This window comes from Mesoplodon mirus (genome assembly GCF_964341445.2).
Source record: "Mesoplodon mirus genome assembly, chromosome: 16".
Taxonomy (NCBI): Eukaryota; Metazoa; Chordata; class Mammalia; order Artiodactyla; family Ziphiidae; genus Mesoplodon; species Mesoplodon mirus.
In genome coordinates, this window is record NC_138992.1 from 32,960,134 (window position 1) to 33,206,016 (window position 245,883).

The following is a 245,883-nucleotide window of genomic DNA, read 5'->3' on the forward strand; positions in this document are numbered from 1 at the left end:
CTTGCACCTTGGACCCCTAACTTCACTACTCAACAAATATTTCTTGAGTATCCACAATATTTCAAGCACTGAGCCAGGCCTAGAGTTTATGATAGTGAACAAGCTAGCAAAGATTCTGACCTCATAGAACTCCAGCTTCCAGTGGAGAGAGGCTTCTAAACAGGTAATTGCATCATAACTGGCTCTTCTTTCCACTTCCCCAAATTTAGGTCTTCCCCAAAGTTCTAGGTTAAAGTCAGCTTCTCAAAATCCAATGTTTGTGGCCATTAATAACCCCATCACTGCCCACATCATCATTATGTAAGACCTGAGCATCAACTTTGACAATTTCCTCCATCCCAAACCCCAAGATCTACCCCATCCTGCCCATTTCTGCTTCTGAAATGTGTGCACCCACTCCCTCTTCTTTCCAGCCCTTTTGTTTCCACCCAAGCTATTGCCTTCTTAGTTAGGATTTATTTGCAGACATAGAAGCCATTCAAGCTAGTTTGAGCAGAACTCAGGTTTAGTTGGCTAACAACTTGTTGAAAAACCTAAAGAAGACATTAGAAACAGAGCTTCCAGGAACAACACCCAACTCCTGGAATCCTCCTATCTGTCAAGAATTAGAAAGTGAGGGCTTCCCTGGTGGCGCAGCGGTTGAGAGTCCACCTGCCGATGCAGGGGACACGGGTTCATGCCCCGGTCCGGGAAGATCCCACATGCCGCGGAGCGGCTGGGCCCATGAGCCGTGGCCGCTGAGCCTGCGCGTCCGGAGCCTGTGCTCCGCAACGGGAGAGGCCACAACAGTGAGAGGCCCGTGTACCGCCAAAAAAAAAAAAAGAATTAGAAAGTGAGTTCCTTCACTACAGAAGTCCTCCAATCAAGAAGCAAGTGACCGTGGCACCATGTTGACTCTGTGTCATCAATGTCAGCAAAATGGATCCTTATCTAGAAGTCTAGCTACAAAGAAGTGTGTGAGTTGTATTTTCCAGCTTCCCAGCCTTAGTGGTACTGGTTAGAACGGATGTGAGCATGCGAGTCCTCAGTGTCTCCCTCCCCTCTCAGCTCCTCTCCCAGTGTCCCTGCACTTCCCCACAATTCCATTCTCTTTATTGCTTCCGGCTCTGATTACATCACTCTGTAGCTCAAGCCTCCAGTGACTCATCCTGTCTACTGTGATCAAGTCCCAACTTGTTTTCCTGGTTTATGTCCTACTCCACTCCTCCAGTTTCCTCTACTCCAGCTGTTCCCCATTCCCCAAACACTTTCTTCTCTTTCCCACCTCATGTGTTTGTGCATCCTCTATCCTTCCCACCATCCTTTCCCATTAAAGTTTGAAACATCCTCTAGCCCCGTTCCAATGACACTTCCTTTCTACCTTCTCCTTTCTTCCCCTTAACCAAAGTGACCTCTCACTCCAGCTCCACAGAGAGCTCCTCCTACCACTTACTTTGGAGACAAAGAGTTGTGGACTGGAATCCTAGCTGTGCCTGGGCATGAGAGGGCACCTGGAACTCAGAGCCTCAGTTTCCTGCCCTGTAAAAAGGCAATAATAATAGTACCTTCTTCATAGGCCTGCTGGAAGGACTGGTTGAGATAAGAAACTAAGCTGCTAGTACATGCTCTACGGATGACAGTTACTGCTACTGCGTTGTCTTGTTTATCTTTGTGCCCCTCACCCAGGTGCTTGCTAAATACTGGTGCAATGAATGGACAATCCAAACCAAGCAGCAATATTGACCTTAGGTAACCTAAGGTCAAACTAATGTGATACTGGGTCCCTCTCGTCAGTGTCAGGCCCCTGGGTCATGTCAGTTCAGGGCACAGGTATGAGCAGATGAAGAGTTTCCACTTGTCTTATCAAGTCAGGAGAAATAAAAGCTAAGCCTCGAAACAAACAAAGGAGGGGCACAACCGCATGGTATAGGCCATGGCATGTTAGCAGAGCCTCATGGATAGAAACTGTTTAAGAAAGATTTCCCCCAGAAGCCTTTATTTGGATGGCTGTCATCTCCATGTCTGGAGAAACCTGAACACAGAAAGGTGGAATGGGGCAGGAGGTCTCAGACCAGGTACATTCCCATCTGAGCCCAGTGGAAAATCATCCTGCAATCTCAGAGGCTGCTGGAGGAGTGAAATTGCTATACTGTACTTTGGAGACCGATTGGGCACTGTTTTATTAAATCAAAGATGCACATACCCTATGGTTCAGCAGTTCTGCTTCTAGGTCTCCACCCTAGAAAGACATTCTCACAAGGAGACTCGTTCAAGGAGATGCATTGCTGCATTGTTTATGAGACCAAGAAATTAAAAACAACCTGAGTATCCATCAATGATGAATAAATAAAGTGTGGTGCATTTAAATGTTAAAGTACAAAATAGCAAATGCAAAGGCATGAACTAGATTTTCATATGTCAATATGGATAGATGTCAAAGTATAGTCTTAAGGGAAGAAAATAAGTTGCAGACTGATGCATTCAGGATGATACCATTTAAAATATAAAAGGAATGCTATGTATTGTTCAGGGCTATATTGATGTACAAATTTTGAAGACTGGGCTGAAGGGATACATGCTAAATTCATCAATGCAGTTACTTTCAGAAAGAGGAATTTGACTGGGATGTTGGTTGGGGTATAAGAATACTATTCCATATTACAAAGATTCTTTTTTTCTCAGAAAAGAAAAATATGGCTTATGAGTCTGATTCTGGATATATGTATATGTTGTATTGTTCTGGATGGGGAGACATTGGTGCATAACTTTGACCATCGTCCTTCAGGAATATTCAGTTGCAGGCAACAGACATTAATCATTGCCATGGCATCTAAATTTTAACAACTTGCTGAGGTTCTTAAACACCTTCAAACTCTTTGACCTTTTGATGAATGCTGTGTGCTCTCGACTCTGGTGGTGAAAGTGCACAATTGGCATGTAATTTCAGGGGTGTTACAGCCCTCGGGTTAAGAGTCTGCACAACTGCAGGATATCCAGAGGTTGACTTTTTTTTTTAACCTCCACAACATCTAAATTTAAAATGCATGGCAGAGAGACCAGGGAGACTTGTTAAAATATATAAATACAATGTTCTCTTTGCAGAAAGGTTTGTGTATGTGTGAGTGTGTGTAAAAGCTGCTGAAACCCTAAAAAAATAAGCACAGCTTCTCAAGAGCTCTCAGTTTGCCTCCTGAAATGTAATGTCAATAAGTCAGATCATTCTGGGAAACTTGAGACTTAGTAAGCCCAGCTCCTGCTAGTGGAAATGCCCGCATCCCAGCCCTCAGAATCAGCTTCCCTCAGCCTGGAGCAGGGAGTTTAGAGAAACCGGTTTAGTGTTACAGGTCCGTGAAGTCAGTTTTCCCCCCTCTCAGGGACCATGCAGTGTCCGGCCTGCTGCACATCCAGCCTTTGTTGCCTCTTGCGGGAAGGCCTCAGGGTTTCACCCAACATCCCTGAAGGGACAGAACCTTCCCATTCAGGGCCCACACAGCCTCTTCTTGCCTCTTGACCTCAGGCTTGGGACTAAAATGGCTTTTTAAACTAAACATTTCTTTTTCTTTTTTTTTGGTGTGGACCATTTTTAAAGTCTGTATTGAATTTGTTACAATATTGCTTCTGTTTTTTATGCTTTGGTTTTTTGACCACAAGGCATGTGGGATCTTAGCTCCTTGACCAGGGATCGAACCCACACCCCCTGCATTGGAAGGCGAAGTCTTAATCACTGGACTGCCAGGGAAGTCCCCTAAACTAAACATTTCTTAAAACAATCATGTTGGTATTTAGAGTTTTTTCATTTTACTTCTAGCAAAGGAAAATAAAATAGAGGGAATGTAATTGAAAAATAATTCTGAAAAATTTTCGCTCCACTGCACCTTTTCCAGTGGACACAAAGGTCTGTTAAGTGGGGTGACAAGCTGCCAGCACCCCGGAGCGCAGAGCTTTCCGTCAGCAGCATTCACATTAGCAACGCTGTGGCCAAAACCCTAGAGGATGCATGAGACATTTAGAGGAAACATAATCTCTTCAAAAGACCCAAAGTCAGATGGAGCCTTAAATATTTTATAGGAAAATATTTGCCAGAAAATGTGACTTGGCGATAAATTACAAGATGGTACTCATTAAGGTTACTTGCTGACAGAGACAGCTGAAATAATGATCCAGGATCCAAATTATTTTGGAGCCATGAAAAAAATCTATCAAAAATATATATATTCTTGTTCTTTAATTTTGCCAAGACGAAGTGTTTTGGGATTGCAGAAATAAAGCCCTGTTAGCTCAACTCTGAAATTCAAAGAAGTGAAGTGACATGGGAGTGACACGCAGCGCCCTCACCCTGCTTATAAGCAGAGAAGAAGAATAGCCTCCCTACCCCTACGGTAATGCAGTTCTCCTTAAAAACTCCACCTCTGCAGATGGGGGCAGATCTTTAAGAATTCCTTGCCTGTAGACAAGCCACAGTTCTGGTTCTCGGGGCTGGGAACCTCCTTCAGGAGGTTCTTGTTCAGAAACTCATCTGGGAAATGTACACGGCACTCTGGTGCCAACGCTCTGGGGAAAGCATTGATTCCCAACAAACACTCACCCGGAAGTTTTAGGGTCCAAATGGTGGTTGTAACTGTGTGTCTCTACTGCAGAGAGAATATCTGAGTGCCCCTACTGCCCTTGGTGCATTCGTTCTGCTTACAGGCTCCACTCTGCTACCTTGGTTGCCATGGCAGACGGCAGTGGCTCCGACTGAGAGCAGTGGTTCTCCAACTTTAGCTTTAGAATCACCTGCAGGGCTTATTACATTATGGACTGTTAGGCCCCATCCCCAGAGTTTCTGATTTAGTGGGTCTGGGGTGGGATCTCAGAATTTGCATTTCTAATGAGTTCCCAGGTTATGCTGATGCTTCTGGTCCTAGGACGGTACTTTGAGAGCCCTGGTCTGTACTTTTTTTTTTTTTTTTTAATTTATTTATTTTTGGCTGCGTTGGGTCTTTGTTGCTGCACGCAGGCTTTCTCTAGTTGCGGTGAGCAGGGGTTACTCTTCGTTGTGGTGCGCAAGCTTCTCATTGTGGTGGCTTCTCTTGTTGCAGAGCACAGGCTCTAGGTGTGCAGGCTTCAGTAGTTGTGGCACATGGGCTCAGTAGTTGTGGCTCACTAGCTGTAGAGCGCAGGCTCAGTAGTTGGGGCGCACGGGCTTAGTTGCTCCGCGACACGTGGGATCTTCCCGGACCAGGGCTCAAACCCGTGTCCCCTGCATTGGCAGGCAGATTCCACTGGTCTATACTTTAATATAAGGTGCCCCTCATTCCTCAGCTTGGGTCAGCCCTCAACACAACTCTACACAAACATCTTGGATGGGAGGGTGTGGTGCAGATATAGTTAGCCAGACACAGGTTCCAAATTTATGTATAAAACAGCCCTTTTCATTTTACATTCAGCAGAACATTCCAATCCATTCTAGAGGCCACTAAGGGGCAGGGATTCTGGAGCTGCCCCTTCCCACCAGCTTGCCCTTCTTGGGGTTCTCTCACTAAAGAGGGGCTTCACAGTGACCCTCAGGCATCCAGGTGGCAGTTCCCTCCCTGTGGAAGAAGAGCCTTTTCCCCTAGACATCCTGCCCCCCGCCCTTTTCCCACACAGCCCTTCCTTTGGTCCCTTTCTTCTGCTGGGCTGTGCATTGTTCATTTCCACCTTGCTATTTAATGGCTTCAGGACCTGGGGAGTGGGAGATGGAAAAGGGGAGAAGCCTTCTGTCTTGTCTGCCCTCAGGATGTGTTGTGTATAAGGTAATCAGAACTTTCATACTGCTTGATTAACAATGCCATGGCTGTGTCCTGTGATATTATGCTAGAAGAGTCTCCCACTGTCCCAGGATACAGGACATGGTGGGGGGAGGGGCAGTCTTGCTGTTGCACAGTAATGGGTCAGTGTGCTGCTCATCTTCCTGGTAATGCTGCATTATGCCCCAAAGGGTAGGTTTAATGTTGGGAATCTCTGCTGTTAGTAGCTGAGATGATTTCAGACAGGGATTTTTGTTACCCTCAGACTGCACCAGGAAGGCAGCAATTACCCTTACCTATGCCTGGAGGTGGCACACACATGGGACATATTAACACTGACTAATAAATTCCCTAGCAGTAGTTTCCCAACCTGGCTGTCATCAGAATCACCTGGGAGACTTTTTAAAAAATGTACAGTATTCTAAAAAAATATGTACAACACAGAAAGCAAGAATGTACTTGTTTTCTTAATATATAAAGAGCTCTTACAAACCAATAAGAAAAATATTGATAACCCAATAGAAAAGAAAGGACAAAAGGTATGAATAGGCCGTTTATACACATACAAAAGTTCTAAATACTTATCAACATATGAAAATACAATTGATATCACTCATAATTAAAGTCATGAACATTTAAACTTTGGATACCATTTTCACCTATCAGATTGGCGAATTTAATAGTATACTTAATTGTCAATAACGTGGAGAAAAGACATTCTCATATGTTGTTGGTGGGACTATATGTTGCAATAACCTTTTTTGAATTGCAGTTTGTCAATATCTATCAAAATGTTACAGGCATATACCTTTGACGCATTGATTTCACTGCTATGAGTTTAGCATAGTGATGTCTTAAGACGTATGAAAAAGTATGTACAGGAAGTTCATAGTAGCATTGCTTGTAATGGCGAAACTCAGAGACAACCTAAACGTTTATCAGTAAACAGTGGGTAAATAAGTTATGTCATGGCTATACACTGAAGCTCTCTGCCATTTCGAAAAGGATGATGTCAATCTGTGTTCATGTAACAATCTCCAAGATGTGTTGTTAAGTGAAAACAGCAAGGAGCAAGAGTGTTGTAGTGTACTATCGTTTTCGTAAAAATATGGGTGATATATACATATGTACATATATGCATATTCAGAAATATGTATAGATTAGTTTTGAAAGGATTTATAAGAAACTGGCAATAGGTTGCCTTTGGGAAGGAAGACTGATAGACTTTCACTTTTAATATATATATATATCCCCTTTGCATTGTTTGAATTTGTTTTTACTATGAGTATGTTCTATTTCATTAATTTTTTTTTTTTTTTTGGCCATGCTGCAAGGCTTGCAGGATCTCAGTTCCCCTACCAGGGATTAAACCTGGGCCACAGCAGTGAAAGTGCTGGATCCTAACCACTAGACCACTAGGGAGCTCCCAGTTTCATCTAATTAAAAAAAAACATATTCTTGGGCTCCCTCTCTAGGCCAACTGGATTTACGTCTCCAAGGTTGGGAGGCAGAAATTCATGTTTTAGAAAGAGAACTCTACTGGGAGAAATGCCTGGTTCTAGTCTGGGATGGGGAATACACAAGATGGGCTTGGAGCATCTTGTAGTGTCTAAAGTAAAAAAAGTGGGACATGTCAAAGGGACCCAGGAGCCAATCTGAAAAAGCTTCCAATGGCCAAAGCTGGAAAACTCGAGCAATAAAACAACATAGCGTTGGATTATAACGCAGAGTGTACATATCCATGAGCCCATATTTGTATACATAAATGATTAAATAAATAAATGGGCAGAAAGAAACCCATCTCCCTTACAGAAGAATTCCAGGGATTCCAAATAATTTATGTAGATAGTCTCCTCTCCAGGAAGGGAAGCTTAATTTCCACCTCTTCCTTGACTTTGGGTTATGCTTTGGGGGACTCTCTTCCAAAGAGTATACTGTTGGGGTAGGGGAGTAATTTACAGTGAAGAAAACTGGCAAACACTACCTCCAGGCCAACTAATCAAGATTAGCGTCAATAGTGATAAATCTTGCCGAGAGTATGTACCTTTGATAAGGTGAAATAAGAATGGTACTTCACCTCTGTAGTATTCTCCCCTAAAACCCATAACCTTAGTCTAACCATGAGAAAACCATCAAACAAACTCAAATTGAGGAACATTCTACAGGATAACCAGGCCAGCATTCTTCAAAGATATCAAGGTCATAAAAAAAAGGACACGCTAAGAAACTGACACAGACCAGAGAGGACTAAAGAGACATGATGATTAGATGTAATGTGGTATCCTGGATAGGATCCTGGAACAGGAAAAGGATATTAGTGGAAAAACTAGTGAAATCCAAATAAGTATAGAGTTAATAATTAAAAACAAAAACAGAACTCTACATGGTTCTTATGTAGCCAGCTTGACTCCAGGCTGCCATTATATACCTGAGAGTCACTTCAATCAGATGGAAGTTCTCAAACTTTAGAGTGCAGTAGAATTACCCAGGGAGTTTGTTAGCCCTGTAGGTCCCACCAATTCTGATTCAGTAGGTCCATGGTGGGCTTGGGGATATGCACTTTTTAAAAACAAAAGCCAAGATTTTTATTCATATTTTTGCATTTGAAGTACTCCCTGATGACGTCCTTGGGATTCTTTGCATAGTCCTTTACTAAAACCACCCATCTGCAACCAACCTTTCTACAGGGTTTCCCCCATCTGTCAGTATTCCAGAGGCCTACTCGTTCCGCTAGTTTCTTATTGTCAGGAACCTCAATGACGTTGAGTTTTGTCAGCACAAAGGGCCTCCACCTACGTGACATACATAGGCTCATCACAGTTGGGTGTGATGCACTCAAAGATGGGCTTGGCACTAAGACATTGGCACCTTCACAAATTCCACGTGCTAGGTCATCGTGGCAGAAGGCAGGCTTCAGTGCCTCTTGTAAAGCAGTGCTGACATCCGTTACACCTCCAGCAGCAATACTATGGTGGTGGGTTATGGAGTCAAACCTTGAATGCCCCCGAGCCCCCGCCTCTGCCCAGGGGATGGCAGGGAATGGGGTACGCAGTTGAATTATTTTTATCTTTTTATGGAAGTGTAGTTGATTTACAATGTTGTGTTACTTTCAGGGGTACAGCAAAGTGATTCAGTTTTATATATATATATTTTTTCAGCTTTTCCATTATAGGTTATTACAAGATATTGAATATAGTTCCCTGTGTTATACAGTAAATCCTTGTTGCTTTTCTATTTCATGTATAGTAGTTTGTTAATTTCATACTCCTAATTTATTCCTTTTCCCCTCCCTTTCCCCTTTGGTAACCATAAGTTGGTTTTCTGTGTCAGTGAGTCTATTTCTGTTTTGTATATAGATTCATTTGTATTATTTTTTAGATTCTACATATAAGTGATATCATATAACATTTGTCTTTCTCTGTCTGACTTATTTCACTTAGTATGATAATCTCTAGGTCCATCCATGTTGCTGCAAATGGCAATGTTTCATTCTTTTTTACTGATGAGTAATATTCCATTGTATATATATATACCACATCTTGTTAAACCAGTTATCTGTTGATGGGCACTTGGGTTGTTTCCATGTCTTGGTTATTGTAAATAGTGCTGCTCTGAACATTGGGGTGCATGAATCTTTTCAAATTAGAGTTTTCATCTTTTCCAGATAAATACCCCAGAGTGGGATTGCTGGATCATATGGTAGCTCTATTTTCAGTTTTTAAAGGAATGCTCATACTGTTCTCCATAGTGGCTGCACAAATTTACATTCCCACCAGCAGTGTAGGAGGGTTCCCTTTTCTCCATACCCTCTCCAGCATTTATTATTCATAGACTTTTTGATGATAGCCATTCTGACCAGTATGAGGTAATACCTCATTGTGGTTTTGATTTGCATTTCTCTAATAATTAGTGATGTTGAGCATCTTTTCATGTGTTTCTTGGCCATCTGTATGTCTTCTTTGTAGAAATGTCTATTTAGGTTTTCTGCCCATTTTTTGATTGGGTTGTTTGGTTTTGTTTTTTTTTTGATATTGACTTGTATGAGCTGTTTGTATATTTTGGATATTAACCCCTTGTCGGTTGCATTGTTTGCAAATATTTTCTCCTAGTCTGTAGATTGCCTTTTCATTTTGTGGATGGTTTTCTTTGCTGTGCAAAAACTTTTAAGTTTGATTAGGTCCCATTTGTTTATTTTTGCTTTTATTTCCTTTGCCTTGGGAGACTGATCTAAGAAAATATTGCTAAGAATATGTCTGAGAATGTTTTGCCTTGTTTTCTTCTAGGATTTATGGTGTTATGTCTTATATTTAGGTCTTTAAACCATTTTAAGTTTATTTTTATATATGGTATGAGGGGTATGAAGGGGTGTTCTAATTTTATTGATTTACATGTAGCTGTCCAGCTTTCCCAACACCACCTGTTGAAGAGTCTATCTTTTCTCCATTGTATATTCTTGCCTCCTTTGTTGTAGATTAATTGACCATAGATTTGTGGGTTTATTTCTGGGCTAGACATATGCATTTTAATAAGTGCTGCAAGGGCTTCTCAAATGCCACATTTTGGACACACTGCACTGGAAACCAAAAATCTGATATTCTATTCATAGTTGCTATGTCTATCAAAAAGTTGTGAGTTCAGTTGGAACAAAAATCTGAAGATAGAAAGATCATGAACTTCCATTCATTATGTAAAATCTCCAGTCTATTTGGGGCACTCAATGAGTTTCCTAATAGAATTCTTACCGCCATTTGACATGTGATAAGTGTTAAATGAACAAATAATGAAAATAAGGAATTAATAGGAAACCTCCTGACACATCATCCCTTCTGGTCATCCTGACCTATTATAACCAGAAGAGTTTATTTCCTATGGCACTTAAGTCACATTTAAGGCATATTCTTTTATTTTTTGATGCAGGCACAATGTCAACCATGAATTTGTTTGCAGAATTAGAGCCTGATGAATATCTTATACTTCTTCCAAAGGCATCCTGTGCACTCTTTCTTCAGGTTCTCCCTGCCCATAGTTTCCTCTCCTTGGGACTGTGCCTTGTTCCAAACCAATCCACAGCTCTCTCCAACCTCCCTGTCCCCCGCCAACATGTTCCTAGTTAATTCCTGCTCAAGTCTTAGCTTAAAGATCATTTCCTCATCCAGCCTCCTGCACTGGTAAGGACCCCTCCAATGTGCTTCCAGAGCACATAGTCTTTCCAGCAGTACCACCATTACTTAAAAGGAAAATAAGCCTAGAATTCCTTTCTTAGTGCTTTGTTATTTTTTTTTAGTCTGTTGCTTGTGTTTTCACAAGTAGGTGCCAATGCTGTCCAATAGAACTTTCTATGATAGTGGAAATGTTCTTTATTTGTGCTCGTGCTTTAATCCAAGAAATCTGTGCCTCTTGACACCGAATAATTCATTGCTTCATTATAACTTACCTTTTTCTGTTAGGTTGTGTGTTTTCTCATATTTCCATCCATCTGGCTAAGGGAGCAGGAAAGGTTAGAGGAAACTCTCACACGGGGTGATATTGGAGAAGGTCAGGAGCAGTGAAGGAGGGTTTCCCTGCAGAACAACAGAGACAGGTCCCGCAGGCAGATGGAACACCATGGACAAAAGTTCAGAAGCATGAAACAGCAGGGCAAAGTATAGGGGGTCTGACAGTCAAGGACAGTTAATGTGTAAGGAGGACATACAGGGAACCCAACACAAACATTTCCTATAAAATATGGAAAAAATTGATTAGAATTTGATCTTGGAAAGTGAAAAAAAATTATAAAATTAATCCATATTGTTATTTATATGTAACAAAACTTAGGTAATAATTGTAAGTCTTCCCTAATTTTTGGAATAGAAAACAAAGTTAGTGTTGATTTAGGGTTTGGGAATCTACTTTTAAAAAAATGTGTCTGGTAGCACATTTGACAAATAGGTTGAAGTCCTTCATTCTTCTCAGCTGCCCCCCTTAATCTATAATTTTCAAATATTCCTCTTTTGAAGAGCCTATTTTTTTTTTTTTTTTTTTTTTGCGGTACACGGGCCTCTCACTGTTGTGGCCTCTCCCATTGCAGAGCATAGGCTCCGGACGCACAGGCTCAGCGTCCATGGCTCACGGGCCCAGCCGCTCCGTGGCATGTGGGATCTTCCGGGACTGGGGCACGAACCTGTGTCCCCTGCATCGGCAGGCGGACTCTCAACCACTGCGCCACCAGGGAAGCCCTGAAGATCCTATTAATGTCCATTTTTTCCTCTTTAATTGTTAACTTGTCTAATTTTGCAAGACTTTATCAGTGTTTGCCTGTGATTCTAACATTTCTTCAAATCATCTCCATCAGTTTCATGAAACCCTGCATTAATTAGGGTTATTCATATTATGATGATTTTTGTGTCCCAAACTAACCAGACACATTTGGATAATGATTACCAGGTTAAGAAGAACCTCCTGTAGTTCAGTATGGCTGGAGTGTTGGGTATGGGGCAGGGAGCAGTGGGAAAACCCTGACATTTACCAGCTTCAGCAAGTAAGTCTGACTTTCTGACCTTCAGATTTCTCATTTACCTTGAGGCAGCTGTCGCAAGAGTTCAGTAAGACGGCACAAATGGAAACACCAAACACTGTGCCAGGAACATGACTGTCCCTCAGCAAATACTCATGGTCTCCCTCTGCAGTGCTTTGGATATCCCGTATTACATTTGATTGATTGATTGATTTGTGCACAGATCAGATTTCTGTCTTGTCACTCTGTCAGATAAGCACAAAACCTGATAGATGAACTTGTGTGCTGCGGAGGGGCAAGGAAACGTTTGTCAATTTTTAAAACAGGGCTTCCCTAAAAGCTAGTTTTCCACTGAATAGAGAGATAAAGCAGAACAGGAATGTGAGATATTACATATGCTGAGGATGATATCTCTGAGACTATACAGAGCTCACATTTGTAAGACATGCAAAGATTTTTTATTCTAGGGCTGAGGGATTCTGGAATCCAGCCCTTCCTACTTGTCATTCATTCTAGAGAAATAAATTAGGCAGTGAAACAGGAGAATCAGCATGCTTCAGTGCAATCTTAAAACTGAATTTATAAATAAAAATTAGAAGATGGAGCACATCCTGGGCTCTTCTGAGGAATTATTGACAAATGTGGGACTCTCCTGACAGCTAATCTGAAATGCAGTTTTTCTGTCTGTTCTTAAAATTATTTATTTATTTATTATTATTATTTTTTTGCGATACGCGGGCCTCTCGCCGTTGTGGCCTCTCCCGTTGTGGAGCACAGACTCCGGACGCGCAGGCTCAGCGGCCATGGCTCACGGGCCCAGCCGCTCCTCCCAGACCGCGGCATGAACCCGCGTCCCCTGCATCGGCAGGCGGACTCTCAACCACTGCACCACCAGGGAAGCCTTTAAAATAATTTTTGAATTCATATTTTAATGTATTTGTTTTAGAATGTTTTATTTCCCTCAAGAACAAAGGGATTCTTTGGAAAGAATTATATGCAAAAATTAGCCAAGTGGTTTGCAACCATTTACAGTGGAAATTTATATGCAGTGGTGGTGGTCTAAACTGTAATCTTTACTTTATCATACAATTCCCATTACTTTGGAGATACCTCAGAGGCTAAATCTCATGGGACAGTTAAAGAGCAAGGCTCTGATTTTCTAATGAGAAACTGAAAACAATAATGAGATTTGTTATCAGATTAGAATTTTAAACTCACAAACAAAGAAACAAATTTGAGATTTTAATCTTTGTGTTCCACATTCCAACCACATTATAATAGTATCTCAAGGGAAATTTCTCCTAATTCCTTTGAGGTAATATTTGCAGCTATTTTCCTGGTGTGGGTTAATTTCATGGAAACAAATCTCAAGGATGAATGATCATGTCTAAAGGAAAAAAATGCTGATAGGCTGTGTCTTAATCATACACATCTTTCTTGGGAAATGTTTAACCAAGAATTGAACATGTAAGCATTAAAGGAAATTTAAGGGAACTATTGATTTAAGAAAATTTGTTTTGGAAGAGCAAGACTAGATACAGGGCACAGATAAAATATAAGCTTCCCAACACAAATGTCAGAAAAGATCTACTTATCCTCTGTTGCTAGCCATTTCTAATTTCCCCCACGGAAGAGTGTTCTTTTAGGTTAATTTTCTTAATATATAAATAAACTTGAATAAATCAGTAGGAGAAAGCTCAACAACCCTACAGAGGACATGAATAGGCAGTTCATAAAGAAAGAAACATAAATGGCTTTTAAACATGAAAAACGCTTTAGGCAATTATTAAGTCAAATTAAAAATAGAAAGTTATATAAAAAATGCAGTCTTAGTCACAACTTGGCTCAGCAACAAATAATATTTACATAGAAATAATAACCTAAATGTTGAACTTAATATATCTGTAAGTAGCTTATTGAACAAGAGGAACTTGGAAGGTTCCAGCTGCAAAACTCTATTATCTCACTTTTTCAACCCCATGGCTGAACTATCAGACAGTTTCTATCATGTTTCTAAGTACGTTTAGGTTATTAATGAATAGTCTCCATTTTTTTCAGGTTATCCAAAGCTCTTATATCAGAACACCAAGCTCTTATCCCACAGCTCTCTCACAGCTTGGGCCTGACACAGGCTTAAAGTCTGCAGTGGGCAAGAAGTATGGGCAGGGTTGCCAAATAAAATACAGAACGCCCAGCTAAATGTCAGTTCCAGAAAGCAACAAATGCTTTTTGTAGAATTTCGTCCCAAATAGTGCATAGGAGGTACTTAACACTAAAGGAAAGCATTTTTATCTAAAATTCAAACTTAACTGGACTTCCTGTACTTTTATTTGCTAAATCTGGCAACCCTAAGTAGAAGGTCAATGTCACTTTATTCCTTCTTGCTCACTGTGCTGCCTCTGGCTCCTCTAGGGTCAGATGAAGACACAGAAAGGGTAGAATGAAGAGGAGGAAAAGCTCTTGGCCTGCAGAGTTGTCATCTGCCATGAGTGCCCTCTTTGTATGTATCAGTAATATGTCCAAGGTTGATTCATGAGAGACCCTTCATCACTGGGATGTTTTTTTTGTTTGTTTTTTTCAGTACGCGGGCCTCTCACTGTTGTGGCCTCTCCCGTTGCGGGGCACAGGCTCCGGATGCGCAGGCTCAGTGGCCGTGGCTCATGGGCCCAGCCGCTCCGCGGCATGTGGGATCTTCCCGGACCGGGGCACGAACCCGTGTCCTCTGCATCGGCAGGCGGACTCTCAACCACTGCGCCACCAGGGAAGCCCCACTGGGATGTTTTTGCTGCACTTTCCTTGACCTAGAAGATGCATCATTTGGCTGGCCACTGACAGCTGTCCACTCAGCACCTGGCTCCTGCCTGTCCAGTCTTTGCTGGGGTCATTTTTCATCCTTCCAGATGGTACTGTTGTGTTGGGAACTTTTGAAAGCAACCTATTGGCACCTCTCTTCCACAGAATCCAGCCTGGCCCACGGAAACCAGATCTTTGCCCCACCAATCCCTGGAAATGCTGGCCAACCTTGACTCTTTGTCCTACTACCAGGCAGGCTACTCCAGCCAGCTTCTGGCTTCAGACTTTTTTTCCAGGTGTTAGTCAGTCACCAAGTATGTGACTGTCCCTGCAAACTATCAGTCTCTCTGAGGATCCTCTTGAAGTCCCCCTCACTCAATTCAGGATGAGTGTAAGGTGTCTTCCTCCCCTCTAGCACTAGGGATGGGGTGGGAAACACAACACTCTGCTAACTCTCTCCAAAGCAATGCCCAACACAGGCCCCTTCAGCTCCCTGGCTAATTCTGGAGACTGGAGGTAGTTAGTAGCGAAGGCTGGAAGAATCACTTTGGGACCACCTGATTGGCAAGCCCTGCATGGATATCTAGAATCTCTATTTACAACGTGGGGTTGTTTTGTACCTATTGTTCTTAGCTTTGGAGTCTCAATTGGATTTCAGAGACTTAAGACATCTATTTTAACAATCTATTACACAACTAAAAATGATTATATAATTAAGTTGTGAAGACAAGAGGGAAAGTCTGTGTGTGTATGTAGAGGGCAAGGGGTGGTCATAAACCAAAATCCTCGTTGATCATAACAGGAAGGCAGACAAGTGTGTCTAAAACTAATAGACCAAGAAGTAACAGTATAAGCACACTGCTTAGAAATATGGAGATAAATACCAGAAAGAAGATCTAAGTAATTGAAAATGCTTGCCTTTGGGGAGTGGGGCTGGGGGTTTGAAAATAAGTGGAGACAAAATACTGCTATTTTTCATTATATGCCTTTTAGTACTATTTTTTTTTAATTTTTAAGAAAAATTTATTTATTTATTGTCTGCATTGGGTCTTCGTTGCTGTGCGCGGGCTTTCTCTAGTTGCAGCAAGCGGGGGCTACTCTTCGTTGCAGTGTGTGGTCTTCTCATTGTGGTGGCTTCTCTTGTTGTGGAGCACAGACTCTAGGCACATGGGCTTCAGTAGTTGTGGCACATGGGCTAAGTAGTTGTGGCTCGTGGGCTCTAGAGCACAGGCTCAGTAGTTGTGGCGCACGGGCTTAGTTGTTCCGTGGCATGTGGGATCTTCCTGGACCAGGGCTCAAACCCGTGTCCCCTGCACTGGCAGGTGGATTCTTCACCACTGTGCCACAAGGGAAGTCCCAGTACTCTTTTTTTAAACAAATGTATTACTTTGATAATAAGAAATATTGAAACAATAATTTTGCATAAACCACAAAAATTATGCTAGCTAACACTTATATAGTATTTGAGGAGTATTGGACATAGTCTAAACTCTGGGTGTATGTGTATTTGTTTGCTAGAGCTGCTGTAACAAAGTACCACAAACTAGGTAGCTTAGAACAACAGATATTTATTGTCTGCAGGCCAGAAGTCAGAAGTCAAGGTGTTGGCAGGTCCATGCTCCCACTGAAACCTGTAGAAGAGGATGCCTCCTTGCCTCTTCCAGCTTTTGGTAGTCCCAGATGCTCCTTGGCTTCTGGAAGTATAACTTCCTTCTTCACATGGTATTCTCCCTATGTGCATGTCTGTGTCTGTGTCCAAATTTCCCCTTTTCATAAAAACACTAGTCATATTAGATTAGGGTCCATCCTAATGACCTCAATTTAATTTGATTACCTCTGTAAATACCCTATTTCCAAGTAAGGTCACTGGATACTGGGGGGTAGGACTTCAACTATCTTTTGGGGGGAACACAATTCAACCCATAACACCATGTAAGGACCAGTGAGGTGGGGACCATTATTAGTACCACTTTGCAGATGAGGAAGCCAGAGCAAAGAGAGATTAGGCAATTTGGTCAAGAATACATGGCTAATTAATGGTGGTACTGGAATTTAAACCCAGGAGATCTGGCTTCCAAATCCTGTGCCTTTAGCCACTAGACCACACTCTCTCTCTTACACTAGGTGTACAAAGCAAGGTGAGAGTAAAGCATAGAGTATGCTGTCATTTGTGTGAAAAAAAATTGGAGATGACTATTACATACATGCTTAAAAATACACAGTGCACTTTTGGAAGAATGCCCAAGAAACTGACAATAGTGTCACCTCTAGGGAGGAGAATTTAGGGACAGGGAAGTGAATCTTTTCTTTAATATGTGTTCTTTTAAAACTTTGAAGTTTGCTGGGACTTATTTGTTTGTTTACCATATGTAGGAATTAATTTAAAATATTTCAATTAATGCACCCAATTTGGGAACACCCAAATACATAAAACAAATACTAATAGACATAAAGGGAGAAATTGATGGGAATACAATAATAGTAGGAGACTTTAACACCCCACTCACAGTAATGGACAGATTTTCCAGACATAAAATCAATAAGGCAACAGAGATCCTAAATGATACAATAGAGCAGTTAGACTTAATTGATATTTTTAGGATGTTACATCCAAAAAAACAGAAAACACATTCTTTTTAAGCACACATGGAACATTCTCTAGGATTGACCACATACTGGGACACAAAACGAGCCCCAACAAATTTAAGAGGATAGAAATGATTTCAAATATCTTTTCTGACCACAGTGGCGTGAAACTAGAAATCAACCACAGAAAGAGAAATGAGAAAAAAACAATTACATGGAGACTAAAAAACATGCTACTAAAAAACGAATAGGTCAATGACAAAATCAAAGAGGAAATTTAAAAACACCTTGAGAAAAATGACAATGAAAACACAAACAAACAAAAATCTATGGGATGCAGCAAAAGCGGTCTTTAAAGGGAAGTTCGTAGTGATAAAATATTTTAATTAAAAATGAAAGCAAGGGCTTCCCTGGTGGCTCAGTGGTTGAGAGTCTGCCTACCGATGCAGGGGACACGAGTTCGTGCCCCGGTCCGGGAAGATCCCACATGCTGCGGAGCAGCTGGGCCCGTGAGCCATGGCCGCTGAGCCTGCGCATCCGGAGCCTGTGCTCCGCAACGGGAGAGGCCACAACAGTGAGAGGCCCGCGTACAGAAAAAAAAAAAAAAAAAAAAAAAAAAAAGAAAGCAAGAGGAATGTCCTTTCCCTAATGCCATCCCCCTAGGTTACAGGGGCTACTTGGATAATATGCTATGGAAATGTGTAAGGAATCTTTTGGGGGGAAAATGATCTAAGCGTTGGTTCCCAGACAGCTTCTTTAAGAAAGACAATTGCTTTGAAAGACTTTTTGGTGGCTATAACTTTGGATAGAACTTTAGATAGTGGAATATTATGTAGCCATAACACCTTACATTTTCATGTAGAATTTAATGATCATGGGAAATATAGTTATAAAATATTAAGTGAACTTGTGTAGATAGATATTTGGCTCTCTTTAAAAGCAATGCTGAATAGAGAAAGCTAGAAGGAAATAGACCTAAATATTAACCATGATTATTTTGTGTGAGAGTGAAAGAATTATGGGTGATGTTTATTTTCTTTTTTGCACTTTGCCTTATTTCATTTATGTTCTAAGATAGAATTTAAAACATTTCTTAAAATGTGCTAGAAGTGTTTCCAATAAGCTAGATGCATTCTCACATGGACCGACACTGCTTCCCCTGAAGGGATTCCAATGGCAAGATGAGTGTGTGTGCCCTAGAGGTTTCTCTCCGTCACAGTCAGCCTGGGAATCCATTTTCACATGTAAGCACTTCTACCCTTAAACTACCACTTTCCTAACTTGATTCCCCAGCAAGATTTTTTTAAAGGAGAATGAGAGCTATGGGGGTGGTCTGCAAGGTATCAGCTGTCATCCTTGGAACTCTATTAGGATTGTTCTCTTTCAACTGCCTGCAGGATGTAACTTTGTCCTGCAGTCCCAGCCTCCTGCAGGCCCAGCTGACCAACAGCAGCTGTCACTTAAGGCTACTCGCGTTGTACACTGTGCAACTCAAGGGTGTCATTCACATGGATTGATGTGAGTAGTGTCTCCTAGTGAGGTGTGTGGGAACGGCCCTCATCATAAGACTTATCTGGTTTCCTGGAGAGGTTTGGACTTCTTCCCTCCCCAGCCCATCACTTATCAGCAGACTGCTATAATAACAACCCAGTGACAGCTCTCAGCTCAGCTTCCCCACTGAGGTTCTGTGTCTACACGTTGGGCTTCCCTCGTGCCAGCTGGCACATGACTCAGACATCATTAAACCGTCCTCAGCCCAGAGCCTGGCTAATTCTCTGGAGAGCTGGGGGTCAGGCCTTCAAGTCCGAGTCAGTGGCCAGCAGTACTTTTTGGCTTGCATACTAGAAGGATTTTTGTGGCGTTCTCAAGGATGACTACGTTAGACATCAGACAAAAAATAAAACCTGCTATGAAGTAAGGCGAGAGTCCTTCAGGGACTGGAAACTCTCTGATCTCAAGTGCTTTCTTCTGATTGGGCTGGGAGGCTCCCCTCAGCCCTGAGCATTCCAATAACCAGAGAGATTTACGTAGCACTTAGACGTCTCCAAAGGGCTGCTGACGTCTAGGTCACATAATGGAGTGGAAAAAGTGAATTACAGAAAAGTATTGTGTGCTTGGTCCCATTTATGTTATGACCATCATAAATCAATGTGATCCTAAATAGATAAAGAGATACTTGGAGGATGTTCACTTAAAAAGGATCAGTGGTTATCTCTAGGTAGCAGAATTTGGTGTCGTTTACTTTTTAAATTGTAATTCTCAGTCTTATAAGAACTTTTTTTTTTAAACCGTAAGCATGCATCATTTTTATAGACTAAAACCAGAAAAATCATTTTTCTAAAGAGCAGTTACACACATCTCTTTCGACATGAGTATAACCTTAGGCAAATTAGCTAGCTTCTCTGTGCCGCAGTTTCCTTCATTATAAAATGGAGATAATGATAGTTCCTACCTCATGAGACTGTGAGGATGGAGTGTGTTAATATACGAAAGTACTTAGAAAAGTGCTCAAAACATTGAAATGCTCAGTGTTATTATTTTGGTGGTAGGGCTGGTTGGTGTTCATTTTATTATTATTACTCCACATTATGCAATGACATCAGCAGGATGGGAATTACCCAGAACAAAAAGCCAAATTATTTTTACAAGGCTATGATACAGATTAGTGATAGTTGAAAAGAAAGACATCATTGTACTGACACATTTCCACCGAGAGCCGAATGGTTTGTACAACTGACAATTAGTTTGCTAGTAAAACTAAGTGTCAGGGGGTAAAAAGGCTTCAGTCAGGTAACCTTCTAGGAGACAACTTTCCAGGAAAAAATGTAGTGATTTTCAGGTTGATGAATTTCAAAGAAATGTATGAAGGTCATATGAGACAAGAACTTCTGTATGAAATGCCTTTACAACACAGGCAGCTACCTGCAGCTACTCAATCTGTTTCATCCACACAGAACCTTCAGTAAGAATCTGGGAAGGATGGTGAAGTGATGCTGTGTTTATTAACCCCTTGGGTTTTTATTTGCAGTGGGGGGGTCTCTGCCTGGCATGTGTATGTTATGAAAGGCCCAGGAAGTTATGGTTTGTAAATGTGCACAGGTCAGGGCACCAGACTCTCTACGTGGTTGAATGCCTGGAGTCTAACCCTGAAATACTTGCGGTGAAGCTCTCCCTAAGTCAGTTCCTGGCTCAGATGCCTCTGGCTTTAGCCTTCTGGTGATGGGGACACCCAGACTTGAATCCGTCATCCAGGCTCTTTCATCTGATGACAACTGATAGAGGATGTGGCAGCAAAGGTATGTCATCATTCAAGCTCATCTGAACCAGGAACCAAGGTGAAGAAACCAGTGTGTCCTAATCATCGCCAGTAATAAACCAAGCAAAGCTGCCTGCCAATTAAGGATATACCACAACAGAAATCCATTATCATTCCACTTAGAGGAATCCTGTGCTTAAAATTCCACAGTAAGTGTAAGCACTTTTTACAAGCCGTGTCATGGCTGAAAAGAGGAATTCTTGTGAGGAGCATAAATAGATAATGTTTATGAACCCAGCCACAAGAAGGGCGTTCATACATCTTTCTGGTAGATGAATTGCTTTGTCACCCAGTGTCACCCCATGACAAAAGTAAGACATCAGAACTACTGGTAGAAAATATACAAATACAGACTCTTCAAAAGGGGGGTTACAAAATTATCTTTGTATGCATATGTTAGTTCTTATAAAACAGAAACTAAATACAAACATTTTGAAGTAGCACTTAGCTTAGTGACCTGCATGTGTGTTATTTTGTTTATTTACAACATACTGAGGATAGAAGTGATTACTTAGAAAATAATTTGGAGCCTGGTCTAATATAGACCATGGCAAAAAGCCCCAAGCCTCCACCCCCATAGCAGTACAGAAATTATTTTGACCTTGAAGGGTTTTAGAGCAGTTATACCAGTGACCACCTGGGTCAATAAAAGAAAAACCTTTATTGATTTGAGCCACACAGCTTCTTGGAGTGGATTCCAAGATGAACAATTTGCAAATATTTGCTTGTCAGTATTTGTAGGCTACTGAGCTGAATCCCAAGAGTTTGGAATAAGATGGTCCTCTAAGAGCTAAACTATAATATCAAAACGTAATGGGTTGAAGTAGAAATATTCAAAATCACCTTAAAGAAAGAGAATGCTACCCAGGCAGGGCTTTGCTACCATAGAAAAAGCATAGAGGGAAATACAAACAGTGTCCAGCCAAAGGGCACTGCCTAGGGGTACAGAAATCTTAGCCAACAGGTTTTGAATCATGACTTTTTTTTTTTTTTGCCTGGAAAGGACGTTCCCCAGTAGGGATAGAAGCAGAAGATTATCACCAAGTGAGTATAAATGTTCAGATTCCTAGATCAAAACCTCCCTAATGTGAGCAGGATATATTATGCTATGTGTGCCTAATAGCATGAAACATTCTTTTTTTTTTTAAATTAACTTATTTATTTTTGGCTGCATTGGGTCTTTGTTGCTGCATGCAGGCTTTCTCTAGTTGCGGTGAGCGGGGGCTGCTCTTCGTTGCGGTGCGCGGGCTTCTCATTGGGGTGGCTTCTCTTGTTGTGGAGCAGGGGCTCCAGGTGCGCGGGCCTCGGTAGTTGTGGCTCGCAGGGTCTAGAGCGAAGGCTCAGCAGCTGTGGCGCATGGGCTCGTCTGTTCTGAGGCATGTGGGATCTTCCTGGACCAGGGCTCGAACCCGGGTGCCCTGCACTGGCAGGTGGACTCTCAACCACTGCGCCACCAGGGAAGCCCCTCCTCTTGTTCTTATTGCATGTTTATATCAATCTCTTGCTTGCTCTGGCTTCCGAGGTCAGTGTCTCTATGAAGAAATTTTGTACGGAGGATGTGGATGTCATGTATTCCCATGATGACAATTATTTTTGATATTGTGAGTGAATTTACTTGCTATTCAGTTTATGACTGGCTTCCCACACAAGCTGACTACAGGGAGAAAATGGGCTGCCCATGCCCACTTAAGTGTTCCAGTCTATAGTCTCCACCATGTTTTGATTTTGTATCTTAAGTCACAGTGGGCACCTTCATTTCCTGATTCTTAGAGAATAGCATCTTCGTAGCCTCGAAACATTGATGAAAGCACGTTTGGAACGTGCTTTTTAGTCAGTCAACACATTGGTGTTTTGGTTTTATATCTAATCTCATATACTTGGTTAATGTGAGTGTAACTGACAAACCTAGGTTTCCAAGCCGGTAAGACCAAGGACCACCCAGCAGACCATGGAAAATTGCCAAAGGTAACGGTGTCACTTGAGGCCTCCTGAGAAAGAGTCTGATTGCCTTCCCTGGAAGGGCACACCCACTTGTTTCTGGTGGGGGGAGGGAGGAGGGCAGATCATGCCCATCGTTTTTTTCCTGTGTAAATCTTGGTCCTTATATAAATGAGCTTACTGGTCTTATGGGATTACTTGAGACAAACTAGTAAAGAGTTGAGAGATATCTACTCAAAACAGTGAATTTGGCTTTGAATAATTGATCTGAAACTGTTATTTTTGGCAGTAATTAGCCATTTGGACCAAATGCCTGTTAAGGCCACTCTTGGATCATGATAAGTCCACATGTGTAGTCTGCATATAAGAGAATGTGTGTCTTTCTTTCTGCATAACAGGAAGTTATGCATCCAGCTGACCCAAAAGGAGTAAGCATATTATTATCTAAGTCTAAAGTAGGAAAGGCCAAAACAAATTTCAGTTTTATCCTATCAGAGATTATTAACTGATCTTTCAACTTAGTCTGGACACAACTGAGGTGCATAAAGTCACAGCCGAAGGAAAAGCCTATAAGAACCACCATTTATATTGTTATAGACAGATTTCTCTTCAAGGTAGCAAAGAATCTAATAGTGGCTTATAGTGGAATAGTTACACCTAAACCCATGGCTCCTCATGTTATGTACTGGCCTGAAAAACCCAGACTTACATTTTATAAAGTAAAAACTGGTCACCTTTTGCCTGGAACATCTAGCAAATTAATAGATATGTAATCAAGCAAAGAAAAGAATTTTCCATTTAAAAAATATATATTTATTTAATTTTTTTGGCTGCATCGGGTCTTAGTTGCCGCACACGAGATCTTCGTTGCAGCATGCGGGATCTTTCATTGCGGCACGCAGGCTCTTCACTGCAGTGCCCAGGCTTCTCTAGTTGCGGTTGTTTGGGCTCTTGCTGTGAGAGAGCCAGAGAGCGCGGGATCAGTAGTTTCCGCGCGCCGGCTTAGTTGCCCTGCGGCGTGTGAGATCTTAGTTCCCTGACCAGGGATCGAACCCACGTCCCCTGCATTGAAAGGCCGATTCTTAACCATTGGACCACCAGGGAAGTCCTGGGTTTTCCTTTTTTTTTTTTAATTAAACTTTTTGTTTTGAGACAGCTGTAGATTTATATGCAGTTTTAAGAAATAATATAGAGAGATCCTGTGTCCCTTTCCTCAGTTTCTCCCAACAGTAACGTGTTGTAAAAGTATAGTGAAAGATCACAACCTGGATATTGACATTGATAATAAATCAAGAAGCCTTTTCATAGCCACATCCACTTCCCTCCCACTCCCATCACTCCTTAATTCCTGGCAATCAGTAATCTATTCTTCATTTCTGTAATTTTGTTATTTCAGGAATGTTATGTAAATGGAGTCATACAGTATGTAACCTTTGGGGATTGGCTTTTTTCACTCAACATAATCCTCTGGAGAGTCATCCAAGTTGTTGCATCTATCAATTGTTGGTTCCTTTTTATTGCTGAGTAGTGTTCCATGGTATGGGTGTATGGATGTATCACACTTTGCTGAACTATTTACCAGTTCAAGAACAAATGGGTTGGGACCTCCCTGGTGGAGCAGTGGTTAAGAATCTGCCTGCCAATGCAGGGGACATAGGTTTGATCCCTGCTCTGGGAAGATCCCACATGCCGTGGAGCAACTAAGCCCGTATGCCACAACTACTGAGCCTGCGCTCTAGAGCCCTCATGCCACACAACTGAGCCCGCATGCCACAATTACTGAAGTCCTCACGCCTAGAGCCCGTGCTCTACAACAAAGAGAAGCCACCACAATGAGAAGCCCGCACACCGCAACGAAGAGTAGCCCCCGCTTCGTGCAGCACGAAGACCCAACACAGCCAAAAATAAATAAAATAAAATAAATAAATTTATTTAAAAAAAGGGAAAAGGACAAATGGGCTGTTTCCAGTTTTGGACTGTTACGAAGAAAGCTGGTAAAAATATTTGTTTGTAGGGTTTTGTATGAACATAAGTTTTCATTTCTCTTGGGTAGACGCCCAGGAGTGCAATTGCTGGGTCATATGGTAGTTGCATGTTTAGTTTTTTAATAAACTGCCAAACCGTTTTGTAGAGTGGCTGTACCATTTTGCATTCCCAACAGCAATGACCTAGTTTCTTCACATCTTTGCCAACATTTGGTATAGTCACTATTTCTCATTAGACATTTTGATAGGTATTAGTGTTATATCTTTGTGGTTTTAATTTGCATTTCTCTGATGGATAATGATGTTGAACATCTTTTCAGATAATTTTTTGCCATTTGTATATCCTCTTGAATGAAATGTCTCTTCATATCTTTAGCCCTTTTTCTAGTTGGTTTGTTTGGTTTTCTTTACTATTGTGTTTTGAGAATTCTTTATATGTTCTACATCCTGGTCCTTTGTCAGATATGTGGTTTGCAAATATTTTACCCTAATCCGTAGCTTATCTTTTCATCCTCTTATTATTTCACAGAGCAAAATGTTTAATTTTGATAAAATCCAATTATTAATTTTCCCTTGTATGGATCTTGGTTTCGGTGTCAAGACTGAATACTCTTATCTAGTTTTAGATTCTGAAGATTATCTCATATTTTCATTCTAAAAGTTTTATAGTTTTACATTTTATGTTTAAGTCTGTGATCCATTTTGAGTAATTTTCTTGTATAAGGTGTGACATTTAAGTTGAGGCCTATTTTTTGGCCTATAATGTCCAATCAGTCTAGTACCATTTGCTTAAAATCTTTCTTCCATCGAATTCCTTTTCCATCTTTGTCAAAATCAGTTGGGCATATTTGTGTGGTACTATTTGTTGGTTCTCTAGACTGTCCCATTGATCTAAATCCATTCCTCCACAGGCCACACAGTTTTGATTACTGTTGTTATACAGTAAGTCTTAAAGTTGGGTAGACTGATTTTCCCACTTGATGCTTCTTTATCAAAATTACTTTAGCTATTTTAGTTCCTCTGTCTTTCTACGTAAGTTTTATAATAATGTAATAAAATCTACAAAATCTATCTGGGATTTTTATTGGAATTGCATTAAACCTATGTGTCAATTTGCTGAGAGTTGATATCTTTAATAAATTGAGTCTTCCAATCCATGAACACAGAATGTCTCCATTTATTAGATCTTCTTTGATTTCTTTCATTAGCATTTTTAGTTTTCAGCATTCAAGTCCTGTACATGTTTTATTTGATTTATACCTAAGAATTTCTTGTGGGCTTCCCTGGTGGCGCAGTGGTTGAGAGTCCGCCTGCTGATGCAGGGGACACGGGTTCATGCCCTGGTCCGGGAGAATCCCACATGCCGTGGAGCGGCTAGGTCCGTGAGCCATGGCCGCTGAGCCTGCGCGTCCGGAGCCTGTGCTCCGCAACGGGAGAGGCCACAGCAGTGAGAGGCCCACATACCACAAAAAAAAAAAAAAAAAAAGAATTTCTTGTTTTGAGTGATTTTAAATGGTATTTTATTTTTAAATTTTGGTGTTCGCAAGTTCATTGCTGGTATATAGAAATACAATTTTTTTTTAATTTATTTTATTTTTGGCTGTGTTGGGTCTTTGTTGCTGCAGGCGGGCTTTTTCTAGTTGCGGTGAGCAGGGGCAACTCTTCGTTGCAGTGCGCGGGCTTCTCATTGTGGGGGCTTCTCTTGTTGCGCAGCACGGGCTCTAGGCACGCGGGCTCCAGTAGTTGTGGCTTGCGGGCTCAGTAGTTGTGACTCATGGGCTCTAGAGCGCAGGCTCAGTAGTTGTGGCACACGGGCTTAGTTGCTCCACGGCATGTGGGATCTTCCCGGACCAGGGCTTGAACCCATGTTCCCTGCATTGGCAGGTGGACTTGTAACTACTGTGCCACCAGGGAAGCCCACAGATGATTTTTATATGTTTATTTTGTGTCTGGCAATCTTGATGCACTCATTATTTCTAGGAGTTTTTTTGGGGTGCAGGGATAAATCCCTCAGGGTTTTCTATATAGATGATTATGTTATCTACAGATAGTTTTGTTCCTTCCTTTCAATCTGTATGCCTTTTATTTCCTTTACTTGCGTTATCACATTGGCTAGAACTTCCAGCATTGTTAAATAAAAGTGGTGAAATTAGGTACCTTTGCCTTGTTCCTTATCTTAAGGCGAAAGCATTCAGTCTTTTACCATTAAGTATGTTAGCTGTAGGTATTTTGTTGATGTTTTTTGTAAGTTTGAGAAAGTTCCCCTCTATTCCTACTTTTTGTTTTTTCTGAGAGCTTTCACCATGAAGGATATTGAATTTTGTCAGATGCTTTTTTCGCATGAGTTTATATGATCATGTGATTTTTCCTCTTTAGCCCATTGACTAGGTGGATTACACTGACTGATTTTTGAGTATTGGAACAGCCCTGCTTTCCTTGTATAACCCCATTTGATCATGGTATATAAATATTTTTATACATAGCTGGATTCTCTTTGCTAATATTTTGTTAAGGACTTTTGTATCTATATTCATGAAGAATACTAAATTGTAGTTTTCTCCCTTTTTTGTACTGTCTTTGTCTAGTTTTGTACTGTTGTATAAATGAGTCAGTTGGCCTCTGTGTGTTGGCCCCCTAGGTTGTTTATTTCTTTACAGCAGGCTGAGACCCATTAGCTCAAAAGCCTACTGGCACCAAACTCAAATTTTTACACATCCAACATCCAGTTATCTTAAAAATAGTCCCAACAAGCAAATATTTAGCCATTTAGGGCTCCCTGCTTTGCATATCCCACGAAACCTCATCTAGTGTTTGCTGGCTCTTGATAAGATATAAGACCCCAAGCTGCTGCCGTTCAGACTTCTCTGACCCAGAGGCTCCCCACCATGCTGCTGAGTGACGTCACGTAGACATGTAATCCCCGCTCTGATCACCCTCTCCTCTGGGAGTTCCCTTGCTCCCCTCTTCTTCTGGATGGCAGCCCTCTTGCCATAAGCCTCTGGTTGGTCGCGTACTGAGAGGAACTTTCCCTCACATGCAACCCTGTCCAAGCACAGCCCAATAAAGCTTGCATGTTACTTCCTTTGTGGTTATATCTTTTTTCTTGATCATCCCCCAAATCCCTCACATCCCCTACAGACATCAGGGTAATACTAGCTTCATAAACTGAATTGGGAAGTGTTCTGTATGCTGGAAGAGATCATGTAGAATTGATGCTAATTTTTCCTTCAGTGTTTGGTAGAATTCTCCAGTGAAACTCTGTCTGTGCCTGGAGATTTCTTTGGGGGATCTTTTAATTAAAAATTCAATTTCATTGATGGTTATAATGTTATTCAGATGATCTGTTTCATACTGGGTGTGGTGAGGTTGCTTTTGTTTATCAAAAAATCCAATACTTTTTCAGTGCTGTCCTCTTTTTCCTTTCCTTCTAGGAATCCGACAGTACAAATGTTAGATCCTTTGTTACAGTCTCATAGGTCCCTGAGGCTTAATCCTTTTTTTTTTCTCCAGCCTATTTTCTCCCTGTAGTTCAAATTGGGTCATTCCTGTTTTTCTGTCTTCAAGTTCGCAGATTGGTTCCTTTGTCCCCCATCCACTGAGTTTTTAATTTCTGTGTTTGTATTTTTCAGTTCTAAAGTTTCTATTTGGTTCTTCTGTATATCTTCAATTTTTTGATAAGACTTTTTCTTTGCTGAGTCTGTTTTGTTTTGTTTTGTTTTATCTCAAGTCTGTTCTTCATTGCTTACTGAAGCATTTTTATATGGCTGTTTTAACATCCTTTAACATCCAGATCATTCTGACATCTCTGTCATCTGGATGTTTGTATCTATTGATGGTCCTTTTCCATTCAATTTGTGATCTTCATGTGTTTTGGTATGACGAGTGGTTTTTTAAATTTAAACCTGGTATGTTTGGGTATTATGAGACTTTGGATCTTATTAACACCTTCTGTTTCAGCTGGCTTTCTCTGACATTGTTCTGTCAGGGACAGTGAGAGTGCTACCTCATTACAGCCAAGTAGGGGTAGAAATCCAGATTTCTCACTCAGCTCTGTTGACACCCGATGTGGGAGGTGTTCCTCATTTCTGCTGGGCAGGGGTAGGAGTTCCAGCTTTCCACCAGGCCTGCACTGGTACCTCTCTTTGCTTGGAGAGGTAGGGGTACCTCAGTACTGCCCCGCATGTGGCCCCCACTGACACCACAGGGTGGCGAGTGGTCGTGTTACAGCTGGGCAGTAATGAAAGTCCTGACTCTCCTCCAGGCCTCCCCTGACATCATTCCAGTGGGAAGGAAAGGGGTGCTGCATTACTGTGGGTAAGGGTGTAAGTCCAGGCTCCCCACATGGTCTCCACTGATCACATGAAGGGATCTGCCCCCTATTCTGCCCTCCCTCACATCACCTTGGCAGTGACTTTTAAATTTTACATTCACAGTTTACATTACAGCCTCATGAGGGTGGACATCTAGTCTCCCTGTTTAACCTTTGTTACCATTGGTGAGGGTGGGGACATAGTTCTTTCTATGATGTTTGGCCACAGTAGAGCAGTTTTCAACTAAAAGTTTTCTCTTCTTGCCAGGCTGCCTCTTTTCTGGTTCTTTGGCTGGAGAGAGCAGGCTTTTGTTGGGGCTTTTGTTTTTTTTCCTCAGCTTGTTGGCATTTCTATGCTGCTGGCTTCTTTAGCTCCAAGTCTGAGATATACAAGGCTAAGAGAAACTCAGGAAACTCACCACTGTGCTGCTCTTTGGGTCTCAATGTCCCTAACTGGTCTGCTTTCTACTCTCCATCTCTCAGTCTTCTTATGATTGTTTTGCATATAATGTTCAGGGTTTTCCCTTGTACTTAGTGGGAAGAATAGGAAAAAGTACATCTATTCCATTTTCCCAGCAGCTGAAGTCCCTCGTTCACCATTTTGAAAAATGGACAAAACCCACACTCTGGGTCAAACCAGACAGCATCATTCCCATGGAATTCATAAAGGTGACTAGGTTGATAATCATCTGAGTCAGCTGTTCTAGGTGGTCCTCCAAGTAACTTTGGAGGCTGGGAATCTCCTCTAAGCATTTATTCAGCTTGAAAATTTTGACCAACTATTTAAAATGAGGCACAAGTACCAGGTTGCAGTCAGAGAAAGATCTGAGCAGTTGACCTTGTTTTGTAAATCGGTGGGAGTCACCCACGTCTCAGGTGGGAGCTTTGCCTTCATGACCTCAGTCACCAAGTTTATGTCTTTGCTAACTGTCCCCAGAATCTACCCTCATCACTGTCTCTGACAGCCAGATTCACAACCTCCCACTGGGATTTATAATTCCTACTTTTATTAGGTGTTGAGAAATTTATAATAAGCTTCAAATCTGATGATATTTTAATCATGTCTATATCCTCAGCCTTTGTCATTGTAAGTATTTGGAGAGTGTCTGCCATCTTTACCAGAATACTCTGCCAGTAGAACTGGTTTTGGCTATCAGCAATTCCTTGGTAATTGGTGAGAGAATTTCACCTTCAAAGGCAGAATTTTAAGTAGATCTCAGCCATAGGTCACCAATGGTGTTGAAAGCCCTTGGGTCTACCCTCCCCATTCCAAATTCACATGCATCCAGACTCTGCATTAGAAAGAGAGAGAAAAGATCCCTTTCCGCTTGATCCGGAATATTCATTCTAAAGATGGAGACTTTATTAGGATTAGACTCAGCTGCGAGTGACAGAAAAATCACAGTGATAGTAGCTTAAACAAGATAGTAATTTATTTCTCTCTTACGTGAAAGTCTGGAAGGGCAGTACAGCACAGGCATGGTGGCTCTGCACTGAGCAGGGACCTGAATTCCTTTCATCTTCTTGCTTTTCCATTCTCAACATATGGCTTTCACATGATGGTTCGGAGAGAAGTAGGACATATCCTTTCCCTATAGTGGGACTTTCCTGAAATCGTGACTACCCTTTCTCACTGGTCTGATCTAAGTCACAGGGCTGCTGTTAGTTGCAAGAAAGGCTGAGTAAGGTAGTGCTTATTCTGAGTGGCCAAGTGCCCGTTTGTTCTGTTAACATTACTAAGAAAGAAAGGGAAAATGAAAAAAATCTATAATGATCTATAGATCGAAAAATCTGTAATCTGTCACGGACCCATAATTAGCATTATAGATTTTTTTCACTGTTAGTCCCAGTGACAGAAATTGTTATTTGCCCCGAATATTCATTTTCCCTTTCTTTCTCAGTAATATTAACAGAACAGATGGGTACTTGGCCACTCAGAATAAGCACTACCTTACCCACAAACCTTCAATTTGCCAGAGAGCCAGGCCAAAACTGTAGGAGGTTCCAGTCTCTCTGAAGCCAGCAGAGATTCAAGTGCCCAAGCCACCCTTCTTTTAATTTCCCCCCAAAACATGGAGAGATAAATCCATGAATATGATGAGATTCATTCTGAAGTCTGACTCAGTTGTAAGCATATAGTGTGAAAACTCACCTGCAAAACCAGTGTCACAGGTTTTATAATTTTAGAGTACCCACTTGCTGTGGCCCCCAGGGACTCAGAACTAAGTAACTATATCTGAAATTTACCAAAATCAAAAATCACCTGCTGATCTTGGGACTTCCCTGGTGGCGCAGTGGTTAAGAATCTGCCTGCCAATGCAGGGGACACGGGTTCTCCACGGGAAGATCCCACAAGCTGCAGAGCAACTAAGCCCGCGCGCCACAACTACTGAAGCCCGCGCGCCTGCAACAAGAGAAACCACCGCAATAAGAAGCCTGTGCACCACAAGGAAGAGTAGCCCCCGCTCACCGTAACTATAGAAAGCCTGCGCGCAGCAATGAAGACCCAACGCAGCCAAAAATAAATAAATATATATATATTTTTTAAGTCTAAAAAAAAATTCTCAACAAAATATTAGCAAATCAAATCCAAAAAAATATAAAAAGAATTATATACCACAACCAAGTGGGATTTATCCCCGGCATACTAGTCTGGTTCAACATTTAAAAATCAACTAATGTAATCCATCACATCAACAAATTAAAAAAGAAAAATCACATGATCATATCAATAGATGTCCCTCTCACTCCTTTTAAACATTGTACTGAAAGTCTTTCCTGTGCAAAAGGTAAGAAAAGAAAAGGAAAAGTCTACAGATTGGGAAGGAGGACATAAAACTGTCTTTCTGTTTGCAGTTTGAAAAACTGTTCACAGTTTGGAAAACTGTCTACAGACTATATGATCATCTGTGTAGAAAATCTGAAAGAATTAACAAAAATTTCTGTAAGTAACCAGATATTATAGCAAGGTTTCAGAACACAAGGTTAAATATACAAAAGTCAGTTGCTTTCCTATATGCCAACAATAAACAAGTGGAAATTGAAATTAAAAACACAATACCGGGGGCTTCCCTGGTGGCACAGTGGTTGAGAGTCCGCCTGCCGATGCAGGGGACACGGGTTCGTGCCCCGGTCCGGGAAGATCCCACATGCCGCGGAGCGGCTGGGCCTGTGAGCCATGGCCTCTGAGCCTGCGCGTCCGGAGCCTGTGCTCTGCAATGGGAGAGGCCACAACAGTGAGAGGCCCGCGTACCGCCAAAAAAATACAAAAAACACAAAAAACACACCACAATACCACTTGCATTAGCACTCTGCAAATTAAATACTTAAGTATAAATCTAACAAAATATGTACAGGATCTGTATGAGGAAAACTACAAAGCTCTGATGAATGAATTCAAAGAGAACTAAATAAATGGAGAGATATTCCATGTTTATGGATAGGAAGATTCAAAATTGTCAAGATGTCAGTTCTTCCCAACTTGATCTGTAGATTCAATGCAATCCTAGCAAGTTATTCTATGGATATCAACAAACTGATTCTAAAGTTCATATGGAGAGGCAAAAGACCCAGAATAACCAACACAGTATTGAAGAAGAACAAAGTGGAAGACTTAAGACTTTAAGACTCACTATAACGCTACAGTCATCAAGACAGTGTACTGTTGGCAGGGGGTGGGGGGAGGAGGGATTTGAATGAAGACAGTCAAAAGATACAAACTTCCAGTTATAAAATAAATAAGTACTAGGGATGTAATGTACATGATAAATGTAATTAACACTGCTGTGTGTTACGTATGAAAGTTAGGAGAGTAAATCCTGAGTTCTCATCACAAGGAAAAAATATTTTTTTCTATTTCTTTTATTTTGTATCTATATGAGATGATGGATGTTTCCCTAAATATATTGTGATAATCATTTCATAATGTATGTAAGTCAAATCATTATACTGTACACCTTAAGCTTATACCAGGCTGAATGTCAATTATATCTTTAAAAAAATGGAAGAAAAAGAAGCGTACTGTTGGTGAAATAATAGACAAATAGATCAATAGAATTATTATCCTCTTATTAAAATTATCCTTAATACTACTCACTCCTTTAAATAACAAAAGATGAAAGACACCTAAGATCATCTAAACAAAATTGGCCTACATTCCCCAACCACTGATGAAAGCTAAAACCAAACATTAAAATCCAGTTGCTAGGAGGGGAAACGGAGTATGGTTTGGAGTTGGGAAAAGTAGGTGTGTATGGGTGCAAATGTGTTCCCACTCAAAGAATCCAAGGAAATGAATCTTGATTCTTACTTAGATTTTGAAAACTGGGATGTGATTTTTAGTTATGTCTATGGTTTGAAACATTTTTTGAATCATGGACCACTCTGAGAATCTAATGAGAGTGATGGACTTCACTCCAGAAAAATGCATGTAAACACATACATAAGGCTTTGCATATAATTAACCTTATTGCCTTGAAAATGCTTTTCTTTCCCTTAGAGAATTACAAAAAAAAGGTTTTTTTTCTTTTTTTTAAGTTTTGAACTTTATTTTAATTATTTTTTTATACAGCAGGTCCTTATTAGTCATCAATTTTATACACATCAGTGTATACAGGTCAATCCCAATCGCCCAATTCATCACACCACCACCACCCCACCCCTCCACCGCTTTCCCCCCTTGGTGTCCATACATTTGTTCTCTACATCTGTGTCTCAATTTCTGCCCTGCAAACCGGTTCACCTGTACCATTTTTCTAGGTTCCACATATAGGCGCTAACATATGATACTTGTTTTTCTCTTTCTAACTTACTTCACTCTGTATGACATTCTCTAGATCCATCCACGTCTCTACAAATGACCCAATTTCATTCCTTTTTATGGCTGAGTAATATTCCATTGTATATATGTACCACATCTGCTTTATCAATTCGTCTGTTGATGGGCATTTAGGTTGCTTCCATGACCTGGCTATTGTAAATAGTGCTTCAGTGAACATTGGGGTGCATGTGTCTTTTTGAATTATGGTTTTCTCTGGATATATGCCCAGTAGTGGGATTGCTGGGTCATATGGTAATTCTATTTTTAACTCTTTAAGGAACCTCCACACTGTTCTCCATAGTGGCTGTATCAATTTACATTCCCACCAACAGTGCAAGAGGGTTCCCTTTTCTCCACACCCTCTCCAGCATTTGTTGTTTGTAGATTTTCTGATGATGCCCATTCTAACTGGTGTGAGGTGATACCTCATTGTAGTATTGATTTGCATTTCTCTAATAATTAGTGATGTTGAGCAGCTTTTCATGTGCTTCTTGGCCATCTGTATGTCTTCTTTGGAGAAATGTCTATTTAGGTCTTCTGCCCATTTTTGGATTGGGTTGTTTGTTTTTTTAATATTGAGCTGCATGAGCTCTTTATATATTTTGGAGATTAATCCTTTGTCCGTTGATTCATTTGCAAATATTTTCTCCCATTCTGAGGGTTGTCTTTTCATCTTGTTTATGGTTTCCTTTGCTATGCAAAAGCTTTGAAGTTTCATTAGGCCCCATGTGTTTATTTTTGTTTTTATTTCTGTTACTCTAGGAGGTGGATCAAAAAAGATCTTGCTGTGATTTATGTCAAAGAGTGTTCTTCCTATGTTTTCCTCTAAGAGTTTTATAGTGTCCGGTCTTACATTTAGGTCTCTAATCCATTTTGAGTTTATTTTTGTGTATGGTGTTAGGGAGTGTTCTAATTTCATTCTTTTACATGTAGCTGTTCAGTTTTCCCAGTTTTCCCACCACTTATTGAAGAGACTGTCTTTTCTCCATTGCATATCCTTGCCTCCTTTGTCATAGATTAGTCGACCGTAGGTGCATGGGTTTATCTCTGGGCTTTCTATCTTGTTCCATTGGTCTATGTTTCTCTTTTTGTGCCAGTACCATATTGTCTTGATTACTGTAGCTTTGTAGTATAGTCTGAGGTCAGGGAGCCTGATTCCTCCAGCTCCGTTTTTTTCCCTCAAGACTGCTTTGGCTATTTGGCGTCTTTTGTGTCTCCAAACAAATTTTAAGATTTTTTGTTCTAGTTCCGTTAAAAAATGCCATTGGTAATTTGATAGGGATTGCATAGAATCTGTAGATTGCTTTGTGTAGTATAATCATTTTCACAATATTGATTCTTCCAATCCAAGAACATGGTATATCTCTCCATCTGTTGGGTTCATCTTTAATTTCTTTCATCGGTGTCTTATAGTTTTCTGCATACAGGTCTTTTGTCTCCTTAGGTAGGTTTATTCCTAGGTATTTTATTCTTTTTGTTGCAATGGTAAATGGGAGTGTTTTCTTAATTTCTCTTTCAGATTTTTCATCATTAGTGTATAGGAATGCAGGAGATTTCTGTGCATTAATTTTGTATCCTGCAACTTTACCAAATTCATTGATTAGCTCTAGTAGTTTTCTGGTGGCATCTTTAGGATTCTCTGTGTATAGTATCATGTCATCTGCAGTGACAGTTTTACTTCTTCTTTTCCAATTTGTATTCCTTTTACTTCTTTTTCTTCTCTGATTGCCGTGGCTAGGATTTCCAAAACTATGTTGAATTAATAGTGGTGAGAGTAGACATCCTTGTCTTGTTCCTGATCTTAGAGGAAATGCTTTCAGTTTTTCACCATTGAGAATGATGTTTGCTGTGGGTTTGTCACATGTGGCCTTTAATATGTTAAGGTAGGTTCCCTCTATGCCCACTTTCTGGAGAGTTTTTATCATAAATAGGTATTGAATTTTGTCAAAAGCTTTTTCTGCATCTATTGGGATGATCATATGGTTTTTATTCTTCAGTTTGTTAATATGGTGTATCACATTGATTGATTTACACTTATTAAAGAATCCTTGCATCCCTAGGATAAATCCCACTTGATCATGGTGTATGATCCTTTTAATGTGTTGTTGGATTCTGTTTGCTAGTATTTTGTTGAGGATTTCTGCATCTATATTCATCAATGATATTGGTCTATAATTTTCTTTTTTTGCATTATCTTTGTCTGGTTTTGGTATCAGGGTGATGGTGGCCTCATAGAATGAGTTTGGGAGTGTTCCTTCCTCCGCAATTTTTTGGAAGAGTTAGAGAAGGATGTGTGTTAGCTCTTCTCTAAATGTTTGAGAGAATTCACCTGTGAAGCCATCTGGTCCTGGACTTCTGTTTGTTGGAAGATTTTTGATCACAGTTTCAATTTCATTACTTGTGATTGGTCTGTTCATATTTTCTGTTTCTTCCTGGTTCAGTCTTGGAAGGTTATACCTTTCTAAGAATTTGTTCATTTTTTCCAGGTTGTCCATTTTATTGGCATAGATTTGCTTGTAGTAGTCTCTTAGGATGCTTTGTATTTCTGCAGTGTCTGTTGTAACTTCTCCTTTTTCATTTCTAATTTTATTGATTTGAGTCCTTTTCCTCTTTTTCTTGATGAGTCTGGCTAATGGTTTATCAATTTTGTTTATCTTCTCAAAGAATCAGCTTTTAGTTTTATTGATTTTTGCTATTGTTTTCTTTGTTTCTATTTCATTTATTTCTGCTCTGATCTTTATGATTTCTTTCCTTCTGCTAACTTTGGGTTTTGTTTGTTCTTCTTTCTCTAGTTCCTTTAGGTGTAAGGTTAGATTGTTTATTTGAGATTTTTCTTGTTTCTTGAGGTAGGCTTGTACAGCTATAAACTTCCCTCTTAGAACTGCTTTTGCTGCTCCAATGGGTTTTGGATTGTCGTGTTTTCATTGTCATTTGTCTCTAGGTATTTTTTGATTTCCTCTTTGATTTCTTCAGTGATCTCTTGGTTATTTAGTAATGTATTGTTTAGCCTCCATGTGTTTGTGTTTTTTACGTTTTTTTCCCTGTAATTCATTTCTAATCTCATAGCATTGTGGTCAGAAAAGATGCTTGATATGATTCCAATTTTCTTAAATTTACTGTGCCTTGATTTGTGACCCAAGATGTGATCTATCCTGGAGAATGTTCCATGCACACTTGAGAAGAAAGTGTAATCTGCTGTTTCTGGATGGAATGTCCTATAAATATCAATTAAATCTATCTGGTCTATTGTGTCATTTAAAACTTCTGTTTCCTTATTTATTTTCATTTTGGATGCTCTGTCCATTGTTGTAAGTGAGGTGTTAAAGTCCCCCACTATTATTGTGTTACTGTCGATTTCCTCTTTTATAGCTGTTAGCAGTTCCCATTGTATTGAGGTGCTCCTATATTGGGTGCATATATATTTATAATTGTTATATCTTCTTCTTGGATTGATCCCTTGATCATTATGTAGTGTCCTTCCTTGTCTCTTGTAACATTCTTTATTTTAAAGTCTATTTTATCTGATATGAGTATTGCTACTCCAGGTTTCTTTTATTTCCATTGGCATGGAATATCCCCTCACTTTCAGTCTGTATTTGTCCCTAGGTCTGAAGTGGGTCTCTTGTAGACAGCATATAGATGGGTCTTGTTTTTGTATCCATTCAGCAAGCCTGTCTTTTGGTTGGAGCATTTAATCCATTCCCATTTAAGGTAATTATCAATATGTATGTTCCTATGACCATTTTCTTAATTGTTTTGGGTTTGTTTTTGTAGGTCCTTTTGTTCTCTTGTGTTTCCCACTTAGAGAAGTTCCTTTAGCATTTGTTGTAGAGCTGGTTTGGTGGTGCTGAATTCTCTTAGCTTTTACTTGTCTGTAAAGCTTTTGATTTCTCCATCGAATCTGAATGAGATCCTTGCCCGGTAGAGTAATCTTGGTTGTAGGTTCTTCCCTTTTATCACTTTAAGTGCCACTCCTTTCTGGCTTGTAGAGTTTCTGCTGAGAAATCAGCTGTTAACCTTATGGGAGTTCCCTTGTATGTTGTCATTTTTCCTTTGCTGCTTTCAATAATTTTTCTTTGTCTTTAATTTTTGCCAGTTTGATTACTATGTGTCTTGGCGTGTTTCCTCTTGGGTTTATCCTGTATGGGACTCTCTGCTCTTCCTGGACTTGGGTGGCTATTTCCTTTCCCATATTAGGGCAGTTTTTGACTATAATCTCTTCAAGTATTTTCTTGGGTCCTTTGTCTCTCTCTTCTCCTCTGGGACCCCTATAATGTGAATGTTGTTGCATTTAATGTTGTCCCAGAGGTCTCTGAGGCTGTCTTTGTTTCTTTTCATTCTTTTTTCTTTATTCTGTTCTGCAGCAGTGAATTCCACCATTCTGTCTTCGAGGTCACTTATCCATTCTTCTGCCTCAGTTATTCTGCTATTTATTCCTTCTAGTGTAGTTTTCATTTCAGTTATTGTATTGCTCATCTCTGTTTGTTCTTTAATTCTTCTAGGTCTTTGTTAAACATTTCTTGCATCTTCTCGATCTTTGCCTCCATTCTTTTTCTGAGGTCCTGAATCATCTTCACTATCATTATTCTGAATTCTTTTTCTGGAAGGTTGCCTATCTCCACTTCATTTAGTTGTTTTTCTGGGGTTTTATCTCATTCCTTCATCTGGACATAGCCCTCTGCCTTTTCATCTTGTCTATCTTTCTGTGAATGTGGTTTTTGTTCCACAGGCTGCAGGATTGTAGTTCTTCTTGCTTCTGCTGTCTGCCCTCTGGTCTCTTTTTTGTTTTTACATTGCAATTGTCTGATATGTCTCTGAAGTCTTTTTTTAATATATTAATTTTATTTTATTTATTCATTTATTAATTTTGGCTGCACCTGGTCTTAGTTGCGGCATGCAGGTTCTTCACTGTGGCAGGCGAGCTTCTTTTTAATTGTGGCATGCATGCTCCAGGGCCCATGGGCTCCAGAGCACATGGGCTCTGTAGTTTGTGGCACACAGGCTTAGTTGCCCTGCAGCATGTGGGATCTTAGTTCCCCGACCAGAGATTGAACCCACATCCCCTGCACTGGAAGGCGGATTCTTTACCACTGGACCAGTAGGGAAGTCCCAAGCTTTTCTAATTTGAGTTTTCAAGTAGACTTAATACCCTCTTCTTGAAAGAAATTACAATAAATAAAAGTTGTGCACACATAGAATAAAAAATAAGTTTATTCTGCTTGAAAGTAATTGTAATAAGATGCTGCTCCTTTGGTTTATTTTGTTTGTTTATTTTGTTCTTTGTTTTTCCAAAAAGACAGCCCCCATTTATTATTTCAAGGTTTCTGTCGGTCAGAAGTCTGGGCACAGTAAAGCTGAGAATGCTGCAGTTGTCATCTAAGGCTTGGGGTACCCTTCAAGGCCCATTCAGATTGTTGACAGAATTCCATTATAGGATTGAGGTCCCTATTTTCTGGATAACTGTCGGCCAGAGACCATTCTCAGCTCCTGGCTGCTGCCTGCAGTTCCTTGCCACATGGCCTATATAGGCAGTTCTTGGCACGGATGTTTGCTTGCTTCCAGATTAGCAGGAGCATGTGTCTCTGACATTCTAAAGGGCTCAGTCGCTTTTAAAGACTCACCTGATAAGGTCTGACCCAGCTGGATCATCTCCCTTTGGATTAACTCAAAAACAACTGATTAGAAGCCTAATCATGGGAGTGATATCCCATCACAGTCACTCCCCCGCACTCAAGAGGAGGAGACTATACAAACTGTGTACACACCCAGGGCTGGAATACTTGGCGTTCATCTTAGAATTCTGCCTACCACAGCTACTTTCCCACCACTGCCTCTAAGGAGGCTTCTTTGGTTTAATAAGAAGTTGTGTGTTTTTTAAAAAGATGAGACAAGGGCTTCGCTGGTGGCGCAGTGGTTGAGAGTCCGCCTGCCGATGCAGGGGACGCGGGTTCGTGCCCTGGTCCGCGAAGATCCCACATGCTGCAGAGCGGGTAGGCCCGTGAGCCATGGCCACTGGGCCTGCGCGTCTGGAGCCCGTGCTCCGCAACGGGAGAGGCCAGAACAGTGAGAGGCCCGCGTACCGCAAAAAAAAAAAAAAAAAAAGGATGAGACAAACAGTATCATACAATTGACTTTAACTTTTGCTTTGATGGACAGGAAGGTTGAAACCCTGATTCACTCAAGTCTATGGTAGCAAATAGAATTGTGGCCAGTTAAGGATGAGCTGGGATCTCGGACACCAGATTTTCTACCACTCTTCAAGTTGAATTCATGTTACTTCATTTCCTTTGTTCCCAAGTCATTGAAGTCATCTTTGGCAAAGCCTACTTCCCTACTGCCATCTGTCAACAAGGAAAGGATTACAGATTTACTTTCCACTTGAAGATAATTTGAGCAGAAGTAACATTCAAAAGTATTCTGAGGGCTTTCAGGTCACTACAGTTTTCTGACTGAAGCTTTTGAAAAAGCTTCTCCTTTGTCACTCTCAATGCCAGCCTGTAGAAGCATTTGCTTCAGTTATATATTATATATATAACTGAAAGTCTGAAACTTCATCCCTCCAAGTTATTCTTCTAAGTGTATAGGCTTGGCCAAAAGACCTTGTAGTTTTTGTTTGTTTTGTTTTTCAGAAGAATGATGTTGGTGACTCCAGGACCTTGAACGGAAGGATCTACATCATTCACTGTATTTACCAAAACTATCTGCCTAATGAACCAAATTGTGAGCAAACTCTTCCCAGTAGAATTGCTTGGAGAACTTGCTTTCCTTTTATCTTTCTCTTAAGTGCACACACAACTTCTGCTTCGAGTTCAATAAGCACTTCATGACCTGTCTTATTCTATATGGTTGATAATATTCTGTTATTATTTGACAAAATCTCTTGAAAAGATGGTGATTCAAGGCCCTGGTTTGGAGGAAGATGAAGATATTCAGAGCTTAGGCAAGGCTGTTCGCAGGGTCTTTGGCATTGATGCCAAGCTGCTGGCCAACATGCAGAGCTGCTTTCTTCTAAAAGGCAGTGTGACCAAATGGGCAGCTGAGCTTCCTGAGGTACCTCCTAGGACCTGAGGTGGGAGTCTTCTTTTCATCCAAGTTTGCTTGGCAAAGTCTTTTCACAGTTTTAAAGGAGTTAGTGGTATCTATATTTTCAAAAATGGGCTCAGAAAACATTTTTTTTTTCCTCTGAAGGTACTGGTCAGTAATAATGAACAAAACCCAGAAGGTCACAGAGAAATGTTTGCAGTTCATTCTTTTCCATGCCAAAGAGAAATGTTATCATTTTCAATTATTCAAAGATCTGCTTCAAAATACAAGAAAGGAATATTACACATTTTGGAGTGTGGTCGTCAACTGACATATTCCACCTCAGCTTCAAGCCCCCTGATGGACCAATTTCAGGGCATGTGGCTTTACCAAGGTCTCTCCAGTCCCATGGGGATTCTTTGGTTTGGCATGAGCAATATCTTTGGATGAGCAGTCTTGCAGGATACTTCAAAATAAGGCTCCTGATTTGAGATGAATCCATTTGATAAGATTCTGGTGTTTCCAAAACAGGATTCTTCTCATGAATCCACACTATCTGAGATATATTTTAGGATGTAGAAGTGTCAGGTGCTCCATCAGCTTCGCAGGCCTCAGGTTTACATTGGCAGAATCCTGCCTCATCCAGAGCACCAAGACTTGATATCTGATTGAATTCAGCAATAAAGTAAACCCAAAAAGCACAAATATTTGTTCGTACTGTGATTTTTTTCTTTCAACATTTCCAATTTAAGCTAGACATAACAAAAGCAAAGGCAGATATTTTTATTCAAAATGATAGATTATATTTTATTTAATTTTCATCAGTGGTAAACAATTTTAGAAATCCTAGAACGGCAACAGTGACAATGGTATGTTACCCAACCACATACTCACTTAGCATGCGATAAGACAGTTTAAGCAAGCAGAAGGAAAAATTTGGAAATTTATACCAGCAAACTGCTCCATTCACTGATTACCTGTGTAATCAAAGAGCCAATTGCAAAAGCTTTTTTCATCTTCCAGAAATTTCCGGAATTTCCTCACTACTGATAATGAACGATGATATGCAGTTCTACAGGTTTAAAAAGAATCACATAGCTTCCCATGTGTTACACTCTCCTCTGCATTTGTGTCTTTTTATATTGCCAGTATTTTCACAGATACATGAGTAGTAAAAAACAAAGAATCAACAGGATTCAGAAAATTGTGATGTTCTTTCATTTCCCTCCAGACTCATATGACTAATCTAGGGGATGAGCATGGCACAGGCACATGGGGAAATGGCCTTGGCTTTTCTTACTTACACTTCACTACAATTCTCTGTTAACTTTCCATTCGGTTAAACTTCCACGTACAGTATCGTAGGCATAATCTCGCATTCTATTCATACTGACTCTGATTTACTGCAAGTAACTTGATAACCATGGAGAGCTAGTCTTGGCCATGTCTTTATCGTGAATGAAACTCTTTAAATGTAGACTTTGATGTTTCCTGTGATCATCTTGCATAAATCAATAGCTGTTTTCTCTTTCCACCACAGTCTTCTTGTAAAATAGAATTGGAACAAGCTGAGTAAAATGATCTTTTTATCATGTCTTGCAACTATCCTGTCTTTATCATTCCAATGATTGTGAATTTGTACACTTATAGAAATCAACTCATGAGTGCTAAAAAATTGCTTTTATATACAGACAAAATAAGCTCCTAAAAGTAAGTGCAATTTTCCAAGAAAAATAAAATATTTTTACTTGAGAATGTCAGGTACATTACACTCTTTTCAACTTGTCTTGAATTAGTGAAGGTAATCTATTATCAATGGTTTTACCACAGAAATCAGTATTCACTCTTGAGTTACAATGTCTTCAAATTTTTTCAACTTTTTCATACTTTCTGAAATTTTTCAGCGCATCCTAAAATTTTTCAAAGCTATTTTCCGTCTGAAATTCTTTGTGACTGATTTTTTTAAGTGAGACCAATGGCTATAAGTAACAGAATATTGCATTCTTTGTAACAGCTTATTCCAACCATTGAACAATTTTCTTAAAGCTTTGCAGTTTACCTGAGGTGTTTTGTAATCTTAAGGTAAATTTGTGTTGATACTGCCAATCATGTAATTTCATGAACTTCAAACTATATGCAGGATCCCAAGTGGAAGCTGACTCATTCTCTGGCCAGTAGATGAACTCTGATTAATTATTGGTGGCGATAAAGCCCTCTATTGCATGTTGCTGTCTTTGGTGTCGTTCTTCAATTTACAATGGAATATTAGCACATCTTGTAAATGATTATAACAGACTTCTGTTCTGACAATGTTTTAAAATAACCACAGTTCCAAAACAAACAAAACTCACACAGGCATACACACAACTGACCACAGATGAAACAATCACACTGCTAAAGAAGAATAACAACAACAGAATGTGTGTACCAAGCCTTGCAGACTGTACAGTGTTGACAGGAACAAATAAGTCCACATGAGGACACAGGCAAAACATCAACTGCAGAATGATGCCAGGTCTCATCATCATTTGAGGTGAGATGCTCAATAGTGCCATCTGAGTCCATTCAGGCTGCTATAACAAAAATATCATAGATGGCTATAAACAACAGAAATTTATTTATCACAATTCTGAAGGCTGAAAGTCCAAGATCAAGGTACCATTCGATTCAGTGTCTGATGAGAACACACTTCTTGGTTCATTGATGGCCAATTTCTCGTGGTATCCTCACTTGACAGAGAGCTGAGAGGGGAAGCAGGCTCTTTTGTGACTTGTATAAGGGCACTAATGCCATTCATGAGGTCTTCACCCTTATGATCCCATCTAACCCGAATTACCTCCCAAAGGCCCGACCTTCTAATACTATCACATTGGGAGGTAGAGTTTCAACATGTTAATTTTGGGTGGACATAAACATTCAGTCCATAAGGTGTCCCTAGTTTTTCTTTGATTTTTTTTTTTTGTCTACATGAAAAGTTGGATATTTTTACATTTTCACAAGACAAATAGGACCGTGACTTACATTTCATAATTTAAATAGCTGGTTTGAGAGGTATAATTACTGTTCCCTCTGGAATGTTGGGTAGGCCCATGCTCACTGCACCCCCATCTCCGCCACTGCCCCATCCTTGCCCTACATTATATTTACACAGTTCTTCCAGAAACCGAATGATACCCACTTAGGGATAAGTCTGGGTTTTAGTGTATGAGTTTTTTATAGAAGCTTATGTATTTTATTACTCAATAGTTAGAAGGGGAGTTCATGGTTTTCTCCTTTGAGGAGACAGTAGATTTTAAAGTATGTTTTCAAATGCATTTGGCAATGATTTCAGAGAAGAAATGACAGGATTACAAAAGGAGCTAGAAAGAAAGAAAGCAAAACTTAGTAGCAAAATATCAAGTGTCCTTATTTGCCACAGATCCACAAATAAGTGGCAGGGATATCACAGGGGCCCAGAGAATGGTTTCACAAGCAATTATAGAGTAAAGAACTTTCAGAGATGAGCTTGAGACAACATGAACCATTTCACGTGCAAATCAAAATCTCAAAGCCAATGAAATTGATAGTGTATTACCCTTACAGAAACACTGAGGAGGAATGGCAGTGTAACCACCTTAAATGGCCACTGTTGTCTGCTAATGACACCTTTTAGTGAGGACTGGGAACACAGCAATATCCACTAGGGCTTATGGTGCCAGGTTCCAAGGAAGAGCTCCCTGACAGGTGTTATTCCTAGCTTCATAAAGTCTCAATGTCCTTTTGGGCCTGGACGCCCATTTCTTGCACAACGGTTGTACTCTGAGTCTAACCAATAGCTAATGTACATGGTAACCAAAGTGAAAAGCAGATATCTCAAATATAGACTGAGGATTCATGTTGGAAAACAAAGATGAATAACACAAACTTTATTTTTTTTTACACTTCATGCTATTTTTATTTATTTTAATTTATTTTTTATTGAAGTATAGTTGATTTACAATGTTATGTTAATTTCTGCTGTACAACAAAGTGACTCAGTTATACACATATATACATTCTTTTTTATATTCTTTTTCATTATGGTTTATCCCAGGATATTGAATATAGTTCCCTGTGCTATACAGTAGGACCTTGTTGTTTATCCATTTTATATGTAATAGTTTGCATCTACTAACCCCAAACTCTCAGTCCATCCCTTCCCCACCCCCTGCCCCCTTGGCAACCACAAGTCTGTTCTCTATGTCTGTGAGTCTGTTTATGTTTTGTAGATAGGTTCATCTGTGCCATATTTTAGATTCTACATAAAAGTGATACCATATGGTATTTGTCTTTCTCCTTCTGACTTACTTCACTTAGTATGATCATCTCTAGTTCCATCCATGTTGCTGCAAATGGCATTAGTTCGTTCTTTTTTGTGGATGAGTAATATTCCATTGTATATATGTACCACATCGTCTTTGCCCATTTATCTGTTAATGGATATTTAGGTTGCTTCCATGTCTTGGCTATTGTGAATAGAGCTGCTATGAACATAGGGGTGCATGTATCTTTCTGAATTATAGTTTTGTCTGGATATATGCCCAGGAGTGGGATTGCTGGATCATATGGCAACTCTATTTTTAGTTTTCTGAGGAACCTCCATACTGTTTTCCATAGTGCCTACACCAACTTACATTCCCACCAACAGTGTAGTAGGGCTCCCTTTTCTCTACACCCTCTTCCAGCATTTGCTATTTGTAGACTTTTTAGTGATGGCCATTCTGACCAGTGTGAAGTGGTAGCTCATTTTTGTTTTGATTTGCATTTCTCTAATAGCAATATTGAGCATTTCTTTACATACCTATTGGCCATCTGTATGTCTTCTTTGGAGAAACGTCTGTTTAAGTCTTCTGCCTTTTTTGATTGGGTTGTGTATAAAACAAACTTAATTTATTTTTTATTTTTTTTGCGGTACGCGGGCCTCTTACTGTTGTGGCCTTTCCTGTTGCGGAGCACAGGCTCTGGACGCGCAGGCTCAGCGGCCATGGCTCACGGGCCCAGCCGCTCCACGGCATGTGGGATCTTCTCGGACTGGGGCACGAACCTGTGTCCCCTGCATCGGCAGGTGGACTCTCAACCACTGTGCCACCAGGGAAGCCCTAAAACAAACTTTTTAATAGATGCGAAATAGAAAAAGAAGCAAGGTATTCTGTGAAACATAATTAAAGGCAATAAAAAACACAATTAAAATAAAATTTTAAATGGATTTTAAATGTTCATTGAGTGTTATGGTTGTTTTTGTTTTTTGCTATAGCACTTAGAAACCCTGAAAAACATTCAAATCGTTTTTAGAACTTACCCAAATAAAATTCTTTGCCTCAAAAGTACACCCTGTGAAGTCAGAATAGTGGTTATCCTTAAGGGTGGCAGTGCCCAGAAAGGACAGGAGAGGCCTTTTGGGGTATTAGTAAGGTCTTTTGCCCCTGGGACTGGTTGTGTGGGTGTGTTCCAGCCGTGTGCTGGAGTCTGTGCAAATCATCTCTGAAAGCCGAGTTCTTATTTCCAGGAATTTGTGAGCTAGTTGTTAAACACAGCCATCAATAAAAATTACATTATAGAAACTTAAGATTAAATAAATTATATAAAAAGGATACTCAAAACTTCCTAATTCTTTTACTATATTTAACTGTTATCCATGCTGTTGAGGTTATTTATGCACATTGTATCTGTGTGACAGAAATATATAACATATACATATATATATATATATATATATATATATATATTACTACATGTCTCTCCCCAACTCTGCATTCAGTGACATCATGTTGGTAGTTTGAAATGATTTCATTTGCACCGCAGAAATGGAGAAACCTTAGAAGTCAGGGCTTGAGTTTTATTGATTTTTCTAGACTTAGGAAAGTAATGGAGAAAATATTAATAATTCAGATTGAACTTAAAAAGTACATCACGTCTGTAGCCATTACATTGTAAATAGAACAGAAAAATGAGGAAATAATCTTTCAATATTTGAAAACTATTATCCAGTTCAGCGAAGTTGCTCACATCATTGACAAATAAGTTCAGACATACCTCTTCATTATTTCACTTTTGTCTTACTCATTAATATAAAGAAAAATATTAACCAACATTCATGTTGAAATTACAGTCGTTAGTTGCAAACTTAGATTGTCCACTGGTATAAGAAATAGGGAAAAATCAATTTTTTCTCATAATTTCTTCATTTCTACTCCTTTGTTTCTGTTCTCTTTTTCTGTAATTCTAATTAATTACATTAATTTAATGCAAGGCCTCATTACTCTCGTATTTTCCACCTCTCTGTTTATTTGTTATACTTTCTGGGAGATTTCTTCAACTTTATCTTCCTTCTGTTGAATTTTTAAAATTTGACAATCATTTTAAATTTCCAAGACTTCTTTCTTATTCTCTAATTCTACCATATTTACAACATCCTTTTCTTGTTTTAGAGGTGGAATTTTAATTTTTCAGATATTTCTGAATATACAAAAGGGTATTTTAAAAATCATTTATTTATTTATTTTTGGCTGCGTTGGGTCCCTGTTGCTACCCACGGGCTTTCTATAGTTGCAGCGAGTGGGGGCTACTCTTCGTTGTGGTGTGCGGGCTTCTCATTGCAATGGCCCCTCCTGCCGAGGAGCATGGGCCCCAGGCATGCGGGCTCCAGACCGCAGGCTCAGCAGCTGTGGCGCACGGGCCTAGCTGCTCAGCGGCACGTGGGATCCTCCCAGACCAGGGCTCAAACCCACGTCCCCTGCATTGGTAGGTGGACTCCCAACTGCTGCTGCCACCAGGGAAGCCCGAAAGGGTATTTTTTAAAGTTGTCCATGACTCTCTGAATCATTTGTCTCTTGTAGGATTGATTTCTCTGTTTAATTTGGTCCTTTTCTTTTTCCTTGTTAGTCTTTTCTCCACTGTCTAGTGACTCTTGGTTGCTCATTTATATTTAAAACTGAGGCAATAGTAAAGCCTGTTCCTTGGAGCTTGACTGTACGTTTGGGCTTGTTGAATGACAGGCTTTGTCTTCAGGTGAGCAGGTGGAGATCAGCCAATTTGCTTGGGGACATTAAAATGCAGGGCTCCTGCGTTGTTATCTTGTTGTCTCCTGGCATGTTGGTCAATTTCCTTAGAGAAGTCCCTCCCTATTTACTTTAACCTTGGGAGTAAACAGTAGGCAGCCTGTGACCAAGGGCAGGTAAGGTGACTCTTCCATATACAGACTCCTGTTATCTGCCACACTTCATTTCTGCCCTCTGTACTACCTGCCTTTGTTGAGTCTTTGAGTCCTGAGCCTCTCTGAGTTGCTATAGGCAAATCAGCTCCCTGCTCATTGCAGGCCACTTCTTAGGAATGTCAAGAAACAGTTTCCTACACTCTGCTTCATCAGTTACCACCCCATTTCCTGGTTTTTGTCTCGAAAAATTTTTAGAAATTCTCATCATTGTTCACTATTTTGAAACAGAAAGCTCAACTCATTTTTAACTGTTTGAGACTTCATATATAGGGCTGTTTCCTTTGGGTGGAGTAAGAAGAGTTATGGGTATGGGGGTGTTGTCATAATTTTTTAAAGACCTGAGCTAATATTTCTGTAATTATTGGTTCATGTAAGCCCTCTGTCTTGTTTTCTTAAATATATTTATCCCCATTCCTCACTCCTCTCCCTCTCCTTCCACTGGGCAACCATTTTACTGTATGGGGTGATGTATATCCTTCTATTTGTATGTATCCCAGTAAAATAATGTATCATTATTCTCTGTGAACTTATTTTTTATTTTTATTTTATTTATTTTTTTGTGTGAACTTATTTTTTAATTTATACAAATGATATTGTGCTAAATATCTCATTCTCCTACTTTTTCCAGTCAGCTCAAGCTTATTAATTATATTTTCAGAAATTCCCACATCTCTATTATTTGTTATCTGCTTGATCTGTCAGTTAAAATCTCCAACTATAATTAATGTATCTGTTTCTGTCAATTGTGATTTAATATATATTTGAGACTGTTTTATTAAGTGCTTATGTGTACATGGTTATATCATTTTGTATTTATTAGTATATATTCTCCCTTACTAACTTTAATTCTACTTTTAACTTGAATTTTAGTTTTTCAGGTATTAAGATTGCTACCTGAGCTTTCTTTTAATTTTTTATTTTTGCCTGGTATATCTTTTTCTATCCTTCTAACTTTTCTATGCCTTTCTGTTTTATTCATTTATTTATTTACATTATTTTTGGCTGCATTGGGTCTTCGTTGCTGCTTGCGGGCTTTTTCTAGTTGCGGCTCTCTTGGGTCTCTAGATTGCTGACTGCAGATCTAGAGACTTGTCAGCCTCCATAATCATGTGAGCCAAGTCCTTGCAATCAATCTATCTAGCATCTCTCTATAGTCTCTATACAGAGATAGTTTATCTATCTATCTATCTATCCTTTTTGTTCTGTTTCTCTGGTGAACTCTAATACAGTAACTTTACCATTTACATATATTTTACTTAATATTATATTAGGATTTGTTTCTTACATGGCATTTCTACTTTCATTTTTTCTCTTCTCTTTTTTCCTGCTTTCCTTTGAGTGGAAGAAATTTTCTTCTCATGAAGCAAGTATGTCCTACGGAATGCCTCTCTAGTCAATGTTTTATCAATAAAATGCTTCTTGATTTTTAATATCCAAGTGTCATAATACATAAGTACATAACGATGAAAGACTTTTGGAGGCTGATGTTTACGTAGGAAAAAAATTTGTATTTACATTCCCCCAACTAAGTACAATTTTTTTTAATATTATTTATTTATTTTTGGCTATGTTGGGTCTTCATTGCTGTGAGCAGGCTTTCTCTAGTTGTGGCGAGCAAGGGCTATTCTTCGTTGTGGTGCGTGGGCTTCTCATTGCAGTGGCTTCTCATTGCAGAGCACAGGCTCTAGGGTGTGCAGGCTTCCGTAGTTGTGGCACACAGGCTCAGTAGTTGTGGCTCGCAGGCTGTAGAGCACAGGCTCAGTAGTTGTGGCGCACAGGCTTAGTTGCTCCACAGCATATGGGATCTTCCCGGACCAGGGCTTGAACCTGTGTCCTCTGTATTGGCAGGTAGATTTTTAACCACTGTGCCACCAGGGAAGTCCCCAGTACAATAGTTTTAATAATATGATGTGAAGGAAGTGTTAAGTTACATTCCCGATAAAATTGGTAAAATGTCCAAATCATGTGTAGACATTTTGAAAAGTGCACTAAGTGCTAAGTAAGGGGACATATGTTCCAGATGTTGCAGAAACAGAGAGAAGAGAAAAGAAAAATTTCAAAGCTGTAAAGCATATGGTGGAGTGTAAGACCTAGCAGAGAGGAGAGAGGTACTTTCAGGCAGGACACACAATATGAACCAGCAGAACTCAAGAAACTGCCATGAGGACACAGGATGAAGTACAGGCTGCAAACAGTGGCAGAAAAAATGTAAAAGTCTACATTCTGAACCACTGGCCCCATTCCCAAGCTTGGCTCTCATAGCACTGGATGTTGGGCTTTTTCCTATTACCAGCTCCACCTCAAGACAGTTCTGGAAGATTACCCTCCAGAGAAAGAGATCAGCCACAAAGAAGAAATTTCAGACACTTTAATCTGAGAGGGTTGCCAAAAAGAGGCTGGGACCCCATCCAATTACTCTTCAGAAAATGCCATCAGAACAATCCCCAACCATTCGAGCTTCCAATCAGTATCTATCAAAATGATCATATGGCTTTTCTCCTTTCATTTATTACACTAGAACTCTTCTAACCAACTTATATTTAACTGACCAATTGACTCACCATCTCTCAGGAAAACTTACTGACAAATGTTTATGATATACTGCACACTCATGGCTAGTAGGCTACTCTCTGGTATAATCACATACTTCCATTCCCACAAATTGAGTTATTTCGTTGTTTTTTGTCCCCACATTGCTTTTTGCCACTTGTGCTTGTTATTTTAAATATTTAATCAAATATTTCTTGATTTGAGTGTGAAGCAGAAGAGCTGTTGGTTCTGTTTGGAATAGGCAGAATTCTAGAGATTTCCCCCAAGATTCCCATCCCCTGGCTATTCAAACACTAATCTAGGTACTGTTTTATAGGGACTTCACAGATGGAATTAAAATGATTAATCAGCTGACCTTAAAATAGGGAGATTATCCTGGATTTTCCAGATAGGTCCAAAGTAATCCTATGAACCCTTAAAAGCAGAAGAGACGAGGTATAAGGGGAGAGCAGAAAGATCAGAAGTGTGAGAACTCCCCCGCCATTGCTGGCTTTGAAGACTGAGAAAAGACGTCAAGAGCTGAGGAATGTGGGCAGCCTTTAGAAGATGAGAATGATCCTGGCCAAAGGACCACCAGGAAACAGGGACGTCAGTCCTGCAACCGCACAGAAATAAATTCTGCCAATAACCCAAATGAGTCTGGAAGTGATTCTCCCGTAAGAGCCTCCAGTCAGGAACGAAGCTCTGGCCAACACCTCGATTTCAGCCTTGTGGGACTCTAAGCAGAGCTTACTGCTGAGATAGTAAATGGGTCTTGTGTTAAGCAACTCAGGTGGTCGTAATTTGTTACAGCAGCACTAGGAAACGAATACACTATTGAAAACTAAATTTATTATCTTGAAAAATATTGGTAAGATGAGTTGCTGAAAAACGCTGTTTTTGAATGTGATGTGACCACGACAATTGTAAAAGATTGGAAAGAAGATGGTAAAAATCTGCAGAAAAATACATTCCATCTGCTTCACAAATGCCCTAGAGGCTTCACTCCACTTTAACAGCACCCAAACTAGAAATTTAGGGCAATACATGATGGGCATGGCTTACGTAGGAAAGACAACTCAGAAATCCATTGATCTATACTAAAAGAAAAGAACTTAGCTCTACATTTAAAGACTGATGTTAAATATAAAAAATATATATATTTACTTTAAAAAAAAAAGACTGATGTTAAGTATATGTAGTTTTAAGTTAGCCATATAAATTTGCCCCTGCATTTGAAGACTGGTGTTTATATGTTTTAAGTTAAAACAAAATGGATAAGGTATCTATGTCATTTTTTAAAGATTCCATGCTCTAAGCAAATTTTTTTTTTTTTTTTTTTTTTGCTGTACGCGGGCCTCTCACTGTTGTGGCCTCTCCCGTTGCGGAGCACAGGCTCCGGACGCGCAGGCTCAGCGGCCATGGCTCACGGGTCCAGCCGCTCCGCGGCACGTGGGATCTTCTGGGACTGGGGCACGAACCCATGTCCCCTGCATCGGCAGGTGGACGCTCAACCACTGTGCCACCAGGGAAGCCCCCGCAAATTTTTTATTAACAGACAAATTATCAATCCTGATTGCCTCTGTTAAGAGATTTTCTCCTGTAAACCAGTGAATCATCAACTGCTTCCCTAAAGTTCTAGGCTCCTGTTGTTACTGGTTATACTAGGTGTGTGCAGTGCTGTCTTTCACTGTAAGCTCTCTGCAGAATAATGCCTGTTGTCCTGGGGCGGGGGTTTTGGGGGGAGCTTTCCTTTCCTGTGCTTCTCCATCTTCAGCTCCCTATGTTGTACATGTGAGATAGTTTCATTGGATGCTATGAATTTTCACCAGAATTTTCAATTTCCAAGTTGGATAGGACCTGAAGTAATTTCCCCACTGCACAGTCCTTGAATTACATTCCTGCCTTCAGCATTTCAGGCTTTTACTGTTTCTGAGGCTGCAAACTGAAATGCTTTTGGGGTGAGGCAGGTAACCTAAATAAGGAAATCGTGAGAAAGGGAGTGACATGGGCTGGTGTAAGTAACAGGGAGTGGTAAGTCCAGTGATAAACCAGAGTTGTTGCCAAAAAAATTAAGTGCCTGTTAGTGATTGCTGATGCTAATTTCATGCCCACTACCAGCTGCCTTTTAGATCTCCTTTCTAATTTTCATTTTAACGGCCACTTTACAAACTGACAGAAATATATACAATTTTATGAATGACAAAAAGATGTATTAATTATAAGTAATTTCCTAAAGTAAAGTTGTATTTTGTAATATAGCAGAATGTTTTCCGCAACGTTTTGGTGAATAACTGATACGCTATTTTGTCATTTTATTGTACTCTTGTACAATGAGAAGGAACCGGAGGGTCTGAGAGGACCTACACATTTTTTAGAGAAAAAGTTGAGAAAAGAAAAGTTAAGGGGAAGTTGAAGAAGGTAGAAATAAAAACTGAGGGCTTCCCTGGTGGCGCAGTGGTTGAGAGTCCGCCTGCCGATGCAGGGGACACGGGTTCGTGCCCCGGTCTGGGAAGATCCCACATGGCGCGGAGCGGCTAGGCTCGTGAGCCATGGCTGCTGAGCCTGAGCATCCGGAGCCTGTGCTCCACAACGGGAGAGGCCACAACAGTGAGAGGCCTGCGTACCACAAAAAACAAAACAAAACAAAACAAACAAACAAAAAAAACAGAGAGAGAAGAGCAAAGTAAGAATTTTGAGGCAATAGGAAAAGGCCTTTGAAATTTGTCATCACTAACTTGGAAATAGTTTTCTAGATTGTAGGTAACAGCCTGCTCAAAAGTAAATTCCAATTATATTCAATGACTTTTTAAATACTGTTTTATACCCTGCAGAGGGTCATGAAAAATTTCCATGTGCTTTTGAGGAATTCTTCTTGAGAGATTCTTTTTTTTTTTTTTTTCTTTTTGCGGTATGCGGGCCTCTCACTGTTGCGGCCCCTCCCATTGCGGAGCACAGGCTCCGGACGCGCAGGCCCAGCGGCCATGGCTCACGGGCCCAGCCGCTCCGCGGCATATGGGATCCTCCCAGACCGGGGCACGAACCCGTATCCCCTGCATCGGCAGGCGGACTCTCAACCACTGCGCCACCAGGGAGGCCCTTGAGAGATTCTTTTCTAATCATTGATGAGAAATCAATTTTAAATCACTTCTGAATCCCTTTGAGAAAAAGTTGCGTATATTCTTTCCCACAGCTCAACTGTATTAGAACATTAGCACAGAGATTTTTGGCAGAGCAAAAATCTAGTGTATTTTGACTGTTTAGGTGTTAAAAGTTTTAGGGTGAGGTTTCATTTTGTTCTACTAAGTCTGCCAAACTCTGACTAAAACAAATAGGCCAGCAGTATAAAACTAGATACTGGTTACATGTCTTTTTGCATGAAACCTGTTGTAAGTAGATAATTGTATAAGAAAATTACAGAGTTGTAGTGTTAAGAATTCTAAAACTATGTAACTAACTAACTAACTTTCTGAATGCATCAGAACCAAAAGCCCAGAAAGACCTCTGCTTCGTGGTTCAAAGCAAACTGAGCAAAAGATATAAAAGTTAATTCCCTTATTACATTATATTTTGGAGAGTTATTGAAGTTGCTGAAGATGAAGGATATTGAAACAATTATAATTTCAGATGCTGTCTTGTGACATTATGTGGTTTGAGGCAGGACGTGGTTAGGGATTTTTTTCACTAATCAGAAACAGAGGCAGAAACATCTAGAAAGAGATGTTAGGATAATTGCAAACTAACAACTTGTATAATTCCTGGATTGATTGTTCATCTGGAGGATAAAAACATTTGATAGTGTAACCTTGGTAACTAGGTGAAAATGAAATGTTACCCATAGTAGAGGATTTTAGATTTTTGACATTTTACGACTTGCGTGGATTTAAATAAGACTTTTACCATAAGTATTGGGTTGTTGAGGAGTTGTTTTAGGCAGTTTAAGTCAGGACAGGAAATAAAAGATTAGAGTTGTGTCAATGTCAGAGGCCAGGCAGAGGACACGTAAATGAGGGTGGCCTGGTATAAGAACAAGGGGAAATGTGGAGAGGGACCACCTGGGAGTGTGTGTTCCATCTGCAAGCGGCAACTGTTGACATCTGGGGATGTGGGGTATGGGATCTTCAAACGTTTTTAAGCGATTTTGGGTATCTGGGTTTTATGTAACATCTCTTGATGTTTAATTCAGCAAATAATGTCATTGATAATCACTCCCATGGGTAGCAAAATGTCCAATAGGAAAAATGAACAAATCAAGGGATAAATGGACCACAAATGACCTAGTGTATAACTGTTGTTCAACGGTAATAAGGGGGGGAAATCAAGCATGAAACTGGTATATTTAACAGCACACACACTTATAAAAGACTGTGTGAATAAGGTCTTAGCCTTCCTTGGGCAATTTTTTTTTTTTTTTTGCGGTACACGGGCCTCTCACTGTTGTGGCCTCTCCCGTTGCGGAGCACACGCTCCGGATGCGCGGGCTCAGCGGCCATGGCCCACGGGCCCAGCCGCTCCGCAGCATGTGGGATCCTCCCGGACCGGGGCACGAACCCGTGTCCCCTGCATCGGCAGGCGGACTCCCAACCACTGCGCCACCAGGGAAACCCCCTTGGGCAATTTGAATATGGAAAGGGCTCTCTGCATTTGTGGATTTGATTTCTTGTTCCAAATACTTGGGTTTTAGGAGATGGCTCCAGCCTCTTTTTCTGAGTTAATACCCTGTTTTTTCTGCATTTCCACTCACAGTGGAAGAGAGGGGAATGGAACTTCAGAGATACTGTGACTTACGGCAGGAATCTCCTCTCACAGCGCTGCTGAATACAAAATTCCAAAAGGGGGAGGTTTTCAAGGACCTCTAGCTGAGTTGGTATTTATAGCACCTGAAATGTAGTAGGGATACATATAACCATATAATTGCATTAAGAAGTTGAATTCTTTGCACTTTCTGAATTTTAAACATATATTGTGTTAAAATCAGAAATAAATGCTATTTTTTAAAGTTTAATTGATAGAAAACAGTATAGAGCACCTACAATTCAAGCGTTAAGTATGTAAACAGCTTAGAGAAACAGCTTTTCTGGACAACCTACTCACTAAATATTCATTTATCCCACCCTTAAACCCTGAGCTACTCAGATTTCCTGAATTCCACTGACCTTGGTCTCTTTGTAGACCCACTCTGGATACATTCTCATCGAAGAACAGGTTTTCTCTTGTCTTGGGCCTGGATTTCTCCATGAGTACTGGCCAATGTGGGTGGGAAATTCCTTTCATATCTGCTTTGGTGGAATTGCCTGTCTCCTCTCTGAGACCACCATCCATTTTCTTCTCTTCTGGTTTAAGAATCATTTGTTCAATTTCTATTATTTTCCTGGTTACTCTTAAATTTTTAATTAAGCGTATGGAATTTGGCAAAGTTTAAGTCCATAAACACTGCCACATCTTTCTCCCTCTCCTAAAGCAGATAAGGACGGTAGAGCGACTTCACCCTGATCATTCTGCCCTCGGCTTACATATTGCCCAATGTTTTAGTCTCACTTTTTTATACTCCCCAAATAGTTGCTATTATTGTTCTTATTTTATATACTTATTTGGATTTTCCCCTATGTTTACTGATTTCTCTGTTCACCATTTTTAAAAAATTAATTAATTAATTAATTTATGGCTGTGTTGGGTCTTCGTTGCTGCCCGTGGCCTTTCTCTAGTTGCGGCAAGCAAGTGCTACTCTTCGTTGCAGTGCGTGGGCTTTTCATTGTCATGGCTTCTCTTGTTGCAGAGCACAGGCTCTAGGCACGCGGGTTTCAGTAGTTGTGGCACGTGGGTGCAGTAGTTGTGGCTTGCAGGCTCTAGAGCTCAGGCTCAGTAGTTGTGGCACACGGGCTTAGTTGCTTCACAGCATGTGGGATCTTCCTGGACCAGGGCTCGAACCCGTGTCCCCTGCATTGACAGGCGGATTCTTAACCACTGTACCACCAGGGAAGCCCCACCATTGCTTTTTGAGTGCTACTCTCTCTTTCTGAGTTCAGTGTCCTTCTAATCATAACTTTTTACTAGTCCCTTCAGTAAAGCTCCTTGGTGGGGGGCTCTCTCTTATGCCTGGAAATGTCTGTATTTCACTGTTTCTCTACCATGATAGGTAAACCAGTTTGGCAGTTATTTTTCTCTCTGCACTTTGAAAATATGATTCCATTAGTTTCTAGTTTCTATTGTTGCTTTTGCTACCAGCCTAAGTGTTGTTCTTTCGTAGGTAAACTGTTTTCTCTCTCTCAGACTCTTTGGTGTTTTGAAATTTCCTACAACATGTCAAGGTGTGGATTTAATTTTTATTTATTCCACTTGGGACTTAGTGTGAATCTTGAATTTTCTATTGTAATTTCATCTTCAGCAGGCTTTTACCAAGAGAGCCCCTGTGCAACCTGAATTGAAAGTATATTTTTCAGAGATGTGTTTTTGGGAAGAGAGAGAGAGTGTGTGTGTGTGTGTGTGTGTGTGTGTGTGTGTGTGTGTGTGTGTGTGTGTGTGTGTGTGTGTGTGTGTGTGTGTGTGTGTGTGTGTGTGTGTGTGTGTGTGTGTGTGTGTGTGTGTTTGCATGGGCTCCTGGGGGAGTCCTAGGTGTATCACTGACCTAGAACCACATTCTATGTTAATGTCTTAGCTTAAAGATTTGCAAATCACAGAAGTAGAATACACACACTGGAGCTCCACACTCCCTGGCGAGATAAGCCTTGGTGAGAAATGATCAGTTCTGACCTTTTTACCCCACCCAGAGCCTGGACTGAAACCTACATGCTTCCTGTCATCTCCCTGTGCTGGTGGGCGGGTATTTTCTAGTTCTTTCCTTCCCCAAGGACATAACCCTTCAAGGTTGTAGCTACAGGCAGGGCTGTCAGTTCCAACTCTCTGCCTACTCTACTGTCCCCTTGTGGCCATAAGATCCCAAGTTTACCTACATGGGGGCAGACACCCCCATCCAAGCTACTGCAGTGGCAGCCTTGGCCCTTTCCCTCTCATTTTCAGTTCCATCTTTCCTCTGGGCCTTTGGAGATTTCTCTTGCTTTTTCAGGAGCTCCGCTACACATTTAAAAGGATGTTTGTTGCATTTTATCTAGCACTTAAAGGAGTTTGTAACAGGAAGGTTTCTATGTTATCTAACTTCCTCAATAGTTCTGGAAATGGAGTTTCTCTGTTCTTCCTTCTTTTTCTCTTTCTCCATTGGATCTTTCAGACCAGACAAAGACTCCCATGTCTAGAATATGGACAGGAGTTCCGAACTTGGTTTGGCATCTTTCTTACTCAATAAACCCACTGCAGATCTCCTGGATTCAATATTGTCTGCAAGCTACACTTAATTGTAGATCACCGAAAGCCACCCCAGGGAGTAGATTCCAGAGAAAATATCCCAAGACTTCTTGTATTCTAATGTTTACAGGTTCGTTTAGAATTTATTTTTTAAAATCTTAAAAAAAAATTCATATGACCCTTATTAAGGTTAAATCTCATCCATATTTTAGAGATTCCCAGGAGGTGGGAAGGCATATTAAAATACGTGGAAGGGCCTAGTTCACAAAGCTACCCTTTGACACGCTGCTCTGATTTGCTTACATTTACCTAGGGTGAAATTCACTTAAAAAGAGAGCCTGACAATCCTGTTTGTTTGAGGGAATTTTGTTGTTGTTGTAGTTGTGATTGTTAAGGTCAAGAAACATTGCCTTAGGGTGTGTTACTTTCACTTACATTAATTGGAATGACCCGGATGAACACTAAAGACAGGGGAAAAGATTAGGAGCTTTGAATCTGTTGAGTGAGGAACAGAGGAAAGAAGGAGGGAAATGAGTTAGGATTTCAGTGAAGGGGCTGGCAGGTGGATGGGCAGGCTGAAACCTTAGGAGCAGCAGGCTTTGGGATGTACAATGGTTAGGGGCCTGCCTGCACTCGCATGGCACTCCCAGAAGAGCAATTGAATAACATTTAATGGCGGAACTATTTAGAAAAACCAACAAGACTTGGTGAAGCACTGGGGGTGAGCAAGAGCTTAAAGCTGTATCACCTGCAGCCTGGAGAGGAGAGGGGAGGAGAGGGGACAGTGACTGGAATCTGGGGAGAGCTGGAGCTACAGGAGACAGGCTTCTGCCAGGAATGCAAGCCCTGGGAGGGAGCTGGGGGCATAAACGCCTGAGCTGTCTCTCCTGCAACCCTTTGATCTCCTGCTAGTGCCAGCCATTGGCCTAACATCACTAGAGACCGAGGGCAAGGGAGTCCCATGGATGCAGTCAAGGGAGAGGGGTGCCTCCAAGGGCAAGAGCACTGTGGAGAAGGGTAGAGAGTAGATGCGGAGAGGAAGGGAGACTGTCCAGCACAGCTGGTTGGAGGACGTGTGGGTTAGCATGGGGGCAGGGGAAACACATAGAGCATCAGCACTCTTTGACTTCCTTCTTTTTCATGTTTCACAGCCTTGCTTTCACACCACTTCTGCTAATGCCTTTTCGTGTCAAAAGACTCCCTTAATGACTGTTGAAAAGGCCTCAGTTTTGGAGCTTGTCTTCAGGAGGTGTAAATTCTTTCCCTATTCCTCGCGTGCCCCTGCCAGCTCCACATCACATGGAAAGATGACAGAAATCAAGCCTGTCCCTTGGCAGGTTGTTCAGCACCTTGGTGACATCAGAGTGGCACTGAACAGTAGGAACAGTAGTGAATTGCCCTCACGTGGGTTAAAATATCAAGGCAAATCTAGAACTCCACCAACCCGGCCATTTCCCCAGTGTCCGGGAGAATCAGGGGTGCAGAAACCATAGGCTCTGACCACAGAATCCAGTCTCCCCAGGCCACCCATGTCTACTACACCCTCTCCAATTTAGTCTCTTGTGTCTCCATTTAATCGTTGACCTTTCCTTATCCAGTAGCTACAGAGAAAAGAGAGTGAAAAGGGCAGGAGGAGGAAGTGAAGAAGAGAGCGTATGCCCTTGTCCTCTTTCTCTCTTAATCATTGAAATAATGCACTACCGATTGCCCTATGAACGGGACCATGAGCGCTGGGACTGGTCAATGGGCGGCTCCAGAGCCAACCTTTCATCATATGTTGATTCAGTAACCATGTCCTGTAATAGTATTCTCAGCATTTGATGATGACATTACTCCTAATGATTGGTATCTTTGTGTGGGGCTGTGGCTTATAGACTAAGGCTAGGCTGATGTTCCTTCTTAGGCTGCTCATATAAAATCTAATTTTTAGTCAGTGGAAACAGCCACTAATTGAAGCATGCGGGGCAATTCGAGAGGCTGCCTTTTTTGCCCTGTGGTAGGTCACTTCCCTTCACCCCATTTCTGGTTGATCTATCAGCCTCTGTCATGTCACAGCTAATCGCAGCTAGGATGTTCCAATTCTGGTAACTGTGTACCAGGAGAATCAGGAGGGCAGAAATCACAGGCTCTGACCACAGGAACCAGGGCAGGGTCCTTCTTACACACAGGGGATCAAAAACATCTGTTGAAAGCATAAATAAATGTTTTTCAGGGTTGCATTTACTGCACCGAGGTGAAAGGGTATAATGATAGTACGACTGAGAATTGAACAGCAATATGGGGGTAATTAATAACAGTATCAACTTACAGGGGTTTTTGAAGATGAAATGAACTAATATTTGTGAAAATGCCTGGTAAAACCTTAAAGGCCTACACACAGGTTAATTATTATTATTATTTTGTGTGTGTGTGTGTGTGTGTGTGTGTGGTACGCGGGCCTCTCACTGTTGTGGCCTCTCCCGTTGCGGAGCTCAGGCTCCGGATGCGCAGGCTCCACAGCATGTGGGATCTTCCCGGACCGGGGCATGAACCCGTGTCCCCTGCATCGGCAGATGGACTCTCAACCACTGCGCCACCAGGGAAGACCAACACAGGTTAATTATTATCATCATATATTGATATCGTGGCTAACTAGTTTTTCTGGAAAGAGCATAAGATTTGGAGTCAGAAGATACCTCCCCCTTGAGGGTACCCAACTGTGGGACCTTGAAAATTTGCTCAGAGTTGCTCTCTGAGCCTTATCCTTCTCATCTTTAAAGGGGAGATATTAATCGTGATATTTTCCTTCCATATACAGCTCAGACGGTTAGTTGCAAAATGCTTTGAAAGTTGTAAAGCACAACCTAAATGCTGGGTTTTATTTGTTTGAGTGATTAGAACACTGTGACCCAGCGGACAGAATGTCAACAGGATACATACCATCACCCACAGGAACGCTAGGAAATTTGAGAATATACCTTTCTCAGAAAGTGTATCCATCTGGGGCCAAGGCAGTGTGGTTGTTGGAGCTGCAGACCACTCAAGGGTGGATGCCACGGCCTTTCTGCCACCGTGGAAATTCCAACCAGTGGAGCCAACAGAATTACATTTGCGGAAGACTTCTAATGGTAGTATCAGGAAACCACTCTCCCATTCAGCTCTTGCCGTGACTTCTAATGGATAGCAAAGTGGAAAACTTGCATTCCCTGAAGGGTTGAAAAGTAACACCACCAGACAGAGAATCAGAAGCTGGGTTCAAGGCCCAATTCTCGTACATTCTGGCTGTGTGATGGCGGACAAGTCATTTTTCATTGCTTAGCTGCAAACAGAGAATAATGAAACCTATTCTGCAGCACTGTTAGGAGGCTAAAATAAGTTTATGTATGTAAATGTCATTTTGTAGACTAGAAAGCACTAAACAGATGTGAGCATTAGTATTCTTCCCAGACACTGAGGGAGATGATACTGAGCAGTAAAATCTCCTCACATGTAAATAGCAGAAGCAGAAAGGAAAACAAGCAAAAGTCCTGGGTAATTCACAAACTGGAATAACCAGCCTCTGAATCACATAGACTTGGCCAGGCCAGGTCCAATATTGAGCCCTGGTGGCCACTTCAGTGGCTGGAAAAGGGGCCTAGGGGGAAGCTGAAGGAGTTATTTCCTCTACAGAAAATATACACGGGAGGGAAGCTAATGATTTCCAAGTACACACAGGACGGCTGTGGGAAATGTGGCCAGCAGCTGTGTGCCATTTCCACAGAAAACAGGACTTGCAGGTGGCCAGGATGAGGCTCTGTCGGGGTCAGTAGGATGGGAGATTTCTGTACCTGGGGCGATGGGGCAGGCCAGAGCCAGAGTGGCTGTGACCTGGTTATGTATTCAGCCAGACTGCCCCTCCCATAGTGGGGCCAGACGCTGTCGTGGGGTTTAATCGTATTGTGCAAACGTGGACTGCCCCCTAATATGGAAAGGTGTATCTTTGTGAGATGAAACTTAAAGGTCCCCATGGGACAGGGACCTTGCTTTGGTAAGTAGCTCACCCCAGACCTGAACTGCACTTTAATCCCTAAATTAGTTACCTGGGGCAGTTTACTGCAGCCGTACATAACCTTAAAGACAAACAACATTTGGAGACAGTTCTCATTCACTCATTCATCCGTCCATTCATTCATTTCTTCTCCATTGAGCTGGTCCTAATCACAGTCACCCACTGGCAGAAGAACCCAGGTGAATGTGACATAGCCCTTTCCCTAAAGAAGCCCACTAAGTGGAAGGAAGTTGAGCCTGGAAATTACCATGGTAGATGGAGATGACCGTAGATGGAGAGAGAGGTATGAAGAGTGAATGGTGAAGGTTTGAGGGAGGGAGCAATCTCCCCTGACTGTGGAGGTAATGGATAGTATCACAGAGGAAGTGGCATTTAGTAAGGGACCAAGGGCGGGCAGCTCTGGGCAGGATGTTTGCAGCAGTGGCTATAGCATGAATCTTTGTGTGGAAGTGTTTGATTTTTTAAATTATTCATGGTTTTTATTGATTGTGTCTGTAATCAACGTGTAAGTAACTTAAGAATAGTGATCATGCCTTGCACTTCTTTGGTGACTGTGCCATTTCTACACAGTGCCCTCCACAGCTATGGAATGAATGTCCCTTCTCTCCAGCCTCTCTTCCACAATTTCTCCTCAGAGACTTCGTTCTAAACAAAACCCTTCCTCTAGGCTTTTATCTGTCATTCTCATGTTCAAATCATATCCATCTTGAGACCTTCTTCCCTTTTTTTTTTTCCTGGGGAGAGACGGCTCAACCTCTCTCTAACTCCTGTTTATAAAGCTGAACCACATGAAATTGTTGTTTCTGTAGATCAAAAATGGTCGAATATTGACAGTTTTACGCAGTTCAACCTAACGTATTCTCTTCCGCTGACTCGGTGCTGACTTGGCACTCCCTTGATCTCCCTTGTCATTATTAGAGTTTCAGTGACCTGGTTTCTTGCTTTCTTGGCTTTAGTCCTGCCTCCCACCCCCACCCCGACAAATGTGAGCCCATTAGAGCAGGAACTGTACTGTCTTATCTCTGCTCTATCCCTAGCTCCTAGACTATTGCATGGTACATGGTAGATGCTCAATATTTGCTTAAGAATGAATAAGTGCTTTGCCCCAGGGATGGGCATTAGACAGATTTTCTCTAGTTGTGGAATTGGATGAGTCTCTCCAGGTGTCACTTATCTCAGCTCTAAAAGCCAAGTTGGAGGTACACTAGGTCAGTGGTCCCAAAACCTGGCTGCTCACCAGAGTTGCCTTTGGAGAGTGTTAAAAATACAGATTTCAAGGCCCACTCCAGACCAATGGAATCACCAATGGAATCATAATCTGGCAAGGGCTCCAAAATCTCTAGGTGCCTTTGCCTCCCATGAGGACTTTCAGGCAGCCACTGAAACAGCTGTCAACTTGCACTTGGGAACCTCCAGACTCCATGAAGCCACAGGGAAAGGACATCATCTGTCTTGTTCACTGCTAGGCTCCCGGTTCGTGGCACAATGCCTAGCATGTGGCAATCAGCAATGAACAGTTGTTGAATGCATGTGGGAGGCTTTCCCATTTTTGAGGGGCATCTTAAACTCCTGAGGCCCATTGGGCTAGCTGAAGAGTTTTCTAGGGTCCCCCTGGCTCCCAAACTCGTGTCACTGTTTGGATGTGTCACTGGGCAATTTAACCTCTCTGAGTCTCAGATTCTTCTGTAAAATGAGGGCGCTGGATTAATGACCACTAAGGTCCTATCAGACTTATCTTTCTTTCCATGATGACTCCACTAATTATTAACTGTATGACTTTGGGCATGTGGCTTACCTTGTGTAAAAGTATCTGCAACCCTATTCTCTCACCCCTTGCCACTGGATTGTAAGCTCCGTGAGAGCAGAGACCTTGCCTGTCCCATTGCATCTATCTGTAATACTTAGTGCTTGGCAGACAGTAGCCACTCAATAAATCATTCTTTGGATGAATGGTAGAGACATTCTAAAAAATGCAATGTGAGGGACTTCCCTGGTGGCACAGCAGTTAAGATTCCGTGCTCCCAATGCAGGGGCCCTGGGTTTGATCCCTGGTCAGGGAAATAGATCCCACATTGCATGACATAACTAAGAGTTCTCATGCCACTACTAAGGAGTCCATGAGCCACAACTAAGGAGCCCATGTGCCACAACTAAGGAGCCCGCCTGCCGCAACTAAGACCCTGTGCAACCACATAAATAAGTAAGTAAATATTAAAAAAAAAATGCAGTGTGGGAATTCCCTGGTTAGGACTCCGTGCTTTCATGGCCGAGGGCCCAGGTTCAATCCCTGGTTGGAGAACTAAGATCCCGCAAGCTGCGCAGCATGGCCAAAATAAATAAATAAAACTTTACAAAGCACTGAGAAGGTAGAAGCTAGCTTAACTGATCAAGAATTGCATAAATCAGTCTGAACTGAATACACTGCTAGTACGAGTGTGAGGTCATACAGCCGCTTTTCTGTACTTGTTTTGAGAAACACAGTTATTAAGATATAATTCACGCACCATAAAATCAATCCTTTTAAAGTATATGATTGAGTGGTTCTTAGTATATTCACAGAATTGCACAGTCATCACCACTGTCTAATTCCAGAACATTTCCTCATCCCCCCAAAACACCCCATGCCCACTAGCAATCACTTCTCATTCCCTCATCCTTCCATCCTCTGGCAACTGCTAATCCATTTTCTGTCTCTATGGATTTGCCTATTCTAGACACATCATATAAATGGAAACATACAATGTTTGGCCTTTTGTGTCTGGCTTCTTTCACCTATTTTACTGTTTTTAAGGTTCATTTATGCTGTGGCATGGATTGGTGCTTCATTCTTTTTTATGGCAAATAATATTCCATTTTATTTATCAGTTTATAGACCTTTGGGTTGTCTCCACTTTTTCCTCTATTGTGAATAATGCTACTTTGAATGCTTGTGTACCAGGTTTTTTTAGTTTTGTTTAGTTTAGTTTTGTTTTTGTTTTGGCTGCACTGTGTGGCATGCAGGACCTTAGTTCCCTGACCAGGGATCGAACCCAGGCCACCTGCAGTGCAAGCACGGAGCCTTAACCACAGGACCGCCAGGGAAGAAGTCCCTGTGGACCAGTTTTTGTGTGGATATAAGTTTTCCATTCTCTTGGGTTTATACCTAGGTGTGGTCTTATGGTAGTCTGACATTTTGGGAACTGTCAAAACTGTCAAACTGTTTTCTGAAGTGGCTGTTTCATTTTCCAGTCCCATCGACAAGGTATGAAGGTTTCAATTTCTCCACATCCTCTCCAATGTTTGTTATTGTCTGTTTTTTTCATTTTAGTTATGCCAGTGGATGAGAAGTATTATCTCATTGTGGGTTTAATTTGCATTTCCCTAATGATGTTGAGTATCTCTTCATGTGCTTATTGGCCATTTGTATATATTCTTTGGAGGAATGTCATTCAAATCCTTTGTCAAATTTTTTTTTCCCTAGGATTTTTTTAAACTTTATATGGCCCTATTGCATATAGTTTATCTGGGTATGGAGGCTTGACTTCACTGAAGACAACTCAGTGCTCTCTAATAGTCTTTTCTTATAACAGGAGCTTTAATTTTTCACCTTCACAATATTTATTTTCCTGTATTTTCCATACTGTACTCTTTGATGCAGCAGGAGTAAAACATTTTGCCTTCCCTTTGGTACTCATTAGCATGTTACAGCTTTGCAAACCAAATACTTTACTCTTTCTTATTCTTCTTTCATAAACTTTAGCTCATTCTCAGCCTCCTCTTTCTTCTTTGCTCATTTTTGAATTGAACTTTTGTCTTTTTATTGAGTTGTAAGAGTTCATTACATATTCTGGACGCTAGTCCTATATCAGATATATGATTTGCAAATATTATTTCCCATTCTGTTACCAACACTATTGCCCCGGAATCACACCCCTGCCCCTCCCTCAAAAGGAAACCAATTGCTCTTAACTAAGTTTCAGGCGGAAGCTGCAAAGAGAAAAACAAGAGCTGGTTAGAACCAACTAGACCCAAGGTGGCAGAAGATCTAACTTCCATTAGACCTAGAACTTCATTATACATTCATTTTAATACCTTAGCATGCTAAATGATACACCCACTTGCGCCATGACAGTTGACAGTTGTCGTGACAACAACCAGAAAAGCCCATACAAGGACTGAAAAGGAGAGGTGCATCAGTTCTGGGTCCAAACCACACCCCTGTTCTGGGATAAGTCATGAATATTCTTCCCACTCTTTCCAGTTCCCTCCCTTTTACCTATACATATGGTATAGGTCCTCCTATATATATGGTGTCTCTGCTGAATTGGGTTGAGAAGTTGATTTGCAAGTTAAGTTCCTTCTTTGGCCATTGAATTAGTTTTTTTATTGGCTGTGTGAGTCCTAGTGGAAAAAGAACCTCCCTAGCCAAGACAAGGGGTCTTGGCACAGGTTAGGACCCTGGAGGGGGTCCAGCTGACCAATTCGGTAACAATTCCATGGGATGGATGCCTTTCTACTTTCTTGATGGTGTCCTTTGAAGCACAGAAGTATTAAATTTTGATGAATTCCAATTTATCTATTTTTTTCAGTTGTTTATGCTTTTGTCTCTAAGAAACAATGGCCTTATCTGAAGTTACAAAAATTGACTCCTATGTTTTCTGCTAAGAATTTTAAAGCTTTAGCTTTAACATTTAGGTCTCTAAGTCATTTTTAGTTAATATTTTTATATGGTGTGAGGTCGAGCCACTTAAAAAAATATATTTTTCTATAGTGAAATACATATAGAAAAGCACACAAAATAAAAATGTATAGCTAGGGACTTCCCTGGTGGTCCACTGGTTAAGAATCCGCCTTCCAATGCAGGGGATTATGGGTTTGATCCCTGGTTGGGGAACTAAGATCCCACATGCCGTGGGGCAACTGAACCCCTGCGCCACAACTACTGAGCCCACGTGCCACAACTAGAGAGAAGCCCGTGTGCCACAATGAAGGTCCTGCATGCCACAACTAAGACCTGATGCAGCCAAATAAATAAATAAATAAATAAATATTTTAAAAAATGTATAGGGCTTCCCTGGTGGCGCAGTGATTGAGAGTTGGCCTGCCGATGCAGGGGACACGGGTTCGTGCCCCGGTCCGGGAAGATCCCACATGCTGCGGAGTGGCTGGGCCCGTGAGCCATGGCCGCTGAGCCTGTGCGTCCGGAGCCTGTGCTCCGCAGGGGGAGAGGCCACGCCAGTGAGAGGCCCGCGTACCGCAAAAAAAAAAAAAAAAAAAGTATAGCTAAGCTAAACAGATTATCATAAGAAAAACACCCTGTAACAACACCCATGTCAGAAAATAAAACTATTAGCATTCAGCAGGTCCCCTGGTTCCACTTCCCAATCAACACCTCTCCCTCCCCACGAAGTATCTGCTACCGTTTAAGGTAACCCCTTGGTTTGCTTTCCTTAGTTTTACTACCTAAACATGCATCCTTAACAATATAGTTTCACTTCACTGTTTTTTTTTTAATTAATTAATTAATTCAGTTAGTTAGTTTTGGCTGTGTTGCGTCTTCGTTGCTGCCCACAGGCTTTCTCTAGTTGTGGCGAGTGGGGGCTACTCTTTGTTGCGGTGCGCAGACTTCTCATTGTGATGACTTCTCTTGCTGCAGAACACTGGCTCTAGGCACACAGGCTTTGGTAGTTGTGGCTCACAGGCTCGGTAGTTGTGGCCCACAGGCTCAGTAGTTGTGGTTCGCAGGCTCTAGCAGGCTCAGTAGTTGTGGCACATGGGCTTAGTTGCTCTGCGGCATGTGGGATCTTCCCGGACCAGGGCTCAAACCCATGTCCCCTGCATTGGCAGGCAGATTCTTAACCACTGTGCCACCAGGGAAGTCCACTTCACTGGTTTTTGAAGCTCATATCAATGGAATTGTACCATCTCTGACTCCTTTTATTCAACATTACTTTTTTGACATTCATTTAGGTTTTGCAGGTAGCTCATTAATATTTATTGTTGTACAGCATTACTTTGCATGAACTGACCATGATATTCTATTTTTGATGGTCATTTGAATTGTTTACAATTTGGGGCTTTTATAAATAGTGCTTCTATGGACATTCTTTTCCTTGTCTCTCGGTACACTGTGCATGCACATCTATTTGGTGTATACTTTGGAGTAAAATTGTTGGGATTGTATATTTCACTTTAGGAGAAAATGACAAACTGTTTTCTAAAGTGATTATATTGGTTTACGCTCTCACCAGCTGTAAATAAGTTTTTGTTCCACACTCTCACCAACACTTTTTATCATCAGTCTGTTTGATTGTAGCCATCCTGGAGGGTATGTAGTGGTATCTCATTGTGGTTTTAATTTGCTTTTCCCCGATGATGAACGAGGTTGATAAGTTTATCGGTCATTTGTGTATTTCTTTTATGGAGTGCCTATTCTAGTCTTTTGCCCATTACAAAATTTTGGGTTTTCTTTTTCTTTAATATGTAATTTCTAGGAATTAAAAAATATATTCAGCCATAAAAAAATGAAATTTTGCCATTTGCAGCAACATGGATGAACTTGGATGGTGTTATGTTAAGTGAAATAAGTCAAACAGAGAAAGATAAATACTGTCTATATCACTTATATGTGGAATCTAAAAAATACAGCAAACTAGTGAATATAATAAAAAAGAAGCAGACTCACAGATAGAACAAACTAGTGGTTGCCAGTGGGGAGAGGGGAGGGGGGATTAAAAGGTACAAACTATCAGGTATAAAATAAGCTACAAGAATACATTGTATAACATGGGAAATATAGCCAACGTTTTATAATAACTATAAATGGGGTATAACCTTTAAAAATTGTGAATCACTATATTGTACACCTGTAACTTATATAGTATTGTACATCAACTATACTTCAATTAAACAATGCAAAAAATTAATTTTCTTTTTCTTTAATATGTAATTTCTAGGAATTTAAAAATATATTCTGAATGTGAGTCCTTTTTCAGTAATACGTGTCACAAATATCTTCTTGCATTCTGTGGCTTATTGTTTCAATCTCTTTTTTTGTTGTTGTTTGTTTTTATTTTTAACCATTTTAAAAAATTCAAGTATAGTTAATTTAAAATGTGTTTGTTTCAAGTGCATAGCAAAGCAATTCAGTTTCAAATATATATATATATATATATATATATATATATATATATATTCTTTTTCAGATTCTTTCCATTATAGGTTATTACAAGATATTGATAGGTCCTACAAGTGGGACCTTGTTATTTATTTTATTTTTTATTTTATTTTTAATTAATTAATAATTAATATTTTATTTTTGGCTGTGTCGGGTCTTCATTGCTGCACTTGGGCTTTCTCTAGTTGCGGTGAGCGGGGGCCACTCTTTGTTGAGGTGCGCAGGCTTCTCACTGAGGTGGCTTCTCTTGTTGCAGAGCATGGGCTCTAGGCACGTGGGCTTCAGTAGTTGTGGCTTGCAGGCTCTAGAGCACAGGCTCAGTAGTTGTGGCGCACAGACTTAGTTGCTCTGTGGCATGTGGGATCTTCCTGGACTGGGGATCGAACCTATGTCCTCTGCATTGACAGGTGGATTCTTGACCACTGCGCCACCAGGGAAGTCCCTATCTATTTTATATATAATAGTGTGTATATGTTAATCCCAAACTTCTAATTTACCTCCCCCCTACCCTTCGCCCTGCTATCCCCTTTGGTAACCATAGTTTTTTTCAATGCTTTAATGTTGTCGTTTTGATGAACAGAAATTTTTATTTATAATATAATCTAACATATGATCCTTTTTCTTTATGATTAGAGCTTTTATGCGCAGTATAAGAAGTTTACCCCTGTCCTAAGGTCATATAGGTATCCTTTTATATTATCTTCTTAGAGATTTTATTATTTGCCTTTTACATTTACATCTACAGTCCACCTGGATCTTTGCGTATGGTATGGGTGGGGTTAAGTTTAATTTTCAAAAATAATGATATCCAATCATCCCAGAACAACTTATTGCAAACACCTTCCTTTCTGAATTGCCCTTAGGTGCCTATGTTATCAAAGTCATGTGTTCATTAACCTTTGGTGTATGTCTGAGCTTTTTATTCTATTTCAACGATCTCTTTGTTTCTTCTTACATTTCCATATAAGTTTGAAAAACAACTTGTGAAGTTCTACTGAGATGGAAGGATTTTGATTGAGATAGCACTAAATCTATAGATCAGTTTAGGGAGACTTTACAACTTCACAGTATTAGTTGTACCAGCCCATAAACATGTTATATTCCTCCATTTATTAAGATCATCTTTGATTTCTCTCAAAAATGTTTTAAAGTTCTCTGTGTAGAGAGTTTATACATCTTGCATTGAATTTGTTCTTAGATATTCTATAGTTTTTATATTATTTTAAATTTCATTTCCAATTCTTCTTGTTTTTTTGGTATATTAAAAACAATTGATTTTTTGTTGGACATTAACCTTATTTCCAGCTATTTTGCCAAAGTTGCTTATTAATTGTAATTTGTATGTATTAAAACATGTCCTGTGAAAATGATGTTTTTATATCTTGCTTTCCAAAACATATATATATATATATATATATATATATATATATATATATATATATATATATTTGAGGGATAAACAGTTTTTACTGGACTCAGGTCAGGAGTCTATGAGTCTTGAGGACCTCTCTTTGTTGGTTTTGTTCCCCACATTCTTCTTGGCCCATTTGAGCTACTTCTTCTTCATGTAGTGAATCTTGGCCTCATCCTACCTCTTCTTTTCCAAATTCATAAGTCAGGTGCCCCAGGTAGGCAAAACTATGTGTGGGCTTAAGACACATGCATTTGAACAGAAGTGATCATATGCTTTCTGTGGTCAAACACCTTGAGGTGCTCTGGAGTGGCCTGGTCATACGTGATCTTGTGGCAGCAGGCCTTGCACAGTCCACCTGAAGACGTGCTTCGGCACCCAGAAGTGGAAAGGACCAGTGCACGGGTTGGTGTCTCTGTGCTTGTAGGTCAAGGCCTGCTACCTCCATTTAATTCTGTAGACATTTGCAAGAAATGTCGATGTCCTTATAACACATGACCACCACTTTCTGGCCGAGCAGTACTCGCCTGGCCACTCTGGCCTCCAGGTAGCCCTGGAGATGGTTTCAACCATTGACTAGCATGATCTGTCCCTCTGACAACTTCGGCAGCTGCCTCAGAAAATTAATCCCTATACTTTAAAATTACTTTTCTTGTCTCGTTGCACTAGCTGGAACCCTTGTGCAATGTTGAAAAGGAGTGGTGAGGATAGACATCCTTGTTTCCAATCTTAGGGTAAAAGCTTTCAATATTTCACCATTACAAAAGATGTTTCCTCTAGGATTTTTAGGAATATTCTTTATCAAATTAAAGAAGTCCCCTTCTATTTATAGTTTGTTAAGAAAGTTTCTTCATGAATGCTTATAGAATTTTGTTCCATTCTTTCTCTCACTCAGAATGATTGAATGATTTTTCTCTTTTATTCTGTTAATATGGTGAATTACATTTGTTGATTTTTATGTGTCAAATCATCCAACTTGTTTGTGATCTACTTCTTGCTATATCCTGTTGAATTCGTTTTGCTAATATTTAAGATTTTTTTTAACAGACTTTATTTTTTAGAGCAGTTTTAGGTTCATAGCAAAATTGAGAGGGAGGTACAGAGATTTCCCATAGACTCCCTGTCCCCACACATGCATAGCTTTGCCCATTGTCAACATCTCCCACCAGAGTGACCCAACTGTTAAAACTGGTGAACCTCCATTGACACATCATTATCACCCAGAGCTCATAGCTTACATTAGGGTTCACTGTAGGTGCTGTACATTCTATTGGTTTGGACAAATTTATCATGACATGTTTTCACCATTATAGATCATAGAGTAGTTTTACCGCCCTAAGAATCCTCTGCTCTGCCTATTCATCTTCCTGTCTCCACTAACCTCTGGCAACCACTGATCTTTTTACCATCCCCATTGTTTTGCCTTTTCCAGAATGTCATATAGTTGGCATCATAGTTTTTAGATTGGCTTCTTTCACTTAGTAATGTGCATTTAAGGTTCCTCTATGTTTTTTCATGCTTTATAGCTCATTTCCTCTTAGTGCTGAATAATATTCCATTGTGTGGATGTACCACAGTTTATTTACACATTCACCTACTGAAGGACATCTTGGTTGCTTCCAAGTTTTGGCAATTATGAATAAAGATGCTGTGAGCATCTATGTGCAGGTTTTTGTGTGGACATAAAGTTTCATCTCCTTTGGGTAAATACCTAGGAGCTCGATTGCTGAATCACTTGTTAAGAGTATGTTTAGGGCTTCCCTGGTGGCGCAGTGGTTGAGAGTCCGCCTGCCGATGCAGGGGACGCGGGTTCGTGCCCCGGTCCCGGAGGATCCCACGTGCCGCGGAGTGGCTGGGCCCGCGAGCCATGGCCGCGGAGCCTGTGTGTCCGGAGCCTGTGCTCCGCAACGGGAGAGGCCGCAGCAGTGAGAGGCCCGCGTACAGCAAAAAAAAAAAAAAAAAAAAAAAAAAAAAAAAAGAGTATGTTTAGTTTTGTAAGAAGCCATAAACTGTCTTCTAAGATAGCTGTACCATTTTGCATTCCCACCAGCAACGGATGAGAGTTCTTGTTGTTCTACCTCCTTGCCAGCATTTGGTATTGTCAAAGTTTTGGATTTTTGAGTCCTGTTTGTTTATTCAGTCAACATTCATATACCTACATATTTTTCCTTTTTATTCTTCATCCATTTATGCCTCTTTGAGCTTACACTGGGGAATCATTTTCCTTTTACTTGAATAACACCTTTTAATATGGGTTGACTGCTTAAAATTTCTCACATTTCTTTTTCTTTCTTTCTCTCCCCTTCCCCCCCACCCGCTGAGTATCGAGTATCTTTATGTTTCTTTCATTCTTTTTTTTTTTTTTTTTTTTGGCTGTGTTGAGTCTTCGTTGCTGCACACAGACTTTCTCTAGTTGCGGCAAGTGGGGGTTACTCTTCATTGCGATGCGCGGGCTTCTCATTGCGGTGGCTTCTCTTGTTGCGGCATGTGGGCTATAGGGCGCACGGGCTTCAGTAGTAGTGGCTCGCAGGCTCTAGAGCGCAGGCTCAGTAGTTGTGGCGCATGGGCTTAGTTGCTCCGTGGCATGTGGGATCTTCCCGGCCCAGGGCTTGAACCCGTGTCCCCTGCATTGGCAGGCGGATTCTTAACCACTGTGCAGCCAGGGAAGTCCTGTTTCTTTCATTCTTGACACTATTTTTTGGCCTTAGGAGTGTGCTTTGCCCACAAGTGGGAAAAGCTTGAAGTGTTAGGGAGTTAACAACCCAGGAGCAATCCTCAACTATTGAGAGATGGAATTAATGGATAAATACCTCCAGTTTCCTCCCCACTCAGTGGGCTACTTCTAAGATATGTCCTACACAGTCTCTCAGATGATCCCCAGTGGGATTGAAGTCCAGTTGTCCACACTGGTAAAACATTCATCAGCCCATCTTTTATTGGGTTTTCTCCATTCGCTGTCTCATTTCTCCATTTCCATACAGTGCTTCCTGTAATCACTTCCTAAATAAACTATTTATAGCCAAATCCTTGTCTCAAGGTATGTTTTGGGGGAAACCATACCTAAGACATGGCTTATTTCAGAGGTGCAGTCCTTTAGGGCTCCACACAAAGTAAGAGGAGCTCATTAGCACTCACCACCGCATTGGGGAACCTTGGACATTAATCCCTGTTGTCTTAGCTCTGAGTGTTTGTCAGAAGAACTGCTCAGCTTCTTGGCTTCTCACTCGGTCTTTCTGTAATTGGCATTCATCCCAGGGGGATAAGTGGCTCCAAACACAGGACTCACTTCCTTGGGTCTTATTCATCCCTTGGTTCCTAGTTTGGTAATTCATCATTATTTTGTTAACTCTCTTGTGCCTTTAAGTAGATTTAAAGAAATATTTTTGGTTAACTTTTCAGTTGTCCTCAAAGGGAGAATTAACCCAAATTGTTAGAAAAGAAGCCCACTCCAGCCTCCTTTTCTAGATTTGTATTGCACTTTAACGCTTCAAAAAGGTTCTACTTGAACCTTGCTTATTTCCATTCCCTATCTGTACTCCCTCCTCCCCCATCCATGTGATGGGCTTGCACAACTCTGTGCCTTTACTCTTGTTTTTCCCTGTTCAAAGTGTGACCCACCAAAGTGTGGGGAGATGAGAGTTCTCCCTAACATGCCAGCCTGGACGATGCCAAGATAGTTGTCAGTCAAAGACCAAGTGAGCAGTTTGAATGGGCTGCCTAGGGTGATGAGACCAGCCTTTGACCAGGACAGAAAGTCTCAGTGGGTAAATCAAGCTGGAAGCAGGGTGGAAGCACAATGACAAGATGAAGAAAGACAGATGTGGAAGAAAGAAATGAAGCAAAGTATGGGCATGGAGGTTGGAGTTTGTCCAGGGGCACATCTAAAATGACTGTGTTTAAGTTAGATGTTCTGTTTTCCCAGAACATTCTTGAAAGCTTAGCTTAAATGACTTCTTAATTCTCTTGGTTGGAACCACTTCCTCCTTTAACTTTCATAGCACTCTTACTGTATTTATCATATCACATTTTCCCATTGGCTTTGAATAGTCTGTTCCTTCTAAATTATTAAGTAGATGGCAGCTGTGGTATAGTGGAAAGAGCAATGGAATCAGAGTTAGATGACCTGGTTTTAAGTCTCAGCTTCAGCACTTACCTAAGGTGTTTGAGCCTCAGTGTCCTCGTCTATATAATGGGGATAATATTATTTACTCCATAGTGTGATTTGAGTATTAAAAGACATAAGCGTGTAAAGTGGTATGTAGTCAAATGGTACATTTGTGAAGTGGCACATAGTGAGCAACTTGACAAATAAAAGCCTCCCTTTGCTGAGACTACTAAGTATTATGAAGTGCTCTCCATGCTTGACGTACATTATCTTATTTAGGCCTCACCAAAACCCTATGTAGAGCTATTACTATGGAATAGTTCACAAATGAGAAAAAAAGATGCTATGATAGGTTAAATGATTTAATCAAGGCCACATAGTTAAGTAGCAGAAACAGGGCACAAATTCAGGTCTGTCTGGCTCTCAAACTAGCAGTATCCATTGGTCTACCCTGCTTCCCCGTGGCTCCCACGGATTTCTAATAAATAGTGGCCTTGAAATCATTTTTTAGTCTAAAGTAATCTGGGCCATTTTGGAGCTAGTGACCTACAAAAGTGTTCCATTATCTGTCTCAAGGGGTACCTACTCTATCCTGATTTATAAATAAATTTTCATATATTTTGTTCAAAAGAACTTCCTGAGCAAAAGTGTGTGTGTGTAATGCACTAACAGAAGAAAAGTGATATTGAAAATTAAGAATGTTTCACAGGACCCCTGATTTAACTGAACATACTGGAGAAGAGGCTTCATGTTTTCACTTTTTTCTCTTGAAAGAGGTACTTGATTTTTTGAAGGTGCCATGGAAGCCTTTGAGAAGAAAGCTATGAACTGGTTCCCTAGAAAAAAGCAAATAGATCTATTCAAGAATTAGCCTTTACGATCCCACTGATCATAAGCTGAGGAACGAAACACCTTTGTAGAACAGATGTATCAGCTTTCATTTAAAAGGAGTAAAAAATCATGAATCATTTAAATCAGGAAATTGGTGGAAATTTCCACTTTTTGTCTTCGTGTGGGTACGTAATAGTGGTGGTGTTGGGGAAATTGGGGAGATCAGGGTGATAAAAGAAGGTGCTGCAAAGTCAGCTCTATGATCCTACGATTGGACCTTCTGGAAAGGCCCTTACATAACTACCTTACTTCTCCAATAAAAGGCTGTGTATTTCTTCCCCTTAACTGATTCTACACTTCCACTTTAAATGTAACTGAGGATGAAGGACGAGAAACAAAAACAAAAAACCCCTAAGGGTCCGCAAAAAAAAAATTAGGGCTGCCCTAGGGGAAATCAGAGCGAGAGAACGAAGGACCCCTCTTCCTTCCCACCTCCCCGGGGACACACACTTAGCCTCCCTCCAGGACTCCCCGCCCCTGCCGGTTCGCCCCCCCAGCCCCCCCGCCTCCTCTTTCCCTAACACGTGCTCTCCGGAACACTCACTCGGGAGATATCCCACCCCCCCGGGGCGGGGGCTGGGCTCGGGAGCCGAATGGACAAATCCGTACGCGCCTTACAGCGTCGTGGCCCGACAACGTTGAGCCGCCCAATCGAAAGGGCCTTACCGCCCGTTTCCCGGAGCCCCGCCCCCTCGCAGCCGTGCCCCCGCCCGCCGGTCTCCTCCCTCCTCCTCCTCCTCCCGTTCGCCCCTCCCCCGCCGCTCGGGAGCGGAGCTTGCGAGACGGAGAAACTGGGGCAGAAGTGAAGATGGCGGCGGCGGTGCTGGTGGTGGCGGTGCTGGCGGTGGCGGCGGCTTCTCGCCAGTGACGCGCGGTGCGGGCTCATCTCCCTCCCCACCTCCCTAGTCCGGACCCCGTCCGCCACCGGGACCACACCGGCCCCGCAGCCCACAGGCCGTCCCGCTCGTCCCTCCCCAGTCGGCCCCTCTCCCGACGCCTGGCTGCCGCTGGTGGCGGCGCGCCCCGGGTCCCGGCCGCCGGCCTTGCACTCCTGCGCGCTGTCGCCGGGGGAGCGGGTGGCGTGTTGATCCGCCCTCCTGCCCGCCCCGCCGGACCGCCGCGCCGCGGACACACGCCCGGCGGGGAGGCGGCGGTGGCGGCAGCGGCCCCTGCGCATTTGCTTCTCTCCATTTGGGGACTGGAGGGCGGCGGCGGCGGCTGTGGGTTTTGGGGAGGGGAAGGGGTTGGGGGGGGAGCAGAGCGGGAGGGGGCCGTGCTCAGGAGGAGGACGAGAAGGAAGCACCATGACGTCCATCCATTTCGTGGTTCACCCGCTGCCGGGCACCGAGGACCAGCTCAATGACAGGTAATAGGGCCGGCGGGCTGGGGGAGGGGCGCCTACCCGCCCTCCCCTCCCCCACGGGGCCGCGCCGGGGCGGGCGCCGGTGTTTACGCGCCGTCCGGCGGTTGGGGGGGGAGGGTCCTCGCTGCACCCGGCTAGGCCCCTTCCGGGGCAAACTTCTGGTCTCGGGGGCCCGGGGCCGCGGGGGCGAGCGAGATGTGGACGGGAAAGCGCACTGCACCCTCCACACCCTCGTCCCTCCCCCCCTCTCCACGAAGGAGCCGCGTTGAACTCGGTGGAGATGGGGGGGGAATCCGGCTCCCGGTGGCGGGGGGAGCTGTAATTACCGCCCGGCCCAGGCTCGAGGAATCCATATTAGTCAAAGTTGAATTGAGACAGACAATGCGGATGGGGGATGGTGGAGGTAAAAAGAGAGGGAAGAGGAGAAGCCGGGCGAGGGGCCCCGGGTTAGGCTGGGCTCGCCCGGGGCCCCGGGAGCTGTGTCCGGTGTGGTGGTCGGACCTGCGGGGCCTGGAGATCCCGGGGGAGCGGGGAGGGTGGGGAGAAGCTGATTCCCGGCGGATCGCGGCTGGGGGGGAGGGAGGAAGCGCCATGATTATTGTTGTTATTATTAAATTTGTGCCCCTGCAGTGAGGTTTGCCTGTCCGGGGAGGGGATGAATTTAGGCGCGGGTGGGGAAGTGGATTAGCTTTCCTTGGCTCTGCTACTCCCGGAATGGTGCACGCAGCTCCTGCCCCGGCCCTGTGGTGCGAGCTTTTTTGTTTCCTTTTTTATTATAATGATAGTGTTTTCCTGAGTTGTAATTTGACAGCTGAAAGCCGAGCGTGGAGTCAAAGGAAAACTCTTACGTTTGCAGTTCGCAGTGCTGCTTTTCTTAACACGCTGTAAAATTTCTGGGATGGGTTTTGCTATGGGCGGAGGAGGAATTATGTTTTTTTTTTTACCTTTCATGAGAAGGCTGTTTTGGCCCTGGATTCCTCTCCTTCCCTCCTCCACCGTCCCCTGCCAGGTTAGGATATTGAATTGCAGGGCCGCATGTTCTCAGGGAAATGAGATAAAGCAGGAAAAGTTCCTTCACTGTTGCAAAAGAGACTCCGAGGAGGTTGAGGGAAGCCTCCATTAAAGCAAGTCTTAGAATCTAGAACTGAGCTCTAATGATGGGCTAAATGTTTACAGGGTCAGAAAGGGGGACATTTTAAGTCCCTTTCTATCCCAACACTTTCGCTGCTCTCTGTTCCTTAAAAATATGGAAGGCCATCTGGGCCCAAGTTTAGAAGTTAGATATAATTTTTGCTAAGTGACCGGGTGACATAAATTGCACGATGCCCTGTTTGTCATGCGCTTCCCGGCGGCAGGAAGAGGCCTAACTTGCTGCTAAGATATTGGCCTCTGTCTCGGAGTATCTAACCGCCTCAGGTGGGGCGGACAGCCTTTCAATCCGGGAAGCTGGAGGCTTGGTTTCTGGCGTTGGGTTTGGATTTGTCTAATCTTTGCTGTAACCATATAATACTTAACATGTTTGTAAAACTTCTGGAATACTTTCTGAAAGTACTAACCATTTGGAATTGTCACGTAGTTCCTTTTACGTCATTTATTTTAACGTTTGGTAATGCGATCCTTGCTCCGGTTTCGTTCATTACAGAAGACTTTCACGCAAGGTTTTCTGTGAGTTTTGGAGCCACGCTAGCGGTGCGGGTGGCTGTGCTGTCTGTCATTCGTAGAGCCGAGCTGGTGCTCGTAGTGCGGCTTGTCTTGTAGCCTAGGAAATCGCGCCAGGAGAGAAGTAGGGTACGTTTTTATATTAGTCCTAACTTTACGCACGAAGACTCCTGACTAGCTTAGTCAATTGACGGTGCATACCAAAACCTATTTTGCATTTTTGTTGGGCACTTTGAATAATTCTTGAGCATTCCTTTTGTTTCAGGTAGTCTGGAAATTGACATGTATCCTTTTTAAAGCTACCGTTTCTTTTTCCATTCCTGGTGTAAACAAGTAATCAGCTTTGTTTTTGACTTCTGTAGTGTCGGTATACAATATTAAGAATAGTTGGATCATCTTCAGTTTTCATTTCATAAGAAATAAAAGAGGTGGATCTGATGAGATCATAAAATGTGTGCATCAAGGTGGCAGATATTTGAACAATAGGAGAGGGCTGTAGGTAAAATCTTAGGGACCTCTAGTTTTATATAGTAGCAGTAAAAATGTCTGGTCTGTTGAGACTGACGAAGGCATCATTTGAGGTGGTCATGCTTTTTTAGTTTTGAAAAGTAGTTGACTCGTGGTGGAGCTGTTCTGTGTCTCCCCTTCAGAAGAAAGTTCATGTTTGCATACCTAGTTGCAAAGTAATAGGATCAACCTATTGCTGCATTGCTTGGGGGAAATTTGTTTCCAAAGGAGGTTGGTTTTCTGGAACCTTAAAACTTAGTAGAATACGCCCAGAATATTTTTGTCTTCAGGTAAAAATCTACCAAGGTTTAAAGTAAGTTTCGGTAATAGAACTGAATATGTTACAATGGGTTGATTTTCTATGTATGATAGTCACAAGTGAAATGATAAATGGTAGTTCGGGATGAAAGATCTATAAATAGGTAGACTTTAGTCTTTACCCGGAAAACAGTAAGACTGGATAGGCAGCATGGTGCTACAAATAAATTGCTCAAAGAAAACTTAGGGGTCTCAAAACACCAATATTTTCTTCTGCAAATAAGTTGTCTTTTTAAAATAACCACATCCTGTTAAAAGTCATATATTTTATTTAGTGTGATGGCTCAAACATTTAAAGTGTACTCAGCATTTAAAAAAAAAAAACCCGTTTGTATCTGATAGTCTTTTTATTTGTGTTTTCGTACTTGCTATTTCTGTGATAGTCTTTGTATATTGGGTTAAAATCTTTAATTATTGGCTCTGGGAGACCAAATAATGCAGTAGATGAATATAGGCGGGGATGGGGCAGAGGAGAGGAATTCAGAGAGCCTAGGGTGTTGGTTGTAGCTTTCCAGAGTGATTACAAGGTCCCTGGTGCAGAGCGCTGGCCCTCAGCAAACACTCATAGTATCCAATTGAAACCATTCAGTGCTCAGATACTTGTGTGACATTTTGATTTTCTTTCTAGTGAATTTCTCAAGTTAATGCTATGTTCTTGCTTAAAACATTGTCTCGAGAAATAGCAAAAACCATAACAAGAACATGGTTCTAGGCATTGAGACTAAGGGGAGAGATGGAAGTGCCAGCTCACCAAACCCTGGAAAGTGCCAAAGAAGTCATGTAGATCAGTTTTTTCACTGATGAGCTGGAAAATCAGGCCCTGAGTTTTATCCAGGGTACTGACAGATGAGGTCCTCATGATGGGTCTTCTGATGTTTAAAGTCCAGGGCTCTTTTCAGTATTCCACATGGCCTGTACTCTGGGAAGTCTCTGCTTCCTGAGGCATCCCAGCCTTTGAGCAGCCACCTACCTGTCTTAGAGTTTTGATTTCCCTTTCCCCTCAACTCTTCCCTCCTGGGCTCCAAATTGATTTAGGCCTTTTGTCAGGGGGTGGACCCTCTTAACCCTTTCCTAGTACTAGGTTAGGAGAGGCCTTTTAGGTTGATGGTGTCCCTGTGACTAGTCCCTGTCTTGAATTACTCCTCGGGATGCAGGTTGGCTACATTGCAAACCAGTTCTCATTTTTGGTCTGTATGTGGAATTTTCCTGTGAGCTTCACTTTTAGGCATTATAATGTGTTGTGTGATCATAAACAGTCTTGGTTGAGATTGTCATATCAAAAGGGTTTTTCTCCACGGAGCTCCCCCTTTAGATGCTGTAAGGCTGCACAGTAAGATAGTGTAGACAGGGGTTTGAAATTTGGAATTCCTAAATCTGGGTTTGTCTCAGCCCCCCTACTTATTAACTGTGTTGTGGTAATTGAGTCATTTAACTACTTACAACCTCACTCCCTGTCTCTCCTCCTCCGCACCCCCTCACACCTCAGTTTCTTTCTTTTTTTTTTTAAAAAAAATTATTTATTTATTTTGACTGCACCGTGTCTTAGTTGCGGCACACGGGATCTTTAGTTGTGGCATGCGAACTCTTAGTCGCGGCACGCGTGTGGGATCTACTTCCCTGACCAGGGATCAAACCCAGGCCCCCTCCATTGGGAGTGCGGAGTCTTACCCATTGGACCACCAGGGAAGTCCCTCACACCTCAGTTTCTAAATCAGGGATAGTACACACCTCAAGGTTGGTGAAGAATAGTTGAGATAGTGGGTGGGAAAACACAATATTATAATGTAAGTTCTGTGGAAAATATTATAAAGAGATGGTTAATTTTTACTGCTTTTATGTGTTGTCTGGTTTCCAAATAGAAAAGCAGGAACTCAAAGAAATTGCCCTAGAATATCCTTAGCATTGAATGCAGCATCCAGACTGTTAGTCTTAGATCAGCGATTCTCAACTAGGTGCAGTTTTTGCCCCCCACGGGATATTTGGCTGTGTTTGGAGACATTTTTTGATTGTCCCCGTTGGGGCATTGTTACTGGTCTCTAGAGGGTAGAGACCAGAGATGTTGCTAAACACCCTGCAATGCACAGGACAGCCCCACGATAAAGTATGGACCTGTCCAAAATGTCAGTTGTGCTGAGGTTGCGAAAGTCTGTCGTAGATTATCTTGAATGTACATAGATGTAAAACTAAATGGAAACTCATGAGGAAAAATACAAGCAATGTAAGTTAGTCTCAAAGCATGACTTGTTTAAATTGAAATTAATTAAAATGAAATAAAATTAACAAGTCAATTCCATGGTATCAGTGGCCACATTTCAAGTTCCCTGTACCCACATGTAGCTGGTGGCACCGGATTGGACAGTGCAGATACAGAACAGTGCCATGATCACTGCAAATTCTGTTGGGCAGTGTTGACACAGAAAGTGTTTTTTTGCACAAGGCATGGCATTTAGTGAGTGCTCCTTTTTTTTTTTTTTTTTTTTAGTTAATTAAGTAATTTATTTATGGCTGCGTTGGGTCTTCATTGCTGCGCTCGGGCTTTCTCTAGTTGTGGTGAGGTGGGGCTACTCTTCGTTGTGCGAGGGCTTCTCATTGCGGTGGCTTCTCGTTGTGGGCTCTAGGCGCTCGAGCTTCAGTAGTTGTGGCACGTGGGCTCAGTATTTGAGGCTTGCGGGCTCTAGAGCACAGGCTCAGTAGTTGTGGCACACGGGCTTAGTTGCTTTATGGCATGTGGGATCTTCCTGGACCAGGACTCGAACCCAGGTCCCCTGCATCGGCAGGCGGATTCTTTTTTTTTTTTTTTTTTTGCCGTACGCGGGCCTCTCACTGCTGTCGCCTCTCCCGTTGCGGAGCACAGGCTCCGGACGCGCAGGCTCAGCGGCCATGGTTCACGGGCCCAGCCACTCCGCGGCATGTGGGATCTTCCCGGACCGGGGCACGAACCCGTGTCCCCTGCATTGGCAGGCGGACTCTCAACCACTGCGCCACCAGGGAAGCCCGGCAGGCGGATTCTTAACCACTGCACCACCAGTGAAGTCCGATTGCTCCTTTTTTTTTTTTTTTTTTTTTTTTGCGGTACGTGGGCCTCTCACTGTTGTGGCCTCTCCCATTGCGGAGCACAGGCTCCGGACGCGCAGGCTCAGCGGCCATGGCTCACGGGCCCAGCCGCTCCGTGGCATGTGGGATCTTCCCGCACCGGGGCACGAACTGTGTCCCTTGCATCGGCAGGCGGACTCTCAACCACCGCGCCACCAGGGAAGCCCTGCTCCTTATTTTTATTAGGAACTGTTGGGTTTTAAAGACTCAAGCATATCCTCGTCCACTCAGTAGGAGCCAGAAAATAGGCCAGGGATTATGTGGAGCCGAATGAACAAAAGCTGTGGTGAGTGGAGGTTGTAATAGTTGAAAGCTGCCTAAAGTTTAATTGTGCTGCACCAAAACACACAAGTGTTAGGGTGCAATAGAGCATCACGTCACCAAACCAGTGGGAAATCTGACTATTTGATTGTTGAGATTGTTACCTAGAAACAACAATGCTAGAGTGACTTTATTGGGAAGGTACAGGCAAACTTCACTGAAATGATTAAGTTGTTTAAGGAAAGTAAGATTAAAGACAGGGTATGAAATAGCCAAATAAAAAATTGAAAATCAAAACAAACAAGGGAAGATCAGTTTTATAAATCAAGAAATCAGTGAGTGACTAAATTGTAGGTTTAGGAGTAAACAGACACTTGGGAAGGAAATTACATAGTACATAGGAGTACAACTAGGAATAATGGGATGAACTTTAGAAAGGTCAGGATTTTTCCCTTAACAATTAGGTTATTTAGGAAATAGTCTCTAAAGGAAAGTTTAATCACTGAAGACTGTCAAATTATGCTTAAGTAGATCTTGCAGGGTGTATTGAGGGGAGTAATTTTATGTTGCAGGAGGATGTACTCGTGTCTTTTTGCCCCGTTTTTATCATACATACACTCGGCCCTTGATATCCACAGGTTTCACATCTGCAGATATTGAGTGCAGGCTATTCATTGTACTGGTTATTTTATAAAGGGACTTAAGGAACCGAGGATTTTGGTATCCGCGGAGGCTCCTGGAACCCATGCCCCTCGGAGACAGAGGGACGACTCTACTTCTAGTTAAGAAAACAAACTCCAATTATAGTCCGTGTTTCTGTCATTTTGACACCTTGGCATTCTGAGCAAATGACAACAGTCTGCCCTCCTGGGTCACTATAATTATGAAATGTTGATTTGTTTTTGTAATTGATTTTTAAGTTTTACTGTGAAAATTATTTTAAAACTTTTTATTATGGAAAATTTAAAGCATATACAAAAGTAGAGAGGATGGTATAGTGAACACCTATGTACAAGAGTTATCACCCAATTTCAACAGTTATCTACTCGTGGCCAGTCTGGTTTCAGGCCTCTTCCCTATTTATTCCTTTTCCTCAGATCATTTAATTGATATACCTTCATTATGTATCTCAAAGATGAAAACTTAAAAAAAAATTACCTTAATCTCGAAGTTCAATCTGTTTAGATTTTCCTGTTGTCACATAAATGCTTATTTTTGATGACTGACAGTTTTGAAATTTTACATAATAAAACTGAGTTTTAACGTGTTAACAAAATTCGACATTCTTAAGAGTAAGAGAAAATTTGTTTGGATAATAGCCTTAGAGGGACAGCCAGCATCACACTGGAAATCTTAATGTTCCTTACAGGTTGACTAATGGTGTCATTCCTTAACTTCCAGTGTGATAGCATTTTATTAGCAAGTCGCTTGTAATAATGGTTATGTACTGATGGAAAGACAAGATTCTTGAAATTAAGTGATTTTCTGTGGAGCACATTGAGGAATAAGAATAAGTCATGAAAAGTTTGCAGCATTCTTCTAAGTTAATATATAGAGGTAAGACTACTGGTAAATTGAACTTGGCTATTAGAAATTATTCTCTAATGGGATCATATTTTACATATATTTTCTTGATAGATCACTGTAGTGCTAATAAACCCCTTCAGAATGAGAAATATGGTAAATTCTTAGATAACTGTGGTTTGTGACATTCTCATTTTTGTCAGGATATTGAATAAAGTGTTAAAAATTAATGTTATTTCACATGTAAATAAAAATACAATTTGTTTTACCCAAACAGCAAAAGTAATGTTATTTGTTCAGTTTCCAGTGGTGTCATTCACCTTAATAAAATGTTTTCAACTTTCTCTCTCCTTATGTATTTTGTAACTCAGCTTTATTGAAGTATAATTTACATACAGTAAAATTCACCCTTTTTTTTTTTTTTTTTTTTTTGCGGTACACGGGCCTCTCACCGCTGTGGCCTCTCCTGTTGCGAAGCACAGGCTCCGGACGCGCAGGCTCAGCGGCCATGGCTCACGGGCCCAGCCGCTCCGCGGCATGTGGGATCTTCCCAGACCGGGGCACGAACCCATGTCCCCTGCATCGGCAGGCAGACTCTCAACCACTGCGCCACCAGGGAAGCCCAAATTCACCCATTTTTAAGTGTACAGTTTGATGAGTTTTGACAAATGTATACAGTTGTGTAACTACCACCACAATCAAGATATAGAACATTTTCATGACCCTCAAAAATTCCCTTGTGCTCCTTTGTGCCCAAAAGTCCCTTCCCACCATCATGCCCCTGAAAACAATTATTCTTTCTCTCACTGTAATTTTGCCTTTTTTAGAATTTCATGCAAATGGAATCATGTGTTTGGTGTCTCTTCCTTAGCACGTGTAGCAGTTTTTCTTCTTTTGTATTTGTGGTAGTAGTATTTCATTGTTTGTATATAATACAGTTTTGTAATCTGTTTTCTAGCTGATGGGAATTTGGGTTGCTTTCAAGTTTCTGGCTATTTCTTAGTTTTTATTTTTTAAAAATTCCTTCCTATAAAAAACATAGAAGATCTGGAAAACAAAGATCAATTTATAAAGTCTAGCAAGGTTGCCATCACTGGTAATGTTTTGGTGACTTTCTGGTCCCTTTTTTCCTGTACATGGATTTTTTTTTTAATATAGTTGTGATTATGCTGGATATAATTTTATGTATTTTGAAATTTTTCTTGACTCTAAAATGTTACGTTATTTTTCATAGGAAAAAGCTCAAAATTTTAAAAAGTACATTTTTCTCGATAGCAAATTTTCATGTTAATTAAAGTACTGGTATATATATAAAGAGATTATGTTTTGAAATTTCAGTAGTAATAGTGGTAGTCTAGATTGCTGGTTATAAAGATTATGACAGTGTCCAGTTTAGGAAGCACTGTGAATTCTCTTGAATAAATCAATAGAATTTTATTTCCATTCTCATCAGTCCAGGCCCCGTTTTTTGTAGTACAGAAAGAAAAGTGTTGAGAACCTACCATTTCAGAGCCAAGAAACTGGCTCTGTTCCAGCATGAATCTGCTGTTCCAGAATTCAGACTATAAGGTGTTCTAGCTCTTTTCGTGAACTCAGATACCAGGTTTTCCTCAAAGACAATCTGAAACTCCAGAGATGGGCTTTGCATGAGTGGCTCCAAGACCCTGTTAGAGGCCTGGTGGAGGTCCACCTGAGTGTTTTTTCCTGGGACAGCCTGCTCTGTGACCTGAAAAGTCGAGGAGGATGGGTTTTCTAAGCTTTAAGAAAAAGCCAAATTTGAGATGTGTAAGTTAACTTGATGAAGAAAGTCAAAGAAGCAGAGACAATATAGGGTTATTTTGATGTCTGAATGATGAAAGCAGGGTTTTATATGAAAAGCTTTGAGGAGAGGGGTATGTGGGCTTGTGCAGTTCATCATCTATTTTCTTAGGTTGTGGGAGTGACTTTGTTTCCTGTCCAAAGGGAATTTGAACTAGTCCAGTTGGTGCTGTGTGTCATCATCTGCATATGGAAACTTTAAAGGAAGCACCAGACAGGTGATTTTTCTTGTGTGCAAATCCAGTTTAAAATTCTCTTAGTATGCTTCTGTTTCTGGTGATATTTAAACTTCATCTCTCACAAGTCCCTCAGTGTTTTCCGTAAGTGATTGCATTTTTCTGCTTATCAGGTGTTCTGATCATTATAGATAAAGAGTAATGAGAAGGAGGGAGTCCTTGGATGCTGTGGACAGTGCACCTTTGCTTTCTCTGGTTGTTGTTTGGGGAAGTATAGGAACTGCTTTTTCTTTGCTTCCTGCAGTTGCCAGCAGGGATGAATACAAATTGGTGCCACATGTTCCGACTGATTCCCTGTTAGGTTTCTGTCACTGCTGAGGGGATGCAGAACCAGGAACGGGTGTCTTCTCTTGGGGAAGTTGGCAACCCATGGTCTGCAGGTCAGAGGTGACGTGGGGGCTGATTTCGTTGGCAGTTGCTCATCTTTCTGCCACTTCTGAGAGCCGAAGGATACCGAAAAATAAGTACAACGCTTGCATCCAGAGACAGGCGGCAGTATGCGGTTAGCAGCCACCCCATACCATCCAGAATGTTTCTGGTTTCAAAAAACTCTGTTGAGTGGCGGGGACTTTAGGCTAGTTGGTCTTTTGCTTTCCTTCTCCAGGGCGCTTGACTCCTCAGAAGTCTCTTTGGAAATGTAAAAAGCTTCTTCAGTTGGCATGGAGATTCAGTCTTTGGTGAATTCTAGGACATTCTTGAGGGGGTTTTGTTTTTGAGCATGATATGTTTAAAACCATTTTTTTTTTTTTTTGGAAATGGAAAGTCTTTCTGGCAATAGTGTTGAAATTTTAAAAGAGTAACATAACCAAATTGTAGTAAAAACATTTATTGTGGTAGCCTTTTCGGATTAAGAGGTTCTTGGATTTAAAATAGTGCTTCTTATAGCGTCTAAACGGACCACCATCATCAGGAACAAAAAAGCGTGAGGACCCCTGTATAAAAGGCTCTCACCCACATTTCTTTGTTTTAAAATTAAGTGATGACAGCAAATAGGGCCAAGCTTGCCGTTCCTCACTGCCCCCAGCCATCCTTTTCCCCTCAGGCTATAGGTTCTGTAGCTGTCTGTTTGAGAATGGGGTATTTTCCTGCCCTTTGAGGCTAGAGTAATTTATTTTTGTTTGCTTTTCTGTTTTTACAAATGAAATTTTAAAAATTTGAATTAATTTACATAAATATTAGGTCTGTCCCAGAACTATAAGACGCTGAGAGGATAGCTTTTTAAAAACAGATGTCAGTGCTCATAGGCTCACAGTCTTAGTTGGGGGAGTGATGCTGATCCACAGACCAGTAGCAAACTATGAAAGACTGGTGAAAGAGGTAGTCGAGTTTGACCTGTGTAAATATTTGCCATGTGTTGCCTGCACGGAGTTTGAGCACAGTGTTAGATTAGTTTCCCTTGTTCAGTAAATGTTTGTGTGCTTCTCAGACATTGTGCTAGGCCTGGGGTGGCTGCACCAACCCTTCCTGGAACTTGGGTTGAGAAGTAGTTGGAACTTTTTCTAGCTCATTGGAGAAGTTTGGAGAAGAGTGAGGTGATAGACTTAGTGGGCCCAGGGAGTGGCATCCGGTAGGTGGGCCATGTTTATTTATTTTTTAAACTTTTTACTTTGAAATAATTGCAGACTCACAAGTAGTTGCAAAAATGATTCAGAGAGGTCCCGTGTACTCATAACCCAGCTTTCCCCAGTGGTAATACCTTGATTGTGCCAAGTATTTTTCACATCCTTGTCAAAGTACTAGAGATGGGAAGGTACATTTTCTCCATAAGTGCTTTTGAAAATTGGTCATTTTTCTGGTAAGATAACATAGATTAGAAGACACAAATTTAAAGAAAACTTGGTATTAGAAGATTTTGAACTGATGGGATATATAGTAGGCAGTCTGTCTTTGATATGATGGTAATGGGATATAAATTGGAGGAAAACAGTGGTTGGGGATTTGTTTTTTTCTGTGTGTCTGATACTAATTGGCCATGTGACCATGAATAAATGATATGACTCTCATTTGTAAAATGAAAGAATTGGACCAGATCGTTTAGGATTTTTCTGCTCCAATTTCTGTGATCTTAGGATTGTGGTAGGGAAGAGGGTTTTTGTATTGTAGAATGGCTCAGAGGGAGAAAGGACTGTGAGTCTACGGTTGCCCATGGTTTCTTTTACTTAAATTTTGTTGATCAGTGGAAGAAATAAACAGGCAAAGTGGGAAATAGATTTTACTCTTTTACTCAATGAGTAGTTTGCTAACTAAATTATATACATTGGGATGCAAAGATGATGGCCTCTGCCCTCACGGAGCTTTCAGTTTAATGGGGAGACACATGAAAATAAAGAATTAAGTGCTAATAGAAACTATAAGTCACAGGGAAGAAGGATCTGATGATTCAACCTGGTGCTTGCAAAGGGCTTTGAAGACAAGGTTTCAGGGTGTGGGGACTGGTTCATCCTCTTACTTCCATTCTCTTGAGTCTAATGAATTTTCATTTATAGGCATTGAAGATGCTGGTAGCAACTAGAGGTTCATCATAGATGTCTCTATTTGATATTGATAATCAGAGTTTTAATAATAGTCCAGAACTCTTGCATTGTGTAAGAACAGTTTACATATAGACTTGGCAGGGTTTTTTTTTTTGTTGTTCCTTTGCTTTTTGTTTGCAAAAGATCTGTCTAGGGGTAAAAACACAAGAGGATAATGGCCTGTCGGGGTGTGAAAACAAGTTGCTTCATCCTAATGCTTTGACTTAGTTTTGGAAGAGACGATATTGGGAATTGGCAAGGAGGAGGGGATACTTGAAGAGCTTATGTGGGTAGTCTGTGCTCCTTTCTATTCCTGCCTGGACAGGCTGGGCTTGACCCTATGGCTGCCTTGAATGCTACCAGGAGAGTAGTGTTGGAGCACAGAGACACTTAAAAATGAGACCAAGTGTTCTCTGACTCTTTCATTGTTATTGTCGTTGTTTAAAATGAAAATTTCAGGGCTTCCCTAGTGGTGCAGTGGTTGAGAGTCCGCCTGCCGATGCAGGGGACATGGGTTCGTGCCCCAGTCCGGGAAGATCCCACATGCCGTGGAGCGGCTGGGCCCGTGAGCCATGGCCGCTGGGCCTGCGCTTCCAGAGCCTGTGCTCCGCAACGGGAGAGGCCACAACAGTGAGAGGCCCGCGTACCACAAATAAATAAATAAATAAATAAAATGAAAATTTCATGTAGTGCACTGCCGATAAATATTTTAAGGTTATTTGTGGTTCTAGACATTCATGTGATAGCTCTGTTTTAATGGATATAGAATTTCATATTGGATTTAAGACCCCAAGGTGAGATGAAATACTCAAAAATGTGTTTTCTGAATTTAGATGTATCTGCTTAATCCTTTAAATTTTATAATACATTTTAACTGTCTTCAGGTTTGTTTTGTGATATTGACATTCATTATCCAGTATTATAGTTCTTACAGAGTTAAAGAGTTACTGTGTATCTGAAAGAATTTGTGTACCATAGGCAGGCCCTGATGGAGAAGGAGCTCTGAGAACTGGAAAAATACTAGATTTGGAGTCAGGAGACTTGGTCCTTCTACTAATCAGTCATGTAGTCTTGGGCAAGTCATTTCCTTGCAGTGAGTCTTAGTTTTAGTTTACTCATTTGTAAGATGAGGGGGTATATGTGACGTCTGAAAGTTCATCTCAGCTCTGAATCTGTGACTTAGGCCTATAGATGCTGTTTTATGAGTTGTATTTAATATATGTTAGTCAGCTTTGCCATTCTAAGGTTTGATTTTTATTCCTGCCTCAGACCTGCTCTTCTATTCTTTTGTACTCGTTCTAATGGGTATCTAGAAGCAGTGGACATTCTAAACTCTGAATACCTTGTTTGTTTAACTGGAGGGGAGCTCTTCAAAACCAGCCCAACTCTTCTGTGTTTTGTTTTTGTTTTTGTTCATTTTTTAACTGGTAGGGCTCATGTATTTGATTTGGCACAAATGAATTTAGTATAATTATGTTATCTTTTCATTATACTTTCCGTATAAATTTAATGGGGGAAGGTTCCGGGTAGCAAAAGCTTATTTGAAATAATAACGTGTGATAAAGCAAAAGCACATTGACAGCTTATCACCTCACCTCCTGGGCTTGGGAGTGTTTGCTCACCTTTGGTCGGTAGTGGGTTGGGACTGTTCTCTTTCGGGAGGCTGTTTCGACAGTCCTACTGTCGAGTGCTCAGTGAGAACTTATCTTCTCTTTTCTAGGATACCTATTATCATGCTGTATGGTAGACTGTAATAATTGGTATTACCTTTCGACTTGACTAGACCGCAAGTCTACTTGACTTTCCTGAGTAGAAAGTCATTTTTGAGATGTTCAAAATTTTACATCAAGGAGGATTTTAGGATTTTCATGTTTTACAGCTTAGGAAATTGAGGGCTGGAGTACCCAGATGATTAGTGAAGTGGCAAAGACTAGACTCTGCATTAATTCAGCTTTATTTTTCCTTTTCTTCTTGGAATGGGCATGGGAAGTAACTTGTTTTTCTGATACACACACACCTGTTAGTGTGTGTATATATATATATACACACACACACACACCTGTTAGTGTGTGTGTATATATATATACACACACACGCAATTAAATATTAATATGGGGGCTTCCCTGGTGGTCCAGTGGTTAAGGCTCTGCACTCCGAATGCAGGGGGCCCAGTTTCCATCCCTGGTCATCAGGAAACTAGATCCTGCATGCCTCAACTGAAAAAAAAAAAAAAAAAAAAAAGATCCCTCGTGCTGCAACTAAGACAAATAAATAAATATTTAAAAAAAAGAATTTATGGATTTCTTTTTCAAAGTTTGAATATCATGACCATTAAAAAAGATGATAAACTAATAGTAAAGTATAATAGTTCAGAAGGAGATTTGGGTACCATGAAAGTTTTAGAAAAGATTGACACTGTGTATTTGAAACTAGAAACAGTGAAGGCTTGGTATTTACGGCACTGGACATAATGCATTTTGTAGCAGTAGTAACTATTAATGGACATACTATTTCCAGACAGAAGTATTGTACTGGGCAGTTAAACAGCTTAATATCACAGAGCCCCCTCCAGAAGCATCCAGGTCAGAATCATAAGAGGAGCCAATGTAAATGTGTTTCTTTGACATCACTAGTATTACTCATACAGTCAGGTGGTTGTTTGGGTGCATTATTTAGGAAATGTGAAACATTTGCTATGTTCTGAGACTTAAAAGATTGAAATGTGGGCCAGTGATTAGTTCTTCACTATGACTCTGCTCAGACACAGGGTGTATTTCCTGCGAAATAGAATTTTCTTTGGACAGGAGGTACTTGGCTTCATCATCCATTTGATAGTCAGCTTTAGGACTGAATGTTTTCTATTTCCAGAGACACATCTGTCTTGAAATGACTAGGTTTTGCTGCAGAATCTATTTATTTTAATAATCATTTGCATACCTACTATGTGCGAGGCATTGTACTAGCTACTGGCTAGATGCTGGCATTTAAAAGAAACCTTACAGACAGTTCCAAAAGGAGAGTTCTGAAAATCTTTTGGGCAGGTCATTATTGTTGACATAAATGTGTAGCTTACCAGTATGGTTAATATGAAGATGATATCTATTTGCATGTAAAGTTTGTTAGAAATAGGCCTTATTATTTCATAGCTTTGCCTAAGGTGGTGTATTATTTATGGTCAGTTTTAAAGTGATATTAGTCATGTGTCATTTTTCTTAGTGTTTTGCAGTTTTTATTAAATGGAATATGTGATGAAATTGCAGCGTCTTTTGTGTGAATGTGAAAAAGACCCTGTATTTATTTTGTACATGCAGTACCTTTTGTTGTTTTGTCTGTTTCTAGTCAAAAGAGGTTTTGTTGTCATTATAAAATGAAGATGTGGGGTTGGACAGTTTCTGAGGGCCTTCCCAGGACTAATACTCAAAGCAAGGAAGAGAGTGGGTAGAATTTCTAGACGGTAAAGATGGTAGGAAGTGTCAGTGGAGTATCAGTTTAAGTTGGATCATATTTTGGACTTTCTGCAAGCCAAGACAAAAAGCAATGGCTGAAAAATTAACTACTTATCATGTTATATCAGAGAGAAACTTTTTCTTAATCATGCTCTGAGATACATTTTTATTGAATCTTTTTTATATTTAGGGCTACTAAAAAAGCCCAACGACAGTAAGTTTTATAGTCAACACAGAAATTTTCTTTATGTGACTGTACTGAGCACTGATAAAAGCTGAAGTCCTTGTTTTGTGGAGGCCCCTTTGTTGGAATTGAGGAGTGTAACTTTCTGGATTAGAATTATATAATGTTTAGAGGCTGGTCTGGAAAATTATGCGGTTTGCTCATTTTAAACATTTTTAGCATTGTTACTCCTTACTATATATGAAGCACTACGTTTCCCAAACATCATCTCATAGCAGCCTGGCAGCACTGTTGCAGAGGCAATTTGAGGTGAAGGCAATTGAGCGTGGCTCCCAGGCTGCACAGCTGTGGAGTGGTAGGTCTCTAAGCACGGGGTCCTTAGTTATTAAGGCCCATTTAACAGGGTCTGCTGCTGAGGCTCATGGGTTACTGTTATGTGAACTGAAGTTTTAAACATTTGTAGATAAAAACAAAATGTCTCAGTAAAGGACTGTGCTCCAGCCTTTAAAAGCAGTACATTAACTGTTACCTTGTGCCTACATGAATAAATTTTTTTTTATTGCTTTAAAATTTGATCTGTTTGCAGAGGACAGGCCCATCATCATGTGTCTTTTCTTCCCACCAAAGCCTGAGGTTTGGTGGAGGAATGGGGACCGTAAAGTGACAGATAGTCTCCATGCTCAGTTGAGTGTTGAAACTAGGACTGTTCATTTCTGAAGCCAGTATGCTGGTTCCTATTGATTAAGCCTTTGTTGCACTCTCCATCTGGACATGCTAGGGTGTGAGATGGTGGACTGGGGACACATTAGAATCATTACCATAGTGACGCTAAATTGTTTCCATCCTTTGTGTGTCGTTTGGCTGAGAAAGGTTGTGAAGTTAGTCTCTTCTTTGTATGATATTCTAGTACCTTTAGTCAATCTATGCAGTACCTGTAATGTACTAATACCCACATGTGCAAAAAGTTAAGTCATGGTTACATCCTTAAGGAGCTTACTGTGTAGTAGGAAAATAAAATAGAAATGTTAAAAAGTAGGATAGCAGGGCTTCCCTGGTGGCGCAGTGGTTGAGAGTCTGCCTGCCGATTAAGGGGACGCGGGTTCGTGCCCTGGTCCGGGAAGATCCCACATGCCGCGGAGTGGCTGGGCCTGTGAGCCATGGCCGCTGAGCCTGCGCATCCAGAGCCTGTGCTCTGCAACTGGAGAGGCCACAACAGTGAGAGGCCCGTGTACCGCAAAAAAAAAAAAAAAAAAGTAGGATAGCAGTATAGAGACGAAGCAGTAAATGATTAATTGCTAAATTGAGTAGAATTGATGAGAAGTTCTGGAGGATGTCAAAAGAGAAAGTGTCCACTGGGCCATAGTATCTTTATTACACTTTCTGTAGATATTTGATATATAACTGGGAAGGATAGAGGTAATTCTAAATGAAATTTGGAAAGGTTTAGATAACCAGGATTTTAATAGATGCCATGGGTTCACATTATTATTATTAATTTATTAATTTATTTATTTATTTTTTGTGGTACGCTGGCCTCTCACTGTTGTGGCCTCTCCTGTTGCGGAGCACAGGCTCCGGACGTGCAGGCTCAGCAGCCATGGCTCATGGGGCCCAGCTGCTCCGCGGCATGTGGGATCTTCCTGGACCGGGGCACGAACCTGTGTCCCTTGCATCGGCAGGCGGACTCTCAACCACTGCCCAATTCACATTATTTTTGCAGTACACATGAGCTAAGAAGTACAGTTTTATTCATGAACTTCAGTTATGTCTAGTTGGTCTTATGTGTTAGTAATGAGATCTGTTTCAGATGTCTATCAGTGGTTTTTTTTTTGTTTTGTTTTGTTTTTTGTGTGTTTTGTTTTGTTTTTTTTTTGTTTTGCGGTACGCGGGCCTCTCGCTGCCATGGTCTCTCCCGCTGCGGAGCACAGGCTCCGGACGCGCAGGCTCAGCGGCCATGGCTCACGGGCCCAGCTGCTCCGCGGCATGTGGGATCTTCCGGGATTAGGGCACGAACCCGTGTCCCCTGCATCAGCAGGCGGACTCTCAACCACTGCGCCACCAGGGAAGCCCAATCAGTGGTTTTTAATGGGGTATAACGGTAGATATTTGGAGTCACTCTTTGCTGTCTTCATCCAGAGTGGTACTGCCCACCCATAATAGCTCTGGTTCCCCCAAATTCCTTTTTCACCAGTTCCTACTTATCATTCAGCACCTCCTTTTCTTTCATTCAGTCAGAAATGGTAACGCCAGTAACAGGAGCCGCTAATGTTTTGTACCAGGCTTTGTACTAAGCATATTGTATGCAAGCATATTGTATGCTGTTGGTTAAATGTGTAAGTAAACTTTGCCATCACAGAAGTGAATTTATGGTCTAAATTATTTACTGGATGTGTTGAGGGACTCAATCCTTTCTTGGTATTTCAGATCAAAAACCTTGATTTAGTTTAAAGGTCAGGCTTTTAAGTTCTGATTGCTGTGGTTAGAGTTTTTCTGGCTTGTCTACGTTATAGACTATGGCCAAGCCAATAACTTGAGACACTATTAAGAGAGTTTGAAGAAGGAGGGTCAAGGCCCTTTAGACTTGCTGGTTTCAGGGAGCGTGTGCAAGTAATTCCTTCACAAGCCCAATAGAGCTTCCCTTAGTTTTTTAAAAGACATTTTTGTCCCCAGGTGTTTTTTGGTTCCTTTTCTTCGTTTGCTTTTGCTCTTTGCTCTCGTACTTGCTCTTCTCCCTCATCCCAAGCTCTGTCTTTGTGGACATTCAGGAATCTTTAGAATTAAGATGTTTAAAGTTGCACGTATACGTTTTAAACACAAATGGTATGTTTACTTTTCTATCAGTTTTGTAGATGAAATGACAGTCACTGCTGTGAGGTCTGTTGGACAAGTGACTCTACATACTTTCTGTATCCCAAAAGGCAGGAGAGTGGAAGTTTTTTTGTTTTTGTTTCTAACTTAGTTAACTGTTTTGGTGAGATTTTAAGGCATTTCGGATCTAGTTTTGATAGTTTTAAAAGTTCTTTTAAAAGCTTATCCCTTTTCTGTCTTTAGTGTGCCATTTTTTAAATTTAGTTGAAAGCAAATTTAATTTTGTCCTTATTGTTATTTGCTAGGTATAAAATTTCTGGTTGGGAATAATTTTTCTTCAAAAGTTTGAAGGCATTGCATCGTCACATAGCTTCCAGTATTTCTTTTAAGGAGTTCAGTGCCATTTTGACTCCTGATCCTTTTAACTTGACTTACCTTCCCCCCCCCACCCCCACCCCCAAAGAAAAAGCACTTTGAGAGTCTTTCCTCAGTCCATGGTGCTGAGAAATTTCATGTTGATGTGCCTTTATGTAGTAGGTTCTTTTCTCATTAATTGTATTTTGGGCCCCAGACACTTGGTAGGTGCCTATATTGTGGAAGCTCCTATCCAGGAAATTTTGTTACACATTTTTCTCTCATCCATTTTCTCATTTTTCTTTTTTTGGAACTCCTAGTAGTTGGGTGTTTGACACCTCCGTTGCCACTCTGATTTACTTATCTTTCCTCCCTTTATTGTCTATCACTTTGACTTTTTGTTTTATATTATGCTGAAGATTTTTTCTCTCCCGTTGGGCCAGTTTCTCGGGAAAGGAATCCTGGAAGTTAAGAGTGTGGCTGCAAGCATTCTGGGATGGGAGCTGGTGGACTCATTTCAGCAAACAGCTCTCACGGCTTCCAGTGTCCCCGTACCTGCCTGGCCATGTGTCCCCAGGCTGTTATTCTGGTTGAATTTCTGTAAGTAAGGGACAGTTCAGTCAGGGTCTGGGAGGGGCAGCCTCAGACCTATAGGGTCTATAGGGGACCTTAACTGCTCCTTATGCAAACTTCCTGTTTGGGGTCACCCCCAGGCTTCACAGGTACCTGGTGCCTCCAGTTTCTAAGAGTTGGTCTGTTCCTCTTTGCCCGCCCTGTAGACTTCAGGTTTCAATTTTCTTTTGTCTGCTAAGTCATTTGCCACTTGCTCTATATGCTTTCCAGCTTCCAAAACTTTTGTTGGCATCTCTCGCTGGAGCGCTCTAGCCTTCTCTCTTTCTCTTTGTCCTTGTAACTTTAAAATTCACTTGTTTTAGGGGGGTTGTAGGAGGTGGTGGAGATAACTCATGTTTAACTAGAAGTCCTACACAAGAAAATTATTTCTGTTTATTCTGGATACACTGGTTCTCCATACCTGTTGTCTTAGTCTGCTTGGGTTGCTGTAGCAAAGTGCCATAAACTGGTACATTTATTTTTCACAATTCTGGAGGCTGGAAGTCTGAGATCAGGGTGCCATAATGGTCGGTTTCTGGTGAAAGCCTCCTTCTTGACTTGTAGATGACAGCCTTGCTGTTGTATTCTCTTGTCCTGTCTCTTCTCCTTTTTTATTTTTAAAATTTAATTTAACTTAATTTTTTTCTGAAGTATGATTTACAATGTTGTGTTAGTTTTTGGTGTACAGCAAAGTGATTCATTTATATACGTTATGTTCTTTTTCAAATTCTTTTCCATTATGGTTTATTACAGGATATTGAATATAGTTGATCACAGGAAGGCAGTATATAGTTTATTTTTGCAGTTGTATTTTGACTAGCAGACTGCTCTAGCACTATCGACTGTGTAGACGATATGTAAGAAAAATAATTTAAAATCTTAGAATCTTCTTGGCTTCTCGAGGTGTTCTGGAGAACTTTAGCTTTTTTAGTTGTGTAAGAGCCATTTTTTTTGTTTACTAGATAAATATTTATAAATGGTTTCAGCGGGATGATGCCACCTTTTTTGAGATGATGAGTCTCAACACCCTTCAAGGCGCATTTCAAAATCCTGACTCCCCTGAAGCCCTGGCCTCACTAACTCTTCCAACGCAAAATGAATTCTGCCTTCTCTTAGTAATTTTTGGTTACAGCACTCATCTTGGCAGCTAGTTCAGTGTTTTATTTTTTATTTGTTTTCCTGTGTATATCCTTTGTTTTTACAAGTAGATTGTACACTACTTGAGATGTGTGCATTGTATCAGCTTTTCTTTCTTCCTCAGGCTTCCTAAGGGGTAGATGACACAGTTTTCTGTAGCTGTGGCTCATGATTAGGGGCAGCATTCCCAAGTATGTAGATACCCCCTCAGGTGGTGCCACCATTCGTCTCCCCTCCCTCCCCAGTGTATTTTATAGTGCAGCTTATTTCCTGTAATACTTAACTCTGGGCATTCAGGAAGTATTTGTTGATTGAATTGGACCCATGGCAAGTGTGATATGATGATAAGAATAGAGGCTTGGAGAGGTTTTGTCTCCCTCTCTCTCTCTGTCACCTCTTAATTGAGTAATTACAGGTAAATCAACCTCTTGTAGTTTTTTGTTTTCTCATGGAAAACAAAGAGACTGTTTTATCAAGGACTTGATATTAAATGAAAAAACTCTGTATGATTGTTTTTCTGAGATCAAATAAAAGTTAAGAAATACCAAACTAAGTACTGTGTTGGTGCCAGTTTCTAAGAAAGTTTTCACAGTCCGTGGGTTAGGGAGAAAATTTTTTTATTTAGATTTGTCTTTTCTACTTTATAAATTTGAAATGTATCTTTTAATGCAATATTGGTAGTTCTAGTTTGTTGCTTTTTCTAAATCTAGGCAAGATGAAAAGTTGGCAACCTTACGTTTATTCTTATAATTTGAAGGAAGTTTTATTTATCTGTTAAGTCTAGGAGTCAGAATGTGCTTTATGCCTTAAAACCTGTGACACCCCAGTTGGGGGACAGGTTTCTATATATTTATTTGTTAGACTAAGCTTGTTAATGTTCCTTTTCAAAGTTTCTATCTTTACTGATATTTTGTCTGCTTGAACTATCAGTTTCTGATAGAAGTGTATTAAATTTCTCATTGGAGTTAACATTTTCTCAAAGGGTCAGTTTTTACTAGATATATTTTTGAGGTTATGGTATTAGGAACATTGAAATTCTTGCATGTTAAATGTTCTTGGTGGATTATTCCTTTTAATGTTATGTGGTGTCTCTCTTATCCCTATTAATACTTCCTTTTCCTTCACTCTTAATATTTGACTTTTAATATGTGCAATGAACCATTTGAATAAGTAGATTTATTTCTACTGTCTGAATTTCATATTTTCTGAATCTTTTATTTTGCTGCCTTTTTTTCCTCTGTTAAGATTCCTAATTTTCTGCATTTCCTTCCTTTTTTCCTCCTCTTTTGATTGGAAGCCATAGATTGTATTTCTGTTCTTTTAGTGGTTACTATTAAGCTTTTCAGCCACAGTGTTCTAACAAAACCATGAGCGTAACTCCACCTTACAGGATGAACCCAGTCTTCCACTAGGGAGCACTTTGAGCATCATTTCCCTTCTGTGGAGATGTTTCTCTTTTATTTGATCTCAGCTTTGTCTTTTGGTTTTCTATTTTACGGTTGTCTTTCGTGGCTGTATATATAGAGTGGACGAGGTTTTCTGGAGTGAGCACAGTATACCAACACTACTCCAGCCATTCTTCCATCCCGCCATCCCACTGATTTGCATACCTGCACGTAATACTCAGTCAATATTTGTTAATTGGTACATATCTTATATCAGTGCATCTTGTTCCTTCTGTTTTAGTTTTACTCACTTTACTTTTTTCAGCTTTAGATGGAAAGGAAAGTGGAGGGAACAGTCCCACCCAAACCTATGGAAGACTTTTTCACTAACTACCCACATCGAACTTGATGGAGTGCTCAGTGCTAAGAGAAGAAAGGAGGTGTAGAGAAATTAGTCGGGGACAAAGCAACTTTAGAGTCCTACTGTGAATTGATAATATTTATTGATAGTAATCTCATTGTAAGCTGGTTCCATTTTGTTAGGTTTGTTAACTGTTTTGCTCTATAAACACTACAGATGCCAATTTTTTTTTTTGAGGGAACCAGGAGAGCTACGCTGTACATAGCTTTATTGTAGCTATGATGATGGTGGCTGAGTTTTGCAAGCATTGCTGTTCTGACCTAATGTTTGCTAGGACAGTCTGAGATGGCGGTGATTACAGGAGTGCCGCTCCACCATCTTCCTTTTTCAGGAAGTTGAAGTTAGTTATGAAGAGAGGATTAAACCAATAAACTTGTTAGTGCCTGATGCTGACATATTGAGCATATTGTATCTATGACTAGGAAGTGATTTTCAGGTTAACCCCCCCCCCGCCCGCCCAAAACAACCCCGAACCAGGGGAAAATGCCAGCAGCCTGGGGATGATAATTAGGGATTGGCAGATAGATGGGCTAATATCCTTTATATTCATTCCCAGGCTTAGCTCTCTAACATCATTATCCACATGCTATCTAAAAGCACCACGTTTTTTGTGTGTGTGTTTGTTTTTTGTTTAAGTGGTTAGCCAATACAGAGTGGGGATTGAGATGGGATGAGAGCCCTCTTTATCAGTAATGTCAGTCTGTAAATCAGAGACTGCCTGTTGAATCCACTTCTGTTGGGTTGAGTACGTACTGTAAGGTGAGGAATTGGAAACATTTACTGGTGGACCCCATTTATTGGTGGTGGGGGAAGCCAACCCTTCGCTATGGTTTGTTAACTGTTTTGCCAGAGGGGAGACATTTGTGTTTTTTTGTGGGCCATAGTGATAAAAACAAAAGGGATCTGGTAAGCCCTTAAATTTGACTGTGGTGGTTTGTAGGTTTGACCTTTTTTTGATGACTGTGATTTGGATCTCTGAATTAGAGACCCAGTGTTAAGAACCCCAGTAGGTGCAGATTTCAAAGAAGCCATTTATTTGCTACAGCTTTCAGATCCCCTCTGGGTACACTGATGATCACACTCCAGGTAATAAGCAAGGTTGTTGGACAATTTGATTGTAAAGCCCACGTGGTTAGTCTGGCTTTGTGGGAATAAAGATGCCCAGGAAGGTCTGCTTATACTGTAGAAGGGAAATATTGAAATCTGTTGCTGTCTCCTGAAAGTAGATGATTTTGAATCATAGTTAAAGATCTTTAATTTTTCTACTTAAAGGAATAAAAATGCTGTTGCCATGTTATTTGGATTAAAAAAATTGCTATAGATATATGTTAACAATATAATTTTAGGCAGAGTAAGATTGTTTGTTTATGCTGTTTATCTTTTTAATCCCTGTTTATCTTTTTAATCCCAGTAAGAAAATAGGGAAATCAGTTTTGTTTAGTTAAAGAAAAAAGAGAGGAAAGGTAGTTTGTCACTACTGAGCTCTACCTTTTGGAGGGGGAGGCCTTCTCTGTGCTAGGCCCCCTCCAGGGTTTGGGGCTACTACTTCTTGGAGCTTAGATTTCAGATCAATGTCCTCTGGTTCCCCAAGACCTTACTAGAAAGAATGGCCTGTTTGTGTTCCATGTTTAGTGTTTCCCAAACAGTGTTCACTTCAGTTTGAAAAACACAGGATTAAGCGTAAACATGTTTCTTTATTTTAGGACTTAGCAGAATCTAATAGAGGTATGTGGATTGTGAATTTCTAAGAGGGGGCTATCCTAAGCAACATTTCCAAAACTTGAAATAGTAGGGTTATTAATATCTCCCTAAATGGACTATTAATCTTGTGACTGTTTTAAGCAGTCCTTACATGTATTCGTGGTATTTTAGAGTAGTGATTTCCAAACTTAGTTGATCATCAGCATCACTTTGGGTTGCTTAGAAATTTTTTTTTTAAATTTTGAGTTGATAATATGTGATTTAAATTAAAAAAGTGTACATTGGCACTCAGTGAAAAGCTTCCTTCCCTGCTCTGTTTCCTAGCTGCCTACTTCCTTTCCTCATGGGTGACTAAATGTTATACCTTCCAGAGACATTTTATGAATGTGCCATAATTTATTTAGCCGGAATATAAATTACTGAGTCTTGTATTTGGAGATTTCTGATTTAGTAGGTTTGGGTGGGGTCTGGTAATACGTCTTTTAAAATATTCCTTAGACAGTGGATGATTAGCCAGGTTTAGACACTGTTATTTCAGATGGTACACATTACTTTTGCATGTGACATACTATCCAATTCTTAAAACAACTCTGTGAAGCAGATATGGTAAGCACCATTTTTGGCAGAGGTGGAAACTTGAGAGCAGGAGATGTTAAATGACCTATTCAAGGTCACGCTCCTTTTTTAATGGTGGAGCTGAGACTCAAAAAAACCCCAGGGTTCTTTTGGGTATCTAGGTAGAACCTGGTTGGCACTAACTTTGCCTTTTCATGGCTACAATGCTGATGATTGGCTAAACAACCGAAGGAAAAAAAAAGAAACCCCAAACAAATAAAAAATTAATTATGGGTATTTATATCCAATTCTTCCTATTTTGGCACAGCATTAAATGTTGGACTATTTTATTGCATTACTTGCCAATAGATGTCCAGTAATTAGACTTTCTCTAGTTTGCATTTTAAGGTGCTTAGCCAGTTAGACTCATGTTATCAGTTTCAGGCACTTATACAGGCGAGTTGCACACAGACTTTTATCTGTACTTTTGCTTCCTGATGACATCGCTTTCTCTCTTCCCTTTGCTTCCAGCTTCCTTTTGGCCCCTTCAGTACATTTCCTTAACACCATCCCAGATTAAGCCACGGAGGAGGGGGAGGAGGGAGGGATGGAGGGAGGAACAAGACTGTCCTCTAAGTGGAGGGACTGGGAGAGTATCCCCAGCTGTAAAGTACCGAGTGATTTCCTTGTCTGTCTGGTAAACTCTTTCTAGGGATGATTCTCAAAGAAAGTTAAAAAAAGTTAAAGTAAAAAATTCTTCTTAGTATTGTAGGACCATTTGATTTGAGGTAGAACCTCCGTGGGGTTATTTTCTAGGACAATATTCCTTTGGTGTGTTTTAAAAAACCTAGTCTCATAATATTGGTCTCATAGCAGAACAGCTAAAAATCTTTAGAATGACTATGAAAAGAAAAAAAAGCTGCAAATCCACCATTTTGAAGCAGTGTAGGACTTAGAGCAGGGACATGAATGCCCATTCATTTGTTCAGCCACCCCATCCATCAGCTGTCAGGTGCTGGGGATTTAGAAATTAGTAAAACCCGGTTCTTGCCTTCATAGAGTTTGTCAAGCCATGAAAGAGACAAATATTTCATCAAACAAGTAGTTACAGCATAAGTACTGTGGAAGGAAGTATACCCCAGGGGACTCAGAGAAATGCCTAGTTTAGCCTCGAGTGAAAGGTGAGTTAACGTTTCCAACAGGTTCTTTCAGCCTACCCGCCAGGGACTAGTAGCTATAGACGTGTAGAAGGCAGTGGGGTATAGTTTATTCTAGGCTGAAGGAATAGGTGTGTACAAAAAAAATAAAATATGGCGCTCCCAGGTGGTCTAGTGGTTGGGATTCGGTGCTTTTGCTGCTGTGGCCTGGGTTAAGTCCCTTGATTGGGGAACTAAGATCCAGCAAGCTGTGAGGTGTGCCCCCCCCAAAAAAAGAGTACTTTGTGAGTATAATCTAGTGAAGGACTTGGGAGAGTATAGTGATATTTGGGGTATAGAGTGCCCAGGAAGAGTGAGGAGATGAGATTGGAGGTAGTAGGGGCAAGAAGAGAAGGAACCTCTCACTCTTGTGAAATAACAACCCACGCGCAAAATACACAGAGTTAGAGTGCGTCTGCGGATTTCTGGTTCCAAGAATTCCCAGACTTAGCTGTCATTCTCTGGTTCCTCGGGTTCCTACAAGATCTCCAGATTCAAATTGGGCCCTATTTAGTTTGGCAACCGGTTCAAGCTAGAACTTGGCAGATTTGAAGCAGCAATATATAGAGCAAGCTATCCAAAGATGAAAAATATAGTTCAGTAATAATGCTAATGGCTGCCATTTATTGAGTGTTTAAGTGCTTGGCTCTTTCCAAGGTACATTACAAAATTACCTTTAATCTTTATAGCAGCCCTACCAGACAAGTGGTTTTATCTCCATTTAACAGACCAAGATACCTTCCAAGCTCTGGGAGGTTAAAGTAAGCTTGCCCAAGGTTACAGAGCCAATTAATGGAAGGGATGGAATTGAACCCAGGTTTGCTAGTCTGACGCCACAGCCCATTCTTTTCCCACTCCACCATGTTTCATCTTCGATGTTAAAAGGGCAACAAGAAGCCATCCCAGTGTGTGTCATTTAAAGAAGCTTTCCTGAATTTAATGGCATCAAGATCCTTGGTCAGGAACCTAACCTCCTAATTGTCTTGTTTTATGGAAAAATCAGATTGCATCACAGGTATTTTCAGTTTAGAGTTCTATCTCAAGGACTGAATACCTTGCCAAATGGTAGTATTTATATTACAAAGTCTGTCGGTTATCTCATGAGACCTTTGATTTGTATGTAGAGTTAAAATGGGGTTTGATGTTGCACATATTCAGAATGTGGCTATGGCCTAAGGGTGAAGAAAAACCAAGACTTTTCTTTTGAAATTTTAGCTGGATGCTACACTTTTTGGACAGGAGCACTAAAGGAAGTCTTCTCACCCTGTTAGCACACAAGTTAACCAAGTTTGAGTCATGTACGTATGTATAGTCTTGCTGTTAAGCAATTGAAATTAGATGAGACAGAAATACTTAGGAAATTATCAAGAAGAATTAATGTATAAAGGCCATATCTTTTATCTTTTCCTACCGAATTTCTTGTCCATTTGGCATGTGTATTTTCCTTTTCCTGTTTTGAATGGAGCTGAAAATAACACAGTTGGTTTTGCTTTAAAGGAAAATGACTCATTTTCTTGTGTTCAGCATTTAGTTTCTCAGATGTGTTTATCTTTCAAATGGCACAGTAGTTTGGGATTTTGGTCTCTTTTTCATTTTATTATGAAAGATGTTATTTATGGCACTATATAGGAATGTCTAACCAGAATATTTTCTGTGTTAAGGGAAGAAATTATTTGTAAGTATAATGTCTTTTTTCTATGATAGTTTCAGAGTGTTTCTTTCTATAACATGAATTTTCTCATCTTAGTTTTATAGAAATCTTCGAGCAGTTTCAACTGAAAACCATTTTAGGAGGAAGAATTAAAAGAATTTCCCATTTAAAATTTGTATCATTTTCTCAGTTTACAGTATTTATCTAGAAACTTCTATTTTTTTGGTCTTGAATGTATCTTGAAGCTGAATGTCCTGTATTATTTATTTAGGGTAAAAAGAACACATTTTATAAACTGGTATTTGTTCTCTCCATAGCACAAAGTATGTATAAGTCCTGCCTATAACTGGTTATTCAGGAAGCTGACAGATGGGTTTTTTCCTCTACAAAAGCCATCATTGTGTGACTTGGGGGTCTTTTAAAAGTAAAGTCAGATGTTTGCTACCTGGCACCATTTTTTCTTGGGTGGGCAAAAAAGTGAGAAATTGTTAAGTCAAATTTAAAGAAATAAAATGTGGTTAAGACTTATGTCTAAGCAAAGATATATTAGGGATCAACTGACAAGCTGAGATTTGCATTATAAAACTGAACAGATTACTCTTCAGCAAGGAAATATCCTTTTTTAGAGGGTGGGAGGAATAATCTTTTGTATCAGTGGTCTCAAACTCAAATGCCTACAGGTGCTGGGCAGGTAAGAGCACCTCTAGTCACCACTAGGCAATATAAGCTTGGTTGCTAGATCTCATTTTTCAAGAGAAGCTAGAAATCTGAAAATCTGTCTGAAATTTTCCAGTTTTACATGTTGGCCAAGAATCTTTAACAATCTTTTAAAAATTAAAAATGCCATTTGATTCAGTATCATGTGTACATCTGTAGCGTGGCAGTTTGTGACTTCTCCTTAAGGCTCCCCCCCACCCCTTTTAGTAATTGACTGTAGCTTTTGCATATAAATCTTAAAGAGGTTCCTTCTGATCCTTGCCTCCACTGCCTCCCCCTCCCCTATTGAAATGATAAACATTTAGTTCCTCATGGGTACTAATACTATCAGGAAGGCAGGATTACATTTTTCATACACTCTATGCTATGTTATGCTACATTGCTGTACCATTTTACATCTAAAGAGACTCATGCATGGAGGTAAATTTATTCAGAGTGCAAGACAGACGAGTGGGTTTTAGTATTAACAGTATTAAGAGTTCATTAATAGGGTTTCAGATTCTCCATTCTAACCAACCTTTTAGAAACCATCACTTGCTGAGTTTTGGTGTAGTGATTTTTTTCTTCTCTGTGCATGTTGTCTAAACAACTGTATTGCTTCTCTCATTAGCCACCCTCCCTCCATCCCCGATTCCTGAGAAATCCTGAAGTTGGGAACCCATGATCAGGGTTAAACTCACATAGAAGCAGTACAAAATGGATTTTTAAAAATGTATCTGAAAATTGAATGTCTTGAAGTTAAATTTCAGGCCTACAATGAGAGTCTTTCATAATCACACAGATGAAGGGAATCAGCCCTAATCTGCTGGTGCTTCTTGTTTGGGCCAAGGCAACCCTAATCCCTCCAGACCCTTCCCAGCCATCGTCAGACCCATGGGTCAAGGTAGCTGCTAATATTTTAAGTCACAACACAGAGTGGGTAGGTGGGCTGAAAGCCTTTATCTCGTCCACACATAAACAAATCCACAGTGCAGCGTGAGGAGGAGACTCAGTTGACTTCTTCCATTTTACACCCAAGTCGCCCTCAAGGGCCTCCCCTTTGAGCATATCTTAGGTGGCTTGCTCCAGGACTGTGTGAAAAGGGATTTGGGGTTGGGATGCCCACTGTAGTGGATTGAATAAGCTAGCTCCAGGCTTTCAGTTTGCTGGTGGGGGTGGGAATGTGCCTGGCACAAGTAAATGACCATCTCAAAATGCCCTCTGCAACTATGCCCAAAGTACATCCTTTTCTCACATTACAGTGGCTGCCAGGCAGGACCATCGTGTGATAACTTGAATTTATTGTTATTGTTGATGATGTGGATAGTTGGCATGCTAGGAGTGATTTCAGAGGGGGCAATATATATAGTGGGGTGCAGTAGTTTGTATAAAAGAACAGTGTTGTGGACGGACTCCCTGTACTCAGGAAAGAGCACGACGATATAGTGGAAAGACCATGTTCTGTGGTTGGAGGTGGGTTTGGCGCCTCTCTCTGCCATCTATCTAGTAACATAGTCTTTGCTCCAAGAGGGGAAAAAAAAAGTGCCCTTTGATTGCTTCTTCAGTTTTAAGTTTTAAACTTTAGATAGTTTGCTTTTGGAGAAATGGCCAGAAATATTCCTACAGTATTTCTTCTTCTGCAAGAAGGTAATCTGGGTACCTTTGCATTTTGGCAATACCTGCCTTCTCTGACATGGATGACAAGAGGTGATCTTGGAGACATTTTCTGCAGGAGTCTATGATTTAGTGTTGTAGGTAACCTTGGCTGGCTGTTGTTTCTGGCTGTTGTTTCTTTGTATGGATTATTAAGCCCTATACTCCAAAATGGATCTGTAAAAGTTTTATTCCATGGATGGTTATCTAGAGAGTAGAGTGAGGTCACTTTAAAGGTAGTTTGCTGATATGATTATTGGTGAGTGGTGAGTTATTAAATGTTTTCTCTGTGTTAACTAGTTTGCTTACAAGATTTATATGGGCGACTATCCTAAAAGAAATCTGTATGTTCACACTTTTCTTGCATGTTCTAAACTTCAATTTGAGGTGGAAGACCTAAGGAGTAGTTTTGTTGAGTTGAATATCAGGAATCTTTTCTGCCTCTGAAATGTATTGTAACAAGTATTATTGTACATTTTTCACTGTTGGAACTGTTATCTAAAGAAGTGGAAGAGTGGGGAAATACTTGGTAAGTTTTATCTCTTCTTTGCTTAAAGTCTGAAGCTAGCTCAGATTGAAACACAAATGACGGTAGAATGTCAAGTAGACAGTAAAGGTCCTTTGTGAGGGAGAAGCTGTAGATTTATGTAGGAAGAAAATCAGAGCTACCGGAAAAGTACATGGAGGAGGTAGCATTTGAGCTGGGCCTGAAATAATAATAATGTTCCTGGAGGAAATGTACTGGGGGCAGATTATGCCACTTTCTACCATTAAAGTGAGTACTGATACACGTGAAACGTGGGTGGGTATGCCTGATCTTACAGTTCCAGGGATAGCAAAAGGATCATCTTGTAGAAGGTGGGCTGTCAGGAATATCTTTATGTCCTGGAGAATTGGAGCCTTTTAGGAATCCAGATATACCTAAACTTTTTACTTTTAGAAATTTAGCTAGGAATCTAACAGGTTTCATTTCAGGGGTGTGTGTGTCTGAACAGATGGCAGGGGATTTAGGATTAGGGCAGGGAATTGTAAAACTGAAGAACCTGTGTTAAGTGCTACTGTCAATGGAGGGTCATCAAAAGATGACTAATCTTTGAAATTATAAGGTTAAATTTTGGGGAAATGAGACTGAAATTGTAGGGAATTTCAAGGGCAGCTTTGAAATACGTTACCCTCTAGCAAGTACTGTTATACTCGTTTCTCTATTAACATCAGTTTGCTGTTACCTTACCTTGGTGGTCAAAAAAAATTCCAGCCTCTCGATCTGTAAAATGTCTATAAATTTGAAGGAATGAAATAGGTTATTGAATCAGAATATAGAATAAATCTTTGGTGTAGGAGTACTAAGGATTGTCAGAAGCTCACTGCTTACCTATCCATTGTGTGTTATAGCCACCTCACAAAAGCTTTCCTGCCTGTCTCTGAAATGAGATCAAATGCTGAGTTAGGTTATTTTGTAATGTTATGCTGTGTTCTTAAAATTGTTTTGCTTCACAATCACATGTAAAGATTTATTCTGAAATGGAATTTGGTGAGCTGTAGGGTGGTTTACATTTTACTTTAAAAACAGGGAAAACTTTTGTTAATATAGTGAGAGGAAATATAGTTAATAACTTGAAGCATTGTAAGCTTTTGGAGGAAGATCCTTTAAATTAGATGAGTGCCTGAGGCTTTTGTAGAGACATTTAGTAACTCAGTAAATTTAAATGAGTATGATCAGTGGCCTGCGGTTCTGGGATTTACATGTCTGCTGAAGACTCTATAATGTAAAGGGGAACAAAGTACTCCTTATTTTATAGTTAGTACCTTTTTTTCCCCCCCTTTCCCTGACGATTTCTTTGTTACTGTTATCTGGGATCCATGTAAACTAATGTGTATGGGGCCAATTTAGTCATGATAACTATCTTGAGATTTGGAAAAATGATACATTTTCTGTAAATTTTGCAGATTGAATTTAAGAAATTAAATAAATTTGATATTTGGGGAAATATTCTAAGTGTCCATGTAAAATTAATTTGTGTGTGAAAGTTTCAGATGGGTGAAATGAAATTGAATATGACAGTAAGTGCTATTTCCATATAAACATTACATAAATATCTTCCATTGATATATTTGCTTTTCATACATTCATAACAATTTCAGGACTGAAAAGAACCAGAGAGGACTATTGCCTTTCTTCACGTAGATGAGACCGGAAACTTAGTGGGCTTAAATGAACCCAGTTGGTAGTAGATGAGCTGGGAGTAAACCCCAGATTTCTTGCTATCCAGTGGGTATTATTTCCAGTACAAATGGGTGTACATTTCAGATGGAGTCCACCATGATTTTTAATATTAAAAAATGTGATGTCAGTAAACATTTCCACTGTCCCTTTCCTAACCTGAAATTTGCTTTTGAGTTCTTGACTTGTTATTTTCTAGCATCTTGATATCCTCAAACCTTACTTTAGTTTTATAGATATTATTTGCTTGGAATGATATTTGGAGCCATGAAAGCATCATTTAATTCTTAATCTCAGTTATTGCCCAGCTTTGAAAAGGTTTTGACGAGTTTTGTCCCCCACCCCCCCACCCCGTATTCTTTGTGAAAATGCTAGAGACGGTGTTGGGCTAAGAAAGCAGGAATGGCGATGAACGGGTTTAGTTGTACGCTGGTGAACGGGTTGTCTTTCGAAAGTGTCGTTACTGTGGCTTCGGGGAAATAAAACCTTTCTTAGTCTTTTCTCACAGTCTGGCTCTAGTCTGTAGTCTGGTGAAGAGTTTTTCAAATTACTCATAGTCAGTGCGGGCTGAGGAGAATGAGAACTCCTGCCTCTGCTCCAGGTCTTCTCAGGGCTGTTGTTATTGCCCAGCATGGAGCCTCTCAGTTTGGAGCCTTCTAGTCTATTTTCTTCTCCCCATTTCCTAGTCAGCCTTCTCTCAGAGCTCATGAGTTCCACAGTGCATTATTCTTATGGTGTTTTATCTTGCCTTGAAACACAGATACGTGCCTTATAAATGAGCAAACTGGGATTTGGTCAAAAAGCTTGACTTTACAGGACTGAAGAAGACACATTTTTGTTAATGAAAGGCTAGAAAAATGAAAATACGTTATTGAGGGCCAAGTCACACATGATCTGATGTTATTCTTTGGGAGTGAGAATAAAATCACTAGTGAGTATTTACTTCTTGGTAGACAAATTAAGTATGGCATCATTTGAAAGTTATTTTTGCTTAGAAATACGATTTAGTGTTGGACATTTGCTTATGCATATTTTAGTGTTTGAAAGATACTACTCATTGAACGGTGGTTAGAACTTCACTGGATAAAGTAAAATTGAAGGACAGCTGGCTCCTATTAGAATCTCTTTATCAAAATAATTAGATTATTTGGCCATATGTTATATGATTGGTGGTAGCTTTTAAATCCTAAACTGGCTTTAAGGCATGATTAATTTTGAGTATGTATACCACTTTCATCTGTTAGGACGGATGATTGAAATTTGATTTCACGTATTTTTGTCACTCTCTAGAAAGCAAAACTTACGGAATTTCCTGTTGATTTACTGTTCTAATTTTTTTCCCTGTTGTTCCTAAATGCTCAGTTTATTTTTAAGAGAATAATTTCTGGAAAAGTTTTCAAAGGCATTTGTTTTGGTAATTTAATAGAATTGAACTCTTAAAATCTCTACATTTGAATACATCTTTGAATTATAAAATGGCTTCCTTAGGTTCACAAAAGTGCCCAATTTAAATGAGTATTACAATATTTTAATGTTAATTCAAGACTGTTTCTTTGAGAGAAACAGCAAAATCATAATAGATAACATGAGTTAATATCTTTCTGTTAGACAGCCCTGTGAGATTTTTTCTAAGCATATTCAATACTCTTAAAAATGTGAGGTGTTATCCTCATTTTATAGATATGGGCACTAAGGTTTTAATTTGTACAATTATGTGTCATAAGGTCCTTAAAGAACTTTTGAGACTGTTCTCACCTTAAGTCAATTTGGCTTTTGCATTGTTTCTGCCTCTTTATATTAAGTTCTTAAAAGATATGTGCTTCCCAAATATTTTCATTTCATCATGTACGTGTACATTCAAGAGTCTCTTGGCATATGTAATACGGTGTTTAAAAACTGGCTTTCCATTGAGCGTTGGTTCAAGTACCAGTTCTCCTGCTGGTTTTTTAAATAAACTCTAGAAGCTTCAGTTTCCTTATCTGTAAAATACTAAGATGATGATGACTGAAGTTGCAAATGAGGTGGTGAGGGAAGGCAACTGCAGGGTTGACTTGTGATCTTTTTTGGGACAGAAATCAAAGATAATATAAAAAACATTCTTGCTTAGTAAAATTTTTGTATGCTACTGTTAGAGATCACCAAATCAGAACTGTTTTGCTTACAAAGGCTTTGTACATGTGGTTTATTCATGTTTTGTTTTGTTTTTAAAGGTTACGGGAAGTTTCAGAGAAACTGAACAAATATAATTTAAACAGGTAAAAGATTTAAGATATTTTACATTTCCTGAAAAGAATGATTTTGTTTTAATTAGGAAAAAGTACTCATGTTTAGGCAGCAGCTATTAAGAGAATTTTAATCTAACTATCAAATTTTTATGGGTTGCGTTCATTTGAATTATAGTTGGTGTTCATACTGATTTTTAAAAACTCTGCCATACCAAAGAGCTATAATGACTGTGTAGATATAATAATTTTTTTCAATTATTCCTTTAAAATATGTAAATATTAGTTTTTAAAAACAGGCTTTACTAGCAATTTTTTTCTTTTGTTAATTGGATTTTCTAAAAAACCCTAGGATGCATTTGCCATTTAAAAAATAATTTTGTTTGCATACTTTTCTTTATTTCCCAGCCATCCCCCTTTGAATGTGTTGGAACAGGCTACCATTAAACAGTGTGTGGTGGGCCCAAATCATGCTGCCTTTCTTCTTGAGGTAAACCGTTTACTCTGTGGTAGGGAAATGAAAATGGATGTTAAAATACAGCTGTGCATCATCATGTGTCTTCCTTTTCAACCGTGGAAAACAGCAGTTTCTTGCAGTAGTTCTTCCAGAGACCACCCAGTTCCATTTCCTTATTGTATAAATCCTCTGGCCCGGAGAAGGCTTAAATGATTTACTAGAGGTTGAAACTAGTTAGTAAAAGAATGGAGAAGTTCCTGATATCTAGTCATTTCCTTACTCTGAATTCTGTTAGATGGAGATATTTTAAATTATTTTTACTGGTTTTATGATAATGTATACAAACCATACTTACCCAGCTCAGGTGAGAGTGCGTTCTAGAAGGGAGCTTATTTGTTGCCTTCTGAATTGACAGTGATAGGTACATAATTTGTTCATTGAATACATTCAAGTTTTAATACACATTTTTACTTTGGAAGTTTCTTCTATTTTCTTTGCTTCTAGGATGGTAGAGTTTGCAGGATCGGTTTTTCAGTACAGCCAGACCGATTGGAATTGGGTAAACCTGACAATAATGATGGGTAAGACATTATGTCCTTTCCATTTAATAAATATTTAGCTCTTAAAGGTATTATATTACACCTGTGTTTTGATTTTGGGAACACTCAAATTGAAAAAGAAAAAAAGCATTGTAGAAAAGGAGATGCTTAAAATAGAGTGAAATGGTTACTTTATAGTTTGATTTTAATTTTTAGGCAAGCAGTGATTTATAGCTAAAATATTTGCATTGAAAGTAGCAGAGGAGTCAATGATCACTTAACAGAAATAGGTTACCAGAAGAATGGTGTGTATGTGGTAGGGCCCAAGACAGATCTGCTCTCTGAGTGAACTGACTTTTCGGATCATGTTTTTTCCCTTTTAATATTCCCAGATCAAGTAGCTCAATTTGAAAATGACGGAGTCTTTAAAATTTTGGCCTTTATAAGTGACGTCATATAAAAAAGGTTGCTAGATAATGTATGATGACTTTCAGTTGACTGCTTCTAAGGAAAATATGATTACTTTTAAAAATCTAAGGAACAATTCATTTGCAGTTAAACCGTGAAAACAATTTCAAACAGGAACTGGATTGTTATGAGGCTAGAAATTGTTAGATTTGCTCTTTGATCTGAAGTATCCATTTCAGTAACAGTAATCAGAGAATTGTTAGGCTGATATTTTACCACAGTAAGTCCCAGAGCAGTGAGGCCTGGAATTCCAGGCTTGTTCCTAGGGATTTTGGGACTGTTCTGTGATTTTTCTACCTTTTGTTTTTTTCCCAGGTCAAAGTTGAATAGCAATTCGGGGGCAGGGAGGACATCGAGGCCTGGTAGGACAAGTGACTCCCCGTGGTTTCTCTCAGGTTCCGAGACTCTGGGCAGGCTGGCAGGCAACACCCTGGGGTAAGTTGTGGTCAGAAGATGGTGTCCGCGGGTCTGGGTTATTGCTCTGTGAGTGCTCATTTCAGTGTTATCCAGCGATGCAGTGAGGGAACTCCCGAGCTCTGAGCAGGGGCTCCTGTTGCTCATGGTGAGCCACCATGATAAAAAAAAACCCACATAGGCTAATCACAGCTAACCTAGGTTTTTGTCCTTCTAAAAATGTATAATGGCTGCATGCATTTATCGTGTCATTTATGTTATTTAAAAATTTTCAGTGATACTATCTTTGGTCTCATTTGTGACTAATTCTTGGGTAAAAAAAATCTAACATTTCTTTCTTTCTAGTGTCCAAATACGGTAGTTCTTTCTGAATTAATTTAGTGAGGCTTGAAACGATTATGTAACTGAACTTTACAGCCTTTAATGAAGTTTTTACTTTAAAAACATTATAGTGGTATACTTGACACATAACACTATATTAGTTTCAAGTGTACAACATAACGATTCAGTATTTGTATATATATGTGACCCTTGAGCAATCTAGGGGTTAGGGGCACTGACCCCCTGCACAGTCAAAAACCCACTTGTAACTTTTGACTCCCTCAAAACTTAACTACTAATAGCCTGCTGTTGACTGGAAGCCTTACCATTAACATAAACAGGTGATTAATACATATTTTGTATGTTATATGTGTTATGTACTGTATTCTTATAATAAAGTAAGCTAGAGAAAACAAAATGTTATTAAGAAAATCCTGAAGAGAAAATATATTAACAGTACTGTACTTATTGATACCGTAAGTTTACATCATCTGTTTATAAGATGAATTGTCTGTCATTACCTATGACAGTATTGTCCTATATGATGCAAAACTCTAGATGTTATATGTATTACTAACACTAGACATCAAAAAGGAAGAGATAATGTGAAAAAATCGTATTTATTTACAGGTATAGTGATTCATGAATTGATAGCAAAGCAGCAGCAGTATGATTACCTCATGGTAGCCTAACCTTTACATTATTAATTTTATATTAAATATCACTCACCTTATGCCTATGTAAGCATAGGCTAGTATCTACAAATATTTTATGCATTCATGACCTACCTTTTTCTTAAATTTTTTTGATATTTCCAGGCTACATGATTTATCTGTGAGCTTTTTCAAATCATTGCAAATCTCCAAAAATTTTTCCAATATATTTATTGAAAAAAATTCACATATAAGTGGATCCACACAGTTCAGTCTCTGTTGTTCAAGGGTCAAATGTGTTGTGAAATGATCCCCACAAGAAATTTAGTTAACATCCATCACCATATATAGTTTCAAATTTTTTTTCTTGTGATGAGGACTTTTAAGATCTACTCTCTTATCAGCTTTCAAATATGCAGTACAGTGTTACTAACTATAGTCACCATGCTGTACATTATATCTCCATGACTTATTTATTTTATAACTGGAACTTTGCACCTTATTTTTACTTTTAAAATTATTTGTAAAATTTTTACTTTTTAAACTAGATACTCAACTCTTCTTCCATTTTATCTAAAGTTGATATGCTGTCAACTAAAGGAATCATATACGGATTCCAAGCCAGATGATTTTATTCATTTTATACCTTGATTTTTGAATAGCCAAATTTTCTGAAATTACTCATTTAACGGTTAGATAAATGCCAAATCAGTCAAGTCAGCATATGTGTTCAAAGGCTGATCAGAGAAATATAACTAGAAGGAAATTAAATTGTTTGAAAATATAATTAAGGAGAAGATGTTTTTTAAACATTTTATTTTGACTCTGAATTTCTAGGTAAAGTTACATTTAAAAATTGAGATCCCAAGGTACTTATTTTCTCTTTTTTGTTTCTATGCCGAACTAAATTTAAGTTGAGGTCAGAGGGAGGTCATTTAGTTGAGTGCATCCTTTAGCTCAATTCTGTGCTAGAACTGTTCATAGGAAACATAGCTCTGGTTTTTATTAAAATGATAGGTATCTCCTTTTAATGGTTCTATGCACACACATAACATAACAACAGTGTATGATAAAGAATTCTGAAAATAATATGTAATAACAAATGGAATTTTCATTTTATTTGATAAATCTGCAAAAAGTTTGTTTATATTTATTTAAGAAAGAATAAGTTATGTATCATATGACGTGAAACTTTACCTGTTTAGAGATTAAAATTTAGTTCTTTTTTTAGTTGAGGGGTTGTCAAATTACAGCCTACAGGCTAAATCCGGCACCTCCTATTTTTACTGATACACGGCCATGCTTGATGTTTTATTGACTGTCTGTGGTTGCTTTTGTGCTAAGATGGTAGAAATGAGTTGTCATGACCAAGACTGATTAGCCTACAAAGCCTAATAAATAAATGATTTACTATTCTGCTCTTTACAGGAAAAGTTTGCTGCTTCCTTATTTAGTTTATACATTTAGGTAGTGGCATTTGTTCCTAATCCTGTATTCTTTATTTATTTTTAAATTTAACATTTCATTTTGAAATAATCTGACTTTAAAAAGTTGCGAAATGTCACCCAGTGTCCCCAAATCTTAACATTTTACATAACCATAGTCCAGTTATCAAAACCAGGAAATTAACACTGATCAGTGCTTAATCTATAGAGTTTATAAAGATTTCACCACCTGTCCCATGCGTACCATTTCTCTGCTCCAGGATTCAATCCAGGATCCCATGTTGCATTTATTGTCATGATTCTGTAGTTTCCTCCAATCTGGGACAGTTTCTCAATCTTTTATCTTTCTAGACCCTGATGAGTTTGAAAACTGACTGGTTATTTTGTGGAATATTTGAATTTGTCTATTAGTTCCTCATGATTAAACCCAGGTGATGCATTTTTTTTAAAGTCTTAATTTTTTAAGAGCAGTTTTCAGGTTCACAGCAAAAATGAGAAGGTGGTTCAGGGATTTTACATATGCTCCCTGTCCCCACACATGCACAGCCTCCCTTGTTATCAATCCCCCCCCGCCCCAGAGTGGTCCATTTGTTACAATTGATGAACCTACATTGACACATCATTACCCACAGTCCATAGTTTACATTAAAGTTCAGTCTAGGTGTTGTATGTTCTCTGGGTTTGGATAAGTTTATAATGACATGCATTTTCCATTATAGTATCATATCAAGTATTTTCACTGTCCTAAAAATCCACTGATCTTTTTACCATCTTCTTAGTTTTGTCTTTTCCAGAATGTCATATAGTTGGATTCATACAGTATGTAGCCTTTCCAGCTTGACTTCTTTCACTTAGTACAATAGTATGCATTTAAGGTTCCTCCATGTCTTTTCATGGCTTGATAACTCATTTCTTTTTAGTGCTGAATAATATTTCATTGTGTAGATGTACCACAGTTTATTTACACATTCACCTGCTGAAGGACATCTTGGTTGCTTCCAAGTTTTGGCAATTATGAATAAAGCTGTGTCCTGGTTTTTGTGTGGATGTAAGTTTTCAACTCCTTTGGGTTAAATACCAAGGAACACGATTGCTGGATCATATGGTAAGAATATATTAAGTTTTGTAAGAAACTGCTGAACTGTTTTCTAAAGTGGCTGTACCGTTTTGCATTCCCACCAGCGGCGAGTGAGAGTTGTTGTTGCCCCATATCCTTACCACCCTTTGGTATTGTCATTGTTCTGGATTTTGGTCATTCTAATAGGTGTGTGGTGGTATCTTGTTTTTTAAATTTGCATTTGCCTGATGACATATGACGTGAAGTATCTTTTTATATGCTTATTTACCAGCTGTAGATCTTTTCTGGTGAGGTGTCTTTTAAGGTCTTTGGCCCATTTTTCCATCAGGTTGTTTGTATATTTTGCATAAGCCTTCTTTATCAGATATGTCTCCCGCAGATATTTTCTCCCAGTCTGTGGCTTGTCTTTTCATTATCTTGACAGTGTCTTTTACAGAGCCAAAGTTTTTCATTTTAATGAAGTCCAGCTTATCAGTTATTTCTTTCATTGTGCCTTTGGTATCATATCTAAAAAGTCATTGCCAAACCCAAGGTCGTCCAGATTTTCTTCTGTGTTATCTTCTAGGAGTTTCATAGTTTTGCATTTTACATTTAGGTCGGTGATCAGTTTTCAGTTAATTTTTGTGAAGGTCTGTGTCTTTTTTTCCACGTGGATGTCCAGTTGTTCCAGCACCATTTTTTGAATCAGCCGTCTTTGCTTCTTTGTATTGCCTTTGCTCTTTTGTCAAAGATCAGTTGACTCTATGGGGGTCTATTTCTGGACTCTTTACTATTCCGCTGATCTATTTGTCCATTGTTTTTTTTTGCTCCAATAGCACGCTGTCTTGATTACTGTCGCTTTACAGTAAGTCTTGAAGTTGGGTAGTGTCAGTTAGTCAGAAGAACTTTGTTCTTCTTCAGTATTGTGTTGGCTATTCTAGGTCTTTTGCCTCTCCCTATAAATTTTAGAATCAGTTTGTTGATACCCACAAAAAAACTTGCTGGGATTTTGATTGGTATTGCAGGCGATGCATTTCTGGCAGGAATACCACAGAAGTGATGATGTACCCTTCTCAGTGCATCATATTAGGAGGCACATGATACTGACATGTCTCATCACTGGTGATGGTTATACCTCTGATCACTTAGTTAAGGTGGTGTTTGCCAGGCTTCTCAACTATGAAGTTACTGTTTTCCCCTTTGTAATTTGTATGTATTTTGTGGAGAGATACTTCATGACTATGTAAATATCCTATTTTCCATCATACTTTTGCTCATTAATCTTACCATCCATTGATGATTTTTTGCTTTAGTTGTTACTGTGGTGTTGGCCAAGTAGTGATTTTTTTGTTTTGTTTTTGGCCATGCTGCATGGCTTGTGGGATCTCAGTTCCCTGACCAGGGATTGAACCCAGGCCATGGCAGTGAAAGCACCAAATCCTAACTGCTGGACCACCAGGGAACTCCCCAAGTAGTGATTTTTTAAAACTTTTTTCATTATTTCTTTTGTATTCATTAACTGAAATTTGACTGTAAGGAAGAACTTTGCCTCCTTGCCCACTTATGTCTGTTTCTATTGAGTTATTTGTATCATTATGGTCTCGTATATTTGTTTTATTTTATGGTTTATAATCCATTGCTGTTTATGTCGCTCAAATTGTCCTAGATTTAAATCCTCTTCTCTTTATAAATAAAACTTGGATATAACCAATTATAATAGACTGCATGACAGAATGACTGAAAGAGAGTAGTGGAATTTTATGACTTTGCTAATAACATATGTAACAAATATAATAATAAAGTAGTACATTTGAGATTGAATAAAACCTCAGTAGACCTACTCCAAAGAAGGTTGGGGCTAATTTTAAGACTTTAAAGTGCAGAGCGAATCATTAAAATTTGAGTCCCCCTTACTCACCCTGGCTTGCACTCCTGTTTGAATCATGTATTTGTGTCTCCCTCCCCCCTCCCCCCTCCCCCCACCCCCTACAGTGGACTCTGTGTAAGCTTTCTTTAGCATTGGGTTTCTGAATTGCAATTTTGAAAAATGTCACAGTGTCCCACTGGCTAAGCCATATGTTTACCTTTATTTGGTCTTGCAGATGTCCACAAAATGTAAACACTTATTAAAGGCTGATTGTTTCTCTTGGCCTCTCTGAAATTTTTCTCAGTTTGTTGCTGGTGAAATTGTGATCCATTATTCTGTAAATTAAGAAACTTTAGAGTCAAAAATACTATCCTTCATAAAAAATTTTTTTTCTTGAGTTGTGTAGTTTTTTCCCCCCATTTGTATTGATTACAATAAGCTTTTAAAGAAGCTTGCAATTTACTATATGTAATAGAGAATCTAGAACAGATAGATCTTGAGTCCCCAGAGGGGATTTTTATCTGCATATTTACCAAATGCAGTCATATGTGAAAGAGACTGTCCCCACAGACTTTGGTCCCCAACCCCTTACCTTCGGAGTCCTGGCTTGCTCCCTTTGGGTTCAGAGGAGTGTTGTGAATTAGGGAGTGAGTGGTCTCTGTATTTGAGAGCTGCGTTTGAAAGATTCTGGGATGACTAGTACTGTTTTTCTTTTCCATCAGCATGGATAATTGAGAATTGATCATTTATTATAACTAATCATTCTTAGGAATACATAGCAGTCAAAATTTCTGGGACTTTGAATATTTTTCCCTTTAGTGTTTTCACTAAATTGGCAGGTTTACGTGCTAAGGATTTCTAGCTGCTGTCTTTCCCCCGTTCATAATTACTGAAATTTATCCTGGGAGATATTTTAAAAATCTCCTGGGTATTTTTGTTAAACTTATTTGAGACCAGGTTAAGGGCAAGAGCACCAACTTTATTTGGAGAAAAAAAAAGAGAGTTTGTGTTGGACTTCCTTGGTGGCGCAGTGGTTAAGAATCCGCCTGCCGATGCAGGGGACACGGGTTCGATCCCTGGTCTGGGAAGATCCCACATGCTGCGGAGCAACTAAGCCGGACTACTGAAGTGAGTGATTTAATGATTCAGTGCCACAACTACTGAAGCCCACGCGCCTGGAGCCCATGCTCCACAACAAGAGAAGCCACCGCAATGAGAAGCCCGCGCACCACAACGAAGAGTAGCCCCCCACTCGCCGCAACTAGAGAAAGCCCGTGTGCAGCAACGAAGACCCAATGCAGCCAAAAATAAATAAATATTTTTTAAGAAGAGTTTATGTTTAATAGGGTGTTTAAAATGGAAATATTAGTATCAAAAGTCTCTTTATTACGTTGTTTGTTATCACTGGCTATAATAGATGATAGGTATAAGCTGCTTTTCATTGGTTTGAGCTACCACATTTCCTCTGGAGTTTAATTTGAACTAATAGTACAAGATTTGAAAGGTAAAAGCCAAGCAGGCCACTGTAACTGTAAACAGCTGAAGCTGGCCCCAGTCAAAACAGGTGGTAAGCTAGTAGGTTGTAGGGCTTCGGCAAAGTAAGTGGATGCCCCGTTTTTGTTTTTTTTTTTTTTTTTTTTTTTCTTTTTGCGGTATGCGGGCCTCTCACTGCTGTGGCCTCCCCCGTTGCGGAGCACAGGCTCCGGATGCGCAGGCCCAGCGGCCATGGCTCACGGGCCCAGCCGCTCCGCGGCATATGGGATCCTCCCAGACCGGGGCACGAACCCGTATCCCCCGCATCGGCAGGCGGACTCTCAACCACTTGCGCCACCAGGGAGGCCCGGATGCCCCGTTTTTAAAGGAGGCAGCTGATCAGCTGATGTTACCGTAGGAGAAATACAGTACAGCAGGGCCATTGTTGCCAAATGCAAACTTGCATTATCCCCCTCCCCTTTTATCTTAAGAAAAGCTACAAATCTGGATTTTTATGTGAAATCTCCTGACTTAAATGTTGGAACGAATTAATATTTCCATGGATATAAATATACATGAATACACAGGCACACACATACCAATCTAGTGTGTGTATGTGTGTCTTTGTGCATGTGTATATTCTTTAAAACAAACTTTGTATTTTTGAACAGCTTTAGATTACAGAAAATTACAAAGATAGTACTGACAATTCTTGTATACTCCATGCCCAGTTTTCACTATTAACATGTAAGATTAGAATGGTACATTTTTTATAATTAATGTGTATTGATAATGTTATCATCAACTGAAGGCCGTAGGTTGTTCACATTCCCTTATTTTTTCCTTAAGGTCCTTTTTCTGTTCCAGGATCTCATCCAGGATACCGCAGTACAGTTTTTTTTTTGCGGTACGCGGGCCTCTCACCATTGTGGCCCCTCCCGTTGCGGAGCACAGGCTCCAGACGCACAGGCTCAGCGGCCATGGCTCACGGGCCCAGCCGCTCCGCAGCATGTGGGATCCTCCCGGACCGGGGCATGAACCCATGTGCCCTGCATTAGCAGGCGGACTCTCAACCACTGCGCCACCAGGGAAGCCCAGGCTCCTCTTGACTGTGACAGTTTCTCAGACTTTTCTTGTTTTTGATGCTGTACATTTTTTAAACCAGCCAATCAAGTATATGGACCAGACTTGACCCATGGGCTTTAAGGTTTCACGCTGTGGATTAATTCCATACTCAGTGTGATTTTTCTCAATTGACTGGAGTCACTTTGTGTACCTTGAGTATTATATGATGGGGTCAAATTGTACGATTAATTTGATGAGCAAAGTATGGATAGAAGAAACTGGTTTTTCCATTATTTTTGAGTTTAGTATTGAAAATTATATAACTCACTGTAATTATAGATAAAAAGGGGATTCCAGTACTGTCTTTTGTGACCACTAATAAACCTCTATTAATGTATACTTAGTCTAACACATTGCTCGTTCTCTGGATAGCAAGCTGGTTAGAGGAATGTCCAGGAGCAGTTGAGGCTGGTCGGCTGGTAGATTGTTTGGATTCTGATAGAAGAAATCCTGCACTGCGGATGTGAGTGGGAAAACGTGGTATTCTCCATGGTAACGGTGGGGTTCATGAATGGGCAAAGCCAGAGATATTTTGACCTTTGTCTTTCAACTAACCTCAGGTGAGGGTTTGTGTAGCAGAGATTGCAAATTGTCTTAAAGGAAAGAATTTGAATGTTCTGGATATGCTGGTATTCTCCACTCTTCCCTGTCGTCTTGACTTTACTTAGAAATAAGTAACCTATCTACCTCTCGTGGAGATTTGAGTTTGTGATGCCTGTAAGGTCTGCCAGGAATAGATGTGTATTTGGATAGTATATCTGATCAGGTTTCCAGTATTATTTGCCTAAGGGGAAAATCATAGCATTTTTCGGTAGAAATATTGAGTCATTACTTATATTTATTTTGGCCATAAAATGTCCAAACGGGCGTTTTGGAGTGAAATTAATAATAGGCTCAGACAGTAGGCTTACTATGGTGTTATCTCAGGCAAACTGGGACATAGTTACCCTAATTATATCTTTTTAAGACTCTTTAGTGTGGTTCCTCCTGTTTTCAAGTTGAAATAATATATTTAGCTTTTGACTGTTAAAAACTTCCAAAAGAGTGGTTCCACCTGACTTAATTTTGACAACTTACAGGAAACCATGAAGTAGAAGTGCTGATTTAATGTTTGATTTGAATATCTGTTTGTATGTTTCATTGATCCTATATTACTTTCTGTTGCATAATTGTCACAAGCATATAAGTTGAAAAGAAAACTTGTCTGTTTTCGAGAGTACTGCTTTCTTTGATAACACATGACTTTATATTTTTAAAATCATGTTTAAAAACACATAACATAAAATTTACTACCTTTACGGTTATAACTGCACATCTCAATAGTATTAAGTATATTTATATTGTTGTGAAAGAAATCTCTACTTTAACTTTTTCATCTTGTAAAACTGAAACTTTATATCCAATAAACAATTCCATTTACCCCTCTCCCCACCATCTGACAGCCACCATTCTACTTTCTGTTTCTTTGAATTTGACTACGTTAGGTACCTTTTATATTTGTAATCATACAGCATTTGTCTTCTTGTGATTGGCTTATTTCACTTAGCATAATATCTTCAAGGTTCACCTGTGTTGTATTGGGTTGGCCAAAAGGTTCGTTCAGTTTTCCCGTAAGATGGCTCTAGTGGCGCTTAGTTGTCCTTAACTTCATTTGAAACAATTTTGTTGGATTGTATTGTGACAGCTGTCATATCAGCGTGCATTTAAAAAAACTTATCAAAATTGGTGAATTTTTGTGTAGCCATTTTAATATTGAAGATGGAAGAAAAACAACATTTTCGGCATATTATGCTTTATTATTTCAAGAAAGGTAAAAACACAACTGAAACGCCAAAAAAAATTGTGCAGTTTGTGGGGAAGGTACTGTGACTGATCGAACATGTCAAAAGTGGTTTGCGAAGTTCCGTGCTGGAGATTTCTCTTTGGATGATGATGCTCCACGGTTGAGTAGACCAGTTGAAGTTGATAGCGATCAAATCGAGACATTAATTGAGAACAATCAGCGTTATACCACGCAGCTCTTACGCATAGTGCTGCTGTGAACATGGGTATGCAAATATCTCATCGAGACTCTGTTTTCAATTCTTTTGGATATATACCTAGAATTATAACTGCTGAGTCATATATAGTGGTTCTATTTTTAATTTTTTAGGAAACTTCATACTGTTTTTCATAGCACTGCACTATTTTACAGTCCTACCTACAGTGCACTAGGGTTACAGTTTCTATACATCCTTGCCAACACTTGTAATTGTCTCTTTTTTTTTTTCATGGTAGCCATTCTTTTTTTTTTTTTTTTTTTGTGGTACGCGGGCCTCACACTGTTGTGGCCTCTCCCATTGTGGAGCATAAGCTCCAGACGTGCAGGCTCAGCGGCCATGGCTCACGGGCCCAGCCGCTCCGCGGCACGTGGGATCTTCCCGGACCGGGGCACAAACCCATGTCCCCTGCATCAGCAGGCGGACTCTCAACCACTGCACCACCAGGGAAGCCCCATGGTAGCCATTCTGATGGGTGTGAGGTGATAGGTGATTGTGGTTTTGATTTGCATTTCTCTCATGATTAGTGATGTTGACCATCTTTTCATATGCTTACTTGGCCATTTGTGTATTATCTTTGGAGAAATGTTCAAATTCTTTCCCATTTTTAATCAGGTTATTTGATTTTTTTGTTGTTGAGTGTTGGAGCTCTTTATATATTCTGGATACTAACCTCTCATTAAATATATTTGCAAATATTTTCTTCCATTCTATAGGTTGCTTCCTTACTCTGTTGATTATGTCCTTTGAGGGACAAAATCCATTGGGATTTTCATAGGGATTTTGATGAATCTGTAGATTGCTTTGAGCAGTATGGACATCTTAACAATATTAAATTTTCCAACCCATGGGCACGGGTGTCTTTCCATTTATTTGTGTCTTTAAACTTTAAACTCTGAATTTTACTTTTTGTGCTGCAGACTGTTAGTAGTTATATCTGATAAGTCTTTCATGCAAAGGTGAGATGTATTCTATAACTCACTTTAAGCTGTGACTAGAAATGCTTGGTATGTGGTTCTTTTAAAAATTGTTTTAAAAGATGCAAAAGGATGGTATATATCAAAAGTGAGTTTATACTTCAGCATTTAAAAAAATTGGAACAGTGTTAGTTTAAAGTTCAGTTCTATTGTTCTGTCAAAATACTACTATAGCATATTATGTCAATTAGAAAAATAGGTTTATCATATTCTAAGATAATGAACATGAGACCCAAAGCGATCTTTCTGAATGATTGTTTAAAATGCTGTTTCTTTAAATTCTCCAATATTTAGAAGTCGCTGGAGTTCTGGAGTGGGTGGAAGTGGAGGAGGATCCTCTGGTAGGTCGTCAGCTGGAGCTCGAGATTCTCGCCGACAGACTCGAGTAATTCGGACGGGACGGGATCGAGGGTCTGGGCTTTTGGGCAGTCAACCCCAGCCAGTTATTCCAGCATCTGTGATTCCAGAGGAGCTGATTTCACAGGTATGGATCTTGTAGAACACTTAACGTAAGATAGCAGGACAGGGTGAGGTTTAACTAAATATAGTGGGCTGTAGTCATGATATATAGCATGAATTGTGAAATACTGATTTTCTGTATTGATCCTAGAAAGCTGATTTTAATAAAGAAGTTATGAAAAAGATAATTAGCACAGCACTCTTCCTTATTTTTTTATTTCAGGCCCAAGTCGTTTTGCAAGGCAAATCCAGAAGTGTCATTATTCGAGAACTTCAGCGAACAAATCTTGATGTAAACCTTGCTGTAAATAATTTACTTAGCCGGGATGATGAAGATGGAGACGATGGGGATGATACAGCCAGTGAATCTTATTTGCCTGGAGGTTGGTGGATCACCATCATGGTTTTCTCATCTCTGAAGGGAGAGATTTTTTTTTGACTGGGGAATGGAATTTTAAAGTGCAATAGATTTACTGACTGTTCTTTCCAAGGTGGTAGATATTTCTCACTGTAGTGTTTGATTTGATGGTAAAATTCTCTTTAAGGGAAAATGTTTTTGCTCAGTGGACTTGTGTTTGGTCCTATAAAGACATGGATGTATGTGCATGTCTTTATCACTGGCTGACAGATGACTCTGGAATGTTGTATTTTGATGCCCTTATTACTGAATATGGAATAACTGAACTGCATTTAGATTTTGACTTTCTGTGATGTCACAGGAATCTTCAATAGTGATCTTTTTTTCTTGTGGTAATTTAGTAGTTAGCTCAAGCAACAATCATGCAATTAATGTTCCTTAAAATCTGTGTTAATAACGTTAACTTTATTTCCTAGGTAGTTACTGTTTTTCTTCTCAAGTTATGTTAGTAGTCAGTCCCTGATTTTAATGTTTTAATTTTCAGGGATTTTTCAATGGTCTGCAGATTTTTTTCTCTCTATCTGCTTCATTTATATTTGTTTCTGTTTATAGAGGATCTTATGTCTCTTCTTGATGCTGACATTCATTCTGCCCACCCAAGTGTCATTATTGATGCAGATGCCATGTTTTCTGAAGACATTAGCTATTTTGGTTACCCTTCTTTTCGTCGTTCGTCACTCTCCAGGCTAGGCTCATCTCGAGGTAATTTTGCATTTATTTTTTTGTGATTATTGGCTGACTCTATGGAGAGATAGTGGTAGAATTCATTGTATTTGAACTTTTAATATTACAGTAGATGAAATCATTACTTGTTAGTGTTTTTGGATGCTTTGGCATTAAAATAGTTACTTTTGATTTTGAAGAGCCACAGTAGAACTTTAGAGATGATCATATCTACATAGTAGCATATATGTAAAGGGTTACAACTTACCTAACTGTATTTTTAAATTAGGAATATGGATTCTAAAGTAAAAGCAGAATTCTGCTTTACAGTGACATGCAGCATTCAGAGAACAAGTCTCTTTAGTTTATTTGATTAAAATAAAGTGATTATTTTGTTCATTTTAAACCCTGGTTAGATGGAAGAGTGAAATATGAAAAAACTTACTAGAATGAGATTGATCAATAATAAATATATAGAAATGCTTATCGTACTAAAATGATATTTTCAGAAGTTTGAAATCTTGAAAAGGTATAGTACACAGTAGAGTTTAGAAAGAAGATTTTGAAATCATACAAATACAAACCTTTCTCTGTGTATGTTGATACGGATTTAGCTTGCATTTTAACTTTTGTAAGTCAGTATTTTTACTTTCCAGAATGTAAAACTTGATTGAAATAACAGGCAAGAATCAGATATATTATTTACTTATCATTAGTAAACTGGAAAGGATGCTGTTTTATATTAAGACCTTTCTGCAAATACCTAGTACTTGAAAGCAGTTTTAAAATAACAGACTTATGATGATCTTTTAGTGTACTGAACCTATTATGTAACAGCTTAAAATTTTTAAAAAAATAAGTGCATATTTCCTTGCCTAAAATGCATCAAGTATTGCATTTCAGATATTCAATATCTAACACAAAACTCCTTCTAAATTTCTCCCTTTTGCTTTTTCTTAGGTCATTCTATGTGGGCATCTGTTTTACTTTGAACCATATGAAATTGGTGGTACTTGACCATGTTAGATCTGCATGGATGGCAGTTTTATATGGTTCAACTTAATATTGTTTTTAATCCTTACTATCCAAGTCTTGGAAAGTTTATTTTGGTTGCCTATTTAAAAAATAAGACGTGAGCAAGCTGAAAAAAACTGGTTTTAAAAAGTTTGTAGGCCAGTTTCAGGGGAAGCATTTTTTGTAAAGTAATCTTTCTATAAAGATTCTCAAAAGAAAAAAAATTCTGTCGTGGGCTTCCCTGGTGGCGCAGTGGTTGAGAGTCCACCTGCCAATGCAGGGGACACGGGTTCGTGCCCTGGTCCGGGAAGATCCCACATGCCACGGAGCGGCTGGGCCCGTGAGCCATGGCCGCTGAGCCTGCGCGTCCGGAGCCTGTGCTCCGCAACGGGAGAGGCCACAACAGTGAGAGGCCAGCGAACACCCCCCCCCAAAAAAAATTCTGTCTAGTTTCTCAAAAATTTTAAGACTTTTCCATAAAAATCCAGCCTATAAAATTACTCTAAACAAGGGCTTGGATTATCAAAAGTTTTATAGTTAATGTTAATGGGTTTTTATTTTACCCTTTTCAAGATTTGTTGTTGTTTTTTTTTTAATCTGTATGTGTAGACTCTCTAACAAATACTCTTTTTTGGTTTATGTATCTAATGTGTTAAAATTTTAATTTATGAATATTTTCTAATAAATTTAAAAGTTACGGTAAACATTTTTAATGAAAGCCAAAAATTTTAAACTCCATTAAAAAAATCCAAAATCCTATTTAAAATAAAGCAGTTCTGCTCTAAAAGCATATAGTTAGAATTCAGAAAAACCTGCCTCTACATAGTGCTTAAAAATACTAGTTTATAATTTTCCTACATTCACTTGAAAGAGTTAATGTTTTGAATGTTGCATGTCAAGCTTATTAGATATACATTTACGTTAAGTTCTTGTGAGTGGATAAACTGCTGTTAGTTGCATCCTGAAGGGTCTTTACTAGAGAGTGGCTTACTTTTATCCCACTGGTGTGACCCAATTGCATACCAGTTCTCCTTCTTCCCTTAGAGAGAGACTCTGAGCTGTTGCGTGAACGTGAATCTGTTTTACGTTTACGTGAACGGAGGTGGCTTGATGGAGCCTCATTTGATAATGAAAGGGGCTCTACCAGCAAGGAAGGAGAGCCAAACTTGGATAAGAAGAATACACCTGTTCAAAGTCCAGTGTCTCTAGGAGAAGATTTGCAGTGGTGGCCTGATAAGGTATTTGAAAAGAATCCCCACCCATCCTTTCCATTTTAACTGAATTCCTGACACTCCCCCCCACCCCCCAAAAAAGGTTTCTGTTTTATTTCAGATTTTCGTACTGTCATTTAAAATGCAGACATAGGAATTCCCTGGCCGTACAGTGGTTAGGACTCCATGCTTCCACTGCAGGGGTCATGGGTTCGATCCGTGGTCGGGGAACTAAGATCCTGCATGCTGCATGGTGCAGTCAGAAAATAAAAAATAAAAATAAAATGCAGACATAAAGTGATATTTTTGTTTTGTTTTAAAATATAAGTAGATCATCTTTATTTGACAGTACAGGAGTCGTTTTAAGGAGAAGTGTTCAGTGGTGCTATTTCTTTTTCTACTTGATGAAGTAAATCAGAGAAATAAGGATGGTAGTTCCAGATAATACATCAGCATTCTGTTTCAGGACTTCTTTTCTGGTGGTAATTACACCAGTAACGAATGGTATATTTCTTGATAGGAATTTGTTTTGTACTGTCAGGAGTACCCCATTTTCTGCAGGGCAGGTTTCTGGTCATTGTTACAGGCATGCATGTCAGGGCAAGATTAGGGATCTGTGTTTCTTTGATTAGTTAGCTTTCCCGTTTGATGGCAGTGAATTCTGACAGGCCCTTTGCTCTAAAAGCTGTGGGAGACAAAGCAGGCTGAACAGGAATGGACTGGGGGAATTATGCTCTGCATCCTGAGTGGTAGTACAATGACTAGCTTCTAGGAAGCATGCAGGATTGAAGTTGATTTGAATCTGTAAAAATCTATCACTGCTACAAGTGAAACAGAGTCAACACATCCTTTTATTTTACTTTTATTTTTATTGGGGTGTAATTGATTTACAGTGTTGTGTTAGTTTCAGGTGTACAGCAAAGTGAATCTGTTATACAAATACATACATCCACTCTTTTTTAGATTCTTTTCCCATATAGACATAGTCTATTGATGGTGTGTAGGTTTCACTGTCTTAAGTGATTGGTAATTTATCTTCAGAGGCTCCTGTAGGAAGCCATGGGTTTTTCACCTGTTTTTTGGAGTGCCTGTTTCTTATTTCCAGAGCCAGTTGGATAAGGAAATTTTCTAAAGTAGAAGTAAAAGAAGATAAGAACTTGAAGGTTATCTCTAGCAGATAAGGAGGTTCTGATGTAGATTTCTTTTCTTTCTTTGAAGTTGGGATATTAAAGGAAAAATATTATTTAGTGTTCTGAATTTGTTTATCTTTCATAGTTATTGTGAATCTTGATGTAGTTCATTTATTTTCCTCTGTATTCAGCTCATGTGGAAAGCTTGAATGCAAGAAGGAACATGAATTTCAATCAGCCTCTTTGTAAGCAAAAGGTTATTCTGTTTTCTTTGGCAGCTGACAGACTTTCCCTGAATTGCATTCTCTTACTTATTTCCATAAAACTAGAAATGTTCCAATTTCTACTTTTACTTCATATGGTAGAAGGTGATTTAAACCATTGGGCTTTTTCTTTTTCATTTCTTTTTTTTCCCCTACATTGTTCTTTGTTTCCTGTTTCTCTTGCCTTGATCATGCTAGAGCTGTGTCTATGTCATATTGGCAGGAAGTAATAGAGGACTCATTAATCTTGTTTTAATAGTGCCATTGCATACATATTAGTGTAGGCTTCTTTGTCACACATCTGAAAGTGTTTTGAACAGTATGAGTTTAGCAAACTTTTTCCCTGGCCAGTGTACCCTCTGTTAGAGTTAGCCGGTCTTTGTTGGCCTTTACCGATAGGCATGGTTTTGGGTATAGCTTGTTTTCAGAGACAGTTACTAAGTGCATCATAAAATCTTGACACTGTACAGGCCTTACTTACTTAGTGTGTTATTGCCTTGGTTTGTTTAGACATTGAATGAAGGAGAAATAGCAGTGTGTGCAACAAAGTATATCCTACCTATACCTTTTTTTCCTATTAAAGAAAAACCTAATTTAAAATGTCACTGAAGAACTACTTTTTATTAGCTTGTGATTGAAATTTAGATATCAAAAATTTCAGTTCAGGGAAAGAAAACAGCATAAACCTAATTAAGCTGTTAAGCATTATCCCACTTATCAACAAACCACTAGATGATTGTTTTGCAAGGCTGAATGCTACAGTCAGAAAGAGAATGCAGAAAGTTGTTAAAGGGAAAAAAGACCTTGCTTTTAGAACAGTGTGCAAAATGATCATACAGGGGCATAGAATACATTCCACATGAAGAAACAGGCACTATGTGGGGCCTTATTAGTCCTCCACAATTGGGGGTGGTGATCCCTGAGGAGGAGAAAAGGGTTTTGGGGCAAACTTGATAGGAGATGGAGAGGTAGGTGGAGAGAGCAGGGAGGTATAGGGTGTCAGCATGCACTGTTTGGAAGTAGTCTCTCTCTCTGTCTCTTTTGCTTTCTCTCTCTCTCTCTTTTTTGTTTTTTGTTTTTTGGTGGGGTGGGAAGAGGGTGTCCCAGCTTAATTTCAGAAATGACCTAATCCAGTATTTATAAATTGTAAGTTTGGTTAGTATCCATGGTATTTTTCATTCTTCCTTTTGTTAGAGTGCCTGAGAAATTCCATTGTTAAATTATCTGGAATAATCTTGACTTTCCCACCACCTATTTAGAGGAACAGCTACTTCTTAAAAATTTCACCATTTTCTAGGCTAATAAAGCTCCTTTAATGGTGGAATGAATGTTCTCTTTAAGCCTTTACAGTATAATCTTAAACTGAAAATATTTGAGGTAACTTTAAACTTTATTTCCATAAATTATTTTGATTTAAATGTCAAAACTAGTATAAAAGCATAATTGGGAACCCTTGTGCACTGTTGGTGGGAATGTACATTGGTTCAGCCACTATGGAAAACAGTACGGAGGGTCTTTAAAAAATTAAAAACAGGGCTTCCCTGGTGGCGCAGTGGTTGAGAGTCTGCCTGCCGATGCAGGAGACGCGGGTTCGTGCCCTGGTCCGGGAAGATCCCACATGCCGCTGAGCGGCTGGGCCCGTGAGCCATGGCCGCTGAGCCTGCGCGTCCAGAGCCTGTGCTCCGCAACGGGAGAGGCCACAACAGTGAGAAGCCCACGTACCACAAAAAAAAAAAAAATTAAAAACAGAACTACTGTATGATTTAGCAGTTCCACTTCTGGGTATTTATCTGAAGAAAATGAAAACACTAACTCGAAATACATGTACCCCCATGTCCATTGCAGCACTGTTTACAATAGCCAAGATATGGAAGCAACCTAAGCATCCATCAGTGGATGGGGACACACATGCACATGTGTGCGCGTGCCAGTATTATTCAGCCATAAACAAAAGAACGAAATCTTTCCTGTTTTCAACAATATGGATGTCCCTTGAGGGCATTAGGCTAAATGAAATTAGTCGGAGAAAGACAGGTACCATAGGCTCTCACTTAAATGTAGAATCTTAAAAAAAAAAAAAACACCAAAAAACAGAACCAAGCTCATAGATACAGAGAACAGACTGGACGTTGCTGGAGGTGGGGAGTGGGAAAAATGGGTGAAGGGGTCAAAAGGTAAAAAGAAAGAAAGAAAAAAACATAAAGATTTTTCCCCTCATTAACTTTTCAGCATCTTAAAAAAAAAAAGCATAATTAATAATTGTAGAGATGTTGAAAGCTCCATGAAGACAGAGGTGCGGGTCATCCGGTCAGTAATTGAGTAGCCTTGATTAAATGCATATTGTGTGTTAGACCTTTTGTTCAGGTGTTAGGGTGAGAGTTTTGTAGAAAGGCAGAACAATGATGTTAATACTTTGGTGTAAGTACCATAATGGAATTAGGTATAAGAGGCTTTGGGGAATCACAGGAGGCCAGAGTGATTACTAAGAGTTACTTTGATGGGAGGGTGCAATCTTTCAATTAGGTGATTATCTAAGATGGCTCCATTTGCACTTCTCAGTCATTTTTGGAATTTACTTTTCTCAGATTAGAAATTTAGTTCTGTGTTGCTGAATGTCTACATTTACATTGTAACTATATATATATATATATTTATATATTGATATATATTGATATATATTGATATTTATACCAACCTACTTCCAACAAGAATCTAAAGTGACTGATAAGAGAATAAAAAATGCAGCTACAATAGTAACAAAGACTGTTAAAAGTAAGAATGCAAAGGTAAGAGCTAAGTAGTAAATGCTGAAGGGAAAGGGCAGAGAAAACTTACACGGAAGAGTCCATACTAAGTAAATCTGCTGAAGTTGAACATAAAAACTTCTGCTTTGTGCCCTGTAACAAAACAGACCCTTTCAAATTAGAAAATGCACACATCCTTTATTTCCAGTAAGCTCCCAGAGAAGAACTTGACGAAAGTTGTGTGGTGGGTGATAAAGAAAGGAAACTGATTTAGCAAGTCAGTATTGTTAATTTAAAGTCGTATCCCTTACTGTTCTGGATCTATTTTCATATAGTTTAGGGAAAATAAGAAAATTTATTCTCCACCAGCCTTTTGAATTGTAGAGTTGTATGTTATTCTCAAGTTTCTTTGAATGGTGTTGAGAGGAAATAGTCTCATGACATTTGGCTCCTTAAATTATTTGAAGCAGCATCACTGTTGGGACAATTGATCAAACTTGTTGGTCATTCTGCTTCGCCTTCAAGGTTCTAGAAGTGGAAGTTGCGTGAGGAAGGTCTTCTTTTTTTTTTTTTTTTAATCGACATATGGAAGCTTCCAGGAAGTATCTGTTAAAAGTTGGCTAGGTGTGTCACAAATGTACTTTAATAATGAAGTAAGAGCAAAAGGAGAAGAGGTCATAAAGAGGAAGAGAAGCCAGTCATAAGGAGAAAATGGAAACCTAGATAGGTAAGGAGAAGTGAAGTGTGAATAAGGACAGTTGACCAAATTGTGCCATGTAACCTGTAGTTGTATAACATCCATTTCAGCCATAAAACACAGCACACTGCAGTTAGAATTGGTACTTAATGGGAAAACTAGTGTTTGCTGATGGTAGGAAAATTTAAAAAAAGAAAACCAAGGTTTGTGGGGAGAAATGTAGGAATAATAAGACCAATTTTTAAAAAATATAAGTCACGAACTAGATGAAGTTAATAGGAGTTCATGTTGCTATGCTGAATGACCTTTTTCTTTTTTCTTTTAAAGCTTTGGCTTTTTTAGGTAATTTTTATCATATTTCTGACATTTTCCATCTGTGTGTAGGGAGGGATTCCTCATTTGGTTGATGTTTAATGTTCAGACAGTTGCAAATTTATTGATTAGATTCAGCTTCTAAAGGATTCGTTTTGTTAAAAAATAGAGCTACAAACTACTGATCTTTACGGAAATGTGCATATCTACCTTTTCCAGCTGGGTTGAAGCAGGGCCCAACTTGCTCAGAAGCAGCCATTAGTATTTCATCAAAACGATAAAAGCCTTGTTTTCTATGACATTATGAAGTGTGTGAGCTAAAATACTGTTTCTTTGTGTGTATTTGATTGCTTTGTATTTCTCCACCTACTGATCTAAATCAGGCAAGAGACAATAGGTGATTTTTCCATCATCTTCCTTTGGTTGGTGGTTTTGCCATCCCTCCACATTTGTCCATAATGGATTTTCAGGGCCTTCAGGGTTCACTTAGCTCATTCAGGACTAATGAGCTGGGGAACATTGGCCCATCCTTGAAGGATATAGGCAAGTCAGTTCTGAGAGTGCCTCACAGACCATGCTGTGGCTGTAGGGATGAATTGTTTAGGGTTGTACTGCTCTGGCAGAGTTTTTACTCAAAAAGTTTTGAGTTGAGCTGAATTTGTTCCTTCAGTTGTCAGTGTGTTCCTACTATGTGCCAAGCACCAAGCTGGCCTGTGGGAATGTAGAGGTGAATTCGTTATGGACCTTCCCATAGGCAACTCACTGGGGAAGACAGACATTCACATACAATGAAATGTGTTCACAGTATGACCAGTGCTAGACTGAAGGTGTTAATACGGTATTTATAGGGGCTCAGAGTGGGGAACGACTAACACCACCTGAGAGATGTGGCAAAGACTTCACAGAGGAGATGACATTTAAGCAGCATTTTTAAGGTTAAGTAGGCATTAACCAAGATGCAGAGGCATTCCAAACACATCAAGTATGGGCCTAGAGTCAGGAAAGGTCAGGGTGTGTTTGCGGAACAGTGAGAAGTTCAGAATTGCTGCTCTGTGGCGGGAGAAGGAGGAGAGCAGGGTGGAGGAGACCAGAGAGCCCCAGACAACTTGCCAGCGTTAGGATGTTGTCCTGCCAGCCACGTTCTTAGAGAAATGACACGATGAGGTTGGTGGCGTTTGGTTTTGTATACGTTTTAAGGAGACGGGCACTGTTGGCACAGTGGGAGAAAGACGGGACCAGTAAAAACCTAGAGTCAGTGAAGAGACGGGTAGAATTGTTGTGGAAGGGAATCGGGAGGCTCTCAACCAAAGCAACGGCAGTGAGGACGGATGAAGGGAAGACTCTGCGAGGAAGTGGAGACAAAGCATAGCATTGGTTTGCTAGTCACCATCTGGTGAAGAGAAGAGGAAGAGTTGAAGAGATGGCCCAGGTTCCCTTGTTGCCCTCCTATTACAGGGTGGGTGGTGGATGTCATTCATGGAGATAGGGACTGCAGGGGGCATGTAGCTTTGGAGGAGACGATGAATTCATTTTGGAGATGGTAGGGTGCTTTTCAGACATCCAGGCAGTTGTTAATCTGCAGGTTAGTCTGGAGATAGAAGATTTACATGTTTAAAAGCATGGTGCCCCAGTGGATATAGTCACTTAGGCTGAGGGTGGAGCATAATTTGAATAAAGGGACAAGGACAGAATCTGGGTCAGGGAGTACATGGTGGTACAAGGGAGGTGGAGAAATGACTGTAGTCATGAAGATAGGAGGAAGGCCAGTAGAGAGTAGTGACCTGTGAACAGGGGAGAGGAGAGGTCCTGGAACTGGTGATGAACAGGGTCCAACGGTTCAAGGAGTTTGAAGAGAAGATGGATTGGTTCAGTGCACGGGGCATCGATAAGGCTGTTGCAAGAGCAGGTGTGGCTGCCAGTGCGAGCCGGTGAGGTGAGACGGACGCCAGGTGACAGTTCACTTCCCCGGGCCTGAGGCTGAAGGGCAGACTGGTTTGGACGGTTGTTGAGGTCATGAGAGAGGGTTGTATCCACCGTGTGTGGTGAGTTGTCCTTAGATAGTAGAGAGGGACGCTTCTTTCTCTGAGATGGGGACGGGGAGGGGAGAATGGTGTTTTTTCATTAAGTCTGGATGGAGATGGAAATACTCAGGAAGCTTGTGCCTTCTGGGTGAGTAGGAGATGAAGTCAGGGCAGAGTAACCAGAGTTGAATCTGACCACTTATTTGTGCCAGGTACTTTAATATATGTTACTTTATTTGGTTTTTACCGCCCCCCCCCCCATCGTGTTATTATGCCCATTTTAGAAGTGAAGAAATGGGTTCTGAGAAGTTACATAACTTATCTGAAGTTACCTACTTAATAAGTGTTGGATCCAGGTTTTGGACTCACTTGGTCTGATTCTATCACCTTTTTAACCAAGGGGCCGAGAAGGAAGTGTGAGGTAGAAATGTTAAGATAAGATTTGATGCAGCAGCCCTGGAGAAAGGACACAGTGTTTTTCAGATACCCATGGTGAAGGGAATAGTAGAATTGCTAAGTTGGAAAATTTCAAGTTTGGTCCCTTTCCCATCCCTCCATAGATGTGACTTGAAAATAGAGCTGATTGGCACTGGTAAAATAGAAGATTAAAATTAGTGTTCTTTAGTATCTATAGTTACTGCAAGTTACTGTATAGTTTAGATTATAACAGAAGATGAACAGAGAAATACTGACTAAACCTATTGATTTGTCTGCTTATAAGTGAAAGATTGAAACTGTCAATGACATGTTATAATAAATGAATCTATAGCTTCCCGCTGCATCAGAAACAAGTTAAATGAAGTCTTGTAAACTAATCATACACCAGTGCCATTTATTGGTTTGGGGACCATTTTAATTAATAATAAATGCCCAAAATGTAGAACTTTAACCAAAGACTTGTCCATTTTAAAGCAAAATGGGGATTGAAGGGACTTACAATTCGTGTTGTTTCTAATAGAAGTCCCTGAAGAACACATACCAAAGTGTTTGAGAACTTCATCCAAACCTACTTTAAAGCATTATGTGCAATTAAGTTGTTATGACATAATTACACTGCATAATTGTTGGGTCCATTTTCTTGAGCTTATAATGTACCTGGAAAATAAACCTCTTGGGGAAAAAAAAGTTCATACTGATTATTGGAGAAAGACTATATATGCAGGCAAGATCTTATTTTAAAGAGGTATCTTGAAACTCCAAGAAAGCACTTGATGTTTTATATGCTTGTAGCAAATTGATGTTTTAATTGTAGTTTTATAGAAAGTATTAATGCTTTTATGTATTTCAGAAATTTCATATGTTAAATGGAAATTGTTTTAAATGTGTAAATATTTGAGTCTATGTAAGCATGTATGTACTGTGCTAAAAGTCACTTGTGTTGGGCTTCCCTGATGGCGCAGTGGTTGAGAGTCCACCTGCCGATGCAGGGGACGTGGGTTCGTGACCCGGTCCGGGAAGATTCCACATGCCGCGGAGCGGCTGGGCCCGTGAGCCGTGGCCGCTGAGCCTGTGCTCCGCAACGGGAGAGGCCACAACAGTGAGAGGCCCGCGCACCGCAAAAAAAAAAAAAAAAAAAAAAAGTGACTTGTGTTTCGGTTCGTGTGTAATATTAATATGCAACTTTTGGTTTAAAATTTTTCCTTAAACAATTAGTGGCTTACATTTTAAAAAAGAAAAATCACCAGCATGAAACTGCAAAAAAAAAAAAAAATTAGTATTCTTTCTATACAGCTCTGAGGCGTAACCTGTTGTTGTTATAAGTCTTGGCAGGCTTCACAGACTATAGCTGAGCACCATAACCCATCTGACCAAATAAGATTGGAATTTGACAGAAACCTAAAAAGACGCCATTAGTTTAGCATACTCGAGCCAGAATATCAAAGAGAGCAGAGAAGTTTTGCAGTGGCAAAAATACAACGTAAAATCTGTTAATGGCAAGTTTTGCTGTGAGATTTCTGATCATTTTGGTCTTATGTTAAAAAAATTATCACTTTATCATTTATATTTAATTTATTGTCTGCACTTTTTATAATTTAATTGCGTTCCAACTCATTGCATGTGCATTGCTTTAAAACTGAATGAACTTTTACCTTAAAAAACAACACAGACACTTGTTTCAGCAGCTTGGAATAGCCTACAGGGAAGGAATCTTGTGTTGATACTCGACTTTCCCCACTTCAACTCCTTAGTCTGTTTTTTCTTCATTTATTCAACACATTTATTGAGCATCTACTCTGTTCACTGTTCTAAGAACAGGGGATACAGTGGTGAACAAGACAAAGCTTATATTTGAGTGAACTAGACTATAAATGAATAAATACAATATGTCAAGTTGTGAAGTGCTGTGAACTAAAGAAAGCAGAGTCAGGAGATGGAATATTAGAGTGCTGATTTTGTAGATAGTGCAGTCAGGGAAGGTCTCGTTTGAGCAGACTAGATTGGGGAGAGGGAGTGAGTCACCTGAGAAACAAGGCAAGAGAACCACAAGGACATGGTGGGATCCTGGCAGGAGCAGGAAGAAGGCCAGTATGACTGGAGGAGAGTGAGTTCGGGGGTGGGGGGTGGTGGGGCGCCCAGGCCACTTAAAGGAGGGCATTGCAGGCTGTGCTGGAGACTTTGCTAAAGCGGTTTGTGTGTTCACATAATTAACCGAAATTTGATGTAGTCATTAATGTTATGTATCCGAGTCTTTAGGTTTGGCAGTTGTTATATTTATACCACTGTGTTATTTTCACTTTACAGGATGGAACAAAATTCATCTGTATTGGGGCTCTGTATTCTGAGCTTTTGGCTGTCAGCAGTAAAGGAGAACTTTATCAGTGGAAGTGGAGTGAATCTGAGCCTTACAGAAATGCACAGGTATTTCATTATATTAAATCTTGCTTTAAATAGCTCTTCAAATCAGCATACAAAATGGTAATCACTTTCCTTATGCTTTCAAAGAATCCTTCCTTACATCATCCACGAGCAACATTCTTGGGGCTAACCAATGAAAAGATAGTTCTCCTGTCTGCAAATAGCATAAGAGCAACTGTAGCTACAGAAAATAACAAGGTATGGCACACTGTGATAAACATGTCTTAAATTCTTGATTTTTTTCCTCTCCCTGCCCCTTTTCCATCTTTTTATTTCTATCTTTCTAACTAGATCTGCAAATACAAAAGGGTCTCAAGCCTTAGTACAGTAATCCAATGTATAATCTTTTTATTGCTGGTTTATCTCTGTATTATAATTCCTTTTCCGAGATGGCTTTCTACTTTAAGGGAAGGAAAAAATATTCAAGCTAAGTGCTGACAAAAGAGGAGATATTGAAGAACTACAATAGATAGATTGAGGAAGTATGGATATTATACCTCAGATTATCAGTGTGACTTCAGAGTCACTAAATTCGTTTAAAAATTGTTGGAGCAGATATTTACTTTCAATTAATGCCTTAGAGATGGCTTTAGACCTTTATTTCAATAACTACTATTTTGATTGATTTGCGTGAAGAAAGTATTTTAGTTTCTAGTCTTATTAAGAACCTTTTCTGAATTACTTGTTTTTCTAGCCTTTAGAATTCCCGTCCACAGTGTAGGTATTCCTTGCCCTTGTTTTGACCACAATCCTTTTGAGAAGATTACTTGTTTTTATTTAATCCTCTAATGTTTTATCTTTAGGTTGCTACATGGGTAGATGAAACTTTAAGTTCTGTGGCTTCTAAATTAGAGCACACCGCACAGACTTACTCAGAACTTCAAGGAGAACGGATTGTTTCTTTACATTGCTGTGCCCTTTATACCTGCGCACAGCTAGAGAACAATTTATATTGGTGGTGAGTATCACAGAGGGGGGTGTTTCATGTAGGTGGATGCTTTTATGTACACAGCTAGGTGCTTTGAGTAGTGGAATACCAATAGAGAAGGTCAGTTGAAAGATAATGCTTTAGACTCACAGAAAACAAACATATGGTTACCAAAGGGGTAAGGGGGTAGGGGAGAGATAAACTGGGAGTCTGGGATTGGCAGATAGAAACTGCTCTATAGAAAATACATACACAACAAGGTCCTACTGTCTAGCACAGAGAACTATATTCAATATCCTGTAATAAACCATAATGGTAAAGAATATGAAAAAGAATATACATATATATAGAATATGAAAAAGAATATATATATATTTTTACTACAATCCTTTTGAAAAGATTACTTGTTTTTATTTATATTCTATATGGGTATATATATTCTTTTTCATATTCTATATATAGAATATACATACACATATAATATTCATATATATTTCATATTCCATATATATATATATATAGAGAGAGTATAATATAATAAATGAATCACTTTGGTGTACACCAGAAACTAACACAACATTGTAAGTCAACTATACTTCAATTAAAAAAAAAACGCTAATGCTTTATAGAGAGGGAAATTTTCACTTTGGAGCAAAGTAACATTGGAAAAAACCCTTAAGATAAAGAAAAGCTTATAAAAATAATACATACTTAGTGACTATAATTATGAAATTTTTAAAAGGTATAAAGTAGAAACAATCACCTGTATTCCTACAACCCGAATGTAACTACTATTAACATTTTGGGAGTATTTTATTAATCTTTTTTTTTTCCTATATATAAACGTGTACTTTGCTTTTACTTAATTAGAAACTTAGAGTGTTTTTCATACTTTTTTCATTTAACAGTTACATAAAATATAGTTTTAAAGGTTATTAAAGTATGTCATTGTATGAATATTCTGTGCCTCATTTAATTATTCCTTTAATGTTCGGAAGGGACTTCAAATGTATTTTCTGTTGTGTTTTAGGGAATTATCAGCAACTTTGCATTGGCAGAAGTAATGTATAGGGGAATCTACTAGTGAAACAGAATTATTTGGAAGAAAATATCAAATGATGAATTTCCTGTGACTTTTAATCCTAAATGTTTAATAAAAGTGGACCCAGTTATGTATTAAACCTGTGATCAAGTTATGATTATTAATAAGTTATACATGCTAATATTATACTGAGGCAAAAATATGAGAGAAGGAATATACCAGTAATACTTAAATATAATGTGTGTAATTTCAGATTTATTTAATGGGCTTCTTCGCCGCTTATTTGTCCAATTTTTGCTTTTCCTTTTCAGGGGTGTAGTCCCTTTTAGTCAAAGGAAAAAAATGTTAGAGAAAGCTAGAGCAAAAAACAAAAAGCCCAAATCTAGTGCTGGTATTTCTTCAATGCCGAACATCACTGTTGGTACCCAGGTAAGTGGTTAGAATTAAGTCTGTCCTGAGACTTCTCTGGTGGTCTTCGTTGGGTAAGTCTCCATGCTCCCAATGCAGGGGGCCCCAGATTTGATCCCTGGTTGGGGAACTAGATCCCACATGCATGCCGCCACTAAGAGTTCATACGCTGCAACTAAGAAGTCCACATACCTCAACTAAGAAGTCCGCATACTGCAGGCAAAATAAATAAATACATATTTAAAAAAAAAAAAGACTAATTAAGTCTGTCCTAAGGGACATTGTTGCTCATCAAAATCATTTCTTCCCCTGTAATTAATTCCCCCATAGGCGGTTTTATAAATGAATGTCATTTGAAGGACCTGGTTCCAATAGTATGTATGTGCCACATCACTTTTTACTCAATAATTGAGTAACATACATTCTGCCCTGATATCAGTTGGTTTTCCTGTGGGACAGGAATCTCAGATTAGCCTGGTTTTAAGAATCATTTGGTATTTAAATGTAGAGTTTAAAAATGTAGAGTCTGGAGCCCCTTGCCTGAATTATTCCTTCAGTTGGTTGGTGGTAGGACACAGGCTTCCTTATGTGTCACAAACATCCCAGATGATTCTTATGACCAAGCAGTTTGAAAGATACTGCTCTCTGGCAGTATTGTCAGCATGAGGCAGGAGTCTTCTTCAAATCCTCGTGTTTCTACTAGTTTCTGAGATGGTTTTAACCTCTTATATATATATCTTACGGAATGTGATTTTCTGGTACCCCAATGGTTCTCAAAGTGTGGTCCAAGGACTCCTGCTGGCTTCTCAGCCCTTTCGGGGGATCTGTAGAATCCTTCTTTTTCCAGTTACCTATCTGTGTAAGGCTGAGTTGTTGTCATATACTTTAGCTAAAGTAACATATTACAGCGAATTGAATGCAGGAGCATACAAGGGACTCCAGCTGTCTTCCATTAAATTAGACATTAAGATATTTGCAAAAATGTAAACAATGCCACTTTTCTTGCTGATTTTTTAAAAAATGTAGTTATTTTTATAAATTATATTAACATGGGGTTTATTAATATTAAATAAATATTTAAAATTTTCAGTTTTAATTACTATTACATTAAATACCAACTATATATGACCCACATAAACAAAAGATTTTGGGGTCCTTGGTAATATTTAATAGGGGGAGATGGTCCTGAGACCAAAAGAGTCTGAGAACTACCATTATACTTCTGATTCATCAGATTCTGGTAGAAATTTATCTTTGGGTTAAAAGTTGACATTTATATTCATTATAGCACGTGGTGCAATGAGTGTTTAAGGACTTTATAATCCCTAATGCTTAGACAAATGTTGGGTTTTGTGACGTAACATGGCACTAATTTCCTCATCTAGCACTTTTTTTTCAATTCAGCTTTTTCTCATCACTATAAGGTGGTATCATGTTTACATTACATATGTTTTAAAAAGTAATCACTACTTCAGCTGTTACTTTTCTCCAAAACTCAGCTTATGTACTTCTTATTTTTGTTTGGGACTCCCATTTTTTTTGGTCCTATTCGTGGTTGTCTTGTTCTGACTCCTTTGTTGGCCTTCCAACTAGGAAGTTTTCCGCAATTACCCATTATTTTGAATATTGTTGTTTAGTCTTCATTATTTACGTCAGTTGGTTTGGACAGATCTCTCTTTTCTAGGAGCTCCCCTTTTCTTATTCAGTTCACATACTGATTTCTAATGTTTTCAAAGTTCCTTATTTATTAGACTCATATTAGCAGGATATCCTGGCAGATGCCTTATTAGCATGTAGGATGACATTACTATAGACAGGGAGGGTAGAAAAATCCTTTAAAGATGCACTGAAGAAAAGTTTTAAGCAAAATAGCTTGGCACTAAATTGGTGAAAAACAGCAGCATATTCCAATACTTTGGTATAGAATAAGATTTTGTTTTAAAGTGTAGAAAACTGGAGGTTTAAGACAGTCATGGCCACATAATGGGGAAATGGTTCGTACGTTAACATCAGAAGGAATGGTTGATCGGTTCAGAGCTTGCAGCTGCATCTGCACTCACAGATCGTAACTGTGGGGAGCAGTACGTTTAGCAGGTACTCGCTGCATGTCTCCTTATATGCTGGATATACACCTCCTTGTCTCTAAGGTGCATTCATTTTTATAAGAAGGTATTAATGGATAACGTATCTTCTAATATATCTTGCCACATTTCTTTGACAATTATAGCCTTCTTTCTTGTTGATCGTCTTTCAGTATTTAAGCTTTCACCAGTATTTTCCAGAAGTTTATGGATGAAACCTCTCTTTAAGTCAACCTAAGCAGGACATACCCTTTTCAAGAAGTCGGCTCTTCTGAACTATTCATTCTATGCCACAGAGCTATATTTAGTGACACTCAACTATTCTTTGATAGAACTCCTGCTCTGTGTCAGTATTTCCAGTTCCTGTACTTCTCAAATGTACCACCTTCTTCTGTGGACTTACATTTAATTATAAATTGACAAAAACCGTCATCATCATATAGTCCACTGTCAAATATAACGTAATCGTTGGTCACTAGATGACCGGACAGAAAGTGAGATGGGCTGCTTTAGAATCAAGACATTTCCAGAAATGACGTTCATGCCTCATTTACGGTCACTGTTGGTGCATTTGGCAGTGTCACCTTAGAGGTTATTGGTTTTAAAAGAGTGACCTAGGGGTGCTCCATGCAGTGAGGATTTATAGGTTATTCACTGCTGAGCTCAGTTAACTACTGCTAACACTAATGTCTGTATATTCTTTTCCTAATTTAAGAGAAAACTTATATTATCTAGTGAAAATTCTGGCTTGTAGGGAACAACAGTCTTCTGAGGGAAACAAGTATCGGTAGAGATGAAGTTATGGAGCCTATATATAGCATCATGAATTAAGGAAGAAAATAATTTCAAATTATAAGAAACAGACAAAAAATGTAATTGTTTTGTTCACATTTCACTTTTTTTTTTTTTTTTTTTTTTTTGCGGTACGTGGGCCTCTCACTGTTGTGGCCTCTCCCGTTGCGGAGCACAGGCTCCAAATGTGCAGGCTCAGCGGCCATGGCTCACGGGCCCAGCCGCTCCGCGGCATATGGGATCCTCCCGGACCGGGGCACGAACCCATGTCCCCTGTATCGGCAGGCAGACTCTCAACCACTGCGCCACCAGGGAGGCCCCACATTTCACTTTTTAAATAATAACCTTTTTAGTTTCTTCTCTGCTATTTCTCTTCTGTGTCCTTGTGGCAGAACGGTCAGGATATTTGCTGCATGAAATTTTAAAGTTCATTTTTAGCAAATGTGCCAATTATTCCTGCTCCATAATTTGGGAACACGTAACGCCTGTAGTTTGTTTTAAAATTATGTCATCTTGATGGTGATTTTTCTTTTGTTTGCTAGGTATGCCTAAGAAATAATCCTCTCTATCACGCTGGAGCAGTTGCATTTTCAATTAGTGCTGGGATTCCTAAAGTTGGTGTCTTAATGGAGTCAGTGTGGAATATGAATGATAGCTGTAGGTTTCAGCTTAGATCTCCTGAGAGCTTGAAAAGCATGGACAAAGCTAGCAAAACTACTGAAGCTAAGTAAGTACTGTGCTCTAACTAATCTTGATTTAACACCAGTTTCTAGTTTGCTCTGTATGTGAAGGGGGGTAACCAAGGAGACTGAGAGGTGTACAGTGACTTAGAGAAGTGTTAACGTGAGGGGGGTCTTATTAAGATCCCCACGAATTTTGAAAGGAATTGGTAAAATTTACTGTTTGCACATTGGTTAATATTTGTATATTATAGTTATTCTTAATATTTGGTGGCCAGAATGGCAGCGTAGAGTTCTCTTTTGATGTCTTTGTTTTGTCATTAGAGTTCATCCTTGGAAGGTGTTGTATAGCAGTGATAGTATGTTCAGCCTTACTGTCTTAGGCAGACTTTTTCCTCCTCTCTCCATGTATAATCATCTTAATTTCTGCCAAATATTTTGCCTGCGTCTTGATCATTGAAAGGGTTTTACAGGTTAATGTGCTGGGGAGGGAAATTCTATAAAGGATTTGTAAACTTTTGGGTTGGGGGGAATATGTGAACAGAAATACCACTGAATTGTGTATAACCCACATTCTGGGGCTGGCTTACTGTTTGGGAGCCAGGTACACAGGTCTTAACACCTGTACTTTTAGAAGCATCTACTCATCTTTATAATTTGGTTGTTTGGTACATGATCTTAAACACTTTAGTAAAGTTTCAAAATTACTTTTTTTCTTAATGTTGTAAAAATACATGAGCATTATAGAAACGTGGAAGAGTAATATAATATCACATTCCAGAACTAGCGTTTTAAATATTTTGGTGTACTATTTTCTTTTATTCTAAATGTATACAAGCACTGAAAAGAAATGATTGGGACTGTACTATACATACAGATATTTAAAGTTCTGAATTTTTTTGCTCAAATTAATGTAATGATTGTACAAGGATTACTGTTAAAATAAGTTTAAAGATATTCTTTAATAAACCAAAGCTACTGTAATTTATGCCTAATTAAGATTTTTTGCTTTATTTTGTGCTTTGTGCTCTCTGTCTTGTTTTTATTTTTTTTAATTTATTTTTTTGTTTTAGAGTATGTTTATTCAATTAAATGGATTTATAACATTTTATATTAAAGTGCAAGACATGGTGTGGATATTTTCCAAGCACATGAATTTCAGCTGGCACTAGATTTAAGAGGAACCCGTGTAAGAGAAAAAGGTTTTTTAGAATCCTCTTCCTTATCTAGCCCGTATTAGCTGATTGAATTGAGCATTCTCAATACCAGACTCTAGGCACTTGCTTTTTAAAGGCTTACTTCATTGCAGGCAAAGGCATGAGTGAAAATACCACATTGCCATCTCCCCTAAACTCCCACGTTTTATCCCAGGGCAGGTCATACTCTTGGTCTGGGTGTTCAGCGCCATGGTGGAGATGCCTGTTGATGGCTGGTGATGCGTAACTTCTCTTGGGTCATAAGTTGATCCTTACTTGGCAGCTTTCTTCCTTTGCTTCTTCAAAGGGAGAAACCAAAGTGTTGAGTAGGATGTGACATGCCATCTTTTTTTTTTTTTAACATCTTTATTGGAGTATAATTGCTTTACAATGGTGTGTTAGTTTCTGCTTTATAACAAAGTGAATCAGCTATACATATACATATATCCCCATATCCCCTCCCTCTTGCGTCTCCCTCCCACCCTCCCTATCCCACCCCTCTAGGTGGTCACAAAGCACCAAGCTGATCTCCCTGTGCTATGTGGCTGCTTCCCACTAGCTATCTATTTTACATTTGGTAGTGTATATATGTCCATGCCACTCTCTCACTTTGTCACAGCTTACCCTTCCCCCTCCCCATATCCTCAAGTCCATTCTCTAGTAGGTCTGTGTCTTTATTCCCATCTTGCCCCTAGGTTCTTCATGATCATTTTTTTTCTCTTTTTAGATTCCATATATTGTCTTGTTTTTAAAAATAGGTGGATAGACTTTCCCTCTACTTGCGTTGATTGTTTGTGGTTTTTTTGTGTGTGTTTTTTTTTTTTTTTTTTTTTGCGGTACGCAGGCCTCTCACTGTTGTGGCCTCTCCTGTTGCGGAGCACAGGCTCTGGATGCACAGGCTCAGTAGCCATGGCTCACGGGCCTAGCCGCCCCGCGGCATGTGGGATCATCCCGGACTGGGGCACGAACCCGTGTCCCCTGCGTTGGCAGGCGGGCTCTCAACCACTGCGCCACCAGGGAAGCCCGCATTGATTATTTTTATCCTAGAAATAAAAGTAGCAAAATACATTTTCATTGTTTATGAAACTTTGTAAAGAGCATTTGAAATCTTTTTGATGTGCACAAATAGAAAACGAGATTAAAATAGGATGTGGTATTTATTAAGTTTTTCAGAACCTTCCTTGAAATTTGCCTTCTCTATTAATAAACTTAGTAAAAGAGCTAAGTGAAATTAAATGTTAAGAAGATAATCATTTTCATGTCAGTAGACTCTTCTAGTCATGGAAACATGCTGACTTTAAGCGTGCTCGTGATGAGTCAGTACCGGCTTGCTTCCACCGTCACAGGATTTGCAGAGCAGCCATGAGTATTCATGTGCGCTTGTACTGAGCACTTTGCTAAGATGCTGGTAAAAATAATGCTGTTTTTCTATGGACTATTTCTAAACTCAGGTGAAATTCCTGGTGGGGTTAATAGCAGATGAGGGGGTTAAGATGATGGCCCTGATTATAATATATACCAGCATGATCTATATATAACAAATTTCTGAGTAATACATGACTTTTCTCTCTAAAAATTGACGTCTGCCTTTTAATGAATAAAAATATTATATTTTTACCATCTGTAGAATATTATGTAGTTGCTGTAGTTATCTTCTCGAGTATAGCATTAATGAAATAAGGAAGAGGGATAGTTTATTAATACTATAATTTCTCATTTCAGTTATAGCAGGTGATTATTCTTGGACCATCTGGTGGTAAAGTTTTATAAGCCGTTGCAAGGAGAGTTCCTTCTTTGAACTCTAGGAAATTAATGATATAGTAGACTTTTTATTTATTTGCCTTTATCATCTTTTCAGTTAAATTGCAGTGTCCAAGTCAGGGTTCACTAAAGTGTGCAACTTGTTTGCTCAAGAGGCTTATGATAAAGCTATATTGATAAATTGAGTGTAGCTTTTGTTGTTATTCCTAGATAAGGCTTATCTGAACCATTGTTCCAAGTTGTTGATAGCTTCACATAGTATATTTCTTTCCTATTTTAAAACATCAATACAAATTTGAAGTATGCAATGTGTATCTTTTTCAGTTTGCATCCTAAAGAATAATACCATTTTGTGTAAGTTTTTACTATTTCATTCCCTAATGAGAATAAACTTGAGTCTTAAAAATAAGCCATTTGACAAGTTCCTAATATGTCATTTTCCTAATTATAAGGAGAATCTTATTTCTAATTGCAGGCCTGAAAGTAAGCAGGAACCTGTGAAAACAGAAATGGGTCCTCCACCATCTCCAGCATCCACGTGTAGTGATGCATCCTCAATTGCCAGCAGTGCATCAATGCCATATAGTAAGTTTTATGTGTAGTACACATTGGTCAGAGTAAGATCCCAGGCAGAGAGCTGTGTTCAGTTTGTTTCTGATTTGAGGCAACTCAGACCATTTTTAATATCTTTTAGTATAAATTGTGTTCCTACTAGTTTGATTTTTTTCAGTGTGCAACTTTATTTAAATAGAAAAACAGTATTTACAGTGTTCAGTATTCTTGTTGTTTTTGCGAGTTATAATTTTCTGCAATATGTAAAGTGCATTGCAGTAATAGAAGGAAATAATTACCACTCTAGAATATCTGCCTACCTTTGTTGGGACTATTATTATAGATGGGTTATGGCTCGGTCACAACTTTCGCTCAGAATTTGTAGAATTTAAAAACCTAGATTTACTACCGCACCTTGGATTTAAAGAGTCTTTTTAAAAAAAGCTTCCAAAGTACATTTATTTTCTAGTTTTCATTGCTTTGTACTTGAGGAAATTGAAAGTTAGTTTTTAATAGTCATGTGCTAGTTTTAAGAACAGCCCAGCAGATCCTCCTTTTTAAACATTGGTCCGATAGCCGTAATTTTGAGGGTCCAGAATACGTTTAAAATTTTTAAATACTTCTTTGCAGTTGTTTATAGTAGTGTTAATATCGTTAGGCATTAACAAACATAGATATTTTTCACTGTGAATTCATTTAAAGTGGAAGTTAGTTATGAAAGCTCAATTCATAAAGCAGTAGTTCATGAAATTTATTTAGATATCTCAGTTATGTATCCCTTTACAAATGATCTTTGTTCATATATTTAGATGAAATCTATAAAGTCTCTTTCACATTTTCTTTTTGGTACTTACCATTTTGTTGTTGTCTAAGAACGACGACGGTCCACCCCTGCCCCCAAAGAGGAGGAAAAGGTGAACGAAGAGCAGTGGTCTCTTCGGGAAGTTGTTTTTGTGGAAGATGTTAAGAATGTTCCTGTTGGCAAGGTTTGTTCAGAATATCCAAGAATTAGTTACTAACTGAACTATAATGGTATTGGTTATTGAAGACCTTATGGTTGGTGAGTGCTCATCAACCCTTTCCTCAAGGCTGCTTTATTTGTCACCCCTAATGATCTCTTTAGTCCCATCCTTCAATCTGATGCATGTATCTCCTTTGTCTCTGACAGATGAACTGAAGATTATTATACCTCTCCTTGAGCATTTATGGTGATATTCTGCTTTTTTAAAAAAGTGTTATTTTGGAATAATTTTAGATTTACAGAAAAGTTGCAAAGAGATAACATTACTTTTTGATACAGTCCATTCTTTGGGACTTATACAGTTTTAATGGAGATGATCTTCCATAACATTTTAAAATCTTGCTACTGTCTTTAAGCTTCTACTTTCTCTTTCCTTCTTCCTGGAGAGGGTCTTGCCTCCTAAGAAACCAAGTGAGTAGAGTTCATCAGCTGGAATGCCATTAATTTCACCTTTGTCCTTTCACATTCTTAAAAACAAAATGGGACTATAGCTGTAGAATACCTGCAAAGTAACTTTTCCTGATTGCTCTTTAGTTTCTGAAATGGGATGGTCTTTCATTTGGACTTAAAGGGCAGAGTAGATACATCATGTCCTGCAGTTTACAAAGGCCTTTTGATTTCAAATAGAACTGTAGTTTTCGGGCAGCTATGTTTTTCTACGACGATCCCATTGGCTTAAAATCAAAAGCAGTAAGTAGCAGAGGTAGGACTCAAGTATTCTGGCTTCAAGTCCTGTGCTTGGCTTTGTGTGCATTGCTCACTCTACCTATGTTGTCCATGGATAATATGTCATGGAAGTAGATATCAGCAGTATATTTGGTGAGTGTGTTCAGGTTAATTTTATAACTTGACGATCATTGAAGAAACATACTCCTAAGGAATTAAATGCCTTCAGTGTTAAATTGGTTCAGTGACTCTAACTTGCATATTGATTTCATATGAGTTAGTGTTAACATTTATCGTATTTACCTGTATTCTAGGTGCTGAAAGTGGATGGAGCCTATGTTGCTGTAAAATTTCCAGGAACGTCCAGTAATACAAACTGTCAGAACAACTCTGGTTCAGATGCTGACCCTTCTTCTCTCCTTCAGGATTGTAGGTTACTTAGAATTGATGAACTGCAGGTAAGTGTAGAGAACTCACTCAGCAGGTGAATGCCGGGACCCTGAGTATGTTACAGATTGGAGAGCAAAATTCCTTTTGTCATGCAGGTTGTCAAAACTGGGGGAACACCAAAAGTTCCCGACTGTTTCCAAAGGACTCCTAAAAAGCTTTGTATACCTGAAAAAACAGAAATATTAGCAGTGAATGTGGATTCCAAAGGTAAAGATTTTGTAACTTTTCTAACTGGCATACTCCATGTTCTATTAATACTTGTGCAGTAAGTGGGGATTAGATAAAGTGGTTTGGGGCATTTGGCAGTTTTTGTCCCCTGTGTGTAACATTATGGAATGAAATGTATCTACATTTGAAATGTGGCTAGAGATGTAAAATTTGGTAGGTACTTACTAGAGTTCACTAAAGATGTGTAACTTTTTTTTTTTTTTTTACATTTATGTGTTTCTGAAGGTGTGCATGCTGTTTTGAAGACTGGAAATTGGGTACGGTACTGTATCTTTGATCTTGCTACAGGAAAAGCAGAACAGGAAAATAATTTCCCTACAAGCAGCATTGCTTTCCTTGGTCAGAATGAGAGGAATGTAGCCATCTTTACTGCTGGACAGGTATAGAGGCTTATTTTTGCTTTTGAAAATTTAAATGACAACATTGGCATTTTTGTGATGCTTAGGGTTTGGCTCTAGTTTGCTGGTTATTAAACATTGAAGAATTGAGAATATTCAACATATTTTAATACTAAGTTTCTTATTTGGTCACTACTACAAACATATAAAATCTAATTTGAAAATAAATATAACTATTGTAAAAATCAGACATAACATTTTTGATTGGGAGCCATACTTTTTTATTTTCACCTCTCTTACAGGAGTCTCCTATTATTCTTCGAGATGGAAATGGCACTATCTACCCCATGGCCAAAGACTGCATGGGAGGAATAAGGGATCCTGATTGGCTTGATCTTCCACCTATTAGTAGTCTTGGAATGGGTGTACATTCTTTAATAAATCTTCCTGCCAATTCAACAATCAAAAAGAAAGCTGCTATTATCATCATGGCTGTAGAGGTAATCTGACTTTTGAAACTACTTGGCATTTCAATTCAGAAGGCACTGCTGGAGTCTAGGGAAACAACCTTGAATAGATCATTCATTGCCGCTTCCCTAATGGGAACTAATAGTCTATTAGGACGAGAGATGCATATACCATTGATTACAGTGTGATTTAAGCGTTTGAGTAAGGCATGCATAATGTTGTAGAAGTACAGAAGGGAGGGCTGTAAATCAAACTGTGACGGTAGAGGCTTCTCTGAGGAGGTGATGCCTGGATATAGTTTTAAAGAATCAGATAGGGGTCTCCTAGATGCAGGATGAAGGTAGGACGTGTTATCCCAGGCACAAAGAGCAGCCTTTGTGAATCTCAGAATGTACATGTTGGGAGAACATGTACACTCTTTTGATATAACTAGAAGGTAGGGCTTATACGGATCAATGAGTGGCAAGTGATAAGGTGGGAGAAAGGCACTGGGGTGCCTTGTGTGTTAACCTAAGGGGCCTGAGCATTCCCCTGAAAGCTAGGAAGAGAAGGATTTTAAGCTGTTTTGTGTGTGTGTGTTTTTAAAGAAAGATGAGCAGTGGATGGAGAACAGAAGTTTAGAGACCAGATAAAAAAGCTACTGTAATTATCCATGTTAGAAACAAAGTAAGCTTGAACTCTTGGAAATAAGGCTGAGGGGATGGAGTTAAGAGATCTTAAGGAAGTAGAAGCTCTAAAGCTTGGTGACAGGATGTCAGCAGTAAATGAAAAGAAGTGGTTGTAAAGCTTCTGATTTAGCTGTGGTTGATAGGGAGACGAAAAATAGGAGAAACTGGAACTTCCCTGGTGGTCCAGTGGTTGCAGCGCCCTGCTTCCACTGCAGGGGGCATGGGTTCAATCCCTGGTCGGGGAACTAGAATCCCGCATGCCATGCAGTGCAGCCAAAAAAACCCAGAAAAATCGGAAAAACAAATGGGATAAGGGGACAGGATGAGTTTAGTTTTGAACATATTGTGGTTGAGGTGTTTGTATTTGTTAGATGTGGAGGCAACACCACTGGAAGTTACTGGAGCAATTTGAGCAGAGATTGACCTGATTTGCTTTACATTTTCGAAAGATCACTGCTGACACGCTGAGAATACAAGGGGGATGGGTTGGAAGTAGGGAGGCCAGTTAGGAGGCTATTAAAAGAATTCAGGTGGAAGGTGATGTTGGCTTGACCCAGGAGGTGGGATAATAAGTGATTAGACTCTAGATATACTAGATACGTTTTAAAGTAGAGCCAACAGGATTTGCTTATGGCTAGATATAGGGTGTCAAATAGAGAAAGCAGAGGGCAAAAGGTTTTGAAGAATGAAGTTGCTGTTTATCGAGATGAAGACTGTAGGATTGAAGCAGGTTCTGGAGGGTGAGATCAGGAGTTTAAGATTCTTATCAGATACCCAAGAGGAGATGGTGAATAGAGAGTTAAGGTGTGTAAGTTGGAAGACCAGGAGAGAGGGGACCAAGCTGGAGAAGTGTACTTAGGAGTTGTCAGTATATCTGTGATATTTAAAGGACTTATACTGAATGAGATTACTAAAGTCTTGGAGGAGAAAAAAGATCTAAGGCCTGAGCCATGAAAATAGTCTCAGCATTTAAATACCAGGAGATAAAAAGGAACCTGCATGGGAGACTGAGAAGGAATTGGAGGAAAACAAATGAGTGTTGTCTTGGAAGCTAAGCAAAGACCATGTATGTGTCAAGCAGAATGTGTTGTTCAAGTGTATCGAATGATGCCGTAGGACAGTAAGGCATATACTTTTGGGTTTGGCTCCATCTAGGTCATTGTTGACAGTGGGGATGCAGGCCTGATTTAGAGTGAGCTAAGGAGAAAATGGGAGTTGAGGAACTTAGACAACTCTTTTGAGGAGTTTTTCTATAAAAGATAGAAATGGAGCTTAGAATGGGAGCTTATTTACCCTCCATTAGGTTGGAGGTGATAAGCAAACTTATTAGAACTGCATCTAAAATAATCAGAATCTAGGTGCTCCTGAGAGATACCCATGAGCTTTTGTTTAGAGACACAGTGCTCATATTCTTAGTTTAGCTTTAATTGTCAACCTACTAGACTGACTAGTGGTTCCAAACTGGTAGGGGTATGGGGTTGAAGGAGGTGGCAGTGGCCTGAATGTGGCCCCTAGAAATAGCCTTCACATCATTTAAAAATTCTTGATTGGTTGCCAACATTCAAAAATCACAGGATTTATATTTAAAACTCAGATTTTCAGGTGCTCTTAAAGAATTAGAAGATCTGGTGATATTGGGCCATTATAAAAACATTAAGTCCTCTTAGAGGCTATACATGGTGTCTCCAGTTCATTGCAGTTCCCACTATTTAAAATTTGTTGCTCTAAGTCCAAATGTTAGTCACCATTTATTTATTATACGGTTTGTGTTACCTTTCTTACAGCCAGCCTCCTCCACTCACTTACACTTTTGCATATGCTTCTGTAGGCATTTGATGCTCTGACCCCTGCACTTTGTCAGCATCTCAAGGGTAAAGATAAAATGTGCCATCATCCCAAGGGTAGCGATAAAGTGTGCCATCATTTATCTTTCTAAATAGCCTTCATTTACTAGGGCTTGGTGCACAGTAGACGTGCAAGAAATTTTTGCTGAACTCTCTGCTTTGTGTTATAAGAATAAGTGACAACATACAGTGATGCAGAATAAACATAGTAAGCGTGGTATTGATACTGTCAGTGTGAGAGCCCATGTACTGCCCAGCAGGTTGGAGATGAGAGCTCCCTGTAGAGTAGCTGCTTCAGCCAGATGACTGGCTGATTGCTTGAAAACATTCTATATATCACAGCAGTGTGCAGCAAAATATCTTAATTTTAGTTATTTTTAAATGTACTGCACTTTTTATTCTTTGGAGAGACTTTGACAAATTCTCTCAACATATTGATTAGTGCATATTTGCCACTAGACTTTGGCAAATTTAGTCTTATGTGGCCCACCTCATATTCTTGAACTGGAGCTTGCAATTTATGGGGTCACGTCAGGATCATAGTTAGTTCCACAGTCAGAAGGGCTTATCTCACGTGTGTCAAGTACTGAAAACAGTTTTGTAGCTGTATTTTCTTGTGTCCTTCTTCCCCCATTGTTACTTCCTCTCATCCCCATAAGGTTGGGGGAAGGGATGGGTTATCTAGGCAGTTTGTGGAGAGCTGGCAAGTTCAAAAGCATCTCCCACCTGCTTTCTTCCAGTTCCCAATTTTAGTTAAAATGAACAGATATGCTTGTTTTCCATAACTAATGCTTTACATTCAGTCGATTAAATATCCCATAACTATAGTCTACATTCTGAAAAAAGTACATTTGAACCCTTTGGTCTATTTATGCTGTGTCTTAGTTTGTTTAGGCTGCTAAAGACAGAATGGCTTATAAACAACCGAAATTTACTTCTCATAGTTAAGGAAGGTGAGAAGTTCAAGATCAAGGTGTGGGCAGATTTGGTGTCTGATGAGGGCCCTTTCACTAGTTCACAGATGGCCATGTGTCCTCACACAGTGGGAAGGGAGAACTCTGGTCTCCTCAGCCCCCTTTAAGGGCAGTGATCACATTCATGAAGGCTCCACCCTCACGACCTAATGACTGTCCAGAGGCCCTACCTCCAAATAGCATCCACATTTGGGATTAGGCTTCAACATGAATGGGTGGGGGGGTGGGAAATATTCCATCCACAGCATGCTGTTTCTCAGGTAGATGATATAAATACTTGATCATTACTACCATGTCTTTGACAATGAAGTACATTAGTTGTCACCTTTGGGGATTGTGTCTGTCGTTATTTCTGGGGGGAGTTGAAGGTTTTGGTTTTCATGTACCATAGTGTGATGTAAATGTAACCTTAAAGAGCACAAGAAGGTGAGACTAAGCTTGGAATAAAATGTATACCCTATGCTTAATTGGTTAACAATATTAATAGGGTTCTAATTTGATAGTTATATATGATGTAAATAAGGGTGCTGTATCAGCTATGATCTATAGGTCCAGTCCAGCCACTCCCATTTATGCATTGTATATCTGGCTGCCTTCCTGCCACAGTTAGAGTTGAGTTAGTTGCAGAAGCTGAAGATATTTATTGGTCCTTTACAGAAGGTTTACCCACTCTTCCATTCCTGTCAGTTGTATTCTGTGCTTAAGGGTACCTTCAAGTTCAGCTTCTTTTGCCAGGCCACCTTAAATTGTCTCTGTGTATCTGCAGAGCTGATTATATTACCGTGTTGGCCATGTGAACTTTTTGACGTGTAATGTGCTATACAAATTCATTGAAGTTTTTTTCCTAATTTGTCTGAGCACAGAAACAAACCTTAATGCAGCACATCCTACGCTGTGACTATGAGGCCTGTCGACAATATCTTATGAATCTTGAGCAAGCGGTTGTTTTAGAGCAGAATCTACAGATGCTACAGACATTCATCAGCCACAGATGTGATGGAAATCGAAATATTTTGCATGCTTGTGTATCAGTTTGCTTTCCAACCAGCAATAAGGAAACTAAAGAAGAAGAAGGTGAGATTAAGAACTGTAACATGATCTTTGAGAGGAATTTTGGGCAATTTTGAAAATATAAAAATTATTAAAAGAAAGAAAATCACTGTAAAGAATTTGTATGTACTTTTACTTTGCTTTGTAAGATCTAGGAGTCTCAGAAGGTAAAAATGCCTGTTAGGATGAACATGTAACATGAATAAACAAAATTTTTATCAATGTGTTTCTGTTGCCTTAAATTCTAATTTCTCTGTTAAGTACAAACTATATATATGATACTTAAGAGCTTTACTGATTTTATAATTGCAGGTGACTTTTATTACCATGGGAATTATTTAGCAAGTTAAGTCAAATTATATTGAGGCAACTTTTATCCCAATTTTCAGAATGTAGAGGGAAAAATAACCTAGTGAGTTGTTAGATGTTTTTGGAAAAGTAAATAAGCTTTTTGCCATAAAGTTTTTAATTGGCTAAGTGAAGGGGGAAACTGAAAACCTAAAGTGTAACTGTGTAATTCATAATGGTTTTCCTTATTTTGAATTCTGCAGATGATATTCTGGTAGCTACGTTTTTGAACAGTGGTTTGCAAGTTTCTGACCTTTATCTCATTATCACTGACTGACTAAAGGATTATAAGTAGTGTATAAATTAAGACTGAGGTACCGATATGTAGGCCTTTTCTTCCTTGGTAGTGAAAGCTAAATTTCAGCCTACTTGTGAATAACCTTATTTTTTATCTTTGGGGGTTGAAAAGTAAGGCAGAATAAGGAAATAAGTCACATTAAAGGTCATAGTTCAGTCTAGCTTAAGTGTTGCTCTAAGGAGGGAAAATTAAGCTGTTATCACTAGTATGTGAATTAGAATACTAAAACACTTAGCAGTTAGCATTTAATGGCCTGTACATACTTCATCTCTTAGTTATTTTTGAAGTTTAAATTGATCCTAATTTTTTTCTCTTATGTTTCAGAAGCAGAGCGCTCTGAAAGAAATACTTTTGCAGAAAGGCTTTCTGCTGTTGAGGCCATCGCAAATGCAATATCAGTTGTTTCAAGTAATGGCCCAGGTAGTCGGGCTGGATCATCAAGTAGCCGAAGGTAATGTGATTTTTACCAGGAAAGTTTAATTGGTGGAAACATAATCCAAGTACAGAAAGAAATGTATTTCTTTCCTATCATATGCATGAATTGGTGGGTCCTCTTGTTTTGTTTTTGTTCCTCCCAATATCAGCCTGGGAAAAATACCTGACAATACCTAGTTAGAGTTTAGGTGTAAAACAGTAGGACCTAGGATCCTTCAAAAATTTGAGGTAACTTAGACAAGTAGTTCAAACTTGATTCTTTGAATGTGTTTTAAACTCATCATTCATGTTTCCTAGGAAGTTATTTTCTTTAGTTGGAGAACAAGTAATATAATAATTGGAAGAACCTCAATCTTTTATTTTCAGATTGTTTACTTAGCTCAGTTTCTCAGACGTCCTAAAGATCTGGGAAGAAACGAAAGGCTGATGTATATTATAAATGTTTGGTATTTTAAATTTTCAGGCTTTCTGAGTTGTGGGATGGACACTTTATAACACATTAAAAATTACTAGATGTTTGAATAGATGAAGACTATAAAGAATTCAGGATACAGCTGTTTGTAGGTTTTTCCCCCCCCGAAGGAAAACACATTTATATTAGACATGAGAGCCAAAATTCTTGGATACTTCACAAATCATTAATGGAAGCACTGCTCACTGTGCTAATGTGATAGGTTGTAAAGTCTACTTAAAACGAAGACACTCTTTTGCTTATTTTCTGTTCTATATTCAACTTTCCCTTTAAAAACGATTCTTCTAAAATTGGTTCCAACTTGATAGCTTCCCAGGTTCAAAACCATCCTGAAGTGAGGTTTATCAAAAACTATTTATGGGTAACCAAATTGTAATTTAAAATAGTACAGAAACGTTATGTAGACTATGCAAAATGGAAATTATCATTTGTTTAGGACTACACTAGGCAAAATGTTTGGTCTAAAATGGAAAGCAACTTAAATTCTTCATGAAGAATTTAGTGTCTGAATTATTTCAGGTATTTCATTTCCTCAGGGAAAATACAGGTGCAAATCAAGTTGGACTCTGATATGGTTGGTCCAATGCCAGTGCTGCCATCTTTTTTTCATGTAAGGATTATTTTGAAGGCAAAGACTAAAAGGAGCTTCAAGAGTGGGTGATGTGTTGCTCACAGAAATAATTTGCAGAGTAAGCTCCTTTGAGGCATTTGCCGAAGATTTCACTGCAGTGCTCTTAACCAGTTCAAACTCAGGGCTGCCGGTTGAACAGATGAAAGCACAGGAGTCTTATTATCCACGCCGGGCAGTAGGAAGTCCACAGACTCTGCTTCATTGAAGTGAAACCCTCCTCTAGCCTACAATGGATTTTCTAGGCGATACCCCTTGATGAGTATGCAGGCTGGGATTCATGAGCTGTAAGCTCAAAACTGATGCAATTTCAATATTGAATGGAGTACTGTTAAATGCCTTCAGATGATGATTTGACTCAGAAGTTTTGTTATGTGACTCAATAGTGCCTGAGTACAAAGGGCAGATTTAGTGGAAAGCTTGATTGATGCATCTGATTGCAGGTGTATGTACTCTAGAGATTATTAATCTGGAAGACACATGACCTTCGCTTTTTTGTCACAGTGGTATGTTTGAACATGACTGGATTCTAAGGCTTCTGTAGCATGGATATAACGTGCTTACAAAGAGGAAATTACATCAACCTTGAATTCTTCCATATTGTCAGAAAATACGATGACTCCAGGCAAGCCTATACGAAGAAATGTCAAAACTCTGAATCTTAGCAGCCAAGGTGGTATCTCCTCAGTATTGTCCTCAGCCACTGAGGATACAGGTGAATCTTCATGAATTGTGTACAACATCTTGAAGAATAATTTTCTTTTTTTTGTTTTTTTTGTTTTTTGTTTTTAAAGAATCTGTATGAGGAGCTGGGCATTGTACTTAAAAATGTTCCCAAGACCTAATGAAGAAAAAAGGTAGAGGACAATTTTTTTAAATGACAAGGAATGACCCCCTCATATAATACTGAATTGACTACATCACAACAACAAAGTTGGGAGTTTGCAAGTTCAAGATGAGACTTTGGTCTCAATTTATCTTCACTTATTCTTAATCTGCTCTAGGCTAGAGGTTGGAGAATAGCCCATATATGTTTTGTTTGGCCTGTGCAATGTTAAAAAAATTTTTTTTTCTTTAAAATTTGAATGCCTTTAGATGAGTATGTATGCCTCTAGTTTGCCACGACCCCCTACTTCTTACACCTGACTGCCCTTTCCTCAGTTTATTTTACTTTCCAGGCCCAGTAGGCATTGTGTTTGCGACCCTGGTGTAAGCATTCTTCTTGATAAGCCCAAAACATGCATTTATTTTCAGGTTATTTGCAGTGCCTCCCAACCACCGCTGATTTTTTTCTCTCTGTGTGTTTTGAGTAAGACACATTAGGATACCAAGTGTCTATGTTGAGCTTATTTAAAATTGTGTAGGAGCATCACAGTGTGAAGTCACCCAGGTGTGTGCTGTTACTGGTACGGAGCCTGCCATGCTCTTTGGGTGATATCTTGGACAGGGAAGTGACCTTGACTGAAAGAATCATAATCACTGTTCCCTGCTCCCTCCATATTATAAAAACTTTTGAACTCACATTTCTAAATTGGGAGAGAGAAGACACCGATACCATAAAAGAATTAACTGTAGGTATTTTTTAATAGTGCATACTATAATAACTAGTAATTTTTTGAGACATTAAAATTTACTTTGCAGAATCTTCCAAAAAATGTTTCTCTTCCCCAAGGTACATCGTCATACACAAGCCTTATAAAATAGACGGGTTCCTGAAAGTAGCTTCTAAAAGAAATTTTTGTAAATGCGTTTAAAAAAATTTTACTCATAAAACTGAAAATGTATTGCTATGGAAATACACACTTACCCTCGGATTAAATAATAATTAGAGATTCAAACATTAATACAGATCTTTCTGAATTATTTATTTGCAGACATACAATGCTCACCTGGTAAGGTGTTAGGTTTTTCACATCAGAAATGTTATGTCTTTGGGATTAAATCTGCCTGGGAGAAAGCAGTCCCTTATGTGTTGCCTGGCCCTTAAAATTGAATTCTTACTCTTTATTCATTTAGAAGCTCTAAAATTGTGGCCAAGTGAAAGGATTTGCCTTATGTGCTCTCTCTTAATTGCTGCTAGTTTTTAATGTGTTAATTTTGTAGCTTTTGTAAGCTTTTATTCAGAGGTATAGATTTTTGTACAGGTAGTTTACTAGTTCCCCTAATGAGGTCTGTGTTTGTGATTATTTCTTTATCTTTTTAGCAATGTGCACACCTGTATAGCAGGAGAAAAAAAAATCACGCCCACATATTAATCTAACAACACATTTTACAAGCTCCAGTTTCATTCATTAATTTCCTTGGGATGAAGTTGTACTGTTAAAAAAACTTTTTTGTATAAAAAATAAACCTAAATTGGTCTTTGAAAACTACTTACTGTGTGGATATTAGTTCCATTGCTTTTGAGATCACAGAAAAGGGGTTTAGTGGGCTAACAGTATTGGTTTTGTGCTAATCAGTATGTTTTGCTAATGTCTACTATTGAACTTAATTCTTACTGATGATAAACAGGGGACAGAATTTTTTTTGTTTTAATGTTCAGCTGTTCATTTATCTTAACTGTATGAAAGATCATTTCCTAATCTTAACTTCACTGCAACTTTTGTTCCCGGTGCTTAAGTTTCTGTGGGAGCTTAATATAGTGGTTTTAGTGCTGAACCTGGGTACTAGGATCCCCCAGTTGCATTTCCATCCCTTGCTGACTTATTCTGTGATTCCAGAATTGGCATTTGTACTTCACTTTCCTGCCTGGAGTATTTGCTTGTAGAACAAACTTTCATCTCAGATGAGAAGTTCTGTGCACCTTATCCTTACACTTAGATGTGGTAGTGAGCTCTGATTTTGTCCATGTTCTTCTAGTTTGAGATTACGGGAAATGATGAGACGTTCATTGAGAGCGGCTGGTTTGGGTAGACATGAAGCTGGAGCTTCATCCAGTGACCACCAAGATCCAGTTTCACCCCCCATAGCTCCCCCTAGTTGGGTTCCTGACCCTCCTGCAATGGATCCTGGTAAGATCTGTTATTTTATTAAGTGTTTAACAAAAAGACAGGAAAGAAAAGAAATAAACATTTCAGTGGGATATTTAGAAATCTGAAATTGTTAAAATTAGCATAATGAGTATTATAACTAGCTTACATAGATTTGGTTTAAGATGTTTGTAACTTAAAAATTAAAATTCTAGAAAGTCTTGTTAGATATTCCTCTTCTACTGAAATACATATTTCTGCACTGGTAAGAAGCTAGCTAATAATATATCAAGATAAGTCAATAATTTGCCTAGTGGATTCCTTCTCTTATAGTTTGGAAGAGAAGCATCCACTTAAGCCTCTGTCCGATTTGACCTTTGGCTTGTTAAGGCCAGTTAAAAGAACATGTTAGGGATATGTTGCCTATAATGATGTACATCCTGCTGTTCTGTTTACTGAAAGATGGTGACATTGATTTTATCCTGGCCCCTGCTGTGGGATCTCTTACCACAGCAGCGACTGGCACCGGTCAAGGACCAAGCACCTCCACCATTCCAGGTGAGAATCTCTACTATTTTATCTACCTAGGCATTTGGAAGATAAAACTAAACACTTTGTATATAGGTTTCTACAGATCTACACTTTATCTCAAGGAGACTTCTTGGCTTGAAAAATATCTAATTCTGTGACTTCTGTATATCAGTGAAGTTGTGGTGTGTATGTGCGTATATTATTACATCAGTTGAGATTTATAAAATGTGTTAATGTGTTCAAATTCTCTGTAATCAAGTTATTAATGTGTTACCAATACTCGAATATTTTTCTGGTGGTTTATTTGATAGATACTTGGTATATTATTCTAGAATAGTCTTTCACTCTGTTTTGTACACTTTTGTTACCAAATGGGTCTGCTTAATTACAGGTCCTTCCACAGAGCCATCTGTAGTAGAATCCAAGGATCGAAAGGCCAATGCTCATTTTATATTAAAATTGTTATGTGACAGTGTTGTTCTACAGCCCTATCTACGAGAACTCCTCTCTGCCAAGTAAGAAGTTTAATATACTTTTGATATGAAGATTTAGCTTTACTCCTTTTACTGTTAAGTTGATCTTGCAACATATGGAACAACAATTACCTTTATTGAATTTAAAATTTATCGGAATCTAGCATTGTATTTTCTGTGTTACTAAGTAAGCTCTCTTTAGTGAAAGAGGCCTTCTGAATATAATACAGGGTACACTAAATGAATAGAGTTTGATTTTATGTTAGCTTGATGAGGGTGTGTATATATATGTTAAAAAGATCACAGTATAGTTGCTCTCAAATGTTGAGTCCATAAATTAGTTACATCACTGTCACCTGGAGAACTTTAAAAATTATACACATTCTTCCCCAAGCTCTACACTAGAAGTAAAACTCAGCAGGTCTGAAATGGGGCCTGGAATCTGTGTTGTGAAAATCCAAGGATAATTCTTACGGTTTCTTTGGAAATCTTGGCTTACGGAATCATCATGAGATCATACAGAGCTTTTGATAAGTATTCTGTTGTAAGTGCTCGTTAACCGTCAATAGGTTACATCTCTACCTGCAGCTTGATTGTTTATCTTCCTTTACAAACTCATAATGATGAGTGTTTTTATAATAGTTATTAATCTGTGACAAGCTCAACTTGCATTAACTCTTATTCTAGGTATAACTGTCTGGAGTAGATAATATTATCTCCACTTTACATTTGCAGCAGTGGGCTTAGAGGTTAATTAACTTGCCCAGGCTCACAAAACTATTGAGTGGCATAGCTGGAATTCCAGCCCTGGTATGTGTCTTTATTACAGAACTGGGACTCCCAGCCTTGACCCTTATGTCACCTTCCCTATTTAGTACAAGAAGTTGTTATGAGTTTTTTATTTTTGAGGGCGAGGGAGTTTTCATGTTTAACTCTTAGTGCCCTTTGGATGAAAATGACCAAATTTATGAAATTATGATATAATGAAGGCTGCCCCACACTAGTAAAATAAGTCATTGGATTATAAACAGAGTTATTACGACAGAAGCATCTTAATAATTTATTAGTGGTTTGAGGCATAGATAAAAATGGTTTATATACAGATACATACAGTATATCTTTCTGTTTTTATTTTCTCAATTGTCATTTTTTTTGCGTTTATGGTGTTTTTAAGCATATTATCTTTGTATAATTTCCTCGTGGTTGTGTCTAAAAAGTTATTTTATGTTCTTATTCCCTTTCTCTTTGTTGTTAATACATTTTATATTTCTACAATTCATTTCTATTTCACTAGTGCTTTATTTTAGTACCCTCACAGTGGTTGACTTTTTCCTCCTTTATCTAAAAAACATATAAAATATCTGGAAAACACCCAATATGCCACTGTATTAATAAGCTGATGTTACTAGGAGAGGCAGTGTTCTTTTGCCTGACTTTTAGGTGATAAGTATAGAGATGATCAAACTGGCCCTTTTTGCTTTTTTATACTACAGATACAGGAGAATTTCCTAGAGTTGCTAACACAATTTCCTAAGTGATGTATCTGGAAATTATTTACTGTGGAGATGACTCAGTAAGAAAAGGGTTTTTTCTTCTTTTTTTATTGAAGTATAATTGACTTACTATGTTAGTTTCAGGTGTACAACATACTGATTTGATATTTTTTTACATTACAAAATGACCACCACGATAAGTGTAGTTACCATCTGTCACCATACAAAGTTATTACAATATTATTGATTATATTCCTTATGCTGTCCTCATGACTTATTTATTTTATAACTGGAAGTTTGTATCTCTTAATCTCCCTCACCTATTTCACTCATTCTAACCTCCTGCCCTCTGGCAACCACTAGTTTGTTCTCTGCATCTATGAGTCTGTTTCCGCAAGAGGCTTCCCTTTTCTCCACATCCTCGCCAACACTTGTTATTTGTTGTCTTTTTTGATAATAGCCGTTCTGACAGATGTGAGGTAGTATCTTACTGTGGTTTTGATTTGCATTTCCCTGATGACTAGTGATGTTGAACTATTCACGTGTCTGTTGGCCATCTGTCTGTCCTATGTCTTCTTTGGAAAAATGTCTGTTCAGGTCTCCTGCCCAGTTTTTAATCAGATTGACATTGTTTGATGTTGAGTTGTATGAGTTCTTTGTCTATTTTGGATATTAATCCCTTATTGGATATATCATGGGCAAATACCTTCTCCCGTTCAGTAGGTGGGCTTTTCATTTTGTTGGTGGTTTCCTCAACTTTTTAGTTTGATGTAGTCCTGTTTGTTTGATTTTGCTTTTGTTTTCCTTGCCTGGAGGGGCAGATCCAAACACAATACAATGCAGACCAGTGTCAGAGCGCACGCCGCCCGTGTTCTCTTGTAGGAGGTTTATGGGGTCAGGTTGTACACTTAAGTCCCTAGAAGACCAGTGTCAGAGCGCACGCTGCCCGTGTTCCCTTGTAGGAGGTTTATGGGGTCAGGTCCTACACTTAAGTCCCTAGAAGATCAGTGTCAGAGCGCACGCTGCCCGTGTTCCCTTGTAGGAGGTTTATGGGGTCAGGTCGTACACTTAAGTCCCTAGAAGACCAGTGTCAGAGCGCACGCTGCCCGTGTTCTCTTGTAGGAGGTTTGTGGGTTCAGGTCACACACTTAAGTCCCTAGAAGACCAGTGTCAGCGCGCACGCTGCCCGTGTTCTCTTGTAGGAGGTTTATGGGGTCAGGTCGTACACTTAAGTCCCTAGAAGACCAGTGTCAGAGCGCACGCTGCCCATGTTCTCTTGTAGGAGGTTTATGGGTTCAGGTCGCACACTTAAGTCCCTAGAAGACCAGTGTCAGAGCGCACGCTGCCCGTGTTCTCTTGTAGGGGGTTTATGGGGTCAGGTCGTACACTTAAGTCCCTAATCCATTTCGAATTTATTTTTTTATATGGTGTGAGAAAGTAGTCCAGTTTGATACCTTTGCAGTTAGCTGTCCAATTTTGTCAACACTATTTATTGAGGAGACTGTCTTTTTCCCCATTGTATATTCTTGCCTCCTTTGTCAAGGGTTAGTTAACTTGCCCAGGCTCACAAAACTAGTGAGTGGCATAGCTGGAGTTCCAGCCCTGGTATGTGTCTTTATTACAGAACGGGGACTCCCAGTCTTGACCCTTATGTCACCTTCCCTATTTAGTACAAGAAGGTGTTTTGAGTTTTTTATTTTTGCAAGTGTGGGTTCATTTCTGGGCCCTCTCTTCTGTTCCATTGATTTCTGTGTCTTTTTTTATGCCAGTACCATACCATTTGATTAATATAGGTTTGTAGTACTGTTTGAAATCAGGGAACATGATGCCTCCAGCGTTGGGGTTTTTTCCCTCAGGATTGCTTTTGCTGTTTTGGGTTCTTTCATGGTTCCGTATAAATTTGATGATTATTTGTTCTAGTTCTGAGAAAATTGTCATGTGTATTTTGATAGGGATTGTATTAAATCTGTAGATTGCTTTAAGTAGTATGGTCATTTCAGTAATACTGATTCTTCCAATCCATGAGCAAGGTTTATTTTTCCATTTCTGGTCATCTTCAATTTCTTTCCTCGATGTCTTACAGTATTCCACATATTCCAAGTACAGGTCTTCCACCTCCATGATTAGATGTATTCCTAGGTAGTTTGTTATTTTTGATGCAATTGTAAATGGGATTGTTTTCTTAATTTCTCTTTCTGATAGTTTGTTTTTAGTGTATACAAATGCAGTAGATTTCTGCATATTAATTTTGTTTCCTGCAACTTTACTCAATTCATTTGTTTGTTCTAATTGCTTTTGGGTGGCATCTTTAGGGTGTTCTATATGTAGTATATGTCATCTACAAACAGTGATAATTCTACTTCTATCTTTCCAGCTTGGATGCCTTTTTGTTCTTTTTCTTATCTCGTTGCTGTGACTAGGCCTTAAAATACTTTGTTGAATGAAAGTGGTGAGAGTGGGCATCCTTTTCTTGTTCCTGATCTTAGAGGAAATGCTTTCAACTTTTCACCTTTTATTATGTTAACTGTGGGCCTGCCAATATATGGCATTTATTATGTTGAGGTATGTTCCCTCTGTACCCACTTTCTGGAGAGTTTCTATCATAAGTGGATGTTGAATTCTGTCAGAATCCTTCTCTGCTTCTACTGAGGTGATGATACAATTTTATTTTTCAGTTTGTTAATGTGGTGTATCATGTTGATTGATTTGTGGATATTGAACCATACTTGCATCCTGGGATAAATCCCCTGCTTCATCATGGTATATCATCCTTTCAATATATTGCTGAATTTGGTTTGCTGATATTTTGTTGAGGATTTTTGCATCTGTGTTCATCAGTGATATTGGCCTGTGATTGATTGATTAATTAAAATGTTTTGTGATGTCTTTGGTTTTGGTATCAAGGCGATGCTGGCCTTGTAGGATGAGTTTGGAAGCATTTCTTCCTCTTAATTTTTTGGGGAATGGTTTGAGAAGGATAGGTGCTAACCCCTTAAATGTTTGGTAGAATTCACCTCTGAAGCTGTCTGGTCATGGACCTTTGTTTGTTGGGAGTTTTTAAATTACTGACTCAATTTCATTACTGGTAATCATTCTGCTCATATTTTCTGTTTCTTTCTGATTCAGTCTTGGGAGATTGTATGTTTCTAGGAGTTTATCCATTTCTTCTAAGTTGTCCATTTTATTGGTTTGTAATTGTTCGTAGTAAATCTCTTATGATCCTTTGTATTTGTTTGATGTTGGTTGTAACTTCTCTTTCAATTCTGATTTTATTTATTTGAGATTTTTTCTTGGTTGAATCTGGCTAAAGGGACACATAAGTGTGTTTTGGAGTAAACAGAAGGGAGAAATGTGTTTAATCTACAGTAAGCAGCTTCATGAAAATGAAGTTTGAGTAGAACCATGAGAAATAGGGAGAAGAGGGAACAACAACATGGAGAAGTATGAATATTATGAGAAACAGTAATTCATCCAATTCAGAGTGGAGGATTAGAAGAGAACAACAGCCAGTGGATCTGAAAAGAATAGGTTAAAATCACTACTTTGGTCTCTGTTCTTTGGACTTGAATCCTCTCAATAATGGCCTTTGTTAGATTGTAATAGTATCAAAGTGGGATTATAAGAATAGTAATGAGATGGTGGTATAAAAGAGATGAAAATAGGCAAGAGTAGAAACCAGAGTCAAGGCTGTGTTTTATATGTCTGTCATAGCCTTTAATATGTGTGTTGTAATAAGCTGAACTGTTGAGTTGTTGAAAATGGAAAAGAGAGATGAGATGCAGAAGTTTAAAAATTGCTTTAGAAGGAATACTTTGTGAAGAACCAAACTTTTTGTCTGAAGTTACTTGGGACAGTGATACTGTTGGGTGACATAGATAAGTCAGGTAGACGGCAGGTTTGTGGAGAAAGATGATTTGAGTTTAGTCACGTTGAATGTAAGCTACCACTGGGAAATCCCAAGTGGGCTTACCAAGTAAACAGGTGTAGGTGTTGCAGCCGTATTATTGTGAGAGAAGTGGTAGTTGCTCTGGCGGAAGAGAGAGAGAGGCACAAATGGCTGAGGACTGACTTCTGGGAAATGCGAGGGGTCTAGGAGGAAATAGAAATTCAGTGAAGAATGTTTAAGTACATTTTAAAGGGGAAATTCGTAATAATAACAGCTAACACTTACTGAATACTTGTCTTTTGCTAGGCACTGTGCTGAAACCTTTTAAGTAATAATTCATATAATCTTCCTCACAATTGCTTGAGATAGAGCCTGTTACTATGCTCACGTCTAGAAAGTATTAGTTTATTCCAGAGCCCTTGCTGGTCTATTCCTTAGTGTCACTAAAGCCAAGAAAGGAGAGCATGGTTTAGAGAGACAAAGGTTCCGCGAAGTGGCTTTCTTAAGTGAGGTAATATGAGGCCAGAAAATACCACCGATGGTTTTCTTTAAATGGTGAGACATTATTTACTAAGACAAGACTGTTTTTTGTTTCATCATGAACATATGTTTCTTTCATAATCAGGAAGGAAAATAATTGATAATATTTTTATATACAATTTTTCTCATTTTAGGGATGCGAGAGGTATGACCCCATTTATGTCAGCTGTAAGTGGCCGAGCTTATCCTGCTGCAATTACCATTTTAGAAACAGCCCAGAAAATTGCAAAAGGTAATTTATTTCAAATTCTAAAAGGGTTGCTTATTTTTCAATTTGAATAGATTCTCTTCTATAATTATTCAAACCTAATTTCTATATATGGAAATGATACTGATTAGAAACTATCAAGATAATTCTTTTGCTTATGTGTATGAAATTCATATGCTTATACTTTTTTCAAGCGTATTGTACCTTCTAACTTTCCATCAAAAAGCAGCTGGTATAAATTTCCTTAACTTAAAAAACAATTCCATAATGGATTGTGTAATGATTAATCTTTTGAAAGTAAAGATGGATTGCTCTTAGAACCTGTCCACGTGTTAATTCGTGTTAGTGATAAAACTTTATGGAAAGAACAGGCCAGAAGTCTTACTGTTCTTTCTGACTTGGATTTACTGCCTAACAGAAAGCATTAAGGAATATCAGTTCCTGCCATCCAGCCTTTAAAAGATTTAGGAGTTATCTTTTAAAAAATACTGGCTATGAATAAATTATGTGATTGTCTATAGTTTGTTAAGTACAGCTAGAACTTGAATCTTAACTGCATGACATAGAGCTAACGACTCAGAAGGCTGATGTTTGGTGTATTTGTATTGTCCTCATATGTGGTTATGATATAATTACGCTTTGCTTTACTTTGCACCAGAATTGACTGGATTTCCTTGCATTGTTGACTTTGTATCTCCATTTATTTTATTAATATATAGTAGTTTCTTACTTACACTGTGTAAATGTTAGAGCTTTTCCATTTGAGGAAAGGAGGAGATGGCTGTAAGTCTTCTCTTGATGTATGAACTGTTATGTTTTTAATCTTTTTAGCTGAAGTGTCCTCAAGTGAAAAAGAGGAAGATGTATTTATGGGCATGGTTTGCCCTTCAGGTACCAACCCTGATGACTCTCCTTTATATGTCTTATGTTGTAATGATACCTGCAGTTTTACATGGACTGGAGCGGAGCACATTAACCAGGTAAGTTATTTTATATTTCCCTATATTTATGCTATCTAGGTTTTCTTTTCTTCCCTTTGACCATCACTAGAGTTACAGTTCTTAGCTTTGGAATTGCAAGTCTGGTATTTCCTTTTACTCCTGAGTTATAAAATTCTCCAAAGAAAATTAATTTGTATTTAATTCCTAAATAAATGAGGCAAAGGAGTTGACTGTTAACACCAGTTATGGGCTATCATAAAAATTAGAAATCTTCGCTGGGTAGTATAATCTGATTCACAGCTCTTGATTTAGATTTTATAACTGTTATGCCTTTTTTTGGATGATACAGATTATTTTTGCCCTTCTGGTAATATTTGATTCCCATTTGTGTACTCATCTGTGACTGTTTCCCAGAGCACATTAATTCTGCTCTGCTGTTGTTGTGATTGAATTGTTTTAGAAAATACCAGAAATAATTATTGTGATGAGATATACATATCATTCTTCTAAAAAGTATATCCTTTTAATTTTAGGATATTTTTGAGTGTCGTACGTGTGGCTTGCTGGAGTCCCTCTGTTGTTGTACAGAATGTGCAAGGGTTTGTCATAAAGGTCATGATTGCAAGTGAGTGTGATTTTAGTTTTCTTTAATATTGTAAACTACTTAGGTTCATATTCCCATATTAAAATAATCTGTACTGAGTCATGCTTTGTTTCATAATTCAGAAAGCATGAGATTTTCTTAGGTTGCCCATGTTAAGCCAATGTATGTATTAAAACGTAGTTTTTGATTTAAAGAGTACTTTGCAATGTTTGTTTGCTAGTTCTAAGTACTGCTCTTTACATAAAACTAGCCTAATATGCAAGAAATATGTGATCATACATTGTGACTAGAATCAGTCTTCTAAGAAACATATATACAGAACGTTTTTGTCTGTGTTCTCCAGCCAAAGTCTCAGGTCCCCTGTAGTAGGGTGTATTAGCAGGAAATCGCTGAAGGCATTAAAGGAATCATGGTTTGGCCTGTGCCTTGGTGTTGTTTTTGTTTGTTTTTTTTTTTGCGGTACGCGGGCCTCTCACTGTTGTGGCCTCTCCCGTTGCGGAGCACAGGCTCCGGACGTGCAGGGACAGCGGCCATGGCTCACGGGCCCAGCCGCTCCGTGGCATGTGGGATCTTCCTGGACCGGGGCACGAACCCTTGTCCCCTGCATCGGCAGGTGGACTCGCAACCACTGCGCCACCAGGGAAGCCCGTGCCTTGTTTACTTCTTAAACTAAATGTAATAACCTTCATCCAGCAATAGAGTTGTTATGGCTAGTTTCTTAGTTTTCACAGACCTAAGAAGCAATAAAATGACCCCAGCACTAACATTTGCAGTGCCTCAGAGTCCCAGTAGGGACATCAGCTATAGCTGTGCCACAGGTGTGTAGATGTAAAAATAGTTAATAGAGAATTGGTTTGTAAAAATCATCTATTGTGCTGTATTTATTTTCTTTTTAACATCTTTATTGGAGTATAATTGCTTTACAATGGTGTGTTAGTTTCTGCTTTATAACGAAGTGAATCACCTATACATATACATATATCCCCATATCTCCTCCCTCTTGCGTTTCCCTCCCACCCTCCCTATCCCACCCCTCTAGGTGGTCACAGAGCACTGAGCTGATCTCCCTGTGCTATGCGGCTGCTTCCCACTAGCCATCTGTTTTACATTTGGTAGTGTATATATGTCCATGCCACTCTCTCACTTCGTCCCAGCTTACCCTTCCCCCTCCCCGTGTCCTCAAGTCTGTTCTCTACGTCTGTGTCTTTATTCCTGTCCTGCCCCTAGGTTCTTCAGAACCTTTTTTTTTTCCTTTAGATTCCATATATATGTGTTAGCATACGGTATTTGTTTTTCTCTTTCTGCCTTACTTCACTCTGTATGACAGACTCTAGGTCCATCCACCTTACTACAAGCAACTCAACTTCACTTCTTTTTCTGGCTGAGTAATAGTCCATTGTATATATGTGCCACATCTTCTTTATCCATTCATCCGATGATGGACACTTAGGTTGCTTCCATGTCTTGGCTATTGTAAATAGAGCAGCAGTGAACATTGTGGTACATGACTCGTTTTGAATTAATTAATTTAATTAATTAATTTGAATTTTCTCAGGGTATATGCCCAGTAGTGGGATTGCTGGGTCATATGGTAGTTCTGTTTTTAGTTTTGTAAGGAACCTCCATACTGTTCTCCATAGTGGCTGAATCAGTTTACATTCCCACCAGCAGTGTATGAGGGTTCCCTTTTCTCCACACCGTCTCCAGCATTTATTGTTTGTAGATGTTCTGATGATGGCCATTCTGACTGGTGTGAGGTGATACCTCATTGTAGTTTTGACTTGCATTTCTCTGATGATTAGTGATGTTGAGCAACCTTTCATGTGTTTGTTGGCAATCTGTATATCTTCTTTGGAGAAATGTCTATTTAGGTCTTCTGCCCATTTTTGGATTGCGTTGTTTGTTTTTTTGTTATTGAGCTGCATGAGCTGCTTGTACATTTTGGAGATTAATCCTTTGTCAGTTGCTTCGTTTGCAAATATTTTCTCCCATTGTGAGGGTTGTCTTTTGGTCTTGTTTATGGTTTCCTTTGCTGTGCAAAAGCTTTGAAGTTTCATTAGGTCCCATTTGTTTATTTTTGTTTTTATTTCCATTTCTCCAGGAGGTGGGTCAAAAAGGATCTTGCTGTGATTTATGTCATAGAGTGTTCTGCCTATGTTTTCCTCTAAGAGTTTTATTGTGTCTGGCCTGACATTTAGGTCTTTAATCCATTTTGAGTTTATTTTTGTGTATGGTGTTAGGGAGTGTTCTAATTTCATTCTTGTACATGTAGCTGTCCAGTTTTCCCAGCACCACTTACTGAAGAGGCTGTCTTTTCTCCATTGTATATTCTTGTCTCCTTTATCAAAAATAAGGTGACCATATGTGCGTGGGTTTATCTCTGGGCTTTCTATCCTGTTCCATTGATCTATATTTCTGTTTTTGTGCCAGTACCATACTGTCTTGATTACTGTAGCTTTGTAGTGTAGTCTGAAGTCCAGGAGCCTGATTCCTCCAGCTCTGTTTTTCTTTCTCAAGATTGCATTGGCTATATATACGGGGTCTTTTGTGTTTCCATACAAATTGTGAAATTTTTTGTTGTAGTTCTGTAAAAAATGCCATTGGTAGTTTGATAGGGATTGCATTGAATCTGCAGATTGCTTTGGGTAGTATAGTCATTTTCACAGTGTTGATTCTTCCAATCCAAGAACATGGTATATCTCTCCATCTGTTTGTATTACCTTTAATTTCTTTCATCAGTGTCTTAGTAGTTTTCTGCATACAGGTTTTTTGTCTCCTTAGGTAGCTTTATTCCTAGATATTTTATTCTTTCTGTTGCAGTGGTAAATGGGAGTGTTTCCTTAATTTCTCTTTCAGATTTTTCATCATTAGTGTAAAGGAATGCAAGAGATTTCTGTGCATTAATTTTTTATCCTGCTACTTTACCAGATTCATTGATCAGCTCTAGTAGTTTTCTGATAGCACCTTTAGGATTCTCTCTGTATAGTATCATGTCGTCTGCAGTGACAATTTTACTTCTTCTTTTCCGATTTGGATTCCTTTTATTTCTTTTTCTTCTCTGATTGCTGTGGCTAAAACTTCCAGAACTATGTTGAATAATAGTGGTGAGAGTGGACAACCTTGTCTTGTTCGTGATCTTAGAGGATACGGTTTCAGTTTTTCACCATTGAGAACAACGTTAGCTGTGGGTTTGTCATATATGGCCTTTATTATGTTGAGGTAAGTTCCCTCTATGCCTAGTTTCTGGGTGGGTTTTATCATAAATGAGTGTTGAGTTTTGTCGAAAGCTTTTTCTGCAACTATTGAGATGATCATATGGTTTTTATTCTTCAATTTGTTAATATGTTTTATCACATTGATTGGTTTGCATATAATGAAGAATCCTTGCATTCGTGGGATAAACCCCACTTGATCATGGTATATGATCCTTTTAATGGATTCTTTTTGCTAGTATTTTGTTGAGGATATTTGCATCTATGTTCATCGGTGATATTGGCCTGTAGTTTTCTTTCTTTGTGACATCTTTGTCTGGTTTTGGTTATTAGGGTGATGGTGGCCTCGTAGAATGAGTTGGGTAGTATTCCTCCCTCTGCTGTATTTTGGAAGATTTTGAGAAGGATTGGGGTTAGCTCTTCTCTAAATGTTTGGTAGAATTCGCTTGTGAAGCCATCTGGTCCTGGACTTTTGTTTGTTGGAAGATTTTTAATCACAGTTTCAGTTTCAGTGCTAGTGATTGGTCTGTTCATATTTTCTATTTCTTCCTGGTTCAGTCTCGGAAGGTTGTGCTTTTCTAAGAATATGTCCGTTTCTTCGAGGTTGTCCATTTTATTGGCATATAGTTGCTTGTAGTAGTCTCTCACGATCCTTTGTATTTCTGCAGTGTCAGTTGTTACTTCTCCTTTTTCATTTCTCATTCTGTTGATTTGAGTCTTCTCCCGTTTTTTCGTGATGAGTCTGGCTAATGGTTTATCAATTTTATCTTCTCAAAGGACCAGCTTTTAGTTTTATTGATCTTTGCTATTGTTTCCTTCCTTTTTCATTTATTTCTGATCTGATCTTTATGATTTCTTTGCTTCTGCTAACTTTGGGGTTTTTTTTTGTTGTTGTTCTTCTTTGTCTGATTGCTTTAGGTGTAAGGTTAGGTTGTTTATTTGAGATGTTTCTTGTTTCTTGAGGTAGGGTTGTATTGCTATAAGCTTCCCTCTTAGAACTGCTTTTGCTGCATCCCATAGGTTTTGGGTCGTTGTGTTTTCATTGTCAGTTTTTTCTAGGTATTTTTTGATTGCCTCTTTGATTTCTTCAGTGATCTCTTGGTTATTAAGTAGTGTATTGTTTAGCCTCCATGTGTTTTTATTTTTTACAGATTTTTTCCTTTTTTCAAGCCTCTCAGGCTGGTGAGTGCTGGTTGCCACCAATCCTCTGTGCGGGAATCTCTCCGCTTTGCCCTCCGCACCCCTGTTGCTGCGCTCTCCTCCGTGGCTCTGAAGCTTCTTCCCCCCTCCGCCACCCGCTGACTCTGCCCGTGAAGGGGCTTCCTAGTGTGTGGAAACTTTTCCTCCTTCACAGCTCCCTTCCACTGGTGCAGGTCCCGTCCCTGTTCTTTTGTCTCTGTTTTTCCTTTTCTCTTTTGCTGTACCCAGGTACATGGGGAGTTTCTTGCCTTTTGGGAGGTCTGAGGCCTTCTGCCAGCGTTCAGTAGGTGTTCTGTAGGAGTTGTTCCACATGTAGATGTATTTCTGATGTATTTGTGGGGAGGAAGGTGATCTCCATGTCATACTCCTCCGCCATCTTGAATTTTGGCTAATAAGTTTGTCTTCCTTGTTTTAAATATCTGAAAGTGAGAATCACCTTACTTCCTGAATGCTTACTAGGTGTACTCACTGTGCTAGATGCTACAGTGGTGTTTGACAAGACAGTTAAGATACCCCTTCTCATGTGTTGCTTTACAGACTTTACACCACTAAAGTAATCCTATTTGTTGCATTAACAGTTACACTTTGCATTTAAAAGTTAACAAGGGTTCTGTTGAGTTTTAATGAGTTACGCCTCTGTAATTTCAATATAGACCTTTGTATTTTTAAAAAAATGTCTGTTTTTGTACTTGTGTATGAATTCTTTCTAGACTCAAACGGACATCACCAACAGCCTATTGTGATTGCTGGGAGAAGTGTAAATGTAAAACTCTAATTGCTGGACAGAAATCTGCTCGGCTTGATCTACTTTATCGCCTGCTCACTGCTACTAATTTGGTCACTCTGCCAAATAGCAGGCAAGTAGTGGGATTTTTAGGACATAAATTGAGTTGCAAAAGCACGGCATAGGTAAGTAGCCTCTCCCCCTCCTCATAACAATGTGCTGTTTTGCAGGGGAGAGCACCTCTTACTCTTTTTAGTGCAGACAGTTGCGAGGCAGACAGTAGAGCATTGCCAGTACAGGCCTCCTCGAATCAGGGAGGATCGTAACCGAAAAACAGCCAATCCTGAAGGTGAGTTAATTTGACAGTTATGACATATAGGAAAAGCGGTATGTTTATTTCTGCCTTACCCACTATTTCTTTTCTTTTTCTTTTTAGATTCAGATATGCCTGATCATGATTTAGAACCCCCAAGATTTGCCCAGCTTGCCTTGGAGCGTGTTCTACAGGACTGGAATGCTTTGAAATCTATGATTATGTTTGGGTCACAGGAGAATAAAGACCCGTATGTATTCATTAAAATTTTTTTAGAGTTATTTATTTCCCACATTAGTGTAGGCGATTACAGTGCATTCTTTCTTTCCCCCCAAGTCTCAGTGCCAGCAGCAGGATAGGCCATCTTTTGCCAGAAGAGCAAGTATACCTCAATCAGCAAAGTGGCACAATTCGGTTGGACTGTTTCACTCACTGCCTTATAGTCAAGTGTACAGCAGATATTTTGGTAAGTCCTTTGAATAGTTATTTACAAGCACATGAAAAGGATGTTTTTTACATAGTTTCCCATAATTTTACTAATCCAAGCTCCCAAGTACCAGTAAGCTCTAATTAAATAGTACATTAAGGGGAATGGAATTTTGGGGGTGATTTAAATTTCTCATTTTAGATCAATCAATGAAAGCTCCTTCTTTCATTCTAAATAAAAATCCTAGAGTGTATTAAAAATACAACAGTATAAAAATGTATGAAGCAGTGTTCAAGATTAATAGTAACTCAGTGTGAATTTTTTAAAAATATCTCTTTTTGCTGTGAAATTAGAAAAGAATATAAACTATAAAACCCAGTGCTGATGAGACTTGGACACTGATGAGGTGGCATTGCATTTGGTACTCCTTTGGAAAACAACTTGTCAGTGTCAAGAGCCATAAAACTAACATTGCCCTCAGAAGTTTTCATAAAGAAATAATCTACAATATGAGAAAGAGAAAGATTGTGTCACAGAATAATGCAAAATTGAAAAACAGAAATACTTTTATGGACCCAATAATAGAGGACTGTTGACTCAAGTCAACCACTTACTGAAATGTAATGCAGTGATTTAAAAACAGAGGTTATTTTAAGTAACATTTAAAAAACAACAGGGAAAACAACGTGGAATTGGATGTTCTCTGTAATTAGTAACTTTATGATACACCATGTGTAGAAATGCGACTAGAAAGTAATAATGGTTAAGTGAGAGGGTTGGGATTATGAATATATTAATACAAATATTTGAGTCTACTCTGATGTTTTGGCAAGTACCCTGTACTGAGTGAAATATATTCTTTCTCTGATTTGATATATTAGGTATTGTTCTGCTAAATAGTAATTGATATTCATAGGAGTTTGAGACTAAAAAACAAGAAATCAGACATTTGAGAACCACTGGAGGTCAAGCGTAGTGGTGGTGGGCATGTGGCATAAATTAATCACTGACATTGTAATTGTTTTGGTTAAATATATTTTGATGTTTTTATTATGAAATGTTAATATTGAAAAGTGTTAGAACTTTTTCCTTTATGAATGTCTAAACATCTTACGAGATGTCTCAGCATTAATAGAGTGGATTACTATTTTTTAAAGCTTTTAGATACTCTACTAGGTACACTAGTGAAAGAACTCCAAAACAAATACACACCGGGACGTAGAGAGGAAGCTATCGCTGTGACAATGAGGTTTTTGCGATCAGTTGCAAGAGTTTTTGTCATTCTTAGTGTGGAAATGGCTTCATCTAAAAAGAAAAAGTAAGGCATTCTTTTTTATTTTGGCTTCTATGTAATTTTGCTCACATTTTTTTTGTGATAGTGATAAAATTTTGTATATGAAAGGATTCAGAAGATTCCTGTATTTCCCTTTTTGCTCTAGCAACTTTATTCCACAACCAATTGGAAAATGTAAGCGTGTATTCCAAGCACTGTTACCTTACGCAGTAGAAGAATTGTGCAATGTAGCAGAATCACTGATTGTTCCTGTCAGAATGGGTATTGCTCGTCCAACTGCACCTTTTACTCTGGCAAGTACCAGCATAGATGCCATGCAAGGCAGCGAGGAATTATTTTCAGTGGAACCACTGCCACCACGACCATCATCTGATCAGTCTAGCAGGTAAATTTCTGTCTGGTAACAGATTCTGATTAATTCTTTCTCTGGAAATGTCACAAATGTTACTAAAACCTTTGCATAAGCACTCAGGTCCTGTACAGGATCATTTGTGTTACAAATGGTAAAGATTTTACTTAGTTTCGAACATGTGAAAAGCACTTTAAAAACTACGTGTGTCTACACATCTAAAGTAATAGATCTATAGTTGTGGGGTTTTTGTTTGTTTGTTTGGAAAAGCACTATTTTTATTATGCCAATAAAGTAATCTGGTAAGAAAGGTTACTTTAGACTTCTGTACTTCATTACTTTCTGGTTTTTCTTACCTTTAAATATAGCCTGCTATAAGGCCAAGTGGAAGAATGAAAAGCCTTGTTAACTTTCTCTGTGTCCAAAGCCTTGGGTTAGGGGGCAGCTTGTTATTATATAATCTAAATAACAACCAGGATGGTGGCATTTAAAAATATTCTCTACAACCATATTATATAGGATAAGGCTAAAACAATTGAATAATAAAAATGTTTCTAGTTATAAGATTACTTATTCTTAAATCTCATTTTTCCGTTTGTTTAATAGTTTCTCTAACTAGGCTCTAAGTTTGCTGAGTCAGAATGTTTAGAAACTAAAATGTTCTGGTGCCTTTTATCACAGTGCTTCTCGAATTTTAATATGCATGCAAATCACTTGGGTATCTTATTAAAATGCAGAGGCTGATTCTGGAGGTCTGTGTGGGGCCTGAGATTCTGTATTTCTTAGGAACTTTCAGGTAGGACAGTGCCAATACTTCTGCTTTAGGGGCCACACTTCTGAGTTGCAAGGTTTTAGAGATCTTTCGCAAATATTTGTTTATTTTATTTGGTTTTCTCAAGTCTGATTTTGTTACTGTGTGCATGTGTTACTAGTGTTTTAATAAGGATCTGTTGGAGCTGAAGACCCTTATTCCTTTTTTCTGGAAAACAACTGTGTGTTAATAAAGCCCTTCTTTAGTATTTGGGCCATTTCCCAAGACTTGTTCTTTGGTTTTCATCTGTGTTGTTGTTGAGTGTCTGCTCTCTCTCATTATTCTCATTATTCCTCCATATCCCAGTATGTATCCCAACTTTGCCTTTATTGTCTGGTCTCCTGGGTCACCCTGGAATCTAAAGTCCAGGTTTGTCTATAAAAGTTCTCCAGTGGTAGCCTTGTCACTGATACACTTCCAGGATTTGCTGAAAACTGTAATAAATCAAGCTATATGTTTTCAGACTTGCCAAACACATCTCATTATGCAATGGTTCTGCCAGCAGAATCTCTGTGTGTTCCATGGGATGCTTCTGACCCTGATCCCCTGTGAGGAGCCCCCCAATTACTTATGTGGTATCACCTTGTGAATTCTTTGTACCCTTCCCTTGGTTTTGTTCTAGAACATAAAAATTTCTATCTGTTGAACAGATTTTGGGATCGTCTCATCTATAAATAATGCCCATAGCCTGTTCCTACTGTTTTCAAGATTTTTTGTCAGCTTGCCCTGCTTCTTAGTCGTTTTATTAAAATACTGTGCACTCTTGGGGCTTCCCTGGTGGCGCAGTGGTTGAGAGTCCGCCTGCCGATGCAGGGGACATGGGTTCGTGCCCCGGTCCGGGAAGATCCCACATGCCGTGGAGCGGCTGGGCCCGTGAGCCATGGCCGCTGAGCCTGCGTGTCCGGAGCCTGTGCTCCGCAATGGGAGAGGCCACAACAATGAGAGGCCTGCGTACCGCAAAAAAAAAAAAAAAAAAAAAAAAATACTGTGCACTCTTAAACTTTCCTCTTCATTCTTCTTGGTTGGTTCTTTGGCCGATCTCTGATGTCTTCCCAGAAGGTCTCATGATAATCGAGAGATAATAGTGCTAATGTTTTCTATAACTGTTGATATAATATAGAAGTCCTTCATTGTAATAAAGTACAATCACTCCTCATAAGGGTGTATTTTGACCACTGTTCCAAGGATGTATTTAAAAAGTACACACTTGACCAGTCTCTGGGATTTCCCATATCTTGGATGGTAGATGGTGTATATCAGCGGTCCCCAACCTTTCTGGCACCAGGCACTGGTTTCGTGGAAGACAGTTTTTCTACAGACTGGTAGTGGGGGTTGGGGGGGATGGTTCAGGCGGTAATTCGAGCACTGGGGAGCCCCAGATGAAGCTTTGCTTACTCCCTGCCCCCCTCCTGCTGTTCGGGCCCGGTTCCTAAAAGGCCACGTGGACCAGGAGTGGTGCTCGGCCCAGGGGTTAGGGACCACTGGTGTATATCACTCCATTGAGTGTAAAGTCTTGAGTTGAATAGCTTTGCTTTTTATGTTGCTTCCCTCCACCTCTTTAAAACTCTTCTGTCCTTATTAATTAATCTGTTTCTACTCTACCTGCCAAATGGTGCATTATTGCAGAATGTGGAGAACTGAAGGGAGGGGATGATTGGGGAATATTTCCAAAGGATGGATCTGGTGACAGTCATCCAGACTTCCTCGAGGATGCAGACATAGATTTAAAAGACGTAGATAAAATTTTATTAATAATGGAAGACTTAAAAAACATTGGAAATACTTTTTTCAAATCCCAGAACTGGGAGATGGCCATTAAAAAATACAAAAAAGTTTTAAGGTATGTGGAAGGCTCGAAGGCTGCTACTGAGAACACAGGTAGAGCAAAGCTGCAGCCTGTCGCTTTGAGCTGTGTGCTGAATATCGGGGCTTGCAAACTGAAGATGTCCGATTGGCAGGGAGCAGTCGACAGTTGTTTGGAGGCCCTTGAAATAGATCCAGCAAATACCAAAACACTGTACTGTAGAGCCCAAGGATGGAAAGGACTAAAAGAAATATGATCAAGCATTGGCTGATCTTAAGAAAGCTCAGGAGATAGCACCAGAGGATAAAGCTATCCAGGCAGAATTGCTGAAAGTCAAGCAGAAGATAAAGGCACAGAAAGATAAAGAGAAGGTAACTTATGCAAAAATGTTTGCTTAATAAGGAATTCAGTTTTGCTTAAATATGCATTTATTGTATAAACCAAATAAGACAATTTAAGGGTTTTGTCTACTATGTATGATCCCTAATGTGTTCTACCATTGTTTACAGTCTAGGAATTTGGGTAGGGATTCACTCTTAATAGACCAGTGTTACAAAATATGGTGAGGTTGATTTCGTTTTAAATGGCTCTCTGCATTACTCACAAAGGATAATGGTGCCCAGTGTATTTTAAACTCCTAGACACATCTTGTTTTAATAAATAGATGAAAACTTAAAAAAAAAAAAAGAAAAAGAGAATCATGTCTCATAATAACAGCGGTTACTGAAATTTTAGTACGAACTCGAGGAACTTTCTTAAGCATCATATATGTATTTAATCTAAATATTTAATCTAAAATCTGTTTTTAATTTTCCCAATAACTAATAGATACCCACTATCATCCTAATTTTAGAAGTGAGGAAACTGAGGCTCAGAACAGTTAGATAATTTGCTCAACGTCACACAGCTATTAAAGTTTAGAGATATTTGGAGGTAATTCTAGATAGATATTTTCCTTTTTCCTATATCCCTGTATATTAGATGGCAGGGTAGAGAGAGAAATCGCTGCTTTGTGCTTACTGATAGTGTTGATGCATTGGATTAACCAACACCGAAGCCCACCCTACTTCATATAAAAAATTGAAGTCCTAAACTCTCACGGGTGCCGCCTTGTAATCAGAAGTTCTCTGAAGAGACTTTTTCCTGTCCCCATCTAGCCATGGCTGATGTAGGTAAATCTCTTGGAACCTGTTGCTCTTTCTTGATTTATATTTGGCTTTATGTATGTGAGGGGGGGACAAAAGAGGGCATTTCTATGACGTAACTTCTATTTTGCTTAGACCCCAGACCTTTTCCTGTGAAATCTATGGCTCCTGAAACTCTAGCCTAAGAGACATCAGCAGATACCTCTGGTGCAAATGGTTGTGCTTTGTTTTTGTTTAAATATTTTATTTAGTATTTTTAGGTGTTCCGTAGCAAGAGGGATTTCTCTGCACAATCTGGCAAACTACTGGAAATAGGAGTCCCCAAAACTTGAAAGTATTTTAACAACTTCTGTTAGACTGGATTTCAGGACTGTGGTGCTTCATTGTGTCAGGAAGTGGGGAAGAATTAAATCATGGTGTGAAGAAAACTGAAGCTCATTTCTAAATGGGGAGTTATAATATGTTCTGTGTATTGGCAGTATCCTACCTACTAAGTTCATAACTTCTTAAAGTAACTACTTTGAGAATATTATTGGTCTTGTGGATGTTTGTTCCAGGATGTTTTCTTAAAGAAGAAATACTCATTGACTGTGGCTTGACGTAATGTTGACTTTTATTTTTTAATATTGAAAATGTTGAAATCTTAGTGCTTGGAAATATCCTTATCTATTTATATTTTCCTTTTTTCAAAAATATTAATATATATATTAGTTTGGGGCATATAACACAGTGATTTGATATATTTATACTTTATAAATGATCACTGAATTAAGACCAGTTACCATGTGTTATCTCTTCAGATTTTCTTTTAGCCTCTTCAGTCCACTGTCTCTGAATTACGAGTTACTTAAATTTCTAGTATTAAACAGCAAATTTCTGTTTATTTGAAAGCAGAGTGTCTAAGTTGACTTTGCACATGTAACTGGTTTGATTTTCATTTCTCAGAGCCACTGAGGTGAGGAAAGAACACTATCAGTGTAAACACTTAAAGGTCCTTTCATCTCTTTTAGACTGTGTTTCTTAATCTGTAAATAAAGTATAATAGTTAGGTCACAGGGTTATTAAACAACCATCTTCTGATCTCTGACCTGCATGTTAAACTGCATTTTCTGGTTCTCCTCTTTTATAACGGAGGCATCGGTCCATACTTGGCTGTTTCCAAGTCACATTTTTAAGAAAGTGAAACTTTTGCCACCAATCATCTTTTGTTACGATTCTATTTTAAAATCATACTTTTGAACTTATTTTTTTCCCAGTACTCATCAGCAAGTCAGTGGTTAATAAGCTGATGCAAAGTAGGTCATGTCAGTCAAGTCTTTTAAAAAGAGTAGGTCACTTGTAATAAGCACACTTTCGTTAGTGGATGAATGCTATCAGAGCCTTTGGAAGTTGAAAGGTTTAGCAGTGGAAAAGGAAAAATTTCCTCCGTAGAAACACTTCAGTGGGAAGGACTCATAAAAGTATGTGCATTAACACAGATTTGAAATGACTTACTAAAAAGTAAAAACAATTCTGAGGTATATAAGTTAAATCTCTGGTAAAATGATTTCTTTGGCGTTCATATTATCTGATATACCATAGATTAGTTATTGTCGGTTTCCAAGAAATTTGAGGTCAGATTTAAAATGGCATCCTAGCAAGTGAGTCACGTTGAGTAACACTGAGAAGCATAAGCGTCTGAGCTGTATGTCAGAGGTGTGGCAGCGGTGTGCTCATAACCTGACTCCTTACAGCTCCAGTCAGTCTCAGTCGTCGTACATCATCCGGAATCCACAGCAGAGGCGCATCAGCCAGTCACAGCCTGTTCGGGGCAGAGATGAAGAACAGGACGATATTGTTTCGGCAGATGTGGAAGAGGTGGTTTTAATTGTTTTAATTGTGGTAGATGAGAGGCTTTTATTTGGGAGGGAAGGGGAAAGTAGTCACAAGAAGTTTATTAATAGCTAATAAACTACTACTAGTAGTAATGGCTGACATGTATATGCTTCCACCTTCTAGACTTCTGTTATGTGTTCTCATTTGTGGTTATACATCTTAAAATATGTTAGTAACCCTTGATTTACTGGATAATAAAAAATTAGAAACATAAACTTGTTCTACTTAAGGGTTCATAGAAAAGATATTCTCAGTGTTAAGAGGTTATAGTAGCTTTGTGCAATGTATTCGAAGGTAGACAGGGTACTGCATATTTATTATATAAATTTTATAATTGCAGAAGTTTAAAAAAACATATACTCCCAATATAATTTTTATAGTTCTAGTTTTAAGGTTCTATATGTGGACAGTAATCATAAACTTTGGGATATGTGGGCATAATTTTTGGTACCAAATTATCACTAGCAACTGAAAAATTTGAAAACTGCTTAGTGTTACAATTCCCTATAGTTAGGGATCTTTGTATTTTAGTTTACTAAATGCTGTGGAGGAGTACTGGTAGAGAAGTGGGTTTATTATGTACTTTGATTGTCTACAAATAAGATCTGGATTTAGGTTGAGGTGGTGGAGGGTGTGGCTGGAGAAGAGGATCATCATGATGAACAGGAAGAACATGGGGAAGAAAACGCTGAGGCAGAGGGACAACACGATGAGCACGACGAAGACGGTATGCAGGTTATTTGAGAAATTATTCAGTATGAGGAAGTCGGGTGCTTTTAATAGAGAGAAAAGTGTATTGGATGTGTAGTGAAATGTTCATCATATTTCTGCCAGGGGATGCTGTAGTATGTCAGAATTTGAGGAGGTAGCTATGTATATATGTAAACATACATATGTATACTTTTATATATTTACATGTAGAAAATCATTTATCCTCTTTCCTTTTTACCTTTTGGTTTACACTTTCTTCTTAAAAGGCTTTTAGAAATTAAAATAATCATAACCACGTAACATTTGAAAATTAGAGAAAAGGAAAACAAATAACCCATAATCCCACCCAGATGCTAAGTTTGTATATTTACTTTCAGTCCTCCCCTGTACTGCCCCATTCCCAAGCATGTCTTTTAGATATTGTATGTGTAAATTTCTTTTACTTTGTTTTTTGACTTTGGCCTTTTTGCTACGTAGTCATCATAACCATTCTTAGTAGTAGCCATAGGATGGACTTTTGGGGATCAGCTTTATTGAGGTACATAATTGACATACAATAAACTGCACATGTTGAAAACGTATAACTTAATATGTTTTGACGTGTATGTGAAGTACAAAGGATACACATGTTTAACCTTCCCCTCTTGGAACCCCAATATGTAAAGCAGATGCAAATGGAGCAGTGGAGCTACCAGAGCTCTGTCCACTGGCTGGAGCCCTGCTGCCTAACATGTTTTACCTAAGGCTATGCAGGCCAGATTTTGAATCTGTGTCTACAGTACCGTAATTTACCTAGTCATTCTTCTGCTACGCGGGCAGTCGTGCATACTCTAGTAGTTGTCACTTCTCTCTGCGCCCCCTTACGTACGATATTCTAGCTTATCAGCCTGACTTGATCCAGTGAGTTTGTACCTTTTCTTATTATTTAAATATATTTGCTAGGGAGTGACATGGAGCTGGACTTGTTAGCAGCAGCTGAAACAGAAAGTGACAGTGAAAGTAACCATAGCAACCAAGATAATGCTAGTGGGCGTAGAAGTGTTGTCACTGCAGCAACTGCTGGCTCAGAAGCAGGTATGTTACCTTCTCTTAGCAACTTTCTTGCTTTCCTAAGGCTGTGTGTGTAGAATTGGTTAAACTGTGCTCAGTATAATATGCACAGGGGTAGCTAACCCTGTTATTAACTTCATCCATTTCTCCGTAGATATTAGGGAAGAAGATCATTATTTCAATGACTTTTATTTTTTTTTTTGCTTTTCTGGTTTTTAAATAGTGGATTATTTCTAAGGTTCATTTAAGAGTTCTAGTTAAACTATTTCAATGATGGGTTTTGTGGACTATTGGATACAGTCTGGCATTCTGTTTAATGTATATTTTCCTGAATGAGGGGGTACACTGTAATTTCAGATATCAACAAACTCACAATGACTTTGATTTTAAAAATTAAAAACTTAGGTGCGAGCAGTGTTCCTGCCTTCTTTTCTGAAGATGATTCGCAATCAAATGACTCGAGTGATTCTGATAGCAGCAGTAGTCAGAGTGACGACATAGAACAGGAGACCTTTATGCTTGATGAGCCATTGGAGAGAACCACGAATAGCTCCCATGCCAACGGTGCTGCCCAAGCTCCCCGTTCCATGCAGTGGGCTGTCCGCAACACCCAACACCAGCGGGCAGCTAGCACAGCCCCTTCTAGCACATCCACACCAGCAGGCAAGTCTGTAAACTTGGTGTTCCTAAGGTTTAAAAATTATGCATGTTCCTCTAGAGAACAAATTACATAATTTCAGAATAGGTCTTCATTGTTTTGCTGAGTTCACATACACAATTCCCTTCCCTAAAATTAGTGTGGTTTAGGAAGATGCTCATTGACCGCATTTACTCATGTAATGGATCTTTTAGTTTATTTAAATATATACAGTGTTAGTGAAACAGTTAGCAACTAACATTAGCTTATTGTGGTTGTCCTTTTTTTCCCCTGACAGCAAGTTCAGCAGGTTTGATTTATATCGATCCTTCCAACTTACGCCGGAGTGGTGCCATCAGCACGAGTGCCGCAGCCGCAGCAGCTGCTTTGGAAGCTAGCAATGCCAGCAGCTACTTGACATCCGCAAGCAGTTTGGCCAGGGCCTACAGCATCGTCATCAGACAGATCTCGGACTTGATGGGGCTTATTCCCAAGTATAACCACCTAGTGTACTCTCAGATTCCAGCAGCTGTGAAATTGACTTACCAAGATGCAGTAAATTTACAGGTATGAAACAACTGCAAAGTTACTCACTCACATACATGTTTGGGCTGTCGGTTACGAGAATTCCAGTATAATGGGAATTAATGTTACAAGTACTTAAATGTCTATATCATACTACTCTATCGAACTTAACTGTATCTGGATAGTTTTAACTGTTTTAGTTTGGTCTTTATAGAACTATGTAGAAGAAAAGCTTATTCCCACTTGGAACTGGATGGTCAGTATTATGGATTCTACTGAAGCTCAATTACGTTATGGTTCTGCATTAGCATCTGCTGGTGATCCGGGACATCCCAATCATCCTCTTCATGCTTCTCAGAACTCAGCTCGCAGAGAAAGGATGACTGCACGAGAAGAGGCTAGTTTACGAACGCTTGAAGGCAGACGGTATGAAATTCTTTGTTTATGCTTGTATGTTTAGACAGAACCCTTATAGCCTAGAAGTTGAGAGCTTTTTGATTGCTATTACATAAGACCTCACTCTGTTGTAAAGGAGGAAATACGTGCCTTGCATTACTTCTTTTACATTGTTGTGTAGTTGAAGCAAAATAAGTTATAATCTAAGCGATTTTTTAAAAATTCATTCATGTTGTAGTAATCTGATACTAAATTCTTCTCATTTTTGAAGTAGTTGGTCTACAGCCTTGTCTCATTCCCCAGGCGTCCCCCCCTTAAAAGGCATATATTCATAGAAAGACTTATTTTGACCATGATTAAATATGAACATACTTTGTACTTGGGAAGAAGAAAGTCTGTGTAATTACCTAAGCTGCTCTTTGGTTTCTAAAATCAATTCTCTTTTTCTATCTCCTCCAGCCTGTTGAATCATAATTAAAGTATATTTGTTTATGTATTTATTGTGTTCTTTCTATTCAGTTATAAAATGACCTTTTTCAGGACTAGAAATTAGCCCAAACATTGAAACTAGATTAGTGGCAGTGCTATCTAGTGAAAATGTCCCATCCCTGAAGTCGAAGTCCTAGAATTTGGTTCTAGCTTTGGCTCAGGCTAAACAACCTTGCTACTTTGGTTGGACCATAAATGGAGGAAAGACAAGGGTCTAGGAGACTGCTTAGGAAATTTAACAAGACTATGGTTGGAGTCTACAAGAGAAGTAATAGTTACCGAAGTAGGGCAGTGAAGGCCAGTGAGGAGAGAGTGCTGAAATCATACAAACAGAACTTAGGGCCGTGTTGGGGGATGGAGCAGGGAGGAGGCAGAATTGACATCTTGTGAATTTAGATTCTGAATAACTAATACGAAAATTAAACGAAAAATCTAGAGGAGTAGAGTGGACATACCTGCTTTTGAACATGCTGAGAACTGGGAGAGGATTTAGTGGAAATGTTTAGTATGCTTGGCAAAGAGACCTGGATTAGAGAGAAAGACTTGAGAGGCAGCAGCTTTCCTGTCCTAGGAAGCCTGCGCCACCAGTAGACACCAGCCTTGTCTTCATTAGGCTAGTCACTACGCCAGAGAACACAGATTTCTGAGAATAGGTTTTCATTGGAGATAGGGTTCCCTTTTCTCTCTTGCTCCCACTCTCACTCTGATATAATAGCTTTACTGAGATGTAGTTCATATACAGTTCACCCGTTTAAAGTATACAGTTCCATAGTTTTGAGTATGCTGTACAACCATCATCACAATTAATATTAGAATATTTTATTCGTTTCCACAAGAAGCCCCATACCTATTAGCAGTCACCTCCCGTTTTCCCCTACTTTCTAATCCTAAGCAACCACTGATGTACTCTCTGTCTCTATAGATTTGCCTATTCTGGACATTTCATATAATGGAATCGTACAATATGTGGTTTCTTTTACCTAGCATAATGGTTTTAAGGTTCATCCATGTTTAGCATGTATCAATACATTATTTCCTAGTATTCCATGTTACATTTTGTTTTTCCATTCATAAGTTGATGGACATTTGGGTTGTTTACACCATTTGACTATTATGAATAATGCTGCTATGAACAGATTGTGTACAGTTTTTTGTGTAGATAATGTGTTTTCAATTATCTTGGGTATATATCTAGTTGTGGAATTGCTGGATCATATGGTAACTCTCTTTAACCTTTTGAGGAACTGCCAGACTGTTTTCCAGTGTGACTGCACCATTTTACATTCCCAATAGCAGAGTATAAAGTTTCTAATTTCTCCACATCCTTGCCAACACCTGTTATTATATGTCTTTTGGATTATAGCCATCCTAGTGGGTATGAAGTGGTTTCTCATTGTGGTTTTGATTTACATTTCTGTAATGGCTGATGGTCATGAGCATCTTTTCATGTGCTTATTGGCCATTTGTGTATCTTTGGAGAAATGTCTATTTAGATGTTTTATACATTTTAATTGGCCTCTGTTTTTATTATTGAATTTTATGAGTTCTTTATATAGTCTGGATACAAGTTCCGTTCAGATACAGGATTTGCAGAAATTATGCCCCATTCTGTGGATTGTCTTTTCATTTTCTTGAAAGTGTTCTTTGAAGGATGTAGGTTTTTTAATTTGGGTAAAGTCCAGTGCTCTTTATTTTCTTTTGTTGCTTGTGCCTTTGGTGTCATTTTAGGCACACTTTTAGGTTCTCACAGTGTGGTTCCCAGAATAGCAGGATCAAGATCACCTAAGAGCTTGTTAGAAATATAAATTTTGGGTCCTACCCTAACCCATTCTTACTGAAACTATAGAGGTGGGTCCAACAACCTCTTCTCACAAGCCCTCCAGGTGATTTTGGTGGACACTGAAGTTTGAGAACCATTGTCTCTGGGGAAGGAGTACCTTCTGCCAATCCAGAGGACACTGGAATTTCTTTCCTTTATAAATGTATACAGTACTGTAGGGGCCTCCCTGGTGGCGCAGTGGTTGAGAGTCCGCCTGCCGATGCAGGGGATACGGGTTCGTGCCCCGGTCTGGGAGGATCCCATATGCCGCGGAGCGGCTGGGCCCGTGAGCCATGGCCGCTGGGCCTGCGCATCCGGAGCCTGTGCTCCGCAACGGGAGAGGCCACAACAGTGAGAGGCCCGCATACCGCAAAAAGAAAAAAAAAAAAATGTATACAGTACTGTAAATAATATACAGTGGTTATATTTCTAAGGCAGAGCCCAGGCGTAATGAGTTTTTATTTATGGATAGTCTCAGTTCCTAATTTTGCATATTTATAACGGTGGTAAATTTCACATTTGTGTTCTTTTTGTAAACATCTTCATTTCTTTTTACTCCTATAGACGTGCCACGTTGCTTAGTGCCCGTCAAGGAATGATGTCTGCTCGAGGCGACTTCCTAAATTATGCTCTGTCTTTAATGCGGTCTCATAATGATGAGCATTCTGACGTTCTTCCAGTTTTGGATGTTTGCTCATTGAAGCATGTGGCATATGTTTTTCAAGCCCTTATATATTGGATTAAAGCAATGAATCAGCAGACAACATTGGATACACCTCAGCTGGAACGCAAAAGGTAGCCATACCTTGCCATGAGATTGTTTTAAGAAATACTTGCTGTGGTCTCCATTAGTACATTGTCTGATTTTTGGAGTAAGGAGAACATTGCAAACAGGAACATTTCGTGTGGGCAGGTGGGCTTGAGTCCATCCAGCCGCTCTCCATAGCTACTCCTCACTTAAAACATGAAACCTAAGAATCCAGTTAAGCTTTATGCCTGAGGTAGTTTGTCCTGATCGTTTTATCATGTTTTCTATTAGAGTTTGTGTAAGCACTCACTATTTCTTGGTGTGATTAGCCTTTTGCTTCTGTTGAACCTATTTTGTAGTTGTAGTACATTTGGCTGATAAGCTCCCATTCCCAGAGTCTGAAACTTTATCCCAGTGTTTGAAATTGGTTAGATACTAAACTAACCTTTTCAGTATTTTTTGCATCACCATTGCTCCTGTTCATACAGCACAAAATACTTCATGTAAAATGACTCACTTGTCTTTTTAAAGGACACGAGAACTCTTGGAACTGGGTATTGATAATGAAGATTCAGAACATGAAAATGATGATGACACCAATCAAAGTTAGTGTACAGAAAATCTGCTAATCTACTTCAAGAAATGGCTGCCTCAGTATTTCCCCTTCAAGCTTTTTAACTTCATTATTTTCTGTCTGGGTGGGAATTTCTCTTTTCTTCTCTATGTCCCGTTTCTTGCATTTTCTGTCCATTTTTCCTTATATATCCTTGCATTAATTACTTCATAAATAAGGATGAGTTAAAGAAATATTATAAACTTTTCAACAGTTAATATTTTTTCTATTTTGACTTTGTATCTCTCCTTTGCATTTCTTTTAGTTTTATGTTTACCTTTATTCTTAAGTGTGTTGGTACTACATACATTTGAATAAAGTCTTAGCACAACCTTTGCTAATACTGATGCAAAATAGACTGAGTCAAGAAAATGGAAAATACCAGTTATAACTCCCTGTTTCATCAAAACTCAACAGTTAATGCAATAAAAAAGAGAGAAAATATTCCAAATTCAAGAAATTTGGGGATTTTCTCCACTCTTATTTGTAGCTTTCAGGTATAATTTCAAGTAGAATTAAAAATACTTTTCTAGTGGGGTCAAATAGTCTGCTTGCCTGTTTCTTATTATCACGTAGTACTTTATTCAGGCCTGGGAAAGACAACTTAACTTTAACTGCTATTTTATGAGAACCCAGCCATAGCTCACTGCTGTTTTCACAGCATACTGTAAGCACTGACAAAAGTTTTATTCCATTAATGGGAGTTGGTGCTGGTGTGCTGATTTCCTGTTGGGATGCATGAGTTGCCCAGACATTTCTCTGTTTATCTTCTTATAGAGGAATCAGAACTTAAAAGTAAGCAGATGCTCAAATTTTAGCCCCTTTTGTGGAGTCATCAGTGAGCCAGGTCCTGAACATGCTCAGGAAACTAGCTATATTCAGGTCTAAATCTCTAGAGAGAGAAGAGGTGGATGTGGGTAGTGTCTGTCCAATACAAAATGGAACAGTATTGGTTACTGCTAATATTTTTTGCAAGTTTTTATTGTGTTAAAATACACATAAATGAAATTTATCATTGTAACCATTTTAAACCAATATTTTGAATTACCACTTTAAAATATCAAAATTTTGGACTATCAACTTGTTTTGAGTGGCATTAAAATTTTATAAAGAAATAACAAGAATTTTGGATTGAGCAGATGTAGATCCTTTTACCCTTCCCCAATAATTAATTTTTTTAAAAAACATTTTATCTCTTTATGTTTAGGTGCTGCTTTGAATGATAAGGATGATGACTCTCTTCCCGCAGAAACTGGCCAAAACCATCCATTTTTCCGACGCTCTGACTCCATGACGTTCCTTGGGTGTATACCCCCAAATCCATTTGAAGTGCCTCTAGCTGAAGCCATCCCCTTGGCTGATCAGCCACATCTGTTGCAGGTGATTCACATAAACCAGCCTTAAGGTTTCTTTTTAGTTGAATTTACTTTTTTAAGTGTTTTTTAAAGTGTTCAATGTAACTGTAATATTTTTATTAAAATTCCAGCCAAATGCTAGAAAGGAGGATCTTTTTGGCCGTCCAAGTCAGGGTCTTTATTCTTCATCTGCCAGTAGTGGAAAATGCTTAATGGAAGTTACAGTGGATAGAAACTGCCTTGAGGTAAGACAGTAAAAATCTTTGCAATATAATATTTGTGAGTTGAACGCTTATCCCAGCATCTCGTTTTTTTGGAAATGCATTCAGAATATTGTATTTACCCAAATAACAGAAGTATCAGAAATTCTTGCCTTATGACATAATTAAAGGAATTCTAATACTGTCATTAGTCTGCTTTGAGACTAACTTGCTGTGTTTGCCTGTTCCGGAGTTGGTTGATGTAATTCTGCTGAATATTTTAAATTTTTATACATATGAGCATATATAACATTGGCTTGTAACTTTTCTTTTTGAGCCTAGAATGGGAATAAAGTAATATTAATGATGATACCTAACATTTGTTGGATAATTCTATCTCCTGGGCACTGTCTCAATTAATCTTCACAACCATGTTGGGTAGAAAACATTATTATCCTATTTTTATGGGTAAGGCTTGGAGAGATTACATAAATTTCACATGGGAATGTCTGTTGTTATATAACTAGTGAAGTGACAGATCTAGTTTTTAGATGAAAGTCTGATTTGAGAGCCTGAAATTATACTGTACTGTTTCTCCAGTGAAAAAGTAATAACACCATTTAAGAGCAGGCATATAGAAGACATGTACTTGAATAGAATTTTCTTTATTTTCTAAGTGATAAAGGAGAATTTTATGCACATAAGACACTTAAGTAACCATAGATATTATAAAGATACCTTGAAAAGTTCTCTGAGGCTGCTCTGGTAAATGCACTGGAATTGGTGCTCATCCATGGGAATCAGAGAGACAAGAAATAGATTGCATCTTTGTAGTTGAAGTGCCAGAAGGGAATTATTTAACTGCCATGTGATCTCTGTGGAGTATTAGTAAGTTGAAAAGGAAATCTAGTCAGTTTGTTTTTTAATATCTAACATTTAAATGTAAAAATTCATAGGTTCTTCCAACTAAAATGTCTTATGCTGCCAATTTGAAAAATGTAACGAACATGCAAAATCGGCAAAAAAAGGAAGGGGAAGAACAGAACGTGGTGCCAGAAGAAGCTGAGAGTTCAAAACCAGGGCCATCTGCTCACGATCTTGCTGCACAGTTGAAAAGCAGTTTACTCGCAGAAATAGGACTGACTGAAAGTGAAGGGCCACCTCTTACATCTTTCAGGTACTTGTTAAGTGAAGATAGTTTTTCTATGCTATTACTTTATGGCTACTATAATTTTTGTAAGAGTTTTTATTTAGAAAATTTATAATTTTATTTGTATATAAATAATAGGATGAAATATTATTTGTGTTTTTCTAGTTTATAATCAGGTATTTAAATATTAGAGTTTTCTGGATTTTGTTTTTTTGTGACTGTTTTGTCATTGATTGGCATTCTGATTTTCTCCTCCTTTTACTGAAGAAATTCTGACTCTGTTTTTAACATTCAGTACTGAGTTAAAGTATATATCCCTGTCAAATTGCCAATTATACACTTGTTAGGAGCTCAGCTATGGGAGGGGAACATGTGAAAAAAAGAGCTTTATAGATTTGTGACTTTCACATTTGTTAGGGCTCACTCCTTTGCCAGGTTCACATTTAGTAAATCTCTTGCAAGTGGTAGGTTCTTTGCTTTCCCAGTAAAAATTTGTCTAGTATATACTGTGACTCAGTATGGCTGATCACCTAATGATTTGTTGAGTGTCTGCTTTATGCTGTATGATTTTGTTTATGTAATATCAGATTTTTTTTTTTCTTTTTGGTTTGCTTAGGAGGAGTTAAACTAGTTTAGGAAACTATATACATCTTGTGTACACAGTCTAACAACCATAAAAGGCAAGGAAGAATTAGGGACTGGGATGGCTCAAGCTTCCTAGAGACAATATGATTTGAGCTGAGATGGTTCGAATGTGTAGAAGCAGATAGATTGAAGGAGAGAAGAATTAGAGGTGGAGAGAAGAATTAGAGGTAGAGAGACAAGCTGTTATTCCTTCTGGCTAGTTGTTAAAAAGGGGGCTGAAGTAGAATATTGCCTTTGGGGATGAAAAGGAAACCATGGTTAGGAAAAGAAAACTTATGAAGGACTTGATCACTCTGGAGGGACCAAGGGAAGAATAAATTAAAATCTTTTCAAGTCCGTGCAGTAGGAAAATAGGTGGTACTATTGAAAGAAATCAGGAGGCATTGTCACTGTGGTGAAGAGGCCATATTCAGTTCCACCATGTTGAGTATGAGTTAAGTATGATTGAAGTGGATATATTTCACACAATGAAGTTCTGGTCGATTGTGAACTAAAGAGGGGTCTGGGAATCATCTAGTGGAGACAGACATTGGACTTCAAGGAGAGGAGGTAAAATTAAAGATGAAGATAGAAGCCAGCCTGGAGATGTATCCTTACGTAAAGGACAGAAGGAATAATGGAGTAAAAAGAAGTTCTCCAAGGAACGAGTAGCTATAGAAAAGTTCTCCATTAGAAAGGATGTGGTTTTGAATTACTTAAGATCTCAGAATATTAAAAGACCAAGTAATTACTGTTATTGACCAAAAACCAGGAAATTTTTAGAGTTGCCTAAACTGCTTCCCCCTCTCCCCTTAAACTTATTACAGGCCACAATGTAGCTTCATGGGAATGGTCATTTCCCATGATATGCTGCTAGGACGTTGGCGCCTTTCTTTAGAACTGTTCGGCCGGGTATTCATGGAAGATGTTGGAGCAGAACCTGGATCAGTATGTATTTTGAGCACTTTACATTCTATTCTGCCTGATACGAACATATTTCAGAGGATAATTCTGTCATGCATTTGCTTTGTTGTTGTTTTTTAAGATCCTAACTGAATTGGGTGGTTTCGAGGTAAAGGAATCAAAATTCCGTAGAGAAATGGAAAAACTGAGAAATCAGCAGTCAAGAGATTTATCACTAGAGGTAAAGGTATTTAGATTTTCTTATCCTATACATATGGTATGCTATTTATATAAAATTTAAAAACAAGTAACAATTTTGTTTAGGGGATATATACTATGTAATTAAAAATTTAAAGAAAATAAATGGTAATCATCAAATTTAGAGTAATGGTTATCTCTGGCAGTTGGTTTCCTAACATCCTGTAATGATGAGCAATGGGTTTGTTCGTTTAAGCATCATTATGAACACATGGATTAAAACTGTTTGGATGTGCTTCATTTCATTGATGCTCAAATTATCTTTTCTGTGGCTAGTGAGAGTCCAATCTTTGACAACTTCCTTACGTTTTGATATGTCTCATTTTCTGTTATTTTCTGTCACAGACCTTAAATCAGCCATTTCTTCAAGAAGCCCTGCTTCCTTTTAGCAGGAAATTGTATTTTGAGATTATAATCTGGGTTCTAGGTTGCTCACTGCCTGTTGGGTTTGTCATTGTTTCTAGGCCTTTTAGTAGGAAATACTCCTTTAAAAAAGGAAGAAGAAAATTATCTCATGAGTTCATACTGATATTCCTCATTCAAATTCAAGATTTAGGACCACAAGTTTGTTTTATTTTCACCTTTTAGTCTTTACTTCCTTTCTTCTGAACTGAATAATATCCAGCTTCCCAGCAACACTGATAAAGTTACTCATTTGCTTTTATCCCACAGCATGTATACAATAGTCTTAGAATCATAACATCAACACCACTACCAACAAAATGATTATTGAAAATAGCTTAAGATTTATTTGCAGTTTTTGTTCTTAGAGCATATCCAATTGGAGATGTACAGTCAAACTACATTGTTTAAAGTCACTTGAAATAATTCCTTTTGTGTGGTTTTGCTACCTACCATCTCATCTCCACACAATTAGGGCCTTTCAGTTCATTTTGCTTTCACTTTTTAGGGATTGCTCTCTCCTTTTTTTGACTTTGTTATGTTTCATAATTAATGTAAAATATCTACAGCTGCAAGGTCAACTCTATAGAAGAAGGTTGTATTCAGAGAAATCTAATTTCCATTCCTGTCTCTTTTACTTTGTATTCCCCCTGCCCCCTTTCGGGTTTTTGTTTGTTTTTGTTTTTATTTAATTTCCCTCCCACTTTTCAAAAAATATATAATCCTGTGTGTGTGTATTCATTACGCATCTCTCTCCCCCACTCCCACCCTGAGCATGCTATTATACATTTTACTCCATCTTGCTTTTCCAAGTTAACAGTATATCCTAGAGAGAAAGCCATGGCTATATATAGAGAGAGATGTTCTGCCTTCCTTTTTTCCAGCTACCTAGTGTTAGCACCACATTTTATGGCTGTATCAATTTTTTTCCACCGGTTTCCTATTGATAGACATTTAGGTTTGTTTCCAGTCTTTTGCTGTTACAAATAGAGATGTGATGAATAGCCTTATGTGTGTTTCTGTATTTGGCTAGCATGTCTTTGAGATAGATAGATAGACATGGGTCAAAGGGCATGTGTATATGTAATTTCGTCAAATATTGGCAGATACCTCTACATAATGTCTGTATATTTTTGCACTTTCAACATCAACACAAGAAGGCCTGATTTTCCAATGTCTTGCCGGCAGTTGTCAAATTTTTAGGTTTTTGCCAATCTGATAGGCAGTATAATTTAAATTTGTATTTCCTCTTATTATGAGCAAAGTTAAACTTTGTTTCATATATTTCATATATTATGGCTGCTTCTTTTTCTGGGAACTGTTTGTTGATATTTCTTGCCCATTTTTCCTATTAAAGTGTTTTTTCCTCAATTTTTTTTAGAAACGCTAGGTGGATATATACACTGTGCATGAATCTTTGTCGGTAATAGAAGGTGCAAATGTTTTTCCGTTTGTCATTTTTCTTTTACTTTGCTGTGGTATTCTGCCACCAAAGGAATATCCTATGATTTTTTTTCTAGGATTCACTATTAAAAAAAAAATTACACTTTGATCATCTTGCAATTTATCCTGCTATATTACCAAATTGGTAGATCTTTTAAGAAAATGTTATAATTGAGTTAAATTCCATTATCCTGATTTAATGTAAGATATTCTTGTATGATTTATTTGGAATATAAGCTTTTGAGAACCCAAATACTTCGTAGCTATTTCAGCTGTCAAGGAAAAGCTAAAATTAGATTTTCAGATTTTACATAGAACAATTTCAAGGTGGTTTCCAACACTGAATTTACTAATTTTTGTTGTGTTTTAATAGGTTGATCGTGATCGAGATCTTCTTATTCAGCAGACAATGAGGCAACTTAACAATCACTTTGGTCGACGATGTGCTACTACACCTATGGCTGTACATAGGGTGAAAGTTACATTTAAGGATGAACCAGGAGAGGGCAGTGGTGTAGCACGAAGTTTTTATACAGCCATTGCACAAGCTTTTTTGTCCAATGAAAAACTGCCAAATCTAGATTGTATCCAAAATGCCAACAAAGGCACTCATACAAGTAAGTACTCTACAGGTAACAAGCACATACAAATTCTTTCCTTGTTTAATGGAAACAATGATAATCACGGTTAATGTATATTTACACTTTTATACCATTTTATTCTAGATTAATGATTTAATCTTGTATAAACTACTATAATTGACAATTTACTAGTTTGCTCTTTTACTGCCACACTTATTTCCATAAATGGTTGTGATTGTACTATTTTTTTCATCTCAAATTATAACGCCTGGGGAGTGGGAGGTTTAAGATCTATGGTAATATAAAAATTCAAAGAGCAAACTGCAGGATTTCCCCAATCCCCGTATTTAATAAGTAGAGATACTTAGAAGAAAATGCTATTGTCTAGAACAGTGCTTTTCAAAGTATAATTTGCAGAGTCGCTCCAGTCTCCCATGAGATGGAGCTTGCAATCAAATGTAAGGTGGCTGTGTCACCAACTTCACTGTTTAATTCAGCAAGACTTTGTTTTTTGGTAATAAGGTTTCTGTATTAACATCCTGGTGTAAGCTCTGCCTCCTGGAGGATCAGCACTTTGGGGTTAGGATTCTTACCTAATTTTCAGGATTACGATTAGCATATTAAAAAATGTGTGAAAACTATAAAAGGTTGAAACTGGGGGTTCATGTAAGGTAGGGGCAGGAGATCGTCAGTCTTGTAGGTGGATGGATATAGTAACTGAGGGAGAAGGAGTTACCAACAAAATCCTGTGTTTTACCTAGGCTGTAGCTGTACCTTACTGGGGTTCTGTAAACTGCCACCATAAAAGCTGACTGAGGTCTGGAAAAAAGCTGAATGAGCTCTGGAAAGAATTGAGGATGAAAAGATGGGGCGAGTACCTCAGCCTTTCATCATTAGTTTCACCATTTGACTTTCTGTAGTTCTATAATAAAAAGAAATTGTCAAGTGTGAATGAGGAAACCTGGGAAGTCATGACGTTTCAGAAATAACTTTTCTGCTTACTCTTTAGGAAACCATACCCTGGTTTATGCTTAAGGTTTTAAGAATAATAATAGCTGGGTGGCTATAATGCCTTTAATGCCAGAAAATAAGAATAGAGAAGATATTCAAATATGTAAGAAATCTCAGCATTATTTATGGTGGAACTAACATAGCCCCAGTTGCTATGTATTATTTCACAGCTTTGACATGACAGGGGGATAAATTCATTAAACAAATACTGAGTGAACATTTATTACCTACCAGGTTCATTCTACAGAATCACCCCCAACCCTCAAAACCATACGGAGAGTGACAGAAAGGCACTTACACAGATGATAAGGAAGATGATCTACGGTTGTCATATTCTTATTATGTTTGTCTCATGTCCTCGCATTGACTTTAACATTTAAAGTAGCTGCATTTACATTCATCTAAACAAAGTGTATTTCATATTTTTTTCCAGGTTTAATGCAGAGATTAAGGAACAGAGGAGAGAGGGATCGGGAAAGAGAGAGAGAAAGGGAGATGAGGAGGAGTAGTGGCTTGCGAGCAGGTTCTCGGAGAGATCGGGATAGGTGAGATAATTTTGTGTCTTTTATTGAGTACCATCTTTTTGGATGAATTGGAGGTAGGCCTGTAAGTAAGAGTCTCAATTATGGACTTTTAGAAAATGAAAGTTTTAATAATTGGATATATGTATTGTAACTAAAAAAGTCTAACCAACTGTTATTAAAATATTCTGCTTTAAAAACCCAGAGGCAGTTGAAATTATATTGGCTTTTTATTTATCCCGCTCAAGTTCCTAATTTTTTGAAATTTTTATTAACTTCATATCATGCTTTCCTAAATTTGTTATAAAATTTTAATTGTGGCAATTGTGTTATTTAAACCTCTAATTTTTCATGTGTTAGGATGGGGTAGCATTTTACTTTTGACTAAAATTTCCAGTAAATATGGGTGGGCTCTTGATTTCTGGTATTTTAAGGTCCTATTCCCTTAGAATCAAATTAACCTATGCATTGCAGATTTATAGATTTTCAAGTGACAAAATCGAGATAATCTTTATTTCCCCACCATCATTCTTTAGGCATTCTTCCACCCTAGTACCATAACTGGAGCTAACTGTATGCTCTGGTTTTCCAACTTTGTTACTAGTTGCACTGATATTTTCATTTTGCAGACAAGGGAAATGAAGTCATAATAGCTTTGTTCATCTTCCAGGGATTTTAGAAGACAGCTTTCCATCGACACTAGGCCCTTCAGACCAGCCTCTGAAGGAAATCCTAGTGATGATCCTGATCCTCTGCCAGCACATCGTCAGGCGCTTGGAGAGAGACTTTATCCCCGTGTACAAGCAATGCAACCAGTATGTATGGTGTACTTAGCTACCTCTTAACTGGCTGTGCCATTTTTGGTTTTCAGTTAAGGCTGGTATTTTAAAAAGTTGCCAGCTACTGGAAAGCCATGTGGTTGAGGACTGCAATAAAAAGGAAGCTTAGGGAGGGAAAGAAGCAGGACTTACTGGAGAGTAATTGTATATAGCTTGATGTTGTTTTTACTACCTATGCCAGGTTGGCATTCTACCTAGTAATTTCCTTGTGTGCTAAGGAATTATCTGTTCATTGTATTTGTTTGTACCCTTATTTGTACAAATTATTGTTACTTTGCAGGTAGAACACATTGCAAATAGTGTACTTTACTCTTTTTTGGGGGGGGGCAGTAAAATTGCTTTACGGTGTTGTGTTAGTTTCTGCTGTACAATGAAGTGAATCAGCTATATGTACTTTACTCTGATACGTATGACAGGAAGATTTTATTTTGAATGTTCTGTCAGAGGTTTCTTTCATGGAATAAGAAACATAACCTAGTTGTGTTTTTTTGTCTTTATACATAACTATATGTACATGTTACAGCAAAAGAATAGTAAAACAGAGTCAACCAATTATATTTCAGTGAATCCTTAGCATTAAATATAGGCATCTTTTTCTTTCTCCTTCTCCCTCCTTCACTTCTTGCCTCCCTCTTTTTTGCTACACTAAATGAAAAAAATGTTTCCAGGTCTCTGATGAGGAAGGGAAAAAAATGAAAATTGAGTATTTTTATGTTTACTCATGGGTATCAAAAACCTTTAAAAAAGGCTTGTCAACCAATACTAAACTAGCTTTAATAAGACTGCTAGTGCACAGACTATTTAATTCCCTACCAAAAAGTTTTCTATAATTAAGCTTCCAATTTAATAAAATCCGTTACTGGTTCAGAATTTTTTTTTTCTATTTGTTATCCAAGTTTCTTACATTTTCTTTTTTTTTTTTTCTGATAAAAGATTGCTGATTTAGACAAGAGGTTTCAGAGAGTAGAGGCAAGTAACATTTGTTTGTCATTTACAGGCATTTGCAAGTAAAATCACTGGCATGCTGTTGGAATTATCCCCAGCTCAGCTTCTTCTTCTTCTAGCAAGTGAAGATTCTCTGAGAGCAAGAGTGGATGAAGCCATGGAACTCATTATTGCACATGGACGGTAATGTATACAATTGGGAAGACATTTTAGTTTAAACATCAGCTACTTTATTTTTAGGATGTGGCTGTCACCATATCTTAAAATTTATACTAAATAGTACAAGACTTTAAATGGCTATTTAAGAGATGGCTTAAAATCCATGAGTGAGACAGCTGACTTTCACATGTATTAGAAGGGCAGAATTTTAGCAGTCACTTTAGGTTCTGAAGATTTTTTACGAACCTTATTTAGAAACTAACTTATAAAGAAGTACATCTCATTCTCCACGTGAATACCTCTAATGGCAGAGGCCAAATACCTCAAGGAATTGGGTGTAATCCCTGAGTCCTTGCAATAAACATGAAATTTCTTTTAGACCTCCTGATTTATCTTAAAAATCATGCAAGTTTTTGTTTTCTATTGTGTAGTATATTTAATATAAAACTTAAAAATATCTATCAGTTAAATTACTTACCCTTCCTTTCCCCAGGTGACAGGTAAAAGTGACAGGAAGATATGCCATACTTAATCTGTGCCCTACTGGGGCTACTCTAATATCCAGTTTAAGGCTTTGAAGTGTTATTTTAGACGAAAATGTCTATTTATTTTTCTCCTAGTCATGATATTGAATGAGGAACTTAGATTAGATATAGTCCTAGAGATGGATAAGTGGGTAGGCTAAGCCCTGAAACTAAATAGCCACTTACCGATTCCAGCTATTTACCTGTCTCAGAGCCTTTGAATGGTCCAAGCCAAAGACTATTGCTAGAAGTTTATTTTCTTTGCTGTTACTACTATATTTTTCTTCTCTTGACTTTCATGCACTATGTCTTTATTCCTCTTCCCTGTTTCTGGAAGTATCAACACACTGATATAGCTTAGCCCATTATAGAAAAAGTTGCAAATAATGTGTGTTTTTGATAAAAAAGATATTTGTAAATATATGTAAGGGTTGCTGCTTTAGAAGTGTTTTCTGTTGAATGCAAGAATATAATATTGACTGCTTTCACCTGGCTTTATGGATTTAACAGTGGATTTATTAGTATTCTAGAATAATTAAATACCCTAGAGCATTTGATTCCTATTGTGGTTGCTTTCTGAACATTTTTCTGTTCATTTACAATGCTTCCCCTGAGCTCAAGTTTTAGTACCCCTATGAAGACTGCATTTATTTTGTCTTAAATCAGGTAGCCTTTAGTTCATTGTCTTGGATCATACATGTAGCATCCTATGTTTTTGTGTATGTTATTGACATTTTTGTTCCTAGAACTGCATTAAGACTAGTAAGTGTCCTAGGTATTTATTTACTTCAAAACTTAAATGTATTTATATATTCTTATAAATTTAAATGCATATGATTTTCTCTACACTAAATTCTAGAATTTCAGTTAATCTGAAATGTGAAAGGTTGTTTGTTTTTAGGGAAAATGGAGCGGATAGTATCCTGGATCTTGGGTTATTAGACTCCTCAGAAAAGGTACAGGTAAGGGACGTTTTGTACATATGCTAATAATAAGCACTTGGAATTTAAATTACAGAAGGGAGAGGAAAGCATATTTACAAAGAAACTATGTCTTTGTAAGTAAAATGCTTGATTACAGTAGAGGAAAAAGCAAAGATTAGTATAAAGGTGTCATATACAGAATCAAGTAATAAGACTGGTTGAGTTAGGGTTCAGTGTAACCCCACTCACTGGCTGCCTCCACTTGAGCACAGGCTGAATTAAGCTTAAATTAGAGATGTCGTTAATTAATATCAGAGAAGGAGAGCAGTCCTATGGATTCCTAGGTCTCCTTCCTCAAGTAAGCAGCAGAGATCCAGAGAAAATGTGACATATGGTATAGCAGTAAGAAGGCTTTTTAAAGTGCATGATGTATTTCAATTTGTAAGCTACCTGAGAATTTCAGTGCCAGCCAAGATATAATCTTATCTCTTTCACTGACTACAACTAAAGACTCTGGACAAAATACAAAAAGGAACTGCTTGAGGATTCTGAAAAGTAACCAACAGCACACCGATTGGAGGGAAGTCAAAATTTGAAAAACTTATTTTGAAGCGTTGTTTCAGGCAGGAGAGAAAACTGGTCCCCATTACTCCATCTTAACTGGAAGGTAGTACATGCTTTAAGAAATAAACTATAGTATAAACCACTGTCCAAGTCCCAGACTATCCCATATGGTGCATATGCGGGGCAGACCCAAAAGTATAATTAAAAGGCTTTGAAAACTTAATTGGTAATGGAACCACTGCACACAGAAGATGACACTTCCAAGCTGAACGTAACCAGGTTATTGCCTACCAAAGCCAAAAAAACAACATTCTCCATACCATTTTAACAAGACCCAGAGTTTTACAACTTAGTATTCAAAATGTCCAGGATACACTCCAGAATTATTCAACATACAAAGAACCAACAGAGATTCACTAATTCTCCTGGGAAAAGAACCAATAGCTGCTAGCCTTGAGATGACCCACTTGTTGGAATTATCAAAGACATTATCTCATGTTCTGTGAGATAAAGGTAAATAAACAAAAATGAATGGAAAGGTAGAGGTTCACAACAGAGAAGTAGAAACTAGAGAACCAAGGGAACATTTTAGAAAGTACAATGTATGAAAGAAAAAATTCACTGAATAGGTCAATAGCAGAACAAAGATGACAGAGGAAAATTCATCAGTCAGTTTGAAGATAGATAGAAATTATCCCTTCTGAAGAATAGAAGGAGAAAAGATGTCAAACAAACAGTTTTCAGAGACCTGTTGGACCATATCAAACATGCATGTCATTGGAGTACCCAGAAGAGGAGAACGAGATTGTTACAGGAAAATATTTGAAGAAATAATAGCTGAAAACTTCCCAAATTTGATGCAAGACATAGATTTATAGATTCAAGGAGGTCAGTGAACCCTAAAAAGGATAAACTGAAAGAAAACTGTGTCTAGATACATAATCAAGCTGCTGTAAAACTAATAAGGAAGCAAAGAATAGTGCCTTACATATAGATAAACAGTGATTTGAAAGGCAGTGGATTTCTTATCAGAAACTGTGAAGGCGAGAAGACAACAGAGAGCATCATCCTTAAAGTGCTTTTAGAATTGTCAACCCAGAATTCTATATCCACGGAAAATATATTTAAGGAATCAAGGTGAAAGGAGCTACCAGAGTTTCATTAAATAGTTTTACTTAAATGGATAGAGAAGTTAACGGGCACAAGCTTTGTATATCACAATTCTGAAAGAATGAATTAAAGCTTATTTACATTTAAATATGAATGTGGCTTTACCTATCGAACTTTAAGTGATTTAGAGAACCAGTTCATATGTTTTGCTGTTAAAAATCAATCTTGGGTAATGTCAAAAATATTACTGTTAGTTTTTTTGGAGGGGGTATCTGGATTATTATTACTGTTAATTTTAAAGAGAGTTATAATGGCATTTTTTAATAAAAAATAATCCTTTTCTTGTAGACACATATACTAAAATATAAACAAACAAACAAATAAATAAAATCAATCTTGGGGCTTAATCTCTGATACTCTATTATTAGGAAAACCGAAAGCGTCATGGTTCTAGTCGAAGCGTAGTAGATATGGATTTAGATGACACAGATGATGGTGATGACAATGCCCCTTTGTTTTACCAACCTGGAAAAAGAGGATTTTACACTCCAAGGCCTGGCAAAAACACAGAAGCAAGGTTGAATTGTTTCAGAAACATTGGCAGGTAAAATAATCTTGTATTTGAATTTTTTAAATATTTCAGTTTATGAGACTTTCTAAAATATATCAGTTTGTAAAATGTGTATATGCTCTACTATAGAAATTTCTCAACATATTTTATGTATATTACGTATGTGTGGGGCATTATGTGTTCTAGAGTTATTTTTGAATTTAAATACTATTTGCCTGTTTTTTATTTTTAGGATTCTTGGACTGTGTCTATTACAGAATGAACTATGTCCTATCACATTGAATAGACATGTGATTAAAGTGTTGCTTGGTAGGAAAGTAAGTGATTTTAATGAACCTAACTGCTTTTACATTGCAAAAAATTTGTTTCATAAAATAATTATATATATAGCATTAAATTAGTATTAAATTTTAAAGCATTAGAGCCATTATAAATCATTTTCAAACATTTAATGACATGGGGAAAATCTGAATACATGGAGGAGAGAGCATAGAAGAATGAGTGACACACAGGTGGGTTTGGAGGGTTTGACAGACCTGGATCCTATTGCAGACAAATCCCTTGACACTTATGGCATATTTCCCCATTTATAAAATGGTAAAGAAAACAGTATAGTGCCTGGCACATAGTAAGTGCTCAGTAAGTTCTAGCAAGTAGTGGCAATAGAAGTAGTATTGTATTGAAAAGAGCAGTCCCAGTTTCAAAAATATACATAAGATGTAGGTGGGTAGAGGGGACAAAAGGATGTAAGAAAATATAGCATAGTATGCTTGGTAACTATCTCTGAGTGACAGAATTAGCTTATTTTCTTTATGTGTTTTGATAGTTTGACAGCTGGTACATTCCTTTACGACAGGGGGTTGGGGGAGAGAAACGACATCCTTTTAAATTAATGCATAATACTAATTATAATCACAAAACAACAAAATATTTTAGTCTTTTCTAGTGATGCACAACACACATCTGATATGATTAGCATTGTTAAAGCTGTGGTCTGTTAATAACTTTCTTTACTCAAACCCATTGGTGAATATTATTTTCTATTACAGCATATCATACTATGATACATATTTTTTCCTCTTCTTTTTTTTTTTTTTTAAACTCTGACTCTATTGACTTCTTAAAGTGTTCCAGCTAAAATGTTCTTGTGCAGAGAAAGAAGAACTGGACTTAAAAGCTCAGCAACATAGAAATGTTGAGCCTTTAACAAGGTTTATGGAAAAGATTATGGAATCAAATAGACTCAAGTTTAACCCAATGATGTGACCTTCAGCAAGTTACTGGATTCCTCTTAGCATCAGATTTATCATCTGGAATTAATAATCTGTATTTTATGATTATTGTCAAGGCTAAACAGCATGTGTATTGAGCTTAGGACCAGTTGCTCGGCATAATCATTTTGCAATAACTAGTGCTGGTTTCTACAGATAAATTACTTTACAACTTAAAAAAAAAACTAGTATACTCCTGGTTTTAAATTTTTTTAAAATGCATATTTTTCATGCTTTGAAAATTAAATGTATTTATCAGAGCCAAAGACTTATTAAAATTTTACCTCTTTAGATCAGTTATATTTAGTGGAAGATAAAGAATAATCTTCAAATTAGATAAAATTCTTTATCATAGATTTCAACTTACTAATGAATTCAGTTAAGATGTTTCTTTCATAATTGATTTTCATATGATTACTTTCTTAGGTCAATTGGCATGATTTTGCTTTTTTTGACCCTGTGATGTATGAGAGTTTGCGGCAACTAATACTTGCTTCTCAGAGTTCAGATGCTGATGCTGTTTTCTCAGCGATGGATTTGGCATTTGCAATTGACCTGTGTAAAGAAGAGGGTGGAGGACAGGTAAAGCAAATGTGTGATTTTCTGATTCTGGCAGGAGAATTTGGTTAGTCTGTTGTGCTTGACATATAGAAAAACAATTTAGATAAATAGGGACCAAGACAGACAGACACACACACACACACACACAGAGAGAGAGAGAGAGAGAGAGAGAGAGAGAGAGAGAGAGAGAGAGAGAGAAAAGACACAGTAGGAGATGGAGCGAAAGAGATGAATGTATGGAGAGTTAGTGAGACAGACTGAGAGGTCAAAGAGTTTATAGTTACTTAGGCCTAGAATGTTTGCATCCCTTAGATACTTGTCAGATACAGAATTGTCTTTAGATTTAAAATTTTTAGGAAATTGTTTTATGAACTGTTAACTTATTACTGCTTTGGCAAAATTGCTTTTAAATGGCACTGCTAAATTTTTCACAGGTGGAACTTATTCCTAATGGTGTAAATATACCGGTCACTCCTCAGAATGTGTATGAGTATGTACGGAAGTATGCTGAACACAGAATGTTGGTAGTTGCAGAACAGCCATTACATGTAAGTGTTTTCTGGAAAATGTTACTTGATCTGATGAGGCTATTTGTGTCTTCTGTGTTTTAAACTAGCTCACAGTGTATTCAGCTTGCTTATAAAAGGTCAAAAATTTTAAACCAAAATGAATTTACATACAATGTAAATTACACATGAATCCAGACCTTTCTTTTGGGTAAAACTCCTTGGAAAAACCATGTAATCATCAGAAAGTAGATTTGGTAAGGATGCTTTGTGGGACTGAAATGACTACTGTTTGGGGGGTCCTGCAACCAGCCATACCTCTAGTGACTCACTAGAAGGACTCCTAGGACTTGGAGGCAGCTGTACTCATCGGTACGGTTTATTATAGCAAAAGGACTCTCACAAGGGGGAAAAAAGTACATCAGACAGAGTCTGGAGGAATCCAGATACAGGCTCCAAAGTTCTCTCTCTGGGGGCATGAGTTGTTACAAAGAACATACGTCTTCCTCCAGCAGTGAATTACAGCAATGCATGTGCAGTGTTTGTGTTTAGGGAAGCCTGCTTAAGAGTCACGGTGCCCAGGGTTTTTATTGGAGGCCAGTCCTGTAAGCAGTTCAGACCCCCAGAGGAAAAACATGTGTTCATCATAAATCACCTTCTTTGCACAAATAATCTAGGCAACCTGGTACAGCAGGGTTTATTGTCCCAGGCATTCAAAATAGCCATATCAGTTAGTAATGTTAAGGAAAATTCTAAAAACCAAGGACCATTCCTCCAATCAGGCTCTTCTAAAGAGCAACATCAGGCCCGCTCTTTCTCCTATTGAAGAATGTTTATGAAATGTTTCTGATCCCTGTGCTGGGAATAATTGTGTGGGCTCTGGAATCATACTGTCAGGGTTCAAATCATGGCTGCAGCCCCCTCTAGCTGTATGACATTAGCAAACTACTTAAGTATTTTGTGCCTTGGTTCCCTCCTCTGCAAAATGAGGATAGGATTAAATGAATTAACATATGTAAGTTGCTTAGAACAGTTCTTGGCACGTGGTAATTTCTCAGTAAGCTTCTAGATTTTGGGTTTGTGTCAAGGATGTTTGTTTTTGTCATTATCATACTCTTCCTAGGATGTTGACAGGATAGCACGTTTGACAGATTGAAGCTATTCTTAATGACTTTTGTTATTAACATAATTTAAAAAATTATTTTTGTTAACTCCTGATATGTAACAGTACTTCACTTTTGAACCTGTAGCCCGTTTTTCCCCTCTGCCACTCTTTTGAATCTGTTAATAAGAAACTCAAAATATAGAACTTAATTTTTTAGTATTATTTAGAATTATTTAGTATTCTTAGGCTGCTAAAATTAGATGTTGGACTTGAACAATAAATGCTATGTAGAAAATAAAGTACTGATTGATAGTAATAAACAGGTTATTTTTGAAATCCTCTAGGCAATGAGGAAAGGTCTACTGGATGTGCTTCCAAAAAATTCATTAGAAGACTTAACAGCAGAAGATTTTAGGCTTTTGGTAAATGGCTGTGGTGAAGTTAATGTGCAAATGCTGATCAGTTTCACCTCTTTCAATGATGAATCAGGTATGAAATTTTTTTAATGTTTATTTAAGGAATAAACTACATAGATAATTTAGTCAGTCAGTTTTCTGAGTTTCTGGTTCTTACATATTTACAGGGGCTTAGGAAATGCTGTATTACTCAGGTGTTTTTATATATATATTTTAAGATATGTTTGAACTATGATAGCTTAGCATTAGGTCATTCTTAATTCTTTTATTGTTTAATTTTTCTCTGTTTTAACAAATGCATGGTTTAGTATGATACAAGTAAAAATTCCTTGTGAGCAACTGTGTGAAAAGGACTTTTATAGACTATTAATAATTAAGAAAAAATAATCCATGTGACAGTTCTATTGGCCTTCCCCTATTCATGTTCCTTGAACTCTAATTAAAGATTTTTTTTTTGTTTGTTTTGTTTTGTTTTGTTTTGCGGTACGCGGGCCTCTCACTGTTGTGGCCTCTCCCGTTGCGGAGCACAGGCTCCGGACGCGCAGGCTCAGCGGCCATGGCTCACAGGCCCAGCCGCTCCGCGGCATGCGGGACCTTCCCGGACTGGGGCACGAACCCGTGTCCCCTGCATCGGCAGGCAGACTCTCTACCACTGCGCCACCAGGGAAGCCCTAATTAAAGAATTTGACTACATGATGTTTGCTTTGTAGAACCGGATCCAAAGTACACTTAGAAAGACATAAGAGCACACAAACACATGGAGAATCTAGAAAGAATAACAAGAGGTAGTGATAATCCTAGAGTAACATTCATCTTTAGTGTTTGATTTGTTGCAACTCTTCCTTTTCAAGTCCCATATTCTAGGAATAGACTTTTTAGCTGTGACTACACAATAAAACACTGGAAGCTCCAAGAAATTCCTGAGAGGACTATAACTCTAGTCCAAGATTATTGCATACATGAAGATACCAGTTTTTTCCCCTTTATTTTTCATATTTTGCAAACAGCTTCAGCCAAATTATAGTAAGTTAAATTTGGATACGTTTTCTTGTTTTTCCTTCATGCTTGGCAATGTATAGATCATTGCATAGTAGTTTTTGTGCCACCTATTAATATAATTTTCAATACTTGTGAGATAAGAGCTTGGCTTATTTACAAACCAGAAACCTAGAAGCGGGAAAAAAATACCTAAAGACACTCCAAGTATGATCCTCAGATCAGCAGCATCAGCATCATCTGGAAGCTTTTTAGAAATGCAGAATCTCTGGTTCCTTTCCCCTTTCTTCGCCCATGCCTAGTGAATGAGAATCTGCATTTTAAAAAGATCTCGATCCAAGTGATGTGAACTCATTAAACTTTGAGAAGCACTGGTTTAAGATCATGAGAAAACTCATGACTTACAGATGGGATTAAAGTCATGTGATTTTTGAGGCTGGTGGTTCATTTTTCTTGTCTTGGTCATCAGGATTGATTAATGAACTCTAGAGGTTTCACATTATGCAAGTGGTCCTAACTTCCTCTGTTAGGGTTAGCGCCCCCCCATTTTAATTTTATACCTACTTTTATAAGAAGTAATATTCTAAAAATATAACTGATATAGTATATATATATATTTTTAACATCTTTATTGGAGTATAATTGCTTTACAACTGATATAGTATGTTTATTGAATTTATATTCATTTGTAGGAGAAAATGCTGAGAAGCTCTTGCAGTTCAAGCGTTGGTTCTGGTCAATTGTAGAGAAGATGAGCATGACAGAACGACAAGATCTTGTAAGTTAAGTTTCACAAGATTTGTAGAAGAAAACGTAAAAACCTTAAATACTATGTATGACAGCATTTTGTTTTCAGTTTGTAATGGTTGGTCATTTTAATTTTGGCTAAGAAAATTATTGAAGGTCAGAAATAAAAGGCAGTTTTGTTTCTCTACTCTAGAACAGAAGTATGAGTAAAACTGTAAGCAGAGTGAAATACATCTTAGCTATTAAAATGCCATCCTTAGTCCCAGAAGATAATACCAGCTTATTGTTGAGACATGTTTTTCCCCCTATAGTGCTTATATATGCTAGCAGCCTCTTTTGTACATCCTTAATCTTTTTGCCTAGCAGCAAACCTTTGCAAAATTTTTGAATAGTATCTTAATTGCTCTGTATACTATGAATAGAGTAGCTTAATTATGAGTACTACATCTCTGATTTTAATATTATTAATTATTAACATAGAAGCATAAATTAGATGATATAAACTTTGATTATATTGAAAAGTCTGTCGAGTCTGTGGAACCTATGTCCAACCTTGAGTATATATCCAAGTCAACCTGTCCATTAACCTTGAAAGGCAGTCTAGACTTTCCTGTAGAAATTGAGGGACATTCTTTACCCAGAAAAATCTCAGAGGTCCTTTCTATTCATATTCCTCATAGTTCCCTGTGACATTTCCCCTGTTGATGCAGCCTTAGTTCTCAGTATTCTAAACCAGACCTCTTATAGAATGTATGAATGATCCAATTTCTAGATATATCCCCCAGTTTCATTTGAGAGGGAGAAATAAGTTACTTGTGCATGAAAGCACAAAACTTGCAGTTTCCAATTTACCTGTAATTCAGGCAGTAACTTATTGATATTTTTTTGTGGGGAAGGGGTCGTGCATTTAGCATTCCTTCATCTTTACGTGGCTCCAAGAGCCTTCCAGTATTTCTCCACTACAGCAAGACAGGTTGTCCAGCAGTCCTAGCTGTCAGCTGGGTTTTGTTCTTGGCTTAGCCATATGGTAGTTTCCTAGGTTGCTCTCTAGGTTGATTCCATATAATTCCATGTACTTTGACTTTCCCAATCTTGTGGACCAACCCCAAAGTCCCTACTAATGCTAATACCATATCTGTCCCTGTTGGCTTTAGGAGTACCTGATAGCATATTAGGGTTCTTGAGTCAATCTTTGGATTCAGAGCAAAACCTCAGTGCAGTCGGTCAAGTTAAGTCTCACTGCATTTCTGCCTTCTACTGGAAGAGAAAGCTGTTAACTATTCAGTCTTTTATGAGAGAGAATCTCCCTCTGTAGGGGCCTCCAAATGTCTTAGCAGCAGCTTTAATTTGTGAGCTTTACTCTTTAAACTCCTGTTACACCAAGGTGTCTTTTACCTCCTCCTCTTCCCCTTCCCCTTTTGGGAGGTTATCCTTCACATATTGTTGGGTTTTTCCTTATGTGTCTCAAGGACAGAATATATAACAGCGTTTCCTAAACTGTTTTCCCTTGAATTATTAGTCCCAGGATGGTGGGGTAAGACTACATAGTTTATTTCCCTCTTGGAGAGTCACAGGTCACTAGTAAAAGTTCTGAGAAGTCCTCTGGTATTTATTTCTCTTCCTCTAACTTCTTGGAGGTCCAGCGATGTAGTCATCTGTCTGGTTAATCACATATCCTTGGAGAAACACTTTACATTAAGTTTGTTTTTTACCTGTAAAATGAGTAGATTGGGCCAGCTTTACCTCTACAGTACCTTCCAGCTCTTTTATAGTTCTTTGAAGATTTTGGAGACCCTGACAGAGAGGTTTTTTTTTTTTTTTCCTGCCTCCTTCTACAGAATTCTAGATGAGATTCCTCACAAAACTATGCTTCAGGAAATAGTTTAGGTTTCCTAGTCATTCTGGGATAATGAATATATTTTGTCTGTTTAGTTGTACACTATAAATGCAAGATTTTAAAAGCTTTACCTTAAGAGATAGGCACTGTCTTACTGTCAGTGAGGAATGGTATGTATTAATGAAAATATTTCAGGAAAGTATATCTTTGGTTATGAAATTTAAAGAAAAAGTAATTTATGCTGTATTGCACAAATTAGATGCATTTTAAAACTCAATGTTGGTACTTCCCTGGTGGTCCAGTGGTTAAGATTTTGCCTTCCAGTGTGTGGGGGTGCGGATTCGATCCCTGGTCAGGGAGCTAAGATCCCACATGCCTCGGGGCCAAAAAACCAAAACATAAAGCAGAAGCAATATTGTAACAAATTCAATAAAGACTTTAAAAATGGTCCACATCTCCCCCCCCACCAAAAAAAATCTAAAAAAACCCCAAATATGTTAACCTGGCTTATTGCATGGATTTTGATGTACAGTAGATGCTGTCGAACACTTAATTACTACTATAAAATTATTATGTATCACAATGGACCACTGAAAATACTGGGGGTTTTTTTGTTTTGTTTTGTTTGTGTTTTTTTTTGCGGTACACGGGCCTCTCACCGCTGTGGCCTCTCCCGTTGCGAAGCACAGGCTCCGGACGCGCAGGCCCAGCTGCTGTGCGGCACGTGGGATCCTCCCGGACTGGGGCACGAACCCATGTCCCCTGCATTGGCAGGCAGACTCTCAACCACTGTGCCACCAGGGAAGCCCCTGAGTTGTTTTGCTAGTAGATAAAATGCAAAATAACTTTGATAACCTCTGTGAATTTTGAACCTTTTTTGGAGACCTTGTACCTTATTCCCACTAAGAGATACTCTGTAGAATTTAGAAACTGGAAAGGCCCTTAGAGAGCATTTGGTCCAATAGCCTCATGTTACAGATGAGAAACTGAGGCATTGAAACATAGTCACTTTTCCACATACCTGACATTTTTTTCTCTTCTGACCCTGACCCTTTCCTTTTTAATACAAGAAATAAATTAAAAACCCAGTTCAAAATAATACCCCTTTGTAGGTTTTAACACAAGAATTGGGCTCTATGTATATATTGCCAGAGTTAAGGGTTGAATGATAATCTTTTAAAAGCCAAACTTGTAATTATTATACTCCTGTTTAGGTTTACTTTTGGACATCAAGTCCATCATTACCAGCCAGTGAAGAAGGATTTCAGCCTATGCCCTCCATCACAATAAGACCACCAGATGACCAACATCTTCCTACTGCAAATACTTGCATTTCTCGACTTTACGTCCCACTCTATTCTTCTAAACAGATTCTCAAACAGAAATTGCTACTCGCCATTAAGACCAAGAATTTTGGTTTTGTGTAGAGTATAAAAAGTGTGTACTGCTGTGTAATATTACTAGCTTATTTTGTAGATTTTTTTCCATTTGTCTATAAAAGTTTATGAAAGTTAATGCTGTCACACCCTGTGGTGGTACCTTAAAGAGATTAAATGTAAACATTCCTTGCTGAGTTTGTAGCTTAAAGGCCTGAGGAGCACTAGCAACATTTCACTGTAATGGTTTGCTAGTCAACAACTTCTGGGTCTAACCCCAGCCAAAGATGACAGCAGAACAACATAACTTACACTGTGATTTATCTTTTTGCTGAGGGGAAAAATGTAAAATGTTCTGAAAATTCACTGCTGCCTTTGTGGAAAGGGTTTCAGCAAAGGTTCTTGTATAGAGGGAATAGGGAATTTCAAAATAAAAAATTAAGTATGTTCTGTGTTTTAACTTTTTTTATGGTGTTTAATTTGTGGTTGGCTGCAATTGTGTATCATGTATATGGAACTTGTAAAAAAAAAAGTTCTGAACATTCAGATCTTAGAGATGAAATCACTTTTACCTATAAAAACCACTTTTATTGCGGTTTGACTGCATTGAGCTCTAGGATATTAAATGATATCACTAATATTTTGCATGTAATTTGTTCATTTGAGTGAGGGCACTTTTTTGTACATACGATGGGGGCCAATGCACAATACTTTATCACAGTCAACTTTTTTCCTTTGTATCCCTATTTCAATGAGCAGTCAGTCAGGTGTACTGCACTTCAGTTCTAACTAGACATTTGTACTAAGGCATTTCAGTTATGTAAACTCAGCCTGGGCACTTTCTGATAACTGTAAAATGTTTTATAAGATCATGATTATTGAAGATAAATTTTGGAAAATTTTAAATGTTCGTGAGCAGCTTAACTACTTTTGTATCTAGCCTTTTTTAAGTATCTTGTTACATTTACTTTTTTAAATAAAGAAATTACAGAAGAAATGTCAAGTAATACTGAAGAAACAGTTATTTATGTAGTTGTACATTTTTAAACTAAGGGCAATATACCAACACGGTTATGTGCATAAAAATTTTGATTTAAAGAACTGAATGTACACATGGACTATAAGAAACAGAAGAAAATCAGTCCACATTTTACAGTTAGCAGAGAATCCTGAATGGCACTGGCCAGGCCACTTTTTCTTTTTACAAATGGGGGAAGTAAAGTGAGCCTTACTTGGCATAGGAGGTTACTTCACTTATATTTGATAACTAAGTGAGAGGTTCTTTTTGATGACCTATTAATTGTGTAGCTTAGGACCATTATCTCTGAATTCTTGTGGTTTTAGTAGCTTTATTCAATGGCATAATAAGGAACACTGTTTTCTTCACCATGTCTTCAGTAAAGTGACTTAAACCAGTCACTTTACATATTGAAAATGAGGAGAGAAATTCTCTGGAGTCTTTCCTACCTTTCAGTTCCTTTATAGGACTCCTGGCCTTTGGGATGTTTTTCACGTTCAAAGGCACTATGCTTTATTTTATATATATATATATATATATATATATATATAAGTTATATATATATATAACTTCCTTCAGAAGACTGAACCATGTGATATTTTCAGCCCTGCTGACACAATAAATATTAAAAACTAAAGTGACAGTAGTGAAATTCATTGTATTACTTAAAACATACACAACATAAGATGTATGAGATGTGTAAATTAACCAAAGGTTACCTTACAAAATGAGACATTGGTTTTTATGTCTTATTGCTATTTCTGAATAAATGAAATAGTAATTAGAGTAAGAGCTGATTTTCATCGATGTGTCTGAAAGAGATAAAAACTCCTGATGCACATGATGGAACTGATAAAATATTAAATGAAAACAAACTAGATATGATTAGGACATTTGAAACCCTAAGTATGAACTTATTTTTAATAGTTATTGAAAGAATGAAAGTATTTAAAATAATGCACAATGTCTTAAAGTCTTCCTAAATCAAAATTTTGGTTAAAATGCTTTTAGAAATATTAAAAGCAGAGGGTTTTGTTTTTGTTTTTGTCTTTTTTTTTAAGTAAAGCATAAAATGGTTCTAAATGTAAAATAAAGTCATGTAAAATAAAGTTCTCTTTTGGTCTTGTTTAGTGATTAAATCTAATGGACTTGAAAACAAATTTAGGAATAGAAGACCAAGAATGAACTTTACTGAAGGCTTTCAAAGTTTTGCTACTTTTCTTTCTTTCCCCTGAATTATCTGAATATCAAGACAACCCAGCATAAATGGCTTCCTGGGGCATACTTGAGAGGATTTTTCAATAGCATAATTTCCCTATTTAATACTTGCCCCTGAAGATACGATTTCTCTCCTAAAGATATTATTTTTGTGTGTTTAGAGTAGTCAGCAATATCTAGGTCTAAACTCAAGCTGAGATCTTCCCTTGAGGCAGTAGTTCTTAGGCTTCTGAATGTGTGATTCTCCTGTGCTGGTTAATAGAGATTCCTAAGCTTTGCTCATCCTCTCAATCACATTCTGATTCAGTAGCTCGTAAGTAGAGAACAGAAATCTTTATTCTTAACAGCATCCCAGGTGATTCTGAAACACTGCTCAAAGAGCATTCCCTTTTTTCATGAATATAAAGCCCCCTGTTGGTAAACACCCCAGACCAAACCTTTCCTTCTTAAAACCTATGGAAAGGGAATTCTGTTCATCATCTACTCCTGGATTAGGTTCTTCCTCCTGTGCCTGGGTAGTGATTGAAAATATTTTCAATGTTTACATTAACCTAAGTAGGTAGGTATGAACATAGAGATTAATTCTTCTCTAAACATCATTTGATTAATGTAGAAATGTATTTTAAATGTGACGTGTTTACTCATTTCAAAATACCTTGGATTAAATATAAGCAAAGAATCTTATGTTACCTCATGAGATTCAAAAAAAATTACTGGATTGTTATCACTGCAAACATGAAGTTTCTCTTAATTTTATTGAGTATTTACTATGTGCTAGGCAGTTTGTCAAGTGCTTTACTGTATTTCATTTTATTCTATGAGATAGGCACTATTACCATCCTCACAGATAGGAAACTCGGCACTATTACCATCCTCACAGATAGGAAACTCGACACAGATTAAAAATTTTGCTCAAGGTTACATAGCTGTTAAGTGCTGAAGTGAGATGTCTCCAGGCATTCTGGAGCTTGCATTCCTGAACACTGGGCTACACTCTTCTGTGGAAGATACGATTATAATTGAGTTGGTCATTAAAGGTCCTGAGCACCCAATTCCAGTATGTAGGTGTGTGTGTATGGAGGGAGGTTCCCCCATACCACCAAGCAATGCACAGTTCAACTCAATTCTGACACTATCTACCTGGAGATAGCATCAGATTCCACAGGTAAAGGGCTCAGTCCCACAAGACCCGCCCTCCACTTAAGAAGCCAATTGCAAGCCCAAGTTGTTACCTATCCTTCTGACTGGCTATATAAATCAGAGGTTCCCATGACTCTCCTTGGGTTTGATTAATTTGCTGAAGTGGCTCACAGAACTCGAACATTTTACTTATTAGGTCACTGGTTTATTATAAAACGATGTAATTCAGGAACAGCCAGATAGAAGATAAACACTGGGCAAAGCATGGGGAAAGGGTGTGGAGCTTCCATGTCCTCTCCCCACATCTCCACGTATTCACCAACCCGGAAGCTCTCTGAACCCTGCCTATCTGGGTTTTTATGGAGGCCTCATTTCACAGGTATGATTGATTAAATCATTGACCACTGGTGATTGATTCAACCTCCAGTCCCTCTCCCTGCATAGAGGTCGGGAGTGGGACTGAAAGTTCCAACCCAGTCAAGGTTGGTTCCCCTGACAACCAGCCCCCATCCTTATGAGTGGTCCAAAACGCATCTCATTAACAAAAGCAACATTGTTCTCATCAGAAAATTCTGAGGGATTGGGGAGCTCTGCACCAGAAACGGATAAAGACCAAATATGTATTGCTTATTATAAATCACAGTACCACAGTCATAGAATAATGAAATACTCCAATGAGAGTCTGGCTGATTATGAAAATGCAGAGTGATTCATATGTTTTTTGCTAAAGATTTCTAAGAAAAACATTTTTGTCTTTTAGTAACTTCCCCTGAGGATAATAAGAACTCTGAAGATCTGGGTATTTTCTAAAATCAACCATGGTACCTACTTTTAAGTCTTAAAAAATGAAAAGTACCACACATAATGAAAAACTAATTTCTTGTTTGCAAGTTTTCTCATGAGTTGTAACGAGCTGCTTGCTCTAAAACAGTAAATGTCTTTCATGGGTAAAATAATTTTCTGAATCTTTTTCAGAATGTATTTTTGATTATCTCTAGTTGCTGAACTGGATTCTTTCAATCAATAGTTTGTATTTCGGCCCGGTACGAGTACCCACGCCCCCAGCCGTGACAGCTGCCTTCAGCGTCCTGTCCTCACCTGTGCAGCACCCTTGGCCCAGGGAGATGGCGGAAGAGTAAGATGCAGAGATCACCTTCCTCCCCACAGATATATCAGAAATAAATCTACACGTGGAACAACAACTACAGAACACCTACTGAATGCTGGCAGAAGACCTCAGACCTCCCAAAAGGCAGGAAACTCCCCACGTACCTGGGTAGGGCAAAAGAAAAAAGAAAAAGCAGAGACAAAAGAACAGGGACGGGACCTGCACCAGTGGGAGGGAGCCGTGAAGGAGGAAAGGTTTCCACACACTAGGAAGCCCTTTCGTGGATGGAGACTGCGGGCGGCGGAGGGGAGCACCTTTGGAGCCACGGAGGAGAGCGCAGCAACAGGGGTGCAGAGGGCAAAGCGGAGAGATTTCCGCACAGAGGATCGGTGCCGACCAGCACTCACCAGCCCCAGAGGCTTGTCTGCTCACCCACCGGGGAGGACTGGTGGAGTGAACACAGCTTGAAGGGGTTAGTGCACCACAGCTGGCCGGAAGGGAGTCCGGAAAAAAGTCTGGATCTGCCGAAGAGGCAAGACTGTTTCTTCCCTCTTTGTTTCCTGGTGCATGAGGAGAGGGGATTAAGAGCGCTGCTTAAAGGAGCTCCAGAGACGGGCACGAGCCGCGACTAACAGCGCGGACCCCAGAGACGGGCATGAGACGCTAAGGCTGCTGCTGCCGCCACCAAGAAGCCTGCGTGCAAGCACAGGTCACTGTCCGCACCTCCCCTCCCGGAAGCCTGTGCAGCCCGCCACTGCCAGGGTCCCGGGATCCAGGGACAACTTCCCCGGGAGAATGCACGGCGTTCCTCGGGCTGGTGCAACGTCACGCTGGCCTCTGCCGCCAAAGGCTCGCCCCGCTTCCGTACCCCTCCCTCCCCCCGGCCTGAGTGAGCCGGAGATCCTGAGTCAGCGGCTCCTTTAACCCCATCCTGTCTGAGCAAAAGTCGCCCTCCAGCGACCTACACGCAGAGGCGGGGCCAAATCCAAAGCTGAGCCCCGGGAGCTGGGCGAACAAAGGAGAAAGGGAAATTTCTCCCAGCAGCCTCAGGAGCAGCAGATTAAATCTCCACAAACAACTTGATGTACCCTGCATCTGTGGAATACCTGAATAGACAACGAACCATCCCAAATTGAGGAGGTAGATTTTGAGAGCAAGATTTATTATTTTTTCCCCTTTTCCTCTTTTTGTGAGTGTGTATGTGTATGCTTCTGTGTGAGATTTTGTCTGTATAGCTTTGCTTTCACCATTTGTCCTAGGGTTTTTTCCGTCCATTTTTTTTTTAACTTTTCAAAAAAATTTTTTTCTTAATAATTATTTTTTATTTTAATAACTTTATTTTATTTTACTTTATTTTCTTTTCTTTTATCCTCTTTCTTTCTTTATACTTTTTCTCCTTTTATTCTGAGCAATGTGGATGAAAGGCTCTTGGTGCTGCAGCCAGGAGTCAGTGCTGTGCCTCTGAGGTGGGAGAGCCAACTTCAGGACACTGGTCCACAAGAGACCTCCCAGCACCACGTAATATCAAACGGCGAAAATCTCCCAGAGATCTCCATCTCAACACAAGCACCCAGCTTCAGTCAACGACCAGCAAGCTACAGTGCTGGACACCCTATGACAAACAACTAGCAAGACAGGAACACAACCCCACCCATTAGCAGAGACACTGCCTAAAATCATAATAAGGCCACAGACACCCCAAAACACACCACCAGACGTGGGCCTGCCCACCAGAAAGACAAGATCCAGCCTCATCCACCAGAACACAGGCACTAGTCCCCTCCACCAGGAAGCCTACACAACCCACTGAACCAACTTTAGCCATGGGGACAGACACCAAAAACAACGGGAACTACGAACCTGCATCCTGTAAAAAGGAGACCCCAAACACAGTAAGATAAGCAAAATGAGAAGACAGAAAAACACACAGCAGATGAAGGAGCAAGATAAAAACCCACCAGACTTAACAAATGAAGAGGAAATAGGCAGTCTACCTGTAAAAGAATTCAGAATAATGATAGTAAAGATGATCCAAAATCTTGGAAATAGAATAGAGAAAATGCAAGAAACATTTAACAAGGACCTAGAAGAACTAAAGAGGAAACAAGCAACGACGAACAACACAATAAATGAAATTTAAAATACTCTAGAAGGGATCAATAGCGGAATAACTGAGGCAGAAGAACGGATAAGTGACCTGGAAGATAAAATAGTGGAAATAACTACTGCAGAGCAGAATAAAGAAAAAAGAATGAAAAGAACTGAGGACAGTCTCAGAGACCTCTGGGACAACATTAAACACACCAACATTCGAATTATAGGGGTTCCAGAAGAAGAAGACAAAAAGAAAGGGACTGAGAAAAATTTTGAAGAGATTATAGTTGAAAACTTCCCTAATATGGGAAAGGAAATAGTTAATCAAGTCCAGGAAGCACATAGAGTCCCATACAGGATAAATCCAAGGAGAAACACTCCAAGACACATATTAATCAAACTATCAAAAATTAAATACAAAGAACACATATTAAAAGCAGCAAGGGAAAAACAACAACACAAAAGGGAATCCCCATAAGGTTAACAGCTGATCTTTCAGCAGAAACTCTTCAAGCCAGAAGGGAGTGGCAGGACATATTTAAAGTGATGAATGAGAAAAACCTACAACCAAGATGACTCAACCCAGCAGGATCTCATTCAGATTTGATGGAGAAATTAAAACCTTTACAGACAAGCAAAAGCTGAGAGAGTTCAGCACCACCAAACCAGCTTTACAACAAATGCTAAAGGATCTGCTCTAGGCAAGAAACACAAGAGAAGGAAAAGACCTACAATAACAAACGCAAAACAATTAAGAAAATGGGAATAGGAACATACATATCGATAATTACCTTAAATGTAAATGGATTAAATGCTCCCACCAAAAGACACAGACTGGCTGAATGGATACAAAAAGAAGACCCATATATATGCTGTCTATAAGAGACCCACTTCAGACCTAGAGACACATACAGACTGAAAGTGAGGGGATGGAAAAAGATATTCCATGCAAATGGAAATCAAAAGAAAGCTGGAGTAGCAATTCTCATATCACACAAAATAGACTTTAAAATAAAGACTATGAGAAGAGACAAAGAAGGACACTACATAATGATTAAAGGATTGATCCAAGAAGAAGATCTAACAATTGTAAATATTTATGCACCCAACATAGCAGCACCTCAATACATAAGGCAAATACTAACAGCCATAAAAGGGGAAATCGACAGTAACACAATCATAGTAGGGGACTTTAACACCCCACTTTCACCAATGGACAGATCATCCAAAATGAAAATAAATAAGGAAACACAAGCTTTAAATGATACATTAAACAAGATGGACTTAATTGATATTTATAGGACATTCCATCCAAAAACAACAGAATACACTTTCTTCTCAAGTGCTCATGAAACATTCTCCAGGATAGATCATATCTTGGGTCACAAATCAAGCCTTGGTAAATTTAAGAAAATTGAAATTGTATCAAGTATCTTTTCCGACCACAACGCTATGAGACTAGATATCAATTACAGGAAAAGATCTGTAAAAAATATAAACACATGGAGGCTAAACAATACACTACTTAATAACAAAGTGATCACTGAAGAAATCAAAGAGGAAATAAAAAAATACCTAGAAACAAATGACAATGGAGACACGACTACCCAAAACCTATGGGATGCAGCAAAAGCAGTTCTAAGAGGGAAGTTTATAGCAATACAATCCTACCTTAAGAAACAGGAAACATCTCGAATAAACAACCTAACCTGGCACCTAAAGCAATTACAGAAAGAAGAACAAAAAATCCCCAAAGTTAGCAGAAGGAAAGAAATCATAGATCAGATCAGAAATAAATGAAAAAGAAATGAAGGAAACAATAGCAAAGATCAATAAAACTAAAAGCTGGTTCTTTGAGAAGATAAACAAAATTGATAAACCATTAGCCAGACTCATCAAGAAAAAAAGGTAGAAGACTCAAATCAATAGAATTAGAAATGAAAAAGGAAAAGTAACAACTGACACCGCAAAAATACAAAAGATCATGAGAGATTACTACAAGCAACTCTATGCCAATACAATGGACAACCTGGAAGAAATGGACAAATTCTTAGAAATGGACAGCCTGCCAAGACTGAATCAGGAAGAAATAGAAAATATGAACAGACCAATCACAAGGACTGAAATTGAAACTGTGATTAAAAATCTTCCAACAGGGCTTCCCTGGTAGCGCAGTGGTTGAGAGTCCGCCTGCAGATGCAGGGGACACAGGTTAGTGCCCCGGTCCAGGAGGATCCCACATGCCGCAGAGCGGCTAGGCCCGGGAACATGGCCGCTGAGCCTGCCTGTCCGGAGCCTGTGCTCCGCAACGGGAGAGGCCACAACAGTGAGAGGCCCGCGTACCGCAAAAAAAAAAAACAAAAAAAAAACTTCCAACACACAAAAGCCCAGGACCAGATGGCTTCACAGGCAAATTCTGTCAAACATTTAGAGAAGAGCTAACACCTATGCTTCTCAAACTCTTCCAAAATATAGCAGAGGGAGGAACACTCCCAAACTCATTCTACGAGACTACCATCACCCTGATACCAAAACCAGACAAGGATGTCACAAAGAAAGAAAACTACAGGCCACTATCACTGATGAACATAGATGCAAAAATCCTCAACAAAATACTAGCAAACAGAATCCAACAGCACATTAAAAGGATCATACACCATGATCAAGTGGGGTTTATTCCAGGAATGCAAGGATTCTTCAATATATGTAAATCAATCAATGTGATATACCATATTAACAAATTGAAGGAGAAAAACCATATGATCATCTCAATAGATGCAGAAAAAGCTTTCAACAAAATTCAACACCCATTTATGATAAAAACCCTCCACAAAGTAGGCATAGAGGGAACTTTCCTCAACATAATAAAGGCCATATATGACAAACCCACAGCCAACATCATCCTCAATGGTGAAAAACTGAAAGCATTTCCACTAAGATCAGGAACAAGACAAGGTTGCCCACTCTCAACACTCTTATTCAACATAGTTTTGGAAGTTTCAGCCACAGCAATCAGAGAAGAAAAAGAAATAAAAGGAATCCAAATCAGAAAAGAAGAAGTAAAGCTGTCACTGTTTGCAGATGACATGATACTCTACATAGAGAATCCTAAAGATGCTACCAGAAAACTACTAGAGCTAATCAATGAATTTGGTAAAGTAGCAGGATACAAAATTAATGCACAGAAATCTCTGGCATTCCTATACATTAATGATGAAAAATCTGAAAGTGAAATTAAGAAAACACTCCCATTTACCATTGCAACAAAAAGAATAAAATACCTAGGAATAAACCTACCTAAGGAGACAAAAGACCTGTATGCAGAAAATTATAAGACACTGATGAAAGAAATTAAAGATGATACAAATAGATGGAGAGATATACCATGTTCTTGGATTGGAAGAATCAACACTGTGAAAATGACTCTACTACCCAAAGCAATCTACAAATTCAATGCAATGCCTATCAAACTACCACTGGCATTTTTCACAGAACTAGAACAAAAAATTTCACAATTTGTATCTTAACACAAAAGACCCAGAAGAGCCAATGCAATCTTGAGAATGAAAAACGGAGCTGGAGGGATCAGGCTCCCTGACTTCAGACTATACTACAAAGCTACAGTAATCAAGACAGTATGGCACTGGCACAAAAACAGAAATATAGATCAATGGAACAGGATAGAAAGCCCAGAGATAAACCCACACACATATGGTCACCTTATCTTTGATAAAGGAGGCAGGAATATACAGTGCAGAAAGGACAGCCTCTTCAATAAGTGGTGCTGGGAAAACTGGACAGGTACATGTAAAAGTATGAGATTAGAACACTCCCTAACACCATACACAAAAATAAGCTCAACATGGATTAAAGACCTAAATGTAAGGCCAGAAACTATCAAACTCTTCGAGGAAAACATAGGCAGAACACTCCATGACATAAATCACAGAAAGATCCTTTTCGACCCACCTCCTAGAGAAATGGAAATAAAAACAAAAATAAACAAATGGGACCTAATAAAACTTCAAAGCTTTTGCACAGCAAAGGAAACCATCAACAAGACCAAAAGACAACCCTCAGAATAGGAGAAAATATTTTCAAATGAAGCAACTGACAAAGGATTAATCTCCAAAATTTACAAGAAGCTCATGCAGCTCAATATCAAAAAAACAACCCAATCCAAAAATGGGCAGAAAACCTAAATAGACATTTCTCCAAAGAAGATATACAGACTGCCAGCAAACACATGAAAGAATGCTCAACATCATTAATCATTAGAGAAATGCAAGTGAAAACTACAATGAGATATCATCTCACACCGGTCAGAATGGCCATCATCAAAAAATCTAGAAACAATAAATGCTGGAGAGGGTGTGGAGAAAAGGGAACACTCTTGCACTGTCAGTGGGAGTGTGAATTGGTACAGCCACTATGGAGAACAGTATGGAGGTTCCTTAAAAAACTACAAATAGAACTACCATATGACCCAGCAATCCCACTACTGGGCATATATCCTGAGAAAACCATAATTCCAAAAGAGTCATGTACCAAAATGTTCATTGCAGCTCTATTTACAATAGCCAGGAGATGGGAACAACCTAACTGTCCATCATCGGATGAATGGATAAAGAAGATGTGGCACATATATACAATGGAATATTACTCAGCCATAAAAATATACGAAATTGAGCTATTTGTAGTGAGGTGGATGGACCTAGAGTCTGTCATAGAGTGAAGTAAGTCAGAAAGAGAAAGACAAATACCATATGCTAACACATACATATGGAATTTATGAAAAAAAAATGTCATGAAGAATCTAGGGGTAAGATGGGAAAAAGACACAGACCTACTAGAGAATGGACTTGAGGATATGGGGAGGGGGAAGGGTAAGCTGGGACAAAGTGAGAGAGTGGCATGGACATATATACACTACCACATGTAAAATAGGTAGCTAGTGGGAAGCAGCCGCATAGCACAGGGAGATCAGCTAGGTGGTTTGTGACCACCTAGAGGGGTGGGATAGGGAGGGTGGGAGCCAGGGAGATGCAAGAGGGAATAGATATGGGAACATATGTATATGTATAACTGATTCACTTTGTTATAAACCAGAAACTAACACACCATTGTAAAGCAATTATACTCCAATAAAGATGTTAAAAAAAATGGTTTGTATTTTTACGTAGTGCATGTAGGTACATGGAGGAACTCTTCGGGAAAAAGAGCAGGCTGTGTATTTCTGTTTGAAATGCTTTCTTCAAGGGGAAGATGAAATTTGACTATTTATGAAGATTAAATGCACTATTGCAAAATTATGGCATAATTCTGATTACATTTGAGTATTACAACTTAGCCCTAGGAAAGTAACTTTGTAAACAAAGTGTCAAGCTCTCAGATAAAAATTTTCAGATTGTGTAATGAAATCATAAGGTACTGTTTACTGCTTATAGAAATGGAAGGCTTATGTGATCATTTTTTACACATTTATTTAGTACCTTTAAATAACAAATACCTAAATTTGTGTTATGTTTCATTAAGTATTCTGCCCACCTAAAAACCACAAGAATCCTCTCAATTACCAAGAAATGGATTGGGGTGGGGAAGAGTGAGTAAAAGCAGTGCTAACAGCTGTGTCAGAAAACAGGCATCAAAATCTAAGTACAATTATGAAAGCAGAGGCTTTGATTCCTAGAATGTTTGATCATTGGGTTTCTGCTTCATGACAGACTAGAAATGGCAAATTAGGATCAAGGAAGCTAGCAAACATTCAAAAAGTAGAATGGAGCCATTTAATGTAGAAACATTTGGTAGTACCAGGTCTGAAAATCTGAATACTGCAAACAATGTATCTGCTACACAGATGAAATGGCAGGAGACCCATCCAATTCAAAAACAGCACCCAAGACTAACATTTATCAATACTTCAGCTCAGGATAACTATTCACTTCACTAAAAACGTCTGTATACACTGGAAAAAGGCAGAGAAGCATGCATGTTGTTTTAAAAGATACATTCAAAGTTGGTAAGGTTTAGGATGTCAAACGAAATTCTGTAACCTGAAATACAGGGCCTGGAACAAAGTAAGCACTCATATATGTGTTGAGTGAAAGAAATAATTTATTCCTTAAAGGCTTCTAATAGATAAGGAACTATTGTATTATTTACAATTAATGAGGTAGTAAAGCAAGATAGAGAAAAGCTTGTATTGGATAGGTAAGTTTTCTTGATCATACGAACTTTCAGGAAGCATCTTAAAGATTGTAAAACAGATCTATTCTATTAATTTTTAAATAAAATTTTAGCAGAACTACCTTGGAACATTAAATAAGGGAGGCAAAAACTTACTGGTATTATTTGAAGGTACAGCAGCTGAAGGTTTAAGTGATTTGGGAAAGTGAAAGGAGAGAACCAAGATTTTCATACAATTTTTGTCATTCTGCACTTTTCCGCTACCACAATGCCTTAGACTTCTGAAAGCTCATGAGAATAACAAAGAACTCCTAGCCATTGCTTTCCTACAGCTTTGACTTTACCTTTAAAGCTTCAGAGGCACAGGTGCAATTCCCACCATTCTTGGTCCATGCATTATCTGAAACTAGTTCACTCACTTGTTGTCTAACTTCTCCAGTGACCTCAAGAGCAGAGACCATCAGAAACTGTATCCTTGTTTACTTCTTTTAAACCCAGTACTTAGAATGGTGCCTGGCTCAAAAATAATTTATGAATCAATAAATTATCTAGTTCCCAAGTTGGAAACATGGAATCATACTTAACTTCTTCTTCTTCACCCCCACATTCAAGTTAGCCATAAAGTCCTCTAATTATTAAACCCTCATCTCCCGAATTCACCTATTTCTTTCCAGGTCCTTGTCTAACTTTAAGTCAGCATCATTTTGCCTACATCACAGCCTACTAGCTGGTTTCTCTGTTGTTTTGCTCCACTTTGATATGTAGAGGGAATAATCTTTCTAAAATGCATATTAATCCTGTCACTCACTCACTTGTTTAAAATATATTGATTTCCCATGGCCCTTAAGGTAAATTCCAGGACTCCTTAACACAACAGATAAGACCCTTCACAGCCTTATCTCTACTTGCTCCCATTGTTATCCTGAAAGACTTGCAGTCCCCTATGGGTATGTCCTCTGTCACCTTGAGGCCTGTACAGATATGCTTGACCTTACTGCCCTCTCTTCATGGCCCTTCATCTTGGAATGGTTTATTCCTACTCATACTTCAAAATTCGGTTTAGCCACCTCTCCAAGAAGCTCTCCCTCCATCCTGACAGAGCTGGTTTAGATGCTCCTCCTTTGTACTCCCAGAACAGCATCTGCTTGCTTGATTGCCCCCTCTAGTCTGTAAGGTCCTTACGAGTAAGACTCATGGCTCACTTACCTTTGCCTCTCTAGTACCCAGTATGTTTATATCTATTAAATGAATGAATAAATGAATTTCAGTGACCAACTTTAATCCAGTTTAGGAAAATACTGTTGTAACCTCACTGTTGATTTTTATCATCACCTGGAGCTCTGCACCTCTGAAATTTTAAGTCATACTATGCTACTCTGTGACCAAAATACTACTACTGTCCTTCCAGTGCTCTCACACTTATTATAATGAGTAAAAGAAAGCAGCCTTGCTTCCATTCTTCTGTATTTAGCTTAGACATGGCAGCAACTTACCCTAAAATAGTTAAGGGAAGAAAAAGTTTTTCTGTACTTTGAAACCTAAAAAAAAAACCTGCATTGCTTGCCAATTCTTTTGAGACAAATGCTTTATTTATGGTGGATGTGCGTATAGCTCAGTATGGCTTTGAGGGTGGCAGAGCTAGATCAGATCTATGGCTGAGCCAGTCACTTCTGGGCCGCATTACTACACACCTCTGGTTGGGTTTGTCATAGGCACCATGATCTCAACATACCTAAACCTGACATGAAAAATTTCCAACTAAACCTTCACTGGTGAAAGGCATTGCTAACTGCCTAATCTCTCTCTCCACTAGAAACTTGCAGACATCCTAGAATCATCCCTCTAACATACACTCCATATCTAATTACTGATCAAGTCATCTTGAATATACCTACTTAACTCACATGCATGTCTCCTCCTTACATTCCCTACTGCCTTATTTCAAGCTTGTGTTATCTTACACCTGGCCTATTTCAACTGGCTTTAATTTTCTTGTCTCCAAATTTACCCTTTTCCCCCACATTGGAGATCTTCCTGCGTGATAAGTGAATGCCTCAAATATAGAAGCATCTACTCAAGTGCTTTTCAAACTAGGGTTTAGGATCTGCCAATTTTGTGCAAGGGTTTTATTTTTATTTTTATTTTTATTTATTTATTTATTTATTTTTGCAGTACATGGGCCTCTCATTGTTGTGGCCTCTCCCGTTGCGGAGCACAGGCTCCGGACGCGCAGGCTCAGCGGCCATGGCTCACGGGCCTAGCCGCTCCGCAGCATGTGGGATCTTCCCGGACCAGGGCACGAACCCGTGGTCCCCTGCATCTGCAGGAGGGCTCTCAACCACTGCACCACCAGGGAAGCCCTATTTTTATTTTTAATAAATATATCTTGGATTATCAGGATGATCATTTATGATGCCACTGATGTCAAGTAATACTCCTTTAAATGACTGAAAGCTAAAGAGGCAAACTTAATATATAAATGATGCATTTGTTCCTCATGAAAGGCAAGTGATCTACAGGAGAGCTGCTGTTTTGGGAAAATGCACTCACCTATCCCATGGCTGGAATGCAAAAGGACACGCTTCATTAATGGTCATTATAAAATTCACACCTATGCAATATAGTTTTTGCAAAACATCATCCATTGCTTACTGTCATAAATTTGAATTTTACCATTTCTATAGTCTTCTTTGTGTTTATTTTTATTTTTTAGTTGTATAAAGCTCTAAAGGAGTTCATAACTGGTCTTACGTTTGTGCATACTTACGTAACAATATATACAGTTTAAGTCAATACTAAATTTGCTTTTCTTTAAAAGAGTTTGAGAGAGAGAGAGGGGGAAGATGGTGGAAGAGTAAGACGCGGAGATCACCTTCCTCCCCACAAATACATCAGAAATACATCTACACATGGAACAACTCCTACAGAACACCTACTGAACGCTGGCAGAAGACCTCAGACCTCCCAAAAGGCAAGAAACTCCCCACGTACCTGGGTAGGGCAAAAGAAAAAAGAATAAACAGGGACAAAAGAATAGGGACGGGACCTGCACCAGTGGGAGGGAGCTGTGAAGGCGGAAAGGTTTCCACACACTAGAAGCCCCTTCGCGGGCGGAGACTGCGGGTGGCGGAGGGGGTAAGCTTCGGAGCCACGGAGGAGAGCGCAGCAACAGGGGTGCAGAGGGCAAAGTGGAGAGATTCCCGCACAGAGGATCGGTGCTGACCAGCACTCACCAGCCCGAGAGGCTTGTCTGCTCACCCGCCGGGACAGGCGGGGGCTGGGAGCTGAGGCTCCGCTTCGGTCAGATCTCAGATCGCAGGGAGAGGACTGGCGGCATGAACACAGCCTGAAGGGGTTAGTGCACCACGACTAGCCGGGAGGGAGTCTGGGAAAAAGTCTGGACCTGCCGAAGAGGCAAGAGACTGTTTCTTCCCTCTGTGTTTCCTGGTGCGCAAGGAGAGGGGATTAACAGAGCTGCTTAAAGGAGCTCCAGAGACGGGCACAAGCTGGGGCTATGAGTGCGGACCCCAGAGACGGGCATGGGACGCTAAGGCTGCTGTTGCCGCCACCAAGAAGCCTGTGTGCCAGCACAGGTCACTATCCACACCGCCTCTCCTGGGAGTCTGTGCAGCCCGCCACTATCAGGGTCCCGGGATCCAGGGACAACTTCCCCGGGAGAACACACGGCGCGCCTCAGGCTGGTGCAACGTCCCGCCGGCCTCTGCCGGCCTCTGCCGGCCTCTGCCGCCGCAGGCTCGCCCCACATCCGTACCCCTCCCTCCCCCGGGCCTGAGTGAGCCAGAGCCCCCGAATCAGCGGCTCCTTTAACACCGTCCTGTCTGAGCGAAGAACTGACGCCCTCCTGCGACCTACACACAGAGGCGGGGCCAAATCCAAAGCTGAGCCCCGGGAGCTGTGAGAACAAAGAAGACAAAGGGAAATTTCTCCCAGCAGCATCAGGAGCAGCGGATTAAATCTCCACAATCAACTTGATGTACACTGCATTGGTGGAATACATGAATACACAACGAATCATCCCAAATTGAGGAGGTGGACTTTGAGAGCAAGATTTATTTATTTATTTTTACTTAAAAATTTTTTTCGGGGCTTCCCTGGTGGCGCAGTGGTTGAAAATCTGCCTGCTAATGCAGGGGACATGGGTTCGAGCCCTGGGCTGGGAGGATCCCACATGCCGCGGAACAACTAGGCCCGTGAGCCACAACTACTGAGCCTGCGCGTCTGGAGCCTGTGCTCCGCAACAAGAGAGGCCGCGATAGTGAGAGGCCCGCGCACCGCGATGAAGAGTGGCCCCCACTTGCCACAACTAGAGAAAGCCCTCGCACAGAAACAAAGACCCAACACAGCAAAAATAAATAAAAATAAATTAATGAACTCCTACCCCCAACATCTTAAAAAAAAAAAAAAAGAGTGAGGTTAAGGATTCAGGAGCAAAAAAGAGCAAGGAGTGGAATGAATGAGAGGACGGTTCAGAACACTCCTTTAAAAAATTTTTTTTTCTTAATAATTATTTTTATTTTAATAACTTTATTTTATTTTATCTTACTTTATTTTATCCTCTTTCTTTCTTTCTTTCAACTTTTTCTCCCTTTTATTCTGAGCCGTGGAGATGAAAGGCTTTTGGTGCTGCAGCCAGGAGTCAGTGCTGTGCCTCTGAGGTGGGAGAGCCAACTTCAAGACACTGGTCCACAAGAGACCTCCCAGCTCCACATAATATCAAACGGCAAAAATCTCCCAGATATCTCCATCTCAACACAAGCACCCAGATTCACTCAACGACCAGCAAGCTACAGTGCTGGACACCCTATGCCAAACAACTAGCAAGACAGGAACACAACCCCACCCATTAGCAGAGACGCTTCCTAAAACCATAATAAGGCCAAGACACCCCAAAACACAACACCAGACGTGGACCTGCCCACCAGAAAGACAAGATCCAGCCTCATCCACCAGAACACAGGCACTAGTCCCCTCCACCAGGAAGCCTACACAACCCACTGAACCAACTTTAGCCACTGGGGACAGACACCAAAAACAACGGGAACTATGAACCTGCATCCTGCAAAAAGGAGACCCCAAACACAGTAAGATAAGCAAAATGAGAAGTCAGAAAAACACACAGCAGATGAAGGAGCAAGATAAAAACCCACCAGACCTAACAACTGAAGAGGAAATAGGCAGTCTACCTGTAAAAGAATTCAGAATAATGATAGTAAAGATGATCCAAAATCTTGGAAATAGAATAGAGAAAATGCAAGAAACATTTAGCAAGGACCTAGAAGAACTAAAGAGGAAACAAGCAAGGATGAACAACACAATAAATGAAATTAAAAATACTCTAGAAGGGATCAATAGTGGAATAACTGAGGCAGAAGAACGGATAAGTGACCTGGAAGATAAAACAGTGGAAATAACTACTGCAGAGCAGAATAAAGAAAAAAGAATGAAAAGAACTGAGGACAGTCTCAGAGACCTCTGGGACAACATTAAAGGCACCAACATTCAAATTAGAGGGGTCCCAGAAGAAGAAGAGAAAAAGAAAGGGACTGAGAAAATTTTTGAAGAGATTATAGTTGAAAACATCCTTAATATGGGAAAGGAAACAGTTAATCAAGTCCAGGTTGCACAGAGAGTACCATACAGGATAAATCCAAGGAAACACGCCAAGACATTAATTAAACTGTCAAAAATTAAATACAAAGAACACATATTAAAAGCAGCAAGGGAAAAACAACAAATAACACAAAAGGGAATCCATATAAGGTTAACAGCTGATCTTTCTGCAGAAACTTTCAGCAAGCCAGAAGGGAGTGGCAGGACATATTTAAAGTGATGAAGGAGAAAAACCTACAACCAAGACTACTCGACCCAGCAGGATCTCATTCAGATTTTTTTTGTTTGTTTGTTTTGTTTGTTTTTTTTTCGGTACGCGGGCCTCTCACTGTTGTGGCCTCTCCCGTTGTGGAGCACAGGATCCGGACGCACAGGCTGAGCAGCCATGGCTCACAGGCCCAGCCGCTCCGCAGCATGTGGGATCTTCCCGGACGGGGGCACGAACCCGTGTCCCCTGCATCGGCAGGCGGACTCTCAACCACTGCGCCACCAGGGAAGCCCTCTCATTCAGATTTGATGGAGAAATTAAAACCTTTATAGACAAACAAAAGCTAAGAAAAGTCAGCACCACCAAACCAGCTTTACAACAAATGCTAAAGGAACTTCTTTAGGCAAGAAACACAAGAGAAGGAAAAGACCTACAATAACAAACGCAAAACAATTAAGAAAATGGGAATAGGAACATACATATCGATAATTACCTCAAATGTAAATGGATTAAATGCTCCCACCAAAAGACACAGACTGGCTGAATGGATACAAAAGAAGACCCAGAGCTTCCCTGGTGGCGCAGTGGTTGGGAGTCCGTCTGCCGATGCAGGGGACATGGGTTCGTGCCCTGGTCAATCCCACATGCCGTGGAGCAGCTAGGCCTGTGAGCCATGGCCACTAAGTCTGCACGTCCGGAGCCTGTGCTCCACAACAGGAGAGGCCACAACAGTGAGAGGCCCGCGTACCACAAAAAGAAAAAAAAAAAAAAGACCCATATATATGCTGTCTACAAGAGACCCACTTCAGACCTAGAGACACATACAGACTGAAAGTGAGGGGATGGAAAAAGATATTCCATGCAAATGGAAATCAAAAGAAAGCTGGAGTAGCAATTCTCATATCACACAAAATAGACTTTAAAATAAAGACTATTAGAAGAGACAAAGAGGGACACTACATACTGATCAAGGGATTGATCCAAGAAGAAGATCTAACAATTGTAAATATTTATGCACCCAACATAGCAGCACCTCAATACATAAGGCAAATACTAACAGCCATAAAAGGGGAAATCGACAGTAACACAATCATAGTAGGGGACTTTAACACCCCACTTTCACCAATGGACAGATCATCCAAAATGAAAATAAATAAGGAAACACAAGCTTTAAATGATACATTAAACAAGATGGACTTAATTGATATTTATAGGACATTCCATCCAAAAACAACAGAATACACTTTCTTCTCAAGTGCTCATGGAACATTCTCCAGAATAGATCATATCTTGGGTCACAAATCAAGCCTTGGTAAATTTAAGAAAATTGAAATTGTATCAAGTATCTTTTCCGACCACAACGCTATGAGACTAGATATCAATTACAGGAAAAGATCTGTAAAAAATACAAACACATGGAGGCTAAACAATACACTACTTAATAACGAAGTGATCACTGAAGAAATCAAAGAGGAAATAAAAAAATACCTAGAAACAAATGACAATGGAGACACGATGACCCAAAACCTATGGATGCAGCAAAAGCAGTTCTAAGAGGGAAGTTTATAGCAATACAATCCTACCTTAAGAAACAGGAAACATCTCGAATAAACAACCTAACCTTGCACCTAAAGCAATTACAGAAAGAAGAACAAAAAACCCCCAAAATTAGCAGAAGGAAAGAAATCATAAAGATCAGATCAGAAATAAATGAAAAAGAAATGAAGGAAACGATAGCAAAGATCAATAAAACTAAAAGCTGGTCCTTTGGGAAATAAACAAAATTGATAAACCACTAGCCAGACTCATCGAGAAAAAAGGTAGAAGACTCAAATCAATAGAATTAGAAATGAAAAAGGAAAAGTAACAACTGACACTGCAGGAAAAGTAACAACTGACACTGCAGAAATATAAAGGATCATGAGAGATTACTATAAGCAACTCTATGCCAACAAAATGGACAACATGGAAGAAATGGACAAATTCTTAGAAATGTATAACCTGCCAAGACTGAAGCAGTAAGAAATAGAAAATATGAACAAACCAATCACAAGCACTGAAATTGAAACTGTGATTAAAAATCTTCCAACAAACAAAAAAGCCCAGGACCAGATGGCTTCACAGGAGAATTCTATCAAACATTTAGAGAAGAGCTAACACCTATCCTTCTCAAACTCTTCCAAAATATAGCAGAGGGAGGAACACTCCCAAACTCATTCTACGAGGCCACCATCACTCTGATACCAAAACCAGACAAGGATATCACAAAGAAAGAAAACTACAGGCCAATATCACTGATGAACATAGATGCAAAAATCCTCAACAAAATACGAGCAAACTAGAAGCCAACAGCACATTAAAAGGATCCTACACCATGATCAAGTGGGGTTCATTCCAGGAATGCAAGGATTCTTCAATATACGCAAATCAATCATTGTGATACACCATATTAACAAATTGAAGGAGAAAAACCATATGATCATCTCAATAGATGCAGAGAAAGCTTTCGACAAAATTCAGCACCCATTTATGATAAAAACCCTCCACAAAGTAGGCATAGAGGGAACTTTCCTCAACATAATAAAGGTCATATATGACAAACCCACAGCCAACATTGTCCTCAATGGTGAAAAACTGAAACCATTTCCACTAAGATCAGAAACAAGACAAGGTTGTCCACTCTCACCACTCTTATTCAATATAGTTTTGGAAGTTTCAGCCATAGCAATCAGAGAAGAAAAGGAAATAAAAGAAATTGAAATCAGAAAAGAAGAAGTAAAGCTGTCACTGTTTGCAGATGACATGATACTATACAGAGAGAATCCTAAAGATGCTACCAGAAAACTACTAGAGCTAATCAATGAATTTGGTAAAGTAGCAGAATGCAAAATTAATGCACAGAAATCTCTGGCATTTCTATACATTAATGATGAAAAATCTGAAAATGAAATCAAGAAAACACTCCCATTTACCATTGCAACAAAAAGAATAAAATATCTAGGAATAAACCTACCTAAGGAGACAAAAGACCTATATGCAGAAAATTATAAGACACTGATGAAAGAAATTAAAGATGATACAAATAGATGGAGAGATATACCATGTTCTTGGATTGGAAGAATCAACACTGTGAAAATGACTCTACTACCCAAAGCAATCTACAAATTCAATGCAATGCCTATCAAACTACCACTGGCATTTTTCACAGAACTAGAACAAAAAATTTCACAATTTGTATCTTAACACAAAAGACTCGGAAGAGCCAAAGCAATCTTGAGAATGAAAAACGGAGCTGGAGGAATCAGGCTCCCTGACTTCAGACTATACTACAAAGCTACAGTAATCAAGACAGTATGGTACTGGCACAAAAACAGAAATATAGATCAATGGAACAGGATAGAAAGCCCAGAGATAAACCCATGCACATACTGTCACCTCATCTTTGATAAAGTAGGCAGGAATATACAGTGCAAAAAGGACAGCCTCTTCAATAAGTGGTGCTGGGAAAACTGGACAGCTACATGTAAAAGTATGAGATTAGAACACTCCCTAACACCATACACAAAAATAAGCTCAACATGGATTAAAGACCTAAATGTAAGGCCACAAACTATCAAACTCTTCGAGGAAAACATAGGCAGAACACTCCATGACATAAATCACAGCTAGATCCTTTTTGACCCACCTCCTAGAGAAATGGAAATAAAAACAAAAATAAACAAATGGGACCTAATGAAACTTCAAAGCTTTTGCACAGCAAAGGAAACCATAAACAAGACCAAAAGACAACCCTCACAATGGGAGAAAATATTTGCAAATGAAGCAACTGACAAAGGATTAATCTCCAAGATTTACAAGAAGCACATGCAGCTCAATAACAAAAAATCAAACACCCCAATCCAAAAATGGGCAGAAGACCTAAATAGACATTTCTCCAAAGAAGATATACAGATTGCCAACAAACACATGAAAGAATGCTCAACATCATTAATCATTAGAGAAATGCAAGTGAAAACTACAATGAGATATCATCTCACACCGGTCAGAATGGCCATCATCAAAAAATCTACAAACAATAAATGCTGGAGAGGGTGTGGAGAAAAGGGAACACTCTTGCACTGCTGGTGGGAATGTGAATTGGTACAGCCACTATGGAGAACAGTATGGAGGTTCCTTAAAAAACTACAAATAGAACTACCATACGACCCAGCAATCCCACTACTGGGCATATACCCTGAGAAAACCATAATTCAAAAAGAGTCATGTACCAAAATGTTCATTGCAGCTCTATTTACAATAGCCAGGAGCTGGAAGCAACCTAAGTGTCCATCATCGGATGAATGGATAAAGAAGATGTGGCACATATATACAATGGAATATTACTCAGCCATAAAGAGAAACGAAATTGAGTTATTTGTAGTAAGGTGGATGGACCTAGAGTCTGTCATATCGAGTGAAGTAAGTCAGCAAGAGAAAAATACTGTATGCTAACACATATATATGGAATCTAGGGGAAAAAAATGTCATGAGGAACCTAGGGGTAAGACGGGAATAAAGACACAGACCTACTAGAGAATAGACTTGAGGATATGGGGAGGGGGAAGGGTAAGCTGTGACAATGTGAGAGAGTGGCATGGACGTATATACACTACCAAACATAGAATAGATAGCTAGTGGGAAGCAGCCGCATAGCACAGGGAGATCAGCTCGGTGCTTTGTGACCACCTAGAAGGGTGGGATAGGGAGGGTGGGATGGAGGGAGACGCAAGAGGGAAGAGATATGGGAACATATGTATATGTATAACTGATTCATTCTGTTGTAACGCGGAAACTAACACACCACTGTAAAGCAATTATACTTCAATAAAGATGTAAAAAGAAAAAAAAAAAAAGAAAAGAGTTTGAGGGGCTTCCCTAGTGGCACAGTGGTTGAGAATCTGCCTGCCAGTGCAGGGGACATGGGTTTGATATCTGGTCTGGGACGATCCCACATGCCGCGGAGCAACTAAGGCCGTGCACCACAACTACTGAGCCTGTGCTCTAGAGCCCATGAGCCACAAATGCTGAGCCTGAGTGCTGCAAGTACTGAAGCCCGTGCACCTAGAGCCCATGCTCCACAACGAGAAGCCACCACAGCAAGAAGCTGTACACCGCAACTAGAGAAAGCCCATGTGCAGCAATGAAGACCCAACACAGCCAAAAAAAAAAAAAAAAAAAAAAGTTTGAGGGGCTTCCCTGGTGGCGCAGTGGTTGAGAGTCTGCCTGCCGATGCAGGGGACATGGGTTTGTGCCCCGGTCCGGGAAGATCCCACATGCCACGGAGCGGCTGGGCCCGTGAGCCATGGCCGCTGAGCCTGCGCATCCGGAGCCTTTGCTCCGCAACGGGAGAGGCCACAACAGTGAGAGGCCCACGTACTGCAAAAAAAAAAAAAAAAAAAAAAAGTTTGCGACATCATTCAAGTTTGAGAAATGAGGATTTATCCATCTTATTGGTACACAATAAGCCACCAGTAGCTTGAAATTATATGTTTTCTGTACCATAGGTTAAGTTTCCTTCTTCAGTCATTACCACACAAATCTATGTAAGTGGAATGGAGGCTGTTCCAGTTACTACGGTTGCATAACAAATTATCTCCAAGCTTAGTGGTATAAAACAATCATTCATTATGCTCACAGATTCTGTGGATTAGGAATTTGGACAGGACACAATCATGATGGCTTGTCTCTGCTCCATGATGCCTGGGGGTTTCAAGTGGAAGGAAGACTTGATGGCTGGTAGCTGGAATCCTCTGATGGTTTGTTCATTCACACATCAAGAAGTTGATACTACCTCTTGATTGGGTGCCTCAGTTCCTTCCCACATAGGCTTCTCCATGTCATGTTTGTGGGCTAGTTTTTGGCTTCCTGTAGAATGGTACCTAAGTTCTCAGGGCAAACTTTCCAAAAGAGAGAAGGAAAACCAGGCAAAAGCTGTCTATATTGTCCTTTATGAACTAGACTTGAAAGCCATGGATTCTATTTGTTAAAAGTCAGTCACTCCAATGGAACAGAATCGAGAGCCCAGAAATAAACCCATGCATATACAGTCAACTAACATCTGACAAGGGAACCAAGAATACTGAATGGAGAAAAGACAGTCTCTTCAATAAATGGTGCTGGGAAAATTGGATATTCACATGTAAAAGAAGGAAACTAGACCCCTATCTTACACTACTCACAAAAATTAACTCAAAATGGAGTAAAGACTTAAATATGAGACCTGAAACCATCAAACTCTTAGAAGAAAACATAGGGAAAAAGCTCCTTGATATGGATCTTGGCAATGATTTTTCAGATATGACACCTAAAGCACAAGCAAAAAAATAAAAAATAAACCAGTGGGACTACATCAAACTAAAAAGCTCTGCATAGCAAAAGAAGTCATTAACAAAATGAAAATATAACCCACAGAATGTGAAAACAATATCTGCAAACCACCCCAAATATGTAAAGAACTCATATAATAGCCAAAAACAAAATAAATGATTTTTAATTGGGCAAAGGACTGGAATAGATAGTTTTCTAACAGGTACATGAAAAGATGCTCAACGTCACTAATCAATAGGGAAATGCAAAGCAAAACCACAGTGAGATATCAACTCGCGCCTGTTAAAATGGCTAGCATCAAAAAGACAAGAGATTACAAATGTTGGCAAGGATGTGGAGAAAAGAGAACCCTTGTGTGCTATTTTTGGTGGGATTGTAAATTGATACAGCCACTATGGAAAACAGTATGGAGGTTCCTCAAAAAATTAAAAATAGGTCTACCATGTGATCCAGCAATTCTGAAACCAAGCAGGACCCTACAGGGTCTTCCCAGGGACAGAACCCCTGTGACCCCCGACTCTTGTCTGTAGAAAAGCTTTAGCTTCCTAAGTCTTCCCTGAGTTCCAAAGAGCAAATTTAATCAGAGATGTGAAAAAATGCAGAAACAAAGGAAAGCAGTCAAGCAAGACAAAATAATAATAGCCTGGCTATAAAACAAAGTCAAGGACCTTTCATTCCTCTCAAGGGCTATAGATAGTATCCTAAGCCATATCCTTTAGTTATTCTGCAGATAGTAAAATCTCCACCAGGTGGAGGAAGTTAACTACATGCTGACCACCAGCACTAGACCCAAGACTGGCTGGAGCCAGAAAACTGATCATTGAGGTCCCTGTAGTACCACCTTGTTACCTTACCCTCAATCAATCAGAGAACTGTGCACAAGCTGATCACACACCCCATGACCTTCTACCTCACACTCTTTTTAAAACCCTTCCCTAAAATTCATTGAGGAGTTTGGGTCTTTTGAGCAGGAGATGCCCATCCTCCTTGCTTGGTGCCCTGTAGTAAATGCTGTATTTTCCTTCACCACAACCTGGTGTCAGTAGATTGGCTTTGCTGTGCATCAAGTAAGTGGACCCAAGTCCGGTCAGTAACAATTTCACTCCTGGGAATATATATGAAGGAAATGAAAACATTTTGTTGAAGAGACACCTGCACCCCATGTTCATAACAGCATTATTTACAATAACCAAGACATGTAAACAACCTAAGTATCCATTACCAGATGAATGGATAAAGAAGTTGTGGCATATAATTATTCAGCCATAAGAAAAAGTTTGCTTAACATGTATGGACCTTGAAGGCATTATGCTAACTGAAATAAGTTAAGTCAGACAGAGTAAGACAAATACTGTATGATCTCACTTGTATGTGGAATAAAAACAAACAAAGCAACAAAAAAAAACCCCAAACCCAACACCACCGAACTCATGGAAAAAGAGATCAGATACGTGGTTACCCAAGGCAGGGGAGGGGGGGAAGAGGGAATTGAATGAAGATGGTCAAAAGGTACAAACTTCTAATTATAAGATAAAATACTAGGGATGCAATGTACAACATGATGACTACAGTTAACACTACTGTATGATATATAGGAAAGTTAAGAGTAACTCTCATATATACACTACCAAACGTAAGGTAGATAGCTAGTGGGAAGCAGCCGCATAGCACAGGGAGATCAGCTCGGTGCTTTGTGACCGCCTGGAGGGGTGGGATAGGGAGGGTGGGAGGGAGACGCAAAAGGGAGGGGATATGGGAACATATGTATATGTATAACTGATTTAATTTGTTATAAAGCAAAAAATAATAAAATAAAATAAAATAAAATAAAATAAAATAAAGAATTCTCATCACAAAGAAAAAAGGTTTTCTTTTTCTTTTCTTGGTATCTATGTGAGATTATAATGTTAACTAAACTCGAGGTAATCATTTCACAATTTATATAAGTCAAATGATTTTGCTGTACACCTTAAACTTATACTATGTTGAATGTCTATTATATCTCAATAAAACTGGGGGGTAAAGTAAGTCATGGGGCTTCCCTGGTGGCACAGTGGTTAAAGAATCCATCTACCAATGCAGGGGACACGTGTTTGAGCCCTGGTCCAGGAAGATCCCACATGCTGTGGAGCAACTAAGCCTGTGTGCCACAACTACTGAGCCTGCGCTCTAGAACCCTTGAGCCACAACTACTGAGTGCACGTGCCATAACTACTGAAGCCCACACACCTAGAACCTGTGCTCCACAACAAGGGAAGCCACCGCAATGAGAAGCCTGTGCACCTCAACAAAGAGTAGCCCCCGCTTGCCGCAACTAGAGATACCGCACATGGCAATGAAGTCCCAAAGCAGACAAAAATTAATTAAGTAAGTAATTATTTCAAAAAAGTAAGTCACTGGGCTTCCCTGGTGGCGCAGTGGTTAAGAGACCACCTGCCGATGCAGGGGACATGGGTTCGTGCCCCAGTCTGGGAAGATCCCACATGCCGCAGAGTGGCTAGGCCCATGAGCCATGGCTGCTGAGCCTGCACGTCCAGAGCCTGTGCTCTGCAACGGGAGAGGCCACAACAGTGAGAGGCCCGCATACCGCAAAAAAAAAAAACAAAAGTCACTAAGGATAGCTCACATTCAAAGGAAGTTTTTTTTTTGATGTGGACCATTTTTAAAGTCTTTATTGAATTTGTTACAATATTGCTTCTGTTTTATGTTTTTTGGGGTTTTTTGGCTGCAAGGCATGTGGGATCTTAATTCCCCAACCAGGGATCAAACCCACACCCCCTGCATTGGAAGGTGAAGTCTGCATTGGATCGCCAGGGAAGTCCCCAAAGGGAGGTATTTTAGTCCACTGCAGTTGCTATATCAAACTACCACAGACTGGGTGGCATATGAAGAAGAAATATTTATTTCTCACAGTTCTGGAGGCTGAAAATCTGGGATCAGGGTCTGAGCATGATCAAGTGAAGGCCCTCTTCTGAGTCACAGACTTCTTATTGTATCCTCACATGGCGGAAAGGGCAAGGAAGCTCTTTGGAGCCTTTTATGAGGGCACTAATAGGCTATATTCTCTAATCAGAAGACAAAGAATGGCTAAATAGATTTTTTTTAAAAAGACCCATCTGTATGCAACCTACAAAAGAATCACTTCAGATGTAAGGACACACACAGACTGAAAATGAAGGGATAGAAAAAGATATTCCAAGCAAATGGAAACCAAAAGAAAGCTGGGATAGCTCTAATTATACCAGACAAAATAGACTTTATTATTTTAAATTTTTTTAACATCTTTATTGGAGTATAATTGCTATTTTTAACATCTTCAAAATAGACTTTAAGACAAAGACTGTAATAAGAGACAATGAAGGGCATTTCATAATGATAAAGGGGTCAATTCAACAAGAAGATATAACATTTGTAAATTTTTATGCACTCCCACATAGGAGCACCTAAATGTATAAAGCAAATACTAACAGACCTAAAGGGAGAAATAGACAGTAATAAAATAATGATGGGGGGGGGCTTCCCTGGTGGTACAGTGGTTAAGAATCCACCTGCCAATGGAGAGGACACAGGTTCGAGCTGTGGTCTGGGAGGATCCCACATGCCACAGAGCAACTAAGCTCATACACCACAAACACTGAGCCTGCATTCTAGAGCCCGCGAGCTACAACTACTGAGCCCTCATGCCACAACTACTGAAGCCTGCGCACCTAGAGTCCGTGCTCTGCAACAAGAGAAGCCACCACAATGAGAAGCCCATGCACTGCAACGAAGAGTAGCCCCTGCTTGCCACAACTAGAGAAAGCCCTCGTGCAGCAACGAAGATCCAATGCAGCCAAAAATAAATAAATAAATTTATAATAAATAAATAATTGTAGAGAATGTTAATACCCTACTTACATCAATGGATAGATCACTGGGTCAGAAAAGTCAATAAGGAAACATTGGCCTTAAATGGCATATTAAATCATACAGATGAATATATATAAAATATATATAAATGATATATATATGATATATATAGATCTTTTATATATATATATATATATGTAAAAGATTCCATCCAAAAGCAACAGAATACACATTCTCCTCAAGTGCACATGGAACATTCTCCAGAACAGATTATATGTTAGGCCACAAAACAAGTTTTAACAAATTTAAGAAGACTGAAATTATATTAAGCACCTTTTCTGACCACAATGGCATGAAACTAGAAATGAATTACAAGTAGAAAACTGGAAAATTTCCGAATATGTAGAGATTCAACAACATGCTTTTGAACAACCAATGGGTCAAAGAAGAAATCAAGAGAAATTTAAAAAATATACCTTGAGACAAATGAAAATGGAAATACCAAAACTTATGGGATGTAACAAAAGCAGTTTTAAGAGGAAAGTTCATAGCAATAAATGCCTACCTCAAGGCACAAGAAAAATCTCAAATAACCTAACTTTATACCTCAAGGAACTAGAAAAAGAGGAACAGATGAAGCCCAAAATTAGTTGAAGGAAGGAAATAACAAAGATCAGAGTGAAAATAAATGAAAGAGACTAAAAAGGCAAGAGAAAAGATCAATGGAACTAAAAGCTGGTTCTCTTAAAAGATAAACAAAATTGACAAACTTTTAGCTAGGCTCACCAAGACAAAAAAAGTGAGGATTCAAACTCAAATGAAAGAGGAGACATATAACTAATACTCGAGAAATATAAAGGATCAGAAGAGACTGCTATGAACAATTATATGCCAACAAATTTGACAATCTATAAGAAATGTATAAATGTAGAAACATACAACCTACCAAGACTGAATCATGAAGAAATAGAAAATCTATTTCTAATTACTAGTAAGGCAATTGAATCAGTAATCAAAAACCTCTCAACAAACAAAAGTCCAGTACCAGGTGGCTTCACTGGTGAATTCTACCCAACATTCAAAGAAGAATTAATACCAACACTTCTCAAAGTCTTCCAAAAATAGAAGAGGAGGGAACGCTTCCAAAATCATTTAATGAGGCCAGCATTACCTTGATACAAAAACCAGGCAAGTATGCCACAAGAAAAGAAAATTACAGGCCAATATCACTGATAAACATAGATGCAAAAATCCACAAAAAAATATAAGCAAACCAAATTCAACAATATATTAAAAGGATCACACACCATGATCAAGTGGGATCAATTCCAGGGATGCAAGAATGGCTCAACATCTGCAAATCAATGTGATTATATCACATTAACAAAATGAAGTATAAAAACCACATAATCAGCTCAATAGATCCAGGAAAAGCATTCAACAAAATTCAACATCCATTTATGATAAAAACTCTCAACAAAATGGGTGTAGAGGGAATGTACCTCAACGTAACAAAGGCCATATATGACAAGCCCACAGCTAACATCATACTCAGCAGTGAAAAGCAGAAAGCTTTTTGTCTAAGATCAGGAACAAGACAAGGATGCCCATTCTCACCACTCTTATTCAACATAATACTGAAATGCCTAGCAAGAGCAATTAGACAATAAAAAAGAAATAAAAGGCATTCAAATTGGAAAGGAAGAAGTAAAACTGTCACTATTTACAGATGATATTATATATAGAAAACCCAAAAGACTCCACCAAAAAACCTTAGAGTAAATGAGTTCAGTAAATTTGCAGGATACAAAGTCAGTATACAAAAATCTGTGTTTCTATACACTAACAATGAACTATCAGAAACAGAAATTAAGAAAAAAATCTCATTTACAATTGCATCAAAAAGAAAAATATCTAGAAATACATTTAACCAAGGAGGTAAAAAACCTGAACACTAAAAACTGTAAGACATTAATGAAAGAAAGTGAAGAGAACACAAATAAATGGAAAGATATTCCATGCTCATGAACTGGAAAAATTAATATTGTTAAAATGTCCATACTACCCAAAGCAATCTACAGATTCAATGTAATTCCTATCAAAATTCCAATGGCATTTTTCACAGAAATAAAATAAACAATCCTAAATTTATGTGAAACCACAAAACACCCCAAATAGCCAAAGCAATCTTGAGAAAGAACAACGAAGCTGGAGGTATCATGCTCCCTGATTTCAAACTACATTATAAAACTATTATAATCAAAACATTGTAGTATGGCATAAAAACAGACACACATATCAATGAAACAGAATAGAGAGCCCAGAGATAAACCCACACATATTTCATCAATTAATTTGACAAAGGAGCCAAGAATATTTAATGAAGAAACTACAGTCACTTCAATACATGGTGTTGGGAAAACTGGACAGCCACATGCAAAAGAATGAAACTGGACCACTATCTTACATCATATACAAAAATTAACTCAAAATATATTGAGTTGTGAAATATATTTCAAATCATAATAAACAGAGGCAGTAAGCTCTTTTTTTTTTTTTTGCGGTACACGGGCCTCTCACTGCTGTGGCCTATTCCGTTGCGGAGCGCAGGCTCTGCGGCCATGGCTCACGGGCCTAGCCACTCCGCGGCATGTGGGATCTTCCCGCACTGGGGCACAAACTTGTGTCCCCTGCATCAGCAGGCGGACTCTCAACCACTGCGCCACCAGGGAAGCCCGGCAGTAAGATCTTTAACATTGGTCTTGACAATAACTTTTTAGATTTCACATCAAGAGCAAAGACAAGAGCAAAAATAAACAAGTGGGACTATATCAAACTAAAAAGTTTCTGCATAGCAAAGAAATCCATCAACAAAATGGAAAGGCAACTTACTGAACGGGAGAAAATATTTGCAAATCATACACCTGGTAAGGGGTTAATATCCAAAATACATATAAAGAACCCATACAAACTCAGTAGTGAAAAACAAACAATCCAATATAAGGGCACTAATCTCATTCATGAAGGCTCTACTCTCATGACCCTAACCACCTTTCAAAGGCCTCATCTCCTAAATATCACCTTGGGCACTAGGTTCTCAACATAGGAATTTTGGGGGACACAAATGTTCATAACACAGAAGAAGGGGAATAAGACTCCACCTTTTGGGCTTCCCTGGTGGCACAGTGGTTAAGAATCTGCCTGCCAGTGTAGGGGACATGGGTTCGAGCCCTGGTCTGGGAAGATCCCACATACTGCGGAGCAACTAAGCCTGTGAGGCACAACTACTGAGTCTGCGTGTCTAGAGCCTGTGCTCTGCAACAAGAGAAGCCACTACAATGAGAAGCCCGCGCACCACGATGAAGAGTAGCCTCCGGTCGCTGCAAGTAGAGAAAGCCCGCGCACAGAAACGAAAACCCAACACAGCCAAAAATAAATAAATAAATATATTAAACAAAACAAAAGACTCCACCTTTTGATGGGAAAAGTGTTTGGGATGAGAAATGTTTCCAAATATATTAGGAAAATATAATATGCCACAGAATCTATGAAGATGTAGAATTCTCCTACTCCCAGAGATCTTTCAGTTGCACATTTAATATTTTACATTTGCTCTTCCTGTTAACTTTAAACATCTGACGGAAACTAATACATACTGCCTACTATGCTTCAGGCAATATAATAAGCACTGAAATGTGCTTCTGCTGTATTAAGATTATTCAATTCTAATATAAAAATTGAAAGAAACTAAGTATGGGAGCAAATAGCTTGCAAGACATAAGGAGATTCATAAGACATGTTAAGTATAAATAGTAAACAAGTTATTAACCTGTGAGGCAGGTTAAAGATAGAATAAACAGAACATAAATGTGTTGAACATAGACAAAAATAATGGAACAAATGAGAGTGTCACAGATAGAAAGGGCTGCAAGGACCAAGTAATTCTCAAACATTCATACTTTAAGGATCATGTCACTTCCAGATTGACAACTGTGTTACCCCTAAATCAACCACTAATTGGTGACATCTATTCCGGCCTCACATAAGCGCTTCCCAAGAAACACAGATAAAACTCATTGCTGCTCAGCAGGCTAATTTAGGCAAGTTACAGCTGTGACCAGGCCTACTTGCTCCTGCATCCCTCCAAAAGAGCAAGTGTATGTTGGCTCCACTGCTGAGAACCCCATGCTCATCCTCAACTCTGGCCTTTGTAACTATACCACCAGCCAGCAAGGCTGATGCAACAAAGACAGGATATATGAATACCGATTAACATTTGAATAGTATGGCCCTTGCACTCCCTCCCCTCCCCACAGTCTATCTTCAATAGGTTAGCTACTCCATCTCTTTCCCCTTAATGTATGTTTTCAATTAATTTAATAAAACGTGTGATTCGAGTGACTCAATTGAGCCTTCCTGTTCCATGACCTCTAGGATGGCCTGATTACTAGTGTACTTGGAAGCTATCACTGTAATTTTCCACCCCAGTAGGTGCTTTACAAGTAATATATTAGTAAATCCACACAACAATCTTATGAGGAAGGAATTGAGGAAACTGAGTCTCAGAGAAGCGAAGTAACTTGTCCAAAGTAGCACAGCTAATAAACAAAGGAGCTAGAATTCAGGCCCACGATGATATGGCTCCAGGATCCACGTTCTTTTCCACTAGTCTCATTCACTTTTGCATCTTCAATACGAATATGATGCCTGACATACAGCAGACATACTGTTTGATGACTTTAATTAAATGGTAGAATCCTTGCTCTTAGTTTATCTGCCACATGGCCTACGATGAATTATCTAACTTAAAACTCAGTTTCCTCACAGTACTTATTTAACTATTATTTAAAGTTACTATTTGTAAAAGTTTTTACTCAGCACTTGGCCCCTAGCAGTTGCCTAAGTAAGAAAGGCTATCTCTCATCCCCCAACTCTAGGACAGGTTTGAGAAACAGCTTTCATCGTTTTCAAAGCTTAATTTTCTACCCTGTTTTAACCACACTCCCCTCAGCTAATCACAGAACAGGTGCATGTTGTTCAAGGCATGACAAGGTTCCCCAATATTCCAGCTTCAAAATACTTAAGGAAATCTCTCTTTCACCTCATTCCTAGTTTTTGGACCCAACTATTTTTTCTTTCTGTGGGCAGTTATCTTTAGATAGCTCCCCTGAGAGGCGGGCCATCGGCAGCCCAGGAGTCTTTCCCCCCTCCACACTCTGACTTTCGGCCTTGAA

The 245,883-nt window shown here is 39.1% G+C and overlaps 1 protein-coding gene and 1 pseudogene across 6 annotated transcripts; both read left to right on the forward strand.

Moving 5' to 3' along the window:
• The first annotated feature begins 76,924 nt into the window (after positions 1–76,924).
• On the forward strand, positions 76,925–212,278 carry UBR5 (ubiquitin protein ligase E3 component n-recognin 5). 5 transcript variants are annotated; one of them, XM_082601317.1, is made up of 59 exons: positions 76,925–77,027; positions 111,184–111,228; positions 111,604–111,685; positions 112,157–112,233; positions 112,975–113,094; positions 124,325–124,514; positions 124,713–124,872; positions 125,460–125,609; positions 127,611–127,822; positions 137,705–137,821; positions 137,906–138,016; positions 138,622–138,776; positions 140,100–140,217; positions 143,612–143,796; positions 147,182–147,291; positions 148,132–148,244; positions 149,260–149,403; positions 149,491–149,602; positions 149,849–150,003; positions 150,264–150,461; positions 154,779–154,989; positions 155,936–156,062; positions 160,006–160,157; positions 160,578–160,673; positions 161,038–161,161; positions 167,173–167,270; positions 168,078–168,226; positions 168,721–168,812; positions 173,914–174,060; positions 174,158–174,276; positions 174,364–174,490; positions 174,577–174,706; positions 175,825–175,985; positions 176,107–176,346; positions 181,804–181,927; positions 182,561–182,672; positions 183,599–183,730; positions 184,112–184,373; positions 184,646–184,910; positions 185,083–185,294; positions 188,137–188,367; positions 188,852–188,925; positions 190,141–190,313; positions 190,420–190,533; positions 191,445–191,665; positions 193,090–193,210; positions 193,308–193,412; positions 195,642–195,885; positions 197,294–197,405; positions 198,052–198,196; positions 199,218–199,348; positions 200,750–200,810; positions 202,874–203,049; positions 203,249–203,333; positions 204,714–204,869; positions 205,283–205,396; positions 206,804–206,948; positions 208,564–208,649; positions 211,670–212,278. In XM_082601317.1, exons 1-59 carry the CDS (start codon positions 76,966–76,968, stop codon positions 211,880–211,882), a joined length of 8,403 nt encoding a protein of 2,800 aa, XP_082457443.1. In that variant the 5' UTR covers positions 76,925–76,965; the 3' UTR covers positions 211,883–212,278. The 5 variants fall into 5 exon arrangements, with proteins under 5 accessions (XP_082457443.1, XP_082457445.1, XP_082457444.1 ...); XM_082601319.1 differs by having other exon boundaries at positions 193,308–193,406; XM_082601318.1 differs by having other exon boundaries at positions 155,939–156,062.
• On the forward strand, positions 178,720–181,746 carry LOC309791797 (peptidyl-prolyl cis-trans isomerase D-like; annotated as a pseudogene). Its single transcript has one exon. The product of its transcript is annotated as a peptidyl-prolyl cis-trans isomerase D-like (transcript).
• Positions 212,279–245,883: the final 33,605 nt, after the last annotated feature.

What these genes read in the sequence shown, in the direction of transcription:
- UBR5 (XM_082601317.1), top strand. Translation starts at nt 76,966, where the DNA reads ATGACGTCCATCCATTTCGTGGTTCACCCGCTGCCGGGCACCGAGGAC. An exon ending in GAGGACCAGCTCAATGACAG is followed by an intron (nt 77,028 to 111,183) that starts GTAATAGGGCCG and finishes TTGTTTTTAAAG; the next exon opens with GTTACGGGAAGTTTCAGAGA. An exon ending in GAGAACAATTTATATTGGTG is followed by an intron (nt 138,777 to 140,099) that starts GTGAGTATCACA and finishes TTTCCTTTTCAG; the next exon opens with GGGTGTAGTCCCTTTTAGTC.